The sequence below is a fragment of the Bos indicus x Bos taurus genome, chromosome 6, assembly GCF_003369695.1.
Source record: "Bos indicus x Bos taurus breed Angus x Brahman F1 hybrid chromosome 6, Bos_hybrid_MaternalHap_v2.0, whole genome shotgun sequence".
In the NCBI taxonomy this organism is placed as follows: Eukaryota; Metazoa; Chordata; class Mammalia; order Artiodactyla; family Bovidae; genus Bos; species Bos indicus x Bos taurus.
This window is the reverse complement of record NC_040081.1, coordinates 64,919,676-65,208,033: the sequence shown is the minus strand read 5'-3', so window position 1 is coordinate 65,208,033 and position 288,358 is coordinate 64,919,676. Positions and strand designations below refer to the sequence as shown.

Genomic DNA, 288,358 nt, shown 5'->3' with positions numbered 1-288,358 from the left:
AATGGGTTGGGAAGAACCCTGGTGAAGGGAAAGGCTTCCCATTCCAGTATTCTGGCCTGGAGAATTCCATGGGCTGTATAGTGGTTCCATGGACTGTGGTCCATGGGATCACAAAGAGTTGGACACTACTGAGTGACTTTATGAGCAACCTAGATAGCATATTCAAAAGCAGAGACATTACTTTGCCAACAAAGGTCCAACTAGTCAAGGCTATGGTTTTTCCAGTGGTCATGTATGGATGTGAGAGTTGGATTGTGAAGAAAGCTGAGCACTGAAGAACTGATGCTTTTGAACTGTGGTGTTGGAGAAGACTCTTGAGAGTCCCTTGGACTGCAAGGAGATCCAACCAGTCCATCCTAATGGAGATCAGTCCTGGGTGTTCTTTGGAAGGATTGATGCTAAAGCTGAAACTCTAGTACTTTGGCCACCTCATGCAAAGAGTTGACTCATTGGAAAAGACTCTGATGCTGGGAGGGATTGGGGGTAGGAGGAGAAGGGGATGACAGAGGATGAGATGGCTGGATGGCATCACCGACTCGATGGATGTGAGTCTGAGTGAACTCTGGGAGTTGGTGATGGACAGGGAGGCCTGATGTGCTGCAATTCATGGGTCTCAAAAAGTCGGACACGACTGAGCCACTGAACTGAACTGAACTGAATGACTTTCACTTTCACACAGTCATAGGCTTTAGCATAGTCAATGCAGCAGAAGGAGATGTTTTTCTGGAATTCCCTTGCTTTCTCTATGATCCAATGGATATTGCCAGTTTGATCTCTGGTTTCTCTGCCTTATCTAAATCCAGCTTGTATATCTGGAAGTTCTTGATTGGTGAAGCCTAACTTGAAGGATTTTGAGCATTACCTTGCTAGCATGTGAAAGGAGCACAATTGTATGGTAATTTGAACAATCTTTGGCATTACACTTCTTTGGGATTGGAATGAAAACTGAACTTTTCCAGCGGCCACTGTTGAGTTTTACAAATTTGCTGACATATTGAGTATAGCACTTTAACAGCATTACTTTTCAGGATTTGAAATAGCTCAGCTAGAATTCCATCACCTTCACTAGCTGTGTTTAAATTATGTCCCGTAAAATTCAAATGCTGCAGTCCTATCCTTTAGTGTATCTCAAAATGTGACTGTTTTTCGAAATAGAGCCCCTACAGGAGTGATTGAGGTAAAATGTGGTCGTAAGGGTGGGGCCTTAATCCAGTAAGAAAGGTGTCCTTATAAAAAGAGGCAGAGACACCAAGGATGTATACATAAAGAGAAAGGCAATGTGAGGACACACCAGGAAGGTGCCCTCTACAAACCGGAGGACCATTGTCAGGAGAAACCCAGCCTGAGGGCACCTTGATCTTGGACTTTCAGGCACCTGAATTATGAAGAAAATAAAATTCTGTTGTTTAAGTAACTCAGTCTCTAGCATTTTGTTATAGTAAACTTAGCAAACGAATATAGATTTTGGTATCTAGAAGAGATTGCTGCTATAACAAATATCAAAAAATGTGAAAGTGATTTGTGGAAAAGTGGATAATGGGCAAAGGCTGGAAGAGTTCTGATGTACATGTTGGAAAAACCCTAGATTGTTTCAAAGGGACTGTCTAGAAAAATAAACATTTCAAGGTGATTCTTATGATATCTCAAGTGGAAATAGGAATATGGTTTTGGAAACTGGAGAAAGGTGATCCTTGTTATAAAGTGGCAAAACTCTTGGCTGAATTTCATTTAGTGTTTTGTAGAAAGCAAAACTTGTTTGAAATTAACTGGGATACTTAACAGATGAAATTTCTAAGCAAAGTGTTGAACATACAGGCTTGGCTTCTCTTTACTGTTTCTAGTAAATATAAGAGGAGAGAGATGAATTGAAGAAGGAATTGTTAAGCCTATAGGAAACAGAATATGAATATTCAGAAAATTCTCAGTCTATCCACATTTTAAAATACTAGAAAATATGTTCTGGAGAGAACATCAAGGACTTGGCTGAAAAAAAATACTTTAATGAAAAAATTATGAGTATGACTCTTGGTCACAAAGGAAAGAGTTGAACTGGGACTTGAACCTATTGATCCCAGGTCTAGCATTTGAGTCTTCAAATCCAAGTCTCCCATAATTGGAACTTCCCAGGGGTTGCTAGCAGTAAACAACTTGCCTGTCAATGCAGGAAATGTGAGACTTGTGCTTGATCCTTGAGTCGGGAAGATCCCTTGGAGAAAGGCATGGCAACCTACTTTAGTATTCATGCCTGGAGAATCCCACAGACAGAGGCCCTGGCAGGTACACGTCATAGGGTCACCAAGAGTCCAATATGACTGAAGCGATTTAGCATGCACACATGCTCCCATAATTAGTAATATTTTAAAGACTTTGATGAGTTCTTTTGAAATCAATTTACTTTTGTTTAAAATCTCAAATTTATTTATCACCTTTTGTTATCCATAGAATACATAAATATATGACTCTATGGGATACACATATGGGGATTTAAAAAGAGATTTTGGAAGACAAGACGGTTTTTATGAGAAGTTACAGGGTTATAAATGTAATAATACTAGTACTAGTGGTGAGGAATGTTGGAGGGACACTTTATCAGCATTAAAATGTGTATCTATATTAATAATGTGGACAGGTCTGGGATCTTGTTTCCTGGACTGAATCAAGCAGTAACTTATATTTGGTAAAAAGAAGAGGGAGGGCCAGGTGGTGCAGTGGCTAAGATTCTGCATTCCAAATACAGTGGCCCAGTTTGATCCCTGGTCAGGGAACTAGATCCCACATGCCACAATTAAGACCTCAAATAGCCTATATATATATATATATATATTAAAGAACATCATTTAAAAAAGAAGGGAAGTCCCCATGTCCCATTGTGAAAATTTAACAAGAGTTTTAATATATAGGGACTGAGTATCATTGGAAAATACTCCAGATGTCAGGAATTAATTGAAAACTGGGAAGAAACTTGTTTTTGTCAGTAGTAAGCTCATTGGCAGCTAAGAAAGGCATTTCTGTAGAGTGGTAAGAAAGTTCCAGCTTATTATACTCATGCATTAAGAGAATGTACTCTTGCCAGATTTTCCTTTTTTGGTTTGCTTTCGGTTTTTGAGATTTTATGCATCTCAGTTTTTATGTAAAGTTGTCGTTTTTAAATTTGGGAAAGTATTTAAAAATTAAATACCATAAAACAAAGAAAAGCATCTATATGTTGAATTAAGACCCAAGACCTCTTGTTTGTAATATCTGTCTGACAGTCAAACAGTGATGAAAATAAAGGATAAGCAACAGTCTCATTATGGACCAGCTAAGACTGAATAGCAGAAATCTACAGTAGCTGAAAAGCTTGGTCATATTTAGCAATATTGGAGGAAATACTGGAGGAGAGGAAATAGATAGCTCTAGCTAACAAAGAAGTCTTGTTCTGTGGGTTTGGCAGGAGAACAAGAGAGGGAAAGGAATCTGTATACAGAGGGAGGGGCATTCATGAAGAGTATGGTTACAAGTTGAGAGAATCTGGAGAGGCCCCCTTTGCTGCTTCCAGGATAGGTTTATAGAAAGAATAAATAGATCAATCATCAGAGTCACTAGGGCGAGACATGTGACAACAATGGAGTACAACATTCAAGGAAGCATCATTCCCAGGGCCGTGCAGGTTTGGGCTGGGGGTCTGCACAAATCTGGGAGTGAATGCCTCCTTATATTGTATGTCTTAGATGCATCATTCACAAGTTCTGCTTCTGGTGCTGGCCTTACTTCAAAAATCACATATGTATTCTCTTCTTCTGTGATATGGCTATGTTTCAAGATTCAGAATAGCAAATCTCAATTTAAAAAAGGCATAGATGGGCACAATAAAGGACAGAAAGGGTATGGACCTAACAGAAGCAGAAGATATTAAGAAGAGGTGGCAAGAATACACAGAACTATACAAAAAAGGTTTTAATGACATGATGGTGTGATCATTTACCTAGAAGCAGACATCCTAGAATGTGAAGTCAAGTGGGCCTTGGGAAGCATCACTGTGAACAAAGTTAGTGGAGATGATGGTATTCCAGCTGAGCTATTCCAAATCTTAAAAGTTGATGCTGTTAAAGTGCTGCATTCAATATGCCAGCAAATTTGGAAAACTCAGCAGTGGCCACAGGACTGGAAAAAAGTCAGTTTTCATTCCAAAACCAAAGAAAGGCAAAGCCAGACTGCCACACAATTGCATTCATTTCATACGCTAGCAAAGTAATGCTTAAAATTCTCCAAGCTAGGCTTCAACTGTCCATGAACTGAGAACTTCCAGATGTACAAGTTGGACTTAGAAAAATCAGAGGAACCAGAGATCAAATTGCCAACATCTGTTATTCAGAGAAAAAGCAAGAGAATTCCAGAAAAATATTTAATTCTGCTTCATTGACTATACTAAAGCTTTTGATTGTGTGTATCACAACAAAATGTGGAAAATTCTTCAAGAGATGGGAATACCAAACTATTTTACCTGTCTCATGAGAAACCTGTGTGCAGGTCAAGAAGCAACAGTTAGAACCAGACATGGACAACAGACTGGTACCAAATTGGGAAAGGAGTGCCTAAGACTGTATATTGTAGGCCTTATTTAAATTATATGCTTATTTAACTTATATGCAGAGTACATCATGTGAAATTCTGAGCTGGATGAAGCACAAGGCGGAATCAAGATATCCGGGAGAAATATCAAAAATCTCAGATATGGAGATGACACCACCTTTATGGCAGAAAACAAAGAAGAACTAAAGAGTCTCTTGGTGAATGTGAAAGGGGAGAGTGAAAAAGCTGGTTTAAAACTCAGTATCCAAAAACAAAGTCATGGCATCTGTTCCCATCAGTTCATGGCAAATAGATGGGGAAACAATGAAAACAGTGACAGACTATTTTCTTGAGCTCCAAATTCACTGCAGATGGTGACCGCAGCCATGAGATTTAAAGACGCTTGTTATTGGAAGAAAAGCTATAACAAACCTAGATAGCATGTTATAAAGCAAAGATACTACTGTGCCAACAAAGGTCCATCTACTCTAAGCTATGGTTTTTTCACTGGCCTGTTCCAGGGTTGGGGACAGTGAGTGTTGCAGTAAATGCATGGGATCTTTTGAAAGAGGTCACCATTATCTTCATTACCTTCAGCATAGTTTCAGTTCAGTTCAGTTCATTTGCTCAGTCATGTCCGACTCTTTGTGACCCCATGAATCACAGCACACCAGGCCTCCCTGTCCATCACCAACTCCCAGAGCTCACTCAAAATCATGTCCATCAAGTCAGTGATGCTATCCAGCCATCTCATACTCTGTCATCCCCATCTCCTCCTGCATGAGGTGGCCAAAGTATTGGAGTTTCAGCTTCAGCATCAGTCCTTCCAATGAACACCCAGGACTGATCTCCATTAGGATGGACTGGTTGGATCTCCTTGCAGTCCAAGGGACTCTCAAGAGTCTTCTCCAGCACCGCAGTTCAGAAGCCTCAATTCTTCAGTGCTCAGCTTTCTTCACACTCCAACTCTCACATCCATACATGACCACTGGAAAAACCATAGCCTTGACTAGACAGACCTTTGTTGGCAAAGTAATGTCTCTGCTTTTGAATATGCTATCTAGGTTGATCATAACTTTCCTTCCAAGGAGTAAGCATCTTTTAATTTCATGGCTGCAATCACCATCTGTAGTGATTTTGGAGCCCCCAAAAATAAAGTCTGACACTATTTTCACTGTTTCCCCATCTATTTCCTATGAAGTGAAGGGACCAAATGCCATGATCTCCGTTTTCTGAATGTTGAGCTTTAAGCCAACCTTTTCACTCTCCCCTTTCACTTTCATCCAGAGGTTTTTTAGTTCCTCTTCACTTTCTGCCATAAGGGTGGTGTCATCTGCATATCTGAGGTTATTGATATTTCTCCCGGCAATCTTGATTCCACCTTCTGCTTCCTCCAGCCCAGCATTTCTCATGATGTACTCTGCATGTAAGTTAAATAAGCAGGATGACAATTTATAGCCTTGACATACTCCTTTTCCTATTTGTAACCAGTCTGTTGTTCCATGTCCAGTTCTAACTGTTGCTTCCTGACCTGCATATAGGTTTCTTAAGAGGCAGGTCAGCATAGTTTGCTGCTACTGCTGCTAGGTCGCTTCAGTGGTGTCCTACTTTGTGCGACCCCAGAGACGGCAGCCCACCAGGCTCCCTGTCCCTGGGATTCTTGAGGCAAGAACACTGGAGTGGGTTGCCATTTCCTTCTCCAATGCATGAAAGTGAAAAGTGAAAAGTGAAAGTGAAGTCCCTCACTTCACAGCATAGTTTGGCCCCAGGTAAATAGCTGGGAGGGAACACAGCTCCACCCATCAATAGAAAATTGGATTAAAGATTTACTGAACACAACCCTGCCCTTCAGAACAAGACCCAATTTACTTCTTAGTCAGTCTCTCCCATCAGGAAGCTTCCCTAAGGCTCTGATCCTTCTCTATCAGAGGGCAGAGAGACTGAAAACCACAATCACATAAAACTAACCAATCTGATCACATGGACCACAGCCTTGTCTAACTCAATGAAATTATGAGCCATGCCGTGTAGGGACAAACCGGTCATGGTGGAGAATTCTGACAAAATGTGGTCCACTGGAGGAGGGAATGACAAACCACTTCAGTATTCTTGCCTTGAGAACCCCATGAACAGTATGAAAAGTCAATTAGATAGAACACTAAAAGATGAACTCCCCAGGTCAGTAGGTGCCCAATATGCTACTGGAGATAAGTGGAGAAATAACTCCAGAAAGAATGAAGAGACAGAGCCAAAGCAAAAACAACACCCAGTTGTGGATGGGACTGGTGATTGAAGCAAAGTCCAATGCTGTAAAGAGCAATATGGCATAGGAACCTGGAATGTTAGGTCCATGAATCAAGCCAAATTGGAAGTGGTCAAACAGAAGATGGCAAGAATGAACGTCGACGTTTTGGGAATCAGGGAACTAAAATGGACTGGAATGGGTGAATTTAACTCAGATGACCATTATATCTACTACTGTGGGCAAGACTCCCTTAGAAGAAATGTAGTAGCCCTAATAGTCAACAAAAGAGTAAAAAATGCAGTACTTGGATGCAATCTCAAAAACAACAGCTTGATCTCTGTTCATTTCTGAGGCAAACCATTCAATATCGCAGTCATCCAAGTCTATGACCAGACCAGTAATGCTGAAGAAGCTGAAGTTGAACGGTTCTATGAAGACCTACAAGACCTTCTAGAACTAACAACCACAAAAGATGTCCTTTTCACTACAGGGGACTGGAATGCAAAAGTAGGAAGTCAAGAAACACCTGGAGTAACAGGAAAATTTGGCCTTGGAGTACAGTATGAAGCAGGGCAAAGGCTAATACAGTTTAGCCAAGAGAATGCACTGGTCATAGCAAACACCCTCTTCCAACAACACAAGAGAAGACTCTACATGTAGACATCACCAGATGGTCAATACCAAAATCAGATTGATTATATTCTTTGCAGCCAAATATGTAGAAGCTCTTTACAGTCAGCAAAAATAAGACCTGGAGCTGACTGTGGCTCAGATCATGAACTCCTTATTGCCAAATTCAGACTGAATTTGAAGAAAGGAGCTGACTGTGGCTCAGATCATGAACTCCTTATTGCCAAATTCAGACTGAATTTGAAGAAAGAATTTGAGGAAAGTAGGGAAAATGACTAGACCATTCAAGTATGACCTAAATCAAATCCCTTATGGTTACACAGTGGAAGTGAGAAATAGATTTAAGGGATTATATCTGACAGACAGAGTGCCTGATGAACTATGAATGGAGGTTCATGACATTGTACAGGAGACAGGGGTCAAGACCATCCCCAAGAAAAAGAAATGTGAAAAAGTGAAATAGCTGTCTGAGGAGGTCTCAAATTGCTGTGAAAAGAAGAGAAGTGAAAAGCAAAGGAGAATAGGAAAGATGTAACTATTTGAATGAACAGTTCCAAAGAATAGCAAGGAGAGATATGAAAGCCTTCCTCAATGATCAATGCAAAGAAATAGAGGAAAACCACAGAATGGGAAAGATTAGAGAGCTCTTCAAGAAAATTAGAGGTACCAAGGGAATATTTCATGCAAAGATGGGCAAAAAAAGTACAGAAACGGTATGGACCTAACAGAAGCAGAAGATATTAAGAAGAGGTGGCAAGAATACACGGAAGAACTATACAAAAAAGATCTTCATAACCCAGATAATCACAATGGTGTGATCACTCACCTAGTGTCAGACATCCTGAATGTGAAGTCAAGTGGGCCTTAGGAAGCATCACTACAAATAAAGCTAGTGGAAGTGATGGAATTCCAGTTAAGCTATTCAGTTCAGTTCACTTCATTCGGTCAGTCATGTCCGACTCTTTGCGACTCCATGAACCGCAGCACGCCAGGCCTCCCTATCCATCACCAACTTCCGGAGTCCATCCAAACCCGTGTCCATCGAGTCAGTGATGCCATCCAACTGTCTTATCCTCTGTCATCCCCTTCTCCTCCTGCCCTCAATCTTTCCCAGCATCAGGGTCTTTTCAAATGAGTTAGCTCTTCACATCAGGTGGCCAAAGTATTCAGCTATTTCAAAGATTAAAAATGATGCTGTGAAAGTGCTGCACTCAATATGCCAGCAAATTTGGAAAACTCAGAAGTGGCCACAGGACTGGAAAAGTTCAGTTTTCATTCCAATCCTAAAGAAAGGCAATGCCAAAGAATGCTCAAACTATTGCACGGCTGCATTCATGTAACACGCTAGCAGTGTAATGCTCAAAATTCTCCAAGCCAGGCTTCAACAATATGTGAACTGAGAACTTCCAAATGTTCAAGCTGGATTTAGAGAAGGCAGAGGAACCAGAGATCAAATTGCCAATATCTGTTGGATTATTAAAACAGCAAAAGTGTTCCAGAAAAACATCTATTTCTGCTTTATTGACTATGCCAAAGCCTTAGACTGTGTGGATCACCACAAACCGTGGAAAATTCTGAAAGAGATGGGAATACCAGACCTCCTGACCTGCCTTTTGAGAAATCTGTATGCAGGTCAGGAAGCAACAGTTAGAACTGGACTTGGAACCACAGACTGGTTCCAAATAGGGAGAGTACGACAAGGCTGTATATTGTCACCCTGCTTATTTAAGTTATATGCAGAGTACATCATGAGAAACACTGGGCTTGAGGAAGCATAATCTGGAATCAAGATTTCTGGGAGAAATATCAATAACCTCAGATATGCAGATGTCATCACTGTTATGGCAGAAAGTGAAAAAGAACTAAAGAGCCTCATAATGAAAGTGAAAGAGGAAAGTGATAAAGTTGGCTTAAAGCTCAACATTCAGAAAGCTAAGATCATGGCATCTTGTCCCATCACTTCATGGGAAATCGATTGGGAAACAGTGGAAACAGTGTGAGACTTTATTTTTCTGGGCTCCAAAATCACTGCAGATGGTGATTGCAGCCATGAAATTAAAAGATGCTTACTCCTTGGAAGGAAAGTTATGCCCAACCTAGAGAGCATGTTAAAAAGCAGAGACATTTGTCTACAAAGGTCCATCTAGTTAAGGCTATGGTTTTTTCCAGTGGTCATGTATAGATTGAGAGTTGGACTATAAAGAAAGCTGAGTGCTAAAGAATTGATGCTTTTGATCTGTGATGTTGGAGAAGTCTCTTGAGAGTCCCTTGGATGTGAGGAGATCCAACCAGTCCATCCTAAAGGAGATTAGTCCTGGGTATTCATTGGAAGGACTGATGTTGAAGCTGAAACTCCAATACTTTGGCCAGCTGATGCGAAGAACTGACTCATTTGAAAAGACTCTGATGCTGGGAATGATTGAATGTAGTAGGAGAAAGGATGAGATGGTTGTTTGGTTGGATGGCATCACTGACTCAATGGTCATGAGTTTGAGTAAACTCTGGGAATTAGTGATGGGCCGGGAGGCCTGGTGTGCTGCAGTCTGTGGGTCGCAAAGAGTCGGACATGACTGAGCGACTGAACTGAATTGATGTATGGATATGTTAGTTGGACCATTAAGAGGGTTGAGTGCTGAAGAATTGATGCTTTTGAACTGTGGTGTTGGAGAAGCTATTGAGAATCCACTGGACTTCACAGATATTAAACCAGTCAATCCTAAAGGAAATGAATCCTGAATATTCATTTGTAGGACTGATGCTGAAGCTGAAGCTCCGGTAATTTGGCCAGCTTATGTGAAGAGATGACTCTTTGGAAAATACCCTGATGCTGGGAAAGACAGAAGGCAGGGTGAGATGAGGATGAGATGGTTGGTTGGCATCTCTGACTCAATGGACATGAGTTTGAGCAAGCTCTGGCAGATGGTAAACAGAGAAGCCTAGTGTGCTACAGTCCATGGGGTCGCAAAGAGTCAGACACTTCTGAGAGACTGAACAACAAAAAAAAGTGATGAAAAGAAAAAAAAAATTCTGGACACCAATGATCTATTTTATGATGATAGAATTTGAAATCATATATGTGTTTTGTCCCAGGAAAATCACTTTCTATTTTCACCTATAGATTTTTCAATTGTACTCCTAAATTATGTTGCAATTATATTCTCCTGGTTTATATATTTATTCAAAAATATTTATTGAGTGCCTAATGTAGTGTTTTTATGGTAGGCAATGACAATGTATTGGTAAATAAAACAAAATCAGTCACTGCTGTCTTGGAGTTTATGGTAATTGAAGAAGAAAGAGACCATTAACATGTATGTAAGTAAATAATTATGTACTTATCAGTGTGGTAAGACAGATAAAATGCAGAAATATTTACTATTAGTGGGTCTTATGAGGTAGGACAGTCAAGGATCACCTCCAAGATCTGAATAATGGGGAGATCAGTCATGTACAAAATGTTTGGGGAATATAGTGTTGTTAGGGAATATTCCTGCCACAACCCTTGAGACATTTGAGAAAGTAAACTGTATAACATCTTTTCCTTTTAAATATTAAAAAATAAAACTATATAATTCATGTGTGCTGAAAAAGATTGGAAATTAATTTTTAAATATTATGGAATAAAACTCAAACACGTATGATCATACCAGTATGATACTACTGTTAAAAGGGTTTTTATTTATTTCTACTTTTCTCCCATGTTAATTCTAATCAAATACTTGTTGGTCTGATTACTCATCTCTCTCCTTTTCCTCTTCTTTCTTTTTATTCTTATACATTTAGTATTTATTTAATTTAACTTTAAATTTTTTCTCATTTATGCTACTCTTGTATGCTTTAAGTTTTTGTTGTGAGCAACATTTCATCTCCATATTTACTTTTCATAATTTTTACAATTACTTAGTCTAAATGTTTAACTGTGGAGAAATTTAAAAATAGAGAAAATTCTAAAGAAGGAAAAATCACACAAAATGTGATATCTGGTTGATGTTTTCAGTGTAATTTTCCAGGTCTATGACTACATATATAAAATAACATTGTTTTGTTGAGTATATGTAGAATATATTGTGTAATTATTGTTTACTTATATAAAACAAAGTATGAACTTATCTGTATGTAGCTTGCATATGACATTATCTTATTGTAGTTAATCACTAAGATTTTATAATCAAATGCTTTATCTTATTTATTGAAATAACTGGGCTTCCCTGGTAGCTCAGTAGGTAAAGAATCCACCTGCAATGCGGGAGACCTAGGTTCGATCCCTGGGTTGGGAAGATATCCTGGAGGAGGACGTGGCAACACACTCCAGTGTTCTGGCCTGGAGAATCCACTGGATGGAAAAGTCTGGCAGGCTGTAGTCCAGTCAGACATGACTGAGTGACTAAGCACAGGACACCATTAAAATGTTCATTGTTTTTATGTTCTGTGTCGTGCTTTAGTCACTCAGTCATGACTGACTCTTTGTGACCCCATGGACTGTAGCCCCCCAGGCTCCTCTGTCCATGGATTCTCCAGGCAAGAATACTGGAGTATGTTGCCATGCTCTCCTACCAGTTGATTAATACAAGAGTAGATTTATAGATTTTCTTGAAACAGAAATGGCTTTGGGGGTTGGGGATTGAATGTATTTATTCTTAGTAGGTTATTTCTATTTAATTTGTATAAATTTACATAGATTTTAAAATTTACAGTTCAGTTCAGTTCAGTCACTCAGTCATGTCCAACTCTTTGTGACCCCATGGACTGCAGCATGCCAGGTTTCCCTGTCCATCACCAACTCCTGAAGTTTACCCAAACTCATGTCCATTGAGTTGGTGATGCCATCCAACCATCTCATCCTCTGCCATCCCCTTCTTCTCTTGCCTTCAATCGTTCCCAGCATCAGGGTCTTTTCAAATGAGTCAGCTCTTCACATTAGATGGCCTAAGTATTGGAGTTTCAGCTTCAACATCAGTCCTTCCAATGAACACCCAGGACTGATCTCCGTTAGGATGGACTGGTGGGACACTCCTTGCAGTCCAAGAGACTCTCAAGAGTCTTCTTCAACACCACAGTTCAAAAGCATCATTTCTTTCACACTCAGCTTTCTTTATAGTCCAACTCTCACATCCATACATGACTACTGGAAAAGCCATAGCCTTGACTAGATGGACCTTTGTGGACAAAGTAATGTCTCTCTTTTTTAATATGCTGTCTATGTTGGTCATAACTTTCCTTCCAAGGAGTAAGTGTCTTTTAATTTCATGGCTGCAGTCACCATCTGCAGTGATTTTGGAACCCCCAAAAATAAAGTCAGCCACTGTTTCCACTGTTTCCCCATCTATTTGCTATGTTGCAGATTCCATATACATTTTATGGCAAAATACTGTTTATCTTTATAAGAATCTTCTGGTAGAACCTAGTAATCCCTCTATTTTTATTATTTTTATTCAAAGACTGTTATTTCTTTGACCTTTTGACATCTTACTCCAAAGTACATTTATTTAAAATTGAAAGCAATTTTATATTTTTAGCTACATTAATGGGCCTCCCTGGTGGCTCAGTGGTAAAGAATCCACCTGCCAATGCAGGAGACGTGGGTTCCATTCTTGGGTCAGGAAGATTCCCCAGAGAAGAAAGTGGCAATCCACTCCAGTATTCTTGCCTGGAAAATCCCATGGACAGAGGAGCCTGGTAGGCTACAGTGCATGGGGTGACAAAAGGGTCAAACACGACTTAGCAACTCAACAACAGCAACAAACTACGTTAATAGTGAAATTGTATAGAATTTACTATACACGGTGATGTGGTAAATGTTTATCAATCAACTCTCCAGAAAGTGGAGGGGGGGAGCCTTGTTTTATTGCATTAGCTCATTTCCATGGAGTAAATACTCTCACCGTGGCTGTTTTCAAACTACCAGTGTGACATCACTGAACATGCACTTGAGAAGCAATGCACGTAATTGACTTTTATGAACTTGTAGGATTCAGTTCCAGTGCAGTACTGAAACTGGTGATGCAGGGATTAGTCACTGAGAGGCTGAGTATAAGAAAAGTCTTAATATCTATAAATGAAATGACCTTATGCAATGAGATAGGATTGTCCATATTTCATATGAATAATTCAAGAAGCTTTTGAAGGCTTCCTCACCCAACACATTGCAGTAAAAAAGTACTGAAACAGAAGCAGGAGACCTAGACAGCAATTTCAGCTTTACCACTGACTGGTTGTTCAGTACCTGAACAGGCAACCTCTGTACTAGAGAGAAGGGGAAGTGGCAAGGGAGATTGTGTATGTATATAGTCTTAACTCCAAACTTCTGTGAGCGAGTCACAGAGAAATTTACCCCTTCATAAAGTATACAAATCCACCTTTCCTCAGCTGTTTTTTTAGAAACTATAACTATCTTTCAAGTAGTTCCTAATTGAGTTCCTAGGTCTTTTATCAAGCCTTCCCTAACTATATTAAATTTTCATCTTCACCCATTTCTTTCTTAATTCCTGTATATTCATTCTCTCTACCACACAGTGCAACACATCTGTCTGTGATTTACATTATTCACACCTTCATGTGTCCTGATCGTTTCTCTTTCAGATAGATTCAAACCCCTCAGTGATTGAAATTGCGATGTACTAAAAAATGTTGCTTAAAGAATATTGCCACATAGAGAAGCTGTCCAAATAATACTGTTCACTAAATAAAAAATAAAATGTCCCTGGAGAAGGAAATGGCAACCCACTCCAGTATTCTTGCCTGGGAAATCCTATGGACAGACGAACCTGGTGGGCTACAGTCCATGGGGTCACAAGAGTTGGACATGACTGAGCGACTTCATTTTCACTTCCAGTATTCTTGCCTAGAGAATCCCATGGACAGAGGAGCCTGGCGTGCTATGCCCACAGGGTCTGACCACAGAAAGTCAGACATGACTGAGCAAATAACACTTTCACTTTCAAGAGCAGATCTTAAAAATCACAAGAAAAGAAGTGGGGGGGGGAATGCTTATAACTCTATATAATGATTCATGTTAACTAGACTTAACCTGGTGATCATTTTGCCATGTATACAAATGTCAGATCATTATGTCGTACACCTGAAACATAACATTAGACGTCAATTATACTTTAACAATATAAAAATACAGATATATACCCAAACATTGTTCCCAAAAAAATGAGAAAGGAAAAACAGCAAAAAACTATAAGGCTAATCTCAAAAGGATGATTATGTAAGAATTTATGTATGTTGTGTACTATAAAAGCTTTTTGTAAGAAACTTCTTATGCAAATCTGACAAATAAAACAATTTTATGCCCCTCTTAAAAAAAAATAAAAATAAAAAAAAATAAAATGTTACTGTGAACTTGAAAGATGAAGAAAATAAAAACAATCCTTGTGCAATGGTAATTTAGACCTGTGTGGTATTTTTGAACTTGAATAGTTGCCATGTTTATTGTTGATTGCTTAATGTAAGTATTTGACAAATGATTATACCTATCATTTATTAGGGGTTTTCTACATGCCAAGAACCCTACTAGAAACTTGTACTATCTTTTTTTTTCATCCTTATAATAGCTCTAACTAGAAGGTCACTTCATTTCTTATTTTTGAAACAAAGAAAATGTGCCTTAGAGATATTAACACTGTCAAGATTATGAAATGATATTAAATGATAGATCCAGAAATCATATCCAAGTGTGCCTGACTCCAAAGTCCATGTCTTAAAGTACAGCATTACAAATGCTAAAAGTATTTGCAGAAGTTCACGTAGAAAGTAAGAGCATATTCAAATATATGGAAAAGAGAAATGAAATTATGTGGGTCTAAATAATACTAATGGTTAGTCATATAGGAAATCACAAGACAGCTCCTTAAATTTAACCTTACCCTAGAAAGAACTCTAGTTCTAGCCAGCAAAATTGAATCAGCCATTAATAATGCAAGATGACGTGCAGAGAAAGACTCTATGCCCATAAAAGTGATTCATTCACCCTCCTTCCGGAAACAACATTCCATTGGGGCAAATCAATGCCGCAAGCTGCTACTGAACACACTATCTACACAAGCCCAAACTCACTGAAGTTCACTTTTATTCTTTGATTGTGATTCTAAAAGGTACTTGGCAAATACTGCAGGATGTTCTGTACAAGAAGGCAAATGGTAATAACTGGGGAAAACTGGGTATTGTACATGAGTGGACTTCTGAAGGATCTCTGGCATTAATTTTTTTAACTCTGTTTTATAAGTTTTAATTGAAGATTAGCAATAAAACAATTTTTTTGGAAAAATAGGTTGTGTTGCCTTATATTCTAAACACAAATACCTGGAGGAAAGATTAAGAATTATAATAAGCTATATATATATATACCTTAATATATTAGTTCTATATTAATGCTATATTATACTTTCCGGGTAGTTCATATGATAAAGAATCTGCCCACAATGTGGGAGACCTGGGTTTGATCCCTGGGACAGGAAGATTCCCCTGAAGAAGGGCATGGCAACCCACTCCAGTATTCTTGCCTGGAAAATTCCATTGTCAGAGGAGCCTGGTGGGCCACAGTCCATAGCGTCACAAAGAGTTGGGCACAATTGAGCAACTAACACTTTCACTTTCATATCAATGCTTAATTCCTTTGCATAAACAAAGATTTCTTTTACACATAAGATTAGCATCGAGATTTGTTGGTCCAAATTTTTGATAAATTTTGGGCTAATAGAAAGAATGGAGCCAGATTCACATTTGAAAGTCACTCATCTTGCCTACATGTATCCATTATGTAATACGTATTTGTTAAATGAGTAAATGTACTTCTGTTTGTGAATATATGCAATCAATTACACTGAGTAGTTTTCTTGTATGGTTAAAGTGGGTGGGGAGAAGAAAAGGAAAGTGAAGTTGTTTTTTTTTTTTTTTACTTTTCTGTATCAGACACTCTGTTAGGCCTATCTGCTACATTCATCTCAACAAATCTGTAAAGGTAGGCAACAATGTGAACTGACAGACAACTGGCACTTAGAAAAAGATAAACTGCCGGAGGTTAGATTGGATAACAGTAGAACTAGGATTCAAAGCTGTGTGTGTTTACCTAAAAAGTTTGTTCTTCCCCTATAGCAAAGAGTACACAATAAGCAAGTATTTAGAATATTTCTAACTTAGGTTCTATATTTTAATAACAGGTGCATATAGATATATGTATTTATGTCTGTGTATATATCTATTTCTATGTCTCTCTATCTATATATAGAGAGAGGGTATACACCCTCTGTGAGAATATGTGTTATTATAACTCTTCCTGTGAAAATATATACATGGAAGAGTTATAATATATAATATATCACAATTATAATATATCCTGTGAAAATATATACATACATAGATGTATATATATATGTACACACATATGCACACATTCATGGCTATTTCAAACATTAGATTAGGGTCTGACTCCTGAACTTGACCATTTAGCACACATTCATAGGACAATGCCGTCAGTAAGATACGTGCCATATGGGAAAAATTCAGTACGTTATCAATTTTATTTTTGACAATCCTTGGCAAATAACCTACAGTCAGCATTTATACTTTCCTTTTGTCATGACAACAGAATTTCAAACATGAAGTATAAAAGAATTCAGATGACCTCAACATTTTAATGTTATGTGCTTTGCATCTTTCAAGAATGCCATGGTGTTGTGTGATTCTTCCTATAATGGTATTTTTGATGAAACAAATATAGTATCATGATGACATGAAAAAGTCAAGTCTTGAATACACCAATATAACTGAAATGTTATCTTCACTTTAGAATCTCAAACATAGATTATTACTTTATGGCCTAGATTTATATTGTTTATTTTAAGATACATAAACTCACTTTCTTGCTTCTTTGGTTTGCACACAACCCAGTTAAGTTCAGAAGTAATTTCCTTTTTTAATATTCATGAATTAATAAAGTTGTTTTTCTGCTAGAGTTTAGGCTGTTTTTATTTTATTTCATAATAGAGTGTGACTCCAGACATTCTATTAAATTAAATGGATTTGAAGAGAAATCAAATGTATAATTCAATGGGAAAATATATATTTAAATATAATCCAAAAGATCTTATAATTTTATGAATAAGTAGCACCCACTCCAATATTCTTGCCTAGAGAATTCCACGGACAGAGGAGCCTGACAGGCTACAGTCCATAGGGCTGGAAAGAGTCAGACACAGATGAGGCAACTTATCACAGTACAACATAGCAGAAGTTTAGAGCCAATCAGTACATCCCATGATTTCCATTATAGAAAATTGGAAATAATATAAAAACTAACTTTAATTTTTAATTTGACAGTAAAATTTTTCTTAATTAATCTTTTATTATGAATAACTGTAGCATTTGTTAGGTTGGTGCAAAAGTACTTGGGTTTTCAGACCTTGAACTTTAAATCATTATAACTAGGCACAAACACATTTTTATTACTCAGAATAGAAACCATTACAATTAACACACTTTTGCCAACAAGAAATAAGTTTATTTATTCCTGTAGCATAAAAATCCATGCTTTGGGATTTGATGAACTCTTGGAAAAGAATTTCTGCATCCTGTTGGTTGTGGAAGCATTTTTCCCAGCAAAAAGTTGTCAAGATGCTTGAAGAAGTGGGAGTCATTTGGTGAGACACCAGGTGAATATGGCATGAGGCAAAACTTTGTAGCCCAATTCATTCAACTTTTGAAGTGTTGGTTGTGTGACATGTCGTCAGGCATTGTTGTGGATAAAAATTGGGCCCATTCTGTTGACCAATATAGCTGCAGGCTTTGCAGTTTTCAGTGAATCTCATAGATTTGCTGAGCATACTTCTTAGATGTAATGGTTTCACTAGGATTCAGAAAGCCATAGTGGGTCAGACAGGCAGCAGACCACCAAATAGTGACCATGACCTTTTTGGGTGCAAGTTTGGCTTTGGGAAGTCTTTGGAGCATCTTCTCAGTCCAGTCATTGAGCTGGTCATACCCAGTTGTTGTATAAAATCCACTTTTCATCCCACATCACAATCCTATTGAGAAATGATTTGTTGTTGCATAGAATAATTGACGATGAGAGTTCAGATGCCATTTTTTGTTTGGTCAGCTCAGAAGGTACCCGCTTATAGAGGTTTTTCACCTTTCCAATTTGCTTCAAATGCTGAATGACCATAGAATGGTTGACACTGAATTCTTCAGCAACTTCCTGTGTAGTTGAAAAAGGATCAGTTTTGATGATGGCTCTCAATTAGTCATAGTCACCTTCTGATGGCTGGCCACTACACTCCTCATCTTCAAGGCTCTCCTTTCCTTTGCCAAACTTCTTGAACCACAACTGCACTATATGTTCATTAGCAGTTCCTGAGCCAAATGTATTATTGAGGCTGCAAGTTGCCTCCATTCCTTTAGGACCCATTTTAAACTTGAATAAGAAAATTGCTCCAATTTGTTTTTTGTCTACATCATTTCCATAGACTAAAATAAATATAAAATAAACAGCAAGTATCAAGTCATTAGTAAAAAAAAACATGAAGCAAGAAGTGAGCATTAAAATAATGTGTAGTACAGTTCAGTTGAGTTCATTTGTACAGTCGTGTCTGACTCTTTGCAACCCCATGGACTGCAGCATGACAGGCCTCCCTGTCCATCACCAACTCCTGGAGTTTACTCAAACACATGTCCATTGAGTCAGTGATGCCATCCAACCATCTCACCCTCTGTGGACCCATTCTCCTCCTGCCTTCAATTTTTCCCAGCTTCAGGGTCTTTTCAAATGAGTTAATTCTTTGCATCAGGTGGCCAAAGTATTGGAGTTTCAGCTTCAACATCAGTCATTCCAATGAATATTCAGGACTGATTTCCTTTTGGATCTCCTTGCTGTCCAAGGGACTCTGAAGAGTCTTCTCCAACACCACAGTTCAAAAGCATCAATTCTTCACCACTCAGCTTTCTTTATAGTCCAACTCTCACATCCATACATGACTACTGGAAAAACCATAGCTTTGAATAGATGGACCTTTGTTAGAAAAATAATGTCTCTGCTTTTTAATATGCTGCCTAGGTTGGTCCTAACTTTTCTTCCAAGCAGTAAGTGTCTTTTAATTTCATGGCTGCAGTCACCATCTGCAGGGATTTTTGGATCCTCCCAAAAAATAAAGTCTGTCACTGTTTCCATTGTTTCCCCACCTTTTGCCATGAAGTGATGGGACTGGATGCCATGATCTTAGTTTTCTGAATGTTGAGTTTTAAGTCAACGTTTTTACTCTCCTTTTTCACTTTCATCAAGAAGCTCTTTAGTTCTTCTTCACATTCTGCCAAGAGGGTAGTGTCATCTGCATATCTGAGGTTATTGATATTTCTTTCGGCATTCTTGATTCCAGCTTGTGCTTCATCCAGCCCAGTGTTTCTCATGATGTACAATGCACATAAGTTAAATAGGCAGGGTGACAATATACAACCTTGAGATACTCCTTTCCAAATTTGGAACCAGTCTGTTGTTCCATGTCCAGTTCTAACTGTTGCTTCCTGACCTTCTTGTTTCTCAAGAAGCAGGTCAGGTGGTCTGGTATTCCCATCTCTTTCAGAATTTTCCACAGTTTGTGATACACATAGTCAAAGGCTTTGGCATAGTCAAGAAAGAGAAGTAGATGTTTTTCTGGAACTCTCTTGCTTTTTTGATGATCCAGCGGATATTGGCAATTCGATTTCTGGTTCCTCTGCCTTTTCTAAAGCCAGCTTGAACATCTGGAAGTTCATGGTTCATGTATTGCTGAAGGGATTTCTTTGGAAGTAATGATGCTAAAGCTGAAACTCCAGTACTTTGGCCACCTCATGCGAAGAGTTGACTCATTGGAAAAGACTCTGATGCTGGGAGGGATTGGGGGCAAGAGGAGAAGGGGACGACAGAGGATGAGATGGCTGGATGGCATCACTGACTCGATGGACATGAGTCTGAGTGAACTCCAGGAATTGGTGATGGACAGGGAGGCCTGGCGTGCTGCGATTCATGGGGTCACAAAGAGTCGGACACGACTGAGTGATTGATCTGATCTGATCTGAGCTTGGAGAATTATGAGCATTAACATTGCTAGCATGCGAGATGAATGCAATTGCACAGTAGTTTGAATGTTCTTTGACTTTGTCTTTCTTTGGGATTGGAATGAAAACTGACTTTTTCCAGTCCTGTGGCCACTGTTGAGTTTTCCAGATTTGCTGGCATACTGAGTGCAGCACTTTCAAAGCATCATCTTTTAGGATTTGAAATAGCTCCACTGGAATTCCATCACCTCCACTAGATTTGTTCATACTGATGCTTCCTAAGGCCCACTTGACTTCGCATTCAAGATATTTGGCTCTAGGTGAGTGATCACATCATTGTGATTATCTGGGTTGTGAAGATCTTTTTTGTATAGTTCTTCTGTGTTTCTTGCCACCTCTTAATATCTTCTGCTTCTGTTAGATCCATACCATGTCTGTTCTTTATTGTGCCCATCTTTGCATGAAATGGTCCCTTGGTATCTCTAATTTTCTTAAAGAGATCTCTAGTTTTAACCATTCTATTTTTTTCCTCTATGTCTTTGCATTGATCACTGAGGAAGGCTTTCTTATCTCTCCTTTCTAGCCTTTGGAACTCTGCATTCAAATGGGTATATCTTTCCTTTTTTCCTTTACTTTTAGCTTCTCTTCTTTTCACAGCTATTTGTAAGACCTCCTCAGACAACCATTTTGCCTTTTTTACGTTTCTTTTTCTTGGAGATGGTCTTGATCCCTGCCTCCTGTACAATGTTGCAAACCTCCTCCCATAGTTCTTTAGGCACTCTGTCTATCAGATATAATACCTTCAATCTATTTCTCATTTCCAGTGTATAATCATGAGGGATTTGATTTAGGTCATACCTGAATGGATACCCCACGTCCAAGATAAGAGAAAACCAAGTAAGATGGTAGATGTTGCAAGAGGGCATCAGAGGGCAGACACACTGAAACCATAATCACAGAAAACTAGTCAATCTAATCACACTAGGACCACAGCCTTGTCTAACTCAATGAAATTAAGCCATGCCCTGTAGGGCAACCCAAGATGGGCAGGTCATGGTGGAGAGATCTGACAGAATGTGGTCCACTGGAGAAGGGAATGGCAAACCACTTCAGTATTCTTGCCTTGAGAACCCCATGAACAGTATGAAAAGGCAAAATGATAGAATACTGAAATAGGAACTCCCCAGGTCAGAAGGTGCCCAATATGCTACCGGAGATCAGTGGAGAAATAACTCCAGAAAGAATGAAGGGATGGAGCCAAAGCAAAAACAATACCCAGCTGTGGATGTGACTGGAGATAGAAGCTAGGTGTGATGCTGTAAAGAGCAATATTGCATAGGAACCTGGAATGTTAGGTCCATGAATCAAGGCAAATTGGCAGTGGTCAAACAGGAGATGGCAAGAGTGAATGTCAACATTCTAGAATCAGCGAACTAAAATGGGCTGGAATGGGTGAATTTAACTCAGATGACCATTATATCTACTACTGTGGGCAGGAATCCCTTAGAAGAAATACAGTAGCCATCATGGTCAACAAAAGAGTCTGAAATGCAGTACTTGGATGCAGTCTCAAAAATGACAGAATGATCTCTGTTCGTTTCCAAGGCAAACCTTTCAATATCACAGTAATCCAAGTCTATGCCCCAACCAGTAATGCTGAAGAAGCTGAAGTTGAATGGTTCTATGAAAACCTAAAAGACCTTTTAGAACTAACACCCCCAAAATATGTCCTATTCATTATAGGGGACTGGAATGCAAAAGTAGGAAGTCAAGAAACACCTAGAGTAACTGGCAAATTTGGCCTTGGAATACGAAATGAAGCAGGGCAAAAACTAATAGAGTTTTGCAAGAAAATGCACTGGTCATAGCAAACACCCTCTTACAACAACACAAGAGAAGACTCTACATATGGACATCACCAGATGGTCAACACCGAAATCAGATTGATTATATTCTTTGCAGCCAAAGATGGAGAAGCTCTATACAGTCAGCAAAAACAAGACCAGGAGCTGACTGTGGCTCAGACCATGAACTCCTTATTGCCAAATTAAGACTTAAATTGAAGAAAGTAGGGAAAACCAGTAGACCATTCAGGTATGACCTAAATCAAATCCCTTATGATTATACAGTGGAAGTGAGAAATAGATTTATGGGACTAGATCCGATGAATAGAGTGCCTGATGAACTATGGACGGAGGTTCATGACATTGTACAGGAGACAGGGATCAAGACCATCCGCGTGGAAAAGAAATGCAATAAAGCAAAATGGCTGTCTGAGGAGGCCTTACAAATAGCTGTGAAAAGAAGAGAAGTGAAAAGCAAAGGAGAAAAGGAAAAATATAAGCATCTGAATGCAGAGTTCCAAAGAATAACAAGAAGAGATAAGAAAGCCTTCCTCAGCGATCAATGCAAAGAAATAGAGGAAAACAACAGAATGGGAAAGACTAGAGATCTCTTCAAGAAAATTAGAGATACCAAGGGAACATTTCATGCAAATATGGGCTCGATAAAGGACAGAAATGGTATGGACCCAACAGAAGCATAAGATATTAAGAAGAGGTGCAAGAATACACAGAACTGTACAAAAAAGATCTTCATGACCAAGATAATCACGATGGTATAATCACTCACCTAGAGCCAGACATCCTGGAATGTGAAGTCAAGTGGGCCTTAGAAAGCATCACTATGAACAAAGGTAGTGGAGGTGATGGAATTCCATTTGAACTCTTTCAAATCCTGAAAAATGACGCTGTGAAAGTGCTGTACTCAATATGCCAGCAAATTTGGAAAACTCAGCAGTGGCTATGGGACTGGAAAAGGTCAGTTTTCATTCCAATCCCAAAGAAAGGCAATGCCAAAGAGTGCTCAAACTACTTCACAGTTGCACTCATCTCACACACTAGTAAAGTAATGCTCAAAATTCTCCAAGCCAGGCTTCAGCAATACATGAACCGTGAACTTCCAGATGTTCAAGCTGGTTTTAGAAAAGGCAGAGGAACAAGAGATCAAATTGCCAACGTCCACTGGATCATGGAAAAAGCAAGAGAGTTCCAGAAAAACATCTATTTCTGCTTTATTGACTATGCCAAAGCCTTTGACTGTGTGGGTCACAATAAACTGTGGAAAATTCTGAAAGAGATGGGTGTACCAGACCACCTGACCTGCTTCTTGAGAAACCTGTATACAGGTCAGGAAGCAACAGTTAGAACTGGACATGGAACAACAGACTGTTCCCAATAGGAAAAGGAGTTCGTCAAGGCTGTATATTGTCACTCTGCTTATTTAACTTCTATGCAGAGTACATCATGAGAAATGCTGGGCTGGAAGAAGCACAAGCTGAAATCAAGATTGCCGGGAAATATCAATAAACTCAGATATGCAGATGACACCACCCTTATGGCAGAAGGTGAAGAGGAACTAAAAAGCCTCTTGATGAGATTGAAAGAGGAGAGTGAAAAAGTTGGCTTAAAGCTCAACATTCAGAAAATGAAGATCATGGCATCTGGTCCCATCATTTCATAGGAAATAGATGGGGAAACAGTGGAAATAGTATCAAATTTTAGTTTTGGGGGCTCCAAAATCACTGCAGATGGTGACTGCAGCCATGAAATTAAAAGACACCTACTCCTTGGAAGAAAATTTATGACCAACCTAGATAGCATATTGAAAAGCAGAGACATTACTTTGCCAACAAAGGTTCATCTAGTCAAGGCTATGGTTTTTCCAGTGGTCAGGTAAGGATGCGAGAGTTGGACTGTGAAGAAGGCTGAGCACTGAAGAATTGATGCTTTTGAACTGTGGTGTTGGAGAAGACTCTTGAGAGTCCCTTGGACTGCAAGGAGATCCAACCAGTCCATTCTAAAGAAGATCATCCCTGGGTGTTCTTTGGAAGGAATGGTGCTAAAGCTGAAACTCTAGTACTTTGGCCACCTCATGCAAAGTGTTGACTCATTGGAAAAGACTCTGATGCTGAGAGGGATTGGGGGCAGGAGGAGAAGGGGAAGACAGAGGATGAGATGGGTGAATGACATCACTGACTCGATGGACATGAGTTTGCCTGAAGTCTGGGAGATGGTGTTGGACAAGGAGGCCTGGCATGCTGCAATTCATGGGATTGCAAAGAGTTGGACACGACTGAGTGCCTGATCTCATCTGATCTGATCTGATACCTGAATGGTCTAGTGGTTTTTCCCTACTTTCTTCAATATAAGTCTGAATTTTTCAATGAGGAGTTCATGATCTGAGCCACAGTCAGCTCCAGGTCTTGTTTTTGCTGACTGTATAGAGCTTCTCCATATTTGGATGCAAAGAATATAATCAATCTGATTTCTGTATTGCCCATCTGGTGATGTCCATGTGTAGAGTCTTCTCTTGTGTTGTTGGAAGAGTGTGTTTGCTATGACCAGTGCCTTCTCTTGACAAAACTGTGTTAGCCTTTGACCTGCTTCATTTTGTACTCCAAGGCCAAATTTGCCTGTTACTCCAAGTATATCTTACTTCCTACTTTTGCATTCCAGTGCCCTGTAATGAAAAGGACATCTTTTTTGGGTGTTAGTCCTAGAAGGTCTTGTTCAGTTCAGTTCAGTTCAGTTCAGTTCATAATTCTCCAAGCTCAGATCAGATCAGATCAGTCGCTCAGTCATATCCGACTCTTTGCGACCCCATGAATTGCAGCATACCATGCCTCCCTGTCCATCATCAACTCCTGGAGTTCACTCAAACTCACGTCCATCGAGTCGGTGATGCCTTCCAGCCATCTCATCCTCTGTTGTCCCCTTCTCCTCCTGCCTCCAATCCCTCCCAGCATCAGAGTCTTTTCAATGAGTCAACTCTTCTCATGAGGTGGCCAAAGTACTGGAGTTTCAGCTTTAGCATCATTCCTTCCAAAGAACACACAGGACTGCTCTCCTTTAGAATGGATTGGTTGGATCTCCTTGCATTTCAAGGGACTCTCAAGAGAAGGTTTTTTAGATCTTCATAGAACCATTCAGTGTCAGCTTCTTCAGCGTTACTGGTCTGGGCATAAACTTGAATTACAGTGATATTGAATGGTTTGCCCTGGAAACGAACAGAGATCATTCTGTCATTTTTGAGATCGCAACCAAGTACTGCATTTCCGACTCTCTTGTTGACTATGAAGACTACTCCATTTCTTCTAAGGAATTCTTGCTCACGGTAGTAGATATAATGGTCATCTGAGTTAAATTCACCCATTCCAGTCCATTTTAGTTCACTGGTTCTTAAACTGTCAGTGTTCACTCTTGCCATCTTCTATTTGACCACTTCCAATTTGCCTTGATTCGTGGTTATGTATTATACAACTGGACTTATTTAGGAATATATTTCTATGTCATATGGCAAAGTTCAACAATTCAAAAACTAAAATTATGTTTGCACCAAACTAATATAAAGCTCTTATTCTCATCATATTTTATGAATCTTTTCCAGGTGTATATATAATTTTCTTTAAATTTCTAATTCCAGAGTAGTAGCACTCATGCTACATCCCACCCCCATGTCTGTCAAACTTGGAAACAATAGCATTATTATAAATATAATTAAGTATATATCACACTGAAAGTAAGACAAAGGAAATATCAAGAAACTGAAATGAATCCTCCACAAAAGAGTAAAGTACAAGGGAATAGCACCTGTATTTCTTGACTACCATTAGAAAAAGACAACCTCTACAGGTAACTGACATCACCTGGTTCTGCTACAAAAAGGTGCAGTTCAAAATTTTCCGAAGATACTACAAAATGTGTTGCAATAAACTTAATCACCATATATTTAAGAAAATCCAGGTGTATGAAAGAAGAATAAATTAAACAAGTAGAATTTGCACTTGAAGAAACAGAATAGAATAATTAGACCCTGCCTTTACAATTAGTACATTTAATGTTTTAGAGAAGCAACATGAGGACTTATACTCTTGGAAATAAAATAAAGTGTATTAAACATCAAAAAGATGAATTTGCTAAACAGATCAAGTCAATGCATGTAATTTTTAAAATTAATTCTTATTAGTTTTAAAGGAAATATCACAGGAAATGGTGGTCACTGGGCTTCATTCTCTTTCTTTTTATCCTTCTTCTTCTAAATTCCAAGTGTCTTTTTGTTGTTTTGGTTTTCATTATTATTTTTGCCTGAAATTTAAATCCTTTTTATTCATTCATTAGAGAATTCCATAAATTCAGATGATTACCTTGTCTCTGAGAGCTATACAGATATTGGCCCTGTTACTCTGAATTCTGAATGCATAAATAAGCAAAGGCTAAATATAGCAAATTAGACTCAAATGCTTTAGGTTGAACATTCTACTTCCTATGACTATAATACAATTATCTAAATCTTTGATGTGAGCCTCAATTTTAGTAGTCATTAAAGTTCTCCATTTCTTATACTTTGCTTCTGCAGTCCCCTTAAGCAGGTAAGTTACGAGAAAACAGACTCCACTTCAGACTAATTCTCACCTATGGGCTTGGGAAATCTCTATTTTCCTAGCTCAACTGCCCTGCATGCCTTCTTCTGGATAGTATTAACTCATCTTGTGGAATCCATATTCAGTACAGACTTTGGTACCTGGTCCTCTGGATCCTCCATTCCTACTGCATCTCAATGCAAATGATATCTTCTTCAGTATCACTCATCCATTTAATCCTACTCTCATACCATCACCTGTAGGCCTAGCAGTTACCCCAACTCACTCCTTTCCAAAGAAGTATTCATTGACACTTCCCCTTTTCCAGCCCCTACTGTTTGCCTTTCCAGGCTATTCATTTAATCATTTCCACAAAAACATTTTTTTCTTTGACCTTATTGGAAATTTAAACTCTGACTTCTCATTTTTGTAATTAGCCATCATTGCTTCCCTTCTTTACTTCCTTCTGTTTCATTTAGATTCGTTTAGAATGCATATTCCTCTATCTCGTTCATGCTCCTCCAAACCTGAAACTTCCTACATCCTACAACAATTCCAACCATTCTCTGCATCTCCACCTGGGCAAATGAGCATTGCCAAAGGAATTTACACATCGAGATTGAAATGATACTATTGTTGATTTTTTTCACCAATACAAACACTGCTTAAACTTCAAAGAGTAGTCTCCTATTCAGCTAATTGTCTTACACTCCACAATAACAATTTCAGATCTTTCTATTCCACCCAGACTTCCAGTCTCTTTTGCTTCACCACAATCAGCAGAGTTATAGAAGTCTCTTACTTCCTATAGAAAATAAAAGTCAGAATTTTGGAACTCCTTCAACCTCCCACCACTAAACATAAATACCTCCCTGAATCCTCAGCCATCCTCCTTTTTCCCATGTTTAAAATAGAGGAAACATTTTTTCTCAAGAGCAGCCTAGAACTTTCATTTTCTTTATATTTCCTGATTCTTTAACCCACTCCAGTCCAATGTGTTGAATTGAAAGTGATAGAGACACCTGTGTAAAACTATGCTGCCTAAGGAAACCTGTGGGATCCCAATTCACTACTCTAATTTTTCAGCAGTATGAGCCTTTGCTGTATTATATTCTAACATCTCTTCACTACTCAGCCTTGTTGCTTGGCCCGTTTTTCCTTTAAGACCTAAGTATTTCCCTCTTCTTTCCTCAGTCTGCGTGCATGCTAAGTTGCTCCAGTCATGTCTGATTCTTTGTGACGCTATGGACTGTAGCCGTCCAGGCTCCTCTGTCCATAGGTTTCTCCATACAAGAATACTGGAATGGGTTGCCATCTCCTTCTCCAAGGGATCTTCAAGACCCAGGGATCAAACATGCATATCTTGCACCTCCTGTATTGGCAGGCAGATTCTTTACCACTTGCACCACCTAACTGCCTCATGTGACCTGGTATATGTCTAAGACTTCAATCAATATCCACAAAATGAACATTTCATATCTATATCCAGCCAAGACCTTTTTATGAGTTATAGATCCATACAATTATTTGCTTATTTGACATTTACGCTTAGATTTTTCAGAAACACTTCAAGTTTAATATGGTCAAAAGTGAACTCAAAGCTTCTTACTTTCCACATTCTCCTGTTACCTCCAAACAGGTCCTCAAGTCAGAACTGTAGAAGTCTTTATTGATACTGGTTCTTAAAAGAAAATTATCATGTCCAATCTGTTTTACTTCCCTTTTCACTGGAAGTCATAATGTCTCCCCATTTCCACTTTTCTCATGTATCTTCTGAATTATCTCAACAGCCTTTCAACTAGTCTACCTTCATTCACATATTTGTTCAATTAATGAGTTAATAATTGAAAGAATGAATGAGTTCCAATTATCCCTGTTGAAACAGTTTACTCCCTACCTAGAAATTAACTCCTATTCTATGATCTGGGACCAATTTATTTTTTTTTGGATGCTTAACAGATATTATCGCCTTCAGTCCTCCTTTTCCCGATACTATGTATCTCTTGGGACTCCTTCTGGATTGATTCATGAATTTCTCTCTCATAACTTCACACAGTATTACAGTATGAGACATAGGCATTGAAACCTCTATAGTACTAGGATGGGGGCATTCAGTACTTGTCCAGGTCCACCACTCTAAGCTTTAGGATACAGTCCATAGGGTCACAAAGAGTCAGTCTCTACTGAAGCAACTTAGCACACATGCATGCCTTCTTATTTCAGAGAAATGAGTTTCAACACCAAGATTAGAGAATAGGTCCAGTGGAAACTGTTTAAGCAAATAATATCCTCTACACAAGTGTCATTTTCTCATCACTTCCAGGGATTTTCTACATAGGTATATGGAACTGATAACTTACTTGTCTTTTCTAGGGAGATAACTGATACTCTTGGCAGAACATGATTCTGCAATTTGGGGATGTGGGATTTGTGCATCTCTGACAATTTGGAATTTATAAAAAATCTTCTCCTTATCCATGCCTAGCTTCTATAACACTCTGATTTTTTTTCCATCGTGATTGGAGTATGCCGTTCTGAGGCAATTCTTGAAACAAGGGACCTGCTTACCCAGTCCTCCCCGTCTCTGACCAGTGGAGTCATCTCTGAGGCCCACTGTGGTGTTGTGTCTGTGACACCTGCTGGACATTTCGTCCACTAAACTCCTGGCAGGCTGCCTTTATATTCCACTGTCCTGCTTGAGTTGTCTGCCTTTATTTACTGCTGGAAGCTTGTTTCGGACATTTTTTCTGGACCTGGGGATGTTAGCATTATTCGTTTCATACTGAGCCTAGGTGCCAACATGAAGAGCCAATGCATTTTGCCTTTGTTTATTTCAATCTGATTAAAAAGATAGTACTTGCCCAATACAGAAAACTGTAAGATCTAGAAAAGCACTCAATCATAAGTCACACAACATGAATGTACACATAAACTCACAGTCACTTGTTAAAGGACTAGCATTGTATTGAAGTCAAAATATTAAAATCTTGAATTTAGAGAAGATTTTTGAATCACCTGGAGCTTTGCTATGCTTTGAATATACTGACAAGCAGTCTGACACATCTTTATTATAGCTGTATATTGATCAAATGAATACTATGGAAGTAATTAAATCAGCAGAGTGGAAAAAAGGGACTCACTTGGTAAACTAGTTAATAGATGGTTTATAAAATTATCACAAATATTACTCATGTTTTATCTTATTTAAATATTTTTCAACTTTGTGTTCTTTCATTTTTCACTAAATACAAAAAAAAAAAAATCTATATCTTACAAAGATGGGCTTAATAGAATACATGTCAGTAGAGTTCAAAGTTTGAGATGCAGGTAAAACAGAATAATAAAATCCAGGTAAAAAAAAAAAAAACGGTCCAATATATAATCAGTTCAATTCAGTTCAGTAGCTCAGTCTTGTCTGACTATTTATGAACCATGGACTTCAGTACACTAGGCTTCTTTGTCCATCACCAACTCCCTGAGCCTACTCAAACTCATGTTCACTGAGTCAGTGATACCATCCAACCATCTCATTCTCTGTTGTCCCCTTCTCCTCTTGCCTTCAACCTTTCTCAGCATCAAGGTCTTTTCCAATGAGTCAGTTCTTTACATCAGGTAGCTAAAGTATTGGAGTTTCAGCTTCAGCATCAGTCCTTCTGATGAATATTCAGGACTGATTTCCTTTAGGAATGACAGGTTGGATCTCCTTGCAGTCCAAGGGACTCTCAAGAGTCTTCTCCAACACCACAGTTCAAAACTATCAATTCTTCAGCACTCAACTTTCTTTATAGTCCAACTCTCACATCCATACATGACCACTGGAAAAACCATAGCTTTGACTAGACGGACCTTTGTTGGGAAAGTAATGTCTCTGCTTTTTAATATGCTGTCCAGGTTTGTCATAGCTTTTCTTCAAAGGAGCAAGCGTCTTTTAATTTCATGGCTGCAGTCACCATCTGTAGTGATTTTGTAGCCCCCAAAAATAAAGTCTGTCACTGTTTCGTTTCCCCATCTATTTGCCATGAAGTGATGGGAACAGATGCCATGATCTTAGTTTTCTGAATGTTGAGTTTTAAGCCAACTTTTTCACTCTTATCTTTCACTTTCATCAAGAGGCTCTTTAGTTCTTCTTTGCTTTCTTCCATAAGGGTGGTGTCATCTGCATAACTGAGGTTATTGATATTTTTCCGAGCAATCTTGATTTCAGCCTGGCGTTTCGCATGATGTACTCTGCTGCTGCTAAGCTGCTGCTGCTAAGTCACTTCAGTCGTGTCCGATTCTGTGTGACCCCAATAGACGGCAGCCCACCAGGCTCCCCGACCCTGGGATTCTCCAGGCAAGAACACTAGAGTGGGTTGCCATTTCCTTCTCCAGTGCATGAAAGTGAAAAGTGAAAGTGAAGTCACTCAGTCATGGCTGACTCTTAGCGACCCCATGGACTGCAGCCTTCCAGGCTCCTCAGTCCATGGGATTTTCCAGGCAAGAGTACTAGAGTGGGGTGCCATTGCTTTCTCAGAATGTACTCTGAATATAAGTTAAATAAGCAGGGTGACAATATACAGCCTCAGCATACTCCTTTCCTGATTCAGACCAGTCTGTTGTTCGATGTTCAGTTCTAACTATTGCTTCTTGACCTGCATACAGATTTCTCAGGAGGCTGGTCGGGTGGTCTGGTATTCCCATCTCTTGAAGAATTTTCCACAGTTTGTTGTGATCCACACAGTCAAAGGCTTTGGCATAGTCAATAAAGAGAGGTAGATGTTTTTCTGGAACTCTCTTGCTTTTTCAATGATTCAGCAGATGTTTGCAATTTGATCTCTGGTTTCTCTGCCTTTTCTAAATCCAGGTTGAACATCTGGAAGTTCACGGTTCACATACTATTGAAGCCTGGCTTGGAAAGTTTTGAGCATTACATTGCTAGCATGTGACATGAGTGCAATTGCACAGTAGGTTGAACGTTCTTTGGCATTGCCTTTCTTTAGGACTGGAATGAAAACTGACCTTTTCCAGTCCTGTGGCCACTGCTGAGCTTTCCAGATTTGCTGGTATATTTACTCCAGTACTTTAACAGCATCATCTTTTAGGATTTGATACAGCTCAACTGAATTCTATCACCTCCACTAGCTTTGTTCGTCCTGATATTTCCTAAGGCCCACTTGACTTCGCATTCCAGATATCTGACTCTAGGTAAGTGATCACACCATCATGATTATCTGGATCATGAAAATCTTTTTTGTACAGGTCTTCTGTGTATTCTTGCTACCTCTTGTTAATATCTTCTGCTTCTGTTAGGTCCATACGATTTCTGTCCTTTATTGAGCCCATCTTTGCATGAAATGTTCCCTTGGTATCTCGAATTTTCTTGAAGAGATCTCTAGTCTTTCCCATTCAATTGTTTTCCTCTATTTCTTTGTATTGATCACTGAGGAAGGCTTTCTTATCTCTCCTTTCTAGTCTTTGGAACTCTGAATTCAAATGGGTATATCTTTCCTTTTCTCCTTTGCCTTTAGCTTCTCTTCTTTTCTCAGCTATTTGTAAGGCTCCCTCAGACTACTATTTTGTCTTTTTGCATTTCTTTTTCTTGGAAATGGTCTTGATAACTGCCTCCTGTAAAATGTTACAAACCTTCAAACATAGTTCCTCAGGCATTCTGTCTGTCATATCTAATCCCTTGAATCTTTTTCTCACTTCCACTGTATAGTCATAAGGGATTTGATTTAGGTCATATCTAAATGGTCTAGTGGTTTTCCCTACTTTCTTCAATTTAAGTATGAATTTGGCAATAAGAAGTTCATGATCTGAACTACAGTTAGGTCCAGGTCTTATTTTTGCTGACTGTATAGCATTTGCCTATATTTGGCTGCAAAGAATATAATCAATCTGATTTCAGTGTTGACCATCTGGTGATGATCACGTGTAGAGTCTTCTCTTGTGTTGTTGGAAGAAGGTGTTTGCTATGACCAGTGCATTCTCTTGGCAAAACTGTGTTAGCCTTTGACCTGCTTCATTTTGTACTCCAAGGCTAGATTTGCCTGTTACTCCAGGTGTTTCTTGACTTCCTACTTTTGCATTCCAGTCCCCTGTAATGAAGAGGACATCTTTGTTGGTTATTAGTTCTAGAATGAAAACCACAATCACAGAATACTAGCCATTATATAATATGCAAATTCAGATGATTCAAAGGTACTATATGTGAATCTAGCCAACATGTTGATATTGTATTTTTATTTAAAATACAAAAAGATGTTTTGAAGTGATTCAATGGGTATGGTATCATTTTAGGAAGAAATTTATGTGAAAATGAAATAGTATTGGAAAATTTGCTTAAGGCCAAAGTTTATTTATTGAAAGAATGTTGATTTTCTTTTCAGTGCTGTCACATTCCTTAACTAACATGGCAGAAAAATTACTGGTTTATTTCCTGCATTTTCTTATAAAGTGGGTAGCCTATCCCTTCTTCAGCACATCTTCCCGACCCAGGAATCAAACCAGGGTTCCTGCATTGAAGGCAGATTCTTACCAATTGAGCTATCAGGGTAGCACTTCTTGTAGAATAGAGAATCCAATTTTTTCCCTACAAGATTAGATCACAAGTAAGTATCAGAGTCTAAGTGATGAAAGAGGTCTGCTTCCTAATAGAAGTAGCACATATTTTATCAATCCCTCTTCTACTGTATTTTTCTTCCAAGATCCAGCTTCCTCATTACATTTTCTGGATCACTTTACTACTTATCTGCCCTGCTAAAAAATGACTCACCTATTTCTCGGGGTAAATTATATTGCCTTTCTTACTTCACTGATGAGAATAACTGAACAGTGAGTAAAATATTGCAAATGGAGCTTTCAATTTGAACACTGGTTTGGAATTATGCCAGGTCTTTCTGAGTGTTAACTGTTCTACTAATGGTTGTTTAATTCTTTAAACTGCGGTTTGAGTTCTAGCTATTTTAGACCCACAGATAGAAAAATTCAGATTTCACAGGAATTTGGAGAACTAATTTTTCATTCTAATATGATGTGCTATATCCTAGAAAAGGAAATAAGTTAATTATCATGTGTGGTTTAATAAAACTCAAAGAAGAGAAAGGGAATGATTAATGATATTTACACAGAAACTTCTTATAATAGTCATTAAAAATGTAGTTTGATCCTTAATTTCTTCAGCAGTTTAATTTGCCTTATCTTGCTTCCAGTCACCAGAAGAGTAATGTCTAATCCACTGCAGTTGTCTTTAGGACCAAGTTTAGTGATGAGAAAGAAACAAGACTTCTGTCATATTTGCTGGGAATCTCAGAACAGCTTCATTTGAATTCAGTCATGGTTCCAAGTTCATTTTATTTATTTAAGACATAGAGTAAAATATAAAATGGGGCATACTTCTCTCTCAATGGAATTTTTAACAGATAGTTTAAATACCACACTAATTTTGTGTTTTCTTTTTACCCTTGGAGGAATGACCTAAGAACAGGGAAGAATCTGTAACTTGATCTCATTAAACCCTGGAAAAGAGCTCACCATTGACCTCAGCTTTTTCCTTCTTCTTCTTTTTTTTTTTTTTTTTTTTGGCTCTCTGCTGATACTCTGTGGGATCGGAGTAGAGAGGTGCCAGCACAAAATATGACTTCAGACTTCATTTTCTCTAATGGCTTAATTTCCCTATTTTAAAAAGTAACCAAATTGCTAAAATAAAATTTAAAAAATGTGCTGACCAAGATTTGTAGCATGTTCAGCAAACTTTTAATTGATGTATGATAGCATATTAAAGATGCTGAGTACAAAACCCTGCGTATTTCCTTTTTCATAACAATAATATTAAACTTTAGTCTGACAGAGCATTCACTTTCAAAAGCACTCAGTGTGAACCTCACCTCTTTCCAGCAACTCCACACAGAGAAAGCTGTTTTTCTACTTATCAGCTGATTACCTAACAGGCTACATATTTAAGTAGGGTGACCACGTGGTTTATTGCCCAAATAGAGACACTTTGGAGAGGAAAATGGGATGCTATTAATAATTAAACCAGATATAAATAATGTCTCAAGAAAGGCAAGACTTGAAACGACACTAGAAAGTGGAACAAAGATAGGACAAATAAATGACCGAACTTAGATTTTGGTAAGTGAAACTTGACTTTTAAGATTACCAGAACTCTATAGAGATTAGCAACATAAAGGTCCAATTTTACTATTCAGTACTTTCAACTAATAAAAACTGTATTCTGGTTGTCAAGGAATATACCATACTTTCACTTGACACACAAGTTTTTCCTTGCTCTTTTCCAAATATTTCTTTGTTTTGTTTGTTTTGAATCAGGATTCTGGAGGTACCATTTACATACAGGAAAATATATGCTTTTTAGGTACACAGTTGCATGGATTTTCCCACCAGCATCGTCAAGATATACAACACATCCATCACCCAGAGTCTCTTTATGCCCTTTTGTAATTACTTTCTTTTGCCTAAAGTCAGAGACTGACAACTGCTTAGCTGTATCTTTTCTAAAATGTCATAGAAACAAAATTATATAGTATGCAACTTTTTGAGTCTGGCTTTTTCTGTTTATATAATGCATTTAAGATTTATCTATATTGCATGGATCAGTAGTTTGCTGCTTTTTATTGATTTTTTTTTTTTTTTTTTTTGCTAAGTGGTACTCCACTGTATGGTCTTCCCTGGTGACTCAGCTGTAAAGTATCTGCCTACCATGCAAGAGGCACAGGAGATGTTGGTTCGATCTTTCATTCGGGAAGATCCTCTGGAGGAGGGCATGGCAACCCACTCCAATATTCTTCCTAGAGAATCCCATGAACAGAGGCTACAGTCCATGGAGTTGCAAAGAGTCAGACCTGACTGAGCTACTGACACTTTCACTTTCATAGACGTGTGGTAGTACTTTATCATGGTTTTACCTTGTTTTCCCTATTGGTACTAATGTTGAGCATCTTTGCATGTGCTCTTCTATCATCTACGTATTTTCTTTTGCAATGTTTCTGTCCAAACTTTTTGACTATTTTCAATTGTGACCTTGTTTTCCTATTGTTGAATTAAGAGAGTCTTCATGTATTTTGGACACCAATCCTTTATAAGACGTGTTTTGCAAATATTTTCAGCAAATCTGTGGTTTGTCCTTTTATTTTCTTACTAGTGCCTTTTGAAGGGCAAGAAAGTTAGGTTTGATGAATCTAATTTATCCTTTTTTTTTTTTCTTTATGATTCACGCTGTGGTGTCCTATCTGGGAAATCTTTGGTTAACCCAAGATCAAAAACAATTCTCTCATTTCTCAAGAAACTTTAGATTTTATGTTTTACTTTTTTGTCTGCTGTTGCCAAGTCGCTTCAGTCGTGTCCAACTCTGTGCGACCCCATAGACAGCAGCCCACCAGGCTCCCCTGTCCCTGGGATTCTCCAGGCAAGAACACTGGAGTGGGTTGCCATTTCCTTCTCCAGTGCATGAAAGGGAAAAGTGAAAGTGAAGTCGCTCAGTCGTGTCTGACTCTTCGAGACCCCATGATCTGAAGCCTACCAGGCTCCTCCTTCCATGGGATTTTCCAGGCAAGTGTACTGGAGTGGGGTGCCATTGCCTTCTCCCTTTTTTGTCTATTTTCCAGTTTATGTTAATTTTTGTATGAGGTACACAGTATGAGTTGAAGTGAGTTGTTTATTTTGAATGCCCAATTATTCCAGCACCATTTGTTGAAAATACCATCTTTTCTCCATTTGGTTGCCTTGGAATCTTTATTAATTGTCCATGTATGTGAGTATCTATTTTTTGAACCCCTCTGTTCTTTTGATATGAGTCTATGCTTTTGCTACTCTCTTACTTATAGTCTTATCTAGTCTAAAATAATAGCCATCTTCCTCAGTATCACATCTGTTCTGCTACATAGTCGTTTGGTTTTCCTCAGAGTGTATTACAAAATGTCATTATATATATATTTCACCAAGCGATGTGAAATGTGTTTATTTTTAACATGATTTCTGTGTGTCAGAAGAAAAAGAGTAATTTTTTTCACAAATGGAACTGATTACAAAAAACAATGACAAAACAAACTGGTATTTAATGTGAATCTGTGGGAACTGAAATTTCAACTCCAGTCAAAAAGTTTGTTACAATCTCTTTTAGCTTTGCATCTGACCCTTCTGAGCTCTTTTCCTTCAGTCCAACTCCAACTGGACTGGGTGTTGTCAGACAGCATGAATCAAGAAAGCACTCTCAAATGCTGAGATCTTGCCAGACTCCAGTCTATCAAGATACATCTATACCAGTAGAGACAACAGCCACTCATTCTTGACCAGCCATGGGAAGATACTGTGCTGGTTTCAGGAACTCACGACACACTGGGACCCAAGACTTGTGAGTGACAGCATCAAAGACTGAAATGAAATGGGCAAAAGTAGCGACTTCATGATACTGATGCAATCTGTGATGTTTGCTACCTGTTTCATAGCCCTGGTTTGGGCAGCAGACTCAATATATACAACAGACAAACCAACATTAATGAAGGCATGAATACCTTTGAGGAACAATTATGTCTTACTCACAAGAATTGAATTAAAGGTTAGAAGTTTCTTGTGCATATTGATGTACTCTGATGCTGGGACAGATGCTTAAAAGGTATTTCCAGAATGAAAGAAACCAGGTACAATTCTTGGTCAAATTCACAGAATTTAAACCTTATTTTTAAAATGTATAGGAGGTTCTCTGGTGGCTCAGTGGTAAAAAGTCCGTCTGCCAGTGCTGGAGACATGGGTTCCATCCCTGGTTCAATCCCAGGAGGATCCCACATGCCACAGAACAACTAAAGCCCATGAACCACAATTATTGAGCCTGTGCTCTAGAGCGTGGGGACTGCAACTACCAAGCCCACGTACCGCAATTACTGAAGCCCGGCCATCTAGAGCCCGTGCTCCCCAACAAGAGAAGCCACTGCAACTAGAAGCCCGCAAACAGCACCTAGCGAGTGGACCCTGCTTGCTGCAACTAAAAAAAAGGCCCCAACTCCCCACAGATGAAAAGACCCAGTGCAACCAAAAATCAATCAATAATTAAATCATATTAAAAAATTAGTCTGTCTTATAAAATAAAAAAATAAACTGTATAACAGCAATAAACCATCAGCTGGCATATGAATCTAATGAGTCCCTTTTCTATACAATTAATTTCCAACATTTTAAATTTGTTCATTTTGCTCATTATTGATGAAGCTGTGTCGATTTCTTTCTTATATTCATGAAATGTTTTATGCAATATATGATAGAAAGTTTTATATAAAGCAAATTATAGAAATTGATATATATATATATTATTTATTTGTTTGTTTTTGATCATGCTCTGTGGCATGTGGGATCTTAGTTCCCTGAGAAAGGGTTGAACCTGTGTCCCCTGCAGTGGAAGTATGAAATCTTAACCACTGGGCCACCATAAAAGTTCCAATGACTGATTTCTTACTTTAATATAGCTTTGTCCCAAGTGTTATTAAAAAAGTCACAAAAATAAATATGTTCATGCAAAAATTCTTTTTTGACATGTTATTTTCTTCTTACAAATATTTAAAGGTAGATAGATTAAAGTTAAATACATTTTAAGGCTGGACATATTTTATCCATACTACTTTCCCAAGCAGCTGTGTTTCTGTTTTTTCATCAACAACGAGTAGGAATACCTATTTCAAGGCTCTGAATAATATCATACTTTAAAAAATCTTAAAGTGATGAGGAAAAGAAATTCCTGATAATTATTTTTACCGATACATTTCATTATCACTGAAGATGAATATTTTTTCATATGCTTATCAGCCTTTTGCAATTTTTCTCTTGTAAATAGTCTATTTATACCCATTGTGCCCCTCCCTATTTTTTCTTTCTACTGAACACTATCTCCTTAAAATGCCCCTGCCTTGGTTTCCATAAAATCACTTTTATTGATTTTTTTCCCCCCCAGTTCTTAGAAACTTACTTGTCAAGCTCTGCAAGATTGGCTTTCCTAGGGGTCAGCAGTGCTTGTGATACTCTGTATGTGTTGGATCTGAGAGAGCATACTTGAATATGAGCCAAAAATTTCTCCCATACTCACCTTCCACATTTCCCTGGAACATGATACCTCTTCAAATTTCAACATCTCAGGAAGAATTCATATTTTAATCATGGGAATGCATTTGAGTTTCAGTAATGACATTAAAAAAGCAAAGCTTTTTGATTTGAGAGAATTGGGATTTTAGAATTGAAAGTGCTTCAAATTCTAAAATTTTACTTGTTTGTCAATCATTACGACTTTAGGAATCAGAGTGCAATGTGCATGCTATGAACTGTGCTGTGCTTAGTCACTCACTCATGTCCAACTCTTTGCGACCTCATGAACTGTAGCCGTCAGGCTCCTCTGTCCATGGGAATTCTACAAGCAAGAATATGGAAGTGGGTTGCCATGCCCTCCTCTAGGAGATCTTCCCAACCCAGGGATTGAATTCAGGTCTCCCACATTGCAGACAGATTCTTTACTGTCTAGCCACTAGGGAAGTCCCTGGAATGAACAGTGAATACCAAAGGGACAAGATAACATTGGCCAGGCTGCCTGAAATGGGAAGCAGAGATATGAAGGACATGGAAAGTTGCTGGTGTATGACTCTCAGAGGGGTCCTGTACCCTTTCTCCCTCTGGTGAAGGCACAATAAAGCTGTAAATAACGTTGAAGAATCTGAGACTGAAGGAAATGTGTTCCTCACTTTCCAAGGTGTGTGTGCATGCTAAGACACTTTAATCATTTACAACTCTTTGTGACACCATGGACTGTAGCCCTCCAGGCTCCTCTGTCCATGGGATTCTCCAGGCAAGAATACTGGAGAGGTTTGCCATGCCCTCCTCCAGGAGATCTTCCCAACCCAAGGATCAAACCTGAGTCTCATGTCTGCTACATTGACAGGTGTATTCTTTACCACTAGTGCCACCTGGGAAGCCCAGGGGTTAGCTGAGAACAAAGGCAAACTTAAAATTCTTGGCTAAATAGTGCATTGTACCAGGAGAGCATCAGTGGTTACCTTAAACCCCACAGAATTCTATTCACTTCAAAATTTTGAAGGGGACAGCAAAAATATCTCTTACTCTGAAATATGGTACAGATATCAGTGATGGGGGAGAGAGAGATTAAAAGCACATGGTAGACCATCTTGGGCTTCCCATGTGGCTCAGATAGTAAAGAATCTGCCTTTCAATGCAGGAGATATGGATTTGATTCCTTGGGTTGGGAAGATCCCCTGGAGAAGGGCATGGAAATCCACTCCAGTATTCTTGCTTGGATAATCCCATGGACAGAGGAGCCTGGCAGGCTACAGTCCATGGGGTTACAAAGAGTCAGATATGACTGAGCAACTACTAAGCAATAGGCTAGACCATCTTAATGTGGTGTTGTAGCCATCTCTCCTAGATTGCATTTTCTATCATTCCCAATCTGATTTCCTGCCCGTACTTAGATAATAGCCTTAAAATTTTATTTCAATGATTGTTCTTATTTGCAGTACCCTAAGCTCACTGAAACCAGAGCTGAATTTCACTCATTTTTTTAATTCACCATGATTTAGATAGTGTCTATAACATAAGAGTTTCCCCAATGCCTCAGTGTGTAAAGAAACATCCCGCAATGCAGGAGATACAGGAGATGCAAGTTTGATCCCTGAGTCTGGAAAATCCCCTGGAGGAGACAGGGCAACCCACTCAGTATTCTTGCCTGAAAAATCGCATGGACGAGGAGCCTGGGGTGCTACAGTCCAAAGGATGATAAAGAGTTGGACACAACTAAGCGACTGAGCACTAACACACTACAACATAGAAGGCATTTAAAGAGGTAATCTCTTAAGAGATTACCTGAGATTACTCCAGTGCAGTTTTCAGGTAAACTTCTAAGGGGAAGGGACCTCTGAGTTGACTTCTTTCTCCCTCATGAACAGCTTTCAAGGTTCTAACCTGCCTTTGTGGTAGAGACAGATTGGGAGACAAGAAGCAGAGGATGTGTTCACCCATTTTGGCTTCAGCTACTATTTAAAAGTTTTTTTTTTTTTTGATTGAAGAATTGTTGATTTACCTTATTGTATTAGTTCAGATGTTCAACGAAGTGATTCAATTATACATAGAAAAATATATTTAGATTATTTTCCATTATAGGCTATTACAAGATATAAAATATATTTCCCTTTGCTATACAGTATACCCTTGCTTTTTTATTTTATGTATAATTAATGTGCATCTGTTAATTGCAAATTCCTAATTTATCCCTCCCCCTCCTCTTTTCCATTCAGCTACTATTAATAATCCAGTGAGCATCTTAAAACTCTAACCAATCAAATTACCAACTTCTTTCCTGGAAAAGAACTGGAAAAGGAGCAGGTAGACTAGGTCTAATGGGAGAATGTTCAGAAGAATCCTTTCCTCTTTCAATGTTATTACTCATATTTGATAGTTTAGAAGGCAGAAGATAGGATATGGTTATTTTACCAAGATCATAGAGCCATAGAATAGCAAAGTCAAAATGTAGACTCTGGCTTATCTGGTCACAGACAAAATACTCTTTCCCCTACATCAGGGTTTCCTAATAAGTGGAAGAATAGATAATAAGTGTAATGTTATACTGATTCTCTCAGCCCTAGAGTCAGTCGACATGGACTGGGACAACTTGAATTTCTGGTTTACTGCCTGTAATACAAGCAGTCTTACAATATAATCCCAGAATATACAAAGATTATATTCTCCTCTGTGTATTTTGATATGAAACTGACTGAGAAGTGCATTTTAAATGAATTGTTTAAGGGAAGAAGCTGGAGAAGCAAAATCTGGCTGCAAAGTTTATCCTAATAGATAACAAGACAAGAGAAGGGTTGTAGATATAACATAATGAGAGCAGGTGTATATTTCAGAGATACAAAGAAGATGGATGTCAGGTTACCAGATAGCAACAAATATAAATTGAGTGAGCAGAGCACAGTGAGAGGTTGGCTGGATGAGTCTCAAATGAAGAAGTGAGAAGTCTAGGACAAACATTTGCTGAGGGATTAGGTGACAGTGATTATATTGGAGGGACAGGAATAAGATTTTCACCATCCTATAGCTAACATCAGGATCCTTAATTTCTATGTGCATGTGACTGTTCTAAGTATTAAATATTCACATTAAAACTTAATTTGCAGTTAATTTGCCTTGCAGAGTTTTCACCATCTAAGTATACAACGAAAAAACTAACAGGCTTCTTAGTGTTATACATTTCAGACGATGATGTCTCAGCAAATGAAATGTCAATTCATTTAATAATAAGCTACTTTTTCCAAATCAATTTGGGCCTCCGGTTTCCAGTGATAACACAAAGAAGACAATCTGGCTTACAGACCTCTGGGAAATTTTATATATCCCATGAATCCTGGAGCTCCCTGCAAACAGACTGGCCGCAGATTCAGTTCTGACATGGAGAATGAGATTTTCATTATGGTAACAACGAGCTTCAAGCCACCAATACAATACTGTATTCAGGCTCCCAGCAGTTATTCTGCTCCTATTTTTAAAGTAACTCTTATCCCTTGGAAAGTCATAATGCATAGTGGTCTATGCACAGGCTATAAAACCAAACTGCATGGGTCGAATACTGGCTGAATAACCCAGAGCAGATTACTTAATCTTTCTGTGCTTCAGTTTCTCATCTCAAAAGAATAATAACAATACACTCCTCATAGTGCTATTATAAAGATTAAATGCGTTAATGCATGCAATGTGCTGAGAATTGAGCTTGACACATAGTAAACCTTCAACTAATGTTAGCTATTATTAGTATCACTTTTATAAGAAACAGCTAGGGTTCTTAGCCAAAAGGCTGACTTTTAATGTTGAACCCTTGGGAAGTGTTATTTTTTTATTAGCATTTCAGACTCTAAAGTACTAGCAATTAACTTTCAGCCTGCAATCTTTCCAGACTGCTTGGCATCTCATAATATTTAAAGTCCATATGTGTTTTTCCAATGTGTAATATGCACACACCAAAACTCTTCAGTTACAGACCAGCTTGATAAGTTTTTCACTTTTCATATACTTTGCCCACATAAGATGGTAAACTAGAATGTCCCCAGACCATCTCTTAAAATGTAGCAATATCCAGAACATAGTAGGAGGCATCATAAACACATACATGTCTAATAAATAATATTATATATATATATATAATAGGATATATCTATAAATATACACACACGGCATCATATATGCATATATGTATAATATACAATATTATAAATATAATAGGATATGTATCTGTAAATATATACACACCCATACATATATATAAGGGCTTCTCAGGTGACGCTAGTGGTTAAGACCCTGACTGCCAGGCAGGAGACATAAAAGAAATGAGTTCAGTCCTTCCTTGGCAGGGAAGATCCCCTGAAGGAGGGCACAGCAATCCATTCCCATATTCTTGCCTGGAGAATCTCATGGACAGAGGGGCCTGGCAGGCTACAGTCCATAGTCACAAGAAGTCAAACATGACTGAAGTGACTTAGCGTATATAAATATATAAATCGGACTAAAACTGAGGAATATCTTTAAGATATAACAAAACTAGGAGATATGAGCTTTATGAAGATACCAAATTGGAACAAAAAAGAAGAGGGAGAAAATTTAGATTCACAATCCATCTGTCTTTCAGGGAAGTTCACTCTAAATTCTACTGAATGGTGTGGCAACAACTGTTAATATTAGGTCTTTGCACTATTAATAATTCTTGACATCTATCTCATAGGATTGTGTTAGGAGATATTTTTCTTTGTTATCTAAATGTCAAGTGTTGTTGGTGGTATTCTTGAGGAAGTCATTGATGGCCCCTTGTCCAAAAACATCTCTCCTACCAATAAAACCAGCAATAATTACTTTTAGTTTCATATAAGTGCATAGGGAGACAAAATAACTCTCTTTTCTAACTTTATAAAAGTGCACAGAGAGACAAACAGGCCACAGCAAACTGTGGAAAATTCTTAAAGATAAGGGAATACCAGACTACCTTACCTGTCTCCTGAGAAATCTGTGTGCAAGTCAAGAAGCAGCAGTTAGAACTGGACATGGAACAACTGGCTCATTCCAAATTGGGAAAGGAGTATGTCAAAGATGTGTATTGTCACCCTGTTTATTTAACTTATATGCAGAGTACATCATGTGAAATGCCAGGCTAAATGAATCACAAGCTGGAATCATGACTGCTGGGAGAGATATCAACTACCTCAGATATGCAAATGATATCACTCTAATAACAGAAAGCAAAGAGGAAGAAAACAGCTCCTTGAAGAGGGTGGAACAGAAGAGTGAAAAAGCTGGCTTAAAATTCAATATTCTAAAAGCAAAGATCATGGCATCTGGTCCCACCACTTTGTGGCAAATAGAAGGCGAAAAAGTAAAAGCAGTGACAAATTTTATTTTCTTGGGCTCCAAAATCTCTCTGGGTGGTGACTGCAGCCATGAAATTAGAAGACACTTGCTCCTTGGAAAGAAAGCTATGACAAACCTTCAGAGCATATTATAAAGCAGAGGCATCAGTTCATATAGTTAAAGCTATGGTTTCTCCAGTAGTTTATGTGTGAATGTGAGAGTTGGACCATCAAGGAGGCTGAGCACAGAAGAATTGATGCTTTCGAATTGTGGTGCTGGAGAAGACTCTTGAGAGTCCCTTGGACTGCAAGGTGATCAAACCAGTCAATCTAAAAGGAAATTAATCCTGAATATTCATTGGAAAGGCTGATGATGAAGTTGAAACTCCAATACCAAAGAGCTGACTCATTGGAAAGTATCCTGATGCTGGGAAAGATTGAGAGCAAGTGGAGAAGGGGGTGACAGAGGATGAGATGGTTGGATGCATCACTGACACAATGGACATAAGTTTGAGAAAACTCTGGGAGATAGTGAAGGACAGGGAAGCCTGGTGTGCTGCAGTCCATGGGGCCATGGATTATACAACTTAGCAACTGAACAACAATAGAGCAACAAAAGAACTTCAGGGCATACTTGCTTACTTCATGGCTTTAGCTATGCATGACTTGAATAACAGGAATAAAGCTTTCTTTACTACAAACTCAAAACAGTTGACCTTATCACCTCAAGTATTCTCATGACACCCTTGAAACAATGAAGAGCAGAGTATTTTTTTTTTTCTGATCGACAGTAAGAGGCTTAGATAAAGTTATTACAGTGTCAAAGTCACATCACAGGATGTGGGCCAGGCAAAGTACTAGAACAACTGTCTGTTGGTGTTTTACTGAATTCTCTAAGAACTTCCCTGGGCCAATAATGTTTCCATAATAAATATAGAAACAAAACCTAAACCTGTAAAAGATGCGTGAAATCAAGTAAATATCCAGATGGCCATGGCTGCACTTAAGTAACTGTGAATGTCAACCTATTGGGTGAAACTTCCTGCTGTTTGTTAAATATATGTCTCATAAAGTTGTTATTGAAATCTCTTTTGTGGACCAGCTTATCCTTGTGAAGGGTTAGCTTGAGTCAGATGGTTCTTATTACTATGGTATTATAAATATCTAAATACTTATGGTATTTTTAATAATTTTTCCTAATTGCTATCACATGCAGAATAATGCATTTGTTGGAAATACTCATAAGATTCAATCTCCCTAAATCAGGGAATTTACAAATTGTTTGGAGGGATTAAATTAAATACATATAATAATATCAGAATGTTTAAAACAAATATATAAGATGTATTAGAACTCCATGAATTCTTAAAATGGTCATTTGAATTAGTTATTTCATAGAAGAGAAAGATCAGTGTGTTTTGGAGAAGATGGGAGAACAGTGGACTTGGACACTGCTTTGGAGGAGTCAACCTAGGCTCTGATTAAGAATACACTTCCTGTCCTAGGTAGCTTTCTCAGAAATCCCTGTAACAACTTTAGAGTATGACTGTCAACCCATCACTGCCATGTGCCACCTATCCTTGTTCTTTCCAAATGTGAATAATTAGTAGTATTGTCGTGTCCCTGTACTAGCATTGTCTGTTGAGTATGTGGTGGGCATATAATCTGTCATTTTAGTTTACAAATATATAACTCAAAAGGAGTTATATTTTGACCTGATATAGATATAGAATATTGTAAGATCAGTCTTTGGCCTTGTGTGTCGTGTAGGGGATGAGAGTATTTTTCAGGCAGAAAGGAGGAAAGTAAATATTTGTGACAAAGAGAGTGGACTGTAGTAGACTTCATAAATTTTCAAAATATTAGCTGTTCCTTTTTATGGAAGTGTTATACATCCTAGTTCTGTTGACATCAGGCTTAGCCATGGGATTTTCTGTGCCTCTCCATATGAGGAAAAGATTCACTCCCACCTGACTGATATCAACCTTCACCAAGTGACTTACTTTGTCTAGTGAAATGTTACAATTCTGAGCAAAAGCTCCAATAGCCTCATGTTGATATTTTTGCCCTCCACAAAGTCCCAGGGGCAACTGCTTTATCAACTTGAGTTCCAGAATAGAGATCACATTGAGAGAATCCCAGATATATTGAGATTGACACATTTTGATTGAGAAAAGAAACTTTTTTTTTTAACTATAAGGAACTAGAATTTGTTCTTACTACAGCATGCCTTAGATAAGGTGATTGATACAGACTGGTAGGATTCTCACTGGTGGAAGGAGAGACACATGCTTAAATAACAATAGCAGACGTGAGTAGAGAAAAGATACAAGATGTTTCTGAGTAGCAATGAAGAGTCAGGCTTGAACAGAATGTAAGTGTTGCAAAGAACTGAATTATGGATATTTGTATATAGTTTTCTTTGGTGATCAGATCAGATCAGATCAGTTGCTCAGTCGTGTCCGACTCTTTGTGACCCCATGAATCACAGCACGCCAGGCCTCCCTGTCCATCACCAACTCCCGGAGTTCACTCAGACTCACGTCCATCGAGTCAGTGATGCCATCCAGCCATCTCATCCTCTGTTGTCCCCTTCTCCTCCTGCCGTCAATCCCTCCCAGCATCAGAGTCTTTTCCAATGAATCAACTCTTCGCATGAGGTGGCCAAAGTACTGGAGTTTCAGCTTTAGCATCATTCCTTCCAAAGAAATCCCAGGGCTGATCTCCTTCAAAATGGACTGGTTGGATCTCCTTGCAGTCCAAGGGACTCTCAAGAGTCTTCTCCAACACCACAGTTCAAAAGCATCAATTCTTTGGTGCTCAGCCTTCTTCAGTCCAAATCTCACATCCATGCATGACCACAGGAAAAATCATAGCCTTGACTAGACGGGCCTTTTTTGGCAAAGTATGTCTCTGCTTTTGAATATGCCTGAAAACTAATAATAGGCTTTTAGACTTGATATAGTAACATTGGTGAATATTTGGGATTTTAGGTATGAAGTCACAAGATGAAAATTCATGTGATGATAACTGATTTGGCTGTTATAGATCAGGAAAATTAATTGAGTGAGGAAGGAACATAAATCCTGGAAAAGCTAAAAAAATGTGCTCTAATAGTAATTTAACTGTAAGTGAAATGTGGCCCATAACAATGGAGATAAGAAGAAGGTGAAGAACAAAATAATTCTTTACAAGTAATGCTGGGCTGGATGAAGCACAGGCTGGAATCAAGACTGAAGGAAAAAATATCTATAACCTCAGATATGCAGATGATACCACCCTTACGGCAGAAAGCGAAAAGGAACTGAAGAGCCTCTTAATGAAACTGAAAGTGAAAAACCTGACTTAAAACTCAACATTCAAAAAGCTAAGATTGTGGCATCCAGTCCCATCACTTCATGGCAAATAGATGGGGAACAATGGAAACAGTGACAGACTTTATTTTTTTGGGCTCCCAAATCACTGCAGATGGTGACTGCAGCCATGAAATTAAAAGACGCTTACTCCTTGGAAGAAAACCGTGACCAACCTAGACAGCATATTGAAAACCAGAGACATTACTTTCCCGACAAAGGTCTGTCTAGTCGAAGCTATGGTTTTTCCAGTGGTCATGTATGGATGTGAGAATTGGACCATAAAGAAAGCTAAGGGCCGAAGAATTGATGTTTTTGAACTGTGTCGTTGGTGAAGACTCTTGAGGGTCACTTGGACTACAAGGAGATCAAAGCAGTCCATCCTAAAGGAAATCAGTCCTGAATATTCATTGGAAGGACTGATGCTGAAGCTGAAACTCCAATACTGTGGCCACCTGATGCAAAGAACTGACTCGTTGATAAAGACCCTGATGCTGGGAAAGATTGATGGCAGGAGGAGAAGGGGACGACAGAAGATGAGATGGTTGGATGGCATCATCGATTCTATGGACATGAGTTTGAGCAAACCCCAGGAGTTGATGATGGACAAGTAGGCATGGTGTGCTGCAGTCCATGGGGTCACAAAGAGTTGGACAGAACTGAAAAATAAGGAAATCTTGGTCATCGATATAATATAGAGATTAAAAGAGAGGAATGCATCAAAGATGGCTTTGTAATCCCAAATCTAAGGATCAGGGGCAATGGAAACACCATGGACAGAGACAGGTAAATTAAAAGGAAGGGCTAATTTTGAGTGAAAACTTTATGTTTGGAGTAGTTATGTTAGCTTTTTATACTTACATGAGCCATTCAGTGAAAAGTTAGAGCTCTCCTGCCTGGGTCAGAGTTAAGGTCCCATGATAGAAATTTGTGAGTCATCTACACAGGGGTTATCTTTAAAGCCAAGAAAATGAATGAGTCCTAATATCATATAAGAAATGAATTGCCAGTCCAGGTTTGATGCAGGATACAGGAAGCTTGGGGCTGGTGCACTGGGATGACCCAGAGGGATGGTATGGGGAGGGAGGTGGGAGAGGGGTTCAGGATTGGGAACACGTGTACACCTGTGGCAGATGCATGTTGATGTATGGCAAAACCAATACAATATTATAAAGTAAAAAAAAAAAAACTAAAAAAAAAAAAGAAAATGAATGAGTCCTTTGAGACAAAATAAACAGTGAAAATTAAGGGAGTTTAAGAAAGAAGCCATGGTTAAGGGGTCAGAAGGATGCAGGCAGTTATAAAACCAAGAAGTTAGATATTCATATACATTAGACTTATGTATTTGCATGCTAAGTTACTTCAGTTGTCTCTGACTCTTTGGGACCCTAAGGACTGTGGCCCACTAGGCTCCTCTGTCCATGGGATTCTCCAGGCAAGAATATTGGAGTGGGTTGCCATGCCCTCCTCCAGGGAATCTTCCCAATTCAAGGATCAAACATGCATCTCTTTTGTCTCCTGGATTAGCAGGCAGGTTCTTTATCACTAGCACCATCTGGGAAACCCTTAGACTTACATATTATCACATTATTGATTACTTTCCAAAGATAGTTCCTGAGCCTCAAACCTTCCCTCTTTCATTTGATAAGTCCTCTAAGCTTCTCTTCATTCCTGAAGACAGTATAATATAGGAGTCAGAGAAATCTAACTCTCCAAGAGATATGCCTCCAATCTGGACTGGCTTCCTGACTTCCTTATTCCTGTCTAAAGTCCACCTATTGTCTTGAACACAGAAAGATTAATAGTTTGTTCACAAGGGATGCTTCAGGCTGCTTTCTGTATTACTTTTGAGAACCATTTCCCTGAGGCAGTAAAGAAACTCCTGTGTAGCCTTTTCATCATTCCACCCAAGATATAAAGTATTATTTTAGCTTTGATATTGAAGATCACTGGGACTGGAACAGCATAATTTATCCCATGTTCCTATGAGTCACATATTTTAACAAAGCCCAACTTGTAATCTTTTGTCACAATGTTGTAAAAGCTTTTCTTCAGTATTGTTCTTGCTTAAGTTATTAGGAATAAATTAAGCTATAATTAAAAATAATATTTTAGCTCCCATTCTTTGAGTAGGCATTTTACAAATTATTTTTTTGTTTACTTCAGTCCAGCACTGCAAAATTACCACCAAACGTTTGGATTTTGGTCAAAACAAGATAAATTATTTATTAGGTAACTGCTGCTGCTGCTAAGTCGCTTCAGTCGTGTCTGATTCTGTGTGACCCCATAGACGGCAACCCATCATGCTCCTCCGTCCCTGGGATTCTCCAGGCAAGAATACTGGAGTAGGTTGCCATTTCCTTCTCCAATGCATGCATGCATGCTAAGTCACTTCAGTCATGTCCGACTCTGCGTGACCCTATGGACAGCAGCCCACCAGGCTCCTCTGTCCACAGGATTCTCTAGACAAGAATACTGGAGAGGGTTGCCATTTCCTTCTCCATTATTAGGTAAAAATATCCTTAAAATGAAATTCATTGTCATTTTTATTATTTTTCTTTTCCCTTCTGCTGCTGCTAAGTTGCTTCAGTCATGTCTGACTCTGTGCGACCCCATAGACGGCAGCCCACCAGGCTCCCCCGTCCCTGGGATTCTCCAGGCAAGAACACTGGAGTGGGTTGCCATTTCCTTCTCCAATGCGTGAAAGTGAAGTTGCTCAGTCGTGTCCGACTCTTAGCGACCCCATGGACTACAGCCCACCAGGCTCCTCCATCCATGGGATTTTCCAGGCAAGAGTACTGGAATGGGGTGCCATTGCCTTCTCTGTTCTTTCCCTAAGACTTACTAAATAATTTAGTTTCAAAAATTGCCATAACTTACATTGGAAAAACAGTCTTTGGGGTTATTTAATTAAGCCTAGATGTTTAGGTTTCATAATTAATAATATATAAAAGTGAACATCTATAAGCAAACGAGTCATAGCACCTTCGCAGAAGTCTGCTATGGCCACAGTCTGGTTCTCCAGACTCTAGCTGACTTCCCTGGAGATTGGATATGAAACTCTAGCATCATCCTATTGAAAGAGTTGATTGGAACCCCAAATAGTCCATGCATGCATAGCATAACTCCTGGGAGAATAAAATAATCTAGATAGAGCTGAATTTGAGAAAAGCTTAGAAAATCTGAAATTATCTCAGCCTATTTAGAACCAGTTGTGAAGAGGAGATGTGATGCATGAGGTTCTTAAGTTTCTGGATCTATTCTATCCCCAAATGTTTCCTGTTACTTAGACAGCAAATTCTCACCTACAGAAACTCCTCTTTCAGCTTCAGTTGGATTAACATATCATCTTTTAAATGCAAATATTCTGGGACAATTAAAGTATTATTGCCTTAGTGGGGAAAAATCTTTCCATCAGATTATTTTTTCCCCTAACTTTGAACAAAACTCATCTGAGGACAGTTAAAGATCAGACTTCCGAGGATCTTGAAAGGCGAGCAGCCTTTGTACTAGATGTGTTAGATAACAACCACACTTTGTTTCTTTTAACAAGGGTTAAAAATACTGTTAAAGGAAAGCTAGTCAATAAGATGTCTGGAGTATGAATTAGACCATTACAAAATAATAAACAAGCATGATCTCATACCCAAGAGTCAGTGGATTTCCCTATTCTCTGTCACAAATCTACTATGTTATCATGAACAAATCAACTTATGTTTCTTAGTTTTGGTTTTATCATTTATAAAATGAGAGTATTAAGTCAAATTGTTTTAGGTTTATATATATGTACTGATTTTTTAAGTTGAGTTAGAATTGATGTATAATGTTATATTAGTTTTAGCTGTATGACATCATGATTCCAAAAATGTTTATATTACAAAATGATTTCTCACAATAAGCCTAGTTAACATTCATCAACAAACATAATAACAATTTTGTTCTTGTAATAAGAACTTTTAACATCTACTCTTTTAGCAACTTTTCAATATACAGTGCAGTTTTATTAACTACAGTCACCCGTACTGCCCACAAAGAGATGTTGCTTCACACCTGTTAGAATGGCTATTATAAAAAAGGCAAGCTATAAGTGTTGTCAAGGATGTGGACTAAAGTTTTATTGCTTTAAGTTTCCTTGAATCTCAGATTATTTAAAAATCAAAATAATCTTCAGAGTAGAATCATAAAACCACAGACACTTAAAGTTAAAAGAGACTTCAGCAGTCGCTTCACCTTCTATCCAATTCTGGAATACTTTACTATCATTGATTAAATGACCTGTAGCTGAAGATTAACCCTGAGAAGAAACTCTCCATCTTATAAAGTAGCTTCTTCTATAAACAGGTGGAAGAGTGCCTTGGTTTATATCTGAGTTTGAATTCCTGCTCACTAGCTGAGTGATCTTGTAAGTTACTTCGTTTCATTATTAGTTACAAAAATTATATTACCACTATGATGTTACTATTATTGAGAGACTCTCTCCTTGACTAAATTTTTGTTAGGCTCCTTTGAGACCTCTTCTCAACTAGGTCTCTGTAATCCCAGTTTTTGCCAATCCCAGGCTTACCAAGAATTCTGCTAAGTCAGTTTAGTGAGAATCTCTCATTCTTAATACCTGATCAGACTCAATGGCTGATCAAATTCCTCATCCCCATTCATAATGTATAATCACTCTGGTCAATATTCAGTAAAAGTTCTGTTAGGTAAGTTTAGTAAGAATCCCTTTATTCCTGATATCTTGCCCCTTCTTAGAAATTTTCTATCTACTGATGTCCATCATTCTACTTATCGGCTATAAATTCTCAGCTTTTTTTGCTGTATTTGGATTTGAGCTCAGTCTCTCTCCCCTACTGGAATAGTCTTGAATAAAATCTTCCCTGCCATTTAAACAAGTGTCAGAATAACATCACTTCTAATTATTAGACATTCTTCTTCATGTGAACTGAGAACTTATATCAATTCCTCCCACTGGGCCTAGCACTTTCCTTTTGGAGACATAAATAACATTTGTATTTCCTCTTTCACTTGGAAATTTTTTAAATACATGAAAAAAGCAATCATATATCTCTTTTTTTTTTCAGGTTAAATATTCCCATTTTCATCAGTATTTCATATTATTATTATTGTGAAAGTGAAAGTCACTCAATCTTGTCCAGCTCTTTGCAACACCATGGAATATAGTCATGGAATTCTCCAGGACAGAGTACTGGAGTGAGTAGCCATTCCCTTCTCCAGGGAATCTTCCCAACTCAGGGACTGAACCCAGGTCTTCTGCATTGCAGGCAGATTCTTTATCAGCTGAGCCACCAGGGACGCTTCTAAGATTATTAGGGAGCCCCTAAAATTATTATTTTAGCCCCTCTCATATGAATGTTTAGATATATTGCCATGACAGTTATAATACTTCGAAAGTAATCATAAAATCGTAGGTCCCAATGACATCACTCTCTTTCTTGGTCTAGGCCATACAATTCTATGGAGTTGACCTAAGATGCTGCCCATAGATACATTAATTTTTGAAAGCTGCATTACTATTTTAACACACAAATACTTATCTGGATTTTCTCTAACCTGAAATTTTTACAGTTGATTCTTCTAAAATTAAGTGCAGGATTTAATAAAAGGATGTGAATACTCAGGATAATCTTCCCCCAAAGTGTCACTTCCAGTTATCTCATGAAATAATGATGGACATGTGTCTTGTGAACTGAAGCTTGAAAAATGATGGACAGTATAAAAGTGAGTACTTTCTAATGGCAGGATAGAAGAAAGAAAGGCATGGAGATAGGAATTAGAAAATGGCATGTGTGTTAGAAGGATGCAAAACACTGAGTAAAGATAAATCAGCTTTTAGCTGAGATGTTACTTCCTTTGAGAAATATTCCTTATATTCTCTCTTTCAATATTGATGGATTTATCTCCAGAGCAGCTTAGACTGCAACTATACTAGTACTAAACTGCATTTTTGACATGTAGTATTTGTAATTTTTTTCTGGAACAAAAAAATGCAATTTATTAGAAGAAATTTTAGAAGCATAGAAAAGCACATTTGGTCTGAATTATCTATAGAATACATATATATATATATATTTATGTCACAGAATTACATGTATATATATATATATATATCACAATGCACTAAATATAAATATATATAAATAACAAAATTTTTTTTCTCTTTTCCCTGCGAATTCCATTTCCAAGATATAGCCATTGCAATTTATTTGTAAGTGCCCTTCCCTCCTTATGCTTTAAGTTCCTTGAATATGTAAAAGGATATCAGGATTTTAAAACCTTTTTATATCAGGGTTATAAAAACCTGTGATAAAAGATGAAGTCTGGGAAGATAAGATCCTCTCAGTATTAAGCCATACCAGGCAGCACTTCAATATGTGGTCAGTATTGCACGTTATATAAAAATCCACGAGGGTGCAAAGGAGAATTCTACCCATAGTACAATTACCAAATAAGTGGGAATATATTTTGTCTGGATAAATAGCACAAGCAATCCTGATGCCATTTAGACTTTTAAAAATTACTATGGAAAATAAACTTCAGTTGCACCCTGATAGAGAAATTTTGCTTAAAGACAGTGTTGTTAGCCTTTTGTGCATCTCAGCAGCATGCAACAGCACTAAAAATGAAAACTGGATTTAACTATAGCAACAAACATTGTCACATAGAGTAGACAGAACAAAAGTAACCAGGAGAACACACTTCAGAGATGATAAAAGCTCAGTATCTTGGCAACCTTTTGTGTTGGGTTATTTTTAAAAATGAATAATATTGTATTCTGTTTCTAATTTATTCAGCCACTTGCTGAGTGATAACAACATTGTAACTACAGAAACTGTATGTCATCTTGACATTGTGGATATTTCTTAAATACAGTAATATTTGTTTTATTTTTCTTGTTTAGTCTTGCTGCAGTGGAAAGAAATCTTTAAAGCAGCATTTAACTTGATCAGCTCAACTATGCTGTCTACCTGACAAGTTACTATTTTGTCCAGTCAACTTCTTTTTAAAATTTTGAGAATAAATGTCTTAATGTTTCTATTAAAGAAAGATTTGAAAAAAAGATGATTTCATTCTCCCCTTGTCAGCCAGAAATGTCTTTAAAAAACACCCTGGTATTTAATTCATTATTATTAATTTATTAGTCTGTGTCACGGATGTCTCCCTGGGATACTGTGGGGTGTTGGGGCCTTGCAGTTGTGGGGCGCTGCCTTTCTCATTGTGGAGACAGATTTCAATAGGCTGCTGCTGCTGCTGCTAAGTCGCTTAGTCGTGTCCAACTCTCTGCGACCCCAGAGACGGCAGCCCACCAGGCTCCGCCGTCCCTGGGATTCTCCAGGCAAGAACACTGGAGTGGGTTGCCATTTCCTTCCCCAATGCATGAAAGTGAAAAGTGAAAGGGAAGTCGCTCAGTCATGTCCGACTCTTAGCGACCCCATGGACTGCAGCCCACCAGACTTCTCCATCCATGGGATTTTCCAGGCAAGAGTACTGGAGTGGGGTGCCATTGCCTTCTCTGGTTCAATAGGCTAATAGAGTCTTAAAGGTGACTCCGACGATAAAGCATCTGCTTACAATGCGGAAGACCCAGGTTCAATCCCTGGGTCGGGAAGATCTCCTGGAGAAGGAAATGGCAACCCACTCCAGTATTCTTGCCAGAAAATCCCATGGACGGAGGAGCCTGATAGTCTACAGTCCATGGGGTTGCAAAGAGTCGGACACAGCTGAGCGACTTCACTTTACTTCATTAGCCTGTGTGTGTGTGCTAAGCTGCTTCAGTCGTGTCCGACTCTTTGTGATCCTATGGACCATAGGCCCCCTCCACCCCCACCCCCCCCACCCCCCCAGCCTCTCGTCCATAGGATTTTTCAGGCAAGAATACTGGAGTGGGTTGACATTTCCTTCTCTACGGTATCTTCCTGACCTAGGTTTTGAACCCATGGCTCTTATGTCTCTAGTGCTGCTGCTGCTGCTAAGTCGCTCAGTCGTGTCCAACTCTGTGCGACCCCAGAGACAGCAGCCCACCAGGCTCCGCCGTCCTTGGGATTCTCCAGGCAAGAACACTGGAGTGGGTTGCCATTTCCTTCTCCAGTGCATGAAAGTGAAAAGTGAAAGTGAAGTCGCTCAGTCGTGTCTGACTCTTAGCGACCCCATGGACTGCAGCCTACCAGGCTCTTCCGTCCATGGGATTTTCCAGGCAAGAGTACTGGAGTGGGGTGCCATTGCCTTATGTCTCTAGCATCTGTGAAATACACTGAAGGATGGTACTGAGGCATGAGTGAACAGGGTCACTGAAACACATACAATCATGAAAAGCTAAATTCCCTAAGTATTGAATGCCATTTCTGATCTGGGCACTGGATTGGTGGTAACTATGCATGCCCAGATAAGTATAAAAAACCCTGGCAAATAATAATCTTTTATAAGTTTTCATGATTTACATCTTTCAAAATCTTTACAAATATACTATAAAGTGAATAGTTTAATGTTTATTTACATATGATTCACAAGTATCTGGCCTCTCCAAAGCTGTTCAGAAAGAGCACTAATCTTTGCTAAATTCATGCATTTCTGTGCCTCCTCTTCTATCAGGGTGATGAATTGTGGTTGTGCAAAACAGCTCAAAGGCAGATCCAAAACACCCATGAAGCATGCCCTCCCCCCCCGCCCATTCCCCAAACACAACTTATGGGTTGAGTCAGACTCTTAAAATCCTCTCAAATTTGTGAAATTTAGACCTGGCATTTTCACACATGGCTGTGACAAATCTGTGGTGCCCTAATCCTCTGGCTATAGATTCTTATCCTTCTGCAGTCACCATCAAGCATATCATAATTTAATTTCAGCAAATGTGTGCACTATTCACCAGCCTATTTTTCTATGTATTTTTTTCCCCTGATGCTGGGAAAGATTGAAGGCAAAGGGATAAGAGGGAGGCAGAGGATGAGATAATTGGATAGCATCACCAATTCAATGGACATGAACTTGGGTGAACTCCAGGAAATGGTGAGGGACAGGGAGGCCTGGCATGCTGCAGTCCATGGGGTCACAAAGAGTCTTACATGGCTTAGTGATTGAACAACAAAAAGTGTAGTAAATATTCATCAAATCTATAAATTCATGAATAAACAAATGAATGAATAATATTTCACTCTTTATACCACCACCACCACCGCCCCCTCCGACTTGAGAACATTTCCTATGTTTGTTGGCTATTCGCTTTTAATAATGTCCCATATTAAGCCATAGTTCTGACTGGATGTCATCCCATTTCCTTTCTCCTATATAGCTGAGTGACTTCAAATGCCTATCATGTTGCTTTGTCTCCTCTTTTTCTCACATTTCTCATGCTTGGGAGGTGTTTTCTGCATCTTTGTAAAGCATTCCATATCACAATAATTTCTAGTCACTACATAGAAACATTTCTAAAACTCTCCATTACCAATTCAATTTTATTTTATTACGGCCTCCCTTGGTATTCACAGGAGATTGGTTCCAGAATTTCTGAGGGTAACAAAATCCAGGGACACTCAAGTCCTCTATATAAAATAGTGTATAACAGTCAGCCTTCATGTCCACAGCTCCGTAGCTCTGGATTCAACTAACTGCCGATTCTTGTTTGGTTGAATCTGCAAACGCAGAACCACCATGTGGAGGGCTACCATATTTCAGTGCTGTCTTTTTCCCTACTCTCTAAGCCTTTGGATCTAAAAATGCTACCACAAGGGTTTCCCAGGTGGTGCAAGTGGTAAAGAATCCATATCCCGATCCAGGAGATGTAAGAGATGGTTTGATCCCTAGGTTGGGAAGATCCCCTGGAGTAGGAAATAGCAGTCTGCTCTAGTATTCTTGCCTGGAAAATTCCATGGACCAAGGAGCCTGGCAGGCTACATCCATGGGGTCACAAAGAATCAGATACGACTGAACAACTGAGAGTGCACACACACACAACACACACACACGAAAATCTACCACAGTATTTGAGCACGTATCTATTAAGCACTTTATATAATGGCCCCATTAAATTTCCAGTCTAACCTTGGGATCCTGACATATGACTGTTTTACTCTTCTTACAGATGAAAAGAAGACAGAGACTCCACTTGGGTAACTGGCCCAGCCTTGCCGCTGATGATTGTAAAGCCTGGTGTCAAAGGAGCTCTGAGGCTGCCAAAGCTGCTGCCTTCCCACTGTGCTGTGCTTGTGCTTCATCATCTCTCCCCGGTTTCTGCCACCTTAGCCTTCATGTATTTGAAAGACAAAAACGTTGACTGATAAAATGCTTTGACATTGATCATTTCATCTTCTCCTGAGAAATACAGAGCCTCCTGTCAAGCTTTTTTTTTTTTTTTTTTTTACCCTTGTTCTACGAGGATGTTAAAATGACTCATCAATGAAGGAATTGCATGCAGTTCATGGGAGCTGTAATGTGCAAATACGATTTGGCACTTGGCAAAGCTTAATTATATGTATCCCGCATCCTAATACTTTTCAAATCCCTTATGTTGATTTTTATCTTCTATGCTATTATTTTCATTGCTTTCATGTCATTTTGCATCTTCCGCCTTTCCAAAGCAAATCAAGCATCATCAGTGAACCAGCCTGCACTTTGATACCTCCAATATTAGCATATCTCTCTTGTCTCATTTTATAGCACTGTGCCTCTTGCTTCAGCTTTCCTGGAGTACCGTTTATATACTTTAAATATTCTTATCTTTGATTTGTCTGCCACTGTCAAGAGGATATCATCTGCATAAGGTACCTAGGCTTATTAACCTAGCATAACATCTCTTTGTTTTAAATCATTTTCCTTTGTCTTCTCTCCAGTTTGTTATTTGTTTTTATTATCTTTTGAGAGGCTCTACAGAGAACATATGTGGGTAGTCTTGCCTCACTCTTCCTGTCACATTAATTTATCCCCCTCCCCCCCACTTCATGGAGCATTAGTGTGTGGATCACATTGATATATAACATTCTCACTTATTCCAGCAGCTTATCTGGCAAATGCTATTTTGGATCCAGATTTAAAGAAAGAATTATAGTTAATCATCAAGGCCATATTTTTAATAAACTCATTAATAATTTTCCCACCTCTCTATTTTTGGCCTGTTTCAGATCGTTTCTGAAATTCACCATCAGCTATTTTTAGATGTCTGGCATATCATTTGCCCTGTGTGTCATGCTTTCTGCTAGGTTTGCCAACCCTTGCAGCAAGATGTCTACATAATTCTTGTGATCAGTGTTCAGTAGGTTAGTAGTCTCTAGATTTTAATGCTTTTCCTCTTTTTCTAATAATTATTATTGGTATTTTCCCTTACTGGCCTTTTCTCTTTTTACTTGTATATCTTTAATACAAAGGCTTTTAGATTTTTTTTTTTTTAGAGGTAAAAAACTCAGTAGAAAACCATCAAATATTAAACCCAAGAGAAGCATCAAATTCTACCTTAATCATTGTACAATTTTTGAGTTGAATTTTTGCTATAGAATAATTTTTAACTTCTTAGTTAATATCTTGATGTTGGCATACATTACTACTCTTTTATGTGACTTATAATTTTTTTTTAAAGGGCATTTCCTTGATTTCTATTTCCTCTTTCTGTATCATCTTATTGTTTATTTTAAATATCTTAAAAACAACCCTAACCTTCTCTTCTTTATATATTCTTTTTTCTATCCTATAGTTTATTCTTGTCTGACATTTTATTTATGCTTTTTACCTTGATGGGATAAACAAATTCTCTCAACTATATTTTGAATTTTGCTGTTTTGGCCTTAATTTAGTCTTTGTTTTATACTCTTGCTCTAGACACCAAATGTTTCTGTAGCCTTATAGAATATAGACTCTCTTCTTTGAAAGCCTCATCTTTATTCAGCCTATTTTAAAAATCATTCTTCACATCACTTTTAACTTTCCAGTCACTCTCTGAGATCTTGAAAGGGAATACGAGCTTTACTCCTTAATCAGTCCTCCTATAAGTTCTTCCTGTTTCAATATCTCACCCTTTTTTTGCCATCCTAAGTCCTTTAGCTCTAAAGTCATCCTATGTATGTTAGTTACTCAATCATGTCTGACTCTTTGTGACCCCATGGACTGTAGCCCACCAGGTTCCTCTGTCCATGGAATTCTCCAGGCAAGAATACTGGAGTGGGTTGCCATTTACTTTTCTAGAGGATCTTCCTGACCCAGGACTTGAATCCGGGTCTCCCACACTGCAGGGAGACTCTTTACTGACTGAGCCTCCAGGAAAGCCCTAAAGTCATCCTACAAAAAACCTTATAGATTCTCTTCAAAGAAAAGATTGTCTGCTATTGGTTATAAGAGAAGGCAGACAAGAAAATTTGCCAGAAGGCAAGGGGCTGAGGCAGAGAAGAAGGTTTCCTATTAAATTTGGCCGAAATGGTTCTCTCTGGCAAAGTAGTAGCCCACTCAAATATGCATGCACTTTATATTATGATCAGGGCTTTGGAAGATGAGTCAGACATCATCTCTTTGGCAAGACCTATGTGTAAAGAATGGAAACTGAAGCTCTAGCCCATCTTCACTGTTTTGTTAAATCATTGGGTTCATCCTCAACACTTCTTCCTCCAGGTCCAGTGACATTTACTTCATTTCTCCAGTGGACCAGACCTTACTCTCCTTCACCTTGGGAAAGAGAGTAAGAGCCTCCTTCCTTCATACTGCTTCCTTTTCCTGCAACATTTTGACCTCCTATCCCAAAATCCAGTTAGCCTGCTTTCTGCATCAGGCTTCAGTTTACATGAGCTCTTTCAGCATGGTGATTCAGGAGACAGAATGGAATCACGCCAGCTGTGACATTTACAAGCTGATGGACTCAGGATAGTCGTTCAACTGTCCGTGCTGTACTTATTCATCTATAAATCACAAGTATTATTACTACTTGTTTTGTAGCTTTGCGTTTGTTCAAGTGCTCAGAACAATCCTGAGTATAATTCACAGTAAATACTCTTTAAAATTTTCTATAAAGTGTAATGTAATAATAATAATCATTATTCCTATTATAATTTTTATTAGTTACAAACACATTCACAGGATATCTAGCATAAAACTGTCATAGAAATTTTCTCAATCAATGCTTGTTGAATAAATGCTTATTGAATTAATGAAAGAATAAATGATATTGAAAATACACTTGGATGAACAATGTCACAAGAGAATAGATACATACCGAAATATGTAAGAATGGGAACTTCCCAGAGGCTGGATTACTCTCTTTTCTACCATTCTGACTGGCAGATATATTAGAAAGGAACAGACCCTTCCAAATGAAACTTCACCTAAAAATAGCTGGGCACTGATAATTAGCATGCGCTTCAGAGATATCCTTTGTTATCGCACAAAACTTCCTTTCTGGCCTCTTCCCAAATTATGCTTCTGCCAAATTTCTCAGCTTCTGAGATATTTCTGCTTTTCCATGGCATTGTAAGAAATGGGAATTTCTTTCACGTTTTACAAGCTAAATTTCTTCTTACACACAAATCCTATCAATTCTGTCACATCTTCCTTTTTATTGAATTTGCTGCAGTGTTAGCATGGGCATGCAAATAAACACCCTGCAGCCCTGTGCCATTTCAGATCACTTCTAGCTGTTTCTTGTATAGATCACTTGTTGTTGCCCTCAACCCTATCACTTTTATGGGCAGGCAGCCAAAATCCTCTCAATTGGTTTTCTGCAGGAAAAAACAGGGTGTTTGTACATTCTTCACACTTTCTTTTTCCTTTTGAAATATACATACACATTCATATGTCCAATTACATTTCAAAATTGCCATGAAATGAGTCTATATTCCAATATTAATTTTTCACAATCCATCTTTGTATTTCACATTCATTGACTTGATGGCTATTGAAAACTTACAATGTGGTATAAAGAAGGCATAGGCCAGAAACATTTTAAAGAAGTATGAAGTCTTTTTATAATATTAAGTAATTTTATAATATTTTGCAAATAATAATTATAGAAAAAAATAACATTTATTTAGCCTTTCTTGTGTGCCAGATCTTGTTCTGAGCATTTTAAAATATGTAAATAAACTCATTTATTTCTCACAATAAGCCTGTAAATGCTATTAATATCACCAATTTACACATAAGGACACTGGGATCCCAACAATTGCTTGTTATTGAACATGCATTTGTTAAATAAAATGAAAAAATTAAGCACTACATTATTTTGACAGAGAAGGCAATGGCACCCCACTCCAGTACTCTTGCCTGGAAAATCCCATGGATGGAGGAGCCTGGTAGGCTGCAGTCCATGGGGTTGCTAAAAGTCGGACACGACTGAGTGACTTCACTTTAATTTTTCACTTTCATACATTGGAGAAGGAAATGGCAACCCACTCCAGTGTTCTTGCCTGGAGAATCCCAGGGACGAGGGAGCCTGGTGGGCTGCCATCTATGGGGTCACACAGAGTCAGACACGACTGATGTGACATAGTAGCAGCAGCATATTATTTTGAACCCAATGAGGTAAAAATATTTGATTTTTAATATAGTAGTTTATAAATGTTCCAAGGAATGAAGGAGTGTTATTGATACATGGCAGCCAGAAGTGAGATTGAATTATGGCTAGTTTGGGCATTGACAGGTAGACAAGGTTTGAAAGTGTTATGAGGATAAAAGATGACTAAATAACCAAAATTCACCATGTGGGAATTCTGCATGTGACACTATCCAAATATTTTACACTTATTATGTTCAAATCATGAGATAGTTCTTATTGTAGTCTCTGTTCTATAGAGGAGAACATTGAGGTTCAGATGGGTTCAATATATTGCTAAGGTCCTAGACTAAGTAGTAGAGGAAAATTCAAACCAGATATTCTGACTCTCGAATTCCACTTGACCACTGCAGACAGCTCCCTTCCTGGGGAAGAATATTTCAATTAATTGGGAACCATAGGTAAGACAAGAATGGGCACAACACACACACACACACACACACACACACTCACATTCTGAAACTGAAGGAAGAAATACCACATTCAAATAATTCAGAAACTTGAAAGTACAGACATCAAAACAATAACAGTAACCTCTACAACTTTCCATATTGTTATCAGATACCAAAAACAACAATAACAACAACAAAACAATAAAATTGAGTTTTGAAACATATTTCTAGAGTTCTGTTTTCAGCTAGTGTTTCCAGATTCTTTTGTAGGTCACTGTTGGTAGAAATATATAACTGGTAGTCAGAGAATCGGAGAAGGCAATGGCACCCCACTCCAGTACTTTTGCCTGGAGAATCCCATGGACGGAGGAGTCTGGTGGGTTGCAGTCCACGGGGTCGCTAGAGTCGGACACGACTGAGTGACTTCACTTTCACTTTTCACTTTCAGGCATTGGAGAAGGAAATGGCAACCCACTCCAGTGTTCTTGCCTGGAGAATCCCAGGGACAGGGAAGCCTGGTGGGCTGCCGTCTATGGGGTCGCACAGAGTCGGACACGACTGAAGCGACTTAGCAGCAGCAGCAGCAGTCAGAGAATAAAGGAAGGATTCCAGAGGGTGAAGAGTCAGCAGGTCACCGTCATAATGGCCTCAGTTGAGAGTAGAACTTCAACTGGGAACAAGTCAGGACTTGATTTACCTGGGAGAGCTCTCCTCCTAACATCTCTTTCATTATTACATATCATTGAGATTAAAGTCCCTGAACCAGTCTAAATGAGCTACAGGGTATAGATACTCCAGAACCTCCAAATTCCTATTGTATTTCTACTCAAAACATACCTTTCAGAGACATTTATAGCTCTTTAGAGAATCCTTTGTTTCTTTTATGTGTATAAGCTATTTCTGAGACACTTGGTTCTTTTTTTTCTTTTTGCCCTTAACTCTCACTTTCATATCTACAAAAATAGCTTCCAGATGGATTAAATGCTGTATTAGTTTCCTATTGCTGCTGTAACAAGTTACCACAAACTTAGTGGCTGAAAATAACACAGATTTCTTATCTTGCAGTTTTGGAGATTAGAAGTCTGAAATAGACTTTATAAGATGAAAATTGAGGTGTAAATGGAGCTGTATCCTTTTTTAGGCTCTAGGGGAGAATTTGTTCCTTGCCTTTTCCAACTTCTGCAGTCTGCCAACATTTTCTGACATAGTGATCTCATCACTATGACTTCTGTTTCCATCATTACATCTATTTCTCATACTCTGGGTCTCCTACCTCCCTCTTATGAAGACATTTGTGATTATGTTGGTCCTACCTGGATAATCCAAATGATCTCCTGATCTCAATATTCTTAACTTATTCACATCTGCAAAGTCTCTTTTGCCATCTAAGATAACATGTTTATAAGTTTGTGGATTAAGACATAGGTACATTTTGGATACTATATTCTGCCCCCTACAAATGGTAGGGTTAAAACTACAAAGGAACAAGAAAAAATACTAGCAGATATGAATTTATCTTGAGATGGGAAATAATATCATAAGCATAAGAGTGAGTTAAGAAGTCATAAAAAAGAGAATTACAGACTCAAACCAAGTTTAAAAAATTCTACTTACATGGGGAAAATATGCCACATAAAGTGAAATAACAGTCAAATGAAAATCTAGACTAGTTGCAGCACAGAGATGGCAAAGGGTACATAAAATAACATTATTGATTAAGAAATAACTATCTATCTGTGAGAAACAGATGAATACCTCAGCAGAAGAAGGGGGAAAGCACTGAACAAACTACTGATGAAAAAGGAAAGTCAAGGGACCATTAGAAATGTGGAAAAAACTCAACATTACTAGTTAAGAAGTGCAAACTAGTACAAGAAATATTTCCTTAAATAATCAAGCACGGCTTAAAAAACCCTACTGACCAATGATAATAAAATGGTTGTAGAACATAGAGGGCCAAGAATAGTTTTAAATGTCACCAACTGTATGATGGCCAATTTGTGACTATGTATCAATGGTTCTTAAAATATTCAGCACTTTATCTCAATGACTACATTTCCAGAATTTATAAATAAATAAGAATAAAACATATTTACCTACAAATATTTTTACTATAGGTGAGTTCAGATTGGACAGAAATCAGAAATTAACCTACATCTGAAAAGTAACTAAATAATTTATTATGCATATTATAGTGGACTTGTATAATGAACCATTATATTTCCATACACATGTTGTTTTCAAAGATGATTTTTCAGAGTACTTTATTAAAGGATAAAAGTCAGATGCAGACACCACTATATTAGATTAGGATCTGCTGCAATAATATATCAACACCTCAGAGGCTCAAAGCATAAAGATTCATTTCTCATTCATGCAATATCTGCTCTGCAAGTGGTGACTCAGAGACTCATCTAATTCCATGTGGTGGCCCTGCTAGCTCCATCTGCAGCATCAGGGTTCATAGCCAATTTTCGATATCTCACCCAGTAAACTAATCTTGCCATATGGTTCTGGGTAACCGAACTGTACATGGGACAATAGACTGGCTCAAAATTGGGAAAGGAGTAAGTTAAGGTTGTATATTGCCACCCTGCTTATTTAAGTTATATGCAGACTACATCATGCCAAATGCCTGGCTGGATGAAGCTAAAGGTGGAATTAAGATTGCCGGGAGAAATATCAATAGCCTTATATATGCAGATGACACCACCCTAATGGCAGAAAGGGGAGAAAAGCTAAGAATCTCTTGATGAGGGTGAAAGACGAGAGTGAAAAACTGGCTTAAAACTCAACATTCAAATAACAAAGATCATGGCATCCAATCACATCACTTCATTGCAAGTAGATGGGGAAACAATGGAAACAGTAACAGAATTTATTTTCTTGGGCTAAAAAAATCACTGTGGATTGTGACCAGGGCCATTAAATTAAAAGACACTTGCTCCTTGGAAGAAAAGCTATGACAAACATAGACAATATATTGAAAAGCAGAGACATTACTTTGCCCACAAAGGTCCGTCTAGTCAAAGCTATGATTTTTCCAGTAGTCATGTATGGATGTGAGATTTGGACCATAAAAAAGGCTGAGTGCCAAAGAATTGTTGCTTTTGAACTGTGGTGCTGAAGACTCTTGAGAGTCCCTTGGACAGCAAGGAGATCCAACCAGTCAATCCTAAAGGAAATCAGCCCTGAATATTCATTGGAAGAACTGATGCTGAAGCTGCAATAATTTGGCCACCTGATGTGAAGAGCTGACTCATTAGAAAAGACTCTGATGCTGGGAAAGATTGAAGGCAGGAGGAGAAGGGGATGACAGAGGATAAGATGGTTTGTTGGCATCACTGAGTCTATAGATATGAATTTGAGCAAACTCTGAGGGCTAGTAAAGGACAGGGAAGCCTGTCACGCTATCTTGTAGTTCATGTGGTTGCAGAGTCAGACACAACTGAACAACAATTGCTAAAGTGGTGGGAAATGTATTCCTTTTACCTGCCATAAAATGAGACAAAAATTACTAAGGATCAAAAAGTTCTAAAACAGGTAATATCTTTTGGTCTTATCTTTTTAAATTAATTACTTATGCATATATTAAAAGGATTAAATGCATATTAAAAAACATAGACATTACTTTGCCAACAAAGGTCTGTATAATCAAAGCTATGGTTTATCCAATAGTCATGTACAGATGTGAGATTTGGACCATAAAGAAGGCTGAGCACCAAATGCTTTTGAACTATTATGTTGGAGAAGACTCTTGAGAGTCCCTTGGACTGCAAGGAGATCAAACCAGTCAATGCCAATGGAAATCAATCCTAATATTCATTGGAAGGACTAATGCTGAAGCTGAAGTTCTGATGCTTTGGCCACCTGATGCAAACAGCTGACTCATTAGAAAAACCCTGATGCTGGGAAAGATCAAAAGCAGGAGAAGGGGACGACAGAGGATGAGATGGTTGGATGGTATTGCTGACTCAATGCACATGAGTTTGAGCAAGCTCTGGGAGATGGTGAAGGACTGGCATGCTGCAGTCCATGGGGTTGAAAGAGTCAGACAGGACTGGACATGCATATATGTAGAGAGATGAATAGAGCTATATCTACGTCTACATCTATGTGTCTAAACGAAGGGTTGGCTCAATATGGCTGTCATCAAATCTGTCTGGCTGGCTGTTTTGTACATCTAGCTAGCTGAGACTGCTCTTTGATATGTTTGCATGGTTGTATAATACTTGGTGACACATGAAAATTGTATGAAATTTAATTTGTGTCCATAAATAAAATTGTATCTGAAACACAGTCATGGTCTTTTCTTTGCATTTGTCTCTGGCTGATTTCAGATACAACAGCAGAGCTGAGAAGTCATGACAGGAATCACATAACCTACAAGGCCTAATATATTTACTCATTAAGTATTTATCAAAAGAATTTTTTTCTCTTTAATCTAAATAGCTAGGAAAAGTAAAAAGAAAAAGAAAACCATCATAGTAGAGCCTTAGATTTGAAATCGGAGATCATTTTCAGCTTTTATTTTCCAAAATGTCTAAAATGAATAGATATGATAGCATATTTGTGACAAATTAATAAAAATAAAAATAACTCATATGTAGAATACCTAAGAAAATTCTTACATCATTAGTTCCAGATAACTACTTTCTCTGTGGAGGCTACCAACCTAGCACAGGAGACAAAGGAATCACTGCTAAAGACAGAAAAATAGGGCCCTGGCTTCCTTTCCAACTTTTTTCCCCAGCCCTCTCCCCCTCAGTCTAGTCTGTAGTCAATATGAAAGGGAATATCCCTTTCTCTCAATCCTACAAATAAACCAAGATAATTCTGTCATCGCAGCCTCTACACTTGCTTCTCCTTGGAGAATCCTTCATCCAGATTTTCACATGGCGGACAACTTTGTCATTCAGATCTTAGCACAGATGTCACCTCATGAGAAAGCTCTGCTAAGTCCTCTGTGTGATGTTGTATACTACCACAATCAGTCTCTTACCACACTTCTCTGTCCTATTTCTCTACATACTACTTTCTGCTTTATTTTGTTTATTTATATTTTTATTGTGTGTTACTTCAGTAGAACTGAAAATCCATGAACCCATGCTCCTTATCAGTCTTTTAATGACTGCTGTATCCTACAATATTGGACATAGAATGGTGAAAGATTTGTGTGTATGTATATGTATGTGTGTGTGTGTGTGTGTACAATGAATGGATAAAAACCATTTCAATTATAATATTAATGTGTAATGTTATATACACACTGACATCTTACACAATCTCAATGAAAAGCAAAATCTTTTTGCTGGGGAAAGTCTCTCTAGCTCAGCAAAATGTCTGACTTTATTTTAGTCATCTAGTGATACTTTAATTTTGAGTTTATGTTTGCCGGTGACAATAAAAAAATTAGTAGTTCTTGCAACTTACATGATTTGTTTTTGATTGAAGGTAAATATACCACACTAAGCAAGTATAGAGAAAATAATTAAGAATTTCTTTGAAAAATAATTTGATTTGTGGGTCCACTTATAATGCTGCTTTTCTGTCAACATTCTGATGATAGAAAGACAAAATGTATGGATATATGCCCAATCAACATCAACCACATACATTCATTAGATATCTGATTTGTGAAAAGATAAGTAAGAAATGTTACTGTTTTCAAGAAATATTTAGAAAATGAAGGAGACATGTAAACACAACTGTTGCAAAGACAATATTTATTGTCAATATATTATACATTTAAAATATTTAAATATACAAATTTATATTATAAGAATAATGTTTCAAATTCTTAACTGATAATGGGAAAAAGTTAAATATTCTTGAAGCGAAACTAAAATTAAAATTTTGTGACTAAACGTTTGCCTATGAAATTCTAAACTTTACTTTTAAAGTGAAGTGAAGTGAAAATCATTCAGTCATGTCTGACTCTTTGTATTGTTTAGTTCATGGGATTCTCTAGGCCAGAACGCTGTAGTGGGTAGCCTTTCCCTTCTCCAGGGGATCTTTCCAACCAAGTTCTCCTGCATTGCAGATGGATTCTTTACCAACTGAGCCACAAGGGAAGCTCAAGAATACTGGAGGGGGCAGCCTATCCCTTCTCCAGGGGATCTTCCCAACCAGGAATCGAGCTGGGGTCTCCTGCATTGCATGCAGATTCTTTACCAACTGAGCTATCAGGGAAGCCCTCTTTACTTTTAGGAAGATGGCAAATAAGATTCCATGACTTAATCAGAGAGTTGGTTTCCTACAATCCATTATTCCTAAAAATAAGACCGGATTTCCTCCCTCAAGTTGTAGTCTTGGGAATATTGTCACTGATTCCTTTGTATTTTTTCTATACTATATTTTCAAATGACATTTAAAAAGATATATTAACCTAGGTACAAACAGAAATTTTTACTAGATTTGAGACATTCAGAAAAATAAAAAAATATGGAAGGAAGCAAACTCCATATTGTGGAAATCAGCTATAGAATTTTGCCCCTTTTTTGAAAGTCTTTCTGCTAAAACTAGCTTTAGGGGATTCCGTTCTCTGAAACTGAAACCTGAACCCCAAGCATTTAGCATTCCAGGAATATGTCTACAGATGTCTCAGTTTTGGACTTCAGTTTGAGAAGCATTGTATTTAATATTAAATGTTGTTCCTTTAGGGTCTCACTTGGTAAATAATATGTGATTGCAAATTTAAATTCCAAAGCAGGACCTGAAATACATTAGTATTCGATTATCAAATGAACTTTCAGATAATTCAGAAGAGGCTCATATTGTTTACTAACAAAATAACATGGGAGTTTTTTTTTAATTAGTACTGTATGAATTTAAAGAAACTCAGGATGCTTCTCTTGATCCAGGATTGATAAATTCTGTTGTAAAGCATATGCTACATAGCTCTTGGCACAGTCATAAGAAAGCACTCAATCAATTGTAATAAACATACTGCTATGGATATACTGTTAAACAACAAATGAAAATAATGTGGAGAACTTTGTAAAGTGGTAAAATGCTTTACACATTGTTGATAATGTCATTTATATATACAGCTTATATTTCCTAGTGCCATGGTGACAATGGCCCAGTGTCACAATATTGTAACTGGGGGACAATGCATCATATATTTTATCTACCAAAGATGTAATAAAACTTACTTAAAGGACCCTCTCTCTACAGAAAAGATTCAAGTTACGTAGCATTAGCGTAAAGAAAACAGGAGTCCAGTAATGAATGCCCGTAGTCATTTTCCCTGTCAAGGCAGCGGACTATGTGTAGAGCACTTTAAATTACTGCTTCTCATATTCTTTACTTCCAGAATCTCAAGCTGCCATTATAACACCTTTCATCAGACTGAACTTGAAATTGAAAATAAATCAATCTTGAAAGTGATTAAAATTACTATTGCCTGGCATGTCTTACTGTGTCATCCCAAAGGACGCCAGAATAAACAGTGGCTAGAGAATCTATTTTTTTCTTTCACTCTGTTGCTGTAAGAAAAAATAATTGTAGAGTCATTTTTTCCTGTGAGCACTAACTCATGAATTATAAATGTTAGTATATGTTTCCCATATTTATTTTATGTATATTTTTCTGTTTAAATGTCCTTTAACTCAACATTATAATTTCCTTTGAGTTCTATTCCTTACACTTCAAAATCATAAAAATATTGTTTAACACGTTATTAGTATACACACAGATGTACAATCATCTTTTTGTCTCCATGGGGAATTGGTTCCAAGACCACCCAAGTATACTAAAATTTGTGAATACTCAAGCCCCGTATATGAAATGGCATAGTATCTGTATACAACCAACTAACAGGCTCCTGTATACTTTGAATCATCTCTAGATTACTTGTAATGCTAACACAATGCAACTGATTTATAAATAGTTTAGGCCATGTGGCAGATTTAAGCTTTGCCTTTCAAAACTTTCTGGAAATTATTTCCTGAATATTTTTGATCTGTGGTGGTTGAATCTTCAGATGTAGAACACTTGATATAGAAAGTTGACTGTGTATATACATATACATATATACATATATGTAATAGATGATCCAACTTTCATGGATAATCTTCTTGATTAATTTACTATTTTTAATTATATTCCACTTTCTTTGAATGTATTAATTCTATTTTTCTTCTGCACAACATGTATATATTCATTCTTAAACTTTTATTTTTGCCCCGACTGACTTTATTCCTTTCTGTTTTTAAAGACAATGAAGAGAGAAAGCTAATATGAGTTTACTAATAAGGGCCTGTTTCTGTTCCTCTCTTGTTCATTACTTTATGTCCAAGTAATCAATGTGCTCTTTTTCTTCTGCCTCCTTTTCTCACATGTTGCACTTTTTCTCGTTTCCTGTGTGCCGTGCAAGTCTCATCCTTGATGCCTCACACCTGCATTAGGGCATTAGCCACCTGCCAGATTCCTGCCACAATTCCTTTCTCCACTCTCCACCTCCGCACTTTGCTCCACCAGGTACCAGACTCTGAAGGATGATTTTTACCATGCTGAAAACTTGTTCAAGAATCTATACTCATTCCTATCACCTTTTGCAAATCCCACCAAACCAATATATATATATATATAAATCATATGAGAAAAAGTTCAATGTCTTAAGTGAAAAAAGGTGAAGACATTTCTTTGCCTCACAACCCCATAGAAACTATAATGTGGTTATGCTATAAATTATCATGAGGGCACAGAGTAGGTAACAGTTCCCGAGTATGGAGGGAAATGGAAATAATAGTGAAGTGAAGTCGCTCAGTCGTGTCCGACTCTTTGTGACCCCCATGGACTGTAGCCTATCAGGCTCCTCCATCCATGGGATTTTCCAGGCAAGAGTGCTGGAATGGATTGCCATTTCCTTCTCCAGGGGATCTTCCCAGGAATTGAACCGGGGTCTCCTGCATTGCAGGCAGACACTTTACTGTCTGAGCCACTAGGGAAGCCCAATGGAAATAATATTAATGCATAATATCTAATAATAAGATAGATGATTTATAGAACATCTAACCTGCAGAAAATCATTTTTAAAAACCTATTGTTAGAGCTTATTAAGCAGTTCACCCAGTTTTCAAATCTCCTCCTCACCTAATGAGTCATAGTATAGGTGGTCTTGTGATATGGTCTACAGCAGCTTGTACATTTCCACTTTAGTGATTGTGTATACTGTGTTCTCAGCAAAGAATATCTCCCTTTTTCCTTTTCACCAAATTTTGCCTATGACCGCTATGATTTAGGTCAAAATCTTCCTTTCCCCAAAATCTTTTTAAAATTATCTCCATTTTAGGTTATTATACGTTTATTTTAGAACCATAATAGGTATGCAATTTAAAAAATTCTTCCATCTAAGAATTCAGTTCAGTTCAGTTCAGTCACTCAGACGTGTCCGACTCTTTGCGATCCCATGAATTGGAGCACACCAGGCCTCCCTGTCTATCACCAACTCCTGGAGTTCACTCAGACTCACATCCATCGAGTGGGTGATGCCATACAACCATCTCATCCTCTGTCGTCCCCTTCTCCTCCTGCCCCCAAACCCTCCCAGCATCAGAGTCTTTTCCAATGAGTCAACTCTTCGCATGAGGTGGCCAAAGTACTGGAGTTTCAGCTTCAGCATCAGTCCTTCCAAAGAACACCCAGGGCTGATCTCCTTCAAAATGGACTGGTTGGATCTCCTTGCAGTCCAAGGGACTCTCAAGAGTCTTCTCCAACACCACAGTTCAAAGCATCGATTTTTTGGTGCTCAGCTTTCTTCACAGTCCAACTTTCACATCCATACATGACCACTGGAGAAACCATAGCCTTGACTAGATGGACAGTTGTTGGCAAAGTAATGTCTCTGCTTTTCAATATGCTATCTAGGTTGGTCATAACTTTCCTTCCAAGGCATAAGCATCTTTTAATTTCATGGCTGCAATCACCATCTGCAATGATTTTGGCCCAAAAAAATTGTCTGACACTGTTTCCACTGTTTCCCCATCTTTTCCCATGAAGCGATGGGACCAGATGCCATGATCATCGTTTTCTGAATGTTGAGCTTTAAGCCAACTTTTTCACTCTCCTCTTTCACTTTCATCAAGAGGCTTTTTATATCCTCCTATATATCAATCTCTTTTTTTAAAATTTTACTCTTCTTTTTGGAGTGTGACATTTCCAATTCTTTTATTTGCTTAGTTCTTTATGTGCTTGGAATAACTTAATAGTTGTAATATCTTTATGTGATATTTTCCTTATGTATCATTTTTCATATCTACAAACATAAAATATCTTTCTGGCTGCTATACTGAGTATGCATGCTGTCAATATCCCTGGATACATTTTAAATGGACAGTAGCAGCATAATGAGTTAACAGCTGATAGTGACAGTATGGCAACAGACAGTTGCCATACTGTAAATGAACATTATTTCTGACAGCTTATGCATGACTCACAGTTATGCATGACTCAAGAAAAAACTTGCAATATTTTACAAAGGAGAGAAGGGACTAAAGGGTTTTTATTAGTGACTTTATAATTTTAATAAGTTAAGGGGGAATATCTGCATTTCAGTTCAGTTCAGTCGCTCAGTTGTGTCCAACTCTTTGCAACCCCATGAATCGAAGCACGCCAGGCCTCCCTGTCCATCAGCAACTCCTGGAGTTCACTCAGACTCACGTCCATTGAGTCAGTGATGCCATCCAGCAATCTCATCCTCTGTCGTCCCCTTCTCCTCCTGCCCCCAATCCCTCCTAGCATCAGAGTCTTTTCCAGTGAGTCAGCTCTTCGCATGAGGTGGCCAAAGTACTGGAGTTTCAGCTTCAGCATCATTCCCTCCAAAGAAATCCCAGGGCTGATCTCCTTCAGAATGGACTGGTTGGATCTCCTTGCAGTCCAAGGGACTCTCGGGAGTCTTCTCCAACACCACAGTTCAAAAGCATCAATTCTTCAGCGCTCAGCCTTCTTCACAGTCCAACTCTCACATCCATACATGACCACAGGAAAAACCATAGTCTTGACTATATGGACCTTTGTTGGCAAAGTAACGTCTCTGCTTTTGAATATGCTATCTAGGTTGGTCATAACTTTCCTTCCAAGGCGTAAGCGTCTTTTAATTTCATGGCTGCAGTCACCATCTGCAGTGATTTTGGAGCCCAGAAAATAAAGTCTGACACTGTTTCCACTGTTTCCCCATCTATTTCCCATGAAGTGGTGGGACCGGATGCCATGATCTTCGTTTTCTGAATGTTGAGCTTTAAGCCAACTTTTTCACTCTCCACTTTCACTTTCATCAAGAGGCTTTTGAATTCCTCTTCACTTTCTGCCATAAGGATGGTGTCATCTGCATTTAGCATATGTATAATGTTAAAAATCAAGAAATCAAACTATTTAAAAATGAAATATACTAAAATGTTAACATTTGTTAATTCTGAGTAATGGAAATGTGAAGGATTATTGTGTCCTTTGTAAGTTTCTATATTTTCATATTTTTTCATAGAAATGGAGGTGGCAATAACCATTCTGCATAATCTACAGATTTTTTTGTGAGATATTAGCAATTTATACCTTGATGTCATTTTATTTGAATCCCATAGATATTTTGAGTCTAAAGTTTCTAAGCAGTTTTCTGTTTATAATTGCCTACCTTAGTGACCTAACTGTACTGATTTGCCTGAGTTATGGTTTTCATTTTAATGAATACATTAGGATTTTGTTATATATATTGTTGTCTCTCAACTTGGGTGATATAGATCTGATCCAGGCGGATAAATCCAACTTTGCACTTACATTTTTTTCATCTTTCTGAATTTCTGCGGGTGAGTCCAATTCTACAGCAGTTTCTCAAAGTGTGGTTACCAGAATCATCTGAGTGAAGGTCCTAAATTTAGGTCTAGTGAATGGGGGTAGTCATTCATGAATTCCAAACATCTGAGCTCCATATTCATGTGTAGAAACATAGTTACTAGACTACTAAGTAAATGCCAACTTCTAAGATGTCTTACTATAGTCGACTACAAAAAGACTCACTATTCTGTGGACAAATTAATGCAGACTTTCCCACATAACTTATTATCAATATCAATTCAATTCAGTTCAGTCACTCAGTCATGTCTGACTCTTTGTAGCACCATGAACCACAGCACACCAGGCCTCCCTGTCCATCACCAACTCCAGGAATTTACCCAAACTCATGGAGAAGGAGATGGCAACCCACTCCAGTATTCTTGCCTGAAGAATTCCATGGACAGAGGAGCCTGGCGGGCTACAGTCCATGGGGTCGCAAAGAGTTGGACACGACTGAGCGACTTCACACATACACACATGTCCATTGAGTCAGTGATGCCATCCAACCATCTCATCCTCTGTCGTACACTTCTCCTCCTGCTCTCAATCTTTCCCAGCATTAGGGTCTTTTCAAATGAGTCAGCTTTTTGCATCAGGGGGCCAAAATATTGGAGTTTCAGCTTCAACAGCAGTCCTTCCAACGAACACCCAGGACTGATCTCCTTTAGAATGGACTGGTTAGATGTCTTTGCAGTCCAAGGGACTGTCAAGAGTCTTCTCCAACACCACAGTTCCAAAACATCAATTCTTCTGCCTTCAGCTTTTTTTTAAGTCCAACTCTCACATCCATACATGACTATTGGAAAAACCGTAGCCTTGACTAGATGGACCTTTGTTGACAAAGTAATGTCTCTGCTTTTTAATATACTGTCTAGGTTGGTCATAGCTTTCCTTCCAAGGAGAAAGCATCTTTTAATTTCATGGCTGCAATCACCATCTGCAGTGATTTTGGAGCCCAAAAAAATAAAGTCTGTCACTGTTTCCGCTGTTTCCCCATCTATTTGCCATGAAGTGATGGGACTGGATGTCATGATCTTAGTTTTCTGAATGTTGAGCATTTTTTTAAATTTTATTTTAATTTTAAAATTTACATAATTGTATTAGTTTTGTCAAATATCAAAATGAATCCACCACAGGTATACATGTGTTCCCCATCCTGAACCCTCCTCCCTCCTCCCTCCCCATACCATCCCTCTGGGTCGTCCCAGTGCTCTAGCCCCAAGCATCCAGTATCGTGCATCGAACCTGGACTGGCATCTCATTTCATACATGATATTTTACATGTTTCAATGCCATTCTCCCAAATCTTCCCACCCTCTCCCTCTCCCACAGAGTCCATAAGACTGTTCTATTCATCAGTGTCTCTTTTGCTGTCTCGTACACAGGGTTATTGTTACCATCTTTCTAAATTCCATATATATGCATTAGTATACTGTATTGGTGTTTTTCCTTCTGGCTTACTTCACTCTGTATAATAGGCTCCAGTTTCATCCACCTCATTAGAACTGATTCAAATGTATTCTTTTTAATGGCTGAGTAATACTCCATTGTGTATATGTACCACTGCTTTCTTATCCATTCATCTGCTGATGGACATCTAGGTTGCTTCTATGTCCTGGCTATTATAAACAGTGCTGCGATGAACATTGGGGTACACGTGTCTCTTTCCCTTCTGGTTTCCTCAGTGTGTATGCCCAGCAGTGGGATTGCTGGATCATAAGGCAGTTCTATTTCCAGTTTTTTAAGGAATCTCCACACTGTTCTCCATAGTGGCTGTACTAGTTTGCATTCCCACCAACAGTGTAAGAGGGTTCCCTTTTCTCCACACCCTCTCCAGCATTTATTATTTGTAGACTTTTGGATCGCAGCCATTCTGACTGGTGTGAAATGGTACCTTATAGTGGTTTTGATTTGCATTTCTCTGATAATGAGTGACGTTGAGCATCTTTTCATGTGTTTGTTAGCCATCTGTATGTCTTCTTTGGAGAAATGTCTATTTAGTTTTTTGGCCCATTTTTTGATTGGGTCATTTATTTTTCTGGAGTTGAGCTTTAAGCCAACTTTTTCACTCTCCTCTTTCACTTTTACCAAGAGACACTTTAGTTCTTCTTCACTTTCTGCCATAAGGGTGGTGTCATCTGCATATCTGAGGTTGTTGATACTACTCCTGGCAATCTTGATTCCAGCTTGTGCTTCCTCCAGCCCAGCGTTTCTCATGATGTACTCTGCATATAAGTTAAATAAGCAGGGTGGCAATATACAGCCTTGACGAACTCCTTTTCCTATTGGGAACCAGTCTGTTGTTCCATGTCCAGTTCTAACTGTTGCTTCCTGACCTGCATACAGGTTTCTCAAGAGGCAGGACAGGTGGTCTGGTATTCCCATCTCTTTCAGAATTTTCCAGAGTTTGTTGTGATCCACAGAGTCAAAGGCTTTGGCATAGTCAATAAAGCAGAAATAGATGTGTTTCTGGAACTCTCTTGCTTTTTCGATGATCCAGTGGATGTTGGCAATTTGATCTCTGGTTCCCCTGCCTTTTCTAAAACAAGCGTGAATATCTGGAAGTTCACAGTTCACATATTGCTGAAGCCTGGCTTGGAGAATTTTGAGCATTACTTTACTAGTGTGTGAGATGAGTGCAATTGTGCGGTAGTTTGAGCATTCTTTGGCATTGCCTTTCTTTGGGAATGGAATGAAAACTGACCTTTTCCAGTCCCATAGCCACTGCTGAGTTTTCCAAATTTGCTGGCATATTGAGTGCAGCACTTTCACAGCATCATCTTTCAGGATTTGAAATAGCTCAACTGGAATTCCATCACCTCCACTAGCTTTGTTCGTAGTGATGCTTTCTAAGGCCCATTTGACTTCACATTCCAGGATGTCTGGCTCTAGGTGAGTGATCACACCATCGTGATTATCTGGGTCATGAAGATCTTTTTTGTAGAGTTCTTCTTTGTATTCTTGCCACCTCTTCTTAATATCTTCTGCTTCTATTAGGTCCCTACCATTTCTGTCCTTTATCGAGCCCATCTTTGCATGAAATGTTCCCTTGGTATCTCTAATTTTCTTGAAGAGATCTCTAGTCTTTCCCATTCTGTTGTTTTTCGCTATTTCTTTGCATTGATCGCTAAAGAAGGCCTTCTTTTCTCTCCTTGCTATTCTTTGGAACAATGTAAAATTCTATATTTTAAAATATATTTTTATAAGAATATTATTCAGGATATGTTCTATGGACAGAGCGATCTGTTTACACTGAAAGTGGATATTTAAGATTTTATTTTGACTGACATGTGAGAACCAGTGAGCATTGCTCATTGTTTTAAGTATCTTGTCCCCTAGATGTTCTGTTCTAAGAGTGCAGCATAAAAGAAGCTATGATGGAAACTGTTCTCAGAGAAGGTCTGCCACCATGCTTCTACACAAGTACTTTTCTGCTGAAGAACATACCTTAAACTATATTTAGTAGAGTAGAAATCTAGAATTTTTTTTTTCTACAAAGGTAATAAATGAGGTAATTTTATCAATAGACAATAGGTCATGGATGCTTGGCTTTACAAATCTTTTCAAAGAGATCCAAAACAGCATCATTATTATATTTTACATAAAATGCATTGATTTTTATTCTAAATAATCTTAACTCAATTCCCACATCATCTGATTTCCATGATATCTTACTTTCTTCATGATAAATAATGGAATGCCACTAGAACATCTGACTTAAGTCCTTACAAGGAAGTATTTCCATCTTAAAGATATTGAGCTTTAAAATATTTCATGTGAGTACAAACGATCTTTTGTGAGGGAATCTATACATTTCACTCTCTAGTTTAAATTTCATGTTAGAAAACATAATTTTTTCCTCAATAAAGTTGATACATGTCATTGTTTAGAGCACACTAAAGTGAGAGTTGCAAGTCTGTCTTCTATATCTGCAGACTGGGGGAAAGTAGATGGTAAGTGCCAATGAGACCAAAATAGCTGTGCAGATTAAAGAAGACCATGATTTAAATGCACAATATTGCTCACCCTTAACACCTTATTCCTTGGAAGAAAGTTATGGCCAAACTAGATAGCATATTCAAAAGCAGACACATTACTTTGCCAACAAATGTCCGTCTAGTCAAGGTTATGGTTTTTCCAGTGGTCACGTATGGATGTGAGAGTTGGACTGTGAAGAAAGCTGAGCACTGAAGAATCGATGCTTTTGAACTGTGGTGTTGGAGAAGACTCTTAAGAGTCCCTTGGACTGCATGGAGATCCAACCAGTCCATTCTGAAGGAGATCAGTCCTGGGATTTCTTTGGAAGGAATGATGCTAAAGCTGAAACACCAGTACTTTGGCCACCTCATGCGAAGAGTTGACTCATTGGAAAAGACTCTGATGCTGGGAGGGATTGGGGGCAGGAGGAGAAGGGGACGACAGAGGATGAGATTGCTGGATGACATCACTGACTCGATGGATGTGAGTCTGAGAGAACTCTGGGAGTTGGTGATGGACAGGGAGGCCTGGCGTGCTGCGAACCATGGGATCGCAAAGAGTCGGACACAACTGAGCGACTGAACTGAACTGAACTGAACAGTAACATGAATAACCAGAAAGAGAGAGAAGAAGAAAGAGAGAATAAATGAGTATATATTCTCCATAAAAACAAGTACAGGCTTTTGTGGGGGTTGGGACACTAACCCTCCAAGCAGTCAAAATCTATGTGTAACTTAATAGCCCACTCTCCACTATTTCTTTCATATCCAAGGATTCAACCAGCCATCAATTGTATAGTACTGTAAAATTTACTATTGAGAATAATTCTCATATAAGTGAACCCATGAATTTCAAACACTTTTTGTTCTAGATTCAACTGTATTTGCTATATTTACTTACATATGAATATATACATATATTTTTTTGATGCCTGCACACAAGATGAATGTATTTTTGTTGTTGCTTCTTTTCCCTCTCCCCTTCCAATTTCTTAAAACAGGGAGATGAAACAAGTTATAATTCTTAGTCCATGGCACTATTATCACTGGTCAGTGTGAGGTCCTACTTGTTTTATGTTCCCTCTAGCCTTGAACATCATTCATTTCCTTCTCTCCTTTTCCAAAAGTATTTTCTATGATGTATTTAATACATTTTCCTAAATATATCAAATGAGCAAAATCTATTTTCATTTTTTAAAGACCAATTTTATTAAGGAATTAGAGAAGTAAATGGCTATGTCTAAACAGAAAATTTATTTGGCCATGTTGATAAAACTAACCAGTTGTTAACATCCAAATAAGCATTTACCAAGACCTTACTCAAAGAAATACAGGAACCACCATGTGCTGAGAACCTCCCAGACCACGTCTGAGGTACTTTTCAGAAATTTCATCATTTAATTTTCAACATTATTATAATTCACTTTGTCTACAGTATAGAGGTGAGAAAACGGAAGCTCAGGGAGGTTGAGTAACTCATTCTAATTTAAAACAGGAAAAGGATGTGCTAATGGTAAATAATTTTATGATAATAAATCCTTTTGTATGAATAAAATAGTGTCTGTATGCACAAGTAAATGAATTAATATGACACATCATGCCCTTAATAAGCTTATATTTACAATCTGGGGAGTATTTACAATCTGTGGAATGAAGAGCAACTGTGAAACAACAGAGGGATTCAAATCTGACTCATAATAAAAGCTAAACTCATTATTTAGATTAACTTGGCTATGTGAAGGGACTTTCCCAGTGGTTTAGCAGTAAAGAATCCACCTGCAATGCCAGAGCTGCAGGAGACACCAGTTCCATCCCTAGGTCAGCAGATCCCCTGGAGGATAGCATGGTAACCCATTCCAGTGTTCTTGCCTGGAGAATCCCATGGTCAGAGGAACCTGGCAGGCAATAGTCTATAAGGTCGCGAAGAATCAGATAAGACTGAAGCAACTTAGCCTACAGGCACACATGTCTGTATGAAACCAGGAGAAGTAAAAGCAGTGTGAAATATTTTGCAGATCACAAACATACAGACAGCTGTGAATTTGTGAATGAAGGCTACCAGTTTAAGTTAGAAGATTACAGTATTAGAGAAAAGTCATGTTGCTTTCTTGTTTGGTTTTTGCTATATTCAACATGCACAAAGCAAATATCTGCTGATTGAAGCTCACTTATGCCCAAGTCAATACAAAGTATGGCAGAACAGCAAGCGAAGCCTTTCTGGCTCAGGATGCCAATTTCATAATCAATAGCAGTTGCAAAAGCTGCAGTGACTGGCATTGACAATAAAGATGCGCTGAAATGAACCATGGAGCCTGTTTTTATCTTTTGACCCTATTTTCTCTCCCTCACATACCCATGGCCTCCTGAAGTAGGTTCATTCACTATTGCTCTAGCTGAACTTAATCTTTAATAACCATCTAATCTTTAAAAATTTTGATGAAGCTATTTACAAAGACAAAAACCTGTGTACTGGGCTCTGTTATATATAAAATTTATTCCACTTATAAACTTTCTAACAACATACTTCCTACACAGCTTCTGTACATTGCTATGTTTGCATGCTCCTTTGTGTAAAAAATGAAATAATATTGGTTTTGCTACATTATTTTTTTTTTACAAAAAAATTACAGGAAGGGTGAAAGTGAACGTGAAAGTCTCTCAGTTGTGTACAACTCTTTGTGACCCCCTGAACTATACAGTCTAAGCAATTCTCCAGGCCAGAATACTGGAATAAGAGTCTTTCCCTTCTCCAGGGGATCTTCCCAACCCAGAGATCACCCCAGGTCTCCTGCATTGCAGGTGGATTCTTTCCCAGCTGAGCCACAAGGGAAGCCTGAAAATATAGGAGTGGGTAGCCTACCTCTTCTCCAGTAGATCTTCCAGACCCAGGAATTGAACCAGTGTCTCCTGTACTGCAGGTGGTTTATTTACCAACTGAGTATCAGGGAAGCCCAATCACCCTCACCCTCAATGCTGCTGCTGCTGCTGCTAAGTCGCTTCAGTAGTGTCCGACTCTGTGTGACCCCATAGACTGCAGCCTACCAGGCTCCTCCGTCCATGGATTTTCCAGGCAAGAGTACTGGAGTGGGGTGTTTTACTAAATCGAAGCAATCATTTTTAAAGATACTCAGTATTACACTAGTTTAGAGAAGGTATCTAGTATGCAAACCTAGGACTGAATCCTGACTATGTCATTTACTAGCTGTGTAGAATACGTTACATTGTTTATTTGTTTCTTTATCCACAAAAATAATAAAAAGTTCATATGTTTTTCTTTTAGGTTTAAAAGAGATAATGCATGTTAAGTCACTTCCCAAAGTACCTGGCATAAGGAAACTCTTACGAAAACACAAAGGGAAAACAATAGCTGTCAAGCCCATTGCTATTCTTTTTTTTTTTTTGTCTATTAAACCTAGCTTATTTACAACTAATAATCAAGCACAATTTACAAAGAGATGTTTGAAATTGAAAACATTATTTGGACAATCTAGATCTTTCCATTTAAATATGAAATACAGTGAAATTGAAATAGTGGCAAAAAATGAATCAATTGTCTATTTTAATTTACTGGCTGAGACATGGCCTAACTTAGTTAAAATGTAGTCAGACAGACAGACCAAAGAATGTGCATTTATAGAACAGTTACCACTTTGGTTTTCTATTATTCATTCTCCCTCATTTGTTCTATAGCACTTGACATGTCTTTAATATATTTTAGGTTGGGCATTTTATTAATTAAAATTTCAATTAATCTAAAGTTACTCGGGGAGATTGGAAGCTGCCAAATTTGTTTTTTTTTTTTTTTTCCCTTTGAAAACTACATTGTGCAGTAATATTCGTAGCTACACCCACTCTCTAGCAATTTTGAGTTGTGTGGAATGAGTCATACAGACATATGCATGTGTATTTTTATCTGGCTAGAAAATGTCATGCCCATCGAATTCTTGGTCTTCCAACTACATGCATTTCTGGGCTTCAGACTTCTTTCTCACATGCATGGAATGCAAGACAAGAACTGCTCTTCTGTAATGTATGTAAGTTATTTTTCAGTCTCCCAATAGAAGCTGCTTGGTGCTTTGAAAGTATTCTTGTAATTCTGTGCTTAGTCGCTCAGTCTTGTCTGACAATGAATAAAGGAAACCTTATTTAAATAAAGAAGCCCTGAAGGGGGAGCGGCCAAAGTCCTGGCCTTCATAGTAGCTAACAGATATCAGCAAGAAGAGTGATTGCTCCAAGCCAGCAACAAGCTGCCTACTGCCTGCAACCCAAGAACTACCACAACCCTCTGCAGTGTCCTCTCGCTTTATAAAAACAAGACTCTTTTCCTGGTCTCTGGACTTGTCTACAATTCCCCATAGTTTTCTTGTCCCAAATTGCAATTTCTCTGCTAGTCTCCCAAAAACTCATTTTGTGGGTATAATAGCTAGCTCTTTTGCTTTGGTAAAGTCAACAAAACCCATCATTGTGTTTGCAATATTTTAGTAGACTATTTTTATAAAACCTAAAAGAAAAATAATCCTTATTTAGAATATAAAATGTGAGGCTGCAGATTGAGATATTTTGATATTTTTGTTTGATTTCACATCTTATATAAAATAATAAAGCATGTGCAAAGATATCTTATGTTTGGATTTTTCTAAAAGAGTGAGATTTCTAAGAAAGTTGAGCAGAGATTTTGATCAAACTGATCAAAAACATTATTGATTGATAAGAAATTATTTATTTCCAAAATATTTAATGAAATTATCTACTAATTATACATAATAGGTTGACTTGGCTATCATCTTTCATTAAAGCAACTACTTCTAGGCCAATCTTTATTGCTTTTATATTTTGTAAATAATTATATTTTGCTAGCTTTTGTTTAAAGTTCTTTCGATGCTTCCCTCACCTTGATACTTTTTCAAATCTTGCAAATACTTTGGTCTTAGAGTCCACATTAACCATTGAGCTATTTGAAGCAGGATAATCTATCTGATCTTGCTATGCATTCTAATTTCCTTAATCATGCTGATGTAAACCAGAAATAAAGACAGCTTGTTTCTTCAGAGAATATTATCAAAACATTGTAAAAACAGATGCTGTGCCTTCAAGTTTATACGCCTTCCACCCACCCCCTCCTCTACCAAAAGTCAAGCTCATTTGACTCCAGGCCAAAAGTCAAACTTATTTGCATGAAACTCAAATTCCTTTTCAGTCTGGCTACTCCCATGTTTCTAGCCCAGTTCCTACTACCCTTTAGGAAAGATTTCCCCTTTCCTCAGACACTCAACACTTTCCAGCTTTTGCAGGTGCATGGTCCTCTGAGGAAAATAAATGCCATCCATACCAATTGCATAGATTTCAGTTCAGTTCAGTTCAGTCTTTCAATCGTGTCTGACTCTTTGCGACCCCATGAATCGCAGCACGCCAAGCCTCCCTGTCCATCATCAACTCCGGGAGTTCACTCAGACTCACGTCCATCAAGTCGGTGATGCCATCCAGCCATCTCATCCTCTGTTGTCCCCTTCTCCTCCTGCCCCCAAACCCTCCCAGCATCAGAGTCTTTTCCAATGAGTCAACTCTTCACATGAGGTGGCCAAAGTACTGGAGTTTCAGCTTTAGCATCATTCCTTCCAGAGAAATCCCAGGGCTGATCTCCTTCAGAATGGACTGGTTGGATCTCCGTGCAGTCCAAGGGACTCTCAAGAGTCTTCTCCAACACCACAGTTCAAAAGCATCAATTCTTCGGTGCTCAGCCTTCTTCACAGTCCAACTCTCACATCCATACATGACCACAGGAAAAACCATATCCTTGACTAGACCAACCTTTGTTGGCAAAGTAATGTCTCTGCTTTTGAATATAGATTTGGCCATCTCATTTTACTAATGAATATAACAAAGCTACTGCTTACAGATTTGTATGAAGGTGAGAATTTGATGAAACAATATATACAAAGTTTTAGCATCGAGCCTGGCTCACAGTCAGTGCTCAAGAAATATTGCTCATTTCTCTGTCATTATTATTACAAAATCAGATGAATTTGACAGCATATTCCCTATGAATGTCAAGACAAAAGAATAGGAAATCACTGTGAGATTTTTAGCTTGAATGCCGACTCTTAGCGACCCCATGGACTGTAGCCTACCAGACTCCTCTGTCCATGGGATTTTCCCGGCAGGAGTACTGGAGTGGGCTGCCATTGCCTTCTCCAAGAATGCCTGGAGTAAGAATGATATCAACAGAAGTTGTGAAAACAGGAAGCAAAAAAGCTGGAGAGGGGAAGATATTCAATGAATGTTTTTGTTATATCTTTTATTTGAAGAGTTGATGGGATGTCCAGGTAGCACTAACTCAGTAGGCAGAGCTGTGACCCTAGTGCTTAGGAGTAAGCTGCCAACTCACCATGTTGTAAATAGTTAGACTATGATAAGATCTGATCAGATAACTGTACTTTTAATTTTGCTTTTGACTTTTATCCAGTGGATAGTTTTCATCAAACTAATGATCATGATCAGACAGTACTCTAAGTGCATCTTTAATAAAATCTAATCAAAGAGATAAACCATTTCAAAACTAAGACTTTCAGTCTCATGGATACAGGCTCTGAGTCATTTCCTACACTTACATAATCATATTGTATGTTTATTCAGAAGAGAAATGCAAGCGTAACTTTGTGCAGTTTCATCTGTAGAAGAATGGTTCAGTTACCTTAGGAGCACTGAAGATGACTCAGGGAATGTCCCTGTAATCAATTCAAGGAATTTCCCCAATATTGTTGACTACCAGGACTGAACTGTGCTATTTGGCTTTAGCTGGGTCCTCAGTGAAAAGTATGAGCCTCCAAGATCATTCACATCTTGGAGATTTGTCAACACATTCACAATAATGAATATTCTAAAATGTCTTTTCTTCACCTCCCCAATTCCATTCCTTTACCCACATCTTTCAGATTGCCACATTTTCTTTTCTTTTGGAAATGGAGGTATGTTTTTCAACCTTGCCTGTTTTATGTAAGAAAATTTGTGTGATCTCTCTTGTATTCTCCAATCTCTACCTTGCTTTAAGATAACTCACTTTAGGACTTTCTCTTCTGCCCATTTATAAAGGTATGTGTTTTTAAAATATGCCATTCCAGAACAACTCCAAGACCTGGTCCCCTAGTTATCTTTTCATTCTAACATCTTCAATCTCATCTTCTGCTCTTAACATATCTGATCTGTAGTTTCTGAATCATTACACAATGAAATGTTGTATGTCTCATTATAAAAAAATAGTAAATTATTTTCCTCCAAAGATTACAATGCACAAGATAACTCAGTAATGCAGCAACACAAATAAAAAGTTATTCACATTAGCCTTCATCTCTATCCTTAGGGGAAAAAGTATTTCTTCTTTCTCTTAACATCTTTAATTTTCGTTTTTCATATTCTCGTAAAAGTATTGATCATAAGATAAGGATTAAATGAAATATATTTGAATCTGGGTTGCATCAAGATCTTGATTTTTAAAAGAATGTTTATAGCAACTCTGTAAAGAACCTCCAAACTGTCTTCCATAGTGAATGCACTCATTTGCATTCTCATCAAAAGTGTAAGAAGTTTCCCTCTTCTCCATATTCTCTCCAGCATTTGTTATTTGTAGATTTTTTTAAACAATGGCCACTCTTACTGGCATGAGGTCATAGTTCACTGAGGTTCTAGTTTGCATTTCTCTAATAATTAGCAATGTTGAGCATCTTTTCATGTGCCCATTCACCACTTGAATGTTTTAAAAAGGGGGAGGCTTATAAAAATGAAGGCTATACATAAAGGTAATAGCTGATCTTCTATATGAACAAAAAACATTGCAACTCCCATCATCATGGTATTTTCAGACATGCAAAGGGAAGAGAAACAGAATTCACTTTATTGTATTCATTATTCTTGTTGAGGCCTGCCATCTGATTATATCTACCATCTGACTTCACCATTCCATGAACACACTAAGATGGGCCTGGGAACTTGCCTCTTGTCCCTATCTCTTTCATAGATTGAATTTTTACCAATTGTAAAAACAATTTCTTTCCGAGGGGAGGGAAGATGGGGAGATTGCTATTCAATGGGTATAGAGTTTCAATCATACAAGATGGAGAAGCTCTAGAGATCTGCTGTACCACACTGGGCTTATATGTAACACTACTGTATTCAGTTGGAGAAGGCAATGGCACCCCACTCCAGTACTCTTGCCTGGAAAATCCCATGGACGGAGGAGCCTGGTGCTGCAGTCCCTGGGGTCGCTGCAAGTTGGACACGACTGAGTGGCTTCGCTTTCACTTTTCACTTTCATCATTGGAGAAGGAAATGGCAACCCACTCCAGTGTTCTTGCCTGGAGAATCCCAGGGACTGGGGAGCCTGGTGGGCTGCTGTCTATGGGGTTGCACAGAGTCAGACACGACTGAAGTGACTTAGCAGCAGCAACTGTATTCAGTACTTAAAAATGTGTTCAGAAGGTAGATCTCACGTTATGTGTTTTTTGTTATTGTTGTTGTTCAGTCACTAACAGTTGTTATCCATGTCCGTTCTTTGCAACCCCATGGACTGCAGCACTCCCAGCTTCTCTGTCCTTCACTATCTCCAGGAGTTTGTTTAAATTCATTGTTCCTTGAGTCAGTGATGCTATCTAACCATCTCATCCTCTGCTGCCCTATTCTCCTTATGTGTTTTTTACCACACACACATACACACACACACACACAAAAGCTAACTTCTCTGACACATGTGAGCCTTTCAATCTTACACAACTCCCCAATAAAACACAAATGCCCATAGAAGAGCATGCATTCTATCTCCAGGATCTTATACTATGATGCTCAAAGTGCCGTCCAAAGACTGCTTCTGATCTCTGAACTATTTTTACTTATTTCAAATAAGTATAAAAATCAAGAGTAGGCATTTAGATGTTTTTAAAAGAAATACGTTGCCACAGTTAAAAATTTTATTTTACAACAATGTACCTCTGCAACAGATCGAAGGGAAGAAGAAATAAAAAGAGGTCTTTTCTCACAAATAATTTGAGAAGCAATGCCCTACAGTGTTTCTCACTGGAGACTTGTTCCCAAGATCTTGTAATGCTAGACTTGTAGATACAGCTTGATACTTGATATTTTGGAACAAGAAAATAGAAATAATTACTTTCTATAATGGAGAGTATCCTTGTGGAATTCAGTGCCCCAGAAAATACAATAAACTTAAAAACTAAAATAGGTATAAAAGACATGTAAATAATTTTTAAGTGGCTGAAAAGCTATGCTTTATCCATAGATATATTAAAAGATGGCCCAGGATTATCATTAACTTTTATAGTAAATTTTGGGGGGTTAAAGGCTCCTTTGAAAATCTAATGAAAAATACTTTTTCTTCCTGAGAAAAAATTTTAAAAGTTGGATATAAGCAAATATTTACATATAATTTGGGATGTTTGTGGCTTGAGTTGGAGGTAGTCTGATTAAAATAATAGACAGTATGAGAGTAGATCTTAAAATTTCTCATTACAAGAAAAAATTGTAAGTGTGTGTGGAAATGGATGTTAACTAGATTTATTGTGGTGATCATTTAACAAATATACTAATGTAGCATTATGTTGGGAGAAGGCAATGGCACCCCACTCCAGTACTGTTGCCCGGAAAATCCCATGGATGGAGGAGCCTGGTAGGCTGTAGTCCATGGGGTCGCTAAGAGTCGGACATGACTGAGCGACTTCACTTTCACTTTTCACTTCAATGCATTTGAGGAGGAAATGGCAACCCACTCCAGTGTTCTTGCCTGGAGAATCCCATGGATGGAGAAGCCTGGTAGGCTGCAGTCCATGGGGTCTCACAGAGTCGGACACGACTGAAGCGACTTAGCAGCAGCAGCAGCATTATGTTGCACATCTGGAACAAATATGTGTTATTTACACTTCAGTTTTTTTTTTTTTTTTTTTAAGTAATACAGATAGCTTTGGGCATTCAGATTTCTACCCAGTGGGAGTTTGTTTTAAACTTGAACCATAATCACTTTCTTATCGTATGGTGAACACTATGAAGCATGTCTTTTGCTACTGGGACTTGGTGAGACACAGAGGTTGGTGATTGGGAAAGAGGAAACGCAAAGATAAACAGGGGAAAACAACGAGGTCTTGCAAATGGAGGGAAAATGCTACTGCAACAAAAACTCAATGATGAGAAGTTTCCTTGAAAAGAACTGTCCTCTTTCCATAGTGTCTCCTCTTAATGTCTCCCCACACATCAGTAGACTCTCTCTTACATGTTCATACAATAACTTCACTTCGTTAAGCCTCATTTTCATAGGTGAGCCTTATTCATTTTCATGACTCAGCATAATAGTGATGAAAACCATGATGATAATAACAATAATAATGACAATATTTGCTAACATTTATTGAGTATTGGTTTATCAGGTGGCAGTCTTTATAAACGTGCACTTACCAACACACACACGAATGAAATTTACTCTTTCAACAGTCCCATAAATGATGTGCCATTTTATAGATAAAGCCAGTGATGCAGATAGGTTAACTATCTTGCCCAAGATAACACAGCTGTTAAGTGGTAGAAATAGAATAGAGATATCCCCCTTGCTGTGATTTCCAGGATATGTTCATTTCCTTTCCTGTGTGCTTTCAGTGAAGCCTGTGTTGATCTCATCACAAAATTTATGACTTCAGACTACGGTCATTGTAGCTTGTAGTGCCTGGGAGCCTTCTCCAACTAGACCAGGAACTCCAAACAGGGCAGAAGCTATTTTATTTATGTTTTAAGTATCTCTAGTAATAAGCACAGAAGAGACATTCTAATAAGTATTTGTGGATAACAAGTATAAATGAATGAATAAATGCTTGGATGAATAAATGAAATTCATAATTAAAGATGGTATAATGAAAGGCTGAACAAATCTCATAATTGAAGACTATAAGTAGTAACAAAAATCTTGTTAGGAAGAAGTGACATCCTTGTTTTCCAACATGGCTATTGAAGGTTACTGACTACTCTGGGCAGATCCCACATTCATAAATTAACAGCAACAATGGAATGAGGAGCCATATGCCATTGATCTCCATTTACCTCTTTGTATCAACTGAAAACTCATTGAACATGAAACTCTATCAAAATAATGATAGTTTCCAAAAGAGAAAAAAACATTTAACATCTTGCTATTAATCTCCATTGTATCAAATACCTTGCACCAGGTTTTCTTGAGATTGAATTGTCAATCTCATTCAAGTAAATTTAGCTCTAAGCGACAGTATTGCCTAATGATGTGTGTTATGAGTATAGCTTTTCCTCATAAGAACAGATTTTTTCAATAGCCTATTCACTAACATTTTCTTTCCTTCCAGTCCTTCAACAAGATGCCAGATTTCTCCTTCAAGAAGAATGTTTTCACCATGGTATTATACTTCCCTCCTCAAAACTACCAGTAATCTTTTTACCTATGGAGTCAAGGTCAGATTTCTTAGCTTGATGTTCAAGACTTCCAGAGTCAGTCAAAATTTGTGTGTCTCTCTTATTTCTGATTCTTCTCTTACATCCTTTTTCTGCTTTATGTTCTATAGAGATACCTTGCTCTCTAGAGAGCAATATGGTTTCCAATTATGGTATCCAATAAGGTACCATGCACAAAAAATATCACTGAAAAATCTTTCCTCTTCTTTCCTGAATCTCCCTATTGTACTTGTCTAATCAGTTCAGTTCAGTCACTCGCTTGTGTCCGACTCTTTGTGACCCCATAGACTGCAGCACACCAGGCCTCCCTGTCTATCACCAACTCCCAGAGTTTACTCAAATTCATGTCCATTGAGTCGGTGATGTTATCCAACCATCTCATCCTCTGTCATCCCCTTCTCCCACCTTTAATCTTTCCCGGCATCAGGGTCTTTTCAAATGAATCAGCTCTTCACATCAGGTGGCCACAGTATTGGGGTCTCAGCTTCAACACCAATCCTTCCAATGAACATTCAGGACTGATCTCCTTCAGAATGGACTGGTTGGATCTCTTTGCAGTCCAAGGGACTCTCAAGAGTCTTCTCCAACACCACAGTTCAAAAGCATCAATTCTTCGGTGCTCAGCTTTCTTTATAGTCCAACTCTCACATCCATACATAACTACTGGAAAAACCACAGCCTTTACTAGACTGACCTTTGTTGGCAAAGTAATGTCTCTGCTTTTTAATATGCTGTCTAGGTTGGTCATAACTTTCCTTCAAGGAGTAAGTGTCTTTTAATTTCAAGGCTGCAGTCACCATCTGCAGTGATTTTGGAGTTCCCCCAAATAAAGTCTGTCACTGTTTCCATTGTTTCCCCATCTATTTGCCATGAAGTGATGGGACTGGATGCCATGATCTTAGTTTTCTGAATGTTGAGCTTTAAGCCAACTTTTTCACTCTCCTCTTTCACTTTCATCAAGAGGCTCTTTAGTTCTTCACTTTCTGCCATAAGGGTGGTGTCATCTGCATATCTGAGGTTATTGATATTTCTCCCAGCAATCTTAATTCCAGCTTCATCCAGCCCAGCGTTTCTCATGATGTACTCTGCATATAAGTTAAATAAGCAGGGTGACAATATACAGCCTTGATGTACTCCTTTTCCTATTTAGAACCAGTCTGTTGTTCCATGTCCAGTTCTACCTGTTGCTTCCTGACCTGTATACAGGTTTCTCAAGAGGCAGGACAGGTGGTCTGGTATTCCCATCTCTTTCAGAATTTTCCACAGTTTATTGTGATCTACACAGTCAAAGGCTTTAACATAGTGCATAAAGCAGGAATAGATGTTTTTTGGAACTTTTGTCTAATAGGCCTTGTCTAATCAATTAATCTTGATTAATCAATTAATCTTGTCTAATAGGCCTAATGTAAACTCCATCAACTCTACTGAGTGCTCCAAATTAGTCTACTTTTCTCTCTTTTCAGTCCGTGGGACTTATTTTTGACATCATCTATTTAGCATTTGGCTTTGTACTATCTCTGACAACCTCTTTTTTTTTTTTTTTTTTTTAATCACTCTTGCTTTGTTTTTTTAGCTTGTTGGTCAGCATCATGAGAGCAGAGACCTCGTTTTAAATTTCTGCTATATTCCATATCATCCCTAGTTTCAATAAGGAGTGTCTAATACCTGTTGAATGTACATACTTATGCTTCTGAGGTGAATATTTGATGAGAGGTACTCAAAGCAGCATACAATTCCTGACAGGCAATGTGCCAGGCTGAGTCACTCAGCAGCTGCAATATATTTGCTGGGTATTTCCTTATCTGCTTGTGAGAATTAGGAATACAGAGCTCTCAATTTGAAGCATAGTGAATAAACTTGGATTTTGTGCCTTGTAATTTAATAATGCATTTTTAGAACTATTGCTGTGCATGATTCTTCTCTTTGATTCTATACAGATAACACGATTTTGGCTGCAAATAACAAAAAAGGCTTCAATAATAAGGAAACAATCATAGCAAAACAAACAAAAAACAAATAAAAAGTTCAGAGATCAAATGCTTTCAGATTTAGTTAATTTTATAAATCAAAGATGTTATCTGGGGCAAAATTTCTTGTATCTTTCTGTCTTCATGCCTCCTACTATACTAGTGTAATTCCCCCAGGCTGAGTCTCCTTTTAATTGCAAAATGACTGTTAAAGATTCATCTCTTTGTTGAAGATACCACCTGTGTTTAGTGTGAGAAAAAGAATCATTTCTTCTTCGGTAACTTGGAGTGAAGACGGCTTTTCCAGAAGCCCCTAGTAGATCTCTTCTCCGGTCTTCTTAATTGAAACTAGAATACCTGTCCACCTGTAAAGCAATAAATGGAAGAAAGAGTAATACTACTACACTGATTTTTGGCTCCAAAAGAATTCTGGTCAGTTGAGATGAACAAATGGATATCAGAACAAAACTGAAGCTTGTTGGTAGTTCAAAATGAAAATGTCTACTAGCCAAACAGCCAATTGTTAGCCTTAGATCCAAACACAATATTAGCAATGACCCCTCTCAAAAAGGTAAGCAATGTGCCTCCTTCTCTTATTTGTTTTCAAAAGATCGAATAGGCTAATGCATTTTCTGACTCTGGAGAATTCTATCCAGCTCATCAGTTGTTGGAATCCTCTGCCAGAACATTTTAATAGTCTTAATGACCATAAATTATATATATTGTTTGCATTAAAATATTGACTATGACTAAGCCTTGAGGTTTCTCTAGGGCACCTTTTTAAAGTAATAAAATTTAGACTAGATGCCTTCTTTAGCCAACTTATGAAATAGAGAGATCTTAATGCTCAGTTATCCTCACCTTTTCCTTTTGTTCCTTTTTCTCACCTACCCAGTTGGCCTCAAACCTTCCAGAGGCCCAAAACCATGTCAAAACTTACCCTTACAAGAGTTTTCATGCCAATCAGTTGTACTGGGGGATGAGTTTGAATATGTGTTCATCTACCTGAAATATATGAATGAAAAATTAATTTCTAATAGTAGAAAGAAGGGTTTTTGATTTTACATGTCAAAGTTGTAGTTATCAGCTGAGAGAATGTGTACAAGAACTTTAGAGGTTTTGGGACTTTTCTGGCACACTCAACTACTCAATATAAGATTAAAGCTATTGCAAACATTTTGATTATTCAGGTAAAATGTATGTGTGTGTGTGAGTATGTGTATATATGGGCACCATGTGTGTGTAGGGGGTGGTGGAATGTAGGAAATAGTTCAAAATGCTTGTTTTATATTATAATCCTAGTTAGGTTTATTTATACTGTCTCTATCCATCAGTTTATAGAAGTTTTCCTTCAAATGCATAGACAAAGTAATTAAGGTGAGAATATACTAACAAAAACACAGAATGTTGTTCTAATGCACATGGAAATAATTTTGCTTCTGATAGACTGCGTCTTAAAAGTAGTTTCTCAAAGATTAGAAAAAGTAATGTCAGCAAAATATTTTCACTCATTTTTTCTTTCTTAAAATCTCTTTCAACCTATATCATCTGCTTAATTGATCTGAACACTACACATCCAATACCCAAAGTCACTGTTCAGATGCTTGATGAGTTTTGTGTAAACTTTAAAAAAAATTAACTCAGAATATGTCAGATTTCTTACATGTATTGTGCCTCAATGACTATATTATTCTTTTTTGACATTTCGTTTATATAGACCAACATGAAAACTATTTGTGTCTAATATGTCAAGGGGAAAGAATATTCATTAGAATAAAGTTTTCTTCAGAATAATTTATACTTTCTAAGAATAAATTATTATTCTTCATTAAGTCAATTTTTGAGAAGTTAAAAGACATACTTTATATACAGAGTTTTAGCTAACAGACTAATTTAGCACAAGAATCTTTTCTGACGTCTTCTCCAACTCAGCTGTATCTGGCTCAGTATAAGCCCTTTCCAATTTGGACCTTTATAAAATATTTATAGAGCTATTCTTCTACTATTTTACTTACCAGAGTACATTGTATTTATCTGTATATTTTCTTCATCAACAAACTTTCAGAACTCAGGAAGCATTTCTAAATAATCTCTGAGAGTTCAATATTTAGCTAAGTGTCCAGCTAGACCTGGGTTTGTTTCCTGGGTTGGGAAGATCACTTGGAGGAGGGTATGGCAACCCACTCCAGTATTCTTGCCTAGAGAATCCTCTTGGATAGAAGATCCTGGCGGGCTACAGTCCATGGTGTCCCAAAGAGCTGGACACGATTGAGCAAGAAAGCACACCAGCTCACAGTCAGGACTCAATGCCCATTAGAAATATCTCACTTATTTTTGGCTCCTTAATTTGGACCACTCTGGTTCTTGGTTAGAATTGGAGTTCTCCTGGACCCTCCATGAAAGGGAAACCAATAGGAAGTCAAGGCCATTTTGTTTAGGATTTTTCCTCTTTGTAGTCTAAATTAGGCACTCCAAGTGCTCTACATTCTGCTCTTTCTTATCTCTGGATTCATTCATTCAAAATATATTTATTTGATGTCCACTGTATGCCAGGCATTGCTTCAAAATCTGGGACTCATCTGTGAATGAAACAGATAAAATCCTGCTCTCAAGGAGTTTACACTCAATTTGGACAGAAAAATAATCAAATAAATATGTAATGTAGTGCCAGATAGTGAAAACGGCCATGAAAAAAGTACAAATGGTCAAAGGACAGAAAGTTTCAAGAGATTTCATTTTTAAAGTGGTCATTTTTTAAAAGTGGTGATTGTTGATCAGAGACAGAGGACATCTGGGGAAGGAATGTTCAAGGCAGAGAGCAGCAAATACAAGAGCTGGAGACAGAGCATTTGTGGTGTGCCTGACAAGTAGCAAGAAGAATCTTGTGGCTTTTGCAAAGTAAGCAGAAGGAAGCATGGTGAGAATAATTATGGACATCTGACACTGTAGGATCTTGAAGGCAATAATAAGGGTCCTGGATCTTACTCTGACATATACACACATGTCCATATATTAATATATTAGACATTATTTTATTTTTTTAATTTTTTTTACTTATTATTTTTATTTAAATTTATTTTAATTGGAGGCTAATTACTTTACAATATTGTATTGGTTTTGCCATACATCAACATGAATCTGCCACGGATGTACACGTGCTCCCCATCCTGAACCCCCCTCCCACCTCCTTCCCTGTACCATCCCTCTGGGTCATCCCAGTGCACCAGCCCCAAGCATCCTAATATGGGAAATCATTTATGGTTTTGTAACAGTGGAATGACCAGATACGATTTATTTTTAAAAGAATTACTCTGACTTCTCTGTAAATTGTAAACAGGATGAAGGCAAGAGTAAAAACAGGCTAATTCAAAGGCAAGTCACCTTAATCCAGGCATAGAATGATGGTAGTTTGGACTAGGAGATTAATAGTAGAATGAATGTGGATTGGTTGCTTTCTAGATATATTGTGAAGGTGAGCCAATGGGAAATATGGAGAGGTGAGCTCAAGGCTGAGAAAAAGAGAAAGTAAAGGAGGCTTCATGAGTTTTGGCCTGAACAACTGGTAGAATGTTAATAATATTTAGTGAGATATGTAGCCCTGTGGGACATGCAGGAGAAAGGCAGAGAGGAGCTGGTTTTGAAGTGGACAGAGAATCATGAATTCATTATGGGACTTTAAGTTTATGATAATTATTTGACACTGGAATAAAATGTCCTAGATTTCAGGGATATGGATAAGATTGGTGGTTTAAATTTGAGAGTTATGAGGGCTTGAAGCCATGGCATCACTTCTTCTTGCCTAGGTATTAACTATAGAAAAAGAAGGGGAGACATGAGATGGGAGGTTTTCCAATATTTACAGGTCAGGAAGAGGATGCAGCTGTTGAGGATAATTAGGAGTAAGTGAACTTCCTGATGTTCAAGCTGGTTTTAGAAAAGTCAGAGGAACCAGAGATCAAACTGCTAACATTCGCTGGATCATGGAAAAAGCAAGAGAGTTCCAGAAAAACATCTATTTCTGCTTTATTGACTATGCCAAAGCCTTTGACTGTGTGGATCACAATAAACTGTGGAAAATTCTGAAAGAGATGGGAATACCAGACCACCTGATCTGCCTCTTGAGAAATCTGTATGCAGATCAGGAAGCAACAGTTAGAACTAGACATGGAACAACAAACTGGTTCCAAGTAGGAAAAGGAGTACGTCAAGGCTGTATATTGTCACCCTGTTTATTTAACTTCTATGCAGAGTACATCATGAGAAATGCTGGACTGGAAGAAACACAATCTGGAATCAAGATTGCCAGGAGAAATATCAATCACCTCAGATAGGCAGATGACACCACCCTTATGGTAGAAAGTGAAGAGGAACTCAAAAGCCTCTTGAAAGTGAAAGTGGAGAGTGAAAAAGTTGGCTTAAAGCTTAACATTCAGAAAACGAAGATCATGGCATCCGGTCCCATCACTTCATGGGAAATAGATGGGGAAAGAGTGGAAACAGTGTCAGACTTTATTTTTCTGGGCTCCAAAATCATTGCAGATGGTGACTGCAGCCATGAAATTAAAAGACGCTTACTCCTTGGAGGAAAGTTGTGACCAACCTAGATAACATATTCAAAAGCAGAGACATTACTTTGCCAATAAAGTTTCATCTAGTCAAGGCTATGGTTTTTCCTGTAGTCATGTATGGATGTGAGAGTTAGACTGTGAAGAAGGCTGAGCGATGAAGAATTGATGCTTTTGAACTGTGGTGTTGGATAAGACTCTTGAGAGTGCCTTGGACTGCAAGGAGATCCAACCAGTCCATTCTGAAGGAGATCAGCCCTGGGATTTCTTTGGAAGGAATGATGCTAAAGCTGAAACTCCAGTACTTTGGCCACCTCATGCGAAGAGTTGACTCATTGGAAAAGACTCTGATGCTGGGAGGGATTGGGGGCAGGAGGAGAAGGGGACGACAGAGGATGAGATGGCTGGATGGCATCACTGATTTGATGGACGTGAGTCTGGGTGAACTCTGGGAGTTGGTGATGGACAGGGAGGCCTGGGGTGCTGCGATTCATGGGGTCGCAAAGAGTCGGACACGACTGAGCGATTGATCTGATCTGAATATCAGATAAGTAGAAAAAGGAAAATAGCAACATCGGGTAATAACCATTTTTGGTTTTGGTTTGAATATTTTCTTCCCATTTTATGTAAACCTCCAAAAAAATGAGATTGATCTGGTTGTCTAAACTATACTTTAGCAGTACTGAAAGTGGAACTCACACATTCAAACTCCACAACCAATAAGGGTGCAGGTGAAGGTGAAGTCCCTCAGTCGTGTCCGACTCTTTGCAACCCCATGGACTGTAACCTACCAAGCTTCTCCGTCCATGGGATTCTCCAGGCAAAAATACTGGAGTGGGTTACCATTTCCCAGGGGATCTTCCCGACCCAGGGATCGAACCAGGGTCTCCTGCATTGGAGGCAGATGCTTTAACCTCTGAGCCACCAGGGAAGCCCCCACAACCTATAAAGTGGTGTCTAAATGGTCCATTGTGAGAAAAGCTGTTTTATGAGTTGTTAACAAACTTACCTACACTTCAGTTCAGTTCAGTTGCTCAGTAGTATCTGACCCTTTGCAACCCCATGAACTGCAGCACGCCAGGCCTCCTTGTCCATCATCACCTCCGGGAGTTTACCCAAACTCATGTCTATCAAATCGGTATTGCCATCCAATCATCTCATTCTCTGCTGTCCGCTTCTCCTCCTGCCCTCAATCTTTCCCAGCATCAGGGTCTTTTCCAATGAGTCAGCTCTTAACATCAGGTGGCCAAAGTATTGGAGTTTCAGCTTCAATATCAGTCCTTCCAATGAACACCCAGGACTGATCTCCTTTAGGATGGACTGGCTGGATGTCTTTGCAGTCCAAGGGACTCTCAAGAGTCTTCTCCAACACCACAGTTTAGAAGCATCAGTTCTTCAGTGCTCAGCTTTCTTTATAGTCCAACTCTTACATCCATACATAACTACTGGAAAAACCATAGCCTTGACTAGATGGACCTTTGCTGGCAAAGTAATGTCTCTGCTTTTTAATACGTGGTCTAGGTTGGTCATAACTTTCCTTAAGGAGTAAGCTTCTTTTAATTTCATGGCTACAATCACCATCTGCAGTGATTTTGGAGCCCAGAAAAATAAATTCTGTCATTGTTTCCACTGTTTCCCCATCTATTTGCCATGAAGTGATGGGATTGGATGCCATGATCTTAGTTTTCTGAATGTTGAGCTTTAACTCAACTTTTTCACTCTCCTCTTTCACTTTCATCAAGAGGCTCTTCAGTTCTTCTACACTTTCTGCCATAAGAGTGGTGTCATCTGCATATCTGAGGTTATTGATATTTCTCCTGGCAATCTTGATTCCAGCTTGTGCTTCCTCCAGCCCAGCGTTTCTCATGATGTACTCTGCATATAAGTTAAATAAGCAGGGTAACAACATACAGCCTTGACGTACTCCTTTTCCTATTTGGAACCAGTTTGTTGTTCCATGTCCAGTTCTAACTGTTGCTTCCTGACCTGCATACAGTTTTCTCAAGAGGCAGGTCAGGTGGTCTGGTATTCCCATCTCTTTCAGAATTTTCCACAGTTTATTGTGATCCACACATTCAAAGGTGTTGGCATAGTCAATAAAGCAGAAACAGATGTTTTTCTGGAACTCTCTTGCTTTTTCAATGATCCAGCAGATGTTGGCAATTTGATCTCTGGTTCCTCTGACTTTTCTAAAACCAGCTTGAACATCTGGAAGTTCATGGTTCATGTATTGTAATTTTAAGCATTACTTTACTTACATTTAGTTTGCCTTAAAACATAGGTATGGAGTTGTATTGTGGATGGCCCAGATGTTTGGAGTGTGCATTAGATTTATTCAAATCCAGTCTCTGAAGAATATTTTATTTATTAAGTTTATTTTTGCTAAAAAGTCTTAAATGCTTTGAAAGTAATTACAGAAAATGCTTTCTTATGTGGCCTCTTAACAATTGGCTTGAATGTTTCTCATTCTTCCCTTAAAATGTATTGACTCATGATCCTAGTCAGCAGTTGCTTCCAGCTATAGTCTTCTCTCAGAGAAGGCGATGGCACCCCACTCCAGTACTTTTGCCTAGAAAATCCCATGGACGGAGGAGCCTGGTAGGCTGCAGTCCATGGGGTCGCTAGAGTAGGACACGACTGAGCGGCTTCACTTTCACTTTTCACGTTCATGCATTGGAGAAGGAAATGGCAACCCACTCCAGTGTCCTTGCCTGGAGAATCCCAGGGATGGGGGAGCCTGGTGGGCTGCCGTCTATGGGGTCGCACAGAGTGGGACATGACTGAAGCGACTTAGCAGCAGCAGCAGCATAGTCTTCTCTCGGAGAAGGCAATGGCACCCCACTCCAGTACTTTTGCCCGGAAAATCCCATGGATGGAGGAGCCTGGTAGGCTGCAGTCCATGGGGTCGCTAAGAGTTGGATACGACTGAGCGACTTCACTTTCACTTTTCACTTTCATGCATTGGAGAAGGAAATGGCAACCCACTCCAGTGTTCTTGCCTAGAGAATCCCAGGGACAGGGAAGCCTGGTGGGCTGCCGTCTATGGGGTTGCACAGAGTTGGACATGACTGAAGCAACTTAGCAGCAGCAGCAGCAGCATAGTCTTCTGTTTGTAATGTCTGTGCCTTTCTACTCTTTTTTGGATTAAGATGCTTCTCAAGATAGCATTTGTTCCCAACCAATTATATATGGCAATTGCATTTATTAGGGTAATAGTTAACTTGAAATATTTGTAAATTGATATAATATTAAAACAGAATATACTGCATTGCTAAGTGTTGATGAATATAGGTTGCTAAAATAATTCTGAGGATTTGATGTTAAAGAGATTAAAACCAAGTCCTCCAAACTGAATTACCCTGCTGAGTTGATGATTATCTCTCTACCCAAAACTTTATTCCTTTTCTTGTCTCATCCCGTTCCCATCAGCATTTAAGAGAATTAAAAGAAAAAAATCAAAGAGGAGACTGAACAGGGCTCACTAGGGTACAAAAACCCTTCTATGTTCCTTGTTTCTTGTTATAGAAAAGGGGTTTAGTCTTCACAACTTTTCCTGAGTTCCAAAGAGCAGATTCAGGCAGTTACTAATTACGAAAGTGAGGGAACAACGAAATAAAGGAAAAACAGTCCAGCAATCAAAATAATGATAGGTTAAATAGTTCAGGGGTAAAGCAGAGTCCTAGTTTCTCCTCAGGGGAGAGGCATAATCTGACACATGTCTTTGAGTTGTCTTGCAGAAACTAAGACTCCTACCTAGTTGGAGGATGGTGACTGCATACTGAACATGAACAGGTAGACTCCAGACTGGTTGGAACCAGAAGGTTGATGATTAAGATCCCAGAACATCACTGTGTTAGTTCACCACCAACCAATCAGAAGAAAGTCTATGAACTGCAACTCTCACTCTAAATGTTGACTTTAAAAATTCTTCTTTGAAAGCCACTGGGGAGTTCAGGTCTTCTGAGCATTAGCTACCCATTCTCCATGCTTGTCACCCTGCAATAAACACTATATATTCCTTCACCACAGACAGTAGATAAGTGTCAGTAGACTGGCTTTGCTGTCTACTCAGGCAAGTAGATCTGAATTCAGTTCACTAATAAGATAGCTAAAATGTAGGGTGAAATTATAAAGATTAATGAAGGATTGGAACCAAGACGTGAATTGTAATAAGTTTTGAATTGAAATTAGTTTACTTGTCTCTTCAAGTTCTCATTATACTGGGAGGAAGGAAAAGAAGGCAGGAAGGAGGGATACAAAATGAAATCCATAAAGAAAGAAAAATAGATAAGTGGAACTAAATGGTATATTGAAGATATGATTCATGTAAGAGAGATAATATAAAACTTTAAATTCAAAGAAAATGCTTCATTGGCCTCTCTATATCAAAATATTGGCAAGTAAAAGCACATGTATTTTTTAAGTTAAAGTATTTAAGAATTGTATGTATCATTTTTATTAGATGCCACTGTAAAACTGACTTTTATATCTACTACTGATTTTCTTATGGGCTTCCCTGGTAGCTCAGCTAGTAAAGAATCCACCTACAAATCAGGAGACTCTGGTGTGATTCCTGGGTTGGAAAGATCCCCTGGAGAAGGGATAAGCTACCCACTCCAGTTTTCTTGGGCTTCCCTGGTGGCTCAGTTTATAAAGAATCTGCCTGCAGTGTGGGAGACCTGGGTTCAATCTCTGAGTTGGGAAGATCCCCTGGAGAAGGGCATGGCAACCAGCTCCAACATTCTTGCCTGGAAAATCCCCATGGACAGAGGAGCCTGGCAGGCTGCAGTCTATGGGGTTGCAAATAGTCGGACATGCAAAGAGTTGGACACAACTGAGCAACTAAGCACAGCACAGCAGTGATTTTAATTATAGTGGTGTTTATGTGAATGTATATATTTGCAGCTTAGAATTACTTTATCTTAAAAGGGCACTGTTGCTACAAAACATCCCAGACAAAAATAATTTATTATGACTTCAAATTTTACAGGAAAGAAATACAAGCTGAATTCATAATTCCTAAAGAAAATTGCTGCACAAATCATAAAACTTTTTGATGCCAAAGTAGCCCCCAGAATCTCTCTCCCCATTCTCTAGTGGGCATAACCAATACAAGGTACTTACATAAAGGTGACCGTTTCAACATATGCTCACCTAACTCTGCATTTCTGTACAATGAATATGGTATAGTAACGAAGTTTTCTCAATTATTGTCCATGCTAAATTTATCAAGTGACTGATTGGAAAATAAATCTTTTAAAATTTCATATACTTTTTTGATTTTTAAGAGTGGTAATCTGCCTATCTGTTGTGATAGGCCGCTTTTCCCTCAGATTATAATTTCAGGGGAAAAGAGCAATTAATTATTGGCTTTAAATTAAGGGAAAAATATAATTTGAAGTCTTAAATTTATCCAGTCGGTAAATATTTGAATGCTTATTTTGTGCAAGATGGAATGAATAAAGCAATATAGTTTTTAAAAAAAAAAATTTTATTATGATGAAACTTTAACAATCAGTTTACCAGTGTCTTTCTGAACTTTTCATCCTATTATTAATAAAGTTTAAAGTTAAAAATATGTATGGCACACTTTAAGAATTTGGCTTTAACAGTATAAAATCAATAATATTTATGTTTCTTATTTTAATTTTGAAAAACATGATATAAATAATGTAATTTAAAACTCTTATTTAGAAAACAAGTGAAACAGCTAAGTGTTTTAAAAATAGACAGAAGGAGAAAATCAATTCAGAAGAAGAGAAACAGAAAAAACTACAAAGAAAAATAGATGGACCTTGTTTCATTTTCAAATTCTCAAGATAAAATGTATTTGTGTCTAGTTGTGTAGAAAAACATATTTTAATTTGAAAATCTGTGTTAGCCAAGTTTTATGTAGTTTAGTGAAGAGAGAGTAGTTCAGCTCTAATCTGAGCTTTATCTGAGTCCCCTGTAAAGTAGTATTTTTGAATATTTACTCTAAGCCTGATGCTATATTTATCCTATTTAATCCTTCTATCAATCCTTCCTGGGTGTCTCAGTGGTAAAGAATCTGTCTGCCAATGCAGGAGACACAGGAGATGCAAGTTCAATTCCTGGGCTGGAAAGATTCCCTGGAGGAGAAAATGACAACCCATTCCAGAATTCATGGCTGGAGAAGTCCATGGATAGAAGAGCCTGGCAGGCTGCAGTCCCATAGTCACAAACAGTGGACCATGACTGATGTGATTTAACACTCAGGCATCAATCCTTCCAGGTAAATATCTCAAACTATCTCACTTCATCTTTTCATGTCTCAATTTCCTCCTCTGTAAATGGGATAAATTAATCTGTCCTCTACAGAGTGAGTCAAATAAAATGAAAAATGAAAAAAATATGGTACTTTGCAAATGTCAAGTAGTACTTCTTATTATTATCATTTCTCACAGCAAGTTGGAGAACAGTTGAATAAAACTAAGTAGAGGAACTTGTCATAGAGAAGTGGAGTCATGCTCAGCCTTCAGTCCTGTCCAGTGGCTCCAGTCTCTCCTGTCTTATACCCTCTGTGCTACCAGCAAGGGAATCCATCAAGCTGAATGAGCTGCATTTTTCTGCTTCTTACCTTTGGGTCAGAGAATTATCAGATTATCTTTCCAAACAACTTTCTTTTGTAAAGGGGAAGAACTAGAGGCTATGAATACCAATTCATATTTTAACAGGTGCCAGTGACCAGCTATTAGCAAGCATGGCTGTTTTTCCTCCCTCCCAAACTCAGGAGAAATTCCTGATGAAAAGAAATGATCAGATGAACACTGCAGAGAGTCATTTTACTATTAGGTAAAAGATAGGAACACTACTTTGGAAATACATTTGAATATATGCCTGGTTTTATTTAAGTATGGCCTCCATGAGGAGATACTGATAGAATTCCTGAAAACAAACAACAAAAATAAGACAAAACAAAACCCCAAAACTTTTGGATTTCTATAGAAAAATAATCCTGAGTGAGAAATAACAAAAATTTGGTGTCTTTTCAATAATGTTGAATAAATTAATTTTTAAAATTTGTCACTGAACTCAATAGTTCTTGATTATATCAACAGCAAAAAACACCAGGGATTAGAAGTTAAAATGAACGGCTGGATAGGAGTGGCTTAGGGATAATTAAAATTGACATTTTACTGAGCAGCAGTGAAAATGATGGAGTGAGTTTTAGGGCAGCCAGTGTGTACAGCAATACTATGGAAGTGCTTCCTGAGAAGGGACTTAAGATATTTTTCCAGAGCATATCCTTTAGGAAACTCAGTAATGAAGTAAATCTTCTTAACAATTTTTTCCCAAACATAGTGTGCAAGCTTTGACTTGATACCTCAGCAATCAAAGGGGCTAGAGTAAGATAGAGGAAGAGTAAGAAATATTTTAAATAAATAATCTTAAAAAAGAAAATGTTCAAACTCCTAATCTGTGGTGTCTGTTTTCACAATGTCAACAGATGGTGTTTCTCTTAGTTTCCCACAGTATCCTAAATGAGAAAGTTTCTCAAGATACTCAGCTGGAAAAAAATCAGAACTTTTCAATCTAGAATGCAAGTCAAATTACAGGAGAAAATAAAAACCATACTTAGAGGTGAATTTTTGTTTTATTCCTGGGTTTGATACAACAGCTAATGTATCTTAGAAAAAAATCCAAGTTTCAAATCCTGGTCTTTCTATTACAAAGACTGTGTTTTTTAAATACTATACTGCCTACCAGCCAGATATTAATCTGGGTTGGCTGGGCAATTATTGATGGAAGAGTTTTCCCTCTCTGCAGTCTTCAATTTAGAATCTTGTATTTGTGAAGCTGGTTTGATAACTTAACATGAGAATAACAACTTTAATAATGATAGTAGTAATCAGTTTAGTTTAATCACTCAGCTATGTCCGACTCTTTGGGAACCCATGGACTGCAGCACATCAGGATTCCCTGTCCATCATCAACTCCCAGAGCTTGCTCAAACTCATGTCCATCAAGTTTGTGATGCCATCCAACCATCTCATCCTCTGTCTTCCCCTTCTCTTCCTGCCTTCAATTGTTGCTAGCATCAGGGTCTTTTCCAAGGAGTCAGTTCTTCATATCAGGTGGCCAAAGAATTGGAGTTTCAGCTTCAGCATCAGTCCTAACAATGAATATTCAGGGCTGATTTCCTTTAGGATTGGAGTTGGATCTCCTTGCAGTCCAAGGGACACTCAAGAATCTTCTCCAACATCACAGTTCAAAAGCATCAATCCTTTGGCGCTCAGCTTTCTTTATAGTCCAACTCTCATATCCATACATGACTACTGGAAAAACCATAGCTTTGACTAGATGGACCTTTGTTGGGAAAGTAATGTCTCTGCTTTTTAATATGCTGTCTAGGTTGGTCATAGCTTTCCTCCCAGGGAGCAAGCGTCTTCTAATTTCATGGCTTCAGTCACTGTCTGCAGTGATTTTGGAGCCCACCAAAATAGAGTTTCTCACTGTTTCCATTGTTTCCCCATCTGTTTGCCATGAAATGATGGGACCAGTTGCCATGATCTTACTTTTCTGAATGTTGAGCTTTAAGCCAAATTTTTAATTTTCCTCTTTCATTTGTATAAAGAGGCTTTTTAGTTCTTAGTTTAGTAATAATAGTATCATGCATTTTTCACTCTTTGTAGTTGATCAAGTAATTTCTTATACAGATCATTCTTTGTTATAGGTGGTCAAATGAAACTTAGATAAATATTTTTGTTAAAAATTCTATCAACAAGAAAATAAGGACTCTAACAGGGAGGTCTTTAGGGGAACTAATTGTTAAGGGAGGAGGGATTAGAAGAAGATGGTCAAAAAGTACAAACTTCCAGTTACAAGGTAAGTAAATACCAGGGATGTAATGTACAACATGAAGACTACAGTTAACACCGCTGTATGATACATAAGAAAGTTATTAAGAGAGTAGATCCTTGGAACTCCTCACAAGGAGTTTTTATCTTTCCTTTTTATTTTGTCTATATAAAATAATGGATGTTAACTAAACTTATTGTGGTAATCATGTCACAATATATGCGAATCAACCATCATGCTGCCCACCTTAAACTTATACAGTAATGCATGTTAATTATTTCTCAATAAAACTGGAAACACCTAATTTTTTTTTAAAGAAGTAGAGAGAGAGATGACTTCAGTAGAATTTTTGACACCATGAGTGTTTAAAAAAAAAATTTCAGGATATAATCAAGAAAATGCAAGATAATTAAAACTTTAGAGAAAAAGAAAATACTGTAAAAGAAACAGAATGGAATAAGAATTACCCTACTTGGCTCTCTAGGGCAAAATATTTACCTAGCTATAATCATGCATGCACTATTTATTCATTCAAGTAGAAATAGTGATAAAATTAAATAGGACTGATGAGATAGACAGTAGGGTTGAGTTGTAAGAGACCTATACCCTCAGAGCAGGAAATCTGTAGATAACATTTGAAATAAAGTAACTGGAAAATAAGAATATGTACATTTTGCTGGAATAAGAGGGAAAACTGTTACAGAAAATAGTTAAAGGTTGAAACATTTTTGCCTCTGAGATGGAGCAACTTAGGGGTGAGAAGTAGTGTTTAACTTTCAGTACAGATCTCTTTACCATTGGAGGTTTTAATCAAATGTATATATTACTCTGTGAGGGACAGGAAACAACAATGGTGTTGTTTTAGTCCATGGGATGGCAAAGAGTTGGCCACGACTCAGCGACTGAACAACAGTGGCATATATTACTCTGGTTGGAAGCATCATTTAAGTGACTTTAGGAAATAAAAAATTCACAAAACTGGTTAGAATTATAATTCTAACCAGTGTATATGTATACAGAGAGAGAGAGATCTGGGGTCCACTCCTTATCTCCTGAGATCCAGTTGTGCAGTTAGCTTAGTTTGTGAGTGGTTGGGAGGAAAGCAGAAGCACCTCTTACACAGAAATGTGGGTGGGTAGGGAATAGATGCAGAGAGGCCAGGAGAGATGTAGAGAAAACACTTACCAGCAATTTTAATAGTCCAACTAATAGAGTTTAGTTCAGACTAAATGGTAGAGTTAGTGAGTGTGGGAAGAATTCTAGATATTTGGGGGATAAGAACAGAAGTTTTACAGATACATTGGATGAAAGAGGCGTGGCAACAAGGACTCTGCAGTTTGGATCCAAACTATGTAAAGAATGAACTTATCCATTACACAGCTGGAGAGGACCATGTGAAGAGCATATTTGGGGAATGACGACCAGGAGTTCAGTATTGGACATGATTGACTTGCTGTGCCTACTAAATACCCAAATGGAAATGTCAAGTAAACATAGATATATGAGTCTGGAATTCAGGAACTGTACTAAGATAGAGACACAGACTAGAGGGTCAGTACACAGATGGTATTTAAAGCCATAAATGGGTGAGGTTACCTACAGAGTGAGCATAGAGAGTAAGGAAATACAGTCTGAGGGCAGAGTCTTGGTTAGTCTGAAGTTTGAAGGTAGACAAGATGAGAAACATTCAGCAAAGGAGACAAAGAAGTGATGGCCAGAGAAGTAGGCACTAACTAGACGAAGTACTGTCTAGAGGTCAGGTAAAGAGAGTATCACAAGGAGGTCGTGTGAGCAAGTTTCAAATGCTGTTGAGGCAGGAAGTGAATTCTGAGAGGTAACTGATCCTTACATATACCAATGTGCAGGCCATTGTTTCACTGAGATGTGCTCTTTTTAAAAGGGCTGATACGAGTCCAATATCTATGGCCGATTCATGTTGAGGTTTGACAGAAAACAGCAAAATTATGTAAAGCAATTATCCTTCAAAAAAATCAATTAAGAAAAAAAAAACTGAAAGACAAATAATGGAAAATTTGAGGGTAGAATCTTTTCTGAAGAATATTGCTAAAAGCAATACTTTGGCCACCTGATGCAAAGAACTGATTCATTTGAAAAGACCCCACCCAATGCTGGGAAAGATTGAAGGTGGGAGGAGAAGGAGACGACAGAAGATGAGATGGTGGGATGGCATCACTGACTCAATGGACATGAGTTTGAGTAAACTCTAAAAGTTGGTGATGGACAGGGAGTCCTGGTGTGCTGCAGTCCATGGAGTCACAAAGAATCGGACATGACTGAGTGACTGAATTGAACTGAACTGATTGCTAAAAGAGAAGCAAACTGATTAGGCACCAACTATAGGAGAATATGGGCTTCCCAGGTGGCTCAATAGTAAAGCACCCGCTCGCCAATGCAGGAGACACAGGTTTGATCTTTGGGTCAGGAAGATCCCCTGGAGAAGGAAATGGCAATCATTCTTGTATGCTGGCCTGGAGAGTCCCATGGACAGAGGAGCCTGGCAGGCTATAGTCCATGGGGTCACAAAAGAGTTGGATTTGACTTAGCCACTAAACATCAAGTACATAGTAGAATAGAGAAAGATTCCCTTCTGTATTCAAGAAGAAGAGAGAGAGAAGGATTTGGGTTATTGTCTGCTTATTTTTAATGAAGTATGTTATAGTATGATTGTCTAATGGGAATGAGCCTGTATTCAGGCAAATATTCACACTCTGCAGCGCTTGGGGTAACTAACTGAAGTTGCATCCTTGAGTAGACAGGATGGAACAGAGGCCAGTGTACAGGTAGAAGATGGGAGCATGTAAAAACTCCCTCTTATCTTTTTGCTTCTATTTTCCCTGAAAAGCAACATAACAGCAGAGATTGAGGCAGACAGTGGTTGTGGGTGTCTGAGGAGAGACAAGAGTGTATGAAATATCATGGAGTAGAATGAAAGATGAAAGTTATCTAAAGAAATATAATGAAATTGCCCTGAAACAGAGTACACTTGAGAGTTTTGGGCATGACATTTTGTGTTTCTCTCCAGGCATGTGAAACTGCTCAGTTGCCAGCACTAAATATATTGAGAGTTGCATTCAAACAGGATTGGGTTTTTTTTTTTTTCCAAATTAGTTCAACAAAATAAGAGAAGGGTAAGTGAAGGGATCTAGGTAGGGCAATGGATATAAAGATACATTTTGGGATCTGAGTGAGGTAAGAAAAGTCAAGAGTGTGGTCAATGACCATTGACAGATGAATGGATAAAGATGCTGTGGTACCTATATACAATGGAGTACTACTCAGCCATAAAAATAAATGCATTTGGGTCAGTTCCAATGAGGCAGATGAACTTAGAGTGTATCATCTAGAGTGAAGTAAGTCAGAAAGAGAAAAACAAATGTATATTAATGCATGTACATGGAATCTAGAAATATGGTACTGATGAAGCTATTTACAGGGCAGAATGGAGATGCAGACATAGAGGACAGACATACGGACAAGAGCCGGGGAGAGGAAGGAGAGGGTGAGATGAATGGAGAGAGTAGCATGGAAGCATATATACTACAATACATAAAATAGATAGACAATGGAAATTTGTTGTAGGACTCAGGAACTCAAACTGAGGCTCTGTAACAACCTAGGCGGGTAGCAAAGGGTGGGAGATGGGAGGGATGTTCAAGAGGAAGGTGACATATGTATGCTGCTGCTGCTGCTAAGTCGCTTCAGTCGTGTCCCACTCTGTGTGACCTCAATGGCTAATTTGTGTTGCTGTATGGCAGAAATCAAACCAATATTGAAAAACAATTATCCTTCAATTAAAAATAAGTAAGTTTTATAAAAGTGTAGTCATTGAAATTGTTCGAGGGTAAATTTGCTGCTTTCAGTCATGTCAGACTCTTTGTGACCCCATGGACTGCAATGTGACAGGCTTCCCTGTCCTTCACAATCTCCCAGAGTTTTCTCAAACCCATGTCCATTGAGTCAATAATGCCATCCAAGTATCTCATCCTCTATTGCCCCCTTCTCCTCCTGTCATTGCCAGCATCAGGGTTTTTCCGAGGAGTCAGTTCTTCGCATCAGGTTTCCAAAGTATTGGAGCTTCAGCTTCAGCATCAGTACTTCCAATGAATATTCAGGGTTGATTTTCTTTAGGATTGACTGGTTCCTTGCTGTTCAGCATAGTCTAAAAGCATCAGTTCTTTGGCACTCAGCCTTCTTTGTGGTCTAACTCTCACTTCCGTACATGACTACTGGAAAAACCATAGCTTTAACTATACAGACCTTTGTTGGCAAAATGATGTCTCTGCTTTTTAATACGGTGCCTAGGTTTGTTATAGCTTTTCTTCCAAGGAGCAAGTATCTTTTAATTTCACGGCTGCAGTCACCATCCACAGTGATTTTTGGAGTCCAAGTAAACAGTCTGTCATGGTTTCCATTGTTTCCCCATCTATTTGCCATGAAGTGTGGGACTGAATGCCATGATCTCAGTTTTCTGAATGTTGAGTTTTAAGCCAGCTTTTTGACTCTCCTCTTTCACCTTCATCAAGAGGCTCTTTACTTCCTATTTGCTTTCTGGGTCACTAGGTCTTCCATATCTCTGGAATGATGGGAATCGAGGGTACTAAAAAAAGGAATGAAAGGGAGGAAATATTAGTAGGAAGAGGGTATAAGAGGCTGCATACTGAAGACAGTAACTTCAAAGAAGCTGGGTTTTTTTGAACAGTAGGAAAGAGAATGGCCTGGATGTTGCAGTGATCATCAAATAGGAGTTCTATCTACCTCCAAGGTGGGATATAATAGAGAAAAATGGCCACAGTTTATAAGGGCTTTAGGCAATTTAGCCTTCTCTGTGGTGGACAGATTTCAGTCTGCCTGACAAGTAAAAGAATGCCAATGTATCCTATAATTTATTTAAAATTTTAAAGAATATGGTATAATAAACATATGTATATGTGCCTGGAAAATCCCATGGACGGAGGAGCCTGGTAGACTGCAGTCCATGGGGTCGCTAAGAGTCAGACACGACTGAGCGACTTCACTTTCACTTTTCACTTTCATGCATTGGAGAAGGAAATGGCAACCCACTCCAGTGTTCTTGCCTGGAGAATCCCAAGGACGGGGGAGCCTGGTGGGCTGCCGTCTCTGGGGTCGCACAGAGTCGGACACGACTGAAGCGACTTAGCATAGCATATGTGTGTATATGTGTTCTTTTCCATGAATAAATATTTCCAATGTTTCATAATCCTTTTCTGTAAAGTGGAAAAAGTGCAGTTTATATAATATGTGTATTTCTATGTATGCATTGTTCTCTTCTTATTCCACAAGGAAGTATTAAAAGGAAAACAGAACAGGTCCCAAGAAATATTAAGTACATTATCTCTTGATTGCAAAACATACTTTTTCTTTGAATTTCCATATTTAACTTAAATCTTCCTTTTGTCACTTGAATATTCACCACTCAGCATTTTGCAAATGACTCCGTAGTAGTTTGTTAGCAATAACTTCTTTTGGCTGCTTTGCCAAGTAGTTGATATCCAGATGCTCGTAAGCACAATAATGTGTTGGCATATTAATTATCTGCCATGTGCAACTATTTATACAACCCTACTACATTAGTAAGATAAGAAAGCGATTTACAATTCCCTTTAAATAGCCTCATGCACCTGCAGGCGGTTTTGGTTCAATAACACAGAAATGAATGATAAAGATAGGTTAGGCATCTTTGTTCTTTATGGCTTTAAGAGTTCAAGTGATTATGAAAAAAAACATTTCCTTTTACTTTTCAGCATTACAAACGCTGTGACGATTTTCTTTTTACATTCCCGATTTAATTTTGGAATGTCATATCTTGCAAGCAAAAAAAATGCAATTCTACAAACTCATAGAATTTACCCTAAGGTTGTTACATTAATACACATTTTTTTAAAGTTTGGAAGAAATGGAAAAGAAGGTAAGTTTGGTGATTTAATAGTGATCAATATGAGGAGGAAGAGTACAAGCGCAGTTTTCTAACTTACTCCGTAGATCTGAGTATAAATCTTGGATCTGTAGGGCCAACTTACTTTTTAGGCACAGTAGATGTGGTGTCTATTTTAATTTTAAACTCTTAAAAACAGAAAAAGCAAAAGCAATTTAATATTAGAATAATGAACATGTAATACTGAATTCATCCTGGATAATTGTCTTTTTATGTATGAAGTTAACAAATATTCCTTTTTAACTTATTACTATCATTTATATTTCATTTTATCTTTTTATTGAAGACAGAGCCCACAAAGGCAAAAATGCTTAGGGCTTATGAAAATCATGATGCAACTCTGGGTGGTCCTGTCACCTTGAAAGAATAACTTAGCCAGGTTGAACCTGATTCTCCTAATCTTTGAAGCAGAGCTAATATCTGAATGGGCTGTTATGAAAAACTGGTGAGATGGTCTATCTGAAGTTCTCTGAATAGTGTCATGTACAGTGCAGAGGTTTGATAAATGTGAGTTATTATTAAGTTTTACTAAAAATGGAGAACTTGGCTGCATTACTGCAGCTAAAATGAATTAAGAATCTCTGTCTCTTTCTTTCTTTAACTTTCTTTTAACACTGGTTGCTACATTGCTCTTCATGAAGTTAATTGAAGATTTGGCAAATTCAGTAAGAACAGTTCTTTACAAAGATAGCTGATAACATTATAAATTAACTGCTTATTTTAATTAGCCAATAAATGGAAATATCTTAGACTATACAGCCATGTATCTGAACTTATGCAGAGCCCATGTACTACATGGACTAAGTATGAACTTACATTATTTTTTAAATTTGAGTGACTAATAAGTGAATTAAAATTACATCTTTAACCAAATTCTTAAGACATGACTATTACTACTTGTTTTAAGTTGAAAAAAGACTTTATAAGCTCTTAGAATGTGTGTTCAGTTGTGTCCAACTCTTTTGTGAACTGTAGCCCATCAGGATCCTCTGTCCATTGGATTTTCCAGGCAAGAATACTGGAGTGGATTGCATTTTCTACTCGAGGGGATCTTCCTGACTCAGGGATTGAACCCACGTCTCTTAGTGTCTCCTGCATTGGCAGGCGGATTCTTTACCACTGCGGAAGCCCTTATAAACTCTTTACTTCTACCATGTCAAATATGATAGAATTCTTAGGTAATTGACTAATGAATATAAAGTCAGTCATAGTAGCTCCTCTTCCATGGCACCCAGGTTATTGCAGGCAGGGTTTCAGCCTGAGGGTTTCAAAAAGAGAAGATGGAGAGTGACAGAAGAGAGGAGACTGGACATTAATTTTCTCCAAATAGACTCTGATGTAAATATTGGTCTGTGAGTAGGGACAGTGCAGACTTCCCAGGGTCAGATTGTACAATGCTGTGCTTGGTTTCCTGTTCTTACAATGTTTTAGCCTTCCCAACCCTGGTTATTAACTCATTAATCACGTCCTCCTGAAAGTAGAGAATCTAATAGAATCTAATGACTTTTTTTGGCTAGTAGCTTAGACTTGCTAACTTTTCATCTTCCTCTTGAACTCTGAGCCATGGCTGTAAATCTGTACTATTTCAGTTCCCGTACTACTCATGATACCATGTGCCATGGTGAGCTTTTTCTGGGGATGGATGCTAAGACTTAAAATATCTCTGTCTTTGACTTGTATACCAACAAGTACGGTCTTCCCTGGTAGCTCAGCTGGTAAAGAATCCACCTGCAATGCAGGACACCCTGGTTTGATACCTGGGATGGGAAGATCCCCTGCAGAAGGGATAGGTTACCCACTCCTGTGTTCATGGGCTTCCCTGGTGGCTCAGATGGTAAAGAATCTGCCTGCAATGCAAGAGACCTGGGTTCGATCCCTGGGTTGGGAAGATTGCCTAGAGGAGGGCATGGCAACCCACTCCAGTATTCTTACCTGGAGAATTCCCACAGACAGAAAAACCTGGCAGGCTGCAGTCCATGGGGCTCCAAAGAGTCAGACATGACTGAACGACTAAACACAATACAGTACAGTACCAACAAGCATATTCAAGAGTTGCTTTCCATATTTTCAATACGTGTTCAAGAAATAAAGCACCTTTTCTTTCCCAAGCTCTCCTGCTGCTGCTGCTAAGTCACTTCTGTCATGCCTGACACTGTGCAACCCCAGAGATGGCAGCCCACCAGGCTCCCCCGTCCCCGGGATTCTTCAGGCAAGAACACTGGAATGGGTTGCCATTTCCTTCTTCAAAGCATGAAAGTGAAAAGTGAAAGTGAAGTTTCTCAGTCGTGTCTGACTCTTAGTGACCCCATGGATGGCAGCCTACCAGGCTCCTCCGTCCATGGGATTTGCCAGGCAAGATTACTGGAGTGGGTTGCTATTGCCTTCTCTACCCAAGCTCTCCTACCTACAGTATGAATTCCTTTTACCAGGGAGGCCTTATACAAGTTCAAGAGCTTAGGCTCAGATGTGAGTAAGCTTTCTGTACCCACTCCAGCCAACTTGTGTCACTGTTGCTTCCTTTAGCATTGCTGCTGCTGCTGCTAAGTCGCTTCAGTCGTGTGCTCCCCCGTCCCTGGGATTCTCAAGGCAAGAACACTGGAGTGGGTCGCCATTTCCTTCTCCAATGCATGAAAGTGAAGAGTGAAAGTGAAGTCACTCAGTCGTGTCCGACTCTTAGCGACCCCATGGAATGCAGCCCCTCAGGCTCCTGCGTCCATGGGATTTTCCAGGCAAGAGTATTGGAGTGGGGTGCCATTGCCTTCTTCATCCTTTAGCACTATGCCAAGTTTAAAGCCCTGGCAACATTTTCTTAAATACCGGCTGCTCACTCCTTGTATTTTTCATCTTCAAGCTCTACAGTTCCTGTGAACAGTTCCAAATTGCTTAGGCATGTCAAAAACAATTTCATCTTTAATGAAGTCAGGTTATTTTGATAAACATCAGTAACTACCCCTGGTTAGAGGCAGCTCCTGTCCTATAACTTTTCCACCAGATGTTAAGCCACAATGAAAGCAAATCTTAAGCCAAAGTCTGCCCAACAGAAGATATTCTTATTATTAATAAGCAGGCATAGTCACAGAACTTCTTTAGCTCAGTTAAGAGATTCTCTCTTTAGCTCTCCACTTCATAGACCAGCATCATCTATGAAAAATGCTGTCTGAATGGCACAGAAGAAGTTCTAATGGCAGGATCTGCAGTTTTCGTAAGTGGATCCAGTGAGAAGATGTCTCCTGGTCAAAGGCCTTAGACATGGCATGCTGGGCCATGGGCATTTGCTGGTACTGAGCATGGCCTTCCTGTGTCTTATTCATGCAAGGACATAAGTTCCTCTTAAACCCCTCTTATCTTTTGATACAGCTCAAATCCCATTGTGATCATCAACAAAAGTTATTTTTTATAACGCTTAGGCAAATTAATTAACCCAAAGGGTTTGATTCATATTGAGACATTTCTTAGGCCAATTAACTCCCTCTAGAGTGTTAGTTAGTTTGACATTCTAGGAATCAGTGAACTGAAATGGCCTGGAATGGGTGAATTTAACTCAGATGACCATTATATCTACTACTGTGGACAAGAATCCCTTAGAAGAAATGGAGTAGCCATCATGGTCAACAAAAGAGTCTGAAATGCAGTACTTGGAATCAGTCTCAAAAATGCCAATGATCTCTGTTCATTTCCAAGACAAACCATTCAATATCACAGTAATCCAAGTCTATGCCCCAACCAATAATGCTGAAGAAGCTGAAGTTGAATGGTTCTATGAAGACCTACAAGATCTTTTAGAACTAACACCCAAAAAATATGTCCTTTTCATTATAGGGGACTGGAATGCAAAAGTAGGAAATCAAGAAACACTTGGAGTAACAGGCAAATTGGCCTTGGAATATGGAATGAAGCAGGGCAAAGGCTAATAGAGTTTTGCCAAGAGAACGCACTGGTCATAGCAAACACCTTCTTCCGACAACACAAGAGAAGACTCTATACATGGACATCACCAGATGGTCAACACCGAAATCAGGTTGATTATATTCTTTGCAGCCAAAGATGGAGAAGCTCTATACAGTCAGCAAAAACAAGACTGGGAGCTGACTGTGGCTCAGATCATGAGCTCCTTATTGCCAAACTCAGACTTAAGTTGAAGAAAGTAGGGAAGACCACCAGACCATTCAGGTATGACCTAAATCAAATCCCTTATGACTATACAGTGGAAGTGAGAAACAGATTTAAGGGACTAGATCTGATAGATAGAGTGCCTGATGAACTATGGACTGAGGTTCGTGACATTGTACAGGAGACAGGGATCAAGACTATCCCCATGGAAAAGAAATGCAAAAAAGCAAAATGGCTGTCTGGGGAGGCCTTACAAATAGCTGTGAAAAGAAGAGAAGCAAAAACCAAAGAAGCAAAGGAAAGATATAAGCATCTGAATGCAGAGTTCCAAAGAATAGCAAGAAGAGATAAGAAAGCCTTCTTCAGTGATCAATGCAAAGAAATAGAGGAAAACAACAGAATGGGAAAGACTAGAGATCTGTTCAAAAATTAGAGATACCAGGGGAACATTTCATGCAAAGATGGGTTTGATAAAGGACAGAAATGGTATAGACCTAACAGAAGCAGAAGATATTAAGAAGAGGTGGCAAGAATACACAGAAGAACACTACGAAAAAGAGTTTCATGACCAAGATAACCAAGATGGTGTGATCATTCACCTAGAGCCAGACATCCTGGAATGTGAAGTCAAGTGGGCCTTAGAAAGCATCACTACAAACAAAGCTAGTGGAGGTGATAGAATTCCAGTTGAGCTATTTCAAATCCTGAAAGATGATGCTGTGAATGTGCTGCACTCAATATGCCAGCAAATTTGGAAAATTCAGCAGTGGCCACAGGACTGGAAAAGGTCAGTTTTCATTCCAATCCCAAAGAAAGGCAATGCCAAAGAATGCTCAAACTACCACACAACTGCACTCATCTCACACTCTAGTAAAGTAATGCTCAAAATTCTCCAAGCCAGGCTTCAGCAGTACGTGAACCATGAACTTCCAGATGTTCAAGCTGGTTTTAGAAAAGGCAGGGGAACCAGAGATCAAATTGCCAACATCCACTGGATAATGGAAAAAGCAAGAGAGTTCCAGAAAAACATCTATTTCTGCTTTATTGACTCTGCCAAAGCCTTTGACTGTGTGGATCACAATAAACTGTGGAAAATTCTGAAAGAGATGGGAATATCAAGCCACCTGATCTGCCTCTTGAGAAAGCTATATGCAGGTCAGGAAGCAACAGTTAGAACTGGACATGGAACAACAGACTGGTTACAAATAGGAAAAGGAGTACATCAAGGCTGTATATTGTCACCCTGCTTATTAACTTATATGCAGAGTACATAATGAGAAACACTGGGCTGGAAGAAGCACAAGCTGGAATCAAGATTGCCGGGAGAAATATCAATAACCTCAGATATGCAGATGACACCACCCTTATGGCAGAAAGTGAAGAGGAACTCAAAAGCCTCTTGAGGAAAGTGAAAGTGGAGAGTGAAAAAGTTGGCTTAAAGCTCAACATTCAGAAAATGAAGATCATGGCTTCTGGTCCCATCACTTCATGGCAAATAGATAGGGAAACAGTGGAAACAGTGTCAGACTTTATTTTTCTGGGCTCCAAAATCACTGCAGATGGTGACTGCAGCCATGAAATTAAAAGACACATACTCCTTGGAAGAAAAGTTATGACCAACCTAGATAGCATATTCAAAAGCAGAGACATTAGTTTGCCAACAAAGGTCCGTTTAGTCAAGGCTATGGTTTTTCCAGTGGTCATGTACGGATGTGAGAGTTGGACTATGAAGAAAGCTGAGCGCCAAAGAATTGATGCTTTTGAACTGTAGTGTTGGGGAAGACTCCTGAGAGTCCTTTGAACTGAAAGGAGATCCAACCAGTCCATTCTATAGGAGATCAGCCCTGGGTGTTCTTTGGAAGGAGTGATGCTAAAGCTGAAACTCCAGGACTTTGGCCACCTCATGCTAAGAGTTGACTTATTGGAAAAGACTCTGATGTTGGGAGGGATTGGGGGCAGGAGGAGAAGGGGACGACAGAGGATGAGATGGCTGGATGGCATCACCGACTGGATGGAGATGAATTTGAGTGAACTCCGGGAGATGGTGATGGACAGGGAGGCCTGGCATGCTGCGATTCATGGGGTTGCAAAGAGTCGGACACGACTAAGTGAACTCACCTGAGAGTGTTAGTTAAATTTAACTTGTCCATACACATATGCCATATCACTGATAGTGAAATATTTAAAGATAATTACAACCAGGACTTCCCTGGTGGCTCAGATGGTAAAGCATCTGCCTACAATGCGGGAGACCTGGGTTCGATCCCTGGGTCGGGATGATCCCCTGGAGAAGGAAATGGCAACCCACTCCAGTACTCTTGCCTGGAAAATCCCATGGATGTAGGAGCCTGGTAGGCTACAGTCCATGGGGTCGCAAATAGTAGGACATGACTGAGTGACGTCACTTTCACAACCAGGTAATTCAATGAACAAACCAGCTTATTGGGTGATGGTAATGAGAGGATTCTTCACTAATCTCCTAGGTCACTTCATAAATATAGTCAATGGAATCTTGAAGCTATTCAGTTTTATAGACCAGACATGGTCCTATGTAGAAGGGGGTGATGACAGGATAGGTTTAGAGGTCATTTAAGGCCCCTTGTTAATACTTGAGTCTATGATTCTCTAAAGTGAGAACACTTCTTTATCCATTAAATTTTGTCAGCCTTCTTTATTTAAGAGGCTGGGTCCTTTATCATTGTTAGATAAAACTGTAAGAAAATGTTAAGAAATAGAATAATGAGGAAATGAGAACAGAGCTGGAAGATTCTAGCAGAATTCTAGCACAGAATTTAAGACTGTGATGGAGGTCCCAAGAAGACTAGGAGAAACAAAGCAGTTACTGATTATTTAGAGAGAGGGGATATTAAAGAGGGAAGCAGAGCAGGAGTTAGGTATTAAGTACCTCCCAGTTACTGAAACCAAGAATTGATTGGAAATTAATCTCAATCAAAGGACTCTGATACTACAACTAATAATATAAAGATAGAATGGAACCTCAACAAGACTGACTTGATACCTTGTACAAATTATTTTCAGAAACCTCAACAGGATTGACTTGATATCTTGTTTGTATAAATTGGTTTCAGAAGACTACATTATTCTAGTTATTTTCAGAGCTTAGGGTGGGATCCATCCTCAGGAGCAGTTAAATAATGGATAAAAAATATTACTGAAACAAAATAGCACCCCAAAGTTTTGTTTATTCATAACTAGTGTTAAGAAGAGTTAAGTCATGGCACTGATATTTTCATGCAGTAAATCACTGTTCCTTCTGTACATTTAAAGGAACTCTCTCTCTTTCCATAGCCACCTTCATGTCTTGTTCAGTTACTCATGCATGTGTGTGTGTGTGTGCTAAGTCACTTCAATCGTGTCTGACTCTTTGAGACCCTATGGACTGTAAGCTTTCATGTTCCTCTGTCCACGGGATTCTTCAGGCAAGAATACTACAGTGGGTTGCCTTGCCCTTCTTCAGGGGATCCTCCCGAACCAGGGATGGAAAATGAATCTATTATCTCCTGCATTGGCAGGTGGCTTCTTTACCACTAGCACCACCCGGGAAGCCCCTTCAAAGACTCATAATTTTTACCAAATAATAGTGGAAAAATCAATACCCAAGAGTTCACAATCATCTGTAGAGAGACCAATACATTAGAATTTGCTTTTGTAGACAATTGCTGGATCAGGCAGGCAATGATACCTGAATAAAGAATCCAATCTGCTCTTGATTAAATTCAATTTCACTCTGTCTCCACTTTCAGGTACTTTGATAAAACCTCAATTGATATAAATTGTCATTATTGTTTAGTTCAGTACATTTTGTGTGTTAAATAGTAGAAATGTTTAGGACAATCCTGGGCCAAAAGACAAACTGTGCTGGCACACCAGGAAATTCCTCTGTTAAATAACAAAAACAGCTAACACCAACATGAGTGTTCATAGAATCATCAGTAAGAAGTTGTTTATCTCCACAAAACACATGTTTTCACCTCTCCAAGTCAACCTACTTCAGTATCTTATAACCAACCAGTCACTGGTATAATCATGCAGAATAGCAATGTTTATTTGACATAGCCTTTTATCCATAAGTCATTTTATCCTTGCTTTCCACAAATTTTTACTGAGAACTCATTACTGTGCTACACAGAGTGGGGCACAGAAATAAATCATTCACTCCAATCCTCAGGGAGTTCACATTCCACTTGGGGAGATAGGTGAACATATTTTTGTGATATAGTGTGATAATGCAAGAAGAGGTCATAAAGGAGCACAGGGGAAGGGCACTCACTTAAATGGAGGATGCACAGCAGACCTCTTATTTTAGGTCTTCAGTGCAGCTCTCCTGTTCTTTCAAGTTTCTTAAGGGTACCCTTGAGGGTGTTCACCTTATTTTTTCCTGGCTTTAATTTTAAATAGAATTTAGGGTAGTGCTTTATATTCTATAAATTGTATATAAAAGTATCTTTCAATTTTTCTTTTGAAAAAAATAAAACTGTTCAATTCACCAAGGCATTTTTTTGATGCTAATTGAAAGTTATGACCAACCTAGATAGCATATTCAAAAGCAGAGACATTACTTTGCTAACAAAGGTCCGCCTAGTCAAGGCTATGGTTTTTCCAGTGGTCATGTATGGATGTGAGAGTTGGACTGTGAAGAAAGCTGAGCGCTGAAGAATTGATGGTTTTGAACTGTGGTGTTGGATAAGACTCTTGAGAGTCCCTTGGACTGCAAGGAGATCCAACCAGTCCATTCTAAACGAGATCAGTCCTGGGCATTCTTTGAAAGGAATAATGCTAAAGCTGAAACTCCAGTACTTGGCCACGTCATGCCAAGAGTTGACTCATTGGAAAAGACTCTGATGCTGGGAGGGATTGGAGGTAGGAGGAGAAGGGGACAACAGAGAATGAGATGCCTGGATGGCATCACTGACTCGATGGACATGAGTTTGAGTGAACTCCGGGAGTCGGTGATGGACAGGGAAGCCTGGCGTGCTGCAATTCATGGGGTCGCAAAGAGTCGGACACGACTGAGAGGCTGAACTGAACTGAACTGAACCATATTCCTATAGGAGCTATAAAAGTACTTCCCAAATAGAAATTGTTTAGGGAAGGGATGTAAAAGCCATAGGGGGTGTCACCCATGGCTCTTCAGTAAAGAAACTGCCAGCAATGCAGGAGTCGCAAGAAACATGGGTTCAATCTCTAGGTTGGGAAGATCCCTTGGAGGAGGGCATGCCAACTCACTCCAGTATTCTTGCCTGGAGAATTCCATGGACAAAAGAGCCTGTAAAGCTACACTCCATACGGTTGCGAAGAGTTGGACATGACTGAAGTGACTTAGGACACAGGCATCTAAGAGGCATCCTGTTCCGGGGCTCAATTTTTCTAAAATGCTGCTCAGATCATAAGTGTAACTCTTTGACTTAAATCAGATATTGGAAAATGGTTTCTCATAAAGAGTGAGACAGAATTCTTTTAAGTTTTGTGGTCCACATAGACTCTGCTGCAACTATTCCATCTGCCACAGTAGCACAAGAGCAGCTCTTAGACAATACCTAAATAAACGGGCATGGCTATGACCCAGTAAACTTTTATATATGAAAACAGGTGGCAGGCCAGATTTCTGCAGCAGCTAATTAATTTACTGATTCTTGAGTCTTAATTGATTAGTTCATGCTAAGTTGCTTCAGTCGTGTCCAACTCTTTGCGACCGTATGGACTGTAGCCTGCTAGGCTCCTCTATTCATGGGATTCTCCAGGCATGATTACTGGAGTGGGTTGTCATTCCCTTCTCCAAACTGATTAGTTCAGATCATGCTATAAACATATGTATATAAAATGTGCAATATTAATTTCATTTTATATTTATATTATGTAAAATGCACTTCTTTGAGCATACACTTGAATTTCCAGGGATATGGGACAGATAAATAAACAGTTCATTTGATTTAAGAGCTTGAGATTTAATATACAAAAAGAAAATTTCCATTTGTAACACAATTCCTAGGGAAACTAGTCTATTAGCAGATAATGAGAATTTTCATGATATATGAATATATAAGAAATGAAAAGCATCTTCTTATCCATCCACTGCAACTACTATGTGGCAAAAATTTTTAGAATACTTATAGATCCCACATCCAGATGGTTCATATGGAGCTGCTAATTAGTCCTGCATTTAAGCTAAATAAGGATAAATCACCGCATTCTGGGCAGACGATACTAAGGTAAGATAAGGTGGGATGATGAATCCTAGAAGTCTAGATCCTAGGTATCCTACATGTGGTCCTATCCTTTGTCATCAGGAGTCCACTGGCTTCCACCACTACCAAATGCTGCTGGATGAACAGAAACAGCTTGCCTTATTTTGAACCAATACATGGTTATCTTTCTTATCATTTCATCTTTCTGGTATACCTTGATTGAATTATCTTCCTCAGCCATCCCATTCCCTGCTCAGTCTCAACACTAAGTGTCTCCTCTTCTTGTTTTTCATAAATGCAGAGAGGCAGTGACATGATGCTGCACTGTTAGTCTCCTGTAGACTCTTTGTGAATGTGGCAACAATCCAAGTTACTAAACCACAGATTTATATTTATGGGTATGAGATGCTGATTTTGAAAACAACAGTGTACATCCAATCCTGTGTTTGTTACACACGTGTTTATCCCTTTATTTGCTGCACCAACTGTCTCCATCAGGCAGTAAACTAATTGCAGCAGGTACAAGACTAAGTGAAAATAAGCATGGTCTCTGAACTCATGGAACCCACAGCCTGGTTGGTTGATAGATTTTAACCAAATAATCATGCATAATGATATAAAAGACAAATTCTCTAAGAGAAAGCACATATAACTAAGGAAACTAACAGAGAGAAATGGGGAAGCTATGTCAGAAAAAGCTTCTTGAGGAAGTCCTTCCTGTTTATTTATTTATTTTTTTTTAATGAAGGATGAATTGGTGGGTGGAAGGGGTAGGAACTTTTCAGCAGAGGAATTATCTGTCACAACGACCAATGGCAGGAAGAAAAATGGCAGTAGGGAGCCTGGTACCTTCTCAGAATTGAAGAATGCTGAGGTTGATGAAACAGAGGAAACAATGGTTCAAGACCAGGCAGGAGTCAAGGCATCTAGGAGTAACTTTGGCCACAATAAAGATTTTGGTCTTGACCTTATGATATATATGTTACTGTCCTAGTGGCTCAGATGGCAAAGAATCAGCTTGCAAAGCAGGAGACAGAGATTCAGTCTCTGGCTTGGGAAGATCCCCTGGAGAAGGACATGGCAACCCATTCCAGCATTCTTGCCTGGAGAATTCCATGCAAAGAGGCACCTGGTGGGCTACAGTCCATGGGGTTCAAAGAGTTGGGCATGACTGAGTGAATCACACTTTCACTTTCATATGAAATATGTGAAGGATTTTAAGCTAGGCAGTGACATGACCAGATCCAGATTTTGGATAGATCATTCAGACCACTGCACGGAGACCAGGCTGGTGAGGCTCAAAAATGGATGAAGGGAGAAGAGATGAGCTTCAGTGAACAACATATATGAACTCCTTAACAGAGCCTTATATTCCTCTACTAATACTTATTATGCATTTACAGTATGAGAAGCACAGTGAGGGATAAAAGAGAGACAAATCATAGCTTCTGGTCCTTCAAGAACTTATTCAAGATGAGTTTATTTTCTTCATAAGATTTGCATGTTAAATTGTTGCAGTGGTTTGTACTTGAATGATGTTGATTGACTAGCTAAAAGAAATTTGAACCTAGAAATGTTCGCTCTAGTGAATTCTACAATGACAACAAAAGAATTTGTATTAAGATCAGTGACTAACTTGTCTTTTCTACCTTTTTGGAAATCTCTGGAAATGGCTTTCAAATTGTCTCACTCTATGTAGGCCAGAATCAATTTCTTTTTCTTTTCTTTTCTTTTTTATGTAGTAGATATACAGAACTAGATTCCTAACATGAATTCCTCACCAGAACCAGTTTTCTTATCTACCTCTTCTCATTCATGTTAACACCCAACTGCTGTTATCCCAGTCACTGTCCTAGTCTGCCTCTTCTTCTAACCCCTTCTCTTTTGTCATTTTTCCATCCCATTTCTGGGACCTGACAAATATTTAGTTTATCAGAGCTTTTGCTGAAACCCACTGAGTTCAGCTTCTGCTGAACACCACGTTCCATTCCCATGAACAGCACTCCTGCCTTCATGCTGCTCTGGGGCAGGACGGAGCGGAGGTTCAGAGGGACTATTTGTCAAGAACCACTTCAGACTTTATTTCACCCCATCTGGGTATTTAGGGGAAGAAAGAAAGCAAAGAACAATTAAAAGATGGAAATAACAAATATGACCAAAAACCAAAGAAATCCACTGGTTCAGACTTTGGCTCAGCAATTATTTATTCAAATTAATTAATTTTGAATTAATAATTAATTATTGATTTCAAGGGTTTAAGAAAGTGTCCCTGACAGAAAATATTTTGTCATTCAATATTGTATATTGAAAAGAAAATACAATAAAATGTCCTTTTCTCTTCATCCTTCGTTGATCAAGAGATGTCAAGTTATTCTGTGGTTAAACACCATAGCAATTTTTAGAGTCTTAAAACACAAATATTTATTTCTAGTTTACTCTGTATGTCAGCTAGGCACTCTGGTCTTTGTTGCCCCCATTAAGGACCCACTGAGTTACCATTTGGAACATCACTGGCAATAGCCAGATAATGGAGGATGAATGAACAGGTTCACCCAGCCTCCATCTGAAAACTGCCCATGTTTTTTTGCTCAACTTTCTTTGTTCAGAGAAAGTTCCACTGTCATGTCTAATTTCAAGAATAAGGACATTCGGTCTGTTCCTACATCGGCGCTGAAAACTGGCACTATTTGCTGGCCAGCACTAATGTCTGCCATAACCCTCTTTTAAAATAGCTCCTCTGAAAATGTAAGGATACATTGCTAACTCCTAACTTCTAATTCAAAAAGGTCTCTCATTTTTCTCTTCCAGCTGAGTAGCATGATAATATTAGAGATCTGTAAGTCATAAAATCAGAATAGAAACTTGTAACCATATTTTAATCTAGGGTTTGACTGGCAGGGTGGCCAGAAGCTTCTGTATTGATTAGTGTCTCTGGCTCTCTGAATGTTACACATATGGGTCTCTTTTAAACAAAAGATCCAACATGTGGCAATTTTTTTATTGCAGGAAAATCAGTAGCCTATTCAAAAAAGAATGTCACTTGACTTTTGTATTCAGTTCCTATAATGACTCACACAATACACTTGAGTGGATTTCATAGTGTGGTTTATAGAGATCTACACACAGAAACACAGATAGAGTTGCCCATACATTTGTAGCAAAGACACTCACATTTCCATTGGATGAAACAGCACTTCCTTGCCTATATGTACTCTTATAAACACACCTTCTCCATATGCTAAGACAAGTATGTGCACAAAAGCAGACTTATGCTATATATAAATATCAAGAAAGAGGGAGGAAAAGGGGACATTAGGGAACTAACAAAAGATGGAAATGCAGGCTGAGCTGGAATAAAAAGGAGGGCATGGTATACTAAAAGGAGGACAGGGAAAAAAAGAACAGAAAAAAAGAGAGATAAAATGAGGGAAACCATGTATTCATGAGAACAAAAATAAGGTGAGGTAAGAGAATGTGGGTATATGAGAAGGGCTCTCATTGAATCTTCTGTGAAGGTGGGAACCTGAATGATAGTGAGAAAGAATGGATGGAAACAAGCAGGGGAAAGCTAAGAATAAAAATATTTAGTAATTCAATGGTGAAGAGTGTCAATACATCTCACTACTAAACACTGAGGCAGTGAACTAAAAGGGCTTTCAGATACACGAGTGATATCAGCAAACACTGCACAGCGTTGTCAGTGATCCAGGTCTTATTCTGTGCCCATGTATTGACTCAGAACATTCACACAGACCCTATGGAATTGGTTCTACAATTACCTTTATTCTACAGGTAAGAAAACTAAAGCACAGTTAGCCTAAGAAATTTATCCACAATAGTACAGTGATTAAGCAGTACAAGTAGGATTTGAACCTAAGTGCTTAGCACCAGAGTCTCAGGCACTTAACCACTACGCTCTTGCATCTCATTTCCTCTGAAAAAGTACTGTGTCTCTTATATACTTATGAAGGCACAGATGCTCATGTATCTTCTCATTTATTCATTATGTTGTTCATTCATTCTCTGATTCATTCTTTCATTTATCCCTCAAGAATTTTCTGAAAGATTATATATGCTTGGTTAAAGATGATAAAGATGAGGCTCACAGGCATGTGACAGAAAAGTTAATAAGTAAGTCCAATGAGGTATTCCAGGTTTCATGTAAAATGCCTGTGTTAAGTTCAGCAGGGCCACAGAAGGATGGTTTGAATAATTGTTTCTGGACAAGTAAGAAATAGTTTTCATTTTTCAGAAATAGTTTTCATGAAGTTCTCACCAGGTAGACTGTGAAGACAGTATTCCAATTGAAGTGGGCAATGACAACCAAAGCATAAAGACACGAAACTACTGGCTGTTGGGAGAAATTGAAACATTTTCCTTTCAAGGGAGCATAGAGAATGGGATGATGGTGAAAAATGAGTGCTAATTATGGATGTGTGTGTGTGTGTTTGTGTGTGCGTGTGCTCATGTGCATGTGTGTGACAAGATGTTGGTGGAAAGACCATAGTTGAAGCTGGAGACATAAACAAGGGTCAGAAGGATCAGTTGTGATGCACAAAAGAGTTTGCACCTTATATTTTTATCAACAAAGGATTTTAAATGATTGAGAGACACTATCAAATGGGTTTTGGAAGGCCTTTCCTTGGCCTATAGAAAACAAACTGTAGAAAACTGAGATTGGAGACTGAGAAAGTGGTTAGTTGGCTACTGTATATTGGAGCTGCAGTTGTAAATGGCCACTGTATTGGCACTGCTCTTGTGAAGTACAGAACTTAGGTGATGGGATTGGTAACGGGTAGAGTGGATCAGATGATGGGGATAGATGGGAGGTATTTTCTCATCAACAGTGAATGCTTGTGTGTGGGGGAGTGTTGAGAAAAAAAGAGTTGAGAATGAATCCCAGTTTTCAGGATTTTGGTAGGAGGCTGGTGGTCAGATAGAGAACATCAGAGAAGAGAGACCTTATGAGAAGAGAAGGTGTTGCACTGTGTACACAGTGATTTACAGTGAGTTGTGAGAGATGGCGAGAACTTGGAGAGTTACCAGTATGTTATGACTACCGAAGTTCATGGCATTTTAAACTCTGCAACCAAGGCTCCCAATCTGTGTTCCAAAGTGCTTAACTCTACAAAAAACTAAGCAATTATTTATTGGGCATTTATGAGCAAGTTGCTCTGGCAAATAAAAGAGATCTCTAGAAAGGAGAAATGGTCTAAATATTACTATTCAAAATTATGTGATATTCGTATTTAATTTGCCATGGTATTATTCACTTTTTCTTAGAAATAACTGGTTTCTATTTTCTCTTTCAGGTCTCTCTGACTGACCATGAAATACTCATAGCCTGATTGTATTACACTTATTTCTTCACGATATGTATATCCTCTCTTCCAGCTTTGATGCTAAAAATAATGATACTGAAATAATCCTTTGTTGAGACCAATCTTATCCTACCTGAGATGTATGTAAATTCAGTCCTGGACTCCTCTATCTACTGATTTTGTTATTGTTACTGGTTTCTTGTGCATCGTTTTGTCTGATGAGGTGTTATATTCATATAAAATAGATTTTTAAATTCTGGATTTAAACTTGATCCTTGGGGCTTCTTAAGTGGCTTGTTTTGTTTCACAAAAGGTACTTAATCATATTCTTAATCATAAGAATCTATTTGTAAACTATTAAAGGAAATAGTCTCCATGTTGCATTTTTTTTCTTATGTTGCCTGTTGCTACGCAGTAAAGTGAAAGTGAAAGTTGCTCAGCTGTGTCCCAGTCTTTGTGGTCCTATGGACTATAAAGTCCATGGAATTCTCCAGGCCAGAATACTGGAGTGGATAGCCTTTCCCTTCTCCAGGGGATCTTCTCAACCCAGGGATTGAACCTCAGTCTTCCACATTGCGGGTACATTCTTTACCAGCTGAGCCACAAGGGAAGCCTAAGAATACTGGAGAGGGTAGCCAGAGGATCTTTTCCAACCCAGGATTTGAACTGGGGTTTCCTGCATTGCAGGTGGATTCTTTACTGAGTAATCTGGGAAGCCCCTACATAATAAAAGTAGTATTATTTTAGAAACATAAAGTTTTTAGAGTACATGTGTAGGCTTTGGTCATTAATTTGTTTCCTGTCAACAGCATACATTATTTCAGGACTTTCCAATTTGATTTAAGCACCCCAGAGGGTAAGGACCATGCTTTAATCATCCTTATATCCTGAGTGGTTCCTAATGGGGTCTTGTACATAGCAGACACTCAGTAAAGCTTGCTAAATGAATATATGGCTGTTATTAACAGATTTACATTACTAAGAAGACACCAGCATATCAACAGTTAAGTATTTTGTTCAAAGTTTCAGTGGTGAGACTATATAAAAGAAACTCAAATTTTGGCTGTTAAGGACCAATGTAGAGGTAATACAGTATAATAATTAAGCATGGAGACTCTGGAAACATTCCTTGGGCTCTACTCCTGGCTTCCCTTCTGGAGTACCCTGAGCTAGCTTACTTTTTCTGTGCCACAAGTTTTGCATCAGTGAAGGGGGAATAATACTTGTGAAGATTAATTAAGTAAATACATGCAAAGTATTTATAATGGGATCTAAGCTTTTGTATTAATGAAGACATTATAGGTTTACTTTTATTTTCATTACAATGATTATTATTTAGGGAACATGCCTCCCAGGCAAAAGCTGCAAATCATGTAGCAGTTTATCCTTCAGTGAACTGCCCAGTATATTTTCCAATGAGGGAGTTTTTGGCTTGCATTACTGGAACATTTCCTTTGTTTTAGGAAGCAGTTGAATACCATGAAAGTTAATTCTATCTATAATTTTACAAAGAGATAGCAAAAGAATTTCCTTGCAAATTACTCTGCATATGTGTCTGATGTCAGTAGTTAGATTTTAATATCATAGAAATCACTAGGATATCTTGAATGCATGATATGTTTGATTTGCAAGTTGGAAGAAAATTTGTAAAATTATTTAATAAACATGGAGTTACTCTGTTTGAAGAATGTAATGTGCTTAGTTTATCTTAGCTAGTATATGTGATATATTTAGCTCTAATGAAATGTGACCTAGATACATTAATGTAACAGAGTAGTCTTGGAATTATTTGTTTAGAAGGCTAGTTACTCCCACTTTCCAGCTGTCTGTTCTTGCAAATTCTTGAAGTCTAGTGGACATGTTAGAACCATCTATATAAATTCAACTTACAGGGAAAATGGAGCTTGACCAAGCCATAATTTTCACTTGAGAATTACCAAATCGGTATTTGAATCATTTTTTTTTTTTTTTTTGGAATGATAATGTGGTGAATATGTGAGAACAGACAGCACACTTTGAAATCAATAGTAAAGTATTCTGGGGAAAAGTACAGAATAGTATTTAATTCTATGATTATCCTGTGAAAACAGGATAATCTATGCTTTAGTTCCTATCTTTCACAAATACATATTCTCATTTGAATGAATGACTCACATAAGAATGTAAAATTTATATAAATTTATTATATGAAATACATGCTGATATCTTAAAATTTGTAAATATGGTGAGATGCTATTCTTGTTGAAGTACTTCTGGTACTCCTCTTCAAAGTATGTAAAAATCACTAAGATCAAATCATGTGGTCGTGAGACTGAAAGCATTTTGTGGAAATGTATTATATAAATGCTATTCTCATTAAAATCCTTATGCTTATTTTATTAATTCAGGTATCTATCTTTCTACAGATAGATATCTGTATATTTGTATGCACATATGTATGCATCATATATATGCACATGTATTATATATACACATATATATATATACACACACACATTATGGTATAGAATCTAAATATTCATGATGTCCCCTATATATAGATCATGGAGTAGTAGTTCCCTGGAGCAGTAGTGCCAAGTCTCAATATAGCTGAGTCCTAAAAAAGGAAGCTCTACAAAATATCTGCTAAAAAACATGAACAGTTTTGTGAATTTTAAATTTTAAATGAATTTTAAAACTGTACAATATTGTGAGATATCAGGAAACAAATTCAGACACCATGATCTCCCAATTATTCATTTTCCTTTTTCTGTGGAAATCTCCTTAGGGATTGGATTCTTAGGGATGGGAACTCTATAAGAAGTGACCCCCTAAATCCATTTGATGGGAGAGTAATTCAAACACATTCAAACAGAAGGTCTGGCACAGCCTTAGCCTGGGCAGGGATGGATTTACTGGCTACCAATTAGTTGACACTTCTGCAGGGCTGGTTGCCTTAGGACCTGCTCCGCAACGAGTGGGCAGGAAGAGCTTAGTCATGACCTATCCAGGCTGCCTCTTGAATCATGGGCAATGCGCTTCACTCCATCACAGAGAGGAAAGAAAGCTATCAGGCTGGGTTTGTCAGATAATTGTGGAAGCTGGACAATCCTAGAAGAAATTTGGCTGAACTAGTAACACTGTGAAATATCAATGTAGATATAACAATAAAAGTAGAGGTCTGCTGCTTGCAATCAGCTTTTCTGATTTTCAGTTCCTTTAAATCATAGCTATTCGGCTTCAATAAAATTGCAAAGCATTTTGTGGGGAAGAACTAAAAATCATGGTTTTATAATGAATTTTTTGAATCTAGCTTTTCCGGAGTCTCTGTCAAGTAAGTGTAAATCCAATTCTATTGACTGATCTAGCATACGGGTTTTTTTTTTTTTTTTTAAAGCAAATGGTGAAAATCATCCTAAACATCTTGAACTCTGTGCATTTCCACATAAATGGGTATTTATGGCAATGAGATTACAAATTTACTAAGGATACCCATGGTAAAGTTTATTTTTTAGAACAAATTTCAATAAACACAAATTTTGAGTTAAAACAATGTTAAAATCCATAATTAATCATTAGCATCCAAGGAAAAGACTATAGTGGTAAGTAGGAAAATAACTTATGAAGATATTTACAAAATTGTATGTCCATGAAAGAGAAATTTTGTAGTGCAGCAATTAAAGTTGGAAAGAAACCATGGGCTGTTCAATTTCCATTATTAAAATATAAACAATTTAGTAGTAATATTAATGGCAAAGTGATAGATTTTAATGAAGATTGACTCATAGAAATGAAAAACAGGAAAATAAAGTAAGAAATGAAGTGTTCAGACCAAGTAGATGTTTAGATTCCCTAGTTGCAAGGTTTTAAATGGCATGCTTTTTATCTTTGTGAATTTCAATTAGACTCTACAATGAGCAAGTCAGGAAGGGAATATTAATGATGGACGAGAAAGCTGGGTGGTGTTCCATTCTTCACAGAGGCAGCTAACTAGAGCAAATGTTTGTTTAGGCTGTAGCTTATTAAATGGTCATTCAGAAAGTGGTGATTAATAGGTTAAAAAGAACAGCTTGAAATATTTACAATGTAAAGGTTTTACTCTCCTCACATAATCTTCAAAGCAAAGCTAAAATTTACTGTAGAAGTGCCTGTTGTTAGGAAAACCGCACCATCTAGGAAATCCACTTGAATTTTGGGTTCATAACTAACTATTGAAGTGTTTGGCATATACGGACTTTGAATGCAAAAGGACAGAAACATATCAACATATTTTTTTTTCTTTTAAAATGTCTAACATTTATAAAAACTTCCCGAAAAGACGAACACCCTCTCTGCTTTGCCTTAGTAGGGTGTATATAATATTCTGTCTTGATGTGCAGTACAAAGAGGAACATGTCTCTTTTGTTGTTCAAGTTGCATCTTTGAATTTGATAGCCTCAGATACTGGAAGGTAAAAAGAAAGGAGGCTCACACAATGCTGAAAGCATACGATGGGACTGAAATTACAGCAGGTCTCTAGCCAGCAAGAACCCTTAAAGGGTTCTTTAAAAACCTTAAAACCCGTCCCCTTTCCCCCACTGCGGAAAGAATTTACAGAAGCAGCAAAAGCACAGCAGGTCGCAGGTCTCTCTCTCTCTCTCTTTTTTTTTTTTGTTGGGGGTGGAGGTGGGTGGGGTGGGAAGTACGCAAACTTCTTTTAGAGTTGTTGATTGAGCTTGATCACCAGGTGGGGAGGACGATTGTGAGAAGATATTGGGGTAAAAGAACCGCTGAGAGTGAGCGAGTTTCTCAATAACGTGTAAATGGACTTGACAGACCAGCTCCAGGGAAATCTCCAGCCCTCAGAGATTTGAAGGGAAATTGGTCCTGATGGCAGGAGCGTGAAGGAATGAGTGGTACATCAAGGGGGCTCGGGAAATCAAAGAAACTTCCTGCTGTCTGATTCCACGCAACCTGCCTTGAACTTGGTCCGGCGTGGATGCGCTGATGGCCAAGTCCAGGCGTGAAGAGTCCCCTCGCCCTACAGCGGGAGCCCGACCTCTCCTAGACAGACACGTCGCTCCAGAGCCAGGGCACGTTGTGGGGCGGGCGGCAGGGCGAGGCCCCGGGGATCTAGGGCCAGCCCAGACACACGGCGACCCTGACGCCGTACCAATACCCGCCGGCAGCCCCCCCTGGAACCTCGGGGCCTCCAGGGAGCCCCGGAGGGCGGCCGCGGGGCGCAGTGTTGGGCGGCGCGTAGACTCCGCTCCTCCAGCGCGGCGTGGGCGCGGGGAGCGGTGCTCCCGGCGCACCCGGGCGCTAGCCGCCTCCTGGGGCTGTGCAGCGGCAGGTGCCCGGCGGGCGGCCGCGGCTTCCTGCTATCTGGGAGAGGGTGCGGGGCGGGGGTCCTTGCTTTCCCGGGAAACTCGTTAGCCCTCCTCCGGGGCCTGGCTCCTCCTCCTCTAGGCGTGGGGCTCGTGCCCGCCGCTGCCTGCGCGCACCGCGCCTCTGCTAGCGTCTCCCCCTACCCCGCCCGCTCCTGCCAACGCTTCCCCCTCCTCCTCTTCCTTCTCCTCCGCCCATCACCGCCACTACGGACGCCTTCGCCTCCTTCTACTCCTCGCGCCGCCGCCGCCGCGCCTCGCGCTCTCCTGCTTCCACCAGCCCATCGCTCCCGGCTCGCCGGGTTGCTGCAGTCAGTGTCTCTCTCAAGTTTCCTGTCTCTTCAAGATCAGAGCAAAAGGAGGAAAACACCAGTTCTGCTTGCCATTTCAGGTAAGGTCGCACACGCGGGTCCCAATAGGGATCTTTGCTTCCCCGTTTACCTTTGGCTTCCCGTGCATGGCTCATCTCCCCTCCCTCCACTCTCCGATGTTCCCTGGAAACCGAAGAGGTTCAGGTCGCCCCCTCCGCCCCAGCATATTTAAAAAATAATGTCGATACTCCTCACGAGAAGCCTATTTGCAACTCTAATAAGATCCGAGCCTCCCAGCTCGTTAGCCTGGCTCTTTTATAGTCTTCAACTTTGCACACCGTGATCGCCGCTGCCCGCCTGCCTCGGTTGGATCTCGGAGCCTCACGCTCCGGCTCGGATTGTGGTCCTCGGCTCCGGAGCAGCTGTCAAACGCGTCGTTTCGCAGCAGTTAATCCGAACCCGGCTGCCTCCAAGATGTGGTCTTGGGCAACTGTGAATGGGCAGGGAGGGAGGTGTTTTTATTCGATTTTTATTTGAAAGGGAGTCAAGTAGTGAAGTCGTGAGAACTGCAGTTCACTGTAATGAAAGAATAATAATCGAAAAAAGTGGGTTGGCTGTCCCTTGCTTTTCTCGTGGTGAATGCGGGGGTGGTCTTGGTTGGGGGATTGTGGCAGGAAGTACCCGTCTCTCCTCCCCCTTTGCACTCTCCTCTCCTACCCATTCTTTTCTCTAGCTCATATGTCAGTGCAGGGTCCCGTGTATTCTTTTTTACGTGTGTGACCACAAAACAGCGTTTGCTGACGATGGGGCTGGGGGAAGTTCCTGGCAGAGCAAAGTCTGATTATTTGGTTATCTTTCTGTCCAGAAAAAAAAAGAAAGGGGTGGGGGGACAAACGTCCTTCAATCATCATCACATCCCATACACACTCCACTGGAATCATCTCTATTGCTTTAACTCCAGTTCCCAGATAAAAGGACATTCTTTTGGGCTATTTGGATGGTATGACTGAATGTAATTTTAAGTGTATTTTGTTTTTCTTCCATGATTATACAAAGAGTGGTGATGAAGACGAAACTGAACAGCTCCAATATGCAGTTGCTGCTTTTTGTTTTCTTGGCGTGGGATCCAGCCAGGTGAGACAGTTATTTACTGTTTTGCCATTTTAAATTCAGGGTAAAGGTGTGTTTCCTGAATGCCATCAATGCAGACAGAGGTGGCTTTTGAGGAGCTGAAGTATTTTGAAAGACCATTTCTAATGAAAAAAGGTAGTACCAGGAAATAGAACTGTAAAGTGGCAAAGACTATTAAAAGTTTGCTGCTTGTTGTTTGCAGCGATAAAATACAAAAGTGAATACAACATTTTCTTTAAAAAAAAAAATCACAGAAGAAAAGAATACTCTTTGGATGGCATATTTTTGCAAATAATTGAAGTGATTGTTATATGTAATAGTAATAACACCACGATTCAATAAAGAGGCCATCAGTTTTCCTTTAAGCCAAACGGAAAAGCACAAACTAAATGATTTGTGGTAACTTAATCTTTTTCTTTCTCTCTTTTCCTTTTTTGCTTAAATGGTCTCGGGTCTTTTAGTCAACATAGAAAACCTAAATGATGTGTGAATCTGAAACCTCTAGGTGGAGGTAGTATACAACTTCACAATCACAAACAATAAAACAAAACCTTGATTTATTAATAACTTTTATGTTACTGATTTAGAAATCTTTTATTCCTGAGATGGTTCTGCCATAAACAGTATTACTTTGAAAATGTAACAAATTCTGTTTTGCCTATATTCTACAAATATAAATTCTAATTTCTGTTGTTTTCAACAACTTCTTCTTAATTGCAGTCTTTTCTGATTTTTATCATCAGTGGGCATCTTCTGTTTAGTGCCTAAATTTAGGATATGGTTTTCAACATACCAGAGTAGTTAATAAAGTCTAAGATTCTTATGAATGTCTATGTAACTATTCCTTTAAAAATCAGTATTTATGATTTTATAATACTTTTATTTCCCTTTTACATTTTAATTTTCCTGTCTCAGTAATTGTTAAAGAATGAAAATATTTTCTAGACTTGAGAAGAAATTTCTTTATGAAGTTGTATTTTTATTTGTAAAATAGCTCCTCATTTAATATCTTAATATTGACTTTCGAAAGAAAATGTGACATTAATTAAAAAACACATTTCAGTGAAAATCTCTAAGTGGAACTTTATGATTATCTTAGTGACTAGTTTTAAAATTAGCTTAAGGCAATATAGAAACTTTTGAGGCTCAACGTATGAAATAATTTTCTTATATAATTTTAAAATGTTTCTTTATACCACAATTTTAATATTTTCTCTGAAGAGAATATTTGTTTGAAGTTGGCTATGAATTTGTTCATGTATTTAGACTATTTTTAGCTACTAGCTGTACAATCATTTAAATGCAAATGAATTCTGTCAATGATATTTTGGACAATGCACCTTGATCAGAATGCAATTACATATATTCTTTGATTTTAAAGGAGTGAACAAACCGTGGTCAGTTAATAATCATTGAAAATCCTCAGAACTTAACCATATTTTTCTTCTACTAATTTTCTGTTCTATATTTGACCAGTAATGCTCATGCCAGTATTTTATTCTATTATATAAATGATTCTTTTTTTGGACCAGTAATTTAAATCTCTGAATCATTCTGAGGGGAAAAAATGGCAGTGAAAAGGGACATTCTGTTTTATACATCCAGTTGCTACTGCACCAAATTGCTGGATGTCACAAAATCAGGTCTCTGGCTTTCTGTTGGAGAAATAATGGAGAAAATCACTGCTTCTAACCGTCTTCCGATGATATTTTAAGACCATTTATTCTTTCTGCAAATTTATATCACTCACACACATACACATACACATGCACGCACACACACATACACACACACGAAGTAGCTGGGCATGTTAATCTTTGGATGACCTCTGTTGCTCGCTCTCCATAGAGGCCAGTCAGTCGGAGGGGTACTCCTCCAAGGCTATCTGCAGCTCTTGTGTGCTCTGCTGATCCTTTCAGAGCCCACCTCCACCTCCTGGCTACACTGGAGCCTGGAACACAGCCAGTGGAGTTTCCCTGATGTCTATATTGCACTTGGCCATTGGGTGGAGGTATACCCAAAGTTAGAAAATCATATTTGATTTAAAAGAGAAAAAGACATGAAAAGAAAAGACATTTCTGAGGAAGATAGAGAAATTTTGTGCTTCCAAGGAGGCGATTTATTTTCCAACTAATATTCAGACCCCTGAAGAGTTATTTCAGGAATCCCTTTGGTTTTTTTACCTTTCTAAACGCAGGATAGCATTGCTAATACTATCTGCATGTGATCATCTCCAGTCATAATGTATCCTAGGGAATGGATTTTAGAAAGAAATGAATAGTTCACCCAGTATGCTGAGTGGTAGGAATCTGAAATAATTTTGATTTCACACTTCTGATAATCTAGTATTTATTACCCATTTACAACAGACTGTTTACCTTCCTCATTGACACACTGATATTTATAGAACTGGAAAAAAAAAAGGAGAAAATGGGTGGCACAAATAGCTTACGGAGCCTTAAAATTCAAATCAAGGAAGAAGAGCATGTTGGCACTTGCAAAAAACATATATGTATATGTATCAGCTTGTAAAATTATCTGTTTAGGTTGGTGCTGGCTAACATCCAAGAAGATGAGGCTAAAAATAACATTACCATCTTTACAAGAATTCTAGACAGACTTCTGGATGGTTACGATAATCGGCTTAGACCAGGACTGGGAGGTAAAAATAGTTTTCCTTTTCTTAAACACAAAATAATGCCTTTCAAAGTTAAAGGTAATATTTATATTTTAATACATTTGATACATGAATGCCACTGCTATGTATTAAAAAACACAGATAATAGAAAATAGGGTATATGAAATAACTATCTCTGATTCCTCTTATACAGACAAAATGTATTTAACATAGCTTTTACAGAATACCTGAAGTCCTATAGAACCGAGACTTTGTGCATGAATAATTTTTAAGTTAGTTTATTGATAACAGCTAAGTTTTTCAAACTTAGAGTATATGGAAGTGTGACATTATTGGATAGATACGCTTGCTCAGTATCTTTGATTTCCTTCACTGGATTTTGCAGATGCCTATTTTCGGATTGGTATAGATGTGTAGAAATGAGAAACATAAAAATGTAAAGGAGTGTCTGGGTTGAATTTTAGCAAATATACTTATTAGGATTCTGTGATGATATTTCTTTACACATGCATATGACTTTTCTAAGGTACAGCTTCGGTTTAGCATTCTTGAAACTTTCAAAGATATTTTGGATCTACTTTAGCTGTAGACCTCAGTTATTGGCCTGTGGCACAGTTTGAAATCAAATTTAAATGTTTTTTCTCAACTCAGAAGAACAAATCCATTTTATTTTTTCTATACAGGTAAAGGAAATTAAGCTTGCTAATATGTTAATTTTTAATTATCCTTTAGCATAGTTGGATGATACTAAGGATATTAGGTGTAAATAGGATAGATGTGTAATTCCTAAAAGAATTCTGGGTTAAAATAGTGTTACTCATCAGTTCTAATATGATATATATGTGTATATGTATATATGTGTACATATATGTACATGTATATATATACACACATATATGTGTGCAGATATATGAATGCACACATTTATCAAGTGTATGTTATACTGATTAGGATATTCAGTTTAATAACTAATTCAAAATTAAGACAAATTAGCTGAATGCTTAGTACTGACCAAAGATTTATATAGTTAGCCTGATTATTACCCATTTGGCAACTTTGCCTTTTTAAATTGCTTGAAGAGATGTGTAGTGACTAAATACCTGGATGTCCATGTCAATATTGTCTTTGAAAAATATAAAAGATGGTTAATTCTATACATATTTGGCAATTGTATAAATCATACAGTCATTGCCCAGGAGTCAGAATAGTTGGAAAAGATTCAAGTTGTTTTAAGTAATATGCCATTTAATTGCTACTAGTTTTGGACTTGAATCCTGAGTGGTACCTTGCATTTTAAGAGGGAAGTGCTGGGAAGGAATAACATCAGAAGTACGGTGTGTTCTGTCTCTCAGAGAGAATTCAATTGTTTAATATACACTTAGTCTATTAAAAGTAAAAACTAATAGAAAAAAGTATTTCCTTAGTAATTAACATGCCTAATGACCATGAATATAAGGCATTACTGTCCATGTTAATATATATAGCAAGGAGCTAATGTCAAATTCATACAATAGACGTGTGCCTAGCATGAGGCTGTCATAGTTTATGATGGTGGTTTGAGAGGTAGATTGCACTAAGGCAGGTATGTTTTCCAAGGTATAGATTTTATTATTTTTAAATAAATCATGTGCTGTCAAAAAAACTTAAAATATTTGAGCTAGATCTTGGATTTTGTCTGTGAGTTTTTAGGAGAAATATTTATACTATCAGTGTGTAGTTGGAACATAAAAACTACCTGTTAAAGGACATGGACATTGCCATTTATCTCTTCATATTTCTTTTTAAATACCTCTTCCATTCTTTTTACTTCCATTAGCAGCATTTGAATAGAAATCCTTGTCACTCTTTCTGTAGGTTAATGCAGTAGACGAAGTGGGTTGTCAGCTTCTTGCCTGGTGACTTCCTTCCCCAGTCCTTCTCTGACATTGGACTTGTGCTAATATTTCACAGTCACATTAGTCTTCTGTTAGTCAATACTTTTCATATATTACCCTCTTGTCTTGCCTACATAGTCACTCAGTCATGCTCAACTCTTTGTGACCCCATGGACTATGGCCCTCCAGGCTCCTCTGTCCATGGAGATTCTCCAGGTAAGAAGACTGGAGTGGGTTGCTATGCCCTCCTCCAGGGGATCTTCCCAACCCAGGGATTGAACCCAGGTCTTCCGCGTTGCAGGAGGATTCTTACTGGGGAAGCCCAAGAATACTTGAGTGGGTAGCCTATCCCTTCTTCAGAGGATCTTCCCAACTCAGGAACTGAACCAGGGTCACCTGCATTGCAGGCGGACTCTTTACCAGCTAGCAACCAGGGAAGCCCCTCTCATCTTGATCAAATGCCTTTTATAGCTCCCCATTGCTTTCTGTAGACAATGATGAAGAGGAAGTGGAAGGAGTATAGTCCTTGAATGCACATTGATCTAGATTAGAATTCCTGCTCCATCTTCACACTTAAAACCATCCTTGGCCTGTTTCCTTCTGTTTACAATGACATGATATATTTACTTTCTGTATTATAGGTTTGTTGAAAGGATTACATAAATAAAAGTGTATACCAAAGCAAATGCCAGGTACTAGCATTTAAACTCAATCAATTCCTTTGCTACTTCCATAGGTTCCTACTTTGACAATCAAAACTTTTACAGTTTACTTCTCTGGCTTCATTTTTACTTTGTCACTCATGCATCCTGCACTTCAAACACATCAATCCATTTCTCTTGATAATCCATTCACATCTTCTCCCTTGGCTGGCTTCCCTGGTAGCTCAGAAGGTAAAGCATCTACCTGCAATGCAGGAGACCCAGGTTCCATCCCTGGGTGGAGAAGATCCCCTGGAAAAGGAAATGGCAACCCACTCCAATATTCTTGCCTGGAGAATTTCATGGACAGAGGAACCTGGCAGGCTACAGTCCATGGGGTTGCAGAGAGTTGGACACAACTGAGCGATTAACACACCCTTGGCGTTTGATCATATTAACTCTTTCTGGGGAATAATTCCTCCGAGGAATCATTCTTCCTCCTCCTTTCTGCTGAACTAAACTTTTCCTGTGATGACCACCTCAACACGGGTCCTTTTGAGTAGCACCCTTGATTGAATTGAAACACCCAGATTCAATTTTCTCTCTGCTGAATTTCTTTAGCAGTCGTTGGCTCTGTATCTCATTTGGTACTTATTATGTGCTATCTTGGATTATTTATTATCTTTTTATGTGTCTCTTGTTACCTTAACAAGATTGTAAACTTATTGAGGCAAGATATTGTATCATAAATCCTCTGCACTCTCAGGAACTAAATATTGATTTGCATATGGTAGACATAAAATAAATGTTGATTGCTTGATTAACTTTTCTGTGACCAGTTAATCATCTGTAAAATGGGATTACTCACATCTGGCTGACCTTTTGAGTTGGGAATGTTGAGGGTATATGTTGAGCATCATGCTGCAGGAAGGTGGTGTGTTTTGGTGAAGAGAACAAACTTTAAACTGCGGAGATTTTAGGTAAATTCTCAGCTCGGGTACCGAGCAGTCCTGTGACCTTTCAGTACTTCATCTCTCTGGGGACACATCTGTTGTCTATAAAATGGGATTACAATGATTATTATTAGGGTTTTTGATGATTATTAATTATAATGATATATGCAAAGGATTTAGCCATGACTGGCCTATAGTAGAGAGTTAATACATAATAACTGGAAGGTTTTCAAAACCTTAGTAAATACAGTGTTGTAAATTTCAGTTATTATTGTGGTTTCCTCTCTGTTCAAAATTCTTAGCCTGAACATCCATATGTTATTTCAAATAAAAAGTTCTGGGAAATTATTTGTATCATTATGTCTCAGAAATTAATAATAAGGAGGGAATGGGTTTGAGTCAATATTTCAAACTGAACATCTCTATATTGATGAGTAATCTGGATAATTAAACTCAATTATTATTATATTTCCTTAGTAATGAAGTGTAAATGAGTATATAGGAAAGAGAAATCAGTTTGGGACTTACATACATGATGAAAGTTGTACAATATATTGAATGATAAAATTTTAAGATATTTAATAATCAATTATGAAGTGAAATGTTAGATGCTCAGTCATGTCTGACTTCTTTTGACTCTATAGACTTCTATAGTCAGGCTTCTCTGTCCATGGAATTTTCCAGGCAAGAATACCGGAGTAGGTTGCCATTTCCTTCTCTAGGGGATCTTCCCGACCTAGGGATCAAACCTGGATCTCTTACATTGCAGGCAGATTTATGCAGGCAGATTAATTAATCTTTTTCTTCTTCCAGTTTTATTTAGGTATAATTTACATCTAGCACTATAAATATTTAAGTTGTACAGAACTATGGTTCCTCTTTAACCTGTAGGTCCAAAGACATTACTCAGCTGCTCAAAATCCTGCAATGGTTTCTACTTCAGTCAAAATAATACACAAATGTCTTTTGATGGCCTCCAAGGCCCTGCATGATCTGTCTTCCTATTTTTTGCCTCTCCTCACACCACTCTCCTTCTTGCTAAGACTACTATAGTCACATTGGCATCTTTTCTGTTCCATGAAGACTCCAGCATATTCCTTGTAGCTTTCCCCCTATTTCCTCTGCCTTGGGTATCACCTTCTCAATAAGGCCTATTCTGACCAATAAAATAAATACTATAACATGTTCATCCTCTAGCAATTCTGATCCTTCTTACTCAGTTTCAGTATTTTTTTTCCCTTTTTAAATTTGGCTCTTATTATTTTTTAATACACAAGATAATTTTTTAATCATTATGTTAATTGCTTATTTTGTGTCTTTTGCCAGAATTCAGGCCAATGAAGGTAGGAGTTTCGACCAGTTTTATTATCTGGTCCTCAAGCATCTATATCAGTGCCTGAAACATAGAAAGTGTGGAATTAAATATTTCTTGAATGAATTTTAATTTTATTCTTTTATTTAGTATACTTTTATGAAAAGAATAAACTATAGAACTTACCTTATCCTTAAAATCATCTGAACAGTTTTATTTCCTTACCTTACTGGTCTTTCATTGTCAGCATCAGCATATTAGGTTGACTTTTTGTTGAATAGAAACAATTACTACACCAGTTATTCCAGCTCTTGCCTTATGTTAGTTATGATTCTGCTTTGAACCACCTGTGTGTCTTTGGATGATTTATTAATCCCATCTGTGACTTCACTAATCCCATCTGTGACTTAATCTACTCATCTGTGAAATTGGAGGAGAGAGTCTACTTGGCCTATGTATGTCACAGGGATAATGGCACGGTTCAACTAAATTAAAAAATTTTAAGAAAATATGATGTGGGGTACAATTGATAGCTATTAGTGTTGTTAGGAATAAGAGAGGAGAGTTCTTCAAGGAGAATGTCATCTTAGAAGGTAGTATCCTTGAAAACAGATGAAGAAAATATTGGTAGGTCTTGGTTGGCTTGAAAGTGAAAGTGAAAGTCATTCTGTTGTGTCCAACTCTTTGCGACTCCATGGACTATACAGTTCATGGAATTCTCTAGTCTAGAATACTGGAGTGGGTAGCCTTTCCCTTCTCCAGGGGATCTTCCCAACACAGAGATTGAACCCAAGTCTCCCATATTGCAGGCGGATCCTTTACCAGCTGAGTCACAAGGGAAGCCCAAGAATACTGGATTGGGTAGCCTATCCCTTCTCCAGTGGATCTTCCTGTCCCAGGAATTGAACTGGGGTCTCCTGGATTGCAGGTGGATCCTTTACTAACTGAGCTATCAGGGAAGCCCCTTGGTTGGCATACTTTATTGTAAATCTGGAAACATATCTATCAAGACCATATATTCAGACTAGCTAAAACTAACCACTGAATCAGTTTTTCCTTTTATCTTCATTTTACTCATTGGAGCTAACAACTTGGGTACCACCTATGAGTTTTCACATTCCATAAGAGGCTTTCAAATTGGTAGCTGAATCAAAGGAGCAACATTTTTTTTCTTTTTTGGCCATGTTTATAGGGTCACTAAGAAGATGGATGTTTAGACAGGCCTCATATATTTATGACAGCTAACATTGACGGTGCTCAACAGTGACAACTATTAGAAATGACAAAGCTTGGCATCTAAATTATAGATTCAGTCTGGGAAATCTAGATTGAGTACCATGTGCTTAACTGCATTTTGATAAGCTATTTTAAGGAGCTTGTCTAGATAGAATCTCTTCTCTAGTGCTTTGTTTTGTCTTCTAAAAACTTGAAGAAGCTTTATGCTAAGGCCATGAAGAACATGATGTCAGATTATATAGTTAGGATCTGAGTGTCAGGTTCCAACTTCACTCTTGGATATTTTTCCTCCAGCTGTAGAGAGATGGATGTTTCTATGCATTTTACTACTCTCGGATTTATAAAACTAAAACACAAGATATTCAGTGGACAAAAATTAGTACAAAAAAAGTCTGGTCTCTCGCAGAACCTAAGAGAGAGTATGATTTCAACATTGCATAATATTACTTTGTGAAGAAATGGTTTAGGATCAGTACCTCTGAATAGCAACATCTTTGAATTTGAATTCTGTTGCCACACTATATTAACTACAAAACTTTCCACTCAACCTCCCTTTGCTTTGGTTTCTGTATTTGTAAAATGTATCTGACTTATTGGTTTGTTAAGGATTTAATGTAACCTTTTTTGGAGTGTCTGACAGAGTAGGAACTCAATACTTGTAGATATTCCTGTCATTGTTGGTTCTACTTCTAGTATGAATGCAATAGAGGCCATCAATCAGTATTTCCCTTAATTTATAAAAACTGAAACTTATAAAAAAGGATAAATGTGTGGCACATATAACCCAATATTAAAGAAAGGATGTATTTTTTGTGTTTTTTTTTTATGCTGTTAGTTTCATTTTGGAGCATACCTTTGTATTAATATATGTACAGAAACTTGAAAACAAAACCAGTCACAAAAGGAAATATATCATGTTGTCATGACATGTATCAATTAGACATCATCGGTTCATGATAATGAATTTTCCTGTAAGAGCAAAATTATATTTATAAAATGACTTCACTATATGATGCAGATGATGGTTTTAGGGGCATAAAACTGAGAGCATGTCCATGATCCTAGGCTGGGATGTGTCAGGAACTTGAATGGCATAAGCTCTGGGTGTTGCAGCTCAGAGTGCATGCCTGATGTTTAACAGCATCTTAAGGGGTGAGGGATGGTGGAGACATTAGGAGATAGCACACTGAAAATGATCTGGAATTGAAGTGGGGAGGGGACAAACTGGGCAGACAGGAAGGAATTGAGCCTTTGAGAAGTTCTTGTCTCAGGTGGAGGCAGGGCAAGCTTCTTGTATCAGGCCTCTGCTTGAAAGCTATGATATTCAGCATCTCCTCCTCGTTCGGCAGCTGTGATGGGGCTGATGTTCTGGAAGAGGCATGAGTCAGTGGAGCATCCAGCCTCCCCTCTCTCCTGACTCAGCCTTCTGAGGTCCCCCAGAGTTGCTAGAGTAGGATAACCTTCTCAGCCGTAAGATGATTTTAAAGCCTCTTTCACTCTCTGCCACCAGATCTTCTCCACCCACTTAAGTTTGGCTCAGAGTTACAGGAGACATTGTGTTTGATTAATTCAAGAATGATAAAATGAAAATAAATTGGGATGGCTTCACCTAAGTGTGTAAATTTGTAAGTAAAGTGTTAGTTGCTCAGTCATGTCTGACTCTTTGCAACCCCATGGACTGTAGCCCACCAGGCTCCTCTGTCTATGGGATTCTCCAGGCAAGACTACTGGAATGGGTTGCCATGCTTTTCTCCAAGGGATCTTCTCAACCAAGGGATCAAACCCAGGTCTCCCACCCACATTGCAGGCAGATCCTTTACCGTCTGAGCCACCTGGAAAGTGTGTAAGTAGCTTTGGATAAATCTATAAATGATAGAAATCAAGTTATTTTTCATTTCTTCTTTACTGAAAATTATTTTGTGGGAGGCATGAAGCATAGAACACAGAAAGATACCAGCTCCCTGAAGTAGGATGCTGTTTTGTTGTTTTTCATTCGCTAAGTCATATCTAACTTTTTGTGACCCTATGGACAGCATGCCAGTCTACTCTGTCCTTCACTATCTCTGAGAGTTTGCTCAAATTCATGTCCATTAAGTCAGTGATGCTATCTAACCATCTCCTCCTCTGCTGTCCTTTCTCCTGCCTTCAATCTTTCCCAGCATCAGGGTCTTTTCCAGTGAGTCAGCTCTTCACATCAGGTGGCCCAAGTATTGGAGCTTCAGCTTCAGCATCAGTCTCTCCAGAGAATACTCAGGGCTGACTTCCTTTAGGATTGACTGGTTTGATCTCCTTGCTCATCAAGGGACTCTCAGGAGTCTTCTCCAGCACCACAGTTTGCAAGCTTCAGTTCTTCACGATGTTGTTTGGGAGGCTGGAAACTCTGGACATGACTTTCAAAATCAGTTTCTTCAGCTTTGGGTAGGGCCTGTACTCACCCTTCTGCATAGAAATTGTGTATGCTAACTTAAACTAGACACATGGTAATGTAATATGCAGACTTTTGGATTCTTTTTAATATTTTGAAGCAGACTAAGAAACATCTTTGAGTATCTGTACACCCTCACTCTAAAGCTGTGTGTTGCTTGCCCACTCCCTGTCAGGGACTGGGGCTAAGACAGGTTTCTTCAGAAATGGTTAGAATGAGGTTCTGTAGAACTCTTTCTCAGTATTTTGCTCTAACTATATCTGTATCTATCTATATCTATATCTATCTATCTATATATATATATTGTGATTATTTTATGGGAAAGGTAGACTGAGTGAGTGCATGGCAGTAATGGGTTGCATTAGATTGGATGGTGGCACTTTCTTCCCAAACAGCATCTCCTTCCTACAAAATTCAAGGCAGCATCACTGAAGTGAGTGACCCAGAGACTACTTTCTCCGTTTTACTGAACTAACACTAAAGCCTTGTTTTCACCTTAAATGGTTTTGGTTAATAGCAGCTTCTTTCAGCCACTGCAGCTAGAAAGGCATTGCCCTTAATCATAATTTTGAGGGATTGTTATTTTTGTTCTTTCAGGCACAAGTATGCCTCGCTCAATGTGTTGTTTTCTCACCAGCTTTTACGCTCAGGTGCAATCAGTGTTTTTCACTCTTTCACCCCTTGATGCACATGGATAAATTGGACCATAGGCAGGACTGATCCATTTGTGTTAGTGTTGTTTTTTGATTGATACAGCTCAATCATGTTGTGGAAATCTATATTGGCAGTGGAGGTGGCCAAGTGAACAGCTTGGCTAGTTAGCAGTTCATTATTTCTCAATGTGTTAATGTGAAAAGAGACAAATGAAATTAGTTTGCTCCCTAACGCGTGTGTTGAAGACTTATGACATGCCAGACAATCTGCAGGATATAAAGATGTACAAGGTGTAGTGTTGGTCTCCAGGGGATAAAATCCCTTCAATTTAGTTCAGTCACTCAGTCGTGTCTGACTCGTTGCGACCCCATGGACTGCAGCACTCCAGGCTTCTCTGTCTGTCACCAACTCCCTGAGCTTACTCAAAGTACTGTTCATGGCGTTGGTGATGCCATCCAACCATCTCATCCTCTGTCATCCCCTTCTCTTCCAACCTTCAATCTTCCCCAGCATCAGGTTCTTTTCAAATGAGTCAGTTCTTCGCATCAGGTGGCCAAAATATTGGAGTTTCAGCTTTAGCATCAGTCCTTCCAATGAATATTCAGGACTGATTTCCTTTAGGATGGACATTTGGATCTCCTTGCTGTCCAAGGGATTGTCACGAGTCTTCTCCAACACCACAGTTCAAAAGCATCACTTCTTTGGTGTTCAGCTTTCTTTATAGTCCAACTCTTACATCCATTTATGACTAATGGAAAAACCATAGCCTTGACTAGATGGACCTTTGTTGGCAAAATAATGTCTCTGCTTTTTAATACTCTGTCTAGGTTGGTCATAGCTTTTCTTCCAAGGAGCAAGTCTTTTAATTTCATGGCTGCAGTCACCATCTGCAGTGATTTTGGAGCCCTCCAAAATAAAGTCTGTCACTGTTTCTACTGTTTCCCCATCTATTCCCCATGCCATGAAGTGATGGGACCAGATGCCATGATCTTAGTTTTCTGAATGTTGAGTTTTAAGCCAACTTTTTCACTCTCCTCTTTCACTTTCTTCAAGAGGCTCTTTAGTTCTTCTTCGCTTTCTACCTTAAGTGTGGTGTCATCTGCATATCTGAGGTTATTGCTATTTCTCCCAGCAATCTAGATTCCACCATGTGGTTCATCCAGCCTAGCGTTTCTCATGATGTACTCTGCATATAGGTTAAATAAGCAAGGTAACAATATACAGCCTTGATGTACTCCTTTCCCGATTTGGAACCAGTCTGTTGTTTCATGTCCAGTTCTAATTGTTGCTTCTTGACCTGCATACAGATTTCTCAGGAGGCAGGTCAGGGGGTCTGATATTTCCATCTCTTTAAGAATTTTCCAGTTTGTTGTGATCCACGCAGTCAAAGGCTTTTGGCATGGTCAATAAAGCAGAAGTAGATGGTTGCTTTTTTGATGATCCAGCAGATGTTAGCAAATTGAAATCCCTGGGAGGGCTGATACAGTAGGTACAGTGTGATTCTCAAAATAACTTGAAACAGTAAATACATGTTCCATTATCAGAAAATGCTATTAAAATTTAGAGAAGAAATCACTTCTACTTGTACAACTGGAGTTAGCCAAGTTCTATCTCTGTGGGCATAGTTCATTCATTCCATTGTTTCTTACCAAGGGCCAACAGTTTGCTGGGTCCTGCTGGAAATACTGGAAACGTTCAATACTATGGCAAAGAGGACCAAGTCTTTGCAGAAATATATCACATCTTATTTTGGCTCTTTATGCCTTTTGAGTCTCTTAACGTTGATTTCTTTATTCTTTCCTTTTTAAGAACATTGAATGATCACCCTATGTTTTTCTTTATTGGACTGTAAGTCTTCTCATACAGAGAAGAGAGATTTCTGATGTTTGCTGTCAAGCTAAGAATTGTGATAGCCACAGAAAAGTGTAAGATCTGTGTCTGTAGCAGGGATGCTGAGGGTATTTGTGGCAAGAGTGGCTTTCCTAGAGGTAGAAAGGTAAGTGTTAATTCCAGTCGAAACTTCTGGATATTTCTCAGTTTTCTTTTTAAACTGTTCTGCCTTATCCTAATGTTTTGAGCTGCAAATCAGTTAGCAAGTAGACATGAACTGTGAAATTAAAAAAAAAATGACAGGAGTTGTAATATTATGAGGATTTATTTTATTTTCTTTGAATTTTAATGTTACTGACCCAACATAGAATTCTGGAAACTTGTTTTTAACTTGCGATACCCTCATTCCTCAAGGTACAGATCTTATGATTAGTAGTAAAGTATCATAAGAATAAAATTAATATATAAATCTAAGAGAGTTCATATAGAAGATTATCATATTAAGGTTATCAATTTATAGGATACATAGAGATTCCCTCAAATTCTCCATTGACTTTTGCATTTTAAGTAACTTTTAGGGTAGATTTGATGTCTCTCTATTTGGTGGGCTGCCATCTATGGGGTCGCACAGAGTTGGACACAACTGAAGTGACTTAGCAGCAGCATGTTATTATTATAATTTTTAAACAAATTAGCATATGTAAAAGTATGAATTCATTTCTATCTTAATATGAATTCAGGAATTTCAATTTTTACTTTTTTGCATTCCTTTTTATTTAGATATTTAAAACATGCACATGAAAAACATAAGAAATGGTTTCATGTAAAATTAAAAAATACAGTACTCTGTTATAAGAACTTTCTTTTTGTAATTATCTTTGTTAAGATTCAGGATGGTAGTTCCTTTTTAGGGGAATAAATGCAAAATGTAGCACAAAGATTGTCCTAGTTGTATATGTGGCATTATTCTTTCTGTATAAAAGTATTTCAGTATTCTTAACAGGAAATGTTCAGTCAGGATATTACTGCTGCTAAAGCAAAAGTAAGGTTTTCTTTTTCTGATATAGTGTCCAGAGGAAAAAATATGTCAAAAAGGAAATACTGTTATTTTCAGCTATTTTGTGGAGATGGTTAGTAATTCATAAATTCTGTGAATATTTGAGGAATATGATATAATGAATAGTACAATTGGATCTTGTCTATCGAGTAGAGGAATAGAGTTACACCTCAAATTTAAGGAAAATTGAAGAAAGGAGAAAAATTATAAATACCTCTTAAGTACATTCCCAAACCCATTGTCTAGATGATGTTTTGTAGTGGTACATAAATATTTTACTAAGTACTTGGAGGGAATTTGACTTCCATTAAGAACATAAAAGGATCAGGTGCTTTTAGAATGATATGTGTGTTTGAAAAACTTTCCCGGACAGAAGAGAACTCCAGACTTAAATTGGAGAGTGCTTTGGAGGAGGAAGACAAATGACATGAAATGTTTTACAAAATGATGTGAGGCTTCCATTACTCCTGTTTTCTCATGAGAAGATTTTGGATTTTGAAGCAAAAATGCTGAGTTACTACTAAGGTATTTAGGTTGGAGGGTCCACATTTTTCAATAATATGAAGCTTTTACAAGAGAATTAAGCAAATCAGCCATAGGCAGAGAATTAGGGTAAATGGAACAAATTCAGTTTTGTTAGCATGAGTGCATAGAGGACCTCCCCAGTTTCTCAAAAAAGGAAATAGTGGGCTAAAAGGCCAGCCAGGTTTGCAAGGAAGATTGAAGTTTTGGCTACCAAGAGAAAGGAAGTCTTAATTAAAAGGAAATGGAATTGTAAGGCTGGTGTTCAGGTTGGATAGAGGGGAATATGGGAAGGTAGATTTAATTAGTTATCTAGGGCATGTGAGAGGATAATCACTGAAGCAAAAAATGTGAGGCTGATGATTGTGCTTTGTAGAATAGCAAAGGAATCTTCCAACAGCTACTAGAGAAGGAGAAACTCTAAAATCTTAAGAGAATGAATGGGATGGGTTTAGATGATAAAAATATTGTAATGCAATGGGAATGAGTGTAGAGCTATTTTCAAAGGAGTTGTCATTAGAGCATTAGTTATTAAGAGAACAACATCCCTTGATAACTGAGAACTAAAACTGAGTATCCATTTATCATTTTGATTAGCTTTTGCCTTAGTAATAATTACAGAATTACAAGATCAAAGAGAACTAGCAAGAAAACCATACATTGAATCATATGATCAGTAGTACTACTATTATGGTATGCTGCCATTTAAAATAGAGTAAATACCAAAACTTGACTTGTTATTCTTAAAACATGTAAATCCAAATAATAGTGTCTGAATTCTTAAAGGAGAACAGCAGGCAGGTGAAGTAGTGAGGAGACATCTCTGTAGCAAAATTCTTTCAACTTTCATTCTTTCAAGCTTCCCAGATAATCTGAAGAACTCTTGGGAGTTGTTTTTGGATGCCACCAACCTGAGTCTGACTCAGCCTTAGCAGGGAGGGTCACCAAGGATTTACGTTATTATCTGTGAAATACAGGGGTGATGAGAAGCCCCGTGAGGCTCAGCTGCTGACTCAGGTTGGAGGTATTTGTGTGTAGATGCAGATCTTCTTGTTACACTGATGTGCCTTCTTTTGCCACTCTCCCTTAGCTGCTGCCGCACCCAATCTAGTCTTTGTCATTTCTGGGGACAGCTTCTAGTAAGAGACATTTCACTCTCAGATATCTGACTGCTACCAGTTTTGGGTGCAGCTGCAACTTCTGCTGCTGTTGCTGCTGCCTGGGAACAGCTGGGAAGTTAAGCAAAATCTATCAACAGATAAGGAAAAGTGTTCAGGTGCATGTTTAAGTGAGTGGATATGAAGGTTAGTGGGGCAGAAAGTGACTCTTAATCAAATTCTTTCCCTTTAGGGGATTGTTTTGCAGCTTGTCATTTTTCCAGTTTTCCCCACGTGCTCAGAGAGGGTGGTGTGACACTTTACATACTTCTGTCTGAAGACATCAGCCCAGGATATCATAATCCCAAATGACTTTTCCTAGTGAGAAGGCAATGGCACCCCACTCCAGTACTCTTGCCTGGAAAATCCCATGGACAGAGGAGCCTAGTAGGCTGCAGTCCATGGGGTCGCTAGGAGTTGGAACACGACTGAGCGACTTCACTTTCACTTTTCACTTTCATGCATTGGAGAAGGAAATGGCAACCCACTCCAGTGTTCTTGCCTGGAGAATCCCAGGGACGGGGGAGCCTGGTGGGCTGCCGTCTCTGGGGTCGCACAGAGTCGGACACGACTGAAGCAACTTAGCAGTAGCAGTGTGAATTTAATGCTAATTGGAACAAAAGAAACTTTGCTCCATCACATTGGAATAAAATAATAAAACATACGTGAAAGAAGAATATCATGGTAGTTTTTATCAGTTAAGTTATTCTTTTTATTATTGCTGTTACTGGTTTACTCTGCCAATTAGGACTTCATAAGTTATGTTTCTAAAGGTTGCAATGATAAACCTTACTTTTTATCAGCATATAATCATAGATAAATTCATTCCTTTTAATTAATTCCTATTCATGCCATAAATTCATTCATTCATCAATACAAAATTGCCAATAAATATTGATCCTAGATTGGCCATTAAAGTCTGTGGATATGAGGTATAGTGTTAAATACAATTTCTCTATCCAGTTATCTTCCCTGGTGGCTCAGATGGTAAAGAATCCGCCTGCAATGTGGGAGACCTGGGTTAGATCCCTGGGTTGGGAAAATCCCCTGGAGAAGGGCATGGCAAGCCGCTTCAGTATTCTTGTCTGGAGAATCCCTAAGGACAGAGGTGCTTGGCTGGCTGCAGTCCATAGGATCACAAAGAATCAGACACGAATGAGCGACTAAGCACATCCAGTTATCAGTATAGTCTAATTCTGTCACACTCTATGTAAATAAGAATATATCCCTCTCTCTATATTTAAAATTTAAAACCAATTTGTGATAAAGCCATGATGATATTTGAACTCTGTTCCAAAAAATTTGTTGGATATTGCAGTTAGCTAGGTGTATGGGAAAAGAATCTGTTGACACAGAGCTTGTGAGTTAATTCAGTGTAAATAATAGATTATACAATCTGATTCAAATTATAAAATAATTGATTGTAAAACTAATCTAATTCTGAATACAGTATTGCAGTAAATAATGTTTTGCTATCTTAAGTATGGAAAAATAATAGAGCTTTCTCTTGCAGTTATTTTATATTCTATTTAAGCTGCTTCAGAATCTTTTTGGATAGATGAAATGTATTATTTCCTTTTAAAAATATCATGGTTTGTATTAGAGTGCTCGACAGAAACCAGATTATAACCCAGAGGATCCACGTTTTTAAAGAACTAATGGTATTTTAATTTTAAAGATGAAAAGGGGGGGAAGGGCCTTTGTTTTGATCGAAAGAGGCTGTGAGGGCAAAGAAGTGTACAAGAGCATGAACACACTAGTTTATAGGTGAAAAGCCCTTTATTTTTATAAAAGGCCAGTTATTATCTCTGTGCCTCAGTTTCCAAAACAGGAAGTAAGGGAACTCTTGTTGATAACCTGCAGCGCCCCTTCCTTCTAGAATCTCTCCATCATTCTGTGACTCGTTTCAAGTCAAATAGAGTAGAAAATAAGGTTTTTGGAACAGACATCTGAAGCCAATTTTTTCTTCATTGTAGAGAAATAGAGAGACAGAGTATGGGCCTGAATACAAGCTAGCAGAATAAGGCTGCTAGGCCTCAAAAGTGTGGCCAGCTGAGAACAAGGGCTGCTTGGTCTTTCAACTGCTAGCAATTAGGACTTTGTATAAAACTAGCTACTTCCAGGGCATGAACATACCAACTAAGAGCTTCTCTTAAAGCTGAGCAAGGTTGATTAGGAAGTGATTGGTGCAAGTGAGGTAGTGACAAGTGTGCCAAATTTTGTTTGCCAGTGTTCTAAACGTTGCTGGACACGCCCTCTATATATGATGTAAATGGCCACATCTCTTCAAGCTCACCCTCTTTGTCTACTCTGTTTATCAGTGATCTACTGGCTCTGCAAACTCACTCCTCTTTCCTAATTCTTAGTCTCTCCACCCTTTTCATCTGTTTCAGTCTTTGGTCCCTCTTTTTGAATGTGAGTGCTCTCCAAGAGTCAGCCCTGTTAACTCTTGCTGCTTTTCACTTTATGATTTTCCCACAAGAATTTCATTCAATTCCATAGACACAGATATTAACCTATATGTAGATTCTGTCTCATCCCAATGCTATTTTCTGATGTAAATTTTGCTTGTTATTGCCCAGATGAACTCTCTTTATGATCACTCACTACTTTCAGGATCAAGTTCAGATCATTTAATGTAGCAGTCTTTACAGTCTCTGGCCTCTGTTCACTTTTCTGGTCTCATCACTCACTATTTGATGCCATCTTTCATGAAGTGGCTTAGATTCACTGACCTTGTTTCTGTTTTTATTTTTTAATGCATTTCACTTTCTCTAGCCCAACAAGCTATTGAACCTACTGGGAATGCATTTTCCTTTCTTCATGTTCCAGCTTAGATGTCTTACTTTCTAGTATTGTTATGTGACTGCCATCCCCTCACACACATAAATCTCTGTTGAACTAATCACCCATTACTATACTTGGCATCGTATCAACATACTTTTTGTAACTCTGCATTTGACCTATTAGAATCTAAGTTCTCTAAATAAGAGATTTATGACTCCTTGTCTGTTATTCTAGCCTGGTGCTAGTGTGGGGCTTCTAGAAGGTAGATAGTAATCATAATATTTGTTGAGTAGTTGAACAGACTAGTGATGATCTGTGTCCTTTCATACATTTCTAAAACTTCTGAAAACTAAATTCATAATTTTGCCACCTGAAAATACTTTTTTTCCCCCTGTGGTTCTCTTGCATGGTTATTGGTAATCCACATTTGTCAAGCTATGAAAGCTAAAAATCAGAATGATTTTTCAAGTTCTCTTTACTCTCTTTCAGTCTCTGTCTGCAAATATATAAATACCAACCTGATTGCTTAGCTTGATTTTGTTTTTAAAGAAATAATTAGCTTAAAACCTTTAAAAATCATGACATTTCTAATAAAATCACGGATTTCTTTCTCTTTCAAAATGGCAGATTTGCTGATCCTAGGCCAAAATATCTGATGCCAGAGATAGAAATTGAGTTGTTGACAACAACTGAAACTGAGTAACAACTTCCCCTATTAGAGGAGGTGTGTCTTCTACATTTATTAATAGCCAGAAATCTCATTCAGCTCATGTCACTCAGTCATATTACCTGCCTGGCAAGTAAATGATATGCTGTCTTCTAAAATACTTCAGTGTATAAACCTAGCTTTATCCAATTCTCTATATTGGCAGATTTTACTTTTTAACTAGATTTGATTATGTGATTCTTTTGCTTAACTTTAGGGCTTTAGGACTTCCCTGATAGCTCAGGTAGTAAAGAATCTGCCTGCAATGCAGGAGACCCTGGTTTGATTCCTGGATTGGAAAGATCCGCTGGAGAAGGGATAGACAACCCACTCTAGTATTCTTGGGCTTCCCTTGTGGCTCAGCTGGTAAAGAATCCGCCTTCAATGTGGAAGACCGGAGTTCGATCCCCGGGTTGGGAAGATCCCCTGGAGAAGAGAAGAGCTACCCATTCTAATATTCTGACCTAGAGAATTCCATGGACTACAGTCCATGGGATCCTAAAGAGTTGGACACAACTGAGCCACTTTCACTTTGCTTAACACTCTTCAGTGTCTTTCTGTTTTTCCCCACTTCCCAGAACATAAACTCCAGTATGAATAACATAGCTTCTGGAAACCAGAACAAAAGGACCAAAACTTTAATACTTCTCTTGGGTAGAGCAGGTAAAAGAATGGGTTAGCATCATAACAACTGAAGAACTGAACTGTCACTTTTTTTAAAAAAAGGGTTGAGTTTCATATGATTATTGCTATAGAAGTATTTGTGATTAGAGTTGCTGGATACTCCAGTTATTTTTAACAAGTTGTTGGAAATACCAATTTCTATGGGATGTTTCTTCATTTTAAAGACTGATCAATTTTAATTCTAATTAAAGCAAAACCTTATGCAAGTCAAACAATGCACACTTGAATATTATTATTAATAGTTCTCAGGCCCTGATCCGAAACCAAGATTTCTCATGAAGGTTTTGAAGGACTCAATTTGGAGAATTTGTTAAATGCAAATTTATAAAATCTTAAAAAATTCAGTGAATTTTGGTTTGAGCCCAGACACATCTGAATTTCATCAACAGTTTTTGATTCTGATGCAAGTGGCCCAAATGCTGGACTGAGTTATCTGTCTTTAGGTTTCTAGTCTTCTTGTTTTCTTTCATAGGACTTTACCTGAAAACTTTTAGTTAAAGCGGGAGAATGAATGCGTGTAGTAAGATTGGTCCATCACCAGCATATTCCTTAATAACTTTGAAGAGGGCTTTTGTGTATCACTGTTCTGAGCTGGCTCTCAGTTTACAGTGTCAGAGTTCTTTTGTTTATTAGGTGTATCAATCTGAATTAACCAGCTTATGCTTCAGTAATAACACTCAACTCAAAACATGTTTTGTTTCTTTCTTATTTATCTTGTTCATGACCCAGTGCTGTCCACTGAGGTGGGACAGGTGTGTAGAGATTGGGCTGTCCTACTTCATCCTCCCTTAGGTTCTTAGGCTGAGGGACCTACATCATTTAAAATACTACTTGTCACCATGTCAGGAAAAAGATCAGGAGTAAATTGTCACTTACAGTTTCTGCCTAGATGTGACACAAAATCACATCTCAATTCTTTGCTCAAAAGAAAGCATATAGACATGTTTAACTTCATGGGGTCAGAGATATACAACTCTAACATTTAATTAGAAGCAGAAGAACTGGAGATATTTGGCAGCTTAATGACACTATTCTTAAGGACAAGTGCCCATTTCTTAGATGTCACTCATATTTAGTAGTGACAGATAATATGTACCACTTGGTGATACAGGTCATATTTTATTTTAAGATATAATTCAGGAGCTATGTTTTGTGGTTAACATGCTTAGTGTGTTTATGAGTTAACTGTTATGCTGGTTTGACAGATTGACTTGATATACCTTCAAAACCTTCTTCCCCAACTCCCAAGTATAAAGAGGTTTGCTATTTGGGCTGGAAAGCCAGAGCTTGAATTGCAGGGATTTAAGAGGAGGTCATCTTTGAAGTGTTAGCCTGCAATCTCTGTGCCAGAGAGAGTGGAATTAAATGGATGAGGAGCAGAGGCCTTGTCTTTCTAGTTTGCTACTATGTCCTCAGTGCCTGGCAGAATACCTGGAATTCACTGTCAAGTGACTCTGTCTGTGAATCCAATGCTCATATACATACAAATACATAGACACATCGATACTTTGGGTAGCTCCTTATTTTGGGTTCTGGTATACATTTAGGCATTTAACAATGAGTTTTATCTTTAAATATCAGTAATTTTGACCTCCAGCATTTCTTAAAATGGGTCACTCTTCTCAGAAACAATATTAACTGATATATAGGTTCAGTTGCTATGCTCAACATTAAATTCAATAACGCATAGAATTAGAGTTGTCAGGATGAGCTTGGATTTAATATAGTGAAAGGACTAATTCAGTGGCCTTTGCTGTTGCTGAATTGGGGGACTGTATGTGGGATGATTGTGAACCAAGGTTCTACTGTCTGTAGGGCATTCAGCACTGAATTGTAACCCCAAAATGAGAACACTTGATGAGCCAGTGATAGAAGCAAAAACAAAACTACAAAAATATATTTCATAGGGAAGCGGGGCTCAGGATGGGGAACACATGTACACCCATGGCAGATTCATGTCAATGTATGGCAAAACCACTACAATATTGTAATTAGCCTCCAATTAAAATAAATAAAATTTTTAAAAAATATAAATATATATATATTTCATAAGCCTGAGTAGCATAAATATAAATATTTTTCTGTGTTGAGATTGGGCTTCCCTGGTGCCTCAGATGGTAAAGAATTTGCCCACAATGCAGGAGACCCAGGTGTGTTACCTGGGTCAGGAAGATCCCTTTGAGAAGGGAATGGCAACCCATTCCAAAATTCTTGCCTGGAGAATTCCATGGACAGAGTAACCTTGCAGGCTACAGTCCATGGGGTCACAAAGAGCTGAATACAACTGAGCAACTGACTCTTTATTTGAGATTATGCAAAACCATCATTAGTTTTATATGGATGGTTTAAAATGTTCAGTTGTCTTGCAGAAACTATCTAATAACATAATAACATGATCCTGATTGTGATGAATCAATAATAATAATATCTAACATGAACCAGGTAATATGCTAAGCAGCTTACCTAATACTCATTATTACAGGTAGTAATTTGATGATCTCCACTTTTTTCCTCTCATTATGAAAATGAGAGCCAGAGACCAATTATTTGCCCTTCATCACATAATTATTTTGTGATACAATGTACATTCTGACCAATGAATGTTTCTCCAGAACCTTTATCTGATAAATCAGGAATCAAGAACCCCAAAACCAACAGAGGCAGTGAATTGCAATGAAAACATCTCTGCTCTGGGGGCCCAGTTTAAATGCCTTTGGAAGGTGAGGGATGGCTGGCAATCCCACACGTTTATTTGATTAGGGGAGTTTCATTATCATATTTCTTGGTCAACCTTGACTTTGACATGTACCTTGGATTGGATCTGGGTTCAGATACAACAGGACAGAAAGGACATTGATTATACAATATCTTAGGACATTGGTGAATTGAAGCCAGAAGCTTTGGCTCTCTGATGGGGTTTACCCCTTACTTGATGTGAATCACAGCTTTTGCTTTTAATATGCTAAAGAATAACTAAAGACGGTGACAGAAGAAGACCATGTGGTTTAGATCAATCATTTCGGCATTACTTGATACATAATAAATTGGCACTTAGATTATTTGTGGAATTAATAATGCAGGGAAGCAATCAGTCATATAAATTTCAGCTTTGAAAAACGCGAGAACCCTTTCTCCTAGATGCACTTACCTTTTCATCTTTTGGCCCATGTTAATTTTACCAGGCAGTATAGTGTGTCCCGGGCTTCCCAGGTGGCGCTAGCAATAAAGAACCTGCTTGCCAATGCAGGAGACATAAGAGATGCCAGTTCGATCCGTGGGTTTGGAAGATCCCCTGGACTAGGGCATGGCAACCCACTCCAGTATTACTCTTGCCTGGAGAATCCCGTGAACAGAGGAGCCTGGTGGGCTGTGGTCCATAAGGTCGCAAAGAGTCAGACACAACTAAAGCAACTTATCAAGTCTGATAAGCCTAGGTTTTCATTCTGGTCTGAAAAATCTGATGTTTGTACATACTAGTTACCTTTTCTGAACCTCAGTTTCTGCATAGGTAAAATAGGTATAAAATAACCAACGTTCCTAAGAAGATTAAAAACAAAGGAAATTATGTGTGTAATGTTCCTATAAAAGTATGTGTCATACAGCAGCCAACTTCCCTGCTCCCTTTTGATTTTTGCAAATATGTTATAATGTGGAGATTTGCTTACAGTTTAGGAAATAATGAATTTAAATGGGAGATCCTTTAAAAACAAGAAATGAGTAGTAATTTTTTTCTAACAGAGTTCATGGAATTGGGTGATCTTTAACTACTTACCCTAGGTTAACTATGATTAAACATCTCCTTTTGAGGGGTGCCTTTCCAGCTTGTTCCAAAAGTTTGTCATAATCTGTGAATGGCATGATATTCTTTGTCACACATTGGAATTACATTAAAGCTTGCTTTCAAGATTACATATAAGCAAAAGCGAAGTCACTCAGTCGTGTCTGACTCTTTGCGACCCCATGGACTGTAGCCCACCAGACTCCTCCATCCATGGAATTTTTTAGGCAAGAGTACTGGAGTGGGTTGCCGTTTCCTTCTTCAGGGGATCTTCCTGACCCAGGGATCGAACCTGGATCTCCTGCATTGCAGGCAGACACTTTACCATCTGAGCCACCAGGGAATCCCAAGATTACATATGAAGAAGTATAAAACAAAACAAGGAAATACAGTGTTTCTGAGAAACCACGAGTAGACAAATTAACTATAGTCTACATTCTTGTGACTTTTCTTTGGAAATTCACACTCCCATAAATATGTTGCATCTCCTGGGTGTAGATGTAGTTAAACATTAACGGAATAACAACTTAAGGCATTTCTATTAGGCTTCAAATCATAATTACATATGATTTCTTCAAACCTTAAAAAAGATAACTTTTAAATGATTGAAAGTGTTATACAATAGACAATTTTTAAGACTTGTTAACACAACTACTGTGGAAGATAGAATTCTAAGATAGTCCCCACAATTCCTGCTGCCTGTTTTATAAGTCCTTTGTAATCCTTGGGACTATGAAGGCAACAATCCCATCATTAAGTATTGTTATATGGCATTTTGCTTTAATAAAGGGAAGCTATCTGTGAGGGCCTGACATAATCAAGCAATTCAGTTGCTCAGTCATTTCTGACTCTGCAAACCCATGGACTACAGCACATCAGGCTTCCCTATCTTTCACTATCTCCTGGAGCTTGTTCAAATTCATGTCCAGTGAGTCAGTGATGCTATTTAACAATCTCATCCTTGAATGTAATCATGTGAGCCCTTTAATCTGGTTCCAGAGGTCAGAGATGGTCAGAGACGGAGAAGTTGGAATAATTTAAAATACAAATGGAATTTAATGTGAAGGAGATTCTTCACTGCTGGAAAGGGCCATGCAGCAAGGAATGTTGACAGCCTCTAGGAGATGAGGCATGGCAGCCAGCAGGAAATTGGGACCTTTATTTTACAGCTGCAAGGAACTGAATTTGGTCAAAAGTTTGAATGAGTGTGGAAGCTGATCCTTCCCCAGAGTATCTGGAAGGGAATACCCTAAACAGAGAATCTAACTGTGCCAAGCTAGATTTGCTAAATAGATGTTGCTTCAAGCTCTGAAGTTTGTAATAGTTTGTTGCATGCTGCTGCTGCTGCTGCTAAGTCGCTTCAGTCGTGTCCAACTCTGTGCGACCCATAGACAGTAGCCCACCAGGCTCCCCCGTCCCTGGGATTCTCCAGGCAAGAACACTGGAGTGGGTTGCCGTTTCCTTCTCCAATGCATGAAAGTGAAAAGTGAAAGTGAAGTCGCTCAGTTGTGTCCAACTCTTCGGAACCCCATGGACTGCAGCCTACCAGGCTCCTCCGCTCATGGGATTTTCCAGGCAAGAGTACTGGAGTGGGGTGCCTTTGCCTTCTCCGAGTTTGTTGCATACGTGTGCACTAAATTGCTTCAGTAGTGTCAGACTCTTTGTGACCCTGAAATGTAGCCCACCAGTCTCCTCTGTCCATGGGATTCTCCAGGCAAGAATATTGGAGTAGGTTGCTGTGCTCTCCTACAGGGGATCTTCCCGACCTGGGGATCAAACCACATCTCTTATGTCTCCTGCATTGACACGTGGGTTCTTTACCATTAGCACCACCTGGGAAGCCCTTACACGATATAAAACTAAGGAATACATAATATGGTCCACACATAGCTTGAAGTATGTGTGTGCTTAGTGTCTCAGTCCTGTCCTACCCTTTGTGACCCTTTGAGCCCACAAGGCTCCTCTGTCCATGGGATTCTCCAGGCAAGAATACTGGAGTGGGTTGCCATGCCCTCCTTCAGGGGATAGTCCCAACCCAGGGATGGAACTCAGGTCTCCATCAATGCAGGTGGATTCTTTACCATCTAAGCCACCAGGAAAACTGATAAAACGAATACAATTGCTATTATTCATTTAAAATGTACTGGTTTTTTTTTTTTTTTTCGGTGTTTAGTCTGTGCCAAGCACAGTACACATTCCAGACATCATTTCATTTAATTCTTATAAGAACTTAGTCAGATGAGCATTCTGAGCCCATCTGTAAGAAAAACTGCAGCATGTGCAATTTATGACTTATCCACAGGGTCACAAAATTGTTAGAGTATAACTCAAATTTGAACTTAGATTTCTCTAAGTTTTGGCATCTTGTGTGCTCAGTTATTCTGACTCTTTGTAACAATGGGCTGTAGCCTGCCAGGCTCCACCATCCATGGAATTTTCTAGGCAAGAATACTGTAGCAGTTTGCCATTCCTCATCCAGGGGGTCTTCCTTACCCAGGGATCAAACCTTTGTCTCTTGTGTCTCCTGCATTGGCAGGCAGATTCTTTACCACTGCACCACCTAGGAAACATTTTGCTGCTGCTAAGTCACTTCAGTCGTGTCCGACTCTGTGCGACCCCATAGACGGCAGCCCACCAGGCTCCCCCGTCCCTGGGATTCTCCAGGCAAGAACACTGGAGTGGGTTGCCATTTCCTTCTCCAGTGGATGAAAGTGAAAAGTGAAAGTGAAGTTGCTCAGTCGTGTCCGACTCTGTGCGACCCCATAGACGGCAGCCCACCAGGCTCCTCCATCCATGGGATTTTCCAGGCAAGAGTACTGGAGTGGGTTGCCACTGCCTTCTCCGGGGAAACATCTTACATGTCCCTTAATTGTGTAGGAATGAACATTTCATGGAGCTGATAACAGGCCATCTACAGGATAAGATATGCCATTGATGTGACACTTGATCTACAAAATATTTTATTTATGAGCCCTTGGAAAGAGATAAAGAAATTTCATTTTAGTTTTTATGTGACAAGATTACTGGCTGTGGGTATTGTAGTTTTAAACCATTGTACATGAATGCATTTTTCCTTTACATTTGTCCTGGAAAAGTTGAGTTATTTCCAAGGATGTATTTTATATGTCAGGTATGGGCTCAAAATTGTCATTAATACAAATTAAATTATATATTCTAAAATGAATGACTTTTAAAGTACATTATTGATAGCTTCATAATGTTGTATTTTATTTTTGTCACTCTTGCCTATATTGAATAGATGTCTTTTAAAACCATTTTAGGGTTGTTACTGTTCTTGTATCTTTATTAAATGTCTTTTGAAATATTCTCAGAATATTAACTTTATAGCTGAAAGGCTAAACTATTACACATTGGAAATTCTATATAATAAAGTTAATTTTATTCTTTAAGCCTCCCATTGCTAAATTGTTCCTTAAATTAGTTTTATATCATTATATATTCTCAAGTAGGCCATTATCTTGTCATATTTTTTAGTTAGTGTTAGTGTGTTTCTGCCTCTCTTCTCTCTGATGACCTCTTTTCTTTCTCCTTTAGTGTGTGGAGCTATTTCTTGCTTACATTTTCATTCCTTATAGCGGTCTCATCTTTTTCCAGGTTCATCTGGCCTTGTGTGTAAATGTTTCTAAAGTCTTTTCTTAGTTTAGAGACCTCTGCAGGTATGACCATCTCCTGGCTGTCCACTAATGCTTACTGATTAGCTGTTTCCACTAATTCTTTTTTTTTTTAAATTGAAGCTTGGGGCTTCCCTGGTGGTTCAGACGATAAAGAATCTACCTGCAGTGCAGGAGACACAGGTTCAATTCTCGGATCGGGAAGATCCCCTGGAGAAGGGAATGGCTACCCATTCCAGTATTCTTGCCTGGAGAATTCCATGCACAGAGGAGTTTGGTGGCTACAGTCCATGCAGTTGCAAAGAATCAGACATGAGTGAGCAACTAACATTTTCACTCATTTAACATGTTTAGTTTACAACATTGTGTTAGTTTCAAGTGTACAGCAAATTTATTCAGTTATACATTCAGTTATGTATACATATGTATGCATACATATAGAGAGAGATAATTCTTTTTCAGATTCTTTTCCATTATAGGTTATTACAGGATGCTGAGTATAGTTCCCTGTGCTATATGGTTATTGTTATTTACCTGTTTTATATATATATATATATATATATATATATGTTTACCTGTTTTATATATATATAGTAATATATATAGAGAGAACTAATTCTTAATATTCCCCCTGCCACTTATCTTCTCTCTGACTTGTTGAAATACTTTATTCTTTCATTCCCTACATTTGTTATCCATCCCTTATCATCTCTCTTATTTATTGCAGCTTTATTCATTTTCAAAAACATCTGATTTGGGATATGTCTTGTAGGTAATGGAAATATAACTTGTTAGACAAGATGAAGTGAGAGGAGAAAAATAAGGGATTTCTCAAAGGTTTTTGACATAGGCAAATGGGTACAAACTGCTTAATTTTGCTTAAATAGGGAAGACGTGCTTTCTGTACATGTCTTAGCTTCCTGAGTAGATTATTAATTTCTTGAATCATAGGAACTAAGTCATAACTGTTTAATCTGCACATCACTTAATAGAATCCTGCAGAGAGTATCAGTCAGTAAATGCTTCGTAATTGAATAAACCATTTTAACTTTATCATCGTTTATCCTTTTGCAAACCATTGCTTTACTGCATGTAAGTCTGCTAAGACTTTACCTTCTCTTCTTTTAATAATGACTCTGTAAGCAGACAGTTACAATCATTAAAATTTTAGAAACAATTCCAATACTTAGTAGCTTTTTGTGGTTTTGTTACAATGATTTCATCTACATATTTTTAATCTTAGTTCTATTTCCAAACTCTGCTTTTCTAATTGGATGGACTGTAAGTGAACCTGTACCATGCAAAATAGTGTTTTGTTTTTTATCTTAAGCTTCTTTTTTCAAGCTTTAAGGATTGTTGTCTTTATTACTTTTGGAGTTCCTGAATGAATCAAGAGTCCCAAGGAACCAGAAGACATTTTATTTAGTTTCACTGCTCCCAGAACTAGGAGGACAGCAGGGAATCTTCTTTCACCATATTAAGTTCTTCTTTCTGTCCCTCTGTTTTTAGGGATGTGAGTGGAGCTCCCATTGCTCCTATAAATCTAACATGCTCTCATTTATCATTTTATTAATATATTATAATATCAAAATAAAAATCACTATGAAAACAATAGAATTCTGAACAATGACAGAATTTACCAAAACTTTTTAAAAAATTGCTGTTGTTGTTTAGTCGCTAAGCTGTGTCCAACTGTTTGCAATCCCATGGACTGTATGGAAATTCCCAGGCAAGAATACTGGAGTGGGTTGCCATTTCCTTCTCCAGGGGATCTTCCTGACCCAGGAATCCAGTCCACATCTCCTGCATTGAAGATGAATTCTTTACTGCTGAGCTACTTTAAAAATATTGTTGTTCTTGTTGTTCAGTTGCTAAGTCATGTGCAACTCTTTGCAAACCCATGACTGAAGCCTTCCTGGTTTCCCTGCCCTTCACTATCTCCTGGAGTTCGTTCAAATTCATGTCCATTAAGTCGGTGATACTATCTAACCACCTCATCCTCTGCCACCCCCTTCTCCTCTTTCCTTCAATCTTTCCCAGCATCAGGGCCTTTTCCAATGAGTTAGCTCTTTGCATCACGTGGCCAAAGTATTGGAGCTTCAGCATCAGACCTTCCAGTGAAGGACTGATTTCCTTTAGGATTGACTAGTTTGATCTCCTTGCAGTCCAAGGGACTCTCAAGAGCCTTCTCCAGCACCATGATTCGAAAGCATCAGTTCTTCGGCTCTCAGCCTTCTTTATGGTTCAGCTCTCACACCTGTTCATTACTACTGAAAAAACCATAGCTTTGACTGTATGGACCTTTGTCAGCAAAGTGATATCTTTGATTTTTAATACCCTGTCTAGGTTTGTCATAGCTTTTCTTCCAAGGAGCAAGCATCTTTTAATTTCATGGCTGCACTTACTGTCAGCAGTGAATTTGGAGCACAAGATAATAAAATCTGTCACTGCTTCCACTTTTTCCTCTACTTGGTGCTTTAAAAACATATGAGAAACAGGCAATTGTAGATGTGTTGTTTCAGCAACACATTACTGAGTAAAGAAAGATATGACACCTTTCAATCATCTGCTAATATTTGATGGTCCTGACAGTGTGTTTTCTAGGATCCTCCAGTGATTGTCATGAGTATCATGTGTCCACAGTTGATGGTGGGCCCTAAATTTTCAAAGAATGTTAAGTCCCATTAAAATTTAGTTTGAGATTATCTTTTTAAATTTAGAGTGAGTGATTTGCATTAGATTTTACAAGAGAAGTAGAGAGAGTGTGCCAGAAAATGTCAAGTCCCATAAGGATTTTTGTTTTGGAAATATCTATTTAAATTTTCAGAGAGTGACTTTTATTAGATTTTATAACATAAATGGTCAATTTTTGGTCAACTTGTGCAAACCAGTGTTTGATAGACTTTGGGCCAGGAGGAAAATAATTTAGTTAATACCTTTACTACTTATTGTCTTTATGACCTCATGTACACTATAATATTTAAGTTTCTGTTTTGAAGTGAAGACAAAATTGCAGATCATCACATTTGTAAATAACAAGCATGTGTTTTGATAGCTGAATGAATGTATTAAGGTAAGGAGTTATGTTTGATAGTTATCCATTATCTGTGAAACCAATTCATCAGTCCTTATGTAGAGAACATTAATGTGGCCATGAAAAATGGATCTGTCACAGATGGTTCAATAGGATTTCAAATGGACAATTCTAACAAGTAACCAAGCTAGTACATAAGATCCTCATAACTGGCCTGGCATGTAGATGAATGGAATCTGTTAGAAAAGTGTGTAAAGAGTTCCCTTTGAGTTGCATCTAGACCAGTTGCATTGGAAACAGTGATTTTGCATGGGCTAGGGGCAGGAGTGTGCCAATGTAGCCATCTCTATACTAGAACCAACCAAGCAAACATATGTGCCTAGAATTACTAACTAGCTGATATGTGTAGCTGAGAAATGATTAAAATATTCTTAAAGAAATACCAATTCTTTTTTGTCAACACTCTTGCTGACTTCATAGATGTTTTTATTCATCAGTGTCCTACTGCCACATAGAAGACCATGAGAAAATAATGAGTGAACTCTGAGAGTTGGTGATGGACAGGGAGGCCTGGCGTGCTGCAATTCATGGGGTCGCAAAGAGTCGGACACGACTGAGCGACTGAACTGAACTGAACTGAATATTAGACAGAGAGAAAATGAAAGAATTCATAGTCAGATCAAAGTCTTTAAACTTCACATAGCCCTAGTCAACTGAAACTCAACATTTTGGGTAAAAAAGCCTGTGTAAATTGCTTATCTTTAGCTGTTAAGAGTCTATGAAACTAGTAATAAGACCCCTTGGTTCTCCTTATAAAGTCACAGAAAACCTGGACAAAGGAAGTAGATGAATGGAGATGAGAATATTAGTTTTATTTCTGACCAGTCTGGATTAAAAATATGGCTTGCATATGTGGTCATGGTTAGCCTTCCTATACTTTCCCCAAGGCATTTTGGGTTCTGCTGATAGACATACATTCTTCTGGTCACAGTTTCATATGTGTGGAACTCCAATAGTATAATCAAAAAAGGGACATTTTCAACTGTGTCTCTGGATGACAAGCTCATGCCTGATGCCTCTTGCTCCAGAGGAAGCAAGAACACAGGACACAGCTCTCCTAGGGCAGCTGGCTCTTAAACCAAACAATGTGGCAGAGCTGAAAACGTTCAGTTCCTTCTCCCAATCCCACTTGTCACAATTCTCTTTCAGGGAGGCATGACTGTATAGGGAATGGGGCTGGAAGTGTTATTTCATTATTGTTCCCAGGAAACTGTGGGGAACAGGGAAGAATAAGAGTTCTCTCTAATAGTAGATCAAACTTCTACAGAGTGGCAGTTCCTTTTGCCTCTTCAGCATAATAGAGTATGATAATTCTGAAACCATTAAATTTATTCTTCATTGTCCTTTGACAGTTGGGTTTATGTGAGTCTCAGAAGTGATTTTGATGTGCAGACTCTAGACTCCTCAAAGGCATACTTGCTTGGGTAGAGCTGCCATGAACTCTGTGATTGGTTGATAAACATCAAGGAGAGGAGCTGTTAGATGCCAGAAATTTGGGACGCTGAACATCGGTGGCTGCTTGCTGCTCAGCGAGTTTGCCTCCCCACCCGCTGTCACCCAAGGTAATTGCCAAGCCTGTTTGTGCCCAGGCAAAAATGTGAAGAGGCAGAGGCAAGCAGGTTCTTGAGCGATTGATTTCCAGAAAGTCAATAAATCGACAAGCAGATTGACTTTGGCAAATCCACAGAGAAGGACTGGACCAGAGAATAAAATTAGAGGTCTTGGGAGAAGAGATGACAAGTAGAGCAGTAGAAAGCTGATTCTGATTTTCCAAGAGCTCCAGAATTACTAAGGTTTTCCCGAGGCACATAGTAGAGCAGTGATTGAAGAAAGTGATTTTAAGAGTTTAACAGATGAATTTGAAGGAAATGGTGTTGTTTCACGAGGTGTGATGTGGGCGGAAGGACAGAGTGTCGTGATCCAGTTATATGATCTTGGCACCTGACGTGAGGCAAGAGATGTCACATTTCAGCAGGTTCAATGAAGACAGAGATGAGGCCTCTTGACTCTTGGAATAGGTAATACGTACATCGCCATCATGAGAATAACGAATGAGGAATGGAAACACATTTAAGTCCAGTGGTCTGATAAACTGATGAAGTGTATATTTAGAAAGGGCTGAAAGAATTTTACAATTGAATTGCCATTCTAACTAACCTAGTTGATTTCAAAGTAATGCAGAAAAATATAAGTAAATTATAAACAAGGCAGAAAACGTGCTGCCTGTTAAATTGTAATGCATTTTTTTCCAATCATGCTCTGATAGTGCTGAGCCTAACATGGTCCTGATTATTTGAAGGCTCTTGTGCCCAGGATCTTTGGCAATGAGGATTAGGAAGGCTACGTGTTTAAATATGCTATCCTATAGAAGCGCTAAAGTGAACGCTTTGTACACATGAAAAACCCTTCTCTTGTTTTAATTTAATAATAACTTTGATTTAAAGATAAATTTGAGACTCCATTTAACAAAAGTTATTTGTGGTTAAAAGTTCTACTGGGGGGAAAATGGAGCATCGCCTGACCCCAAAGGATGTATTATCTCTTCAATGAGCTCGCAAAGAGAGGGACAACTGCTGTTTAAAGCACCGTTTCGTAAAACAATCTGTTGAAGTATTTTTAAAGCATGATGAATGTTTAATTTAAAAGAAAAATATTGTTCAGGGCATTGAAATGCCAGGACTCAATGGATTGCTATACATTTCTCCATGTTTATACTATAAGAAGCAAACAGTTGCAAATATAAGGATTATTCAGGTTAACAGAATAGTGGCAAAAAAGAAAACAAGAAATTGGGATTGAAGGTATTTAATATAAATTACCAGCACTGATATGACTCACCAGGCAAATGAGAAAGCAAAGTGTTGGCGGGGGTGGAGGGTGCCTTAGAAGGGAGTAGACTAGGATATTTTTATCAGAATGTGCATATTAAGAGTCTACCTAGTTCATAGCTGCCTGCATGGTGTGTATAAAGTGAATTAGTGTGTTTAATTATATACAGACATCCTCAGAAGAAATTTTGGAATCTGAGATGCAAATAGTGCCAGGTCTGACATAGATGGGTCAAGACTAGATGACAGATTCAAATCTGAAATAAGATAATGTGCGCATGAGTATAGGCTGACTCCTAGAGTGAGAGAAATTACAAGATGAGACCAAGTGTTTTGATTCTTGAGATCAAAGCTGAATTCAAGAGGAACCACGGAGAGCAGCTAAAGTTCTACTTGTTGGCTGCTTTGCATTCTTCCAAACAAACAGTTTTGATGATCTTTAAAAGTCATCTAGCTCTCTGGTAGCTCAGTTGGTAAAGAATCTGCCTGCAATTCAGGAGACCCTGGTTCAATTCCTGGATTGGGAAGATCTGCTGGAAAAGGGATAGGCTACCCACTCCAGTATTCTTGGGCTTCCCTTGTGGCTCAGCTGGTAGAGAATCTGCCTGCAATTTGAGAGACCTGGGTTTGATCCCTGGGTTAGGAAGATACCCTGGAGAAGGGAAAGGCTACCCACTCCAGCATTCTGGCCTGGAGAATTCCATGGACTATTGTCCATGGGGTTGCAAAGAGTCAGATATAACTGAGTGACTTTCACTTTCACTTTCAGCTTATTTGAAAATGCTGAATTTACCAAATGATTTGGGTGTTGTGTTAATCAAAGGTCAAGAACAGGCATTAGAGAAATTTAGGAGTACTTCTCAGGGGAGAATTGAGAATCATGATATGATAAAAAAAAGGATAACACATTAAAATTCACACATTAAAATTCACACATTTCCTCTGTTTTTCTTGCTTTTCTTTCTATAGAAAATATGAGCCAGTTTCTTACTTTTGAAAGCTTTTCTAATTTAGGATTAGACTCTGGAATAACATAGTTCGTGACAATTACTTTCAGCCTCCCAGTCCAGAAATCTTATATCCTTTCCTACACATAACAGAATTTTGGGTTACACAGAACTGTGTAGTGAAACAAGAGTTTATTTTCAGCTATCACAGTGGTTAATAGCCTAGGTTTTAGTTGGACATGAGTTTTTATCCTGGCTTTGCTCTTTATCTGTTGTGTAACCTTGGGCAAGTAACATTTTTCCAAATGTCAGCTTCGGTATTTGGAGTAATACTTAGCTCCTAATGTTTTATGAGAGAAGATAAGCTAATACATGCAAAACACATGGCAAAGCCCTGGCATGTAGTATATACTTGGTAAAAGCTGTTTTTCATTCATTCATTCATTTATTCATAAATGTATTTATTTTTAATAAGTCTTCTTGAGTGTGAAGTATGTGTCAGCAATTGTTCTAATCCTGTGGAATATTATGAGTGCCTCTAAGTTTACATCTTTGTGAATAGAGCAGAAATAAATACACATAGTGAAGAATATTATGTAGTATGACAATAAGTGATGAATACTATGGAGAAAATAAAAATAAACAAAGTAGAGCAGGGAAATGAGTAGTGGGAAAAACAAAGATAAGATGAGCATTTTCCAGTTTCTATAAGGTCATTGGGCTTCCCTTAAGCAGTAAAGAATCTGCCTGCTAGGTTGGGGCATGGGTTTGATCCCTGGGTCAGGAAGATCCTCTGGAGAAGAAAATAACAGCCTACTCCAGTATTCTTGCCTGGGAAATCCCATGGACAGAGGAACCAGCCGGGCTACAGTCCATGGGGTTGCAAAAGACTCACACACAACTTAGCGACTAAACAACAGCAAAATAAGGTCATCAATAATGGCCTTACTGAGATGTTGCTGTTTCCAATAGTACTGAAAGAAGGTTGAGGGAGTCACCTATTGGATGTCTGGGAAAAGAACATTCTTCAGTGGGGAGCAGTGTAGTCAGTTCAATGTCTTTAAGGTGGAAGTATGTCTAAAATAAGGAAGCCAAGTTGATAGAAGTTAGGTATGTAATGGAGAGGATGGCTGACATCACTTACATCATTTTGTTGGCCATTATAGGAGTTTTGGATTTTCTCTGAGTGAAGTGGGTCATTGTTTCAGAGTTTGAAATAGTAGTATGGCATGACTCCATTTTCAGACTCACTCTGAGTGATATAATGAAAATAGACTGAGAAGAGAGAGGAAAGCTGGTAGACTATTGTTGTTATCCAGGTGAGGGATGACAATGTCTTGGACAAAGTGGTAGGGGTAGAGATTTTGAAAGGTGGCAGGGTTGAAAATCTATCACAGAACCAAAAGGTTTCCTGATGGATTGGATGTGGGTATGAAAGAGAAAGGCAGCTCAATTCAGTCGTACAGTAGTGTCCAACTATTTCTGACCCCATGCACTGCAGCACACCAGGCCTCCCAGTCCATCACCAACTCCTGGAGTTTACCCAAACTCATGGCCATTGAGTCAATGATGCCATCCAACCATCTCATCCTCTGTCATGCCCTTCTCCTGTCTTCAATCTTTCCCAACATCAGGGCCTTTTCAAATGAATCAGTTCTTCTCATCAGGTGGCCAAAGTATTGGAGTTTCAGCTTCAATATCAGTTCTTCCAGAGAATATTCAGGACTGATTTCTTTAGGATGGACTGGCTGGATCCCCATGCAGTCCAAGCGACTCTCAAGAGTCTTCTCCAACACCACAGTTCAAAAGCATCAATTCTTCAGCACTCAGCTTTCTTTAGAGTTTGACTCTCACATCCATACATGACTACTGGAAAAACCATAGCCTTGAATAGACGGACCTTTGTTGGCAAAGTAACGTCTCTGCTTTTTAATATGCTGTCTATGTTGGTCATAACTTTTCTTTCAAAGAGCAAGAGTCTCTTAATTTCATGGCTGCAGTCACCATCTGCAGTGATTTTGGAGCCTAAAAAAATGAAGTCTGTCATGGTTTCCAATGTTTCCTCATCTATTTGCCATAAAGTGATGGGACTGGATGCCATGATCTTAGTTTTCTGAATGTTGGGTTTTAAGCCAATTTTTTCACTCTCCTCTTTCACTCTCATCAAGAGGCTCTTTAGTTCTTATTTGCTTTCTGCCATAAGGGTGGTGTCATCTGCATATCTGAAGTTATTGATATTTCTTCCAGCAATCTTGATTCCAGCTTGTGCTTCATCCAGCCCAGCATTTCTCATGATGTACTCTGCATATAGGTTAAATAAGCATGCTGACAATATACAGCCTTGACATACTCCTTTCCCGATTTGGAACCAGTCTTTTGTTCCATGTCCAGTTCTAACTGTTGCTTCCTGACCTGCATACAGATTTCTCAAGAGGCAGGTCAGGTGGTCTGGTATTCCAATCTCTTTAAGAATTTTCCACAATTTGTTGTGATCTACACAGTCAAAGGCTTTGGCATAGTCAATAAAGCAGAAATAGATGTTTTTCTGGAACTCTCTTGCTTTTTTGATGATCCGACTGATGTCAGCAATTTGATCTCTGATTCCTCTGCCTTTTCTAAAACCAACTTGATCATCTGGAAGTTTATGGTTCATGTACTGTTGAAGCCTGGCTTGGAGAATTTTGAGCATTACTTTACTAGTGTGTGAGATGAGTGCAACTGTGAGGTAGTTTGAGCATTCGTTGGCATTGCCTTTTTTGGGGATTGGAATGAAAACTGACCTTGTCCAGTCCCAAGGCCACTGCTGAGTTTTCCAAACTTGCTGGCATATTGAGTGCAGCACTTTCTCAGCATCATCGGTAAAATTCCTGGAATTTCATCGCCTCTACTAGCTTTCAAAATGCCTGGAATTCCATTGCCTCTACTAGCTTTCAATAGTGATGCTTTCTGAGGCCCACTTGAGTTCACATTGCAGGATGTCTGGCTCTAGGTGAGTGATCACACCATCACGATTATCTGGGTCATGAAGATCTTTTTTGCATAGTTCCTCTGTGTATGCTTGCCACCTGTTCTTAACATCTTCTACTTCTGTTAGGTGCATACCATTTCTATCCTTTATTGAGCCCATCTTTGCATGAAATTGTCCCTTGGTATCTCTAATTTTCTTGAAGAGATCTCTAGTTTTTCCCATTCTGTTGTTTTCCTCTATTTCTTTGCATTGATCACTGAGGAAGGCTTTCTTATCTCTCCTTGCTATTCTTTGGAACTCTGCATTCAAATGGATATATCTTTCCTTTTCTCCTTTGCTTTTCGCTTTTCTTCTTTTCACAGCTATTTGTAAGGCCTCCTCAGACAGCCACTTTGCTTTTTTGCCTTTCTATTTCTTGGGGATGATCTTGAAACCTGTCTCCTGTGCAAGTCACAGACCTCTGTCCATAGTTCTTCAGGCACTCTGTCTATCAGATCTAATCCCTTGAATCTATTTCTCACTTCCACTCTGTAATCGTAAGGAATTTGATTTAGGTCATACCTGAATGGTCTAGTGGTTTTACCTACTTTCTTCAATTTCAGTCTGAATTTGGCAATAAGGAGTTCATGATCTGATCCACAATCAGTTCCCGGTCTTGTTTTTGCTGACTGTATAGAGCTTATCCACCTTTGGCTGCAAAGAATATAATCTGATTTCGGTATTTACCATCTGGTGATGTTCATGAATAGAGTCTTCTCTTGGGTTGTTGGAAGAGTATGTTTGCTATGACCAATGCGTTCTTTTGGCAAAACTCTATTAGCCTTTGCCCTGTTTCATTCTGTTCTCCAAGGCCAAATTTTCCTGTTACTCCAGGTATTTTTTGACTTTCTACTTTTACATTGCAGTGCCCTATAATGAAAAGGACATCTTTTTTAGGTGTTAGTTCTAAAAGGTATTGTGAACCATTCAACTTCATCTTCTTCAGCATTCCTGGTTGGGGCATAGACTTGGATTACTGTGATATTGAATGGTTTGCCTTGGCAATGAACAAATATCATTCTGTCATTTTTGAGATTACATCCAAGTACTGCATTTCGGACTCCTTTGTTGACTCTGATGGCTATTCCATTTTTTCTCCTAAGGGATTCTTGCCCACAGTAGTAGATATAATGGTCATCTGAGTTAAATTCACCCATTCCAGAAAAAAAAAAGAAAGAAAAAAGTCAAAGATAATTACAAGGTTTTACTCAAAGCATCAGCAAGAATTTCATTAAGTATTAAGATGGTTGGATGGTATGACCAAGTCAATGGACATGAGTTTGAGCAAACTCCAGGATATAGTGAAAGACAAGGAAGCCTAGAGTGCTGAAGTCCATGAGGTTGCAAAGAGTCGCACACAGACACCTTAGTGACTGATTAGCAATGATTATTTTACAATTTGTGGCTTTTTTTTACACTTATAAAAGACATTGAACTCACTTATAAGTGTTTGTAACCTGCACAAAGAATTTGTAAGTCTCCACAGCACTGCAAAAATGACACGTACTCAGTTGGTGCTAAATAAATGGCTTTTGAGCCTTTGAGGGGTAAGGAGACAGCTCTTCTGGTCAGAGAAAACAGTAAGGCATGAAAAGATAATATTACCTTTCAGAGAGTGTCTTCTTTTACTTTACAGCCTGGTCTAGGTCTGGCCTCCCTCTTCACTCCCCATTAAATTATCTGATCCAGGCACTCTGCTCCAGGCATTCACCAAGATCAATATGGTTCACCACAACCTTCTTGATTGCAGAAAATGGTCCCTCTTCTTATGCAGCCTTAGTAATACTCTGGCTTTATTGTTCTCTGGCCATACAGAGACAGGTGCTGTACAGTCAATGGACATGGACGAAATTGCCTCACTAAGTAAGTCTAAAAAGTCTGTCCAAAATTTTCCTTTCCTGGGCTCAGTTCTTCTGAACCCCCAAAGAGGTCTTGGTTCTTCTTTTTATGTGGTGATATATTCTTCAAAACTAAAGAGGACTGCCACGATACTTTCTGGAAATAATATATTTCATTTCTGTATCAGATTTATATTCTTGTGAACATTTACAGATGGGTGTTATAAAACTTTCACACTGAGAAAAGAGGCAAACATTATTATTTCTGGGAGGACCAAAGGAAAAATAAATTACATAGCTTACTTAGTATTTCTGTTTTTTTTTTTTTTTTGATCATAATCAGTGAGTCACAAAAATAAGCAAACTACTGAGACCCAACAGTTGTAAATAAAGTTCAGAAACGTAGTGTCAGTTCAGTTCAGTTCAGTCACTCAGTTGTGTCCGACTCTTTGTGACCCCATGAATCGCAGCACGCCAGGCCTCCCTGTCCATCACCAACTCCTGGAGTTCACTCAGTCTTAAGTCCATCGAGTCAGTGATGCCATCCAGCCATCTCATCCTCTGTCGTCCCCTTCTCCTCCTGCCCCCAATCCCTCCCAGCATCAGAGTCTTTTCCAATGAGTCAACTCTTAGCATGAGGTGGCCAAAGTCCTGGAGTTTCAGCTTCAGCATCATTCCCTCCAAAGAAATTCCAGGGCTGATCTCCTTCAGAATGGACTGGTTGGATCTCCTTGCAGTCCAAGGGACTCTCAAGAGTCTTCTCCAACACCACAGTTCAAAAGCATCAATTCTTTGGCGCTCAGCCTTCTTCACAGTCTAACTCTCACATACATACATGACCACAGGAAAAACCATAGCCGTGACTAGACGGACCTTTGTTGGCAAAGTAATGTCTCTGCTTTTGAATATGCTACCTAGGTTGGTCATAACTTTCCTTCCAAGCAGCAAGCGTGTTTTAATTTCATGGCTTCAGTCACTATCTGCAGTGATTTTGGAGCCCAATAAAATAAAGTCTGACACTGTTTCCACTGTTTCCCCATCTATTTCCCATGAAGTGATGGGACCGGATGCCATGATCTTCGTTTTCTGAATGTTGAGCTTTAAGCCAACTTTTTCACTCTCGACTTTCACTTTCATTAAGAGGCTTTTGAGTTCCTCTTCACTTTCTACCATAAGGGTGGTGTCATCTGCATATCTGAGGTTATTGATATTTCTCTGGGCAATCTTGATTCCAGCTTATGTTTCTGCCAGTCCAGCGTTTCTCATGATGTACTCTGCATATATCAGCTCCTTACAAATGGGAGAACTGGGTGAAAGGAGTATCAGGGCACTTTTTAATATGTTGCTTTAGCTATATCTGTCCCTGTAAATATAAACTGGATGTGTTTTTCTTGCATGAGGTATAAAGGTTCATTTATCAATGATTCTCTGCCCTTAGAGCAAAAGGCTGAGACTCCCATGTTGTGAGCTCAATGAAGGGAAACATGGGGTGAATTTTTCTGATCTATGAGCTGGGGTTGTATTCATATCACAGCTGCCTTTTAAAACTGCCTGGAGAGCTGCAGCAACAGTTTAAAAGTCTAGCGGGAATGGCAAGAACAAGAAAGGGTAGACAAGAGTAGGAATCATTTTCTGGTAAAACCCCAAATATATCAAAACCACAAGTTTATATCACAAATACATTTATTGGAAATGGTGCTGGAAACTGAATTTAGGACAGTAGGGGAAATTAACTACTCACAACAGTGTATGAGAGCAGAGAAGGAAAAAAAGATAAAATTTAAATGTAAATCAAAAATGAAATGAAGCAAAGTGAATATTTACATGAAATATTTTATAAAAGAGATATGATCAAACCTGAGAAATTAAAAGTATGTCTGCCCATGCCAAGTCACTTCAGTCATATCCAGCTCTGCGACCCTATGGACAGTAGCCTGCCAGGCTCCTCTGTGCATGGAATTCTCCAGGTGAGAATACTGGAGTGGGTTGCCATTTCCTCCTCCAGGGGATCATTTCAATCCAGGGATCAAACTTCCATTGCAGGCAGATTCTTTACTGCTGAGTCATGGGGAAAGCCCAATCAAAGGTATACTATAGATTAATAAAAAGTAGATTTAATTTTTTATTTCAAATATGGTCTGTAATCACTGTCCTTGAAAGTTCAGTTTTTCATGCATTAGTCTTGCAAATATACATATACATATATATTTCTTTTCAAATATTATGACTTTAAAAATTTTGACTGTAAAAATTTTTCTCATATCTCTACTTCTTTAGTAGTAAATGTCTAAAATAAAAAAATATTTTAATGTTCTGAAAAATATGTAAACATAGTTAGGATTCAGGGAAAGATCTAGAACAAAGTAAAACAATGTATTGATTCAGAAGAGAATTTGCATTAAATTGAGTGCTTTCTGCAGATGTAGGTGTAGCAGTCAAAACAGTTTTGAGAGACCACTAGAGATTTCTATCATCAATGTAATTTCATAGTTATCATTTTTTGTTCAACCTTTCATTTATCTCCTGCAACCAGTGAATCTTTTTTGTTAAGTGCTTTCTGCTACATTTCTGTCCTCACTTTGAAGTCTAAAACCTATGCTGTAGTCTTAGAATTTCTCCTTAATTAGAAGTCAAGATCTCCTATAATTGCATCAAAGTGCCTATCATAAGAGTTAATAATCATTAAATTTATTTATCTATTTACTAGTTTACTTGTAACTGTAAGATCATGAGAAATTAGTTGAAACCATGAGAAATGAGTTGAAATGATAGAAGGGAAAGATTCTGGGTGCAAAATAAAGCAATTTTAAAATTTTTATTTATTTATTTTGAAATTAATTAATTTATTTTAATTGGAGGCCAATTAGTTTACAATATTGTAGTGATTTTTGCCCTATATTGACATGAATCAGCCATGGGTGTACATGTGTTCCCCATCCTGAACCCTCCTCCCACCTCTCTCCCCATCCCATCCCTCTGGGTAATACCAGTGCACCAGCCCTGAGCACCCTGTCTCATGCATGAAACCTGGACTGGTGATCTGTTTCACATATAATATACATGTTTCAATGCTATTCTCTCAGATCATCCCACCCTCGCCTTCTCCCACAGAGTCCAAAAGACTGTTCTGTACATCAGTGTCTCTTTTGCTGTCTCGTATACAGGGTTATCATTACCATCTTTCTAAATTCCATATATATGCATTAGAATACTGTACTGGTGTTTTTCTTTCTGGCTTACTTCACTCTGTATAATAGGTTCCAGTTTCATCCACTTCATTAGAACTGATTCAAATGTATTCTTTTTAATGGATGAGTAATACTCCATTGTGTATATGTGCCACAGCTTTCTTATCCATTCATCTGCTGATGGACATCTAGGTTGCTTCCATGTCCTGGCTATTATAAACAGTGCTGCGATGATCATTGGGGTACACGTGTCTCTTTCAATTCTGGTTTCCTCAGTGTGTATGCCCAGCAGTAGGATTGCTGGGTCATATGGCAGTTCTATTTCCAGTTTTTTAAGAAATCTCCACACTGTTCTCCATAGTGGCTGTACTAGTCTGCATTCCCACCAACAGTGTAAGAGGGTTCCCTTTTCTCCACACCCTCTCCAGCATTTATTGTTTGTAGATTTTTTTGATAGCAGCCATTCTGACCGGCATGAGATGGTACCTCTTTGTGGCTTTGATTTGCATTTCTTTGATAATGAGTGATGTTGAGCATCTTTTCATGTGTTTGTTAGCCATCTGTATGTCTTCTTTGGAGAAATGTCTGTTTAGTTCTTTGGCGCATTTTTTGATTGGGTCATTTATTTTTCTGGAATTCAGCTGCAGGAGTTGCTTGTGTATTTTTGAGATTAATTCTTTGTCAGTTGCTTCATTTGCTATTGTTTTCCCCCATTCTGAAGCCTGTCTTTTCACCTTGCTTATAGTTTCCTTTGTGTGCAAAAGCTTTTAAGTTTAATTAGGTCCCATTTGTTTATTTTTGCTTTTATTTCCAATATTCTGGGAGGTGGGTCATAGAGGATCCTGCTGTGATTTATGTCAGAGAGTGTTTTGCCTGATTTCCTCTAAGAGTTTTATAGTTTCTGGTCTTATGTTTAGATCTTTAATGCATTTTGAGTTTACTTTTGTGTATGGTGTTAAAAAGTGTTCTAGTTTCATTCTTTTACAAGTGGTTGACCAGTTTTCCCAGCACCACTTGTTAAAGAGATTGTCTTTTCTCTGTTGTATATTCTTGCCTCCTTTGTCAAAGATAACGTGTTCATAGGTGTGTGGGTTTATCTCTGGGCTTTCTATTTTGTTCTGTTGATCTATATTTCTGTCTTTGTGCCAGTACCATACTGTGTTGATGACTGTAGCTTTGTAGTATAGCCTGAAGTCAGGCAGGTTGATTCCTCCAGTTCCATTCTTCTTTCTTAAGATTGCTTTGGCTATTTGAGGTTTTTTTAATTTCCATACAGATTGTGAAATTATTTGTTCTAGTTCTCTGAAAAATACCATTGGTAGCTTGATAGGGATTACACTGAATCTATAGATTGCTTTGGGTAGTATACTTTTTCACTATATTGATTCTTCCAATCCATGAACATGGTATATTTCTCCATCTGTTTGTGTCATCTTTTATTTCTCTCATCAGTGTTTTATAGTTTTCTATATATAGGTCTTTTGTTTCTTTAGGTAGATTTATTCCTAAGTATTTTATTCTTTTTGATGCAATGGTGAATGGAATTGTTTCCTTAATTTCTCTTTTTGTTTTCTCATTATTAGTGTGTAGGATGCAAGGGATCTGTGTGTTAATTTTATAGCCTGCAACTTTACTGTATTCATTGATTAACTCTAGTAATTTTCTGCTAGAGTCTTTAGGGTTTTCTGTGTAGAGGATTATGTCATCTGCGAACAGTGAGAGTTTTACTTCTTCTTTTCCAATCTGGATTCCCTTTATATCTTTTTCTTCTCTGATTGTTGTGGGCAAAACTTCCAAAACTATGTTGAATAGTGATGGTGAGAGTGGGCACCCTTGTCTTATTCCTGACTTTAGGGGAAATGCTTTCAATTTTTCACTATTGAGGATAATGTTTGCTATGGGTTTGTCATATACAGCTTTTATTATGTTGAGGTATGTTCCTTCTATTCCTGCTTTCTGGAGGGTTTTTATCATAAATGAATGTTGAATTTTGTAAAAGGCTTTCTCTGTATCTATTGAGATAATCATATGGTTTTTATCTTTCAATTTGTTAATGTGGTGTATTACACTGTTTAATTTGTGGATATTAAAGGATCCTTGCATTCCTGGGATAAAGCCCACTTGGTCATGATGTATGACCTTTTTAATATGTTGTTGGATTCTGTTTGCTAGAATTTTGTTAAGGATTTTTGCATCTATGTTCATCAGTGATATTGGCCTGTAGTTTTCTCTTTTTGTGGCATCTTTGTCTGGGTTTGGTATTAGGGTGATGGTGGCCTCATATAATGAGTTCAGAAGTTTACCTTCCTCTGCAACTTTCTGGAAGAGTTGGAGTAAGATAGGTGTTACCTCTTTAAATTTTTGGTAGAATTCAGCTGTGAAGCATATAACTGTAAGACCATGAGAAATGAGTTGAAACCATGGGGAATGAGTTGAAATGATAGAAGGGAAAGATTCTGAGTGCAAAATAAAGCAATTTAAAATTTTTTAAAAATTTAGAAAGAATCATATACTATAAATAAAAGGATAGCTCATGAAGCCTTCTCCAGCTTCCCAGTTTTGACTCACTGATCTTCATACCTTCAGCCACCTTCTACCTCCTGACACCACAGCTTTGCATATTTGATTATCTTTATTGTTTATACATGCTTCATGGACAATCATCTCTTTACCTGTTTATTTCCTCTCTAAGATCACGATGACTACATATTATGTCCTTTATATGTCTTTTATCTATGTGTTGTTACATAGATATGCAGTGTAACAATCTACTCAATTACCGGACATAACTGAGCGACTGATCTGATCTGATCTGATCTGAAGGAAGAGAAACAGGAAGAAAGGAGTAAAGAAAGAAAATTTATTTATCAATGTCTCAGTATCTTTTTACATGTAGCCCTCTTCAGAAGTTATACTCCAGTAAAAGTTAATTTTAGAAAAGTTACAGATTTAAGATAGAATGATATAAGGCTTTTGATTTAAATATGGGGCAGTTCAACACCAAAATTTATATATTGGTGTGCTTACATACATATACATAAATATATACATATATCACACACTCACATATATACACACACCAACATATTTTGTATATATATATATATATGTAAGTAAGTGTTAGTCGCTCAGTCGTGCCTGACTCTTTGTGAACCCATGGACTGCAGCCCACCAGGCTCCTCTGTCTGTGAGATTTTCCAGGCAAGGATACTGGAGTGGGTCGCCATTTCCTTCTCCAGGTGATTTTCCCAACCCAGGAATTGAACCTGGGTCTCCTGCACTGCAGGCAGATTCTTTACAGACTGAGCTACAAGAGAAGCCATATATATATATATATGCGTGTATATATATGTGTGTGTGTGTGTATATATATATATATACACATACAAACACACACACATACCCAAATCATGCACACATGTATATATAAATGTAAGTATGTATACATACTAATATGAAACATATATTCTATCATATATATGATACAATAAAAAGTTGAAATGACTTTATATTTTGTAAAAGTAGCACTGACTATTTAACGGGTAGGTTTCCTTATATTTTTTAATACATTATTATATTTCCTCAAATGTGTAACTTGAGACTGGTACATGACAAGTGTGTAATAAATGCATATAAGATGTGAGTCTACTGGCACTACTCAAGATATCAAACAATCTTAAATTAAATTGAAAATTGTTTCATTGGTTTTTGAATGGCATTTTATTATTGGAATGGTTATTAGCATGGAATTTTTAAGTCAGAAAAAAGTGTCTGAGTATAATTCTCTCTCTAAGTAGCTGTTGAATTTAGATGAGGTAAAATGAATATAATTATGCACAGTTCACAGGGTGATCATGAAAATATATATAAAAATTTAACCCAGTCCATGCATATAGTAAATGCTTAATAGGTGATAAGTTCCTTTTATTATCACACAATGGGAATTCAAGTGATAGGACAAGTACTAAAGGGTTGCTATATAAGTTTCTAAAAGTTCCTAATTATATGTTAGGTGTAGAGTAATCATAACATTTTCCAAAGCACACACTGTCAGGAAACAGCATTCCAGTCATGGGTGATGAAGTTAATTACTTTAGGAGATTTCTTTTTTCCTGTTATACTAATGTAGACCAAATTTATTTTTAAGAAGACATTGATACTATCATCAAATTAGAATATCAATAAGCTCCATTTTATAAGTACAGAGTTTCTTTCTGAAGCTGATCCAAGAGATTCACTGTGGCTCAACTGGGTAAAGAATCTGCCTGCAATGTGGGAGACCTGGGTTAGATCCCTGGGTTGGGAAGATCCCCTGGAGAAGGGAAAGGCTATCAGCTCCAGTATTCTGACCTAGAGAATTCCATGGGCTGTATAGTCCATGGGGTCGCAACTGAGTGACTTTCACTTTCACTTTTCAAGAGATTCAGGGAAAGACAGCAAAAGTTTGTAGTACTGCCAACAAGTCTCTTCATGCATTTACCTTTAGGATGTTGTAGATGAAAAATACTGGATTGTTGACTATGAGAACTGAACTCTATTAGAAATGAAAGAAAATGATTTTTATGCTTTTAACATCTAAATTGGAAAACTTGCCTTAATTTTTCTCCATTTATAATTAATTTAATTCTGGAGTCTACCATCATGATAATTTTCCTACGTGTAATTTATCCCAGGTTATCCATAGGTGTAAAGATAATACTTTATCTCATATTTGAGTATGGCAGAATTTATATGGCATTATCCTTGATCATCAAGAGGCTTTTTAGTTCCTCTTCACTTTCTGCCATAAGGGTGGTGTCATAGGAACTAAAAAGCCTCTTGATGAAAGTGAAAGTAAAGAGTGAAAAAGTTGGCTTAAAGCTCAACATTCAGAAAATGAAGATCATGGCATCCGGTCCCATCACTTCATGGGAAATAGATGGGGAAACAGTGGAAACAGTATCAGACTTTATTTTTTGGGGCTCCAAAATCACTGCAGATAGTGAATACAGCCATGAAATTAAAAGACACTTACTCCTTGGAAAGAAAGTTATGACCAACCTAGATAGCATATTGAAAAGCAGAGACATTACTTTGCCAACAAAGGTCCATCTAGTCAAGGCTATGGTTTTTCCTGTGGTCATGTATGGATGTGAGAGTTGGACTGTGAAGAGGGCTTAGCACCAAAGAATTGATGCTTTTGAACTGTGGTGTTGGAGAAGACTCTTGAGAGTCCCTTGGACTGCAAGGAGATCCAACCAGTCCATTGTGAAGGAGATCAGCCCTGGGATTTCTTTGGAAGGAATGATGCTAAAGCTGAAACTCCAGTACTTTGGCCACCTCATGCGAAGAGTTGACTCATTGGAAAAGACTCTGATGCTGGGAGGGATTGGGGGCAGGAGGAGAAGGGGACGACAGAGGATGAGATGGCTGGATGGCATCACTGACTCGATGGACGTGAGTCTGAGTGAACTCCGGGAGTTGGTGATAGACAGGCAGGCCTGGCGTGCTGCGATTCATGGGGTCGCAAAGAGTCGGACACGACTGAGTGACTGAACTGACTGATCCTTGATCATAATCTTCTGTGATTATCATTTTCTGATGCTCTATGTAGGTCCATATTATTTATATAGAACAAACTGTTGGGAGCTGTTGGGTCATTGGTAGAGTGGGAAAACACATAGCAATGTAACAACTCCTCATGAATTAGAAGTTACAATATGATTTGAATGTTTCATTTGAAGACATAAAAGCTTCTGGAACCAACAGAAAGGTTATTAAATACCCCAGGATGGCAAGGACAACTTTATAAAGAAAGTGTTATTCGAGTTTATTTTTTAAGAACAAGGTTTAAATGAGAGGACATTTTATATAGAAGGCTCCCCCAGTGGCTCAGCTATAAAGAACCCACCTGCCAATGCAGGAAACTCAGGAGACATGAGTTCCATCCTTGGGTCAGGAAGATGCCCTAGAGAAGGAAATGGCAACCCACTTCATCATTCTTGCCTGGAAAATCCCATGGACAGAGAAGCCTGACAATCCATCTCAGAGTCACAAATATGTCTGAAATGACTTGGTGACTAAACAACAACAATTTTATATAGTGGAAAAAGCAAGTTATCCCCCCCACCCCCAAAAAACCTGAAAGAAGATGACATGAAATTGAGTATGGTTATGGCTGAGATACACCATGTGGGGCAAGATTGGGTCAATTGGAAAGATGACAAAGATCATGAAAGAGCTGATGTGCTATGCCATGGTTTTCAAACTCGGTCTTTGGGGAAAGGGTAGTCTTTGAGGAAAATTTTGATCAGAGAAGAGACATCACATATTTTTTTACTAGTAGTGTCATGGAGGCTATATAGGAGTTGGTGAGACTAGAAGCAGCAAAGCTTGAAGAGGCCATTCCAAATGTCATTGCCAGTGAGGATGGAGAGGGGAAGAAAAGTCAAGAACTGTAGGATAGAGTCAGCAGGACCTGGTCAGCAATTAAAATGCTGAATATGAGGAAGAAGTTCAGACTGAGACTATAAGTTTGACAATTGGCAAAATGATGGTGTCTTTTACCAAGTCTAGAAACAGAGGAGGCAGAATTTTGAATATTTGAAGTCATGGCCTACATGAGCCTTTGAAATTGTATTTTCAATGTCTGTACTTCTATTACATTTAAATACTTTCTTTCTACACAGTAGTAAAAAGAACTGCAAAATTATTTTGCAGAGTAAATGAAAATATCGCTGTCCACAGCAGTGTTCTGTGAGGATGGTGAAAAGGTCATAAAGGAAAAAATCAACTAGCATACTTTAACTTAAGCACCTTATTTTATAGTAAAGAAAATGAATAGGGAAATTCTTTGAATCCCTTGTATTAGAAATATATATACAATATGTATACATATATATGATTTGTAGTCCTTAATGCATTAAGAATACTCCATTTATGTTGATTTATAAAATAATTCTTTATGTTAAAAAGGTAAAAGTTTATCCTTATTATATGTTGGCTTACATGTGTTCTCAGTCGCTTCAGTCTTGTCTCTTTGCAGTCCCATGGACTGTATCCCGCCAGGCTCCTCTGTCCATGGAATTCTCCAGGCAAGAATACTGGAGTGGGTTGTTAGTCCCGATCTTCCTGACCCAGAGATCAAACTTGCATTTCCTGAAGCTCCTGCAATGCAGGTGGATTCTAAAGAATCCATTGCTGAGTCATTGGGGAGTTCCCATTATATATTGTGCATGAGAATATTTATTTTTATTATGTATTGGGGGAGCAAAATATAAATTTATATCAGCATAGTTTATAAATTCTCATAACTTAGTTGGTAAGCTGGTTTCTATTAGTACTTAGAGAACAATTTAGGATTTTGAGTTGGTGATTAATAATCTCCATGTTTCTAACTAACCCAGGGACACTAGATCTTTAATAACCTGTGCTCAGGCTGCACTTTGACCTCTTAGGGTTCTAGGGCATCTGATGTGCTCTGTATGCCATTCTTAACAACTTGGTATGGGATGGAACACTAGGAGCTCCTCATAAGAGAATCTAACATGTAGTAGCAGAAGTGAGAACTTAGAGAATTCTTCATTTTTTCCCTTGTCAGAGTCCCAACATAACCTTGAGGAACATAAATTGCTCCTGGTACCACTAACCAGCCTCCCTTGGGAAACATTCTCTCCCTTGTCTGTCAGGCAGGGGATGTCTCTGAACTGTACTTAGTAAGCCCTGAGTAGCTATTTGTTAATTGAACCAAACGGTCCGACTAAATCCATGAGAATCAATGTGCATTCATTCTCCTCTTCCTTTTTTTCTTTGGTTTCTTTTACTAGTGCTTTGGGGAGAGAAGAATGTCTTCAGCTTCCTCACAAGAGTAAGCTGAATCATTATATATCGAAGGAAGACATTTCAAAGAGAGAGACAAATCTTCTACCTGACAGTGGTTCTAAGGACCAGAACAGTCCCAAATCCTGTCGAGGATAGATAAACTCTCCAGTGATATCAAAATCAGATTGATTTGAAACCCCTAATCAGTGACTGTCATGATGGGGTATGTTTAGTTTATCCTTTGAGGACTTTGTATCCTGTCCATAAACATATAGGCAACTTGATCTTGTTTAAGTGTGCTAGTGTTAGACTCTCAGTCATGTCTGGCTCTTTGCAATCCCATGGACTGTAGCCCTCCAAGCTTCTTTGTCCTTGGAATTCTCCAGGCAAGAATACTGGAGTGGGTAGCCATACCCTTCTCTAGGGGATCTTTCTGACATGGGGATCGAACCTGGGTCTCCCATATTGCAGTGGATTCTTTACCATCTGAGCCACCAGGGAAGCCTTTGATTCTTGTTTGGGATCCCCAGATGGGCTATACTTTTTAAATCAATGCATTTTCATTAGGAGGAAAAATAAAAGATAAAAGATAAATAAAAATAAAAAATAAAAGATAGATAAACAAACTAGAAGAACAAACAGAATATATAAAAATTCAAAAATTTTAAAGCATCAGGAATCTCATACTGAGAGGAAATTTCATGTATTCAATATATGTTTATGTTTCATGTTTCCAAATCATCACAAGGAATCAAAGACCAAAACTTAAAAATACCATGAAAAGTGATTGTATGAAAACACAGTTCATACTGATTTTATTCTTCTTCTTAACTCTTTCTGATTTTATGGGCACTGTATTTATCAAACATGTGTTGAGTGTCTACTGGGAGGAAGATTTTGGGTAAGGAGCAGCAATTCTTTTGTGGTAGAATGGTAACGAATAATATTATCAGATTCAATGTTTCCAACTTTGAATAGGAACAGTAAGTGCCATGTAAACAAAAATAACTTAGAAAGTATTCGTTGACTTGAACAAACTTGACTGATGACAAATGGCACGTGTAGGTGTTTTGGGAATAATCCCAGGAAGCACAGTGTCTTTGTTGTTGCTGAGAGTAAAGCAAAACACAGCAATGACTAACTTGTCTTAAAACATGTGCGTGACAGTCTATTCGTGCTACACAGTGAGCAAAATTATTAGCATCTTGATCTTTCTGAAGAGATGTCATCTACAGTTTGATTTTACTTTTTGTATTGTGAGCTCACATACTACTTAATATTACCATTAATATCAAAATTACAGGGGTGAAGACAGTAGAGCTTGTTGTTTGGATGATTAGCTCCAATTAATTAATATATTTTAATACAACTAATATCTTTCCCAAGTCCTTAATTATTATTGTCTTTTCTTCTTAGAGTAAGTGAATGATATTTGGTACACAATCATTTGGGAAGTGATATCAACAGACACTAGCTGAAGGACAAAATGTCCAGGGAGGACAGCCAAAGCAGGGTACCATCATGAGCAGGTTACTGCTGAGTACAGTTGGGGTTTCATCCCATGGAGGTCATCTGGGAAATGGTGTAGAGCATGCCTGAGAGTTGTGTCCATTGAGAGAGAGATCAAGTTGAATTATATTTCCTCCAACTCATCAGTCATTTGTTGATGGCTCTTCCCAGGAGCACAGACTTTTCTGCAATTCCTTTCTGCCTTGTGCAGCCAGGGAAAGCCCTCAAGGAGAGAATCACAGAAGCTTGCACCAGAACAGCCCAGCATGGCAAGGAATCATGATTGTCAAGAGAATATGGACAAAGGACTGGCAGCAGATGCTCCATTGGTCTTCTATGGATGTATACTATTGTAAATGTTGTTAATGTAATTATTTAAACTATCAAATTTTTGACTTGGAATCATCATTTATTTTAGTAAAAGTGATGGAAACAATATTTTGCACGTAACTCGGAATTTCTCTCCTCTCCAGGAACTTTCCTGCCTCTAGACCTGAAAACCTACTTCCATTTATTTCAACACTCTTCTCACTTGACATAATTAAGGATAGTCCCTCCTCCTTCCCTCCGTGTATATATTGTGAGCCTTTTTAATGAATGCATTACACGCTTACCCAGGAATATTTCTCTTTTATTGATCTTGTCTCCTAAAAATTCAGCTGCTCCCTTAGTCCCTTCTGTCTGCATTGGCAGATGCTTAACTATCTTCTACCTTAAACCAGCAAGCAAAAAACTGTCTCTCCAGTTCCCCCACCTTCCCCTGTTGCTAGAGTCCCCTTCTCTTTCACAATCAAGCTTCTCAAAGAGTATATAAAATCACTCCAGCCTTTTCCTCTTCTAGAAATCCCCTCTCTCCAAGCTGGTCACTGCACACATTTTTTATTTTACTGATGGCTCCCAAGTCTCTAACTTCAGTTACTGTTCCATACCTCAGATTACTGGATTTCTTAGCAGCAGTGACTGCATAACTCATTTCTTCACAGGGGTGTAAGCTGCCTTTGAAGACTAGTCTCTAGTTTTCGGGACACTTTATTTTCCTCTACTTTTTGCGAATATGCTTAACAGGAGAATATCCCTTGCAATGCATATGTTCTTTATCTATGTTTATGAAGTCTACGAACTTTGAAATCATTTTCTTTAGGGCAACTTTGTATACCTGTGTTCTGTGTCTTGAGGTGTTTCTTTTACTGCTTAGAGCTTTGAAGGTAATTTTATTTTTTTCTCTTTATATTCTTAGTAGGCACCTCATTGCATTCATTAGGATGACCATATTCTACCTTACTTTTTACTTGTCATGTGGTGTGTAAGTGGGTATTCTTTCATATTCTTAGCATGAATATTTTCATGTATTTTTATCATCACTCTTTTCTAACTTAACAACTCCAGACTGAGGAGAATACTTCCATTTGCCTATATTTGGGTAAAGACTACCTTAACATTTTAATTTCTCTCCTCTAGTACATTTTAAGTCAATATCTATAACGACTAAAATTTTATTCAGTTGTTTGAGTAAATGTGAGAGTATGATTGATTTGGTATGAGTAAGAGGAAAAAACATATATAAGTCAGACCCAGGACCAGCTATATAAGTTGTGAGACCCAGTCCAGGATGAAAATGTAGGGTGCTTTATTCAGAATATAATTAAGAATTTCAGGGAAGTGGAAAGAGAACATTAGACCAAGCACAGGACTCTTCTGAGCACAAATTGTATAGCTATGGAACAGACCCTGTACAGATATTTGGGGGCAGGTGACAGCTGAGAATTAACTTTATAGATGAGTTTCAAAACAAAATTTCATGAGTACCATTTTTTGGAATAAAATAGTATATAAAATAACAAAGTTGAATGAATATATTTATCTGGAACACCATACTATGCTTTGGCACAGAGTATTGTGGAGAGTAGAATATGTCATTAATAAGAAAACAGTTTTAAATTAATTCTTGACTGAGATCCAATACTTTGTTTACCTTGAGTGCTCAGGAACAGATTGCATGCGTCCTAAAACCTGACTATGTCTACTCTACAAAGTGTGCGTCGTGGGGCACATTTCCTTAACTATCCATATGTCAGTATTTAAGTGTATTGGGATGATAGCAGAGACTCTATCTCACAGATTTGTCATGCAGTTATTATATGTTAAGACCTTTGAAGAGTAAACGTTCAGGCTACTCTGTTATTTCAAAATTCTTTTGCTTTAGTAGATACTATATCCTAATTGCTGTCTTATGGTTGTGAATTAATGTCCAGTATAATGTTAAAATATTTCATGATATTGTTTGTGTAGAGTTACACATTTGTCACTTAGCAGTTAAGGCATTAAGTTCATGATGGTAGAAATTAATGATGTAATTTTTTTCTTGTAAGAATATTGAAAGGGCTTTATTTTTAATTTTTTACTTTGAGCTTTCCCCCATCGCCATTTGGCTTATTTGAAAATCAGAAATCTAAATCACCTGTTTAGCAGAGCAATCCAGCTAATTATGCTACACTTTATAAGTTACATAACTTCCAAATCTAATTCAATTTAATTTTAGCAGTTCAGGCATTCTTAAATACATTTAAAAGCAATCTTTTTGGAAGTAATCCTTGTGATTAAGGAATGTTATTTGCTTTTTTGTGTCACTGAATGATAAACCTTTTTATATTAATATGAATTATGTTTGTTTATAGTGATTATCAATGTGTTTGTGCGTTATTGAGAAGATACAGTAGTTTACAGTCTACAAACTAAATCTCTACTATCATGAAATACTATCTGAAATATTTGGTTTAATGATCAATTTTAGGACTGTATCAAACAGTAAGGATAGTAAGTGTATTTTATTTTCCATACTGGTACATTTAAGATAGTTTCTGAGAAACCATTCTGAGCTGAAAACAAAAGGCTGTCATAATTTAATTTAGCATTTAGGACTGTGAGACCCTAGGGAATAATTAAGCCATATAGCTGTATTTGTTGGTTGTGAACGTTGAAAAGAAAGCAAACAGCAATATTCCCGATTATCACAGAACTTTCTTACCATGCCATACTCTTGACCACTTCTCTCGCTCTGGTTATCATAATATAATATCTATATTCAATCTCTTTTTCTCATACCAGACAGTATTACCGAAGTCTTCACTAACATCTATGTGACCAGTTTTGGCCCTGTCTCAGATACAGACATGGTAAGTTTTTCATAATATTTTTACTTCATATAATGGGAAGTGTGGGAGAGAATTCAAAATAAACACATATTTTTAGTGTTATAGATTACGTATCTGTCTCATGCCTGTTTTGCCTGTTTGCTGTGCATAGTCGCTCAGTCATGTCCGACTCTTTGCAACCCCATGGATTGTAACCTGCCAGGCTCCTCTGTCCATGGGGATTCTCCAGGCAAGAATACTAAAGTGGGTTGCCATGCCCTCCTCCAGGGGATCTTCCGAACCCAGGGCTCTAACCCAGGTCTCCCACATTGCAGGTGGATTCTTTACCATCTGAGCCACCAGGGAAGCCCCATGCCTGTATTAGTTTGCCCAAATACATGGAGAGTTAAGGCTGTTAATCTGCTTGTAGAACGGTGTACCATTGTAACTTAAGTGGTCAGATTAACTCTTTATATTTTATATTATTTTCAAAGCTTTCTACCCAGCTACAGTGTGGCAAACAATTGTTTAAACAAAGTAATGATATTACTGAGAAGCATTTTCTAAGATTAAAACCCCTACTTGACTTCCATATGTCCATACAGTTTCATAGATAACTGCTTCTTACAGGTTGTGGTCATGATCAGTGTTACAAATGGAAACCTTCTACTGCCATTGAATAAGGTAGATTTCTGGTCATACTGGTCATATCAATAAATACAGTACAGGTGGCAGAGGATGAGATGGTTAGATAGCATCACCAACTCAATGGACATGGATCTGAGCAAACTCTGGAAGATAGTGAAGGACAGGGAGGCCTGGTGGGATGCAATCCATGGGGTTGCAAAAAGTCAGACACGACTTAGCATCTGAACAGCAACAAACACTCCTCATTTATAATAGATACATATAAATCAATCTAAGAAAACTAGAATCTTAACGCTTGAATTCTATGGAACTGGTCTTTATTTTTCTTTAAAATGAGATCAGGAGAAGAGGGAGAGTGGTCCGTTGGGTTAGAAATCAGTGCACTAGACCAATCATCACTAAATTCTTGGTTGAGCATAAGAATTTATTAGACTACTTGCAGCATCTTCTACTGCTACCTGTAGTGCTGTACTATAGAAATTTTTTCTTTAAATAATTTTTCATCCACCTTTCTTGCTGTCAGAAAATGAGAATTAGAGGAGATGCCCTTGTCCCAGGCTTTGCCTGGCCATCCTCCATCATGTCATCCTCCCCAGTTTCTTCCTTTTATCTGATATCCCATGGGGAAGGATGATAAGCATGGATGTTTTCCATCTGGATAAATATGGGCTTAAAACTAAAGGGTTTCCTTTCTTGCAGATGCTCATAAACAAGATTGGCCAGGTTTTTTTGAACTATACTATAGTTAATTTACAATATTGTGTTAGTTTCAGGTGTATAGCCTAATGATTCAGTTACTTTGTTTTCAGATTATTTTCCATTATAGGTTATTATAAGATATTGAACATAGTTCCCTGAGCTATACAGTAAATCCTCATTGCTTATCTATGGCATGTATAGTAGTTTTTATCTGTTAATCATATATTCTTCATTTATCCTTCCCCCACCTCTGTTAATCATATATTCCTAAATTATCCTTCCCCCACCTTCCCTTTGGTAACCTAAAGTTTGTTTTCTATGTCTGTGAATCTGTTTCCATTTTGTATATACATGCATTTGTATTATTGCTTAGATTCCACATATAAGTGATATGATATAGTATTTGTCTTTCTATCTGACTGGAGCCTGGTGGGCTACAGTCCCTGGGGTCACGAAGAGTTGGACATGACTGGGTGACTTCATGACTTCACGACGATGACAATCCTGTTGTGTGTGTGTGTGTGTGTGTGACATCTTCTTAAGCCAGTTTTCTATTGACAGACACGTGGGTTGTTTCCACGTCTTGGTTATTCTAAATAGTGCTGATGTGGGGTGCATGTGTCTTTTAAAATTAGAGTATTTGCTTTTTTCCAGATATATTTCCATGAGCGGGATGGCTGAATCATATGGCAACTCGTTTTAGTTTCTTGAGGAACCTCCATACTGTTTTCTGTAGTGACTGCATCACTTTACATTCCTATAATTATACAATTTATTGGGACATACCTACCTTTCCTTTAGGAGTTAGTTATGCCAATTTTATCACAAAAATATGTTTTTCTTCCACCCAGAGTCACTTCTCTGACCTCACAGTCAGAGAACTTGATGAGCTTGAATGGCTGAAGATGTCAAGTACAAGAGGGGTGAAAGTGAAAGTCACTCAGTTGTGTCCAACTCTCTGTGACCCCATGGACTATGCAGTCCATGGAATTCTCCAGGCCAGAATACTGGAGTGGGTAGCTGTTCCCTTTTCCAGGGGATCTTCCCAACCCAGGGATTGAACCCAGGTCTCTGCATTGCAGGTGGATTCTTTACCAGCTGAGCCACAAGGGAAGCCCAAGAATACTGGAGTAGGTAGCCTATCCCTTCTCCAGCAGATCTTCCTGATCCAGGAATTGAACCAGGGTGTCCTGCATTGCAGGCTGATTCTTTACCAACAGAGCTATCAGTTTTGGGGAGGTGATTGATACCAAACACTGTAGATCTTTGAAGTTCTTTCAGATTAATATGTGAAACATTAAGTGCTTTCCCTCCAACTTCAACTTCTACATTAAGTTAAGTGAAGTCTCTCAGTCGTGTCTGACTCTTTGCAACCCCATGCATGGAGTAGCCTGGTTCAGGCTACTCCATCCATGGGATTTTCTAAGCAAGAGTACTGGAGTGGGTTGCCATTTCCTTCTCCAGGGAATCTTCCTGACCCAGGGATCAAACCCAGGTCTCCCGCATTGTAGACAGACACTTTACCATCTGAGCCACCAGGGAAGCCTGTGCAGCTTGTCTTACTAAATGCTCCCATGTATTAGAGACACAGTGAGAATGAATACCTGACCTCTATGTGAAGCCAAGTGCAGAGAATCAGAATTGTGCCAAGCACAGTTGAAAGAGTAGCAAAATATTATATAAATTATGGTTCCTATATGGTTACCTTTGGTGTTTTATTACCAGCTAAAACAGAAAGGCAAATGGTATAGGACCCCAAAATATCAAAGTTTTCAATGTTGTAGATTTTGTGTAGTGAACATTTGTGCTAACAGAACTGTGTTAAAGTTTTTGTTTGTTCGTTTTGCAAAGTGAATTATTTTACCTCAAAAAATGTATATATCAAAATATATACTTTTCCTAGACACATAATGTTTGCTACTTGAGGGTTTTAGACAAACAGTCATATATTTTTGGCAAAATGTATGAAGTGACTCTTTTCCAGTGATGATAATGGATTAAGCTAATTCTCCTACTTTTGTTCTGACAATTCTTTGGGATTACCAAAACATTTAGATATCTGGTAGCTTCAACTCAAAGTGGATCAAAGACTTGACTATAATACCTGAAATCATAAAACTCCTAGAAGAAAATATGAGAGAGAAGCCCTTTGACATTGGTCTTGGTGATGATTTTTTTAAACCTGACACAAAAGCAAAAATAAACAAGTAGGACTGACTGTATCAAACCAAAACCTTCTACACAGCAAAATAAATCAATAAGCTGAAAAGGTAATGTACAGAATGGAAGAAAATTTTTGCAAATTATATATCTGATAAGGGGTCAGCATCCCAAATATATAAAGAACTGCTACAACTCAATAGTAAAAAAGCTTTCATATTTGATGGGATACACATTACATTAAATGTGAAAATGCACTCATTTAGTGCAAACTCATTTAGTGCAAACTCTATAGGTTAAATTGAGTTGAGTAGGCAACATTGAGTTGGCAACATTTATAGAACAGTCTGTGGACTCTGTGGGAGAGGGAGAGGGTGGGAAGATTCGGGAGAATGGTATTGAAACATGTATAATATCATGTATGAAACGAGTCACCAGTCCAGGTTCGATGCACGATACTGGATGCTTGGGGCTGGTGCACTGGGACGACCCAGAGGGATGGTATGGGAAGGGAGGAGGGAGGAGGGTTCAGGATGGGGAACATATGTATACCTGTGGTGGATTCATTTCGATATTTGGCAAAACTAATACAATATTGTAAAGTTTAAAAATAAAATAAAATTTAAAAAAAATAAAAAAATTAAGAAAAAACATGTTTTGTTTTCTTTATGTATTTTGGATTATGTGTGTATGTATGTGAGCAAGTGCACTTGTATACACTATAAATTACCCTAAAACGAAATATATAAACATCTCTGCACCCTCTTGAGCTGCTCAAGACCCTAGATGTTTTTTCCTAGCATATACTGTCCTCCAATCACCTAGCCTAACATCGTCCTATAGAATTCTCTTTGGTCATGTCAAATTTTCTACTTGAATTCCATCTTTATGTGCCTTGTTTACTCATTCCTACCAACAGTTGGCTTGAGGGCAGTGTAATTAATTGCGAGACCATCAACTGGGCACATATTCTATCGTCAGCATCCAGTTAGAGGAAAGAATCCATAACAGTAATTAGAACAGGGAAAATTTAATGAAATGAATTATTAATTCAGACAAGATGGTTAAATAAAATTGTAAAAGGATACTCTAAGCAATGTAGATTTAGCAAATGCAGAAAGTGCAGCATCTGCTTCTCGGGTAAGCATCATGAACAAGGAAGGAACTCAGGACTAGAAGGGAGTCCTTTCCCCCAAGGCCAAGATTTAGAGCTCACCTGAGAGGACTTTTTGGCTAGAGGAGGATATACCTGCCACTGGTGAAGACACAGCCAGTTTAGAAACGTATGAAGGTACATACTGAAGCTGGTCAGAGGAATATCAGGCCTGCTGGCTGAAAACTCACAGCATGGCAGTCCTTTGAAGCTGAACCAAAGGATAACAATGCAGCTAAACCAGGAAGAGAACCAGGAAAGAAAGCCCTCTTTCTTTGCTAAAAATGTGGCAGTCTCCTCTAATGACAGGCCTAACATTACATGAGCTGATGAAGGAGAAGAGTGTACAGAGTGCTTCTCCCATGTCTCAAAGAAAGGGAAAAGAGGATGAATTTGGAGCTGAAGGGTCATTCACTAATAATAGGTGTATATGTGTGATATGAAGAGGCTTTTGAGGGAGAGTCCAGAGATAGTTTGATCACTGAATAGCTACTGTTTGATTTTTGTCCAAATCTAGAGAAGAAAGTGAAAGTTGCTTAATCTGTATACATGTGTAACACAGACACAGATACTCCCTCATATTGTAAATCTGTTAGAGAAGACAGAGCTTAATTTCCACACCTGTGAAATAGGAATGATTTGGCCTTCATGTTGTTCACATGGAATGGTTTTCAATAGATATTACTCTTGTTGGAAAGCAAGGAAAATAATGAGCAAAAAAGTTTGAATTCATGTTAGCATGGATGGCCAGGTCAGGAAATGAAACTCATGTGTGCTACTCTAAACATAAAGAAATTTATTATGATACAGAGGGGCAGGATACTCATGTTATTACTGCCCATACATAAAACTGGATATGAAGGTATCTAATTTATATCTTACAGAAGCAGTTTTTTAATAGGTAAATAGTAAAGAATAAATTTAATTTCACTTTGGGAGACATAGCTGATACTCTTATTTCCATGCAATGTGCATACTCGGTAGCAGAACCTAAACTCCTAAGTCTGCCTGTGCAGGTCAGTGATGAGATTTGTTGTGACATTAGCCTGAGAGGAAAAAAGCATCCTAGCAAAAAGAACTAAGACCCAAAGGAGCAAGTACACACACACACACACATACACACTGCTGTCTCAGAATCATTAACTAGCATAATTGCCCAAAGAAAGTTGCAGACCTAAATTATAATTAAAGATTCTAATTGCAGTGTTTGCAATTAAGTTGATTTTTTACAAAAATTCAACTTTAAAAAAATCCATGAGTAAGAAGGTAAACTTGGGAATGTACTAGTAGCTAATTGACAGAGTAGGTAATATCTCATAGCACATTTAAGCAATTTATAACTCCTCAGTGTGTGTTTTTTCCCTTTTTATTTGGTCTGCATAGGAGATCTGTTCCCATTCTAGTAAGCGTTTTCACTATGTGAGCATATTCTTCAGACATAGTGGTACAGCCACTAACTATTGCACTGAAACCTAGACTAAGAACCTCAGCCCAAGTGGTTATCTCTTGCACTGATAAGTGTTAGGGTTAGAGCTTAAACAATGGACCCTTTGAAGTCATATCAAGATTTCTGATCTAGAGTTTACCATTAGGTCATTAAAAGGAGGAAGTCAGGTAGGTGATAACCTTGGTTTATTGATCATATAAATCCCCTTGGTAAATAATTGTCTATCTTATGAAAACACAGAGTACATTATCTCTTAGAAACCCTAGAAGTTATTGGGATATTGTGCAGTTCAGTAGTTAATATCATGACCTAAATCAAATCCCTTACGATTATACAGTGGAAGTGACAAATAGATTCAAGGGATTAGATCTGATAGACAGAGTGCCTGAAGAACTATGGACTGAGGTTTGTGACATTGTACAGGAGGCAGAGATCAAGACCATCCCCAAGGAAAAGAAATGAAAAAAGGCAAATAGTTGTCTGAGGAGGCTTTACAAATAGCTGTGAAAAGAAGAGAAGCAAAAGGTAAAGGAGAAAAGGAAAGATATACCCATTTGAATGCAAAGTTCCAAAGAACAGCTAGGAGAGATAAGAAAGCCTTCCTCAGCAATCAATGCAAAGAAATAGAGGAAAACAATAGAATGGGAAACTAGAGATCTCTTCAAGAAAATCAGAGATACCAGGGGGACATTTCATGCAACAATGAGCACAATAAAGGACAGAAATGGTATGGACCTAACAGAAGTAGAAGATATTAAGAAGCGGTGGCAAGAATACACAGAAGAATGGTACAAAAAAGATCTTCACTACCCAGATAATCACATTGGTGTGATCACTCACCTAGAGCCAGACATCCTGGAATGTGAAGTCAAGTGGGTCTTAGGAAGCATCACTATGAACAAAGCTAGTGGAGGTGAAGGATTTCCAGTTGAGCTATTTCAAATCCTAAAAGATGATGTTGTGAAAGTGCTGCACTCAATATGCCAGCAAATTTGGAAAACTCATCAGTGGCCTCAGGACTGGAAAAGGTCAGTTTTCATTTCAATCCCAAAGAAAGACAATGCCAAAGAATGCTCAAACTACTGCACAATTGCACTCGTGTCACACTAGCAACGTAATGCTCAAAATTCTCCAAGCCAGGCTTCAATAATACATGAACCGAGAATTTCCAGATCTTCAAGCTGATTTTAGAAAAGGCAGAGGAACCAGAGATCAAATTGCCAACATCCACTGGATCATGGAAAAAGCAAGAGAGTTCCAGAAAAACATCTATTTCTTCTTTATTGACTATGCCAAAGCCTTTGACTGTGTGGACCATAACAAACTCTGGAAAATTCTGAAAGAGATGGGAATACAAGGCCACCTGACCTGCCTCTTGAGAAATCTGTATACAGCTCAGGAAGCAACAGTTATAACTGTACATGGAACAAGACACTGGTTCCAAATTGGGAAAGGAGTATGTCAAGGCTGTATATTGTCAACCTGCTTATTTAACTTATATGCAGAATATATCATGAGAAATGCTGGACTGGATGAAGCTCAAGCTGGAATTAAGATTGCCAGGAGAAATATCAGTAACCACAGATATGCAGATGACACCACCCTTATGGCAGAAAGTGAAGAAGAACTCTTGATGAAAGGGAAAAGGAGAGTGAAATGTTGGCTTAAAACTCAGCATTCAGAAAACTAAGAACATGGCATCTGGTCCCATCACTTCATGGCAAATAGATGGGGAAACAATGGAAACAGTGGCAGACTTTATTTTTTGGGGTTCCAAAATCACTGCAGATGGTGACTGCAGCCATGAAATTAAGAGATCCTTGCTCTTTGAAAGAAAAGTTATGGCCAACCTAGAAAGCATATTAAGAAACAGACATTACTTTGTCAACATAGGTCTGTCTAGTCAAGGCTATGGTTTTTCCACTTGTCATGTATGGATGTGAGAGTTGGACTATAAAGAAAGCTGAGCACAGAAGAATTGATGCCTTTAAACTGTGGTGTTGCAGAAGACTCTTGAAAGTCCCTTGGACTGCAAGGAGATCCAACCAGTCCATCCTAAAGGAAATCAATCCTGAATATTCATTGGAAGGACTGATTTTGAAGGTGAAACTCCAATACTGTGGCCATCTGATGCGAAGAACTGATTCATTTAAAAAGACCCTCATTCTGGGAAAGACTGAAGGCAGGAGCAGAAGGGGACGACAGAGGATGAGATGGTTGGGTGGCATCATTGACTCAATGGATATGAGTTTGAATAAACTTCGGGAGCTCGTGATGGACAGGGTGGCCTGATTGCTGCAGTCCATGGGGTCACAAAGAGTTGGACACAACTGAGCGACTGAAGTGAACTGAACTGAATTAACATCATAAGGAGGTTAGAGAATTATTATAGCTTGATATTTGGTTGAAAATTGATCATGAGTTTAACGTGTTGATCCTTATCAGCAATTGACATTTGGAAATGTGTCTAAATAAAGAAAACGACTGAAAATGTGGCAAATACTATAGATCAAAGATAATTTAATAATATGTACTCATTTTAAAGCCAGATGTAGAATTTGACTACTGTAAAGTTATTGATATTTTGGAAGCATGAGAATTAGATTTAGGGAATATTCAGCCCGTGTTTTTCAGCACTTTCCTAGCTAAAGTTTTTAATAATTTTCCTCATAATAAGATTAATAGAAATGTTTTGGGATCAGTTGAAGTATTTATTTTAAAAGTTATTTCCTAGGCTCATTCTAAGATCTGTGGCATCATAATTGCTTGTTGTAGGGCATGACAGTCTGCCTTTTAACAGGTTGAAGTATTCAACTCTATGCTGAGGGAAGCCAAAAACCATCATAGGGTTGAAGGCTTGGGGCATTGGATAGATTATGATACTATTCACTGGGATATGGAACATAGGAAGAAAAGTTTTGTTTGTTTGTGTTTTTGTGTTTGAGGGTGGGGTAATATAGAGGGCATGTGAAGAGTCAGATTTTTTGCAATCTAGTAATTTATATTAGAGGGCAAGAAAAGGATAGAATTGTTTGAAAGCTTCTGTATACCCGGCAAGAAATAATTGCAGACTGGGTCAGGTAGAAAGACTGAAGATAAAAAAAAAAAAATGAAAAGATTTAAAGGATGTGATAGTATTGACAAGCTCTGATGACATTTTGGAGGTAGGGGTTGCAGGAGAAATATAGGATGAGTGTTTGGGAGCATTGGATGGATGATGGTACCATTCACTGGGATAGGGAACATAGGAAGAAAAGTTTGTTTGCTTTTGTTCTCGTGTCTGAGGGATGAATATGTTTTGGACATATTAGGTTGGGGTCTTTGTAAGATATTTACCTGGAGCTGTCTAGGAAGCAGGCATAGATCGAGCTCAAGAGAAAGGCTTAGAGTGCAGATGGCTCAGGAGTCATCTGAAAGCTGAAACCGTGGGCATACATGAACTTGTACAAGGAAAGAGATTAGAGTGATATGGTAATCATGCTTTTACAGAAACTCTAGAATAGAGGAGGATTAAAAAGACTGTAGAGGAGACTGAGAAGGAGCAACCAAGGATGTCTGTCAGAATGGAGGAGCATTCCCTTCTTTCAACTAGACTGTGCTTTGATCCTTAATAATCAACATTGGAGAGCACTGCGTTTCCTTCCTTATCAGACGCAATGATGTTCAGTAGTCAGGTATCTGTATCAGTTACAGCCCTCTGTCCAGGTAGGATTCTGTGTCCTGAAGGAGGTATGGTTCATTTGGTAATGGGATGAACCCATAGGTTTTGCTGGGGGCAGGAGGAGAAGGGGACGACAGAGGATGAGATGGCTGGATGGCATCATTGACTCGATGGACGTGAGTCTGGGTGAACTCCGGGAGTTGGTGTTGGACAGGGAGGCCTGGCGTGCTGCAATTCATGGGGTCACAAAGAGTTGGACACGACTGAGCAACTGAACTGAACTGAACTGAAAACCTCATTTAGGGAGTGGGGTAATAGTTACAGAAAAGAATGCAGATAAAGGTGGTTTGACTCCAGCCATCACTTTTCTGCAGCAAGAAGGGTTGTAGGAACTAAGCACATGCAGTCATAGTTCACCTGACTGCCTCTGGGGAGAGCATTCCTTTCTACTCCCCTATGCTTTTGTATAAACTAAATAACAAACAACTGTGGCTTCTGAACATGAAGTGATTTTTAAAATAAAACTTGCAGCCGTTGCATGTTCTTTCCCAAGGTTACAAGGGTGGGGCCTGTCTTTTAGGGAGAACTCTGCAGAATTTATATGCCATGAGGAATAATAGACACCATCACTAGTGTATGCCCCTACATTCTCCAGGAGAAACCGTTACACGTAGATGACTGTCAAACACAGAAGGTTTGAGGTGCCATGGGCACTTTCCCAAGAGTTAACTACAACACCAGGAGAATGTGGTTTTAATGCCAGTGCAAGAGAGCATTCATTACAAAAGTAGGGAGAAAACAACAGTGTCATAAATTATGGTAAAGCCAAGGAAAGGATTTAGCTGTTTCATTAGATTAAGAACAAAGAGATATTTGTTGATCATGGTAAAAGCAACCAGATTGCAGTGGGTTGAGGCATGTGGGAGGTGAGGAAATGGAGAAAGAGTGGAGGCAACATTTTTTAAGCCGCGTGGTTGAGGCGAGGAGGGAAGGCAGAGGGCAATAGCTGTAAGGCATTGACTGTCAGACAGGCTTTTTTTTTAAGTTGCATTGAACTTCTCGCTGTTCTCAGAACCTGCCATTATCTTTAACAACTCAGTGGCCTTGCAAATGTTTTTCCCTCTTCTTGTTATGCCTTCCCTCCTGCTTTGCCAACTGGAGAGTTTTCATTTATTCAAAGCCAAGCTCAAATTTCATCCTCCCTGATGTTTTTCTAGGCTACTCCAAGCAGAGTCAATCCTTCTGATCCCCATGCTCCACAACATGACTTTGACTCCTTTTGATGAACTTCCATGCTGGATTATAAAACTCTGTATGTCTTTTTTCTTTATTGCAGCCTGAGCTACTAGGCATGAGTTGTGTTTGGTCTTTTCAACCAGATTGCTAAGTACACACTCTGTATCTGTCAGTGTCGGGAGCTGAATACTTAAGTATAAGCAGGGCTGCCCTCGTGTTGTTCACAGTGTAGTGGGGGGACAGTTAAGGGAAAAAATCATCAATCTTAAAACAGTGTGGTCATGTTTTTATTGAAGTATTTATGGATTGATATGGTAGTAGTGAGCACATGGGTAGAGGATGTCTATATCTGAGAAGATTTCTAGGGAAAAAAAGATAGCAGAGGAGGACAAAGTTTGGCCAGCTACATAACAGGATGAGTGTTTTAGCACAAAGTGAAAGAGCTAATGAATTTAGTAAACTTTAAAAAGTTCAGTGTGGCTGCAGCCTAGAATGCTCTTTTGGATTTGGGGGACAGGAGACTAGAAAACAACTTAGAACCAAATCATGAAGGCCTTATAGCCAGCTGCCCCAAAACTCCATAAAAACATCTCCAAATCAAACTTGAAACATAGTAGATTTCTGTTACCACAGATCTTATTATCTCATGGCTTTTTCGATATGTGTTGGTATATTTTAATACATAAATATTATATAGAAAAAGAGCTCACTGTGATTAGTTTAATATAGTCACATAGGCATGCATACACATACACATTCATACCACACACTTGGGACTGTAAGGATTAGGGGATTGCACTACCATCTGCCCCTGCCGATGCCTTTCTCCTTTTCTACCGTTTGAGCTGTTATGGCCCAGAATCCTTGTTATTACACTTACTTCCCAGTGATTCCTCTCATTTGTTTATTCATGGACTAATTAGTGTTTACCTTCTATGGTCTGGGCAGTTAGATACTGGTGATGCATTGAAGAAAGTGGTCACTGTCCTTGTTCTCAATGTGGAGTGAACATTGCCAGATTGTAGGGGTTGATAGGGAAGAGACTGCAGGGGAATTCCATGAGTTTGAGTAGTAAGGTGAAGCATGACACATGAGGTCCTGCAGTACCAATATTGCTATAGGCAGAGGGTATGGACAATTGCTAGGCAAGAGACTGCAGAGGTAAGGGAGCGAGAGACCATTGCAGGGCTTGGGAGGCTATAAGAAAGCCTTTGGACTTCATCCCAAGGGCTTTAGAAATTCAAAAGCACACTTTAACAGCACTTCATTCTATGGATCTTCTTTCCCCATATCATGTAATATCTTGGGTGCCTCTTATAGCTTCTGTTCACTTTCAAAATCAAAGAGCTCGGTCCAGTCCAATTTAAATATCAATATTTTATGCCATTTAGAGCTTCTCTCCTCTTCTCAGCCATAGTCACAGGTAAGGGTTGCATAGTGGCTGGTGGGCTGTGATCGACTATTCTTCTCCTCTTTCTGGGTCTTTCTAGAGTTGAGGCAATGAAAAGGGAGATTGTAAAAAGGAAGAAAATATCTTTTTTATTGGTAAACATTTTTCAGGTGTGTTTATACATTTATCAGAATATAATTGCTCCAAATTGTGCTAGTCTCTGAAGTGAATCAGCCATATGCATACATACATCCCCTGCCTCTTGGACTTCCCTCCCACCCTCCCCATCCCACCACTAAAAGGAATGAAATAGGGTCATTTGTTGAGATGTGGATGGACCTAGAGTCGATCGTACAGAGACATAATGTGACTTTTGATTTTGATTCTGATTGCTTTGTTCTTGCTGTTTGTTCCCTGCATGTGTAATTGTATAACTGGATTTGTTTCTAGCCGCATGAAAGCTTTTAAGTTACAAATGGTTGCTCAAACTCCTGCTACTGCTGTAGCTTCCTCCAACTACTATTTGGTGCCCCTGGATAAGATATCCTCAATATGAGGATTAGGAGAATATGTTGCCTCACCAATTTAGGGACAACGCCCCTTGGCTCAAAAGTAGTTATGGAATGAGAACGACGCCCCTTTTCCCTAGACAACATAATTCTCCTAAAAGAAAAGCGGGGAATGAGAGAGTCATTTCCTAGGCAGGTTGATAAGGAGTCTAGGGGTCCCCAAGGAGAGAGGGGTCTGGAATTCTCAAGGAGAAAAAAAGGACAAACTTTTTTTCTTTCTCCACATTCCTTAGGATTATATAACAATAATGTATCCTGCCTAAGGACAGTCTCTGGATTAAACCTTCTGGCTAATTCTGTTATCTTAAAATGTAAATTATGGGAGTAGGTCTGGTGAGGTCTTTACAACCTCCAGACATTCTTTAGATCATTAGAGAGTATATAATTTCATTGCTAACACTAGCAAGTGGGTACTCTTTTTACCCCCTTCTGATGCCTATGTCAGAAGCTTTCTCTATCTCCTTTATACTTTAATAAAACTTTATTACACACACACACAAAAAAAAAAAAAAAGAGAGAGAAAAACAAATATCATGTACTAACACATTTATGTGGAATCTAGAAAAATGGTACTGATGAACCTGTTTCCAAGGCAGGAATAGAGACGTAGACGTGGAGAACAGACATGTGGCCACGAGGGTGGGGAGCAGAGGGTGGGACGAATTGGGAGATTAGGAAATATCTCTTTACTTAACCGTTCTGTAGGTGGTTCTCTCTTGGCAGTCAGTGACATTTGTACGGCTGTTAGATAAACGCAGGACCTCTCATGGGGCATGCATGTGATTTCCTTTCAGTGACCTCTGTTATCCTAAACACCAAAAACACAGCTGGTTTATTCTTTTATAGTTCTCTTGGGGCGTCCTACTTAGTCTCTGCCTCTGGCACTTTACCTTGTGGCCTTTTACGGATGGGTGTCATTCTCTTGTCAGGCCACCCTTTTCTTAAGTTTGGGGAGTTGGGGAAGAAGGCTACTGTGAAGGTGATTTATACCAGGATATACCAGGCTTCCCTGGTGGCTCAGAGGTAAAGTGTCTGCCTGCAATGCAGGAGACCCAGGTTTGATCCCTGGGTCGGGAAGATCCCCTGGAGAAGGAAATGGCAACCCACTCTAGTACTCTTGCCTGGAAAATCCCATGGACGGAGAAGCCTGGTGGGCTACAGTCCATGGGGTCGCAAAGAGTCGGACACGACTGAGCGACTTCACTCACTTCACTATACCAGGCTACCTTCTTTGAAATCCAAACTATTTCTAAGAGCTTTATATGTATTATCCCACTTCATCCTTATAAGAAATAAGTTGTATAATTGCCACTGTTTTACAGATAAATTGGCTGAAATAAAGAGAGATTAAGTAACCTGCTCAAGGTCAAGTACCCTGGTCTAATTGACTTATGAGCCCATGCACCTTACATCTATTTCATGTCACTCAGCTTATTATTGTTGTTATTTTTCCATCTTGTGTTTGAGTCAGTTTTAAATATGGAAAGAAGACTTTGACAATTTCAAACCTCTGATTCTCAACCTGAAACTAAATTCTTCCTTTAACTTTCCATGACACTTGACTGGAGTCTATATTTTAGTCTATAAAGAAGGAAATTTCTGTCCCACCTCCAAGGATTGTTTTTATGTATGGTACAACAAAAAGAACATAGTGTCAGGAAAATTAAGGTTTGAGTTCAAATGTTGGATTTCTTTCTCTTTTTTTAATGATATGACTTCTGAAATATTCCCTACCTGTTAAGTGGAAATACTGCTGCATAGTTAATAAGGCTGTTGGCTTAAAGCTCAACATTCAGAAAACAAAGATCATGGCATCCGGTCCCATCACTTCATGGGAAATAGATGGGGAAACAGTGGAAAGAGTGTCAGACTTTATTTTTCTGGGCTCCAAAATCACTGCAGATGGTGACTGCAGCCATGAAATTAAAAGACGCTTACTCCTTGGAAGGAAAGTTATGACCAACCTAGATAGCATATTGAAAAGCAGAGACATTACTTTGCCAACAAAGGTCCATCTAGTCAAGGCTATGGTTTTTCCTGTGGTCATGTATGGATGTGAGAGTTGGACTGTGAAGAAGGCTGAGCGCCAAAGAATTGATGCTTTTGAACTGTGGTGTTGGAGAAGACTCTTGAGAGTCCCTTGGACTGCAAGGAGATCCAACCAGTCCATTCTGAAGGAGATCAGCCCTGGGATTTCTTTGGAAGGACTGATGCTGAAGCTGAAACTCCAGTACTTTGGCCACCTCATGCGAAGAGTTGACTCATTGGAAAAGACTCTGATGCTGGGAGGGATTAGAGGCAGGAGGAGAAGGGGACGACAGAGGATGAGATGGCTGGATGGCATCACTGACTTGATGGACATAGGTCTGAGTGAACTCCGGGAGTTGGTGATGTACAGGGAGGCCTGGCGTGCTGCGATTCATGGGGTCGCAAAGAGTCGGACACGACTGAGCGACTGAACTGAACTGAACTGAATGAATTTTAAACAATACATTGTGTCAAAATGAATTGCAATTGACATATTTTAACTATTAATCATTTTAAGTTCTTTGATTAGATATTTTAAATCATTTGCTGTTAGAATCTGAATCTTTAGTAACAGTTTCTAATTTGTAAACTTGCCAGGCGTCTAGATCCAAAGAGAAAGCCCGGACAGACATCTTGCCCATACAATAGTCCAAAAATGCAGCAGCTGTGGTGATCTGCGGTCTGTTTGTGTGAGCTTCTTTGCATAATAAGGTTTTATGATGGGTACTAATTGGGTTTATTGACACTGCTGATCTGTTCTTAAGCTTCTTACTGTTTGCAATTTTTGCAGGGCTAATACCAGGCTAGATTCTTAATTCCCACCCCTTTGAGTACCAACTGAAAATGTTGGAACTTACCATTCTTGTATAGTCTCAGGGTGTTATTTCTTCAATTGCTGTATACCTGCCTCATAAACTGCATTTTTCTTCATGATAAAGAAACACAGATTGAAACTTTAAGGAGACTATCTTTCAATAGCAAAAGGGTATAATGAAATAAATTTTGGTACTTTAAAATACACTCAGTAAATCAAAGTAAATGAGAAATCACTCCAAGAGCAGTCCTGCAATTTGGTCATGTTTTAGTGCGTAGATAAAATTCTTCAGAAATTGGCTACAAGCACTGGCTTATAATTAATGTAGCCAAGCAGTAAGAAATATGCTGTCTTCACTAAGTTAATGTGTCCTTGAAATCATATTTATCCAATTAACTGTGCAATAGAGAGTGATATCCTTATTTGCAATACATTTGATGGAAATAATACTCAGTGGCAGTAAAGACATTGGGCTGGAAAACGCATCCTTGTCTGAGTTCTGTCCCTTGCATGATTGGAAATAGGGCAGTCACTAAATTTGTTTATAAATCCATCTATAAAACAGAGATGTTTGATTAAATTTCCCTTAAAGAGTTTCTCAAATCTTCAAGTGTATGGAAGCTTCAACTCTTTCGTCTCAACAGTCTCAAGTGTCCTGTACACCAGCCAGAGGATAGCTGCATGCTGATATGTCCTTATGAAACTTTTTAGTTTCTTTTTAAATTTGCTCCTTATTGTTTGTGTTTTCTCTGAGCAATTTTGTAGTTGATTTTGGTGTTATTTCTTTAGAACCTCGGTTCAAGGGACCAAGTCTTGTCTGTATGAAGAAGCTGTACTGTTTGTACTTCTCTGGCAATTTTCTTGCAACACACAAATCAAGTAATTATTTTATTAGTGTATATTCATGACAAACGAGATTTATTTTAAGAAACCTTTCAAGAATATTCTTTGTATATATATTATATTATATATACATTCATTATATATATGTATATATATCAAATTAAAAATGCAAATAATTTTTTTGGAAATCCTGTTGTAACTTAGTGGATATGCAGTACATATTATTCAATTGAAATGTCTCCTTTCCTTCTATTTTAGTCTTGAAATCAAAACCACAATAACTAGTGAATCAATTGTACTTATTTGTTTACATATCTATATGCTTTTGTACTAATATATTGAAGTATTCTGAGAAGCACAAAATCAGAAATTGGAATGAGATTAATTTTAAATACATATTATTTTCAGGAATAATCATTATATAACTTTTAAAATAGATTTATTTTTACTTTACCTAATATTTTTATTCCTGAGAATATTTTAACAATTACTATGTTTAAATGTGCTTTATTTTTATATATCTTGCTTAAATAGTTTATACTATAGCAATCATCTGATGCTAAATTCATATCATTTTAATACTTGTCACAATAACTGCTATAGTTACAGAAAGAGACATAAATTCATGTTTAAGAAGTGTATTATTGGTTACTGGTTACTGAACCATCATGCCAATTTTTATAAAACCCATCCACCAATTCTGGATATACATCTTCATATTCTGAGTATTTGGTTTTCAAAACAACTTAGTATTTGCAATGTCCTTATACTATCATTAACCAGGATTTCATGGTACAATATGTGCTTCAGATGAAGCTCATCATTAAATATAGTGGGTTTAAACTCACATTTTAATTATCTTTACTGAAAATTATAAATTTGCTTTTGCATATTTCTCTGTAGAGTTATTAGTTCATCATTTTTATATGACTAATGAAGAACTCATGTTAGTCATAGAAGTGATATCCCTTTTTCTTGTTGTCCACTTGGATTGTATAATTATTAGTGTTTTCTTTAATCCATGGTATCACTTAGCAGTGAGTTTTTAAAGTCAATTTATTTTCACTAGAGTTAGTTTAATCAAAGCTAGATATTATAACTTGAAAATTTACTTGAGTACAAATCACAGTACACTAAATGTAGATGAAATAGGCATCCCTTGACCGTTCCCTGTTGTAGCTTCTTCTCTTCCCATAGGATGACTTACTCACATGACTATCCATTTAGTGGGAGTGGACATAGTGAGAGTACCAGTATCATAATATATATTATTTACTAGCAAAACTTCATTTACTTCTTATATTTAGATAAGGATTCTAAATATGAGAAGAACAAAGTTATAATTGCAGTATATCGTGTTGTAGTAATGGAAAGCTTTATGAAGTAGTAAAGATAAACAGACTTTCTTCTAAATAGATAAACAGTGTTTCATCCAGGTGTTTAGGGGACTGGGAGTGTGGTTGAGTGTTGAGTTCTTGACCCAGGCAGGTGGAGCACTTGCTTTATCTGAGGAATAGCAAGGTTAGGAATTGTTAAAATTGCCTAGTGAAAGTGAAGTCGCTCAGTCACGTCGGACTCTTTGCGACCCCATAGACTGTAGCCTACCAGGCTCCTCCGTCCATGGGATTTTCCAGGCAAGAGTACTGGAGTGGGTTGCCATTTCCTTCTCCAGAGGATCTTCCCGACCCAGGGATCGAACCTGGGTCTCCTGCATTGGGGGCAGACGCTTTACTGTCTGAGCCACCAGGGAAGCCTAGAGTGTAACATGAATGTGCCTGGTTGTGGGGAGGAGGAAATAAATGCACAGTCACTATGCCTAGGATGGCAGAGTATGCTTGGGATGCTTTGAAGGCTCAAAAACAGTGTACTTAAAAATAGTTTAAAATATTTATGGCTGAGTCTCATTGCTGTTCACCTGAAACTATCACGACATTGTTAATGGGCTATACTCAACAAAATAAAAAGGTTAAAAAAAAAAAAAAGGAGCTCACCTGAAACTTACTGTTAGGAAACCTTGAGTATCTCCATGTGAGGGGTCTATAGGAAAGGTTTCCTACTATTAGCAAGAATTTCTGAAACAGATAAACATCACATAGTTTTATAGAAATAGAAAATTTGAAGTTTTATAAAAAGTTGTAAAATATATTCATTTACTGAACAGGTAAGTGTCCAATATGCTCACATCAGACATGAATTTGGCAAAACCACATTTGCAAAGAAACATTTACATAAAAACATATCAGATAGGACAAACTTACAGGGTCACATGTATACCTATGGTCAAATCATGTTGATGTATGGCAGGGGCCATCACAATATTGTAAAGTAATTATCCTCCAGTTAAAATAAATAAACAAATTTTAAAAACTCATCTTTTAATCTAGGTTTTTTTTTTAATAGAGCTATATTTCTATAAATTACATTTTAAAAAGTGACTGAATCACAGTGAGGGTAGATTAGGTGATGATATTTTCTGCTAAGGTTTAGGACCCAGAGCCCCTCTTTACTTCTGTCCATATATCATTACCTGTGGCTGACTACGGAGAAGGCAAGGGCACCCCACTCCAGTACTCTTGACTGGAAAATCCTATGGACGCAGGAGCCTGGTGCGCTGTAGTCCATGGGGTCGCTAGGAGTCAGACACGACTGAGCGACTTCACTTTCACTTTTCACTTTCATGCATTGGAGAAGGAAATGGCAACCCACTCCAGTGTTCTTGCCTGGAGAATCCCAGGGACAGGAAGCCTGGTGGGCTGCGGTCTATGGGGTCGCACAGAGTCGGACATGACTGACGCGACTTAACAGCAGCAGCAGCAGTGGTTGACTATTTACCTTTATCCATTCAATTTTTGAGGAATTGTTCAGAATCATTTACTTAAGTGAAGAAGTGAAGTGAAGTTGATCAGTCGTGTCCGACTCTTTGCGACCCCATGGACTGTAGCCTCCCACGCTCCTCCGTCCATGGGATTTTCCAGGCAAGAGTACTGGAGTGGGTTGCCATTTCCTTCTCCAGAGGATCTTCCCAACCCAGGGATCGAACCGGGATCTCCTGCATTGTAGGCAGACGCTTTACCATCTGAGTCACCAGGGAAGTTCCTTAAGTGAGGTTTGTACAAATGATTTGATATTGTCATAAGTATGTGACATTTTTAATGTCTTTTTCTAAACAGACAATTTTAGTTGAGTGAAATTGCCAACTGCTAAGGTGTTTATTTTCAAACATGTGATAACTGTGGCTTTGTGCTCAAAGGACACTTTCTGAATTTCCAGTCTCAGAGGCATAACTGAACATTTTAGTTATTTATCATGAAAGTTTTTGCACGAACATACATTGACCAAAATTTTAATATCCAATAAATTGTCAGTATTGATCACAATTGTGAATTGTACATGTTTAAAATGTATGCATTCTCTTGTCCTAAGAAGGACAGAGAGAGAATGAGAAAAGGGAGGTGGGGAAGGATAAAGAGAGAGGATGAAAGACAGAGAGAGACAGATTGAATAAATCAACTTAAAGTATTGAAGAATGATAATAGAGGAAGTGATCAATAGTTGGTCTGTATGAATATTTAAAGGTACGTTGTAACCTGGGGGTGTTTTTTTGCAAAGCATTAATATTTTTAGTATTCTAATACCTTGTAAAATTATTTTCATTACAACTAATTCATAAAATAAACTTTATTGAAATCATCTCCTAACAATTTCTTGTTAACAATATGATATCTCATCATTTTTTTAGGGTTAAAAAAGCAATAAGATATTTTATAGTTTCTTTGGCAACAGAAAATGTCATTTAGATCTGACAGTGTGTATGTTTAAGAGTTGCTGTTTTGCCCTTCCTTTTTTATTTTGCTACTGAGAATCAGGCTGCCTGCTTATTCATTCTTGAGATAAATGATTAAGTAATTTGGGACAAATCCACCCAGACTCTGCTCAAGCATGCCCCTTGTCCAAGTAGTTTTAAACCATACAATGCAGTAAAACAGTTTGACTGGGACTTTATTCAACTGAATGAGGTCAGAGAAAGTATTTCTCTTTTTCTTTTCATAATGTGTACCTAATTGTGTGAATATACATGCTTTATCCTTTTGTAAATGGCAACAATTATTGATAAATATAAAGGAATGATTTTTCAAAATTCACTTCTCAAAATAGTTTTCTCTGTTTTTAAACTATATTATTACTTTTTTCCAATTTTATAGTATCCTTGTATCTAAAATAATTATTATTTTCAAAAATTCTATTTTCTATTTCAGGAATATACAATCGATGTTTTCTTTCGACAAAAATGGAAAGATGAACGATTAAAATTTAAAGGTCCTATGAACATCCTTCGACTCAACAATTTAATGGCCAGCAAAATCTGGACTCCAGATACCTTTTTCCACAATGGGAAGAAATCGGTGGCACACAATATGACAATGCCAAATAAGCTTCTCCGAATCCAGGATGATGGGACCCTGCTGTACACAATGAGGTATACGTGTAGATCTGATATGTTGCCTTTGAATACTGAGGAATCTATGTATTAACCAACCAGCCGAGCTAGGTATCAAGAACTAGCAAGTTGAATGCCTTTATAACAGATTATTGAGATAACCAGAATATGTTTTGTGAATGCTTGAATCTTAAAAAGCAAAGGTAAAGTAGTATTTATGAGTTTGAATATCATTTTAGTGTGTTAAAAGTTAAAAATTGCTTTAGCTGTTAAAAATTTATTTATTTTTTTGTCAATTTACTTTTCATACTACATTGGAGTTAAGTTCAATTTTAACAGTATGGTTTAAAATGTTCTTTATACTAGGATGAAGTTTTATTTTTAATATCTCATGAACTATTCCTTCAAAATTTTAAGTCCTTTTTTTAGCAAATTTCACTTACTATTTTGATCCTCCTTAGGAAATAAAAAATACTTTTATAACTTCAGAGATCCCTTGTAACTCCAAGTTCAGATAATACAATCTTAAAATTATCTAAAGAAATATATAGTTGTTGACTCTAGCAACTATTCCATTTTAACTCTTCTCACAAATTAATCTTTTAAAATGTTATGTAGCAAGGAAAACAATTACAAATCTAATAAAATGATGTATAATCTAAAATGTAAAATTTGATAAAGATTTTGTATAAATAAATAACTTTCATCAGCAATATATAGACAGATGTTTATTCCAGGCACTTGATGTATTATTATTTCATGTGAAATGTTAAGTGGTAAATTTCAGTTGTGAAAGTTATTTAAGAAGGGACAATATGCAGTCCTGATCTTTAAAGAAAAAACTTTTTTTTTTAGTTTTCATTACTAAATGACCGTTGTCTAAAATGCAAGCTAGCTATTCATCCTGCTTCTCTTGTTGAATCTTGTAATACAGATATCATATCCTGCTTGGTTTTACACATTAATCAGTCCTGTGAATAAGAAAAAATTGGAAACTGGGGATTTTGGAAAAAATTGCATAGAATTCTACTTAAATACTCTCTTAAAAGTATATGCTGTGCTGTGCTCAGTCATGTCTGACTTTTTGCAACCCCATGGACTATAGCGCCACGCCCCTCCGCTCCTCCAAGCCCCCTGCTGAGGTTCTTCTGTCCACAAAAGTTTCCAGGTAAGAATACCAGAATGGGTTGCCATTTCCTACTCCGGGGGATCTTCCCAACCTAGGGATTGAACTCAACTCGCATCTCCTACATTTCCTGCTTTTACAGGCAGATTCTTTACCACTGAGCCACCTAGGAAGCTCTTAGAAGTATATACATTATAATTAAATTGTTGGTCACATTTGTTTTGGTCATCATAAGAGATTCATCTGTAATTTCAAATTAGTACCTATTTTAACTTTACCTTTGTGCAAAATGGAATAATCGATAATTTTCTTTATAATAAATTTGCTATGATTACTCTTTAATGTGACCTTGAAGATATAAAATATATTTCTTTAACATTTATAATTCAACAATTATGGACTTCTGTCCATTTGATTAACAGTCTAGTCTCAAAAATATATTTCTAAGATGTATATATATATTTATGTATATATATGTATGTATTTACAGATATAAATAAAGACAGATGCATATATATATCCTAGAAATATCTTGCTGAGACTAGCATATATATATAAAATCTATGGGCTTCCTGGGTGGCTCAGATGGTAAAGAATCTGCCTGCAATGCAGGAGATCTGGAGTCTATCTCTGGGTTGGGAAAATCCCCTGTAGGAGGAAATGGTAACCCATTCCAGTATTCTTGTCTGGAGAATTCCATGGACAGAGGAGCCTGGTGGGTTACAGTCCATGGGGTTGCAAAGCATAGGACGCGACTGAGCAACTAACATTTTCACTTTCATATGTATCTATATATAGTATATAATATTTATTTACAATTTATTAATTTTGAAGGGTGCTTCCCCAAGGCATTATTGAATTCTTGTATCAGTTTTGCTGTATGGTTATTGATGGAACATTGGGAGAAAATAGCTTTCTTTTTATGATAGAGATTTTTTTCATTTTTTTCTTTAAGATTTCTGATGTTAATATTGAAGTTAATGGGAAACTAACCTTCAAAAACATGTACATAACTTTTTCTTAACTAACCATAGAGTATGAAATGCTTAAGTAAAATGTATTTTTAATTAGGTTTTGTTACTTGCACTCAGATTTTATTGATGCTAATATCTTCTGAACGATTGCCTAAATGTGAAAGAACAGAAGCATATTTAAATGTGAATTAGCCTAATCGGATGCCATGATGAGGGTCCTACCTCATCATTCATTAATTCTATTGACAACAGTAAGGAGTGATTTATCTTGACTTGCCAATTTACTTAAACAAAGAGTGGAATTTTGACTTTTAGGCTTACAGTTCAAGCTGAATGTCCAATGCACTTGGAGGATTTTCCAATGGATGCCCACTCATGTCCTCTGAAATTTGGCAGCTGTAAGTATGGGGATGGAGGTACATGTTTTGGGTCAATAAAATCAAAGATGGTCAGCATCACAACTTAATTGTGTACTTCCTTCTCATATGATGGGATGCTTAATGCTTTTCTAACAAGATGTAGAAACACAAAATATACTGACTTCCCTCAAGTAATCAATTGGCTAGCCCTCCTGTATTCTCAAATATCATTATATCTTAATTATTATGTTTAATTGTCATTTACCTTACTGCTAGTAAAAAACACCCTATGTTTTTATACATATGAAAAAGTGGGAGCTCCTTGAAGTTCCGGACTATTATCATTTACCTCCTTTTTCAAGTGCAAATGCATTAAAAATGCAACATAAAGTGGGTTTTTTTCCAACTGAGAGTAAAAATGTTAAGGATAGATTCTGTTGTTTAGTGATCAGCCTGACACAAATGGCAGCAGAGAATAGGTGAAAAAAAAGAAAAATGAAGCTGGATGTCTGTAATTATCTTTCTACTTTCTAATAATAGAGGGATTTTTTTTTCTAAAATAAATTTGAAAGAGTCAGTGGAGCAAGATTGCTCCATGTGGGCACTTTCTGTGTACAAAAAGTATTTCAGAAAAGGCACTGTGCATTTGGCTGTTGTTTAGGTCACTGAGGTTGTATCTTATATGTCAACCAGAAGCATTAGCTCTCCCAGAATAATTGAAAAGAGGGGGAAGGTCAAATCATCTCCCTAGGCCCAGAAGGCATTCAGGGCATGTTCAGGATAAATTCATGGACACGGCTAAGCAGCTTCTCTCTTTTGTGAGAGTGTTCCATAGCCTGACCTTTTCAGAAACCGTGCTCTTTCTAGCACCCCATCTTTGTCCATTCCTAGCAGCTTCAGACTTTTCACACTCTTGAACAGAAATGCAGTTCTCTCAGCTGATTAAAAATATGTATGACTAAATAATGTACCTTCTGCTCACAGACTGTATCAAGTGAAGAATAAGGAAGAATGATGGCCAATACGAATGCAAAACCCTCTGAGTATTTTGATGATCATAGTTTTATGGAATGATAAGTTCAATCGTATTTGTTCTGTTCTATATTACAAAAGGTGTCAGTTCCCAATTTTCTTTGAGAATCTCCTCTTTGTATAATTACAAAGCCTTCATTTCCTGTCATGGAAACTATCATTTCAGTACTAGCACTTCTTCGAAAATTATTTAAGATAGTCAGTCATGTTATTCCAAGTAAACATTAAGCTAGAAAACTACATTAGATGCAGCACAGAAAAGTTTATTTGCATTGCATAAATTGTATTAAATAGATAACTGAAAAGCCTTGATACCAAAGTAAGTATTTATTGAAGATGTAGTGATGATCTAAGAAGGAAAGGCATTTTGCAGTGGACAAGTTAGTGCCATTAAGACACTAAACATAAGTGATGTCTCAATTCTGAATATGAAATAGATACACCTGAAAATATTTTAAGTGAAAATTTAAAATGTCTTATAGTGCATCTTCAGACAAATGTAATGTTGTGTGCTTGCGAATATGGTTTTCTGTATCTAGAAGTGTTGCAGGCAACACGTAGAGCTTATTGTTAGGCATTTTTTTGTTGAATTGTACTTACTTAGTTTCCTCTATATTTATTTTCTGACACATAGAGTTAAAAAAAGTTGCATATTATCTTATTTATCCTTGCCAATAGTACATACTTGAGACATAGAGAGTTAATTGTATAGACAGCACTATGGAATATGGACCAACAGGCCAACCCAAAACTTAAAATGTTGGCAAGAAAATTTTTGGCTGAAGGGGTGATGACCTTTCCTTCTAATCATTTACTTCTCACTTGTTTAAAAAAATTTCCTTGACTCCCACAAGTGATGGAATTCCTGGAGTTTTATCATTAATTATCCTCAAATAAAAGAAGCATCTTTTCTACTAACTTACAATTTTGAATTCAGTTTTGTTTTGCTTTTTGCTGTGGCTTCACATCTTTACACAATTCCTTGCTATTTAATTTGATCTAAAACTTCCTGAATGGAAATCTAAAAGTACTCTGGGCATCATCCTAAAATAAATTTTAATTTTTTGGATAAAAATTAATAATTAAAATGATTTTGATATTGTTTTGGTTATCAAATATTAATAATTTGTTAGTATGCCTTTACTCTTTAATTCAGATTAGGACTCAAAATGGGTTATTGATTTAAATTAAGTAAAATTATGTAATGGAACCTAATCTAGACATGCAATTTATAAAGAAATTTGTCTTTTTTTCCTTTTATACTTCACTGAAAAATCACAACTTATAAAAATCACTAAAAAAATCACAGTCTCTGAGTTTATATGTGTGTTTGTGGACCAGAAAATGCCTCAAGTCTGCATTGCATAACTTTCTGTTCTCTCTTTTCTCGCCAGACCCCAAATCTAAAAAACATATTCCTACCTAACAAATGAAATAATTTCTTTTTATAAAAGATATGGGAAGGATCAGTCATTTTAACATATTCTTGAGCTTCCATCCAGATTTACATCTTTCATAATAGTAAATAACAAAATTAAAATGTTATATGTTTCCTGATTAATCTAGCAAGAATGAAGCGAGAGCGTTTTCCTTATGACAGGTGCAAAAAGCATAGCTATCAGTAAGAAAGAGTCCCTCCCATCAGTCTCTTATTAGTTTCTCTAAAATTTCACCATTTTGCAGAGTTTCATTTTCTTTTATTTATGTTTAAAGATAAACATCAAAATTCAAAAGTGGAATTATTATAATTGCTTAAAATAAAACCTTATATGTATTAAGATCTAGAACTGCTGAGTACTCTGAGGTCTTCTGATATAAAGTGGAGCATATGATGTCTTTTCAGTTTATTAAATTATGTGTCATTTGAAATTTTATTGAAGAGAAGGTCAGTATATGTATTCATGAGGAAAACAAAACAAGCCATTTGATAAACTGAGAATGCATTGCTGGTTATACACATTACTAAGATTACTTAATTATATGTAACAACAAAATCATCAATGATTAATTGAAAGTAATTATTAGAAATTTAGATTTTAGAGTAGCTGAATTCATTCATATGCAAACTATAGGAAGATATTTGCTATTAAATATATGTATATACAAACATAATGATATGATATATATATAAATAATATAAATACACATATTTTTAGAATGCTATTTCAGAAAAATATTTTACAAAATGTAATTTACTTGTGGATGTAGGTGTGTACATGTCTTTCACTGATATTAACCTTTACTAGTGACAGTCAGAAAAGCAGACACATTGTAGTATGTCATTGAAAGATCACACAGTGAATAAGACACAACAATAACTTTATTGTAACTAATGCTTAAGTGGGAATGGATTTGTGGTCACAGACTTTGGTTCCAGGTAAGTACCAGGACCACCCCAGAACAATGGTATTAACCTAGAAAATGTATAGGTAGCAGGTAAATGAGCTTTCTAGTGTCTGGAAGACCTAGAGGCAGACAGCTGGAGGCAGGTGGTTCTTTCTCTCCCTCAATTGAAAATGTGACTGTGATGCTGAGTTTTGCTCAGGGACCAGAAGTAACTAATATTTCTAAATATTCCCATGAGCACTAGTGCATAGCAGTTCTTCGGAAGGTCAGTAGGACAGCCAGAATTGTCTGCTTATTCAACTGTGGAGAAACTCTGCCTGTTCCCCCTCAGGACATATAGGCGCAAGGGAAATATCAGGGCCAGAGAAGTGCTGAGACAAGATACGCTGCTTGCTCTCCAGCTTTATAGTCATCTCACTTCTGCTAAGTCCTGTATCTTTGGCCAAATAAATCAGAAAGTTATATCTGGTCTGTACGTGATCTGTCTCCTCCTGCCAATATACAGCTTAATTAGGATGCTATGCAAGTATAGTCCAGTGAGATCTGTGTGCAATAATTAATTTTAAAATAAATATGTTTTAAAGTGTTTTCAATTTATGAAACTATAGTATTCTGAGTTATTTTACATATTCAGCAAAATTCTCATTCTTCTAATGAAATATATTGTATCATGATAGGTAAGTAATTTAATTCTTAACTAGGTGAAGGTTTTGAAGAAAAGTCTACAAAACTAACTACAAAGATAATACTTTAAATACAATATATATCATTATTGTTCTCACATGGAAATAAGTTACCATTATGTCCAGAGAACAATGTCATTTTGGAATACAATTATTATTTCATGAGCAATGGCTGTTTCTAAATTAACTAGTTAAATGGGACTTGGGTATTTGTAACCTGTTTACTGCAATGCCTTCATCTGTTACTTTGGGAATATGGAAGACATTTTAACCATCTCAGAGCCCAGTTATTTTTGCAGATTCTAAAAAGATATTCGATCTTTGTCTATCAAAGTGGTTGCAGTGAAAATATCCTTATGGTCATGGTTGCCTTTCTTGATCTGCTTCACACCCTTCATATTAAAATTTCAAAGACACTTTTTTACACTAAAAATATGATCTTTAAACATCAGTTTTATAGTAAACAATAATTCTATGAAATATACAACCTTTGATGTTATTATTATTGATGATTCTTACTAAAATGCTTAAAAAGATTTTTTTCCCCTAATTTCCTACAGATGCATATACAACCTCAGAGGTTACTTACATTTGGACATACAATGCGTCTGATTCTGTACAGGTTGCTCCTGATGGCTCTAGGTTAAATCAATATGATCTGCTGGGCCAATCAATTGGGAAGGAGACAATTAAATCTAGTACAGGTCAGTAAAAAATGAGTCTAAAGAAAAGCTAATTCCTAAGAAAGTTAATGGGTTAAAGCCATTGGAAATGTATTAGTTTGCTTAAAACCTTTTTCTCTTGAGGTCTAAGAACTAGTAGCATAGATGGTGCTTGGGAGCTTTTTAGAAATTGAGACTCTCATGCCTGACTCCTATTAAGTCTGGATCTGCTTTTTAACAAGATTTTAAGGAGATTCCAAGATGTGCATTAAAGTTTAAAAAAAAACACTGATCTAACTTGTCTTTTGAGACAAGCCAATTTTACCTTTTCAGTGTTACAATTTCCCTCATTTTCTAATTCTTTTTCCCCTATCCTGCATGAGTTATGACTATTCAATGCTTGATTATAAATAATTACTAGTAGCCTCTGTGGGAAAGCTGAAACCTTCCCTAAGAAAACACAGCTGTATGAACTCATGATCTCACATCTGGCAGATGTAAACCCAGAGAGCAGAATGGAAGGTAGCTATGAGGATCAGACAGAACTGACCCCAGTATATTAGAGAAGACATTAAGATTGGTAAATTCAGAATTGGTGATAGGATTAAAATCTGGGCCAAAAGATCAGTCTTGGAGATGTGGCTAGAGATCAGTACCACAAAGAGCCTAAGTAGGGCTAGACTGGAAAATAGTCAAAGCAGAGGCTTGAGGGTGGTACCAAAGAGGATGAGGAGCTGAGCAACTAAGATAATGTATGTTCAGAGAGCACTTATGAATCCTCTGTCCTTTGGTCAGTAAGCATGACCTAGAGAGAAAAATCAAATACCACACTGTATACAAGCCATGCAAATTCCTTGGTCATATGAAAATTTTCATTTATATACTCTTGCTATGCTAAATGGCATTTTAATGTTATATATTTTCCATGCTATATATGGGACAAATTCTTTGCATTTTTAAATCAGGGACTTTTTTTCTCTAATCCCTTCCATTTCCAAAATGTTCAAACTATTGACTACTACAGTTTCTTAAGCTGCTTAAATTTTTCTTCTAGGTGAATATACCGTAATGACAGCTCATTTCCACTTGAAAAGAAAAATTGGATATTTTGTGATTCAGACATATCTGCCTTGCATCATGACTGTCATTCTCTCCCAAGTGTCATTCTGGCTTAACAGAGAATCTGTGCCTGCAAGAACAGTGTTTGGTGAGTGACTAACTACATACTGTGCTGTACAGCACATTTTGTTTCATGGCATACTTTCAAAAGCATTCTATCTCTTGATCCTCACCCCAATAGTTTGTCATGCACAGAGCAGGGAGTATTTGGCTTTGCCTTATAGATGAGGAAACTGAGGCTCAGGAAAGTAAAATACAGAGTCAGTGTCCCATTCTTGACAAGGAATATAAACAGTTCTCAAATATGAAATACACTATTTTCGTTCTGTTAAATCATTTTGCTTATCAACACTTCATTTCATGTTAATAAAGAAGAATATTCTTAGAGGTTTTAATATGAAGTTCAACAGTACCATATTTCTAAGCTTTTATATTTACTTTATTTGTTAGTTTTTTTTTGGGGGGGAGGGATTAGTTTTTAGATGAACAAAGATGATCTTAGTACCTTAAATGAGAGAATAAGGGAGGAAGGGGAGGAGAAAGAGAAAGAGATCCTTCATTCTCTATCAGTAGTATGTTTGATAACAAAATTAAGTTTCTTGATTTAAAACATGCAGGGGAGTTTGGTTACTGCTTTTCAGATATATGAATTAAGATGAGCACATTTTGTAACAAAGTAGGCCACTTTGTGTATTTGGTCCACTCATTCATTTAGGAAGGCTTTACTGAGAATCTACTGTGGTGGAGAGCACCAGAATAAGCAGGAAAGTTAATGACAACATAAGATGAAAGCATTATGAAAGAGACACATGCAAGCCATTAAAAATATACAGCAAATGGATGTTCCCTAAGAGGGCTGATTAAGTAACTGAGTTAGCATTCAAACTAAGTCTTGAAGGATAAGTAGGAGATTCCCAGATGAATGAAATGGGACAAAAATCCTAGTCAAAAAAGGATAAAGTGTACAATAATATAGCAGGATGAAAGGGCGTAGTGTATTCAGTGACAGTGAGCTGATTCAGTGTCAGTGGATATGCATACAGATAGAAATGTAGTTTGAGGCCTAGATGAGACATCCTTGTAGGCCATGTTATTATAATGTAACTATCTTATAGACTATAGTGTTTTGAGACCATGGACATGTGTAAAGCTCTTAGAACAATGCCTGGCATTTAATACATGCTATCCAACTGTTAGCTATTCTTATTATCAATGCTGAAAAATCAATTTTAGTCTCAATATTAGAAATGAATAATTTAAAAGATAATTTCATTTATAATGATGTCCTAGGCAACATAATTCTCCTAAAAGAAAAGGGGGGAATGAGAGAGTCAGTTCCTAGGCAGGTTGATAGGGAGTCTAGGGGTCCCCAAGGAGAGAGGGGTCTGGAATTCTCAAGGAGGAAGAAAGGACAAACTTTTTTTCTTTCTCCACATTCCTTAGGATTATATAACAATAATGTATCCTGCCTAAGGACAGTCTTTGGATTCAACCTTCTGTTATCTTAAAATGTTAATTATGGGAGTAGACCTGGTCTTTACAAGGATGTATCTTGCCTGAGGACAGTGTTATCTTAAAATGTAAATTATGGGAGTAGGTCTGATGAGGTCTTTACAACCTCCAGATATTCTTTGGATTATATAACTTCATTGTTAACACTAGCAAGTGGGTATTCTTTTTGCCTCCTTCTGATGCCTGTGTCAGAAGCTTTCTCTATCTCCTTTATACTTTAATAAAACTTTATTACACACACAAAAAAAAAATAAATAAATAAAATATCTAGAAACAAATGTGACCAAGTAGGTAAACACTTGTCCACTAAGAACTATAAAACTTTGCTGAAATAAATTAAAGAAGACCTAACTAAATGGAAAGATATCTCATGTTTCTTTTTTTGGAAGATAGTACCATTAAGATAGGAATAATCCCCAAAGCAATCTATAGATTTAATACCTAGAAGAAATCCAATGGCTTTTTTGGGCAGAAATGTCAATCTTCAAATTCATGTGAAATTGCAAATGGCTCCAAATAGCCAAAACAGTATCTATAAAGAAAAAAGTTGCTGAACTCTTACTACTCAGCTTCAAAGCCTAGTACAAAGCTACATTAATCAAAACAGTGTGGTAGTGTCATAAGGATGGACATATAGACCGATGGAATAAAACTGAGTCCAGAAACAAACAAACAACTATGGCTAATGAATATTCAGTAGGCGTGCCAAGACCCTTCTGTGTGCAAATAGTATTCTCTTTACCAAATGGTGCTGGGACAGCTGGATGACCACCAGGTGCAAAGGAATGAAGATGGAGTCCTACTTCACTCCTTGACACAACAATTAAACAGGTATAAAGCATTAATGTAAAATGAGAACTGTAAAACTATTAGAAGACAATACAGGGTCTATTAGAAGAAAATGCAGGATAAATCTTTATGAATTTGGATCTAACCATGGATTCTTAGATTTGATAGCAAAAGCATGGGTAACAAAGAAAAACAGATAAATTGAATTTCACTAAGTTGAAAACTTTTGTATCTCAAACATCATCAAAAATGTGAAAAGACAACTTACATTTGGGAGAAAAAATTGAGCTTCATACATCTGATAAGGGTTTAATATCCTGAATAAATAAGGAATTCTTACAACTCAAAAACAAAATGACCAAAACCCTGATTTTAGAAAATGGACAAAAAACTCAAATGGACTTTTTTCTAAACAAAATAAATATACAAATGGCAAACAAACACAAGTAATAATGTACATCATTGTACTTTAAGGAAATGCAAATCAAAGCAACAATAAAATACATTTTATAAAGGCAATGGCACCCCACTCCAGTACTCTTGCCTGGAAAATCCCATGGACGGAGGAGCCTGGTGGGCTACAGTCCATGGGGTCTCGAAGAGTCAGACACAACTGAGCGACTTCACTTTCACTTTTCACTTTCATGCATTGGAGAAGGAAATGGCAACCCACCCCGGTGTTCTTGCCTGGAGAATCCCAGGGATGGAGGAGCCTGGTGGGCTGCCGTCTATGGGGTCGCACAGAGTTGGACACGACTGACGCGACTTAGCAGCAGCAGCAGCATAGCCATAATAATGAGTAAACCAAAAGAAAAAAAGGGACTTAAGTACTTAAATAGAAACTCTCATAAATTGCAGGGGGAGTATATAATGGTATAGCTTCTATGGACAATCGTTTGGCAGTTCCTCAAAAAGTTGAACATAGAATTAACATATGATCCAACAATTTCACCTCTAGGTATTACCTAAGATTAATGAAAGCGTGTTTATACAGAAACTTGTACACAGATGTTTATAGTGATATTATTCCTAATAATCAAAAGATAGAAACAATCCAAATATCCTTTGTAGATGAATGGATAACCAAAATATAGTATATACTTACACTAGAATGTTTTTCACCTATCAGTCAGTCAGTCATTCAGTTCAATTGCTCAGGCATGTCTGACTCTTTGTGATCCCATGGACTGCAGCACACCAGGCCTCCCTGTCTGGCACCAACTCCTGGAGTTTACTCAAACTCATGTCCATTGAGTCGGCGATGCCATCCAACCACCCCATCCTCTGTTATCCCCTTCTCCTCCTGCCTTCAATCTTTCCCAGCATCAGGGTCTTTTCAAATGAGTCAGTTCTTTGCATCAGATGGCCAAAGTATTGGAGCTTCAGCTTCAACATCAGTCCTTCCAATGAAGATTCAGGACTGGTTTCCTTTAGGATGGACTGATTGGATCTCCTTGCAGTCCAAGGGACTCTCAAGAGTCTTCTCCAATACCACAGTCCAAAAGCATCAATTCTTTGGCACTCAGCTTTCTTTATAGTCTAACTCTCACATCCATACATGACCACTGGAAAAACCATAGCCTTGACTAGATGGACCTTTGCTGACAAAGTAATGTCTGCTTTTTAATATGCTGTCTGTGTTGGTCATAACATTTCTTCCAAGGAGCAAGCGCCTTTTAATTTCATGGCTGCAATCACAATCTGCAGTGATTTTGAAGCCCCCCCAAAAATAAAGTCGGCCACTGTTTCCATTGTTTCCCCATCTATTTGCCATGAAATGATGGTACCAGATGCCATGATCTTAGTTTTCTGAATGTTGAACTTTAAGCCAACATTTTCACTCTCCTCTTTCACTTTCATCAAGAGGCTGTTTAGTTCTTCTTCAATTTCTGCCATAAGGGTGGTGTCATCTGCATATCTGAGGTTATTGATATTTCTCCTGGCATTCTTAATTCCAGCTTTTGCTTCATCCAGCCCAGTATTTCTCATGATATACTCTGCATATAAGTTGAATAAGCAGGGTGACAATATACAGCCTTACATACTTATTTTCCTATTTGGAACCAATCTGTTGTTTCATATCCAGTTCTAACTATTGCTTCCTGACCTGCATACAGATTTCTTAAGAGTAGCATCAAGTGGGATGGTGCCCTATCTCTTGAAGAATTTTCCGCAGTTTGTTGTGGTCCACACAGTCAAAGGCTTTGGCATAGTCAATAAAGCAGAAATAGATGTTTTTCTGGAACTCTCTTCCTTTATCCATGATCCAATGGATGTTGGCAATTTGATTTCTGGTTCCTCTGCCTTTTCTAAAACCAGCTTGAACATCTGGAAGTTCATGGTTCACGTACTGCTGAAGCCTGGCTTGGAGAATTTTGAGCATTACTTTACTAGCGTGTGAGATGAGTGCAATTGTGTGGTAGTTTCAGCATTCCTTGGCATTGCCTTTTTTGGGGATTGGAATGAAAACTGACCTTTTCCAGTCCTGTGGCCACTGCTGAGTTTTGCAAATTGGCTGGCATATTGAGTGCAGCACTTTCACAGCATCATCTTTCAGGATTGAAATAGCTCAACTGGAATTCCATCACCTCCACTAGCTTTGTTTGTAGTAATGCTTCCCAAGGCCCAGTTGACTTCACATTCTAGGATGTCTGGGTCTAGGTGAGTGATCATACCATCGTGATTATCTGGATCATGAAGATCTTTTTTTTTTTTTTTTTTTGTATAGCTCTGTGTATTCTTGCTGCCTCTTCTTAATATCTTCTGCTTCTCTTAGGTCCATACCATTTCTGTCCTTTATTGAGCCCATCTTTGCATGAAATGTTCCCTTGGTATCTCTAATTTTCAACCCCCCCCTGAATTTCTTTGCACTGATCACTGAGGAAGGCTTTCTTATCTCTCCTTGCTCTTATTTAGAACTCTGCATTCAAATGGTATATCTTCCCTTTTCTCCTTTGCTTTTTTCTTCTCTTCTTTGCACAGCTATTTGTAAGGCCTCCTCAGAGAGCCATTTTGCTTTTTGCATTTCTTTTTTAGGGGGATGGTCTTGATCCCTGTCTCCTTTACAGTGTCAAGAACCTCCATGCATAGTTCATCAGGCACCCTGTCTATCAGATCTAGTCCCCTAAATCTATTTCTCACTTCCACTGTATAATAGTAAGGGATTTGATTTAGGTCATATCTGAATGGTTTAGTGGTTTTCCCTATTTTCTTCAATTTAGATCCGAATTTGTCAATAAGGGTTTCATGATCTGAGCCACAGTCAGCTCCAGGTCTTATTTTTGCTGACTGTATAGAGCTTCTTCACCTTTGGCTGGAAAGAATATAATGAATCTGATATCGGTGTTGGCCATCTGGTGATGTCCATGTGTAGAGTCTTCTCTTCTGTTGTTGGAAGAGGGTGTTTGCTATTACCAGTGCATTCTCTTGGCAAAACTCTATTAGTTTTTGCCCTGCTTTATTCTGTACTCCAAGGCCAAATTTGCCTATTATTCCAGGTGTTTCTTGACTTCCTATTTTTGCATTTCAGTCCCCTATCATGAAAAGGACATCTTTTCTGGTGTTAGTTCTAGAAGGTCTTGTAGGTCTTCATTGATCCCTTCAACTTCAGCTTCTTCAGTATTTAGAAAGGATTAAATATTGATAACATGCTACAGCATGAATGAATCTCAAACACATTATGTTAAGTGAAAGAGAGTGGATAAAAAGTGTCACATATTGTATTCTTCCTTTCATATGAATTATCTAGTATAGGTAAACCCAAGAAGCAGTTTTGTAGTTGCCAGTAGGTGGATACCGGGTAAAATGGGTTGTATTATGTAGTAAGAACTGGGTGTCCCAGGGTGGTAGAACTGTTTTGAAACTAGATAGAGGTGGTAGTTCAGAACACAGTGAATGCATAAATGCCACTGAATTGTACACTTTAAAATGGTTAATTGTATATTATGTAACTTTCATCTTCATAAAACATTTTGTAAGTCATAGCTTGGAAAAGAAACAGCATTGAATGAACACCTCAAGAATTTCTCAGGATTTAGAAATCTTCTTAGATACCTATTTCAAATTAGCCAATTATTTAAACAAGGACATAAAAATGGATGTGGCCAAAAATATGAGAAAATTTCGATTCAAATGCCTTTAAAAGCAATGTTACATGATTTCAGAGCACAAGTAATGGACAAAATGCATTTTTAGGGAAAATTACATAATAATTAAAAACAGAAAGGAAATGATTAGGACAGAACCAATTTTCCAGGAAGATCTAAATTTATATGTAAATATACAGCATATTAAATGAAATTAAATAATGAAATATTTGTTTAATAAAGATTGTAAGGAAAATAAAATACTGCATTGAGGTGAATAAAGACAGATTTCATAACATAAATCACATAAATGCATATGTTAAAAACATGCAAATAGAAGATTACCTAAGTATAGAAAAGAGACAAATAGATGAATAAATATTTAATTTTTAATCAACAGAATGTGTTAGGATCAAGGCTGTTAGGTTCAACTATAACAAATATGCAAAAGTTTCAAAAGAGTGGTTATAAAAATAACATATAAAGTTAAAAATCCAGGCTATATTTGAATTTGTAAATTTTATATGAATGGTTAACAGTAGACATTTTCGTGTAAATGTAAACTGTTAGGTGGTAAAAGCATTCTTAGTATTATCTCTATGAGTTACTCTGTGTAAAGCTTGTGATAAATATAATTCCATGTGGGTATACATGTATATGTGTGTGTGTGTGTGTGTGTGTGTGTGAGTCACTCAGTTGTGTCCAACTCTTTGCAACCCCATGGACTCCTGCCTGCCAGGTTCCTTTGTCCGTGGAATTCTCCAGGCAAGAATACTGGAGTGGGTTGCCATTCTCTTCTCCAGGAGGTCTTCCCAGGGATTGAATCTGGGGCTCTTGCACTGTGGGCAGATTCTTTACCATAAAGCCTCCAGGGAAGTCCTACATGTATATGTGCATGCAAGTAAACAATAAAAGTCCTGTGTTCTGTCCAGAATAATACTTGAAGCCTGTCAGCCTCCTTATTTTCATTCCATCCTTCACTTCACCCTTCATCTTTCTGCCTCCTTTTGAGTCTTAATATCATCATCTGACGATGCCCAGCAGTTACCTAAGCATCTGCCCTCTCCAAACTTCTCTAAATCCACAGTCAGGCCTACAAGCTGATGGGGTATCATTAAATCATCTGCCCTCCTCCTGCCTCCGGAGCTTTTTTTTGACGGATAAAGTTAAAAAACAAACAAAAGAAACCCACTGTTACACAGTTAAGAAATTAATATGCCCTGGGAGATAAATGTCAAATTTCTCAACATTTGAGTTCTGGCTTCATGCCATGAATAAAATTAAAAAACAGCAAACAAGACAGCAGGTAGAGGAGTTGAGATTAGAATGTGTACGACTTTGATACTAGAATCTTTGCTCCATTATTTTGGGTTTTCTCTCTTTAGTATTTTGGATATTGCATTTATTTTGTGGTTGTATAGACAGCTTGATATTTTTCAAAGCTATTTCTTCAAAGACTCTGCCCATGTATCTTGCAATGATAGGTGATGAAAGTCTCCTTTGACCTTCTCTGAGTGCTCTTGCCCAATTCATTCAATACCAACACTTATTGAGTACTTCTTTATCACATGGTTCTAGATGCTTGGGGTATTCTTGAACAAAAAACAAACAAAACTCCCTTTTATGATGAGACAGTTGCCCTCTGTTGCCACTGGTATGAGAAAGCACTTGGGAAACTTTTCATCTTAAACCTCAGGTTTTATGTTTTCAAGGCTCCGGTGACTAAGCAGTATATCTGCAAGTACAAAACTCATTTTGTATTTGTGTAAACATATAGTTTATTTTGTGAAATGGTGGCTTCTGGTCTTTTCAGTTGCTTAACATCCTTCAAGACTTCCTATAAATAAGAATAATCATAACGAGTTTGCAATTATTATTTGTATATTTGAAGCCAAATCATTTTTCACATTTCTGAGTAAGTTTATCTATGAATATATGACTATACTGTGGCTCAGCTGGTAAAGAATCCACCTGAAATGCAGGAGACCTGGGTGCGATCCCTGGCTTGGAAGATCCCCTGGAGAAGGGAACGGCTACCGACTCAAGGCTTCAGCAATATGTGAACTATGAACTTCCAGATGTTCAAGCTGGTTTTAGAAAAGGCAGAGGAACCAAAGATCAAATCGCCAACATCCGCTGGATCATGGAAAAAGCAAGAGAGTTCCAGAAAAACATCTACTTCTGCTTTATTGACTATGCCAAAGCCTTTGACTGTGTGGATCACAATAAACTGTGGAAAATTCTGAAAGAGATGGGAATACCAGACCACCTGATCTGCCTCTTGAGAAACCTATATGCAGGTCAGGAAGCAACAGTTAGAAATGGACATGGAACAACAGACTGGTTCCAAATAGAAAAAGGAGTACGTTAAGGCTGTATATTATCACCCTGCTTATTTAACTTCTATGCAGAGTACATCATGAGAAATGCTGGGCTGGAAGAAGCACAAGCTGGAATCAAGATTGCCGGGAGAAATATCAATAACTTCAGATATGCAGATAACACCACCCTTATGGCAGAAAGTGAAGAGGAACTAAAAAGCCTCTTGATGAAAGTGAAAGTGGAGAGTGAAAAAGTTGGCTTAAAGCTCAACATTCAGAAAACGAAGATCATGGCATCTGATCCCATCATCACTTCATGGCTAATAGATGGGGAAACAATGGAAACAGTGTCAGACTTTATTTTTTTGGGCTCCAAAATCACTGCAGATGGTGATTGCAGCCATGAAATTAAAAGACGCTTACTTCTTGGAAGGAAAGTTATGACCAACCTAGATAGCCTATTCAAAAGCAGAGACATTACTTTGCCAACAAAGGTCCATCTAGTCAAGGCTATGGTTTTTCCAGTAGTCATGTATGGATGTGAGGGTTGGACTGTGAAGAAAGCTGAGTGCCGAAGAATTGATGCTTTTGAACTGTGATGTTGGAGAAGACTCTTGAGAGTCCCTTGGACTGCAAGGAGATCCAACCAGTCCATCCTAAAGAGATCAGTCCTGGTTGTTCATTGGAAGGACTGATGCTGAAGCTGAAACTCCAATATTTTGGCCACCTGATGCGAAGGCTGACTCATTGGAAAAGACTCTGATGCTGGGAGGGATTGGGGGCTGGAGGAGAAGGGGACGACAGAGAATGAGATGGCTGGATGGCATTACCAACTCGATGGACGTGAGTTTGGGTAAACTCTGGGAGTTGGTGATGGACAGGGAGGCCTGGCATGCTGAGATTCATGGGTTCGCAAAGAGTCGGACACGACTGAGTGACTGAACTGACTGACTGACCCACTCCAGTATTCTCGCCTGGAGAATTTCATGGTCTATATAGTCCATGGGGTTGCAAAGAGTCAGACAAAACTGAGCGACTTTCACTTTCTTTTTCTTTACTAGGCGTATATAAATGACTTTATATGTAAGAAATATGTCCTGGTATTTTTACCGTAATATCACATTCAATATGGAATAGAGAGTTTTTTTCTATCTAGAACCAAATAACAAACATCTGCTAGGGTGTATGTTTGCTAAAAGTGTACAGGGAGTTCAAATGCTAAAACTGCAGAGTTTATATGTACAAATTTCATTGCATTTGCAAGTGCCTCACCTTCCTCTCTTATATGAATATTGGAATAATTAAACCTCCAAAAGTGATATGTTTGGATTGCTCATGTTTCTACTTAGATCACACTATTCCATGACTCTGTTTGATTTTATGTCAAAGAATCCAAAATATGTCTTATATGAGAAATTTTTTTTCCATGTGAAAGAAATCCTCAAGTAAATGCTACAAGACTGATATGGTTAACACCAGAGGCATCAGGAAGTCAGTTTATTTCTCTTTTTCCTCTTTCATATCCTTAGCATGGAGTTTTGCTTCTTGAGTCAAAAAGGTTGTTGGTGGTCCAGGTGTCACATTCATATCCAGGAAACAGGAAGATGTAAGCAAAAAGGGCAAGAGACATCTTCTAGCTCTGTGTTTGCCATTAATGAGCTTTCCCATAAGTCCCTTCAAATAATCTCTATTCATATATTTTTAGCCTAACTTGGTCTCATAACCAGAGAGTCTGAGAAATTGTCACCCTGAATAAATTAAGTGTTCTAATATGTATTGACTAAATATAAGATAAGCAGCTAGTGGTTTCTACTACAATAGGAAAAAGAAGTATGTTTCCTATGAAGATCATGAAATGATTGAGAGTACATATTTTGGAACCAGAGCATAGGCTTATTTCATTTTACTGTGCTTTGCTTTATTATACTTTGCAGATGTTGCATTATTTACAAATTTGAAGGTTTATGGCAACCTTGCATGACACAAGTCCCTTGGTGACATCTTTCCAGCAGCATCTGCTCACTTTGTGTCACATTTGGGTAATTTGTACTGTATTTCAAACTTTATTATTATTATTATTGTTATGGTGATCTGTGATCAGTGATCCTAGATGTTACTATTGTAAAAAGATTACAATTCACTGAGGGCTCAGATGATGCTTGCACATTCTAGCAGTAGTATTTTTCACCTGAGACATTGCTCTCCTGGTGGCTCAGTGGTAAAGAATCTGCCTACCAATGCAGGAGACGGGTTCTATCCCTGGGTTGGGAAGATCCCTTGGAGAAGGAAATGGCAACCGACTCCAGTATTCTTGCCTGGAAAATCCCATGGACAGAGGAGACTGGAGGGCTATAGTCCATGGGGTCATGAAAGGTTTGGGCATGACTGAGTGATTAAAAAAAAACAAATACTATTACTCACTTAATAGACTATGCTGTTGCTGCTGTTGCTAAGTCGCGTCAGTCGTGTCTGACTCTGTGCGACCCCATAGACGGCAGCCCACCAGGCTCCCCTGTCCCTGGGATTCTCCAGGCAAGAACACTGGAGTGGGTTGCCATTTCCTTCTCCACTGCATGAAAGTAAAAAGTGAAAAGTGAAAGTGAAAGTGAAGTCATGTCCAACTCTTAGCGACCCCATGGACTTCAGCCTACCAGGCTCCTCTGTCCATGGGATTCTGCAGGCAAGAGTACTATAGTATAGTGTAAATATAACTTTTATAGGCACGGGAAAACCAGAAATTCCATGTGACTTGTTTTATTGTGATACACACTTTTTGTGGTGGTCTTGAACTAAACCTGTAATATCGCCAAGGAATGCTTGTATCTTGGTTCAAAATCTGACAGTACTATTACCAAATTAGGAAAGTTATGGGACGTCTTTTTAACCTCTTTGTACCTTAATTTTGTAGCTCTGTAGAACTAGAATTATAATATCTACCTTGTGAGGTAGTTTTGGGAATTAACACACCCACAAATACATTTATAGACACACAGAACACTTAGAACAATTCTGGCATACAGTAAATTCTATAAACTCATTGCTATTATTGTTACTATTTATTGTCTAATACTTAATTCTCTCCTTCATATCAATAAATATGTAAAGAGTCATCAGCTCTTGCTTCAGCTTAGGCTCAATATCACAAGATGGCATGTTTCAGGATTTACGAACTCTATAATCTTTAGACAGACCTATCTGGGCAATAATCCAGCTTCTTTGACATTCATATCGTCAGTGTTTAGTTGTTTGAAGGGAATTTCAGAATCTTTGAAATTCCTGTATTTAAGTGAAATATGCCAGTGTGTGTTCAGTTTTTTAATCAAATCTCCTTTATTTTGGTATAATGAAATGCAAGTCAAGCTGACTTAAGCCTCTTTGTTAACTTCATTCTTAATTAATCATGAGCTTGTACATATATCCACAGGACATACCATCAAAGATGTGGATCAAGTCCCATAATTGAGTCTTACTGGTTAGTAAGTTACATGGATCACATTCTTATCCCTGATACAATCATCATGGACAGATTCACACCCCTCCTTTACCCTCCCCTTCCCCTGGCATCCACTCGGCTTCCTTCTTATTTCATGAGTATACCAGTCATTCACCTCAAAGGTTTATCTTTTCTCTCTGCTTGAATTTCTCTTTTCCCAGATGGCTAATTCCTTCATCTCATTCAGGCTTTGTCTTAACTGTCATCTTTGTGAAGAGACCTCACTGACAGATAACTTAAAACTATGAACTGTTTCCCAATCCTGACTCTTCTGCTTACACTGGTCCTGTTCTTTTTTTTCTCCATTGCACATATCATCTTCCAGTATCTTATAGAAAAATACATTTTTGTTTGGTTTGTCTCTCCCACAAGAATTTAAATTTCAAGAGGACAGTTATTTTTACCTGTTTTTAAACTGATAGACAATTAAGTAGATTACACTGAGGCAATAAGCAAAGGGAAAATGGTTTAGATAGATAGAATGTTGTTGCTGTTGTTTAGTTGCTCAGTCGTGTTCTATTCTTTACAACCAGACTCCTCCGTCCATGGGATTACCCAGGCTAGAATACTGGAGGGGATTGCCATTTCCTTCTCCAATAGACCTTCCCAATGCAAGGATCGAAGTCTCCTGCATTTGGCAGGCAGATTCTTTACTACTGAGCTACCAAGGAAGCCCAGATATATATAAATACATTTGTGAGTTCAATGAGAGTTAGGTTAGCAAAGCAATATAGACTAAAAGTGTAAGTAGGCTACTTTCCTAATTTTTAAATTAAGGAATCAGAGTGCTGTTTCCAAAAGAAGGTTGCATGGGTTCAGGGAAAAAAATAAACAAGTAAAACTTACCATTACAATAGGTTAGCCAACATTCAATTATCACTATTCAGTGGGCCAAAGCCCCCAGACTTTCAATCTAGGTGTAGTAATCATGTGCCAGAAGCTGAAAGCAAAGGCTTGACCTCTCTTTAGGTATGGTTAAAATCCTATATTACACTAACAATATACATTATAAAACAAAATTTTAAATGTCTAATTATCAGATTATCATCTTGAATTATCAATGTATCTGCTTTCTTCATGTCTTTATCAATATCATCCCTAGTTTTTTCCCTCCCTTCCCCCTTGCTTCCCTTCCCTTTGTCCTGTTTACCTCATCATTGTCTAATTCCCCGTAGGTCTCAACATTAGTCCTACTCTGGGGGATTTCTTCCCTCTACCAGCACACCCAACAAACTATTAATATTAGAATCATCTTTTTTGCAGCTGGAATTGGTGAGTGAAAAATGCTTCTTCATTTAATCCAAGAAAGTTATATAGAAAGTGGGTTCTGTGTACTTATATGAAACACATACTATAGGCAATCAAAAAAATGGCAGATAAGAACATTCCACTTCAACTTTTGAGAAACCGGTCACCTACTCGGTAGAAAGTCACTTAATAATGAGTTTGTTGTAGTTTAATAAAGAGATAATCATGATCTGAAGTAATATAATAATCATAAATAAATTTATTAAATAAAACAACTAATAATGTTGAGTGCTTAAATACCTGTTTGAAAGACTATTGCACCAGGAAGAAAGAAAGCTTCTGCCAGGTCCTGATTCCACTTCTGGATTAAACAAGCATGTAACCTCTCTGAAGTCTAGATTTTCTCCATTATAAATAGATGTAAAATTTATGCTGTCTACCTAATTGGGATGTTAACAGGATCCTTAAAACAATATGTAAACAGATTTTATTAAATCTTAAAGTGAACATATACTTTTATTGTTTTATATATAGCAAGCCTGAGTACTTTCTGAAAACCAAGGATACTGTAGAATGTGGTATAAATCCAAGAGGTCTATGGATCAAGGCATGCAGAAATAGAAAAGAGAATTCCATAAGGACTGAGCAATAAATCCAAGCAAAGAGGAAGTTAAACTAATGAAAACAGAGAACAGAATTGTGGTTGCCAGGGGATGGGGGCCTAGGGAGAGGCTGAGAGGAGGGTACAAACTTACTTTCAGTTGCAGGATGGATAAGGTCTGAGGATCTAACGTATAACATGATGACTATAGTTGATAACACTATTGTGTAACTGAAATTTGCTAAGAGAATTGAACCTGTGTCTTCATCAAAAAGAAAGAAAAACAGTAAATATGTGAGATGAGTTTAAGTAACTCCATGGTGGGGATCCTTTCATAATATGTATCATTTCATCACACTGTACACTTTAAATATATTACAATTTTATTTTCCAGTTACACCATAATAAAGCTGAAAAAAAAGTTAAAAAGAGAGAAAAATCAGAAAATCATCTGGATACAGCTTCAGCGTATTTAGGCTAAAGAATTAGGGCGCCTTAGAAGGAGACATGGATAGTTTTAATTGGAAAGCGGGGATCAAGTGGCAGCAGGAGTAGAATGCCTGGGTGGTTGCAGGATATGAAACCGATAAACAGAAAACCGGTGCAGGGTGAATACAGCCTCTGCAAAACCCGTTCCAAATCTCTGTCTTCCACAAGGCATGGGCTGTGGAGTGCTAACAGGCGGCACACCTGGCATCCCAGAATTGACTTTGGCACAAGGTAGCTCATGCTAATCAGCAAGCTGCCAGCCCACCAGCCGCCTTCCTCCCCGCTGTCAGAGATTCATCCAGTCCGCCACTGCCAATTAGGAAAGTGACTGAAGAAAAATACATTAATAAGCCATGGCAAGGAAGCTTAGAAAGCCTTGCTGGTCCTAGACTAGGGCTAGGTTTAGAAGTTGTTTCAGGAAAATAGGTAGCCTGCTTCAGTGTAATGGAGGAGAATAAATTATTATTAAGTGCATAGGAAGGGAATGAAAAGTATATGCTGTTATTTTGTCAGTGAATTTTTTTTTTTTCAGGACATGCAAATATCACTTCAAGTCAGTTATGACCATTCAAGTTATAAGGACAGATTATCCAATCATATTTCTGACAATGAAATCTATGTGGTCATAGTGATGAGAAAAAAAAAAAAATTGTGTTTAGAGCACCTCTATGGGTCATATACTGTGTTAGATACTTCTGATGTAATCAGTATTTAATTATGTAAAAACTATCCCCAGCTAAGAAAGTAATTATCCCCACTTGTCAGACAAGAACTTTGAAACCTGTAAGTATTAAATTACTCCATTATCAGACAGCAGGTCAGTAGCAAAGAAAGAATTTGACCTTACAGCTCTCTCACTCAAATGCTCTCACTTTTTCTTTTGTGGTTGTTGATTTGCCAGGTCATGTCTGACTCTTTGAGACCCCATGGACTATAGCATGCTAGGCTTCCCTGTCCTTCACCATCTCCTGGAATGTGCCCAAATTCATGTCCATTGAATCGGTGATGCTATCCAACCATCTCATCCTCTGTTGTCCACTTCTCCTTCTGCCTTCAATCTTTCCCACCATCAAGGTCTTTTCCAATGAGTCAGCTGTTCAAATCAGGTGGCCAAAGTATTGGAGCTTCAGCTTCAGCATCAGTCCTTCCAAAGAGTATTCAGGGTTGATTTCCCTCAAGATTGACTGGTTTGATCTCTTTCATCAAATTACTTTTTCTTTTTCTTTTCGCTTTCAGAGTTTGAAATCAGAAATCTCCTGGGTGATTGCTTCAAACATGGGTAATTTCTGTTTGAGAATCAGGCTTAATAAACATAGATCAGAGCTTGAGGTGAATGTTCAGATTTGCAAAATAGTTAACTATTGGTAATCTTTCCTGGTGGCTCAGACGGTAAAGCGTCTGCCTACAATGCTAGAGATCCAGGTTCAATCCCTGAGTCGGGACGATCCCCTGGAGAAGGAAATGGCAACCCACTCCAGTACTCTTGCCTGGAAAATCCCATGGGGCAGGGATCCTGGTAGGCAACAGTCCATGGGGGTCACAAAGAGTCAGACACCACTGAGCGACTTCACTTTCTTTCTTTCTTTTTAACTATTTTTATTAGCAGCTGGTTATTGAAGTTTTTCAGATTCTTTGATCTATTTCCTGCCCAGAAGTTGTACTATCAGACTATGGTATAGTAACTAATACATTAGTTATGTATTTCAAAATTCATTCCTGTCCTGGTTTCATAATGCTGGATTTTTAAACAAAATTAACATAGTCTAGATCTTTAAAAGTATGCTATTTTGTTTAGTTGCTGAATCATGTTCGACTCTTCCCACCAGGCTCCTCTGTCCATGGATTTCCCAGGCAAGAATACAAAAGTGGATTACCATTTCTTTCTCCAGGGAATCTTCCTGACCCAGGGATCAAACCTATGTTTCCTGCTTGGCAGGCAGATTCTTTGCCACTGAGCCACCTGGGAAGCCCCATTAAACGTGAAAGTGAAAGTGAAGTGGCGTCTGACTCTTTGCAACCCCATGGTCTGTAGCCCACCAGGCTCTTCCATCCATGGAATCCTCCAGGCAAGAGTGCTGGAGTGGCCTGCCATTTCCTTCTCCAAGGGATCTTCCTGACCCAGGGATCGAGACCGGGTCTCCCGCATTGTAGGCAGACACTTTACCATCTGAGCCACCGCTACTTATAAACCTCAGTCATTAGAAATTCCTGTTTAATTTTAATTTGAGGTAGAGAATTTGATTACTGCTTTTGACAGTATTCTGTAAAACCATTTCTTATACTTTGTCTTGGATTTCATCTGTGAAAGCTTAATAACCTTATGGAATATATAAGGGAGATATCAGATGTTTCAAGGGGGGTTGTTATTGTTTTGTTTTTAGTTTTAGTTTTTGTGTTTAGTTATTTTTTCCTTCCCTTGAGCTTTGAAATAACAAAATGGAAAATAATAGATTTTTTTACTATGATTATTTTACTATTTAAACAGGTTTAGGTTATTAAATATTTAGTTTCACTATAGCAAGATTTTGAGTGCATATTTATTCTCAGTTTTTAAACACTCAAAAACTATTTTTTCACATATCTCCTAGTCTTTCAAGGAAATGATTTCTACTTGGGTGACTTTTTTTGATAAAAATTATTTAATGATGCATTATTTATCACAAATAGCATAATATCTCCCTAGTTAAATCACCTCAGGGAGCTATAAGAAATCACCAAAACTATTAAAATTTGAACAGGCACAATGCATTTTATGACAATACAATTACAGGATTGAAATAGTAAAAAGATTTGATAACAGTGGGGAGTTCATACTCAGCGTTTTCTGTGGTCTATTCTTTCATTGCTTTGTTATCATTATACTGAGTATATTAATTTCTTTTAAACTTATGAAGTCAGAATATTACTATTTTAGGCTAGACTCTTGCACACAGGACCATAGATTGTGGTTAAGAGGCAACAGAAATTTCTTTCTCACAGTTTTGGAGACTGAAAGTTGTATATCAGGATGCCTGCTTGATGGGGTCTTTGTATCCTCACATAGCAGAAAGAGAGTGAGCTAACTCTCTGACCTCTTCTTATCAGGGCACTAATCTCATTAATGAGGACCTGAACTTCATGACCACATTACCTCTCCAAAGTCCCACCTCCATCACACCAGGGATTAGATTTAAGCATGTGAATTTGGGGGGCAACACAGACTTGCAGTTCATAACAAATACTGTAGTATGTAGTTTTTACAATGGATTGAATTTTCCTGGGTAATGGAACAGAGGTATAGAGATCCCCAGAAAGGTTATATTCAAGCATTGTTAAATCTAGCCTTTCCTTAACCAGAACTTCCAATTCATTTCTGATAACATTTGAGATTAGATATAAACCATGCAAGATTTCTTGGAAGTCATCTCTCAAATATAATAGATTTTGACTGATGGATGGTTCTTGCAAAAGATCGGTCTTAAAGGCGTAATGACACTACTAAATTCTTCTGATAACATTAGGCTAACAAGTCATGCCTAAGTGAAGAATCAAATCACAGCCTTTAAGAAATCTAGGAACACAGTAGTTCAGCCAGATAGATAAAGAGTTTAACAAGTCCAGAAATCCATTCTGAAGAGATTTTGGACATTAGAAGAACAGAGAAGAACCCAGTTCAAGGCTTTCCTTTCTCTTTTCCTGTGAGCCACATTAAATTATTTCTCAAAGTAGGAAATGAATAACTAAAATAAATAGCCCAAGGATTTCTAAGCAATGATTTAAGCAGTTATAATCCCTACATGTCTTTTGATTTTTTTCTTAAACCACCACTAGATGGGACTCTTGCATCCTTGGTCTGGATTCTTAGCTGCTTTATCTACACACGGGGACTTAAAGAACTCAAAAACAACAGGGAAGCTATAAGGCTCTTTATTTGTCAGGTTCCAAATGAGATATTTGCATGTATCATTTAAGGTTCAAGTTGTATCATAGTTCCCATTTTAGAGATAAAGCCACTGAGGCTGAGAGAGAGAAAGTGATAGGGAAAGGGAGAAAGAAGGGAGGATAATTTAACATTTGATGGATGATTTTATATACTGGGCATTTATAATGCACTTTATCCTCTCAATGATCCCCCCAGTCCTGAAAAATAACATTTTCATTTTATGGATGGAGAAGTTGCTGAATCTTAGCCAATTCACATAGCTGCTATGGCTGAAGCAAAATCCTAATCTGTGCCTGATTCTAGTGCACACTGTCTCTGTGCATAGCATAGTCACTTCTCGAGCAGTAGAAACACTTTAATGCTTGATATAGCTTTAAAAAGTGTAAAGCTGTAAGGAGCTGAAGTAGTAAAACACAAGGGTTAGATTCATTATCCTGAAAACTGCATAATATGGACATACAGTTGGCTTTGAAAGAGAAGACCATTTACGGATTAGGCAGTACAATTTAGTGAAGAGTGTGCACTTTTGAGGCAGTCTGCCTGGGTTTGTATCCTACTTCAACCACTTGTTAACAGTGTGATCCTCAGAAAGATATCAGCTTTACTTAGCCTCAGTTTCCTGAACTGTAAATGAGAATGATAATGATATCAAACTCACAGGGCTGTTATGAGAATTGAACAAATTAATATATAAAAAGTCCTTTTAATAATGTTTGGCATACAGTAGTTGTTCTGAAGTGATATTTTTTAATCCTATCTGAACTAATGTAAGAATACACAATTTATGCATCAATTAAAGGTCCGTCTAGTCAAGGCTATGATTTTTGCAGTGGTCATGTATGGATGTGAGAGTGGACTGTGAAGAAAGCTGAGCGCCGAAGAATTGATGCTTTTAAACTGTGGTGTTGGAGAAGACTCTTGAGAGTCCCCTGGACTGCAAGGAGATCCAACAAGTCCATTCTGAAGGAGATCAGCCCTGGGATTTCTTTGGAAGGACTGATGCTAGAGCTGAAACTCCAGTTCTTTGGCCACCTCATGCAAAGAGTTGACTCATTGGAAAAGACTCCAATGCTGGGAGGGGTTGGGGGCAGGAGGAGAAGGGGACGACAGAGGATGAGATGGCTGGATGGCATCACTGACTCAATGGGCATGGGTCTGAGTGAACTCCCAGAGTTGGTGATGGACAGGGAAGCCTGGCGTGCTGTGATTCATGGGGTCGCAAAGAGTCGGACACGACTGAGTGACTGAACTGAACTGAACTGATACCACTTTTATATTCCATTCATAGGTACAATGTAGTGATGAAACCTCTGTTTCATTCTAAAGCTTATTAGCTTCTTAAACTGTTTGTTCCTTCTTCGAGAATTTGTAAATATGGTCCCCTAATGTTACTGTTCATAGATTTTTAATTATTTCATTTGATGAAACAATGGCATATAAGTATTTACTTTTGTCAGAATCTGAGTTAGGTGATAGCATTTCCAGATGCCTACAAACTTCTCAGAGTATGGAGGAGTTGGAGAGACATATAAATAAATGTGAAGAGAGAGAAGTATTCCAAAATCAATCTTTCTTTGTGCTTTGTGACAGCGCAAAGAAGGAAGCAGTAAAAATTGAGAAAATCAGAGAAGCCCTCAGGAAAGAAGTCAAGTCAAGCTTAAAAAGTAGTATAATGGAAAAGGCAATATTCTAAGCAGAGGATATGTGATTATAAAAAGCAATACAGAGCATATAAAGAATAAAAGATTATTGCTCAGTGTATTTCAGGCATGAAATTCTTTTGTTTGTAAGAATAGTTAAACAGAGGCCAGTTTATGTACAGCTTATATTCCTAAAAGAAATCAACCTTGAATATTCATTGGAAGGACTTAAGCTGAAGTTTCAATATTTTCACCACCTGATGCAAAGAGCTGAGCCATTGGAAAAGACCCTGACAATGAGAAAGATTGAGGGCAAGAGGAGATGGGGTGACAGAGGATGAGATGGTTGGATGGCATCACTGACTCAGTGGACATGAATTTGAGCAAACTCTGGGAGATAGTGAAGGACGGGGAAGCCTGGTGTGCCACAGTCCATGAGATCACATAGAGTTGGACACGACTTAGCACCTGAACAATAACAACAAAAGCCAGGGAAACTGCTTGAAATGTATTTTAATGAGAGAGTGAAATGGATGCTTTTGAGTTCAGGCAAGACAATTATGAGAAACACTGTGTAAATAGATTGAAATGGTATGAGTGATAGAGGATGACTGTTTAAGAGACAATTGATATAATCCAAGTGAGAAATAATGAAAGGCTGAATGAACATTGGTGGAGAAGGAGTCATGGATTTGGGAGAAGCTAGGGAGGGAGAATATGTAGGACATAGAGAATCCGATGGGGAGATAAATATAAACATTGCAGAATACTCCCGGATTCTTATTGAGGGCCTAGATAAATGTAACATCATTTTTATGATAAAGAATTATGGGAGATGTGGTAAGTTTTAGCTTATAGATGTAGTTGTGAAGGCTAAAATTTGAGATTTCTATGGAACTTCTCAGTGTGGGGTCACTGTATAAGGTTTCTCTGGCCTCTCTGACTTTAGTCTTACTATTCTTCATTCCGTTCTACACAGTGTAGCAAAAGTAATCTTTCTAAAACTCAATTCTGCTTATATAACCCTCTCCTGCATGAAACTTCTCTATGACTGTACATTATAGTCATTGACTGAAAGCCTTACCATGATTATTTGGCCTCTAGGGGCCTCCCCGGCCTAACCTGTTGTGAGTATACCTTTTTATCCACTGACCTACATCAGACCCAGGAACATGTTTTTTCTTCATTGAACCTATTCCTCAGATTACTCAAATTTCCTTTGCTATATCACTTCCTGCAGGAAGCCTTCTCTGACCCCAAAATCTTGGATAGGTACTTTTTAGGTAGTCTCAGAGCAGCTATACTTTCTCTATCACTTATTACACTATCTGTGCAATTTGCCTGTTAATTATCTGTCTTCCAGTAGATTATATTCTCCATGAGCATATAATTCATGTTTTTTGTATACTCTTGTCTAACAAAGTGGCAGGCATGTGGTATACTGGATAGATTTTTAATTAAAAATTAATGTCATGTAGGAGGCTTAATAAATTGGTATTGAGCTTATTAGAGATATCAGGAAGATGGTCACTGGAGTTCATAAAATACATCCTTAAAGATATTTATCATATGAGAACAGATTAGGAAATCAGAGTAAATTATATTGCCCAGAAGAACAGAAAAGTAAGAGGAGTGGAAGAACAGTTATGTTACCTTGTGAAATCTGAGCATTTGAGTGACAAGTGGTAAAGAGCAGCCTACTGAGAAAACTAAAGAAGAGTGGTCAAAAGACAGAACATGCATGGAAGTACTAGCTCTAGAATCCCTTTTTAGATAGGACCAAACTATTGGGAAGTGAGCTTTGGAACTGTTTCAAAGCTGTATTTACATAGCAAACACAGTGGAATGCTTTCCAGGAGGCCAATGTAACGTAGGTATGTTGAAGTTTTGTTTTAGCATATAGTTTGGTATCTTAGAAGTTAATATAAAACACTCCTTTCTTCTTTTCCCAGTTTTTCAGACAATTTATATAGTCTGTGCCTGAACCATCATGGGCCTCATCTGTCAGAGATGACTAGTTATTTCCTAATGTCTTACAGAACATTCCAAGTCTTGATTCTAGTTGTGTACGTCAAGTTGAGACTACAGTGATTTGCTGTACATTCCCACTCATTTCCATGCCTTCCTTACTGCGGGATGTGGCCATATGACTGAATTCTCAAAGACATATGAGTAAAAGTTAGGTGTTGAACTTGCAATTTGTGCCCTTAAGGTAAATGTATGGGCCTCTCTTGGCCCTCCCCTCTCTTTTGCTGGAATGCAGACCAAGTGCTGGCGAGCCCTCTTCAACCTCAAGGATGTGGATGCTACCATAAAAATGACAGAGAAACAAGAAAGAGGAAGCCTAAGTCTCTGATACCACAGTAGTCTTATTAGCCTTAGATATCTTATACAAAAACTGTTACATGAGAGAGAGGATGGAGGGGTACTTTCATTTTATCTTATCTGCTTTCCTACCTGTTCACTCTGGAGAATAGTCTTTAGTTGGTGCTTACTTTAATACCTTTTCTAAGAATGAACTCTAACTTTATCTTATATACATAATTTTATATATGTATATATACATATATATTATATATATTACATATAACTATATATGTAATATATTCACCATATACTATGTACATACTACTTTATGTATATATATATGTAAAATGAGGTGGCCAAAGTACTGGAGTTTCAGCTTTAGCATCATTCCTTCCAAAGAAATCCCAGGGCTGATCTCCTTCAGAATGGACTTGTTGGATCTCCTTACAGTCCAAGGGACTCTCAAGAGTCTTCTCCAATACCACAGTTCAAAAGCATCAATTCTTCGGCACTCAGCTTTCTTCACAGTCCAACTCTCATAGCCATACATGACCACTGGAAAAACCATATCCTTGAGTAGACGGAAGAGTTGACTCATTGGAAAAGATTCTGATGCTGGGAGGGATTCGGGGCAGAAGGAGAAGGGGACGACAGAGGATGAGATGGCTGGATGGTATCACTGACTCTATGGATGTGAGTCTGAGTGAAATCTGGGAATTGGTGATGGACAGGGAGGCCTGGCGTGCTGTGATTCATGGGGTCGCAAAGAGTTGGACATGACTGAGCAACTGAACTGAACTGAACTGATATGTAAAATGTTATGTATATAGTATTTTAATTAGATTTATGGAACACATAAAATATTTATTTAAAACTGTTTCAATGATCATACATCTCTTAATCCCATTTCCCTAGTCATTGAATTCTGGGGAGAAAACAGCTAGTATCAGAATATTTTTGTGTGTTTATGTATTTAACCAAAAACATACACAAACATACCCACTCATTTATATGTGTGTATCCACACAAATAGGTGTATTTGCTTCAAAACTATATTAATTCATTCAATAAGAAAACATGTGCCAGACACTATTCTAGACCTTAGAGACATAGTGAGTCGCTCAGTCATGTCCAACTCTTTGAGACACCATGAACTGTAGCCTGCCAGGCTCCTCTGTCCATGAAATTTAACAGGCCAGAATACTCAAGTGGGTAACCTATCCCTTCTCCAGTGGATCTTCCTGACCCAGGAATTGAACTGGGGTCTCCTGCATTGCAGAGAGATTCTTTACCAGCTGAGGTACCAGGGAAGCCCTTAGAGACATAAAATAAGCAAAAAAGATGTGATTCCTACACTCACATTCTATTTGAGGAGAAATGAAGGTAAACAAATATATATATATATATATATATATATATATATATATATATATATAATGATATGGTCTAGGAATATTCAGGGTGCTTTCTGATAACCTAGAAGGGGCATTGAACACAGACTTGGTATATTCACTGATCCGCATAGCTTGAGGTTCCACCACTGATTCCCCAGAGTTCTTGAATATTCATATCCATATATGTGTGTATACTTACACATTAACATTGATTGCAAATACATTTCCATCTGTATTATGAAAGTTTTTAATATCTTGTTAATTTAGCGTGTTTCACAAATGTTAAATTAGAGTCAATAACATTATGAATATTCTTCTTACTTTCAAACTTCAGTATGATTTTGTTTATGCTTGTAGTAAAAGCATTAAATAATTTGGCCAGATTTTATAACTAATATTTTTGCCAAAAATATGATCAAGCTAGTTAGTGGGAAACAAATATTAGGCAACCTAACTGAATACATCAGGTGCATATAATTAAAAATGGTTTATTTCTTGAATTGTCCTATTTTTAACAAGTCATTTTTAAATGAAGTAGATTCAGTGATATAACAATACTCTGTCATTTTATTATAACTCATTTTCATAGGTTTTCAAAGCTGCCCATCAGATTCAGTTAGCAGGAACACAATGAACTGTTAGAGCATCTGTTTCACATTGAATGGCGCTGGCCAAATGCAAAGATTTATGAATTTGCCTTGTTGACTATCAGTCATCTGCTGATATTAGTTCATTATTTACTTCCAGAAGATTGTCTGTATTATATTGATTCATTACTTTGCTAAACATTACTTAGCTCTTCTGATTAACTGTCAAACTCAACTACCCATAACACAACCAGAAACCCACACAAAAAAACAAAACACAGATATATAACTAATAACATGGGAAATTATAAAAAATCTTGTATTCAGATCAAGGCACTGAGCTTCAGGTTTCATCCCTGACATGTGAAGAGCTTGCAAGTTGTCACTCCCATCTTTACAATTAGAGAAAACTGAACAAATGAAAATTAAGGACTTCTATTACATTCATAGGAGAATTGAGGTGACAGGCAAACTGCCGTCCCAATTTGGGGAGAGGCAGGGACATCCAGAGACACCGCTAAGACTTTGTTTTTACCTGGAAGAGATGCTGCTTAAACAGCATACGCTGGTAGAGGTATTTAAATGCTTATTTTCATAATTGTTAGATACTGAACATGTACTCATGTGAGAGTAAGAAACTAGTGAAGCACAACTTTTGAAGGAGCCCGACATATTCATGGGATTTTACCTCCCGGAATCCCACTAGATTCTCAGGCTAAAGATCTAAGCTATATCCATTCTTAACAATAGCAGAGGAAGGAGGAAGGAGAAGAATCTTTTTGAAGCATACCCAGAGCCTTTTCCATAAACAAAGCCTGTGTCCAGGGAAAGGGACTTGGCCGGAGCCTCATCCCAGCTGACAGAGGCCATTCTTCCCACTCAAGCTGCTCTAGCCTTACTTTCTCACCTAAGGAGATATGAGAAAATGAAATACTATCACCAGAGATCAGAGCAGCATGGAAATAGATTGGGATCAGAGCATCACGGAAATAGATTGGGCATGCTGCAGCCACTGCAAGGAGGAAGGAGAAGGGGGAATAAAACCATACCAGAAGAGAAACACTTGTGATGTTACAGTCTGAGACACAGGCTGCCTAAAAGCCTGAAATCAAATCAGATTTTATTAATAGTTCAGTCTCCCTTCCGTACACCTTACTACCACACCAATGAGATGCCTGTAGAATAGCAGCAGCTTATAGCAGAAAAGCTGAAGGCACAGACTCCCTGGGAGAAGTAGTAGCTAGGAAAGTCCAAGGTCAAGAGTGGAAGCCACAAGAAAACAAAAAAGCCTTGAATCCTGTGGCACCTATAATGACAGCAGACATTAAACACAGCTGTCTAGCCAGATTAATTTAAATCCTATCCTGAGGGTCTATTTATGTCAGTCCCTATTACCCAAATTAACATGGTCAGCTTTTAACAAAAAATTATCAGTGATGTATGTCAATTACACTTTACTAATACTTGGGGTAAAAATTAGAAGGCATGCCAAAGGGAAACATTAAAAAAAAAACACAGTTGGAAGAGAAAAAGCAACGAGAGAGACTCAGACATGATAGGCACGTTGGAATTATAAAATAAGGAATTTAAAGTAACTATGATTAATATGTTAGTACCTCTAATGGAAGAAGTAATCAACCTGCAAGAAGAGATTGGTTAGAAAAGCAGAGAAATGGAAACTCTAAAAATCAAAAGGAATGATAGGAATAAAGAAGACAGTAATAGAAATGAAGAATGACTTTAGTGGACTCATCAACCAATTCTAAGACTGAAGAATGAATTGATTAGCTAGTATGTGATCATTAGAAATTTCAACTTTCAAACTGAAATTCAAGCAAGAAAAAAAACTCAATTGAATAAATAACAACAAAAACAGAACAAAGCATTCAGGAACTGTGCTACCATTTGAATAGGTGGAACAGAGTCATAATTGTAATATCAGAAGAATAAAGTGAGAACAGAAGAAATATTTGACATAATCGTGGCTGAAACTTGCCAAATATTAATGACTAAACCATAGGTCCACAAAACTCAGAGGACATCACAAAGGATAATTATCTACAAAGCAAAACAAAGAAAAACACAGTCATATCATATTAAAACAGCAGTAAACTAAAGGCAAAGAGAAAATGTTTGAAAGAAAAGCTAGAGAAGATAAAAGCAATCATCTTAACTATTGAATGCTTCTTGGGTGGCGCAATGGTAAAGATTCTGCCTGCCAATGCAGAACTAACAAGAGACGTGGGTTCGATCCCTGGGTCAGGAAGATACCCTGGAGGAAGTCATGACAACCCATTCCAGTATTTGTGCCTGGAGAATCCCATGAACAGAGGAGCCTAGTTAACTATGGAAGATAATAGCCAGAGTAATCTTTTAAACAAGAAATACTGACCATGTCACTAACCAGTTTAGCATGAACTCTGTAAAGCTTTAGAAGTGCTCTTGGAAGTCATTTTTATCTTGACAGCATCAAATAGGCCCTGGATGGTCTGGCCTTTGCTTTCCCCTTGACCTCCTCCTCATGAAACCCTCCTCTTCTGTCTTCCCACCTTGCAGGAGTCTCTCCATTCCTCACAATGCCATGTTTCCTCATGTCTCTGGCTGGGCTCCTGTGCATATTCTTTCCTCAGCATTGCCTGATGACCCTTCTAACTTTTCCCCATATTTCTTTGGGGCAGCCTAACCCAACTTCCCCAGAGAAGGCAATGGCACCCCACTCCAGTACTCTTGCCTGGAAAATCCCATAGACGGAGGAGCCTGGTGGGCTGCAGTCCATGGGGTCGCACAGAGTCAGATACGACTGGGCGACTTCACTTTCACTTTTCACTTTCATGCATTGGAGAAGGAAATGGCAACCCACTCCAGTGTTCTTGCCTGGAGAATCCCAGGGATGGAGGAGCCTGTTGGGCCGCCTCTATGGGGTCGCACCGAGTCGGACATGACTGAAGCGACTTAGCAGCAGCAACAGCAACAACCCAACTTCCCAATCTAGGTAGGTCATCCAGTTATAGTTCATCATAGACCCAGCTGTGATATTATATTATTTTGTGTTGTTTTGGAAAAAAAAAATATACACAACTAATTTGCTTTGGCTCACATTCCATGCACAGCTCCACAGTACCCAGCATAGAATGGGAACTCAGTGCCTGCTTGCTTTATAAAAGAAGGAATAGATTTCTTGCTTTTATCCTAATGAATAAGTGTTATCAGTTACAGATCATTGGGCAAATAGTTTATTTTAAAAAACTATATAATGACCTTCTAGCCTCTGCTATGCACCCTTTTACATTCTGAGGAGAAGATGACAAACAAACTCTAATCTCTGAATTTTAGGGGGGCTATACAGTCATGTAAACCAATAGAAAATTCAAACAGGATGTGATATGATAGAGGCATGCATAGGATCAGGTCATAGTTGCCTTTATGGGTGAAGTCCTACAGAAAGAGCAAGTTGAGCTGTGTGTACTGGTCCAGTGTGCATTCTTTGGGTGCAGGAATCTTTGCTCTTTTGTTTATTGGTGTGTTCTCAGTACTACAAAACTACCTGGCACTAAGTAGGTGCTTAATAATTTATTAAGACATATTAAAAAGCAGAGATATTACTTTGTCAACAAAGGTCTGTCTAGTCAAGGCTATGGTTTTTCCAGTGGTCATGTATGGATGTGAGAGTTAAAGAAAGCTGAGCACCAAAGAATTGATGCTTTTGAACTGTGGTGTTGGAGAAGACTCTTGAGAGTCCCTTGGACTGCAAGAATATCCAACCAGTCCATCTTAAAGGAAATCAGTCCTGGGTGTTCATTGGAAGGACTGATGCTGAAGCTGAAACTCCAGTATTTTGGCCACCTGAGGAAAAGAGCTGACTCACTTGAAAAGACCCTGATGTTGGGAAAGATCGAAGGCAGGAGGAGAAGGGGATGACAGAGGATGAGATGGTTGGATGGCATCACCAACTCAATGGACATGAGTTTGGGTAAACTCTGGGAGTTGGTGATGGACAGGGAGGCCTTGTGTGCTGTGGTTCATGGGGTCACAAAGAATCAGACTGAGTGACTGAACTGAACTGAACTGAATAGGATTTTGGTAATAAAAAAGAGGGATGTGTGAAAGGGAAAAAAAATTCTCAGTAAAAGAAACCGAATGTTGCCCAGACTGACAAACTACCCATGTCACTGCCATTTCAACCTTGAATATGAAAATGGCTTCATTCAGATTGCAGAAGTCTTTCACTAAGAAAGAGACATAAAGATGAAAAGGGTTTGGGGAAAGGGATATGAGTTTTGGATTTATTAAATTCATGATGGGTCAGGTAAACATAGAGAAAAAAATTGTAAATCCCTCATAGTATTATGTACACTATAATTAACCTTTCAAACATGTTCTAGATCATAATCAATAGTTTCCAAGTTGAAAAATTTTTAATTAATAGAGTTTGAGATAATTAGATATTACAACAATGATATGTTATCCGAGTATAATTTCTGCCTCTAATATATAAAAGTTTCAACTTTTTTATTATTCAGATGTAGCGTGTGTGGGTGCTTATTCACTTCAGTCATGTCTTACTATAACCCTATGGACTATAGACCACCAGGCTTCTCTTTCCATGGGATTCTCCAGGCAATACTAGAGTGGGTTGCCATGCCCTCATCCAAGGTATCTTCTCGACGCAGGGATAGAACCCATGTCTCTTAGTCTCCTGCACTGGCAGGTGGGATTTTACCACTGGCACCACCTGAGAAGCCCATCAGATGTAGTAGTACAGTTATGCATTAAAATTTCAACCTTAAAAATAAAACTGCAATCTTTCATTGTGTGGGGCTTCCCAGGTGGCTCAGTGGTAAAGAATCTGCCTGCCAAGGTAGGAGACACAGGTTTGATCGCTGTGTCAGGAAGATCCCCTGGAGAAGGAAATGGCAACCTTTTCCAGTATTCTTGCCTGGGAAATCCCATGGACAGAGGAGCCTGGTGGGCTACAGTCCATGGGATTGCAAAAGGGTCAGACACAACTTAGTGACAACACAACAACAAATTTCATAGTGTGCTTCTACTGTATTTGTTAATATTATTATTATCATTTTGGGGGGAAGGAATGATTATTGTTTTGTCTACTGGGCTCAAGGGGAAGGTGGGGTGGAGTGGGGAATCCAACATTTTGTTACCAGAAGTCTGTAGTTTCTGCCATTTCTATCAGCAACCAGCAGGTGGTATCAAACAATTTTAAGTTTCTGTTCTATTGCAGTTTTTGTGCCTATTTGGTTTTTGAGATTTCTCCTTCCTAACTTCCACCCCATACCCTAACCACAAATACTCACTTATAAGAATTTGATGGGTATAAAGGTCTCGAGGATTTTAAAAAATATTTTATTTATTTTTTAATTGGCTGAAAATTCTTTACAATTTGAGGATTTTATTTTTCTGATTTAAATATGTCCTAACTTTCCTTTCAGGTATCTTTTTATAATAAGAGGTGTTGTTTTACATGTGGTAACTCTTTTGATTGCTGTAGCAACAGGATGCATGCTTTCTCAGTCATTCAGTCATGTGTGACTCTGTGACCTTATGGACTGTAACCCCCCAGGCTCCTCTGTCCATAGGATTCTCCAGGCAAGAATACTGAAATGGGTTGCCATTTCCTTCTCCAGGGGAATCTTTCTGACCCAGGGATCAAACCCACATTGGGAAAACACTACCTATCCCTGCTTTACAAATGAGGAAATTTGTGGAACAAAGAAGCTAGGGAACTTCCTTAAGGTCACAGAATTAGAATTAAGGTCACAGAATTAGAATTCAGGCATCTTGCCGTGGAGTCCACAGTCTCATTCTCTGTGTGAAATCATTTCCCAGATTTGATTTTTTCCTTTCGATGTATAGTCTCACTCAACACATAGCATTTCTTTACTTTGACACCATCTACTTAGCTACTATTGAACCAAGGTTTTTTCACCTTGCTTATAGTTTTCTTTGTTGTGCAGAAGCTTTTATTTTTAATTAGGTCCCATTTGTTTATTTTTGCTTTTATTTCCAATATTCTGGGAGGTGGATCATAGAGGATCCTGCTGTGATTTATGTTGGAGAGTGTTTTGCCTATGTTCTCCTCTAGGAGTTTTATAGTTTCTGGTCTTACGTTTAGATCTTTAATCTATTTTGAGTTTATTTTTGTGTATGGTGTTAGAAAGTGTTCTGCTGCTGCTGCTGCTAAGTCACTTCAGTCGTGTCCGACTCTGTGTGACCTCATAGACGGCAGCCCAACAGGCTCCCCCGTCCCTGGGATTCTCCAGGCAAGAACACTGGAGTGGGTTGCCATTTCCTTCTCCAATGCATGAAAGTGAAAAGTGAAAGTGAAGTCGCTCAGTCGTATCCGACTCTTTGCGACCCCATGGACTGCAGCCTAGCAGGCTCCTCCGTCCATGGGATTTTCCAGGCAAGAGTACTGGAGTGGGGTGCCATCGCCTTCTCCAAGAAAGTGTTCTAGTTTCATTCTTTTAAAGTGGTTGACCAGTTTTCCCAATACCACTAGTTAAAGAGATTGTCTTTTCTCCATTGTATATTTTTGCCTCCTTTATCAAAGATAAGGTGTCCATAGGTGCGTGGATTTATCTCTGGGCTTTCTATTTTGTTCCATTGATCTATATTTCTGTCTTTGTGCCAGTACCATACTGTCTTGATGACTGTGGCTTTGTAGTAGAGTCTGAAGTCAGACAAGTTGATTCCTCCAGTTTCATTCTAGGAAACTATAAGCAAGGTGAAAAGGCAGCCTTCAGAATGGGAGAAAATAATAACAAATGAAGCAACTGACAAACAACTAATCTCAAAAATATGCAAGCAACTCCTGCAGCTCAATTCCAGAAAAATAAATGACCCAATCAAAAAATGGGCCAAAGAACTAAACAGACTTTTCTCCAAAGAAGACATACAGATGGCTAACAAACACATGAAAAGATGCTCAACATCACTCATTATCAGAGAAATGTAAATCAAAACCACAATGAGGTACCATTTCACGCCAGTCAGAATGGCTGCGATCCAAAAGTCTACAAGCAATAAATGCTGGAGAGGGTGTGGAGAAAAGGGAACCCTCTTACACTGTTGGTGGGAATGCAGACTAGTACAGCCACTACGGAGAACAGTGTGGAGATTCCTTAAAAAACTGGAAATAGAACTGCCTTATGACCCAGCAATCCCACTGCTGGGCATACACACCGAGGAAACCAGAATTGAAAGAGACATGTGTACCCCAGTGTTCATCGCAGCACTGTTTATAATAGCCAGAACATGGAAGCAACCTACATGTCCATCAGCAGATGAATGGATAAGAAAGCTGTGGTATATATACACAATGGAGTATTACTCAGCCATTAAAAAGAATACATTTGAATCAGTTCTAATGAAGTGGATGAAACTGGAGCCTATTATACAGAGTGAAGTAAGCCAGAAAGAAAAACACCAATACAGTATACTAACGCATATATATGGAATTTAGAAAGATGGTAATGATAACCCTGTATGCGAGACAGCAAAAGAGACAGTGATGTAAAGAACAGTCTTTTGGACTCTGTGGAAGAGGGAGAGGGTGGGATTTGGGAGAATGGCATTGAAACATGTATAATATCATATAAGAAATGAATCGCCAGTCCAGGTTTGATGCAGGATACAGGATGCTTGAGTCTGGTGCACTGGGATGACCCAGAGGGATGGTACGGGGAGGGAGGTGAGAGGGGGGTTCAGGATGGGGAACACGTGTACACCTGTGGCAGATTCATGTTGATGTATGGCAAAACCAATACAATATTGTAAAGTAATTAGCCTCCAATTAAAATAAATAAATTTAAATTAAAAAAAAAAGAACTGAGGTTTTCAGCACATACAAGTTGGAAAAAGAAATATTATGCAGCATAAAATAAAAATGTAAAATAGCTATATGTTAGATATTGTCTGAGGAATGGTCACATATTTTTCACATATATGCATAAAATTTTAGTGCTGAAAGCGCTTTATAAACTACTTGCCTTTTATTTTACTGTAAAAGAAACTTAGGCTTCCCAAAGAAACGTTGAGTATCAGTGGTCCCTCGGAGGTGATAAGGGAAGACACAATCTGCTACAGTAATGTCGTGGAAACATTCATTTATGGAGGCCTTACCAGGAATGGGAAAATGCCCACTGCTGGGAGATGGGCATGTGGGAGGTTTGTGAACTTTTTAGGGAAGTGCACCTTTTGAATGCCTAGCTTTTCTATCTATAGTGTAATGGGACAGACTAAGCTGAACTAACAGAGAGAAAAGCTGGCTTATGAGAAACTTATCCCTGCAGTATAAAGAAAAATGAAGGAAGGGAGGGAAGGAGGGAAAGCTTATAATCAGTGTTAACAATTTTCATGTCAAGTTTCTACAATCAGATGAAAGAAAATAAAATTTAGATTCAGGGGCAATTTAAATATGGTGAAAAACATTTATATTGAAATTGCTGTAACATTTTATTGGCTTGAGTGACTAGACTCAAATTTAATTTTAAGCTAATGGTATGGACTCAGAATCATAATTAAATTTATGGTTTGCCATAATTTGAATATGCATTTTTTGTAGATTTTTCTTTGTTAGTCCACATTAGTGTATCTGTTATTCCCCAAAATTCACAGTTGAATTAGAAATAATTAAAAGTCATTATCTCTTGTTTAAATTAAAAATTTTGCATTTTGTCTTATCACAGAAGCAAAGAAGGGCCACTTCAGGAAAAAAGTGAATTTCCCTCAATGTTAATTCCCCAAAGTAACTAATATCAATATGATTATCTTAGATAATACCCTTAGAAATTTTGTCCTTTCTTGTTTATCTGATAAAATACCAAAACAATTAAATAATAGAAAAATAACTGAAAGTATTTACAGACAAATATTTTAGCAGCCTCTGTCAGAGGCAATGGATAACTTTTGGATCAAACAATGGGCTAACCAAAAAGATTTAAGAGGAAAACCTGAGGAATGAATTATACATTAAAATAATTAAATAATTAAAAAATAAAATCATAGAAAAAATCTGATTTTTTTTCTATTTCAACTGAACTTGAAATAGAAACAGAGTTTCTAGTTCATCATTCCAAACCACATGCTATCTTATTCCTGAACATGGTAACTTAAGATGAATGTCCTTTTTGATTTTTTTACTTACTAAGTTCATGCAGTATATCTATATTGACACACAAATTCCTGTGCATAAACTTTCATGAAAACTGAATCATGAAACATTTTTAAGAAAAATATATTGTAGATTTTTTTACAGTCAATATTATCCCAACTTTATTGTTGTGGTATTACTGATATAGGTATTAAAAATTTTATTAAACTATTTCCCAATCACTGATTGCTAACATTACCACCTTTTTACTTTTACAAGCAGTGTTCATGATAAGAAGCCTTGTGTATCATTTATCTTTAAATATTTTTCTGCTGTCACTGCAGTAGGGTAGGTTTCTGATAGTATTAATAGCAACAAAAAGAGAATAAAATAAATAACATTTAGTAAATTCCCACAATGTCCCAGAGTTTGTGGTAAATACATACTTAACTTTCACAACATTATTCTTAAGTAGATATAGTCTAAAGATCTGTTTTGAAGTTATGGAACATAAGGAGAACAGTTGAGAGACTTACTCAAGATTACACAGGCAGCAATTATTGGAGCCAGAATTCAAACCCAGCAATCTGACTGTAAGACCTTCTGAGGACAGAACTACACAGATTTCACCCTGCCCCGGCTCAGCTAGAAAAACAATTCCTAGGTCTCAGGGGAGACCCATTCAAATTGTTTGAAGTGATATCAACAAAAATGGTGGAGTAAGAAATACTAAAATCCGACATCTTCATAAAAGCAATGAGAAAATGGTAAAACTGTTAAAATCAACTTTTTCAAAACCTTGGAAATCAGCCAACAGTTTGCAACCCTGAGTACAATTGTTCGAGAAAATTTGTAGAATCTTCGTAAGAATAGTAATCTCTGTGGTACTGAAACTTACCCTAGTCTCATATCCACTCCCCACCTAAGTGGTAGTCTTAAAAATAAAGCTTGAATTTCTGGTACAGGAGGCGCTCATTTAGAAAGAATTCTCATCACTTCATCTGTATGGTGTTTCCCTGGAAGATCTTCTCAAAAAGCTTCTTTTTATTCACCTGACTCAGAATCCCCTCTAGTGTCAAAATCACTACCTGAGGGATACCACTGAAAGCCTTTACAGACAAATATTTTAGCTGCCTGTGCCAGAAGCAATGGAAAACTTTTGGATCAAACAATGGGCTAACCAAAAAATTTAAGAGGAAAAGCTGGGGAATCAATTGTACATAAGTGATTTGAAACACACCAACGTATTTCTTAGAATCTAGAAGGCCACATGAATACACAGTTATGTGAATACCCAAAAATGACTGAGGAAGCCCAAAGCACTCCCCTCTCATTGACCTCGAGCCTCTATACAAGCAGGAAGTGGATGCTAAGGCAGAGTTGTCAACTGTGTGGCTGAATGTTGAAGACATACCCAACCTGCATACATAATCACCTGACAAAGACAGATAAATTTATGCTTTCAAGGGTTTCAGAAAGTCTGTCCAATCATTAGATGGCCATTAGGCTAAGAAAACAGAGACTTCAGTGGTCCCAAATGGAAAGAGTACAGAATTTACAGAATTAGTTAAGAAAAGTCACTATGCAGAGTTCATAAATACAACGTCACAATTGAAAAAGACCCTGGAAAGGGTAAGAATATAATTTTCAGAATTGCCACATCACAGTATTCAAAATGTCCAGTTTACAACAAAAATATAAGGTCTGCAAATTTTAAAAGTATATACCATTTAAAAAAATAAAAAGATTCATTAGAAACTGTACCTAAGGAAGCCCAAGTGTTGCAATAAATAAAGACTTTAAATAAGCTACATTAGATAAAATAGAACAGCTAAAGGAAACCATGTCTAAAGAACGAAAGTGTACTAATGATGCCTCATCAAACATAGAATATCAAATTAATTGAAATTATAAAAAGTAAACAAGTAGAAATTCAGCAATTCTAAAGTACCATAACTGAAAAGAAAAATTTACTAGAGGAGCTTAATAGTAGATTTATGCAATAAGAAGAAAGAATCAGTGAACTCAGAGATAAGTCAGTTAAGATTCTTAAGTATGGGAAACAGGGAGTTAAAAAAAAATGAGGAAAAATAATGAGTGCCTAAGATGGAGGAGTCTGGTAGGCTGCAGTCCATAGGATTGCTAAGAGTCAGACACGACTGAGCTACTTCACTTTCACTTTTTACTTTCATGCATTGGAGAAGGAAATGGCAACCCACTCCAGTATTCTTGCCTGGAGAATCCCAGGGACAGAGGAGCCTAATGGGCTGCCGTCTATGGGGTTGCACAGAGTCAGACACGATTGAAGCGACTTAGCAGCAGCAGCAGCAGCAGCAAGACAGTTTTGGCATATTATCAAGCATGTCTATATATGTACAGTGGTAGTCACAGAAGGAGAGAAGAGGGATAAAGGGATTAAAATATTTGAAAAACAGTGGTCAAAATTTTTCAGCTTTAATGAAAAACACAAATCAACTCATTCAAGAAGCTCAACAATCCAGACAAATCACAAGAGGAAAAAATTCCCTACAGATCAATCTCTCTTATGAATATAGATTCAAATGCCCTCAACAGGAAACTAACAAACTGAAACCAGCCACATATAAAAAGGATTGCACACTTGTGACCAAGTGTGATTTACCTCAGGAAAGTAAGGTTGGTTAAACATACAAAAATCAATCAATGTAATAATCCCAAATAGATTTATGGAATATGGAAAAAAATACACCATCATCTCAATAGACTCTGCAAAACATAAAACATCCTTTCATGTTAAAAAAAAGTCAGTGAACTAGCCCTAGAAAAGGACCTCTTTAATCCAATAAAAGGGATATTTAGAGGTGAAAGATTAAAACTTTAATTCTAACATCAGGAGCAAGACAAGGATGTCTGCATTCACCAATTCTATTCAACATCATACTACAGGCATTAGCCAGGGAAGTTAGGCAAGAAAAACAAATAAAAGGCATCCAATTTGGAAAGGAAGAAATAAAACTCTATATGCAGTTGCATATTCTTATATATAGAAAACTTTTAATAAACCACATAAAAACTATTAGAGATAATGTCAGGAAAATGTCAGGTAGAAGATCAATACACACAAAAAAATCAGCTTTGTTTCTATATACTAACAATGAATAATCTAAAATGGAAATAAAGGTATTTCTATTTACATAACAGCCCAAAGAAGAAAATATCTATAAATAAATTTAAGTTTAAAGGTGAAAAACTTATAAACTGAAAATTACAAAATGTTGCTGAAAGGAATTGAAGTTCGAAATACATGGAGATGACATATGTATGTCCAATTAGAATGGATAGATATGTCACATTTGGGGATTAGAAGATTTATTATAGTTAATATGGCAATATTTCCCCAAACAAGGAATTTAATGCAATATCTACCAAAACTCCAAGGACATTTTTTGAAAAAATGAGCAAACTGACCATAAAATCATAGGGAAGTATAAGGGACCCTGAATAGCTAAAATAATCTTGAAAAGGAATAAGAAATTTGGAGGACTCATGCTTTCCAATTTCAACACTTACCCTAAAGCTATGTTATGAAAACTGTGAATTTTGTGTAAGGACAGACATGTAGATGAATGGAATAGAATTGAAAGTCCAGTATATATATGGCTGAATCCCTTCACTGTTCACCAGAGACTACCACAACATTGTAAATGGCTATCAGTTCAGTTCAGTCACTCAGTCGTGTCCGACTCTTTTGTGACCCCATGGACTGCACCACCCCAGACTTCCCTGTCCATCATCAACTCCCAGAGCTTACTCAAACTTATGTCCATTGAGTCAGTAATGCCATCCAACTATCTCATCCTCTATTGTCCCCTTCTCCTCCCGCCTTCAATCTTTCCCAACATTAGGATCTTTCCTAATGTCAGTTCTTTGCATCAGATGGCCAAAGTATTGGAGTTTCAGCTTCAGCATCAGTCCTTCCAGTGAATATTCAGGACTGATTTCCTTTAGAATGGACTGGTAGGATATACCCCAGTATAAAATAAAAAGTTTCAAGTTTGAAAAAAAAGAAGAATTAAAAGTCCGGAAGTAAACCCATCTTTGATCAGTTGATTTCATCAACAGTGGTAAGATCATTTAATGGGGAAAGAAAAGTCTTTTCAACAAGTAGTGTTGGGACCACTGACTATCCATATGCAGAAGAATGGATCTGGACATCTACCATACACAAAAAATCACCTCAAAAAGGACCAAAGACCTAAATATAAGATCTAACACTATAAAACTCACAAGAAAATATAGGCTTAAATCTTTATGACCTCAGATTAGGCAACAATTTCTTAGATGTAGTACACCAGTTTGTAATCCCTAAAGAGAATTTCATTGACCCACATCATCTTCAGTGCCAGGATAATATCAGTCTTTCAAAGTTTTGCTAACATTTTGCTGGTCTATAAGGTACCATTTCATGCCAGTCAGAATGGCTGCAATCCAAAAGTCTACAAGCAATAAATGCTGGAGAGGGTGTGGAGAAAAGGGAACCCTCTTACACTGTTGGTGGGAATGCAAACTAGTACAGCCACTATGGAGAACAGTGTGGAGATTCCTTAAAAAACTGGAAATAGAACTGCCTTATGACCCAGCAATCCCACTGCTGCGCATACACACCGAGGAAACCAGAATTGAAAGAGACATGTGTACCCCAATGTTCATCGCAGCACTGTTTATAATAGCCAGGACATGGAAGCAACCTAGATGTCCATCAGCAGATGAATGGATAAGAAAGCTGTGGTACATATACACAATGGAGTATTACTCAGCCATTAAAAAGAATACATTTGAATCAGTTCTAATGAAGTGGATGAAACTGGAGCCTATTATACAGAGTGAAGTAAGCCAGAAAGAAAAACACCAATACAGTATACTAACGCATATATATGGAATTTAGAAAGATGGTAACAATAACCTTGAATATGAGACAGCAAAAGAGACACTGATGTAAAGAACAGTCTTTTGGACTCTGTGGGAGAGGGAGAGGGTGGGATGATTTGGGATAATGGCATTGAAATACGTAAAATATCATATATGGAACGAGTTACCAGTCCAGGTTCGATGCATGATACTGGATGCTCGGGACTTGTGCACTGGGATGACCCAGAGGGATGGTATGGGGAGGGAGGAGGAAGGAGGATTCAGGATGGGGAACACATGTAAAAAAAAAAAAAAAATCTCATTATTGCTTTTTTCCCTTGACTGCTGATGAAGTTAAATTTATTTTCATGTCAGTTGCATTTATATATGTGTGTGTGCATGGGAGGATAGGTTGTTGTTTGTATGTGTGGGTATAACTGTCTTGTATTCTATTTAATTATTGTACTGTACCAAATTCTCAAAAGCAGACACCATCTAAAATCTTTCACAGTTTGTTGCATGTTAACACAATATATTTCTTAAATGTGTTTTATAATATTGACTCAGCAGCAGGTGAGCTAAATTTATTTTTACCTAAATTTATCTTTCTACCTTTCATTCTTACTACTACCATCATATTCCCAAATTCATTCATTCATAATTAAATAGAATTATTGCTATTATGAATTGTTAACTCTATGGTGGGAAAAAAATCTGTTTTATTTATCCTAAGGGAAATATAAAAGAATAAAATATAAAATATAAAAGAATTTCATTATATGAATGAACATTTCACCAACATTTTGATTCTTTTAATTTAATATATCCTCTGTGTACATAATTGGGCTTCCCAGGTGGCACTAGTGGTAAAGAACCCTCCTGTCAGTGAAGAAGATGTAAGAGACATGGGTTTGATCTCTGAGTTGGAAAGATGCCCTGGAGAAGGGCATGGCAACCCACTCCAGTATTCTTGCCTGGACAATCCCATGGACGGAGGAGCCTTGCAGGCTACAGTCCATGAGGTCACAAGGAGTCAGACACGAATGAAGAGACTTATCATGCATGCATGCATGTACATAATTAATCCTCTCTTGAATCTCTGATAAAGCAGGTAACTGTAGACATTTTGACTGATGTTGTGACTGTCTTCTGAGTTATTGCTTTCTTTTTACTTAACCATTGTGATTTCCCCGAACGACATTCTTTAAAACAACGGAGGTATAAACTACTCCTTAAAATTAGTGGTTAATATTTTATAAGGTATAGCATTTAGTTGCTTGTTTTATTTTTCTGTAGATTCTGAGAAAGAAAAGTGAAAAGTGAACTCACTCAGTTGTGTCTGACTCTTTGCGACCCCGTGGACTGTAGCCTACCAGGCTCCTCCGTCCATGGGATTCTCCAGACAAGAGTACTGGAGTGGGGTGCCATTTCCTTCCCCAGGGGATCTCCCCGACTCAGGGATCAAACCCGGGTCTCCTGCATTTCAGGCAGACGCTTTAACCTCTGAGCCACCAGGGAAGCCAAAGCTTCATTATTAAAGAAATTCCATCCTCACAATACTAGCCAGTCTAGAAAATTTCATACTTAGCCTAGCTATACTTAGAATGAAGAACTTCTTAATCATAGTTCTGTTGTGATCACTAGTGTGGATGACCGGTCCATTGCTTAGAATGAGTCAAATAAATGATGAACAAATTAATGTGAAGCTTTGTGAAGGATTTTTTAAATTAATGTTAATGGGAAATGGGTCAATTTCAAGTACCTGCTTTCCTCATCAGAAATTCTACTTCAGTTTCACCAGTCTTTCTAACCTCAATGGTACTTAAGCGGAAAAGGAGATTCATACAAACAAAAATGAGAAAGCAAAGCATTTCAGAGTCATCACTTCAAAAAAGTATAATAACCATTTATGATAATTAACTTTGCAGTATTTGCTTTCAGAAGACTTTTGTTTGTTTGCTTTTCTAGTCAATAAAGGTGGCAATGAAAGTACCTTTTGGGGAAAAAAAAATATTTCCAATGCTGTCGTACTGGTATTTGTTGATGTTTTTGCTTCCTATCTTTTTGCAGGAGTAACAACTGTTCTAACAATGACAACTCTAAGCATCAGTGCTCGGAATTCTCTCCCCAAAGTGGCTTATGCAACTGCCATGGACTGGTTTATTGCTGTTTGCTATGCATTTGTGTTCTCTGCCCTAATTGAATTTGCAACTGTTAATTACTTCACCAAAAGAGGATGGGCTTGGGATGGAAAGAGTGTAGTAAATGACAAGGTAAGTGAGAACTTCCTTCTAACTGTGATTAAGCGAATCCCTCAACCCATTTAGCTTGTAACAGATACTGTTCCTCAAATTTGACATTAAGAACATTCAAACATAAAGCTTTCTTTTAAAGTATGCTCTTGCCTGAAATTCTTTAGAAGTGCTGGTATTATTACTTTGTTAAAACCACTTCCTAGCATCAGTTGAGCTCTGACAGTGTGTCAAGCACTTGCTAAGTTTTCTACATATGCTCTCTCATATAGTCTTTACTACTTTATAACTAGGATCTCTTTTTAATTCTCTCTCTTTTTTAATGGGACTTCCCTGGTAGCTCAGACGGTAAAGCGTCTGCCTACAACACGGGAGACCTGAGTTTGATCCCTGGGTTGGGAAGATCCCCTGGAGAAGGAAATGGCAACCCACTCCAGTATTCATGCCTGGAAAATCCCATGGACCAAGGAGCCTGGTGGGCTACAGTCCATTGGGTCGCAAAGAGTCGGACACGACTGAGCGACTTCACTCACTCACTCACTCATTTTTTATGAAGAAGGTATAGTTTAGTGAAGTTACTTACTTGCCCAAGTTCACACAAGTTAATGTTTACTTAAACCCAGATCTGCCTGACCATTAAGTTCATGCCTTTAACCACACCACTTTCCAGTAAAAAGATTCGGAAAAGAAAAGTGGGCATTAATTTTACCAATTATAGAATCTCAGGCCCTATCAGTTGGCTGAGTTACTCCAGAGTTACTCTTCAGAGATGGGGGTATCATCTCTGTTGCTTGGATGTAAAAAAACTCACGGGATTGTAATCGCTCCCATGTTGTATTGAATAAGTAAGTAGGTAGGAATGCCTAGACATTTTCAGTTGCTCATTTATTCCACAAGAGAAAAAATATTTATCTTTAAGATTAACTTCTTTGGGAATTATTGATGCCTATTTTTCGGTTTCAGGTACTGAAGGAAGTGTGAGTTTTGTGCAGATAAATAGCTATTTCCTTTCTCAATCTGCCTTAAGAGGAGCCTTTGTATATCTGCCTTAAGAGGAGCCTTTGTATACATCACAATGAGATATAAAGTTTCCTCAATAATAATAAAAAGTTCTACTTGGAGGGTTTCTTTTCTACAAAGTATCTACCTGAATACCCTTCCATTAAGTTTGGAACAACATACTTGCTGATTTTCCTTTTCAGTTATTTGAACATAATTTTTTTCTAATTTATATGATTATATTGACATTGATATTATAGTCTTTTCCCTTAACTTTGTAAACTGTAAAATTTTAACAAGTGCTGATTTATTTCATTTTATAAACTATATTTTGTATACTAATAGTCAGTGAGTAAATATTAAAGAAAATCTGATTAATATTCTATGCTTAACTTTTAGGTTATTTCAACATTCCCATCACATTTTACTGTTGATTTATGTTTTCATTCCCCATATAGTATAGTGCTTTTTCATTGCTATCTATGCAGTTACTTCTTTTAAGTTATATAAGTTACACATGCACTTTCATACTAACATTTTTTGAAGATAAAATGCTTTGCAAATACATCACAGAAGATAAATAGTGGTTTGTGATGTAAATCTATGTAGAAATATATTGATATTTTATTTTTAATGCATTGAGGTGCCAATCAAATTGACACTGTGATTTGGCATATCAAAAAATATGCCTTCTCAACCCCTGAACTTGGAAAATACAAGTACCTATAAATGCAAAAAAAAAAAAAAAAACAGATTCCTGATAATGCATTTTAAAAGCAATAATCTGACAGAGACAAATACTAGATTTAAGTCTATCCACGTATCAGATCACATATAGTGCAGATAAATCTTGGTTGAAATCATTTATGCGCCAACCTAATTTGCAAGAGAACAATTAACAAAATTTGATATTTCAGTTCTAAGTGTTTCAAGTTCAGTGGTTAAGTTAAAGGGAACATTACATCAGGCTCCTTGCTTGTTAACCACTTTTGCATAGCTGGAGTGCCAAACGCAGTATCAGGCAATTAGTAGGCACTGCAGAAAGTTTTGTTGAATAAAAGAATAAATTGATTTTTGCTATTAAATCTGGCAGTGTAATAGCAATGACAAGACTTCTTTGCCTGCATGGAAGATCTTTTAATACTTTACAGTGGTAAATTTATCAGGGAGTACTCATCCATTTTCATGATTCAAATACATTTTGAGAGGTTTTTTTTTTTTTTTTTCCTATTGGAAATAACCAGGTTCTTAAAACTAAAAGGATACATAGTGGAATGCCTCAAACTAGCACATCTGCCTTAAAAAAAAAAAAAAAAAAAATCAGTGCAATTTACTCTGTTTTAGTTTTCCTTAGATTTAATTAAGTGGAAAACAGTTATTTTCCTGAAATACAAAGTTTTTATCCATAGGCCAAAATGGGATCCTTTTAGTTGAACCAGGCTGGAGGAAGTCCTCATTTTTGGAGTTAGTAAGCATGAGTAAATGCACTTAATGATCTGTCAATCCAAAGCATATATAAAAAGTTATTTAAGGTTTGTTAACTGGCAAGTATTAATTTGTCTCATGAGGATAATCACTTGGAGATTCATATTAATATTGTATGTTTGAAAAAAGAAATATGTATTAACATACAGTTTATATGTAGATTGTGGTCTGATGATCTTTAAGGTTAGTTTTCACAAACAAATAAACTCACTTGCTTCATATTCAAGCTACATTTGAGCCCTCTGTTAGAAGACAAAGCCTATCTTGCTCTGTGATCTTGCACAAGATTGCACACTACTTTTTGCCTCAGGTGTGAAATTAGTTAACAAAACTTTATCGATCTAAAAATTTAGTGCAGGATCAAATAATTCAACTTCACATATTTATGCCTTTTCATATGTGAAAGTATCTATTTATTCAACTTCCCAAATTCTTCTGGAACCTTCCTCAAGACTAATTCTTCTACCTTATCTCTTGATTCCTTTTCCTCTTGTTCCTTTTTCAATACTAAACCATCGATTATTATTTTCTTTTCTTAATTCTTCAAAGCCATCTTCTCTTTTTCAACTGCTTCCTGTAAGTTTCTGATGATGCCTAATATACTTAATCTACCGTAAAGGCAAAAGCAAAACTCTCTCCAGATTCTATCACCCATTCCTCCATCCTCAGATTCCCCATTCTTCTTTTTCCATTCAAGCTTTTTGAAAGCATTGCTTGTAAAGTGTATGTTCTCCCTTTCAGTTTAATTTTCAGCTCACTGTAATCAGGTTATCTTTCTATTTATTGTCCTGTAGCTGAAGGATTCCAGTCTCTACATTTTCAAATCAGATAATTTTTCATTTTTCTTAAGGGATTCCCATTGAACTCATTGAATACTGTTATACTCCAAGACTCCATTTCAGGTCCAAGTCAGCAACTTTTTCTCTTCTGTCAGGCCTTTAAAACAGGGCTTAGAATATCACCTTCCTTCCTTAAATCTTGACAGCTGCCACTATTCATTCTATTCTTTGAGATTCTTTCCCTAAGTGTGGAGTATGTCCAGTCTACCTAGCATTTGCTCTTGTTTATCCCCAAAGACAGTCATTTAAATGTATTTTTTTGTTCTTGCTATTACTATGTGATTCTTGTTTTAAGGATTTTACTGAAAATATTTGTAGGAATGTTAGCCACACTATGCATTGTCTACTGTTTATTATCTCTAAATAGATAAAACCTACTCATCCTCAGCACAAATACCAGTGTGAAGTGAAGTGAAAATTGTTCAGTCGTGTCCAACTCTTTGCGGCCCCATGGACTATACTGTCCATGGAATTCTCCAGGCCAGAATACTGGAGTGGATAGCCATTCCCTTCCCTAGGGGATCTTCCCAACCCAGGGATCTAACCCGGGTCTCCTGCTTTGCAGGCAGATTCTTTACCAGCTGAGCCACAACAGAAGCTCATGAGAACTGGAATGGATAGCCTATCTCTTCTCCAGGGCATCTTCCTGACTCAGGAATCAAACTGGGGTCTCCTGCACTGCAGGCAGATTCTTTACCAACTGAGCTATCAGGGAAGCCCAGTCCTCAGGAAATTTCTGAATACTTGCTCCCCTGACCCCTGAAAAATTAGATCACTTTATAAGTATGTATAGTATCCTGCTCTTTTGCATTTCATTCTTTATTAGAGCTTACAATTGCATGCTTAAGTCTTAGCTCCTTCACTGTTCATGGTAACAATGACCACATTTATTTTAATAAATCATTTATCTTTGGCCCTTTGTACAGGGCTTACTATACATATTCGTTTTCAATAAATGTGGTGTAATTAAGTAAGCATAACCAAAGCATAACCACAGCGCACCCCTTTATCTTACCTTCCACAGTTATTATACCTTTCTTTTAACTTCCAGGTTCATATATCCAACAGGCACCCATGTTCTACATGAACATGATTTGTCAATCTTTGCATATCTCTTTTAAAAGATGAAAGAAACAGCAAGCAACCAAAAAATAAAATGTCCTAAGTGCCTATTTTTTCATATGTATCTCAGTTCATGGCAAAACCTAGTTTCACATACCGACAACTTGAAAGCATCCCTTGAGATCTAATCAGCTGTAAATGTCCATTTTCCTATGTGTATGTCCACAGGCCATGTCCTTACCACCTTTCATTATTTTCAGTCTGTTTATTCCTCATTATCTCTAATCATGTTTCCTTTTAATCCATTCTGTACAGTAGTTCCATTGGTATCTTTCTAAAACAGAAATATGATCATTTATTTTTTAGCTCTTTAATGAATTGCTGAAAGCAATTTTTCAAGCATCTCAGCTAATATGGCCCAAATATATAGCTTTCTGATACATTTGTTTACGTCATGAATGATAAGAAAGTATTTTGCTGTTTATTGTGCACTTACCACTACGTGCCTGGGAATATCGCTGTGTCAAAATGAGGAATGTAAGATTCATCAAGTAAAGTTACTTGCTCAAGATCACACATCTAATAAATGGTGAATCCAGGATTGAACAGACCTGAAGTCCATGCTCATATTCTTCCTCTAGCCATTAAAAACATCCCCAACTATCCATGCCTCTTCCCATCTCCATGACATTAGATATGTTGATCCCTCTTGCTAAAATGCCCTCTCCTTTCTTCCCTAACTGATGAACTACTTATTCCCTAAGACCTATCCAATTGTACGTAATTGCCACCACCATTATGCTTTTATAGTACTTGCCACAAATTCCTTTTATGTAACTTCATTACATTATACTTTTATTATAAACAAAGCTAACAGTAAGTTATATGGTATAGAGGAGAATGGTTTTATTCTCCTCTTATTCATTATTTCTTTGCTGATACCTAACATAGTGTTTAGCATATAGCTCTTTGAATTAAATTTTAAAATATACCTTTACTCTCTTAAGACTGTGTTTTCTTCTAAATATGAGTCAGTGGTTTTACACTGGCCAAGAAAAACATATTCTTTGGAAATACACTACATATTAAATTACTGAAAACACAGACATAGCACCATAATATCCAAATTAACATGAACTGTGCCATTATTTTGGGATTCACTCCATGGTAATCACATTGCATCACATTTTAAGTGTTTTTATTCATCTATTTGTATTTTTTAAGATCCTTCTTTGTTCCAAAAGCATTTCAGACAGTCTGTCAAAAGAATGTATGTACTTAAATTATTATAATATTATATAAATAGAAGTAGAAAATCAGGATGAAGGAAAATAGACTGCAAATATGTCCACCATTTGGGCCAGAATATTAACTGTAGTCCATATCTGTGCTGTGTGCTGTGCTTAGTCACTCAGTCGTGTCCCACTCTTTGCAACCCCATGGACTGTAGCCTGCCAGGCTCCTCTGTCCATGGGGATTCTCCAGGCCAGAATACAGGAGTGGGTAAGCCTATCCCTTCTTCACGGGAACTTCTTGACCCAGGAATTGAATCAGGGTCTCCTGCATTGCAGGCAGGTTCTTTACCAGCTGAGCTACCCAGTAAGCCCAGTCCATAGCTAGAATAGCTAAGATTCAAATTCTAAGCTTCTTGGCTGTGAGAATGAACCATAGGGGGAAGCTTATTTCCCTTCAACCAAAAAATGGAAGTATAAATTTCCTCAGGAAAAAAAAAATCCTATACTGAATTCTCTTTTTTAAACAATATAATATGGGTTTTATATTAGAAAAGGGCTTCCATTATAGCTCAGTTGTAAATAATCTGCCTGCAATGCAGGAGACCAGGGTTCAATCCTTGGTCAGGAAGATCCCCTGGAGAAGGAAATGGCAACCCACTCCAGTATTCTTGCCTGGAGAATCCCATGGACTGAGGAGCCTGGCAGACTACAGTCCATGGGGTTGCAAGAGTCGGACATGACTTAGCAAATAATCCAACACTATATAGAAAAAGTTGGGTGCTATTGCAATAATGTCAGCATTTTCCCAATAAATGCAGTAATTAATTTCGTATTGATGTTTCTTGTAGTCCCCTTCAATAAAAGCTGAAGGCATTACATTAACTTACAACTCAGTGAAGGCAATTCTTCAAGGAGCTAAGCTAATATGGTCCAAGTATATAGCTTTCTTATGGCACCATTTTATCCAAGGAAAGACTTTAGAGTACTTAGAGAAGTGGATGGACTGTATAACCTTCAAACAATCTTCTGTAAGTATCACTTTTCTTAGGATGGTTAGCAGACAATTAACAATACCATTATCTAATTAGGGAGCATGTTGTTTTTTTTACAAATAATGGGCTTTCTAGTAGCCGCAATGACTGTAAAAAAGCAACATTGTATATAGGAAGAGCATAGAGTTGCCACTTTGGAAACAGGGGGTTTTCTCCAAAGACTATTGTATTTAGTGTTATATTTATGAGAGCTCTATTTCCTTATGCTAAGGGACACTCCCTGAGATTCTTTCCAACTCTGAAACGGTGATTGCTATTTTCATTTATATGTAGGTCATTTCAGTACTAAGTGTCTACATTTTAGCTAAAGTGTTTACTCAATTTACTAATGCATCATTTTATCTAATACTCTAAGAAAACCCAGATTGATTTGCCACAATGGTGTAAGACAGTTTGATTTTTATAATTGGGAGTTTCCCAGACTGAACTTAACCTCAGGATATTCTGATTCTTATAAAACATCCTTTAAAAAATAGAAAGTTTAATAGTATGTATTATAATTCCTTCTCATTCCACTTAAGTAACAGCATCAACAGATCTATAGCAGCATAATTTTCTTTTTTCCCTGGATAATGTATAAAAATAAGTCATTTACTGCTTTAGTGTATAACCATATTTTCCTGGTTCTCTTTTATATGTCTCAACCGCAAGTAAAACAATTTCCACACATATGTGGAAATTCCAGAGTGTTATTTTTCAATTGAGCTTATTTTATTATTTCCTACTCTTCTACATCTATGGTAGATGTAGCAATTGAGGTAGATGGTGCAATTGAGGACTTTAGGGATAATTAGATAATATAATTGTAGAACACACTATTAGAATCCATTTCTGTCAACCTAATAAATACTTATTGTACTCTACAAAATATATGGTTATATGCATTGTATATACTTATATATATCATTCCAGTAGATGTCATTCATTTATCATGAAGCAAACATTTTTTTAAGCTTGATCTGTGCTAGGAACTTGCTAGAAGCTCTGCATTGCCCAATCTCTGCCTTCAAGGAGCTTATAATCAAGTAAAAGAGGAAAAGAAGTGAAAAAGTTTTGTGTGCCACTACAGAGACAAGCACTGAGATGTGTGGAAGCATATGCAAGGGGCGCTTGTTCAGTAGGTTATTATGCCCCAATAGACGTGATTCTGAGCTGAGTCAGTATAAAACAGATCCTACTAGGGGACTGGTGTGGCTTGATTAGCAGCTGCTAGCTCAATTGTGGTATCATTCACCAGTTAGGAAATACAGTTCAGGTATCATTCACAGATTAGGAGGATGTACAGGATTAGGTTGGGAGAGAAAGTAGCCTGATTTCATTTCTGGATATTTTATGTCTTAAGTAAAGTGGCATATATAAGTGGAGAAGTCTAGTGAAATATAATGGGTAAGAATTCTGGTGAGATAATTCAATCATCCCTGTATTGGTGGCAAAATGAATTAAGTCACTTAAAATTAACAGAAATGAGCAGTGCCAAATTGCCTTCATTTCCCTCATCCTGCTTCCATTTGGTTTTATTCTTCAGACTTAACTTTATTTTCTTTACTTATATTTTCAGCCATATCTTGCCTTATTCATCAAAATGTATAGGTGACTTACCTAAGAACCTTAGAGTAGACATATGGAATTAGTAAAATTAGTCTGTAAGCAATTAGATAGTATGAGCTATCAGGGCTCACCTAGTTCTCAAAAGAAACAAAACTTTTTAATCTAGGGACACAAGCTTTAAAAATATATCTCATGGCAGTGAGTATTTTCATATAACAGTAGAATTCATTGCCCTATTTCTTTTCAAGGGTCTCAGGCTTTTAGCATAAGTCAAGGGTTGAAACAAATAAAGTAAAATTGGTGTGTGGGGTCAAAATGACGTGGCCCAAGTAGTTAGCATGCTGATCATCTGGCTTGATCAGAGGTTTGCCTGATATTCAAAGAAGACTTCATAGCTTGATGTCTATAAACTTGATTCTTTTAAATAGAAGTTAGAAAATCCCATGGACAGAGAAGCCTGGTGCAGGCTACCATCCACGGGGTCGCAAAGAGTCGGACATGACTGAAGGATTTCACTTTCACTTAGTAATGAAAAGGACAAAGTAATATCTGCTAGTAATGGCCTAGAGTATGGATATTCTTTGATACTATTACTGGCAGATCTGTGTCTTACAAATAACAGTAATAGAACATATTATGTGGACTTAATCTATGTACTCTGCTTTAGAAGATCTTAGAATTAAGTTGGGCTTCAGATGGTGCTACTGGTAAAGAACACACCTGCCAATGTAGGGGACATAGAGGCATGGATTTGATCCCTGGGTCAGGAAATTCCCTGAAGGACATGGCAACCCACTCCAGTATTCTTGCCTGGAGAATCCCCGTGGACAGAGGAGCTGGGGGCTACAGTCCATAGTGTTGCAAAGAATTGGATGTGACTGAAGCAACTTATCTTGCATGGAGAATTAAGTTACGAATTAGTAGAAGTCAGCTATGATTTTAACAGTTGTTTTTTTTTTTCCTATACCCATGTTTTAAATTTTAAATCTGTAGGAACAATCTGCTTTAAGACAGATTTGTGGTAATCATTTTCAAATGTAGTGAAGGGAAGTTATTATATCCTTGAAAACAAGATCTTGTAAGAGTCTGATTTAGAAAGGCTTTACAGAGCTGTGGCTAGGAATAGATGTTTAGCCCTGTGAGGTGCCCTGACCTTCATTCAGTAAATTGGTATGAAATTATAGGTGCCAGCTACTGAGTTTCAGCTAGAAATAGTACTCATGGCTGTTGTACTTTCCTTGCTACTGGGTTTGAAAACACTCAAGTTTCCAAGTTCCAAGGGAACATTTTGAAGCCAAAACCCATCATCTTTTTGAGCTCTTGAGTCTACCTCTGAAGTTTATACTGATATTCAGAAATTGGAGCTATACTTTGAACAGTGAAGAGAAAGTATGATGAAATTCTGTCCTTTGGAATGATAAGAAAAGTTTTGAACATATGTTAGAATGATTTTTAACACTGCTTATTTTAATGTCCAGTACTGGTTGGGATGAAATAAAGAACATCAACATACAGATATAAAAAACTGATACTAGGCTGATATAGACTAGGACAGCCCGTATGGGTTTTTATAGCTGATGTCCATTCAGACTGGTCAGAGTATCTGTTTTGATTTGTTGATGCTTCTGCTCTAGAGTTTCTTAAATATTTTTAGTGTCTCCTGTGTATTTATGTACAACTGAAGGGAATTCAAGTGGGAGGCAGGAATGGTATTGGTAAGAGTTAGTACAGTTTCTGACATGACTGAGCGACTTCACTTTCACATTTCACTTTCATGCATTGGAGAAGGAAATGGTAACCCACTCCAATATTCTTGCCTGGAATCCCAGGGACGGGGGAGCCTGGTGAGCTGCCATCTAGGGGGTCACACAGAGTCGGACACAACTAAAGCGACTTAGCAGCAACAGCAGTACAGTTTCTATCTATAGATTCCTCTTGCTGCTGCTGCTGCTGCTGCTAAGTCGCTTCAGTTGTGTCTGACTCTGTGTGACCCCATAGACAGCAGCCCACCAGGCTCTGCCATCCCTGGGATTCTCCAGGCAAGAACACTGGAGTGGCTTGCCATTTCCTTCTCCATTGCGTTAAAGTGAAAAGTGAAGTCGCTCAGTCGCAACCGACTCGTGGCGACCCTGTGGACTGTAGCCCACCAGGCTCCTCCATCCATGGGATTTTCTAGGCAAGAGTACTGGAGCGGCTTGCCATTGCCTTCTCCAATAGATTCCTCTTACAACAAAGGATATTTTACATTTTATGTTTTTGTTGTATAAATGACTAACCCTATACCATAACTCCTGACCCAACTTGAACATCTCTCTTCCACAAAATCATCTTTGTTGTTGTTGAGTTGCTAAGTCATGTCATGTTGCTGTCTCATGGACTGTAGCTCACCAGGCTCCACTGGGATTTCCTAGGCAAAAATAGTGGAATGGGTTGCCATTTTCCTCTCCAGAGGATATTCCCAACCCAGGGATCGAACTCAAGACTCCTGCATTGCAGGCAGATCTTTACCACTGAGCCACCTGGAAAGCCCATAACCAGCACTCCACTCCACTAAATGGTTATGGTTTTCAATGTAATTCAAATGCACATTAGTGAATTTGATCCTCACAACAGTTCAGTATGGCTTTGGTATAATTATCTCTCTTTTAAAACTAGAAGCTGAAGCAAGGAGAGTTTAAAAAACATTCCCAAGGTCCAAATTCTCTATAACTGCAATTAGATGTCATTTTAAGTGATACCGAGGTATAATTGTAATAATATAAACACTATATGTTAGAACTTTATGGGTTAAAGTCTTTTAGAATACTGACCTAGTGATATCAACTCCAGTTGAAATATTTTGAGAAGAAGCACTGCCAGGGCTCACACAGCTTCCCCAAAGATAAAGTCACATATCAGACTGTTGAAAGCAGAGGCTTGGAAGCCACACACATTTAAGTTTGTGTACTTTTTCAGTCACTTGTCAGACAGGAGGCCTGGTCCTGTCATAAAGCCTCTTTAGCTTCCATTTCTGATTGTGTAACTTGGAGTTACAATATAGAACTTGTTTCTTAGCCAGTAGTGAATTTTGTCACCAATGACATGTTAGGCTTAACGCTCAACCTGACATATCCTAGTGCTCATAAGCTGTTAGTTATCTTTACTGCAGGTATATGCTTTCCCATATGCAACATGGGAAAAGCTGTTTTATAACTTTCATAAAGCTACAAATGATAATCTCTCAGCCTTTTTCTTTTATGCTCCTAGCAAGTCTGGGAGAATGCCTTATCAGCAAGGGAAAGAGGTGAGGGAGAAACCAGATGACAGTGAAGAACAGGAAATGCAGGCCTGTTTTCAGATCCTCCTGAAATTTCAGGGGCCTTTTTTAATTTCACTTGAACATTTTGAGAATTCTTATTCAAAATATTGATACTCGAAATTCTGTTGTAGGTCAGTTGGTCCTCTAAATCTGTTAATTTACACTATGTGGGGCTTCCCTGATATCTCAGTTGGTAAAGAATCCTCCTGCAATGCAGGAGACCCCAGTTCAATTCTTGGGTCAGGAAGATCCCTTGGAGAAGGGATAGGCTACTCACTCCAGTATTCTTGGGCTTCCCTTTGGTTCAGCTGGTAAAGAATCTGCCTGCAACTCAGGAGACCTAGGTTCCATCCCTGGGTTGGGAAGATTCCCTGGAGATGGGAAAGGCTAACCACTCCAGTATTCTGGCCTAGAGAATTCCATGGACTGTATTGTCATGGAGTCAGACACGACTGAGTGACTTTCACTTTCTTATTCAAAATATTGATACTCTAAATTCTGTTCTAGATTCTGGGGACACCCTGCGCGTGGTGGGAGCGGTGGAGCAGCGAGCCAGGCGGCCTCTGCTGGAAAAAATATTAAAAAAATAAATAAATAAATAAATTCTGTTCTAGTTCAATTGTTCTAGGTCAACTATGTACTATTTTGCTTAATTCATTGCTACCCTCAAATTTGTTTGCATTCAGGTAACTAATAGTGTGTTTATATTAGTACAGAACTACAGTTACATAGTTTTTCAGGTTTTATTAAATAGTGTTATGTAATATTGAGTAAATATTTTCAGGTTTCATTAATTTGGCTATATGTTATGTGCCTACCTCATAGAAGGAATCAGGCTAAGGTTGTGATGGTGAAAAAGACAGATACAGCACCAACTTTCATTGACCTTAGATTCTAATAAGAAGAGTGTCAATCAGATAATCACACAATTAAAGAAAGAATTTACTCATTTTGAAAAAATGCCATGATGGAAATAAACTGGGTGCTCTGAGAGAGTATCGATGGGGAGCAAGGATGGCCTTAGATAGAGTGGTTAGGGATCCTTTTGGAGGAAATAACATTTAAACCAAGACCATAATATGAGAGGAGACGGATCATAGGGAAAAATGGGATGGAGAGAAGCCATTCCAGGATGAGGAAGTAAAACCACTAGGTGGCGCTTCAGATGTTCTGGGGAGCTCCAGTTCTTTAAGTCTATGTACAGAAAGAATCCAGTGAGAGGCAGGGTGATAGATAAGAAGCGATTCATTAGAATAAGATGTTCATGAGACTTAAAAGTGGGCAGGTGAGAGGGTGCCATACCCCAGGGACTCAGTGGGCTACAGTTTTATAATCAAAGGAAGAGAGGGGAGGGGGTGAAGATCACCTTATTCTTCATTTTTTGAATAAACATGATATTTCCATCATTAGTTCCTCCTCCATGTCGGGAAGGGGAGTTTTCTTGTCCCTACATGGTCAAGCCCGGATTGTCATGGCACAATGGAAATGAGTAAAAAGGTGGCAACACATGCTAAAAATGGTAAATCATCTCAGGTTTTAGTATAATGTTACCCTTTCCTTATATTTTTGTTTTTAGTGTATGGAGAAGTGTGTGTCCCAGGAATCATTAATTTATTAAGCTCACTGGGCAGGATGTGGGTCTCATGCCACAATTGTTTAATTGTTTGGGGGCATGTCTCATGCTTCTGTTGCTTGGTTTTATTGCTAAGCAAGCCTGGTTGGTTTTGTGGTTAAGCCAACCTGCTTTCTAGAAAGATCCTTAATTTGCAGGGGTCTCATACTTTTTTCTTTACTTACAATTCCTTTAGTGGGATTAACTATTTAATTACTTACTTTATCCCTGTCTTACTAGTAAATAGTAAATCCCTATTACTTACTTTATACTATCAGAGGTAGCATAGCCAAAGGCACCAAGCAAAACGGTCCTCTGAATACAAGTGATTTCTATGAGACTGATGTATAATGAATAAAAAAAAGACACCATGGTAAGAAGTGTTGATTTCATTCTAAGTTCCATGAGATGGTCTCTTAAATGAGACTTAAGCTCAGAAATGACACCATCCATTTTAAGTCTTAAAAAATCCCCATGGGGGCTGTAATTTGACTAATTATCTCCCAACTGGGAAAGCACAAAGGAATGCTGTTTGGTCCTAGCAGGAGAAAACTGTGGCCCAGACCAGAGTGGGTGAGAATTGGACAGGGAAATTTAAGGAGAAACAGGATGTAGATGAGCTAGGCAGAAATCCAAATGTTTGTGTTTCATCTTCCTTTAATGTCTTTAGTATTTATTACACTACCATCTGTATATGGATACAATTTTCTACCATTGAGTAAAAGCATTCCTATATGATTTTGATATGAAGGGAAGATATCCTATTATGAAATTAAAGAAATTAAATTTTCAATGCAAAATTTGAGAGCATTCGCTGCAGATGATCATTCCTCTTGTTAAATTATTTCTATATTTCATTTATTCACTCATTCATTCAATGAATATTTCGGTAAATATAAGAGTCAAAAATGTTGTATCATTTTGTTAAAGTTGTATTTTAAGTGTTCTATGTAAACAACAAGAAATGGTTCTCCAGGAAAATAGTACCATTGATTTACTCTGGGGATTTCCTCACCCTTGTGGTTTTAGGACTTAATTAACTCCATTTATTTCCCTAAATTCCTTCCTTCTAATGTATGATGATGCTTATCAAAATACTTTTCTTCAGGATTTGAAACTGGAGTTTGGAAAATATTAAGAAGTCTTAATCCACATTCTGTTAATTCTTGTGTTTTTTCAATAGAAAAAAGAAAAAGCCTCTGTGATGATACAGAACAACGCTTATGCAGTGGCTGTTGCCAATTATGCCCCGAATCTTTCAAAAGACCCAGTTCTCTCCACCATCTCCAAGAGCGCAACCACTCCAGAACCCAACAAGAAACCGGAAAACAAGCCAGCCGAAGCCAAGAAGACCTTCAATAGCGTTAGCAAAATTGACAGAATGTCTAGAATAGTTTTCCCAGTTTTGTTTGGTACATTTAATTTAGTTTACTGGGCCACATATTTAAACAGAGAACCTGTATTAGGGGTCAGTCCTTGATTCTAGGCACAGGTTGTCTTTGAGATGTATAGCAACATTAAACTTGGTTTGTTTTGCCATGTACAGTCTGACTAATAACTGCTAATTTGTGAACCAACATGTACAGTATGTATATAGCATTATAGCTTATAGACCTCTAATGGAGACACGCATTTGCTAACTCATGGCAGAAGGCACCCCATGCCCAATGAGCCATTGCCTTTTTAAAAGATTTACCCTCGGAATTGGTCTAAAGTAGATTTCAGGTGATCTGACTTATTTTCTCTTATTCTAACAGCAATGAAAATGGAGATCCTATAGCACCCTTTATGTATCCTTTTGATTTAGGTCTTACATAGGAGTATTTTCTACTGTTACCTATAGAGTAAAATAACATTGTCTTTCCAAGATGAATTCCTCTAAATAACAGAACCTCCTATCTGCAACATCAGTTCCCTTCTCGAGTGCTCAGAATCCCTGCTAATATAATTGGAAACTTAGCACACATCTGAAGAAAAACTAGAGATTTGAAATCAGCTTTTAATTACTTTGTTTAGTATCTATTGCCATGTACATACTATGGCATGACAAGTTCAAATAATTATGAATCACCCTGACAAGATGTTCGGTATGCCTAGGATTTAATAACTAGTGGAATGCCATGGTCATCACATGTTTCACATCAGAGTTTATTTGAAAGTAATAATTGAAATCCTCCAGATTATTTTAATCATTGGAAACTACCTTAAATTAAAAAAAAAAGATGATAAATAGGTCTTAGTATTTGCAGGAATGTGTTGCATTGAAATTGATCAGCTAAATTTTCTTGGTGCTGGAAGCTGGAAAAGACATCCAGTTTGGCTGCTGTGGAGCGACATTCATACTGGATTAGAAAATTGTGCCAAAAACTCCCACCAATGAGAATTCATAGGTGTCACAGAGTATATATGAGCACTTATACGATTCTCTCCTTTCCTGTTTACTGCAAATTCTGCCTTAAGGCTTCTTCTCACCAGGACTCAGAAGCCAACTAATTACAAAGAACAGGGCAGTTAATTGGCACATTTTTTGTCTTGAAAGCAGCTCTTTCAGATAAGAATTAATGTAAATTCTGCTTTTGTAAATTGCAACTTTAAATTTCTCTGACTCAAATTTGCAGCTTTGTATACGAGAAGAGGTTTTGGTAAGAGTTGAACATTTTTAAACTGAAACTTTAAAGCATCACCAACAGATTGTGGATTAGTTCACATGCACAAACAAAACACACACACCCACCATTAGCTCAATTAGGATATGTACACAAATATTTAGCTAAATTAGAAACTACAGTTTTCAATTTTATATAATTACTAATTATTAATGAGCAAAATTCATTTTCCTTTTAGAATTTAAAATACTCTTTATGCCCCTGAAATATGTTACAGAAATTATTGTGTCTCATGTTATCAGACTCAACATTTTGGGCAAACTTAAAATCCTTTTGACTCACATATACATTAGCAGTTATTAGTTGACTTTTACTAATAGATACACCTTTATGATGGTGTTTTTGTAGAGACATAAGTAGTCAAATAGTGGCATTTCTTGCAGTTTTGTACAGTATTTCAGTATAGTGAATAAATAGGTATGTTCATAAAATCAATAAAAGGAGTTATCTTATGGAAACAAGCAAAATCACAGCAAAAACTGCTATTCCTTTGCCTCGTTTATAATTTTTATTTTTTTCATTTTTTTTTTGTTTCAGTGTGATTCTGTTACGTGCTTTGCATGATTGTATTAATACCAAGGTCACAAATGCATCTTATTAACAGAATTTGCCATGAAGACAGCCTTGACATTAAAAATTCCCTCACAAAAGGTAATCCATCATCTTTAATAAAATAAACTTGTTACATGAGCCAATAAATGCATTTGTTTAATTCCCTTCCAAAGCACTGTTTTGGTCATCTAAATAGTTTTTTAAAGTGCACTTTATTCATATACTGCAATGGAAGTTATCCTATTTTCTTACACATTTAAATATATCATAGCTCTTCCAGGTGGTTTAGGGAAGGGTGCAGTAGTCTAAGACAGTACACAATGCTTGAAGGCAAGCAATAAAAATGCTTTGTATGGTATGTATTATTAAACATTTTAAAATATTGTTCTTATAAGTTCTACCTTTCCCCCTTAATGTGTGACTATACATTATAAATTTATAAATATGTACATATGTAAAAATATTTGTAAATAGCAGTTTCTGTAGGACAACAGAAAAAACTCATCTATACCTTTGCAAAAGGCTGCTCTTACATTGATGGTACCTGTTTATTAAAATTTATGGTAGATTGACCAGAAAAGTTATCATTACTTTTATTTTTATTTTTAGTTTCAATTGTTAAAATCTTATTTGAGCCTGATAACATCTTGACAGTTGAGATAGTCCAGTCATGTGGATCAGGGTTTTCTATTATTTCTTTAACTTTCTTTTTTTTTTTTTAAACACACTTCTTAGCCTTTTAAAGTTTAAATAAATTGCAGAAGCTTTAGTCTTGCTGGAGAGAGGGAGGATGCGCCATGGTAAAGGATTTTAAATTATAGAACAAGGATCTTTACAATTATTCTCCCTTCCATGAATCCTTTTAAAAACACAAAATAAAAGTGACATGGATTTATTAAAAATAAGATTCATAACTTCAGAAAACATTTTAAATAAAGTAACAATGGTCTCTTTGGCCTATAATATCATTATTATTTTATGCAGTTGTATATTGACATAAATAATTATGGTATGTACAAAATGTAGATAAATACATGTACATATATAGAGATATAATCTCATTATTGTATAGTTACTGCTCTGATTAAGCTAATATTTGTTCAACAAATATTTTTTACCTCCTACTATTTTCCATTCCATGGGGATGGTGTTAATACCACTCATATCATGTCCACAGAATTTAGTTGAAAATCAAAGTGCATCTCATTCTTGTAAAAGACTTTAAATCAAAGACCAAATATAATATATAAGTTAATTTATCACTGAGAATTGATTAATGAGTTATGAGATCACGAGTGTGCTAAGATGGTGGCTGTTTTGCTATTTTCTTCTATTTCTGTTTATATTTGTTTGAATAGAAAATGGAACTAATATAAAACCATTAAATAATTTTTTTAAACTTCAGTGATTTTTAAAGTGCCAGTCTTAATGTTTAGCAATCTTTTCAGGGATCTATTTCGAATTTATCTCAGGTTTGGATAAGTGATCCCCTAGAGCCACATTGCCAATTTTTTTTAAATAGTTCATTGTTTATTTAAAAAGAGCACAAAAGCTATCATTTCACTTATACTTTTTTGGTATATATACATATATATAAAGTTTTCATGATATGGCTCTTTTCATATTGCTGGTTGAAGGAACTCAACTCTGCCATGATGTCATAGATCCTAAAAGGGCCCCAAAGCTGTATGGAGTCTGTTGATATTGTACTTTGACATGGCCTGTCATCATTCTAATGTGAGGATAAGTGAAGTAGCTCAGGTCCACCTTCTGCAAAGTCATGGTTCTTCAGCATCTATCAAAAAAAATTTTTTTTCAAATGCTTCATACTTATTACACTCAAACAGTGCCTGTGAAATACCAAAATATTTATGACTCGTTTGAAATTTGGGACCTTATTAATAGCTTTATTATATTGGTTTTCCTGTTATTAGTCTTCTGGCATTCCTATATCCATCTGCATATTTTTGAAGCAATTCTCAGATTTTTTTTTTTTTTTGCCTATAAAAAGAATCAGAATTTCAAATTATGAGTTGATTGATTGCTACCCTGTAATGCACTTATTTTCCTTTTAATTTAGGTCTCTGGCAACCTTGGGTTTACCTCTTCTTAATCCAAAGTATCTAGAAGCATAAAATTAAAACTGGGAAGGGGTATGGTTATTTTTTAACACTTGCGTACTTAGAGACCAGAGACACTGTTTAAAAATCACTCATAACAGTATGGATAAGACAAATAATGATATTTTTCTCTATTGAATTCATGCTTTAAAAATGAAATTCAATATTTAATAAAACTCTTAATATCCATAATCTTGCATTTATATGTAAGATACTAATCTTTTTCATTAATATTTATACACTCATATTTTCATCAAATTCAAAAATGAATTTAAGATCTCAAAAAAAGGGAAAAAAATTCAAAGAGAAAAACCCACTTGAAAAATTTTTATTGCTAGTTAAACCTAATGAGGCACTTTCCCTTTTTAAGTCCTAAAAAAAGTGAGAAGTTATACATACATAAATATATACAGAGATATTTAACAATCATGAGTCTATTAAGGTAAGCATCATGATTAAAATACTAAGATAGATTAAGTTCATGTGAAAGGCATTTTGGAAAGGTAATTAAAGTTTATTTCTTATAAGTTTATATCACTTTCTCAAAAGTTCTTAATTATCCAACATATTTAGATCACAGTTTTCAACCTTATTTAGCTCAAATATTCTATTTTGCCAGTTTATATAAAGAACTTCTTTTAATACTTATATACTCCACTTCAAATCATTTTCTCTATGATGAAGTTAATACATAAATTAAGATTGCCAGTAGGAAATGCCAAGGAATAGGTTTAGGTGCCAGTTTATAGTAATACTCTCAAAGAACCTTTAAAAAGGCCTTAGCTTTGATTAGAAATAGGGGTGTGTGTGGGTGTGTGTATTTTCCAAGTATAAAAGAATTTTTTGAGAAATTTAAACAAATTTATGAAATAGAAACAATTTCTTTTATAATGAATGTACTTCCAAATGTAGCTCTTTTTAAATTGATAATTAATTTAGTTAATAGAATAGTTTTTTTCAATAGATCCAACAAATTTATTCACTGGAATTTAGTCTTGAACCCCACATAGTTAGAAATATCCTTTCTACAAAGGTGTAAATGTTTTTCTGATGTATTTTTGGTTGGCTCTTTTGAGCCATTAAATTTAAAATAATATAACAATTGTGCTTGTAAGATAAGATAAAAAAATCTTTGAATTTCAAGTTTCTCAATGGGAGTTTGTTAAGGCCTCTATTATATTTAATAGTCTGTTGATCATTTGCAAATAAGTCATCTATATATGTGATTGATTAGTTCTATATCTTTTTTGAATTGTAAAGCAACTAAGAATCCATTTTTTGTGAAAGAAGCTATTCCCTAACACTGGTTGCAATTTAGTTTCTGGCAATATATTACATTTTTCTTTTTTGGTCTATAGGTATAAGAATGTATAAAAAAGATTGAAGTTGATTAAGCACACAAAATACTAAGCACTTCCCTCTTTATTTTTCTCGTTTCTTAAAAAAATGACAGTTATTTTAGGGGTTGGAGAAAATTTATTTGCTATATTATTGGTTCTATGACATTCAAAGTCACTGAACTTCAAGGATTATTTATTAATTTCATCAATTTGTTGCAAATTACTATTTATAGAAAGAAGTCTAATCTGACACCATATAAATGTTGGTGTTGACACTGTGTTAAATTAGCTTAGTTGGTATAAAAAAAGTTTTTTATGCTTTGTTTATAAGACTTAGTTTACCACAACATGCTGCCCAAGTAGGCTTATATTATAGGATGAATAAGTGTAACTCCAACAAAATTGATTTGTGAAAACAAGTGGTATTAGGAAAGCAAAACACAGGTGTTAGACACAGAATTACTTTAGGGATGAATGATGACATAAAAATTTGTCCCAATTATTTATTTTTAAATACTCAACACAATAGTTGAAGCCATTGGCTGTGTTTTAAACCCAGCATAATATGTGAAGAACTTTAATGTATGATTGGAAAGACCTAAATGAAACTGAACTTTGAGTTACAATTTTCATGAATTAAACATTACCATCCATGGATAAGTGCTTGATTGTAGATCTTGGACACCTGCTCCACACTTGATTTCAAGTTTATTGGTATCTAATTTTTTAAAGATTCTTTTGAGCAGATAAATATTCAGGTTTTAGGGTGCTCCAAATAGGATTGTGACCTTTCATGAAATATTCCCATTAGAGGTCACATGCATGGAAACAAGAAAGCTTCATATTTGTTGCTAAATCAGAAAAGTAAAAAACAAAATGGAAAGGAATGTTTTCCTCTTGCTACGTATTAATAATACAACTACATGCATAGAGAATGCATGACAAGGTTCCAACACTAAACTTTGAGCATTCAGTAATCTGAGATTTTAAGGTGACAATATGCTTGTATGGTAGGTTTTCTAGTTTGAAAAAAATCATTCTAGAGCTAATAATATTTGTAATTTGTGACCTTGCTGTAACTGGGAAAAGTCACTATTTTTTGTATGTAAAATAATTTGACCTTTATTGAATGTGTCAGTATGCTTGCTGTTTAAAAATTCCTAATTAATCACATGCAGATTAATGCTAAATGTTATCTTTTTTGTACTTATTAAAATTAATTTAAATATATTTGATCTGAAAATTGTGTGTTTTTTGTACTCTAATCATTCATTATATGTTTGCTTACAAGAATTGAATTTACTGTAAATGTGACTTTTTATATTGGGATATAACACTAACATTTTATAGTAGTGATTTTAACGTTATCAGTTTCTTAACCTTCTTTTTAAAATAAAAAGGTTATAGGGTGAGAGAAAAAATCCAAATCTCCTTTGAAATTTTAGGGGGAAGGATCATGAATAGTTAACATTAGTCTGTTTAACACTTTGAAAGTGGTGCAATGGAAAACACAGGTTCAATGCAGGATACTGGATGCTTGGGGCTGGTGCACTGGGACGACCCAGAGGGATGGTATGGGGAGGGAGGAGGGAGGAGGGTTCAGGATGGGGAACACATGTATACCTGTGGTGGATTCATTTTGATATTTTGCAAAACCAATACAATATTGTAAAGTTAAAAAAAAAAAAAGTTCACCCAGATAATTAGCTCCCTTCTATCATAAATGTGTCACATTTACATGAAACTTAAATAAAATAAATGATTTTCTTTTATTTAGATAGACTCAAGTTCATCATTCCATTTGTTAACCAGAAATCTTGCAGCTTTCCTGTTCAATCTATTCCCTTAATTTAATGCAATATTATGGAAATTATTTCTTCTTCCAATCATTGTTATTATTGCTAATATCACTGAAATTAAATGCTTTTAAATTTCAGAAAGTTAAAATAACAAGGCAATTTTTATTAGTATGGTAAGTTCTCATACAGTATTTCTCAACCCTAGCCACACTTTAAAATTACCTGAGGACTTTTCAAAAACACTGGTTCTACCCTAGTCAGAGTCTTGAGAGAAGAGGGGTTATGAGAAATTTTCTAAACTCCCCAAATAATTCTACTCTATAGCCATAAATGAATACGTTTTCATTTTATAAACCTATCACGGACTTTTTCTAATCTGTTTCTTTTTTGGAGACTTCTTGCTTTTTCTGTAGCTTTTAGTTTAGTCTATATTAATAAAGAAAAACAAACATAAAATTAATGAACATTACAAGTTAGGTTTTTATATAATATAATGAATTCAAATGAAGCTGTCAAACCTTGTATAATAAAGTATTCATTCTTTTTACTATTTAATCAATTAACTAGTCAGTTCAGTTCAGTCGCTCAGTTGTGCACAACTCTTTGCGACCCCATGGACTGCAGCATGCCAGGTTTCCCTGTCCATCACCAACTCTCAGAGCTTGCTCAAACTCATGTCCATCTAGTTGATGATGCCATCCAGCCATCTCATCCTCTGTTATCCCCTTCTCCTCCTGCCTTCAATCTTTCTCAGCATCGTGGATTTTCCAGTGAGTCAGTTCTTCACATCAGGTAGCCAAAGTAATCAATTAATTAAAATTAGTCTTAATCTTAATTTGTATACTGTAGACCTGGAATTAGTTATGAACAATATGAGTATGTATGTTAAAAAGATACATTCTAATTGTCATTTTCAGCATATAATTTTAATTAAATGTTTTAAAAATTATTTATCCGAACATTTTTTAAACGTTTTTCCTGAAAAGAAGTATATTCACCTTAAATAATGAGGCGAATATTTAACCTTCAAATTCACATCTCATTTAAATTATAGCCAGTATAAAATCACATTCGTCAACACCACTCACTAGTTTCCCCAATATCAATTTACTGTCCAAGCTTTGTCAAATTCATGTAGATTAAAACATCCTATGGATGGAAGCATTTATGTCATCTTTGCCCTCAACAATTCAGAAAGTGAAAACAGAGGTTACAAAGGGTTTTCTTAGAAGTTTTGCCTCACCTTTCAACTGTAAAACCAAGGAAACTGCTGACAAAGCAGTAAGATTCAAAAACTGGTAGTCCTTGAAGACTGTTGCACTCAGATGGGAAATGTTTTATATTCTTTGGCCAGTACAACTCTTGGAAGTTCTCAGTTACAGATAGAAAACTAGAAAAATTGAAAACCAGATGCAAGCAGTAAAAATAGCACTTGAGAAAATGTTCAATTCTATCCAGTGTTCTGGCTTAAGAAACCAGCGAAATGGGTATTTTTTTAAGTTCTAAGCTTAATTAAAATTTGGAGCTTAATTGCTTAGGGTTATTTACCTGGAAAATTCACTTATGTGAAATACCTTATTCCATAAATGATTGAAATGTTATAACATTTCTTCCATGAATCAATAAAAATCAGTATGGAGAATTCCTAAATCATGTCTTAAGATGTAGTATAATGAAAAAATGTAAACTGATAATTGAAGCATATCAATTTTGAATTGCTCATGCACTTACTGTTCGAAATCTAGTTTTACTTTCTAATTAGAATATACATGGAATGCCAGATAAATAGAACAATGAAAGAGTTTATCAATATTGAAAAGTCGTTATGCCTGTCCCCTAAACCAACTTACAGCAGGATTTCACAATGAGTCTGTATAGGGTCACCCTAAGGCTTATTTCAAAGTCCAATCCATTCCAGACAACTGAATCTGTACCAGAGGAGAAAAATGTTTGTAATTCTTTAATTTTTTTTAACTTATTGGAAAAGTGAAAACAAGTATGTTTTCATCACAAGGTATAGGAGAGGAATATATAATGGGTATCTTTGCCCCCCATTTTTGGAGTAAATATACACAACAAAATTTACTATCTTAGCAGTTTTTAAGTGTACAGTTGAGCAGTATTAAGTACATTTTTATACTGTTGTGCAGTCATCACACCACTATCTCCAGAACGCCTTTCATCTTGCAAAACTGAAACTGTAGCCAGTTAAACTGTAGCTCCTCATGACTCCCTCTCCCAGCCCCTCACAACCATTACTCTTATTATTTTATTTCCCTTTTCCCACCATGCCCGAGCCTCTGATACCCCCATTCTATTTATATTACTGTAAGTTCAGCTTTTAAAAACATTTAATTTTTTTTAGATTCCAAATATAAGTCAAAATCTAACAGATTCAGAAACAGAGGAACTGAGGTTTCAAAGGATGTTCTATGGAGTTAGAAGTTTTACTTTCTCTGTTTCCTATCTTAAATGATCCAGGACTGGAAAGGAACTGATGATTAGCATCAAACAGAAATTATTCAGGCAAATAATATTACAGGACAATTACAAACAATCAACAGATTCAAACCTGTAGGAACAAGGTCAGAACAAGAGGGCGAAGAGATGAACAGAACTGGAGTGGAATTGAAACGTGTTGTAAATGAGGGAAATCAAGTTCCTGTTGACTACCAAGAATGGAACTAGAATATATTCCTATCTTCATTACCCATTATGCTCATAATGCATGCTTCATAACAGTAATATTAGGTGTAATAGTTGAGGGCTTCCCTGGTGGCTCAAATGGTAAAGAATCTGCTTGCAATTCAGGAGACCCAGGTTCAATCCCTGGATCTGAAAGATCCCCTGGAGAAGACAATGGCTACCCACTCTAGCATTCTTGCCTGGAGAATTCTATGGACAGACTAACACTTGCACTTTCATAATAGATGAAATAAAGTTGAAATTGACTAAAGAGAAATAACAATCGAGATTTGATGACTTGGTCTTCCCTGTTTCCAAAAAATAAGATTCGCCATTTACCCTTAATATAAATTTTATAGCTAAATGGGCATTCAGTATATTATTGCTTCTTTATTCAAAGAATTTCACATAAGAAATTTTGATACTAGAATAGTGATCACATCCTACATATCTAATATAAGCTCATTTGATTAGCATATTTCAAAGTAGTACAGTACTAATTTCTGAAATAATGATTTTATAATTTCACTTTCTACTCAAAAGAATGAAGTTTTATTTATACAGGATGTCATTATTAATGACTTGCTATTAAGCATACATTATTACAATTTCTATAATATTGAACTTTAGTACTTTAAATTTGATAGAGTTATAGCTAATTTTGTAATAACAATAGAATTGAAATATGAGGTAACAATTTATTATTTGATTTGAGCAAAGCATAGACAAAGTTTGATAACACTATAAAATTAGATCAGGCAAAATTAAGCTCCACATTATTTCTTGCTTGCTTTTCTCAGCTATCATGCTAATAGGCATTGCACTGAAGGGGAGAAGTCCTGTTGCATACCCTCCTCTTTATGTAGTGAAGCTAGTACTATTTCCACACTGTTCCCGCTGACCTGGACTCTGCATGAAAATGCATATCACCTTTGTTGAACACTTCTGCCTGATTTCATGCCCCTGTGCTTATCACTGGGCTCTTATGTTGCTCATGATTACTCAATATGTGTTTTCCCCATTAGTCTGTAATATTCTTATCCAGGAGGATTATGCCCATCTTTTTCAAAACTGTCAATTGAAATTCAGTGAGCTTTGTTGAATTTGAGGACTGTTTCTTTTGATAAGTTCTGCAATTTTTTTTTTTTCATTATACTCTCTTTAAGCAACAATCTTTCTCCTCTATTCTCCTTCTCCTTTCTTTCTGGAGTGCCCATGGCATGCATGCTCAGTCACTCAATTGTTTTCAGTTCTTTGTGACCCCATGGACTGTAGCCCACCAGGCTCCTCTGTCCTAGGGATTCTCCAGGCAAGAATACTGGAGTGGGTTGCCATTTATTTCTCTAGGGGATCTTCCTAACTGAGGGATTGGACCCGCATCTCCTGTGCCTCCTACACTGGCAGGAGGTTTCCTTACCACTGTACCACTTGGGAAGACCCAGAGTGCCTATTAGATATATATTATATCATCCTTCTTTATCTTCCATTTTCCTTAAATGCCCTTTTATGGTTTCCATGCTTTTAACTCTCTGTGCTGCATTCTGGATAATTTCTTTGGGGCTAAGGCTAAGTAACATGCCTAAAACCACATTTATAATATTCTGAATTTTAAATTCCATAGTCTTTCCATTAAATTACACAGCAATTCTATAATTATCTTGCCTTGAAAAAAATTCATATGAGCATGAATTATTTAGATATTTAGTAAAACTTCACAAATATCACATGTTAATCCACTGGAAAGGTCCAGGATGAAACACCATGCTCTGTGGCAGAGCAGTAGGGAAGGAACCCCAGGAATCTGAATCAAGTGAATGCCTTCAGATGCTGCCCTGAGATTTTGTTTGATTAATTTTCAGCACATAGTCTCAGTCATATAAAAGAGCATGGTGAAGTCAGTGTCACCATTTTAAAACAATGTTCTTGTAACAGCTTTTCCTGTGCTCTATTGCAGACTTCAGTTCTCTGTATACACAATATGTTCAATACATGTTAACAGACTACCTGACTGAAAGAGTCTCTAAAAAAGAAAAGCTAGCATTTGACTTCAGCCAGATTTTACTTGAAAGCTCAGAAGGGAATGGCTTCATCTTGATGATGTGGCAACAACATTCAATCTGCCATCATCGTCTGTGATAGTTGTGCCTTCTTTTATTCAACCGAATAATAGACAGAATCACAGAAAACATCTTAAGATTGCATACATCAAGATGCAGCTGTGGCCATCACATTCATATTTGCTATTAATAATTATTTGGAATTAACTATTCATGGAAAAACTGAAAATGTCTTTATAAGCGTTGTGCCTCTTTCTGAAATAAGAAACTGTTAAAAAAAAAAAAAAAAAATCCAGTGCCTGAGTAGGATGATAACTCAAAGCAGTCAAATGTAATGGATTTCTTTTGATTTTAGTTTTGAAGGAATTAGAATTACTGCAGATTATTTTAGAAGAAAATATACAGGAACATGAAAGGTATTTACCTTCTATGAGCTGTGCTCATAATTTATAAGACATTAAAGGTGTCTACATAAAAGATATAAGCAATTATGTAATCAGATTTCAGTTGTAGAAAACAGCCCACTATACCCATTTTAAGCAGGTAATAATTTATTATAGGGTTTTAGAAAGATGCTACAGATTTGTTCAGAAGGTTAATAAAATAGGATATGAGATAAACTTACAGGAAGATTTCCAATATCTTCACTTTAGTATGAAGTCAGCTAGGCTGCTGTCTCTTCTATGATTAAGAAATGACTGATCTAACATTTGTAACACCACAACCATAATCAAGAACACCTCAGTCAGGAAGCTAGTATGATGTTCCTTGGTCCAGAACCACATTGTGCCACATACAGTCTTTAATGGAAAATTGATGCTGTGTCCTGCTTCCTTTTTAATATCTATAAAGTTAGTGATTGGGATGTTTGCTAACATTGCCACAGTAAAATCACCTGCCATTAGCACTCTGTTTACCAGCAGAAACAACTGCAACAACAGAAGCACATTCTTCAGATTGCATCAGTCTTCCAAATCTCACAGAACTGCATCTGATTTGTCAAACTTAAATCAGCCAGAACTTGAGTTATATAATGTTTATCTTTCAAACTTGCAAAATACAATAAGTCTTCGACTGTCAGATTACCTATTTGACTATTCAAATTCCGAAAGTATTCTTCTTTCCGTGCTTAAATCTACCACACACACAAAAAAAAACACAATAGAAATAAGCTAACATCAAACATAACGGACTTACCTGGTGCTCAAAGGTAAAGAATCTGCCTGCTAAGTAGGAGACATAGGTTCAGTCCCTGGGTTGGGAAGATTCCCTAGAAAAGGAAATGGCAACCCATTCTAGTATTTTGCCTGGGAAATCCCATAGGCAGAGGAGCCGGGTGGTCGAAAAGGGGCACAACTCAGTGACCAAACAATAAATATCACTGAACAGAAAAAATATTTTCAGCACATTTCTAAAAGAAAGAAAAAAAAATTCAGCAGGGATATAAACTTTCTCTGGGAGGTGTTCAGTGTTAATATTCATTTTTTTGCTTGCTGTTTAGTCATTCAGTCATATCTGACTTCTTTGCAACTCCATGGACTGTAGCCCATCAGGCTCCTTTGTCCATGGGATCTTCCAGGCAAGAATACCGGAGTGGGTTGCCATTTCCTTCTCCAGGGAATCTTCCTAACCCAGGGATTGAACCCATGTCTCCGCCTAACAGGCGGATTCTTTACCACTGAGCCACCTGGGAAGCCCCAGTGATGGCTTGTTGTTGTTTAGTTGCTAAGTTGTGTTTGACTCTTTGTGACCCTATGGACTGCTACCCACAAGGCTCCTCTGTCCATCAGATTTCCCAGAAAGAATGGTGGAGTGAGTTGCCATTTTCTTATCCACAATATTCATTAATATCGTCAAAATTCTATATTGACATTCTATAATGACATAAAGCCTATGCCTACAACCATAGGCTATGTGAAGTATGAACCAAAGGAAGAGAAAAAAACAAGAAAGTATATCTTTATGTAACAAATCAAGAAAGAAATTATGAGTAAATATTGTTTTCTAACTGATGATGAAGCTATGGTTCATATTTATAACTTTTCTGTTGCTCTAAACATTTTATGTTTCTTCTGTTCTCAGCTGCACTGGAAGCATTGTTAACCTGTGCCCCTCAGTTTATATAGGTCCCAGTTGGACTGTCCTGACAACTACAAATCACACTTTCTTTCCAAATGGACCAAATGTGTTCTGGGACTATAATTCTTATAGGGAAACCAGACACTAACTTCTTTTCCTCCTTAAAACATGGTGAATTGTACTTTAGAGACCTCCAAGTATTTTAGGAAACACTGCCAGTAGATCATTTAGCCCTCAGACTATAGAGCTCTTTCCAAAATGAGGTTATACTTGATTATTCAAGGGGTTTCCTGAGAGATAACCAGCACATTATTTATAGGTATCCTGAGGACAGCTTATTCCTATAATGGGAGGCATACAATTAGAAAAGATAGTAGGAAGTTTGTTTCCTGACTTTCTCTGAAATGATCAATGAAACTACCTTGACCCAAAAAGACATTCAGATAATCCTCAATTTTATTGCCCCATTGAGAGCTAAGCCATAGTCTGTGCAATTGTTAATACACTCTGTTCTACATGGACTTCCCTGGTGGCTCAGACGGTAAAGCGTCTGTCTACAGTGTGAGAGAGCTGAGTTCGATCCCTGGGTTGGGAAGATTCCCTGGAGAAGGAAATGGCAACCCACTCCAGTACTCTTGCCTTGAAAATCCCATGGACTGAGGAGCTTGGTGCAGTCTACTTACTATCCATGGGGTTGGTCACAACTGAGCGACTTCACTTCACTTCTGTTCTATATAGATTAATGGCTCAAGACAAGGGGAGAGGTTAATACAAAAATTTACAGAGAAAGATCCCTAGATTTCTTGGTGGTTTTGGGGATTTGTTTGGTGATTGTGTTTGAGAACCTGGGAGACCACAGTTATGGTCAGGAGTGCAGGTTTTTTCATCCTCTGTCTTGAAATAGGAATTGATGATGGCCCTACTTAAATGTTGTGTTAGACAAACTGAACAGATATAATCCAAGCCTTGCTCAGTTAAATTTATCAATAAAGTGGCATATACTCATGGAAAAATTCACCAGAAGCCAAGATGGTATAGAAATAAAAAGCAGATCTTTTTGAAACAAATCTCCATGGGTCACTCACATTTCACTACATCTTGTCAGCAAAGGCACTG

General features: G+C 37.7%; 1 protein-coding gene and 1 non-coding gene across 3 annotated transcripts; one reads left to right on the top strand and one right to left on the bottom strand.

Annotated features, from left to right (window-relative positions):
* Positions 1-97,204: 97,204 nt before the first annotated feature.
* TRNAW-CCA lies at positions 97,205-97,276 on the bottom strand. The gene has a single exon. It is a non-coding gene; the product is annotated as a tRNA-Trp (tRNA).
* Positions 97,277-132,296: 35,020 nt separating this feature from the next.
* GABRA2 (gamma-aminobutyric acid type A receptor alpha2 subunit) lies at positions 132,297-279,852 on the top strand. 2 transcript variants are annotated; one of them, XM_027544412.1, is made up of 11 exons: positions 132,297-132,512; positions 133,489-133,566; positions 136,110-136,225; positions 188,766-188,833; positions 209,696-209,916; positions 212,293-212,375; positions 216,958-217,101; positions 218,114-218,266; positions 258,633-258,835; positions 265,283-265,462; positions 273,128-279,852. In XM_027544412.1, exons 2-11 carry the CDS (start codon positions 133,496-133,498, stop codon positions 273,422-273,424), a joined length of 1,536 nt encoding a protein of 511 aa, XP_027400213.1. In that variant the 5' UTR covers positions 132,297-132,512; positions 133,489-133,495; the 3' UTR covers positions 273,425-279,852. The 2 variants fall into 2 exon arrangements, with proteins under 2 accessions (XP_027400213.1, XP_027400214.1); XM_027544413.1 differs by lacking the exon at positions 265,283-265,462 and having other exon boundaries at positions 132,310-132,512.
* Positions 279,853-288,358: the final 8,506 nt, after the last annotated feature.

Coding starts and splice junctions, on each gene's coding strand:
- GABRA2 (XM_027544412.1), top strand. CDS start 133,496: ATGAAGACGAAACTGAACAGCTCCAATATGCAGTTGCTGCTTTTTGTT. Junction 136,226..188,765: donor GCTTAGACCAGGACTGGGAG/GTAAAAATAGTT, acceptor TTCTCATACCAG/ACAGTATTACCGAAGTCTTC. Junction 258,836..265,282: donor AGAGTGTAGTAAATGACAAG/GTAAGTGAGAAC, acceptor TGTTTCTTGTAG/TCCCCTTCAATAAAAGCTGA.